Source organism: Pagrus major, chromosome 14 (assembly GCF_040436345.1).
Source record: "Pagrus major chromosome 14, Pma_NU_1.0".
Taxonomy (NCBI): domain Eukaryota; kingdom Metazoa; phylum Chordata; class Actinopteri; order Spariformes; family Sparidae; genus Pagrus; species Pagrus major.
Window position 1 is genome coordinate 9,585,244 of NC_133228.1, and position 288,358 is coordinate 9,873,601.

A 288,358-nucleotide genomic window follows, 5' to 3' on the forward strand; every position below is an offset into this window, starting at 1 on the left:
GGTTTGAACAAAACATTTTTTATGACGTTTTTTCTCTTGTGCCGTTTCCAAGTTCAAAATGAACTTTGAAGCTCGATTTTCATGCCAACAAGAACATGAAGTCCTTGAAACGCTCGAGAAAAAAACTGGAAAGAATGAAAGACAGCACATCCAAAACACTAAACAAATCAGCTGATGGAGATCACGTGACTGGAACAACTATTAAATGGACCTTGAGATGAGATTGGCGGTGTTCTTCACATAATAATGCATGGTTAACTTTCCAATCTCTAATAAATGGCAGCAAAGAGCTGCTTCACTGAGCTTTACTGTCGAAACCATCCAGGACTGTTTCCCACACAGTGGACGAGATGATTTCTTCTTTGCTTCCATGTGTCTAAACAACAGCGATACACAGAAAGCTAAATCTCATCCAGTGTGGAAACATTTCTCCACAGGCCTGGCGTGAACTTTCACTAAGCGTGGGACTCACGTCATGGAGACCTCATCTCCTCCTCTGGTCGAGAAGTGTTTTTTCCCTCCTTCTGTTTCCACTGTTACTCCCACCATTTGGTCTCTGACTGCCCCCCTCCTCCTGTCCACCTTATATTGATGTCAGAGACGAGAGCAGTGTGAAGTCAGACCCACGGCGAGTCGCAGTCACACGTCTTCGTGCCCGTCAGTGCCTGCGTCACGTCTACGCAGAAGGAGAGACCCTGCTGGAAATGAGATGTGTGTGTGTTCGATACTCAGTGCCTCCCCATATCATCCCACAGTGACTTCCTCATTTATCCCCCTAAATAGATAGCTTCATTTACCCAGTGCAGCTGGTCCCAAAGCCACCGTGTGTCTCTTTTTATCAGGCTGATGGAGATCAACAAGTTGGCCCACAGTGTCTTTAACTTCCAATTCTACTTCACAACAACTTTCAGAGCATCAACAGCACGACAGGAAATTAAGAAGACCGAACCCTTCTGGGGAATCTTAAACACTTTTCTTTTCAATCTGAGCAGGACAGTGTGGCCATTGGAGGCCACACACACACTCATAGAGCTAATATTGTATTAACTTTTTTTAAAAATTATTATTATGATGAATCAAATAACTTTTTTAATGTGAAAAGGTTTGCTTGTAGTGATGAATCCAGCTGGCGCTGCACTTTTCTCATGCTTTACACAGTGTTCTAGCATCTTTCAGTGCTGTCACACCTCACTCATCAGTCTCATTCCCAAATGCTGTTTTCTAGCTGAAATGTTCCAGTATAAACTCCCCTGTTCACTGCCTGGCCCACAAACAAATGACAAAGTTAACATCTAGCTGTGGAACATAGTGGAGCATTTGGCAGCTAAAGAGCCAGATGTTCCTCTTAGGAATTGGTGGAGAGCTCAAAACAGACGTGTGTTCAACAGGTGACCAGAAAAACGACTCCAAACGAAGGCTCATGTTCCATTTTCCAAACTTAATCACGGACAAAAACAAAATAGTAGGCGAATGCAATCATCACATTATATCAAGCACAGAAAAAAGCTTTCAGAGATATTGCTTGTTTTTTCCTATTGCTCTGAAGAAATGATGTGCGTCACTGTGCGTCTGTGTGACGCCTGGGGCATCAAATCTGGAGGGTGACCCTTTGGTCGGAGAGTCAAAGCTCCAGCAGCATTCAGAGCTGCTGGAGGCCGATAAGAGCTGATCGACCTGGCCACCTGCCTGCTGAGTGTCAGAAGTGAAAATAAGACAATTTCCTCAATCATCTTGATGTTGTGTGTGACACATTAAGACTCACACCTCCTCGTGACCTTCACTTGAAGTTATTTTCTGTGCTGTTTGTAACCAACGAGGAGCACAGTCAGAATTCATATTGAGATAATGAGAAAATCTGGAATAGTCCTTTACAGTTTCCAACTGGTCAGGATGAGGAGGAGCACTGTGGCTCCTTCCCCTGGTTATTATGGGATTTTTGCCTCTAGTAATTATCTGTCAGATAGCTGGGCCACTCCTTTCTGCTTCACCCAAACTAAAGAAAGCAGCTCTTGTTTTTTGTGTCACCTCCCTGAGTCAGCAGGCTATTTGTAGTAACAGGGAGTATTCAGTGGGATGTTTCCTCTTTTGATACAGTGTCACAGTTGCTAACAGGTTAGATTTACTTGGCCACCAAATGGAAAAGTATGTGAAAGTCGGATTGAATAAGTTGTAAATTCGGACCTCAAGGCAGTAAAGATGAACATTTGAAATGAGGTGTGCTGGACTGCTGTAATAGTGAGCTGCAGAAGAATACACCCAGTATTGTACCTGACTGTAACATGATAAAGAAAGCTTTTCTTTGAGGTGTGTGTGTGTGTGTGTGTGTGTGTGTGTGTGTGTGTGTGTGTGTGTGTGTGCGTGTGCGTGAGAGAGAGAGAGAGAGAGAGAGATGCATTTTTCTTTATCCTGACAACATGCCCGTGTATAGATCACATTTTACTAGGTGTAAATAGGGTAGTACAGTATGTACAGTATATTTTGTTGTATTACAAAAAGAATGATTCATGGAAGTTAGAAATAATTTAGCTCTACTACACTCACTTAGTAGTAATTAGTCATTTGAACATGTTTGACAGCTCTTTTTAATATAGCAGTATATAATACATTTCCTTAGTTTCCCAGCATTAGAACTTTAGAGGTAAGGTAACCTGGTCAGAAATCAGGTTATTAAATATTTGTATAATAATCCGCCCATGCTGAAGCGTGGTATATGGTTCAGTTGAAGAATGATTTTCACTTTTCAGGTTGCTTCATTTAGGCTTAAAGGTCCCATATTATTCTAATTTCTGAGGTTCATGCTTTTATTTTGAATGTCTACTGGAAAAATGTTTACGCACTTTAATGTTTCAAAACTCTATCTTTCTCATACTGTCCACTGCTGCAGCACCTCTATTCATCCTCTGTCTGAACACTCTGATTGGTCAGCTCTGACAGGCCTGAGCAGGTACCGCCCACCGTGTTTCTGCATCAGCTCTGCCGGTGTTTTTGCGTCCCTGGCCATGCTGGGGCCGTGGCCGAGGGGAAGGAACTTGATAGTTGTGACATCACAACCCTACAAATGTCCCGATGGCTTGTTTAAAGGCAGTTTCTGAATACATTTTGACACTTTCGTAGTATTTATATAGCAGCTAGATGTGCTTTATAATGACATGGATGTCTCAATCTACAATATGGGACCTTTAAAGACCCCACGTCAACAAGTCATGGAGTACCAAGTGTTCTTTTTACTGTCAGCTTTTAGCCTGTGTTCTCAGCCTCCTCATTAAAGCTAAAAAAGGCTGTAAAACCTGACAGAATATTTTACTGTCTTCTTTTATTGTTGGTGCAGTTTAAGTATGACGTGCAAAATGGAGGTTGTTGAGATTTAAGCTTGAACATTGACACAATATACCGGCGATGAAAGCCACATGAATCCCTGCTTGCAAATTAGTTTCACAAGCAGAATTTTAACTGCACGGAGAAAATCTCCAGATGGCCAGAGTGTCTGTCACTATGTAAATATGACATTTGATGGTCAGACTGAAGGCGTCTATCAGTCACAGTGGTGATTATTCAAACCCTGCACCAAACATATTGACTCATTGAGAAAACTGTTGGGATATATCTTGGTTTTTAATTACAAGTGCACAGCTGGTCACATACATAAAGAAAAAACATTACATATCAACAAATACAGTATCTTGTACTGTAGATGGCTTTGGGATATATACCATATCATACATACTGTAGTTTACAGTTTTCAAATTACAGCTGTGAAGAACATGCCCGGTGTGTGACATGTCAGGATGGACCTTTGTGGGTGAAGAGAAAATTGGCAAAAATATTCCCTTCTACTCTTTCAAATGTTCTGAACCTGTGCTTTGGTTCCCATGAGGGGGAGATCTTGAACAAAACATCCTGGACTAACACTGCAGAACATTTAATGTCAACAGAACACCGTGGACTCCATTACAAGGTTTGTTTGACGGACAGCCATTGACGACTCTGGGGATTTTCCTTGGGTTGTGATGTGAGAAGGACAGTGTGTTATCTTTGATCTAATAGTAGCTCTCTCATCTAATTTTTCTCTGACCACTGCCGACAGAACAGTTACACACACACGGGCCGAAGCACAACACAATATCCCCTACAGACAGAGAGGAAACTACGATTCTTCTCGTTTGACGTCAATAAATGCTCGGATTCTTAGCATGCTAAATAGGACAGCTTGCATGCATCGTTGTCAGACTGCCATCTGGCTTATTTCATTAAATCAAAGCGAGTTAGGGGAGAGGATAAGCGAGAACCTCACCAGTTTAATGATTCATCATGAAACATCTCACATCTCACCAGTGTCCAGGATTATTTTGATCAAATGTTTGGGTGAGAAATCATCCTCTAAGGCTCCCATGCTGAAGTGACAACATCATGAACCTCTTCCAGAGGGATGAGATATTGCACTCGGGTCCTTTTCTAATGGAAAATGACCAGAGAATAAGTAAAGAGTACGCTCCACATTAAATCAGTCACATTTCGTCCGTTTCAGAGCCAACAATTTACATGAGAAAAATTTACATTTCTTGTGTCATCAGACGGTAGCGTGGCTCTTCCCTAGCTGCTGATCTTGGTCAGCATCTTGTTGATGGCCTGTTTGACGTGCGTGGTGGAGCTGCGGCGTCTGGCCTTTCCCTGCACGGCCTTGCGGCGCCTCACCTCACGGCACAGCTCGTGGAAGGCCTCGGCAACGGCGCCGCCCTCGTTGGCGCACGCCGAGCATTCGTAGAAGGCGCACGCCATTTCGGCCGCCAGCCTCTCACCTTCCTCTGTGCCGACCTGCCGGATGTGGTCCAGATCGGACTTGTTGCCCACGAGGACGAGGGGCACGTTTTTGGGCTTCTTCACCTCCTCTAGGAGGCTTCGGAGCGGCGCCACCTCCTCAAAGCTTCCCCGGTCTGTGATGTCGTACACGATGACGAATCCGTCGCCCCAACGCATGTGGCCCTCCTTCTGCTGGATGTCCTCCTGAGGTGGAGACACAAAATTAAGGTGATGAAGTCACAACATATGGATTTGGATGGAAGGAAATGGACAAAACGTGATTAAGTGCCCTCTAGGGTGCCCTTCCAGTGGACAGTGCCCTTTTTAATTTTTCCGCTCCTTCCCACTCAAACGTCCTGAGTCCGCTGCTGTTTTTGTGTCTAAACCTAACCAGATCTTAACTACATTATTGCTCCTGTGTAAAAGAAAATATGTTTTTACAATGTGAACAGTAAAGAATCAATTCGTAGTTTTGCTAAACTACAGTCACTACCGAGCATTGACCCATCTATTTCCTTTATGAAGAAGCGTTTGTGTCTCCTGACTCTTTGTCTCTGATCTCTCCCACACCTTCTTAAACCAGACATTTTAATTCTATAACCGTCTGAGGAAAGTAAACACTCAAGCATGTGCTCCTAATTTGATCATCTCAAAACAGAAACAGTCTGCGCAGTCAAGAAAGGACATAACTGGTCGTGTGGCAGATAGTTATTGATAGAGGAAGCTTAAAGAAATGACCACATCCCTCCAGAGGACGGACCAGAAAGTTTGACGTTTGTATACCTGACCAACTTTTGAACCTGGAATTTATGAGCTACCAAGACGACCTCCACAAATCACGATAGCGTCAGCACAATGTTTCGTTAGAGTTGGAGTCAGGAGGGGCCGTGTCTTCACGGGCCTCGTCCTAATGCCAGCTGAAAATAGACTACAATGTAATGAGAGAGACATGACTTGGCTGAAGTGTCGCATGGGAAATCAGCCGCCGGCAGAACACCTACGCAGCACTGCAGCATATTTATCTTCAGCCAGAGGTCTTACGCAAGCTCTCCCTCATGACCAGGACCCTGCAATGCTCCTGTCAGACTGCAAATTATCAGCCCAAAGTGCCATTCACTTCATTCTGTATATGCTCCTACTGCAGAGTGTGTTTCCAAAATAACTGATGATACCTGAGCATTCAGTTTCATCTGCAATAAAAAGCGGATTCATCTCTTTAACTGTAAATACTGAAATGTATTAAGCGCACAGTCTGTCATTTCTGCTGCTATAAAAACAAAATACGGAAGTAGCGTGGGATCATGGGAGTTGTTGTTTTCATTGTTTAACAGGCATCATTGCTCACAAAAATTGCTTTGGTGGTTATGACGAGGCAATGTTTCAAAGTTTTATCCACGTTTCATGTTCACCAACTTCCTTCCTCAGTTACAGTTCATTTCTAATTATTTATTTATCATCTCGCATCTCAGTTATATAGAAGTAGAGTTTCATTTGGTATTCTTTTTACTGGGATCCACCAAAAACTTTAGCGTACTGCTTTCATACTGTAGAAGACAACAGTTAACTGGAGAGAGGATCACATTTACATTTTCAGATTTTTTCTTACAAATTCACACATAAATATAAATGATTAGAAATAAGCACACGTGGTGCTGTAATAGGTGTTTTACTCTTGGTTTTGTAAACGTCTTACAGGAAGATGTCTTCTTACATTTCTGATGTTTGATATGATGATCCAGTCCTCTACGGGATGCACCAAACGTTTGATGGAAAAACTATTCAATAAAAAGTGACTCCACTGTTTTAGCATTTCATTATAACTCTGTTGGATAGTAGCGCCTAAATACCCACAATGCAAGAGATGGGGTTTTAAAGTCTTTAGTGGCTAATGTGGCCTCAAGCACAGATGAGGAGCATGGTACAGATGTCTGGTAATAACATTTCTTTTAACTCCCCCCATTATTTTTAATAAAACTACAGCCAGAACTGGAGATGACTAAGTGACAACTGATGTCAGAAAACAGACACCTGCCACACTGGATTCACTTCACTGGAATTAAGTAGAGCTACAGGCATAAAATAAATGTGCCACACGTTTGCACACAGATTGTCATTTAAAAAGTCTTTATCTTTAGTAAACTGTGTGGAAATACGAAGATTTCTGAAAAGTAATTTCACACACAAAGGACGGTAACTCAACTGAGTGTTACTCAGCTTGTGTGTTTTGAGGCTCTGGAGCGAGCTTTCTGTTTCCTGAGTCAGAATCAGAGCTGACTCAGACAGTCTGTATTAAAACCAGTGGGCATAGAGTTTTAAAGACGCAGGCAGTTGGCAGACAGGGGTCTCCTCTAACTGTCCTGTAAGCTCATTTTAATTCACCCCATCACATTTGTCTGGAAGCACAGGATTAAAGAATCAGTTATGTTTGCAGATACTTCAGTTTGTTCATACACTTACAGTCTAACAGAAGAAATAAAAACCCTTGTCAAATGAAGGAGCTCAGATCTTAATATTTCTGTTTGATTCCTCGAATAAAAACGTTTGTCTCACCTGCCCTGCAGTGTCCAGAATCTCCATGGTGACGACCTCGTCGTCAATGTTGGCTTGATGACGATATGTTGATTCTGTACGACACAAAAGACAAGATTCAAAAGAGTTCATACGTTTCTTTTACAAAATCAAATCAGATTTGAATCATAATTTGATGGTGGTGACTCCCAGCGTGGGAGTAAAATGAATTTACTAAATGACATACCAGTATGAAGGTAGGCAGACATTTGAGATGTACGCACAACAAGTCATCAATGTCAAGTTTTAATCTGAATGATTCAGAGGATCACACATAAAACTGATGATTACTGTGTGCAGAACATTTGAATACCGAGTCTTTGATTCTTGTCGAATTGTATTCATTCATTCATGAATCCTGCATGAATGAAGCGTCTAATCGCTTCACTCCACTTTCTTTACTATTGACCAGAGGAAAGCTATAAAAAGATGTCTTTTATACCTGAAGGGTAAAAGCTTTTAGCTAACAGCTACTGACCCTGATGTCAAGGAACAAACCATTTATTACAAATGGTTGGACAGTTGTATTTCACTCTTTGAGGCGACACTTCAGGACAGATACAGAGATAGTTATAAGTATATATGAACATTAAATCCCTGCAAGTCGACAATAAAAGAAATTGACTAAAAGTCTACGGTAGCTGGTGACAGTGTTAAAGTATCACACTAGAGAAGGTAGATGACATCCAGATAAACACAGCAATTTTAACCTGCTTCAAGTGGTTTTTGCCATTAACTAAATGTAAATGTGCTTCAGTGGAGATGGAAATAACTTTTTGGACCAAGCTCTAACGCAGCGAGCATTTAACTCTTTGAATGATCAGTTGTTTCCACTCCAAGAAAAGAAGAAGAAGAAGCAGTTTCCTTTTTCTACAGTAAACAAACAACAGTTTTTTTTCCAGTTCATGACTTCTACCCTTTCTGCTCTTCTTCTTGTTTATTTCAGTCATGTGAACTATAGCCTATTCTCCCTAACTTCTGATGAAACTACGCTTTGGGCAGTGTTTATTCACTACAAACCAGCTGACGTAAATGTGCCTTAACTCGCATTTGTTTTCCTTTTTAACACAATTTCAAAAGTGATCCTGTTTCCTGTCACTCTTCACCTGTGCTATCAAATAAACCATGAGAGGACAAAAAAATAATTTCAGAAAATTCAGTTTATTCACGATAAATAAACAATGGTAATCAGATTTGTGACCACGCTGCAATTTTCTAGACCTTCAAGGTCGTCTGCACCGCCTCCATGTCCATTAAGTACTGCTGCCTGGTTCGATACAGTCAGACCAAATGCATTTGGTTTTAGAGTGTCCTGTCATAGAAGCATTTTCAAAAACAAGGAGACATGTTGGCTTCTGCTTGGCTCGGACAGACTTTTTAAAAAGGACATCATGTTTCCCTTTTCCTGACTTCCTTTTCCATTCAATCATTACCTGGTCTTTGGAACCAAATGCTTCAGTTTATTGGACCAGGAAGGATCTGTCTTTGTGATGGCTGACTCCTGCACTGACCTAAGCCTCACCTCTAGCTAGTCTGAAAGGCTTCTTATTCCTGGCACAGGAACACAGGTGTGAACTGTGACCGTGACCTTTCATTCCACTGGCACAGGAGTTATCTGCCTGTATTGCCCCCCTTGTAAAAATCCCATCTGTGTAAACACCTTGCAGAGAGCACTGAAGCCCCTGAAACCCTCCATGTAGACAGAGATCCTGCTGGATTTTGCCGTTATCTCAACCAAAGAGCTACGGCCAGCACTGGCTCAAAGCTTTTTGGCTTTGTGAATCTAGCCATACAATTGCTCTGAGCCAGTGACTCATGCCCTGTCTACTCTAAAATGTCTTGATGCATGGTTCTTTCATGAAGGGGGGTATAAGAAAGCTTAGTAAGTCAAGAAAAAAATCTCTAAGACACCAGACTTTCTACCTCTTTGTCTTCCCATCCCTTTTTTCCTTTCGCTGCCCAGCATTTATTTTAAAATTCATGCTGAGGGGGTTTTATACATTGTATGCACAGTAAAATGATCAGGACTGTACTATTAAAACTAAAACTACTTCTACTTCTTTATGACTCTATGACAAAATAGTGCTAGAAGCTTTGAGGGTAACATTGCCTCCATAGATCTGGATGTCTAGGATTTTAGCTTCTTTTTCTGACTGGGAACTGATCTTTATGACTGGTTTTGTTTCTAGACAATATCAGCTTATTAGCTAGCTAACTATCATATAGTGAGACAGCATCTTTGTCTTGTTGACACATTTATAGCTAGGGTTGGTAAATTATCCCATAATTTGTTATATTTGTAGAAAAACATCCAAACAGCAATCAATAAATCAAATGCTCTGACAGATGAAAAAAACTACAGGCTAGGCAGATAAAGCTATTAGTGAGCTGGTGGCACAAGAATGGCAAAGAAAGTGCAGCTAAAATTTCCCAATATTAACATACGAGCCTGACAGCAGTTGTTTACGTTCATTATGATAATATGAGGTGTTTTCTTACATGTAGGGGGACATGATGTAGTGATTAGCGATGACAACCACAACAGCCTCCTTCAGCAGCTAACGTTAGCACAAAGCACACAGCCCCTGAGCCAAAGAATAGAGCCACAGCAGGCAAAACAGCCTCCCTTAGCGGCTAACGTTAGCACAATGCACACAGCCCCTGAGCCAAAGAATAGAGCCACAGCAGGCACAATGACCTCCCTTAGCGGCTAACGTTAGCACAATGCACACAGCCCCTGAGCCAAAGAACATAGACACAGCAGCCACAACAGCCTCCTTCAGCAACTAAAGTTAGCACAAAGCACACAACTCCTGATCCAAGCTAACCCAGTAAGCACAAAGCACACATCTACAGCAGTAAAACTGTCCCACCTTTTTAGCTTTTTTGGACCGAGGTATGTTCATGACGGCTGTTTTGCTTGTGTTTACATGATTGTGGTAATTTGGCATTCAACCAAGCTGTTTTTTTATTAGATTAAAGATGCTAGGAGAGGTCTATGAATATAGCAAACTAGCCACTGACACATCTTCCAGCTGGCCAATGAAATATCATTTTTGGCTTTTGCAATATTTATGTTATAAGACCAGCATCTCAATACAAAGGTTTGAGTTTAAATCTTCAAAATGAGCATGCTCGATCAAATTAAATTGGCTAACAGCAAACTCTGAATTGATCTGAAAACTTTTAAGTTACTTTTCATCCTTAAAATTGTTAGATTGGTACCAGCTGTGTGCAAATAGCTGAGTGAGAAGTTCAAAAACTCAAACCACAAACAACAATACTAAAGACCTGTCAAAAAGATGCTCAGATTGTCATTGACATGAGCTTGTCTCCAGTCTCTCCATGTCCACCCAGCTGTGTCCCAGGTGCGCTCAACTGTCCGAGGGGTATATTGCGTCCTGAGACGTAAAAGAAATGTCACAGAGAGCCAGAGGCAGAAGTCAACCTGTGATTTATAGCAGCTTGGCTGGAGGCATGAGGAGCATCTGTGAGGGGGAGAACCAGAGTCTCACACAGCAGCCCTTGGGACAGCCTATTTCAGGAGTCATCACTCTGTCAGCTGCAAACAGCAGCCGATCAGTCCACGTCCACCCCTCTGTGTATTAGTTGCTAAATGCACTGACAAGGGGCAGGGCTGGGATGATTTAAAGAGCCCCACCATCCCATCTAAAGGTCTTGGAGGGAAACAAAAGCAGTAATTTTCGTGGCAGCAAGCAATTCATCCCTCATAATTCAAACCCCCTCAGTGCCTGAAGGCTGTTTTGGTAGAAAGTAGACAGAGAAAGTGTCATGCCTAACAGAACTCAATACATGCTGCCCTAAACTGCTCTAACAACCAGAAGAAAATCGTTTACAGCACTTTTTTTCCCCAAAACATTCATACCAGAAACTCCCTCTGCGCTATATAACACAATATTAAGCACAGCTGCTATTGTGATGCCAGTAGAAGCAGCTCAGAGTTCATTTCTATGTGCCGAAGGAAATGAGATTCTGTGCTGAATGCAGGGACAGAAAAGAATAATGTCATATTATGGCTATCTACATTGTGAGCCGCTGCTGTCCCTCATTGTGCTACGGAGCTGCAACTGGTCATCTTGTCATATCTTGTGATTGTGTGCACACATGCAGTATCTGCTAGTACCGGCCCGAAACATGCACGTAGAGAGTCAGCAGACGATTTGGTACTGTGTAATCGTGACTCATCCATTGTCATGTCTTTTTTGCATCATTCATCATGATGCAGGAACACAGCATGATGCCACAGTTTGGTGATTCATGCCAAATGGGTTAGAGTTTGGAGAGTGCAACAAACAAGTTGAATGACACTGTTTACCACATTGTCTCCCTGTTTTGCTGACGGCATCAGTGAAGTGAACCACAGGTGTCTGATGGCTGTGTTCCTATTTGGACGAGCTCCCGTCACTGGAGCTGCAATTAACCTGTTAATTCTACCCTTTGTAACCTGACAAACTGCATCATGGAAGTAAAGTCCTGGCTCCAAACCAACTTCCTCAAATTGACCTGTGACAAACTGGAAATCATCATCGGTCCCACAGCGCTCACCAAATCTCTCAATCCATCTTCGAACGAACCCTCTCCTTTGATCAACATGTCAAGCACGTCACCACAACAGCTTTATTCCACCTCAAAAACATCGCCCGTCTCCATCCATCCCTCTTCTCCTCAGTGGGAAACTCCTCCACAGATTTATTACTTTCATATGGACTACTGCAAAAGTGACCTCTCTGGTACATCCTCCAGAATACTCCCGTACCAGTGACCACATCTTCCCCGTCCTTCATAACCTCCGCTGGCTCCCCATCCCCCAACATGTCCACTTTAAACTCCTCCTCATCACCTATAAAGCCCTCCACAACCTGAGCTTCTCCTGACTGAGCTCCCTCAGGTCTGCTGACGCCAAATGACAAAAATCCCCCAAATGAAGTAAAACTCATCATCCTTAGAATTTTAGGGCTGTTGACTCAACTACAGATGGTTGATTCTGTTACTACACTGCCTATTTATCACCTCAGATCTTTTCTGAAATATATTTTGGTGGACTTTTTAGCTGTAATACGATATTTTTCACCATCTGGCCTCTTACTGTTTTCTATTCCAGAAAAGACAACAAGCCAAATCCAAACCCATCAGCGAGAGCGTTTATTAGTCGGGCGCAGTGCATTCTGGTTGTTGTAGGTTTTCTACCATTTGAGCAAAATGGAATGCCATCGCCCTTTTTCTCAGTCTTCTCTAGTCATGTGGCACTTATATCAAAAATATTTGTTTCTTTCTACTGCATTGACAGCCAGGTTTATGGGAAGGCCGTCTTTCTAGGGGTAAAATACTTATTTAAGCACTCTAACACATAACTTAGGTGTAACAGACGTTTTAAATGAAAGCAGTGTTTCCCACACATCGGCTTTACTCAAATCAAAAAGCAAGTGATTAAAGAACAATTCTTTAAGTGACTTTGTCAGATTTTACACTGTGGATTAAAGATTCCAGAGCCAAGGACTACTGACGTAGAAGTCCAACAATATCTATATATCTAACTTGCTTTTATTGTTAAGCAGCAGCATCCATATTGTTGGAAAGCAGCAGCGTCCATGTTCTTCATTGTTCTTCATTGTTTTCTTCAGTAATCCAGGAGGAACTTCACCTTAACTTGAGCTAGCTGATGTGCTTTGAATGCTTGTCATAAGCAGTGTAAGAAACACATCTACTCAGGCAGACACAGGACAAGCTGGAGCCACGGTGTGCAAAGCACAGCTGGCAAATGTGCAAACCAGCTAAATCAGGCATGTTCTTCTGTTGAAATGAAATTCTGCATATCCCTGCACTCAAAGGACTACATTTCCCTGCAGGGCCTGGGGACACCAGTTATTCCTCATGATAGAAAAGAACATCTGAGCTTGTTTATGACCCTGATCAAAGTAAATAGGCAGATACTCGATGGAGATGAACAGTGAGCTGTAGACGCTGGAAGGCATAATGAGATAGATGAAGTGCCGCCCACGTTCTGGCAATAATCCTCTGTTTCTAAGACCAGCACACTGCACACACACCACCCACCTGTGTGATTTGCCCATAATAGGGTCATAATAACTTGCCAACCACTTCACGGGTAATTTCAGCCGGGCAGTCTGATTGGTCACAGACACCATCCATCGGTGCCGTTATTCCCCTTGTGCACCTCAAGCTGTGCTTTGTTAGTTGTGACGCTAACTCTTGTGGTAACCAAATAGGCAGTTATTGCTCTTTTCTGCTTTCTGCTTCTTTTTTATGCTAAATCAAGTACTACTTGAGGTTTGTACAGCACACGTGTGGAATGAAACCGGTACATACGGTAATAATATACTACGAAGCAATCCAGGGTGTAATTGTTCTGCTAATAGCTAGATTCTGCTCTTAAATGTTCATCTGTGCTGAACAAAAACTAGTCATTCAATACCTGGAATATAAGAGTTCGGCTATGTGATCATGAAAAGGTGATTTATTAAAAAGGATAGAGAGGATATGTTCCTGGTTGTGGTCTATATGTTGCCAGTAATTGCACTCTGCTGAACTGCTGCGCCTCATATCACCAAAAACAGACATGGAGATAGAGAAAGAGAGAGAGAGCACCATGTGGGCAATCTAGATGCACTGACCAGCCATGTACAGCCAGGAAATGAAAAGCACTATATCGAGCAGAAGTGATGTCTTTACGCCTCATAATTACAGTGTAGGGAATTGGCCAATTCTGTGGTATGCACTGATGATGGCAGGGAAACAAAATCTTCTGCTTTCAACCTGGTTGCATCACATTGAGTTGCATCACATTGAGTTGTGTTTTGAAACAACCAAAGGTCGTTTAATTCACTGCCACACTACAAAAACTACTCAGGAATGGCCCTAGGAAGTTGATTCTGATTGAACTTCCATTGGACATGCTTGAACAAGTCCAATTCCAGGAGCCCCTCCAGGACACCCCGGGATTTCCTGTGTCCATGCCTCGATGGGTCAGAACCTAGATCAATCCAAGGTGGGGCCTCCATGGATTGGACTTGATCTGGGACGTCCCACAGATGCTCAATCGGATTGTGATCTGGGTGAATTTTGAGGCACTTGCCATGAGGGTGTGTAATTGGTCTACAACGGTGTTTGGGTGGGTGGTGCATTTGAAGTGGCCTCCACATGAATACCGGGCTGAACATTTAAATGAGCAGATAGAATAGATAGAGATAGGGACAGAACCAACAGTTTGTTTGATTACAATAGTGGCGCCTCTTCAGGAGGTTAGCTTAGCTGCTTTAGCATCTGTTATCAGAGCTGGAGAGTGTAATTCATAAAGAACAAAGTTTGGCACTGAAGGCTTTTATCAATAAAAAAGATGGTTTCACTCTTCTTTCGAGAAGAGTTGAATTTACCAACCAGCTCAACTAGTGGTGGCACTCTCCTACTGTTGATCTGATTGGTTGAAGTTAGCCCCTGATAGAGAGTAGTAGATGAATGGTTTGTCCAATTACCTGCAATATATTTTTTTTACCCTTTTCTAAAAAGTTTCTAGCAGCACCTTTCCAGATGGTTCTGTGGAACAAACCATCTGTCATGGTTGAAGGTCATATTGATAACATTTTTATGTAGATATATAATTTACAAAAAAACAACTTTTTCTGCAGAATAATAATAATAATCTATTTTCCTGAAAAACATTATTATGTTTGAGGGTTAATCATTTCAAAAATGTTGGCAATAGGCAAACAATTATTTCCAAAATTGTCAAACCAATACTTAACCTTTGACGAGGCTACATGCTAAATGTTAACAGAAAAATGAATAAATGTGGTAGCAGTAGTGCAGTAGTTATAGAAAAGGAGACAACAGCAGTAGTAATGGTAGTACCTGTAGTCATTGTAATAGTAGGAATAGAAAACAGATATCTTACCAAGTGTTGGGTCATACTCCCAGATGAAGCGTCTGGTCAGAAATCTCACCACCAAAGCTGAAGAGGACAACAGAGAACAACACATTCAGAATATGAGAACAGCATGACAAAAACTGAGCATGTTAGACTTCACGGTGTCCAGAATATATTGAACAGAGTTTATGTAGAGTTACAGGCTTTTGTTCCACGGCATATTATATTATGTGCCTTGAGTCACTACATGAGTAAAACTGAAGTGCACGACCATCAGTTAATAATGCTGCTGACTGTATCAGCCTGCAGTCCTAATATGCACTTCCACTGTCAACACATCTACTTCAACAGCTCATCATCTGTGGATAACCATCAAGAGACCACAAGAACCAAACCACCTTAGTACACTTCTCATCTAAATGCTAATAAAGACTTTGAACAGCCTTCAGGATGAAACATCTGCTCTTGTTGTTCGTCATTAGCTGCTTCTATTATATGGGATAGTTAGCCTGCTCTTTACAGCTGTAGCCTTCATCACAACTAAAAGAGAAAAAAAGACATCCCCAGCAGGCCAGTGACTCACTCTCTTAATGGTTTACCATCAACAAGTAATCTGCTGCACGGAAATGTTGATCTCCATCATTCAGGCAGAATTAGGAGGCCATTACCTGTTTATCACGCAGAGCTACAAACCAAACAGTCTGTGTGCTGGTCGTCAGAGTAAAAGCCCTGAAAACACCAATTTGAAATGTAATGCAGGGGGTTTTGAGGAAGGTCTGGAAACTTCATTCGCTGATCATAGTGTGACACAAATCTCTGCCCGTACTTGGCTGTCTTTCCCAGCAGCTCTTATCCTGTTTCATCCAGACGCCAAGATCCAACCGTCTTTTTGATTCGTTTTATCAGCAGGGCCACGCCAACCCCTCTCTGCTGCTTATTAAAATATTATCGCCCGCTGGTACTTCACAACTGAGCCCTACAGTGACATCCAATTAAGACACTGAGCGTTTTGCTCCCCCTTCACCCCCCGGGAAGTCACCGCAGGAGGTGCGTGTCTCAGTTTCTGCAGCCGTTTATCTGAACACTGCAGCTTTTCTCCATTTAGTTGGGTTAATGGGAACACATGATGGCACTGAGACTCAGAAGTACTTCCAAAAGGATCAGGAGACAACCTAATATTGAAACTACTACTTAAGGCTTTAGAGGCATACGCAAACATGCATATGCAGCTATTTATTCATGTGACTCCACATGTTATAAATGTGAAGGGACAGTTTGACATTTTGGGAAATACATGATTTATTGCGAGGGTGAGATGAGAAGATTGACACCGCTCCAATGTCGTTGCATGACTTGGAGCTAAAGCCTGGAGGCAAATAGCTTAGCTTAGCATAAAGAGTGGAAGCCAAGGGAAACAGCTAGCCTGGCTCTGCCCAAATTTTAAAAAATATGGCTATTGTGGATATATCCACAATAGTTGTTTCTCTACATAATGACCAAACGGGATAAAACGTATTAATAAGTGAGATTTAGAGATGTTTGTAGGCAGATTTCCTCACATTTCCAGGCCTTAGCTTTTAAGCTACTGGTCATAAAAGACAGAGTAAGGCTGCAGCAGCAAAACTGTATCAAATAAGGCAACCGTTGAATTTCTCATGAATTCAACATTAAATTTGTAAGAGGAAGAATTTGACATAGTCTCACTTCAACTTCCCAAAAGGCAAAAGGGACATCGCGCCATCTGTAGACCTAACAACCATGTAAACAGAAGACTTCAATTGCTCTTTTCCTCTCCTCTCCTCATGTTCTTGCCCACGCTTTTCAAACCTTAATCGAATAAACACATTTTCCAGACATCTGCAGACCAGTAAGTCTCTTTGCCTTTTATTAATTGTTTGCTAACAAAAACCAACGAGCCTCGGTTTACTTTCAGTCAGCTTCTCTGCGGGAGCTGTCATGTGCCTGAGTGACTCCCAATGGGCCTGAGTGGTCCACTTGAGTCCAGGCGTGTATCTGTGTCCCCGTGTCAACTCAGTGAGCTGCCGCTGTAGCAAAGACACTATGAGGAAACAGCTTTGCCTTTGAAAAAAAACACATCCATCTCGGCCAGGCCTGTTTTCTGCTCATAATTAGCCACGACAAGGAGAGGAGAAAAAAAACCTATTATGTTGTCCAGAGTGTCGCTGGCACGTCTCATTACGCTCCTAAAGGACTCCAGTCCAGCCTTTGTGCTCAGGGCAGTGTTTGATGACGACTGACAGCCTGCTGCTCAAATGCTTCAATTTGTCATTCGCACATAAGATTCACCCTTTGCCGAAACATTTATTTTACTTCACATCACTTTCTCTGTTCATTAGCATGATCCCGGTGAACAGATTCAATACAGCATGTTCAGAGAGAGGCAGGTCGTGTCATGTTACACGTACAGGTCCGTAGCTTTTATTCCTCTTTGAAATGGCCTGCTGTAACCCTGTTTTGTTGATTCTGTTCAGTAAATTACATATGCCTTTCTACCCTAACACACTTAATGTGTTTTCAGGCAAAGGAAGAGTCTGTCACGCAACTTTCAATTACTCCTGGACCGCAGTTAAAAGCAAAGCAGCGGCAGATCATTTGTCGTGCCGTTGAGAAGGCAGACTGACAGGCATGTTTCTTCTCCAGGCACATTCACTGCTCATGTCCTGCCTTGAATTTCCCACTGAGGTTATTTAGTGGCCTGGATTCCAGGTAGACAGAACGACCAATGGGGTGTGAAGTCCGTTCCTCATTAGAGGTAACTGTATCTGCTGCTTTTCACTGCCACTAGAAGAAATGTACACATGGAAGAGAGGAGCTTTTGTTAACGTGCGTCAATATGGACATTGTGGCCCAGATTCACTAAAGGTTTGCTGAGGGAATAATGTGCGCTGTATCAACGAGGCGATTCACTGGCTGTGTGCAGTGAGAGGAAAACTGATAACAGCGTTGGTTTAAAAAAGAAAAAAAACACAGTCTCACAGTCATGCATATTGCTGCTGTGGAAAACTCGGGTTCAGTTTTGATGTTGTCCTTGTATCAATTTTAAAGGGGCTCTGTGGAACTTCTGCGTTGTGCCGGAAAACCACTGTTAAGTGCCTTGCTATGCTAACGTTAGCCAATGTTGCTCTCTGTTAGCAGAGCGGAGACAGGCACTGAGACGAGGCACTCGAGAACTGTTGCAGAAAATACGACCCAAGTCCTTCACAAAGAAATCCACAGTCCAGCAGCATTAAACAACTTAAACAAATCGTCCACAGCCTTGTATAGGCAACAGAGAGAGAAGGAGCAGGTCTCATTTTTAACGTCGTGTTACAATCCACTTATACGTAGATGACTAATTTGTCCCATAATGTGATTTGCATAAATTGCTTAATGAATAAAAACAAACTAAATGCTCTTAGCTCAAGTAACTAAGTCACAAAAGCTTCACCAAACACCCTGAACACGTTTTTTTTGTGGTCCGTTTTGTAAAACACAATATTAATATCGTCAAAGGCTATCTTATAAAGTATAGAAGAGACATAAAGTCATCAACAGGGGCTTTTTTGCAGCTACATCTTACTTAAAATCATAAAACGGCCCTTTTTTGGCCGCTTGGGGGCAACAAGCACACGACATTAACAAAAATCACCTTATAAAGTAGTTATAGTGAAAATATTAGCAAACAGTTGCCTATCAACACATCAGGCAAATATGGAGAAACAGCATTTATGTGGAGTCTCATATTGACTCTCCTGTTTTGGTCTCCACCACCTCCTCAGGGAAATATCTGTCCAAATGTTTGTTCACCAGCATCTGTCTGCCACTTGGTTCTGGGCAGATAGTGTAGAATGGGTTTATCAGAGCTTTATGGCTGAAAACCTGGGGCTGATGAGAAGATTGTTCGACTAAAACTAAAACATTGTGCTGAAAGAAGCTAAAATGTTCTGCAGAATCCTATGATGATGCTTTGGGTTTGTCACTACAAGCAACCATTTTCACCTTACACACAATCATTTGATGTATTGTTAGCATAAAAATATTGATAATAGCAGCTTTAAATTAGCCATCAGTCGTCATCATAAGCCACCTGTCATGCCAGACCAAGTGAAGGCAGCAGCAGCAAAAAGTCTGTAATAGGAGGAATGTCTTGTTTCTCTTCTTTCTTAAGTCGTAGTCTCACTCGCCCTCAAGACTCCCAAGTCTTCTTCCATGTGGATGTCAGTTTGATACGCTCGGTAGCATCTCGAACATCCTCAGATTTGGATGCAACACGACATCCCTGCATGTCTGCGGATACGGTTTAGTGTTTAGGGAGCAGGTGTCAATAGAGTGTCGCCGAGGGAGCTGAGGAGAGACACTCCGACAAGCTGTGCTGACAGGTCTCCTGTGACAACATGTACAGAGAATAGATTTCATCACCTGTTAACTGACAGAAAAAAAATATTTTCAAATGAAATCACCCCTGCTTTCACCTCGTCATTATGACCAGTGGCGGCATGGGCATAGCACGATGGAGGAATGATGACATTATGGCTTCTTTATTACAGAATTTTTGTCGAGTGTTAAGGTTTAAACTGAGGAGGAGCCTCATGTGACTCCAAAGCATTCAGCCTGCTACTTATGGCTATTTGAAAATTCCCCTGCCATGTTAACTGGAGCTGTCGCCGTAGACTATCTGGTGTCTGGCATGCTGACAGAATCAATATCCCGTCACTGGAGATGGGCTTTAGTGTTTATCACATTCTCCAGTTAGAAGCTGTCTTTCCACAACTTCCCGATAAACACTGCAGCTGACTAGAAAAATGGATGTGATCAGCGCTTTGTAGCGGAATGGTTACAGCACAGGCCATTTAACTGCAACCTCGCCATTTTGACTCCAGCTGGCAACCTCTGTCATGCCCCTCTCTCTCCCGCCATTTCCTGTCTGCCTCTTTGCCTCACTCTGTCCAATAAAGGGAAGAAATGTCTTTAAAGAATGAAAAATGAGTTTATCAAATTCTCCAGCCCAGACTCTGATGCCAATCTGAGCGGATGGATGGAGGAGTGCAGAGTTTTCAGATTTACGTCAAACACATCATCCACAGGAGGTGTTTGCCAAAAGCCGCTTTTGTCCAAAGTGACCTAATCACATTAGCAGCAGAATGTTGGACTAATTGCAAACAAAGCAAGAGCAATTAGCGGCACCCATGGCCCTGTTCTGAGCCGGCGCCGTGTTACTCATTGAACAGTCCCTATTGATTCCCCACGGCCATCAGACGGACACCCACGGCTCTTTAGTTCCCTTCGGCCACAAAAACACCTCTTCACCGACGAGTGGAGCTCTCTCAGTGCTGTGCAGCTGCAGTCAAGTTTTGTAACTATTGTGTTCCTGTCATGTCAGTTCATGTCACACAGGCCAGCTGTGCAGATAAGACTGGATAGGAAAAGGTTAGACAGAGTCTGAGTGAAAAATCAGACAGCAGCAAGCAAAAACACCAGCATTTAATTAGAAAAAAATACAATTAATCACAAACCTCACCAAAACTTTTCTGCCATTCAAAGGCAAAACACAGGGACAAAATATTTGGTGTGACAAAAAAGAGGGAGTGCATTTTCAATTTGTAGTAATTATAAACCCAAACTAAGCTGGTGAGCTAGCTACAGAGAGCCTTTGTGAAAAAAACAAAAACAAAATTTACATATAGATTATTTCTAGCATTTATCTGTAATTGAAAAATACCAATTCTGATAAAGTAACATGGTGATTTTTTGTATTTTGTCCCAATAAATAAATTGAACTCTAGCTCCAGTCATGAAGCAGAATAAAACCTCAGATAAACTAAAGCCAGTGTAGCTAGTTAGCAGATCTCAGTAGCTGCTACGTCAGTTTTTGACTTTGATTTGGTGTGGCTAAGCCACCTTAAAAGGTACAATATGGAATATTAGTTCAAAACATTTAAAATGAACTCAAACTATCAACAGACTGTAAAGAAATAACAGTTTTGGTGTTATGTCAAAGGAGTCTAGTTGAGTCTAGTCTACTGAAGTTAGCATGCTAACTAGCTAGCCCCAGGCCTGAAAACCTCTTTCTCTCAGCAGTCCAGAGCTCCTCCGGTAGTCTGGCTAGCTGCACGGATAACTGAGCTAACAAGCTAACAGTAGCTACAGTCATGGATGATTAAAAATAATACATTCAGCAGCAGTTAGCGGCTACTCTGGGCTACAGTTGGCCTACACTACTGTACTTTAACATCGGTCATAATGGTGGTTCTTGGAGAGCCGAATAGTTTCTTAGGTGGTTTGAGAAACACTGAAAGACAGAAGATTTCATGTCTGTTATGCGGTTTTCCAGCCAGCCTGAAACTTTAAACCTCGCTCCACATTTATTATCATATATTATTTAAATATTACTGAATGTTCTGTGACTTCATGATGACCTTCATCTCTATTACGCTCATGAGAGCTCAGAAACATTAAGAATGCAAGAAATGTTAATTCATCGGCGACATAAAATCTCCTGGAAGATCTGATAAAAATAATCAAGAAAAATCCACTTCAGCAGCCCTACAAAGAATTTAACCTTCTATCTGATTTGGACTGATTGTGGTGTTTGCTTGTGCTGATTGATGTCATCAGACTTGTTGTAACTCCTCTGGCAGGAAACGTTGTTGTTCTCATGTTTTACGTGAATAGAGGAGAGGTGAATCATTAACCAGTCTAGCTGTGTCTGGGGTTTTATTGCATTTTTGTCAGAAGATACTCAGACATTTACCGCCCTGCTGCTGTGTTGGCGGCGATGAAGCTACAATTTACACCCAAAGGACTAAGACCTTTAAATATGATGTTAACAGGAATCTTACACCATTAAACCTATCATGCACACTGCCAAACAAAGTTGACATTTTTCTTCCGATAATGTCAAGTAGTTTGACACTGTGAGACTCATTACTAGCTTATGAAATACTATTTTTGTAGCAGGCCCTCATCCCTAATCAATATCCGCCCCACTTATTACCGGAGATGTTGAGAGCTGGCTTCAAGATTGCACCACTTTGTGCAGTGATTATTGATCTGTGATTTCCTGCAGGTCCACTCAGCTGTTAAAGGGAAACTGAGAAAATTAAGGCGACATTTTATCCCTGTGGCTTTGCAGAGACACTCTTGTCAAAGCTAAGGCGTTAACACTGAGCATCTGCAGAGCTTCAGTGAGGGATAACATGAAGGAAAGGATCGACAAAAGGAAAGGAAAAAAGTCAACGGAGTGCAGAAGCTTCAAAAGAAGGATGAAAAATGGGATTGCTGTTTGTTGCTTCCAGAGTTCACATAGATTTATCTAACTTTTTAATAATGTGACAGATACAGAGCTGATTTAAAGTGCTCTGATAAATCTGTTTTTACATTTCCGGGGGTTATATCTTGCAAGATAAAGCAGATGGAAACCTATTTCTTTTCTGTGTCTGTTCTTCACAGGCACAGAGAAGTGACAGCCCTGATGATAGAAACAGGCAAACAAATAAGCTACAAAAACACCCAAACCACTTCCTGAACAGGGGGTCAGGCCACTGTTCCCAGTCTCACAACCTTTCCCAGAGTTCCTGTCAGCACCAGTCTCTCTCTGGGGCATGTCTGCATCCCAAACCACCGACACCGAGCCTCTAAAACGTAACGACAGACGTAAAACTGTATTTCTTACTATAATGAAATGTGCGTGTCTGTCGAAATAGGGACTTCTGGGAGTTCCTGTGGTGCCAGGGGAAACATTCAATCTCTGTCTGCTGCCAAATATAAATGAGATCAAGTCAGACATCTTATCATCTCAACCCCTTTCCAGATCAGATTACAGCCCGACAATCAGGCTCCTTGAATATTTATTCTAGGATTTAACCAATGCCCTATAAGAAGGAGATGTGGGAAGCCTGAAGTGAGCGGAGTAACAATAACACACAAGGCAACAGTAAACATGTCATCTCCCATGAGTGATGGCATCACCGTCTGGGCCAATTGGGAACAAATATTTCACTTTGTGTGAGGTGGGCTTCAGGCAAATTCAGCTTTTGAGACCAACAGTGGTTTTGAACAGCGAGATAAAGCAGACAAAGCAGTTCTGGCAAAAAATAAACATGTAGCAAACCTTTGAATTGAGCGATCGGGTAATGGACCATTTCAGGAGCAGCATGTAATCATAGCTTAGCAATGGTAACATTAGCATAGCTTTTCTTTTTTTTTTTTTTCCATTCCAAAATCAAAACTTGACAGTAACAGGCTGACTTCATTGAACACGTAACATATGCAAACCAATACTGGGTTGAACTGAGAGTTACCTAAAGGCGACAAGCATATCATCAACTTACACGGTTAGCAGTTAGCAGTCCTGTTCATGACCGGTTACACCCCGCCTTTCCAAAACCGCTGTTCCGAAAATAGACTTCCATTCTTCGTAATGGCGGGGTTTCCCATTTTTTCTAAAGACCCCGCTATTCCGAGAAGGCTACTGGGGAAACCCTAACCCTAACCCTATTGGGAAGTAATTTGAACTTGAAAGTTGGAACAGCAGTGTTTTGGAGTGGGGGTGTTTCGGAATGGAAGGCTGTCCCCCTCATGACCAGTAGCCTACACGTAGTATTTCCCCAGTGTGTAGAGACTTGGATTAAAGGTAACAGTAGCGGTCCTGATGTGCTGCGCTTCAGTAACCCCAGCTCAGATAGCATTATGTTTGCCATTAACGTCAGTAAGTCGTCATCCTAAACGCCCTTTCTCTTGTAACATTAAGTGTAATTGTAAATTTTTCCATCACACTTGTGCTGTACCAACTGCTGGAGCAAGCATTAGCACGATTAGCTAGCTAGCCACACCTGATAAAACCTGCTGGCAACAGTTGCCATCTCAGTTAGCACCATTCATTGCCTACTCACCTGCGTGAGAACTGTAACTGGTAGATCTGCCTCGGTTATCATCTCAAATTGCATATGAGCCGTGTGAGAATGGACTAAAGAGGGAGGTGTTCATGGTCAAATGAGCCATCAGCTGTTCTACTTCGTTGTGATTCTACAGCTTAGTTTAAAGCTGATCATAAAATGAAAGATGGGAGTAATATGCAACCTTGAGGAACAATATCTTCTCTCAAGATACGAAACCAGCAACACTTGATGAAATCTCATCATGCCTCTCGTTCTCCAGATCAGCTCACAGCTGGCCAATTACCAGCCACATGACTCATTGCTTCTCTTCATCATGCGCCTAAACTCATTAGTTACTGAGGTCTGCAGATTTCTGGTTATCATACACCATTTAAATTAATGAGACTGCTCCTCTGAGAATAATAGCCATGCTTTCCATTTCCAGCCGTGCTTAATTAGTATAAAACTATGGGATAATTAATAAGAAGGCCTATTTTCGTAAACCATATGTAAATTACATGAGCAGTGAAGGGTTTTGTATGAACCCTTTCTAATCCCGCACTTGCGTCACCTGAGCTGTGGTATGATGTCAACATAATAGATTGGCAAATTCCTTCCTAAAACTACACAGTGTTGCCCAGGAGAACACCAGCAGCGAAAATGAATACATCTCTCTTAATATCAGTGTGAGCAGCCTTTATTCTGTGACTGGCACACAGCCTACCATTTAAATCTGTTGTGCCGTGAACACATTCCCGGTGTCACAAGATGGCATTTTGGCAGCTCGATGGGTTTTGCAGCCTGAAGCCAAGTTCTCGTAATAAATCAAACCACAATTAAACCATCAGGCGCAGTGTTTTACTCTCCTGAGCCACCGAATCGTTTCCTCTATAAATCTCTAATGCAGAGGGATTTGCTGCAATCATGAGAGGTGTAATTATGTTGGTGGTGTTGGTGAGACAAAGAAAGATTATCTTTGCATTGTGCTGACATATTGGTAGACAATTAACAGAGCGCTGTTTTAGGAATTCAGACTGCCCTCTACATTAACAATACATCTATAATTATAAAGACAACCAACTCTGCATTTCCTGAGTGTTTTAGCATCTTTCAGCTCATTGTTTTGGCTATACAAACCACAACTTTACTGTTTTGGTTCATTCTTGTTGCTCTCATAAACTTTGTTTCTAGAGCAGGTGGCTCTTTTAAGCAAAAAAAGCTTTAATAAACATACTGAACATTATGTTTTTTAGAGTATTGTAGAATACCTGCAGTACAACAAGCTGAAGTCAAATATTTCTAACGAGTTGACGGAGAACAAAGCAGAGATATAAAAGAGAAATGGACTTGAGACATGATTCAAAATGAATGCTGAAGAACAGGAAGTGGAGAGATGACAGGAAATGAGGCCCTTGGCCAGACCCCACATTGTGGTTAGTGGTCTGCTCTCTCTGGTTTAAGGCACGTGTGATAAAAGGTGCATGAAGTGATGTCGCTTGAGTCAGCATTGGTTGTCGGCTGAAGCATGAAATGAAAAATATCTTGGATTGTGGAGTTAGAAGTGAGTTTAGCAGACCCCCTGCAGCCTGGTCCTCATCGCTGCTTTTTGCTACAGGCCCGAGGCTGCATGAGGAACTACTATCATACAGTGTAGTGCTGTCTAGATACATGGATTTCTAACTTTATTTAAATACCTTGAAAAATATCCATATTAGAAAACATTTTCGATACCACATGGAAAAACTGACATACCATTGCCTGATAGCTCTGAGGGGGTTATCTTAGCTTTGAGAATTACAAATGGCTGTCGAGCAAACAACAGCACAACTCACAATGAACCTCATTTTGGGTAATGTTGGCGCTAGATTCTGACAAACAGACAAATGTGTGATAAAAAAGGACCATATCTCTGGTTCTGCTGCTGCAATTTCTTGTTTCTTAACTGTCCATCATCAGTCCATGGAGGCACATCACATCTGTACATGTTGATAAGTGGTCCTCCCACAAAAGAACTTACTGTAATTCAAAAATTTGTTTTCAACATTAAAGGTTTCATTTGAATTAGATGACCTACTGTCGTTGGAGTCTGGTACTGTGAGTCCTCACATTTATTTAATAACTACACTGAGGTCAACTGAGAAGTGACTCAACAAATGAAATTATTTCTGTCTACAGAGCGGCTCCATCTCTGGGAAATGGCCACAGGGGAAGGAACAGATAACATAATGTTAAACATATTATGGAAAAAGATTTCATTCTCAAGTAACTTAATTACAGTGATACATTCTTACACTGAGTGATGTAAGGAATTAGCTCTTTGAGTTTTAAAACCAATATGAGACAATGAGCTTGGAAAATAACAAATTAATAACATCACAACAAGATTACTTTAAAATGTAGTCATTACTGAATACATATTACATTACAATTTGTGTATTACTAATGTAATCCATTGGGTTAAAACATTTTTTTATCTTATCGGAATACTTTTGGAGTACCTCAAATTCAAACATTGAAAATGTTACATTTCATACCAAAAAAAATGCACGCATGTGATCCATGCTGATTATAGGTAGTCATTTTTTGTAATCTGATTACGTAATCCCAATTATAGGTAATCCATTACTACCCAACCCTGATGACAACACATGCCATACATAGACAAACTGCATCTAATATGACAACCCATAAAAACACAGTTGAAGTTAACCATGAGCGCTGTGACAGACAGACTGTAGTGGAGCTTGATAAATACTGATAACTGTCACGCTACAAGCTGTTGCACTGCTGATTCACTTACTTCAAGATCAAAGATGTTTGCACTAAGTTTCATTAGTCCACCCTCTGAGAAGCATTAGTCTGCCTTATGTAATACTTCAACTTTTCAATTACCCTGTGCTTGAATACACTTTGCTGTCGTTCTATGAAGATGGATGTCTCTTTGTTTGAACACAACAAGTCGCAGTATGTATCAAGTTCAGTTTGACTGACAGCGAAGATCGCACCAACTCCCCTCCGCTCCACTTTGGACGAGCTCCACGAGCGCACAATGGCAGAGGGAGAGAGGCAGTCATTCTCCTCAGGGCCTTGTGGCTCTGAAAAATGGGACACCGGAGAGGCTTTGATTTCACATCTCCGAAGATGCAAAAGGACAGAAGCTCACAGTTGTGGGGTTAGAACGGGAAGGGCGTGAGGACTCTAACGCCACATTCATCGCCTTAAATGTAGTCTCTAACAATAGCACCGCAGCGCTATTCATCAAGAGCCATGTGTGAGGCAGATGAGGGCAGCCACACCTTAGAGTGCGATCTACACTGTGATTACACACAGAAAGGTGAAGCACTGAGTACAAAGAGCAGCTGGGAAAAAGAGAAGTACCCATTTTCACCATGAAGGCTGGGTATCGCCCTGGGTATTATAGCTTTTTATGGCCTTGTCAACGGTGAAGCTGCAGTAAGGAGACTTTTACATCATCACCATGGACATTTTGTTGTATTACTTTTATACTTGGAGGACAAATATTGTAAACTTTTCTACTGATTGTACTCTTTCTACGACATCCAGAAGCCACAGCTAAAATATGATCAAAGAGCCAGAACAAACCAAAGCCCAAAAATGTCATCTAATAACATCACCATGAAACTTCTCCAGTTGATTACTAACATAAAGGCATTTATTTTTTTGTTTCACAAGTTTTCTGAACTGTTATGTTTAAATGTGCAAATCGGGCGTTTGAATTAAATATGTACTAATTTGCATCCGTTTCAAGAACAGAAATCTGAACAAAAATAAACACCTAAATATGCATTTTGGATATTTTCTCTCTGTTAGTCTGAAAGATGTTACGGAGGCAAAATATCCCCATATTTTAATATTGACCAGTAAATGAAAAGATGGTGTTTTCACCTGCAGTGTCTCCTCTTAAAGACAGATAACGGTACAGTTAAGGTCAGTGCTTGTGATGTATCTGCGGCTGATTTAAACCTAAGGACACAATAGGGAGTTACTGTTTTGTGATCTGCTACCAATATGGTTAATGTTTGGTTAGATTTGGGCACAAAACTACTGGTTATAGTTGGTTATATACTAGTTATATAAATATTATTATTATAAAGTTAGGAAAAGATTGTGGCCATGGCTAAAAGAAACACATTAAACAGGAATAAAATCAGTTTTGTACAGACCTCTGACCGCTACTGTCCTTTCTTGTGTGTGGACTGATCCTGGTTTTAGGTAGTTTTTATGTGGACATTCAGTCTTCATAGGTTGTGACGATGTACCATTACTCAGTGATACTAAAAGGTTGTTTGAGGGAAATCAGAAAACCCTCCAATGCCATCAGAACCATGAAGCTTTAAATTAAATTTTGGGGGATTTAATTAACAGGAAAGTGTTACATAACAGATCTACAGAGGAGAGAAATTGGTTTGAGGTGGGAGGGAACAGTGTTAAATAAATCAGATATCACCGAAAGTGGCCCTGAATATTAAACATTAAGCTGAACCCTGTCTGATAACGCACATTCCAAAAAAACACTTAATGGATCTATGATGAAAATTTAAAAGCGTTGCTAATCTCCACAGAGAAAATTGTTAGGAAGGGAAATAACCAGTGATGACTCACACGCTGGCCAAGGACAGCGGCAGAGAATACAGGTATAGAACTGACAATATGTGGAGGTGGAGGAGAGACAGAGGCGTGCTCTAAAAATAATTCAACAGTACAAATAGGCAAGACCACTACAGGAAACCCACCTTCCTGTGACACAGTCATTTCCTTTGATGGGTCGGCTGAATCTTTGTGTGTGTCTACACAGGCGGGCTGATTAATTTCCAGATATTAATACTGACTCAAGGCACAGAACATTGGCTACCAGGGACACCACCGCAGAAAGCAATCCTTTCTATAGCCTAACCTGTGTTTGCAGTGCAAAGGAGTGAATAGGTGAATAGAAATGGAAGGAGGTTTCAATACTGAAATTGGCCGAGAGCTCAAGCAGATAAGTTGAATGGCAGAGAGGACAAAGGGAAGCTCTGGGCAGCCAATAATGCATTTGAGAGAGGAGGAAGTGGAGGAGGATGGAGAAAGACGAGCAGAGCGCGGGCATGCCGGAGGGAATTCAGGTTCTCTGACAGTCAGGACTGACCGCCTACCTGCTGTCCAGAGTGCTGCTCCTTAGTTAGACTATGTATGTTGTCGATGAAATAAAGAAATGCAATTTAGGCATTTGTTCGCGTGTTATATCGGTCTCTCTAATTATAAATATTCATGTACTAAAACAAGGCTGAGTGTCTTCAGACAGAACGCAAGGTGAATTTTTGATGGGCTATGATTGCATTTAAGCTGAATAGAAAGACAAGAGGGGACACGAAAACGCTTTCATCACACGAGATGAAAATGTTTTAACTTTCTCGCCTGAGGCTTGTACAGACAAATGTACAGACACAAAAGGAAAAAGGAGTGAGACTGGAGGAAATAGACAACAGGAAACAAAGTTCCTGGTGAGTTCTGAGTTCAATCATTTGCTAGTTCGAAACTCACTTCTGCACATTTAGCTGTTATGGGCAGATGAGCAGAGACTACACAAATGGTCCGGTGGTCAAATTTGCACAAATTTTGCAAAGTGAAACCTTCTTTGCTTTCTGTCTGAACTCACCTTAAGAGTCTCCAGCTACCCTTGTGGCTCTGAAAAACTGTACAGTGGTGCTTTTGAGCTGACTTAAGCATGCTAAGATACTCACAATGACATTGCTAACTTGTTAATGTTTAGCAAGTAATGTTCACCATGGTTGTGTCCAAAATAACCCACTCATTCACAACTTCCTTCTCACTACCTGGGGGGTTCTATGTAGAGGACTATGTAATGAGCTCATCAGTCAAATGAGAAAACACAGGTGTCAGACCATTACCATCCACTGGACCATGCCACTATAACAGCATAAAAAATCTTTATGTCAGCTTACATGCAAATTCCTCGATGTGTCTTTCTGTGCCAGTTTTCTGTATTACTGTACAGGCAGCTCGGATAAAACTGTGAATACTTGTGTGAGGAACGAACACCTCGCGACTTTTTGTGTCTCGCTTCAGCAGTTTTCTGTCTTTGCTAATCCAATCCTGAAAATACTTCACCGAAGCATGTTTCTTTCTATATCTGTCCATAACATAACACGCATCCAAAGCTTCCCCACAGCAACACAAAATAACCCTGAAATTCCTTTTTTTTTGCGTGGTTGTACTGTTGCCAAGGCCTGCTTGTCTTTTCACCCGAACGTGAGCAAGACTGGCCATAAAAAGAAAAAAAAATAAACGCCTTAAGGTCTTATGTAACATACTCAAGTACATAAAAGTTGCTTAGCGTTCTGTAGAGCAGGCACACATCATCTGAACATTCACATTGCTCCGGGTGCTCTGAAAGCCACTTATGAGCCTTTTCATATCTCTTATCTAAAAAGACTAAAATCTGCCTTTGACACACTGATTAGAGCACTTGTGCCACAGCATAATGCATTCAGTGAGTCATACCTTGTGGCGGCTCACTGGGTCCGGCACACACAATGCAATCACGGGCGACAAGCAGCATGCCAGCTTCACAGCTGTGGGCTCTCTCTGCTGTCAAAGGCCAAAGATGTGCCTGGAAACCCAAGTAGCAGGATGAGCGACTGCCCCGTGCCACTGCATCCTGTTAATCACTCTGTGGTGATTGTGCGAGGAGCTATGCACAGAAAGCCCTGATGGATGTTATTTAATGACTTTTCAGGACTTTCATTTCCTCCAGCAGGCATCGCAGGAAGTTAATTTTGGAAGCACCACCATCGCTGCAACAGTGATTTAAGCGTAAAAGGATGGCCACACCATCTTTCATCAGGAAGCCTATTTCAAAGTCGTTAACATGCTCAAAATGTAATATTGTCAAAACTGCATTTTTCGGCCACCATAGGGGAAATGAGACGAGAGGTTTTCCCACACCACTAGATGCCATACAATCCTACAGACTGGATGGAGGATGCCATATCCACCGCCCTCCACTCAGTTGTCGCACACCTTGAGAATAAGGACAGCTCCATCAGGAGGCTGTTTGTTTACTTCAGCTCAGCATTCAACACAGTCTCATGAAGCTGATTGGGAACTCAACACTCTGGGCTTGAGTACCACATACTGTACATCCATGACCAATCACGGACATTGCACATCACCAACCTGGTAAAAAAAAAAAAAAGCACAGAAAACAGTATGAGACTGGGGTAGGTGACTGAATTGAATGTAAACTGCAAATTATAAATAAAGCATTTACAAAAAAAAAAACAACCTCATTGAAATGTTACCTCACATACTGTAGGATCCCCAGCCAGAAAATCTTTACACAAATAATCTAAACCATTTCCATATTCATAAATGTCGTTCCTTTTCAATACAGCAGTGACTTATCAACAGGAAAAATGGAAATAAATAGTGCAGAGGTGACGTGAAATTAAAGTGTCAGAGCAGACATGAAGAGAAGCTTTAATGTGTTGAACAGGACTAAAAGGCAGATCGAGCTTGTGCTTCTGTCACTTGGTGCTGTCATGGTGAAGGAACGTGATTCTCACTTTATTTTGGATCACTCTGAGAATGTCTTTACTTCAGATTAAATTTCAGGAAGACATGAGCTGACATAGTTTGTTTGACAAGCTATGAGTAAGAAGTGGAGTGCAGAAGAACCAGAGTAATAGTCAACAGCTAAGACAACCGCTATAAAAAGAAAATGTCCTCTCAGCCCAACACATTAGCTGTCAGTCTGTCCAGCCCTGTGTTTGTTTTTGTTGCTGTGTCTGGCCTGGCTGCCCTCTGTATGACTGTTTACATCACGCTCCAGACCCACACGTACATCAGGCTGATTCCCTCCTCGGCGTTGGAGGTGGTAAACAGTAGTATTTCTGAGGCAGACACTGTTGGCCCGCACCTTTGTTATTGTTCTGCTTTCTGGCCGTCAGACAGGCTGAGGAGGAGAGGGGAGGCGGAATGTTTGAGGAGCGACAAGATGTTTTACGAGCCGGCGCTTCACACCCCATAAAGTTAATTTCCCAAATGGCCATGCAGCACATCCAGCCATCTTTCAAAGCACACTATTCACTGTATGTGAATGTGTAGGTGTGCCAGTGTTTTTAGTAATAAACCGGCAGATTTTACTCATATTATTTGATGATAGGTAGTCACTCATATTCTCTTGAAGTTTTTATTAGTAATGATTAACTTGTACTTCTTTGAATTATATCTGAAAGTAGAAAAAAAGAACAAGGACATTTTGAGATCAGCTTTTGAGGATGTAAGCTTTGTTTTTAGCTCGAACATTCCTTAATAGATGGGAGCATTGTAACTTTAAAGGTACACAGTAGAGTTTTTGACCACTAGTAGCGCTATAGAGCAATGTTTTTATGAGTGGGTCCTAGCATTGCACATTCGTGATGCAATACACTGAACATTAGCTAGTGGCAGCAACACACAAAGATACGCAGCAATGCACTAACAAAGACGTGGAAGACAAAGAATGCAAGCAAAAATCGCTAATGTTACCGATGCAAAAAATATTCAAAATGTCAGCCATTTGCAAGACCTGCAGGGCACACACAATGCGATTTGGTGAGCTTTACGCAACTTTGTTTATAAGAAATTCAGAATTCTTTTAATACTGTGAACATGTTAGCAATCAGTTGGCTATTTAAACACCTGGTCAACATTGAGCAACATTAGCATTAAGTCGGAGTCGTGTGTATGTAAGTCCAGTTCTCGTTCTGTTTTTAGCTCTGTTTTGGTCTCAACCAACTCCTCAGGGAAGTATTTTACCCTTTAGTTGCTAAATTCTGCTAGTCGCTAATTTTGTTTGTGTTCTGTTTTGTGCTGAATAGGTACTGTAGTGTACCTTCATTGCGGAAGTTATGGGCTGTAAAACCCCAAAATATTAGCTCAAAGTCGAGGCTAAAACAAGCAGAGGGGACTGCAGAGTTGACCTATAATTCTCTCCAGGTTTGTCATCGCGCACACCACCATTCTCATTACACATATTTGTTTGATCCATTACCGAAACAAAAATATTCATCAGTTCATTCATCAACTTAAAATTTCAACACGAGCAGCTTTAATGACAGTACATCGACAGTACCTTATCTATCAGGCTTCGTAATGTTTATATGGACATGCAAACTTTTCCATTTCTGGATTAGAACCAAACAATCACCAGTATTAAAACTGATCTTTGTGCTAGAATAACATTAGAAAAACTCAGAACACTCATCATTATTGTAAACTTTCAAACACTCAAAGGTGCTGTAAACAACAGAGGGAAGCAGTGGCTCCAAGCTCTGACACATTTTGGATCTCTCTACAGCACAAACTACACTTTTGTAGGTGTCGATGACAGAGTGAAGTATTATAGATACAGCCATGGGACATAGTAATTACTCAACCTACTCCTCAGAACCTTGCCACTGAGTAATTTAGTTTATGTGTGTGTGTGCTTGTGTACACACATGTGTTTGTGTGTTTAGCAGGGACCAAGTTGGGGGTACAGTAATTGGACAAATTTATCTTATTTCCTAACCCCAGTTTCCCTCCGCTGAGTCAATAAACCAAAGTGCCAGAACAGCCACACTTAAGTTAATACGCTCTGCTCTTCATTAGGACTGGATTGCTCTGCAGGAGTCCAGGTCAGACGGGCTAGACCCCAACATCTCCAAGACACCCAGCAGTTTCTGCTCCTGCTCGTTGGGAACACATTTTTTCCACCCAGCAGGGGAACAAACAGTTTCTGGATGTGGAAGATCGCTAAAGCACAAATACACTGAACTAAACTCAGCAACGGGAGCACCACACGAACACTAAATGCACAAGTGCTGCTGTCCAAAGTCAAGGTGGAAAAACTGATGGATGAAGAATGAGATTTTTTTTATCCTGAAACTTCTTTACTGTAGACAATTATGTGTGATGGATACAGATGTGATCAAAAGGACACTAAAAGAGCATGGAGAGATAGCAATGACGATCTGTCAAATGACCCACCACTTAAGCCAAGAGTGAAATAACTCCTATTTTGGAGGATTGTCATCAAATTATAGACAGAAATGAACAGTTCATACACTTTTGATACTAATGACTGCTAAAATATTTGTTCCACATAAATATTGATATTGTTGGGTATTTTATTTATTGTTTGTAAAATAGTCTGAGTGAATTTAAGTTCCCCCCTTATAAGCAGTTACGCAGTGTATACCTGTATGTCTAAGGCTTTTATTGTGAAAAGTACAAAAACAAAAGGAGTCGTCTATATGCGCTGCAGTGAGTGGAATAAAAGCATAAACGCAACTTATTACCCTCAAATACACTTTTAATTGCAAACATGAAAATGTATTTTTTGGTCTCTTCTGTAACCCAATCAGCATATGAACTAATGGCACATCGACTACCAGTATGGCCGATTATCGGGGACAATATCCATCATTTTTCCCATTATCAGTTTTGTTGTCTTTAGTGCCTGATTGACATTAAAACAACATTTAAAAATGGCTCTGACGCAGCATCATTTCTCTGTTACAGGTCAACACCCTGTTTTCTCAGCGTCCACAACACTAGCTGATGTCACAAGTAATAGTTGATCAGTATCGAATAATCTGAATTTGCGAAGTAACTAGTACCTAAAGTTATCAAATAAATAGAGTAGCGTGAAAGTGTCAAGTAAAAAAGAAGTTGTAGTTACTTCCTTCATCTTCCTTTACTACTATTGGACAGATTGCCATGATTTTTTAAAATTTGGTCACAGAGAATAGTGAAGACAACACAAGATGTCTTTTTTTTGCACAACCAGTGGTGCAAAGCCCCATGATGTATATTTACAGTAAAACAAGACAGACAAAAGCAGAAACATCTCAGACTTAGAAGCTAAAAGCAGCTTTTTTATGTGATTAACAGATTATAACCAGTGTTGTTGATTTACTTCATGCCGTCTGATTTCATCAACTAATCCTCTCAGCACTGTCTAGCTCTGTTAGATAAAATGTAATTAGACTTTATCTATTACAATACAACACTTTAACACCTCCCATTTTAAGAGGGTCAGAGTTCAAATAGAGAAATAACAGGAATTGAATACATTGCTCAAGGACACTTGAGTTCTGTTTGAAGCACAGTCTCTGAATGTTTAGATACAAGGAATATAATCTCTTTATCTTGAATGGAGGAACTGTAAAAACAGATTTATGAACTGCCAAACAGTGATCACTCCAACACACCACAAGGTTCAAAGCAGCATGTAAAATCTGTTCAACATCATTAGTTAACTGTTCTTCTCCCTCAGATTGAAGTGGGAGTTATGGCCTGAGTCTCGATGTTTTCGCCCATTGAGGAGAAAGCTGAATAATTAGCATGTGTGGGTTTTTCCACTAAAGTGCTATGTTTAGATGAAAGCCGCTCATCGTTGAAAGGATGACCGGGGCTACATGTAGCTTCAGAAGTGACAACAATGACGACTATCCTGCTGTGTGTCTGCTTTTGCCTGGTGTCCATGTGAAAATCAAATGTCCACGTGTAAAGGGAGGCAGTCTGCATTGAAGAGATTTCCTTCAAGCAGTAAATGACAAGTTTATCACGAGAATTAGACCGCAAGTAGGCTGAAAACTAGAATACTGACATCCTCAATTGTCTTCTGGCTCTGCCCAGACATTAGGTCAGGAAATCTGACTGAACCGTCTGGATGTTCCTGTTTGACACTTTCTATCAGAAATCTGAATTTCTCCAATGCTTTTGTTTATGACCAAATTCATCCAGAACTAAAGAAGCCTCCTTGTATTTTGTTAATTAGCAAATGTTATTCATTTTAGTGTGTGTCTCTTTAAAGGCGCACTATATAGTTTTGGAGAAGAAATGTAAAGCCAGAATATTTACAGAAATAATGAGGTACTAAGACAAACTCAGAAAATAATTGAATAAACAAGCTGTTCTCAGAGGAAAATAAGGTCCCCAGAACACTGTTTGAAGCTAGAGAGGTGGCAGGGTCCGCCACATATAAACAAAGTAAAACAGTATGGAATTGTGTTGTCCTTCAAGGTCAGTTTGTTTATTCAGTTTATTTAGGAATAAAAAAATCAGTCAATGAAGATCTTTTTCTCTTCTGATTAAAATTTCTTCCCCAAAACTACATACTGCACCTTTAACATTTCTTCCATTCACTGTTGCAGTGACGTTTGTAAGTCTCATAGGCTACTTACCATATTGACATTTCTAAAAAACGTGTCACATCACATTTACATTACGTGTTGATGACCTGACTGTAATAACAGGAGGTTGAGGGAATGGCGGTGGAGTTACAGGTAAGAAGGCTGGCAAGCCAGTGACCACAGTTCAAGACTGGGTTTTAACATTTGTAAGCGTGACACCAAGTCATATTTTTAAGGAGATCTCTAGACAATTTCAAGCCATGTTTGTGATGACGAAAAGCTGATATTTTAGACAAGACGTCAGGACTTTTCCAGCAATGTAACATAATGTTTTCCTAACCCTAGCCAGGTGGTATTTGTGCCTAAAACTGAACCTTAAAGAAATATAAAGTTGCAACACAAAGAAATGTGAAGTTTCAACAGAAATGTGGGTTTGCAGAAACGTACATTTCCAACATTTATTGGCTGAATCATCCATGTATTCAGTGCTGAGGTCACAGAGGAGGTTATATCAGCTCATGACCTGTATTAATACCTGTGAAGTATCATGCAATATTGTTTACTTTCAACTGTTCTTTGCTAGAAATCCTCAGCACTGATTGCTTTAGTGGTTCTGCTGCTGTGAAACTAGACTGAGGAGAACATGTTCTTGCAATTGTTCAAATTCAATAATGATTACTAAGATGCTATTTTTAAAGGAAATGCGAAATGACATACAGTAACGCCCGAAGCCTGAACAATAATCTTATTTCTACTATTTTCAATGGAGAACATGAGGTTAGCAGCCACAGAGCAGGACGTTACAGTAAAAACTAGGGGGGGAAAGAAGAAATGGCGGCAGTGGTTAAACGATCAGTGGAGATGATTATCAAAATGATTGACAGGTTCTGGAGAGACAAACTCAATTGAGTGAGGAGGAGACGTGCAGGGCTAACAGCGCGCTTCTTACTTCAAGGAAAGAAGTCGCCGACTGGAGCTTCAAGGTCGGTTTCAGACGAGCATGTCAGACACCGTCAGCCTCACAGCCGTGTTTTACAACCGCACTCCTTTCAGCTGAAGGTTATGAACTCCTCGGTCGTTATACTTTTCAGTACAGTACTTGAGCTGACCTCCTCAGGCATTTTAATGGCCTCCCTCGACATGGGTGACATCCCGAAACATCTTATCCAACAGCTGATTGCTACGCAGAAGCACTCCGTCTTGATTTGCAGCCGACAGGAAACATATGGTCTGTGTTACTGCGTCGGCTACTGGAGAAAACATACAAAGGCGCCGGCCGAGGCCGAGCTGCTGCAGCTTATAGAGGAATGCTGAAACCAAGCGATAATGACTCAACTGAGCTATCTGTGGGAGTGAAGGTATTTAAGCGAGACCAAAAACAACCTCCTACTGTAGTGTTGACTGTGCAAACAAAGTGAGAATGAGGAGAAATTACAGCGAGTGTAAAAATACTGACAGGACGGTGGTGGCAACACAAATGAGGCGGAAAGAAGTGAAACGCGCTCCATGAAACCTGCAGACACCCAGCGACAATGTGGGCTGGAAATGGATCTAAGAGTAGAAATCTGATGAATCAGCTTGTTTCCAACTTACTTTTAGTTTTTTTTAGTTTTTTAGGGAGAGAAACTGAATTTAACTGACAATAACCACTAATAATGGAAGACTTTATCAAGCCTTGGATTGAGTGAAGCCGCTGTGAGAACATGACTGTGATAGATTCACACACACACACACACACACACATACAAACACACACACACAGTTTACCTGACTTGCCCACCCCCGCTCTGCCGAAGACGGCCAGCTTCACCTCCGGGCTCTTGGCCATGACAGCAGCTGCGGCAAGCGAAGATCAGCGAACCAATCAGTGAGCTCCGAGGTCAGCCATCCATCCTCACGTCCACACAGGAGGAAGGAGGAAGCAGCGTCTGAGGAAAAAGTTTATTTGTTACATGATTGTTGTTATTGTTACATTAATTCTCAATTCTGTATTTCCTTTCTGTGCTGGTGATGTCTCCTGAGGTATTTCTACTTCTTGCTCAGCAAAGGATACGTGAGTCATACAGCGATTTCTCAGCACGCTGTAGGAGTTAAATAAGCAGATATGTCAGTGACTGGACTGAAAAAGGCTTGTAGTATATCAGGACAGAGCAACACCAGCTTCTGGAAAATAAGGTTGTGCTACAAATTAGTTTTCCAGTTTAGCAGGAGGCATAATTCTGGCCTGGCTCTGTTCACTGGCAATATATTTCTAAGTGAAGGAAGTGTTGTGGAATCGCAGGACTTTGACATTTCAGCCCTAAAATAACATGATCTGAAGTGCAGTCGAGCCCGTTTAAAAGTTTTGTTGTCGTCTATATTAAGACTTTTTTATATTCACATTAATGTGGAACAGAGGAACCATCCTTTGTGAAGAAAAATACCACTTCAAGAAAGATCCACTTCATTTACTTTAATAAAGGCACCCACACTGTGTTTTGTCACGGGCAATTGTGCAGCACTTTGAAACACAAGCTGTGTTTCCATCAAAGTATTTTATGTGCGTTTTGAAGTATCACATTAGAAAAGGTTAACAGAAACGGGAAAATTAAAAAACAAAAATGCTCACTTGAAGAGTTAATGTGCTTAATGGGAGATGGAAACACCTTTTCCAGATAAGTTCTGATGTAGGGAACATTTAGTCACCTGACTCATCAGCTGTCACAAAAGTTTGTACCTTCCAGGTTTACTTTCTGGTCATGTGCAAGGAACCTAAAAAAGAAGGAATGACTCTTGAATGTGTTCCAGACTGTGGTGACAGCTGTATTGAAGTCAATGGGAGATGCTTGGAGAAACACACTAAAACCCAATATATCCACGTTGTATGACTTCTGATGAAGATATGCCTCATTGAAAGACAAAACTCCAGACAGTAGGTTAACCACTGAATTTCACTGATTTTCCTCCCAAATGATTGGCCAACTAAATATCGCCGATGACACTGTGTTTACACTGGGGAACAGGAACCTTTCCCAAACGACGTAGAGGGACAAGCAAAGCAGTCTTTAACTTACTCTCTGACATGTGTTCTTTTCCTGGAGGCATTTCTCCAGAGGTTTAGTGTGTTTCTCCGTGCATCTCCCATAGACTTCAATACAGCTGGCATCAAATTCAATTCAGTGACATATCTTTTATATGGTGCCCTATGAAAACGCTTCTTGCAGGGAATTTTTTGCTGCAACCAAACAACTGGTTTTGTTTCCAGTTTGCAATCTTCTGCTCTACTCTTTATTACAGCCATGCGTGACATAGCCTACACTCCCAGCTACTGACAAAGCTATGCCTTGTACAGCCGAGTTAATTCACTCTAAACCTGTCGAGGAAACCATTTTGAAAGTTGGATTCCAGTCCGCTTGACAATTAGATAAAACACAGCTACACACAGGCGGCATCCTTGCTGCCGGCTGCAGATTTTATCAACTTCCAGTAAACAGTGGCCTTTCGTCCACAGGAGAGAAGACACGGAAATTAAAAACTCTTCAGTTTTAAAACACTCAAATGAGCAGTACAGAGACGTCTGTTTTCGGGAGTTGTTGACCTCCTAAGTGGGATTCTTGGTGCAGGTGTGTGAGAGATGTGAAAGAAAAGAAAAGGCGCAGAGGACAGAGAGAGCGGTGGAGCGTAGAATAAAGCATACACAGAGCTAAAGTCAGCTGTTCAAAAGGAAAACACGAGTGCAGCCCATTAAAACAACCAAGCACAGGTCTGTTTGATGAGAAAACAACCCACAGCGAAGTTATCTCAAAGGGTAATTGATTCTAAACTTGCGCCCCACACACACTCTGTTTTTCTCCCGGCTGCTCTTCCAACTTCGAGCCAAAAACAAACAGACAACAGCGAGAATTTAATTGAAATCTTTAGCTTAATGATTCCGGATGAATCCTGGGAGACGCCGGCTCAAGGAGGGTCCATGTCCGATTAGCAGCAACGCTGACTGAGATAATGCGACAATAAACACAAGCGGCTGAGGCTCATGTTTTTGAATTCATGCAGGGGACGCAGCAGCCTGATGTTTGGAGCTGGAGGGTCATGGATGTGGACCGCTGCTGCAGCTGTGAAACGAGAAACAACAGTCTGACGACAGAAACTCCTGGCTGGAATACAACAGTAGAGACGCACAACATCACCCCTGTTCAACTGAATCATAATGCAGCTGAAACACAGTTTGAGTCAAAGCGTCAATTTTAAATTTATTTTTTTTCCTCCCATTATTCATAAGTTGAAGTAAAAGATTTACTTTTTTAAGCTCACAAAAGAATTATTTCTCTGAGATTTTGAGCAAAGATTTGTTCAAATCTGTGTGAGCACAGTCCTTTACCATCAGAAATCTTGAATCTTTTTCTTCAACTGCAAATGTGAGCATAAACAGAAATTTAGCCTTTAATTTTGTAAATAAGTGACGCCACTCTCACGTCTACGTTAAATATTAAGCTATGTCCAACAGCGAGTTTTATGATTTTAGCATACTGACTGGAAACAGGTGGACTTTCTCCACTTTGGATAGAGCCAGGCGAGCTGTTTCCCACCGCCAGCTCTAATGCTTCAATCCATTGCAAGTTGGAAGCTGATATTTCCAAGTCGGTATTCCCAACTTCCAATCTAAATGCGTGCCAGTACATTTGCTTGGGACAACATAGACGCCCGCAGCAAACGGATGTTTGTATGGCAAGTCAGTAAACTTATCAAGCACCTGTTTCCGATTTGGAATGACTGCTCCGTTTCAGTTTTCCATGTCGGGTCATTTTTTGTTTCTTTTTTTGAGTTCCGAGTGCAGTGGAACTCGGCAGAAGGCTCATTCTTATTTGTTTAATTTGTGTAAAAGTGTAAAATTGTCACATATGGTTTTATGGGCTGTACAGTATGTGTGCCGGACTTAACTTCCTGGTGTCGCCGCTGGTTGTCAAGCCACCTCAACGTGACAACAAGGTTTTATGGGGGCTCGCATTCTGTAAATGTAACAGCACTGACACTGAGTCCCCACCCATCAGTGCTGCTCCAACTCAGATCACAGAGTAAAATATCCTCCTGTGGGTTGGATTGGCCTTAAAAACTTAAAAGCCAACCCAGATTAAATGATAATTGCATGGCGGTCAGGACGAATGCTACAAAACAATATCAGGCTATCCAAAGCTAATAGTGCTGCCAAAATTGTTCATTGTATTGTGTTACAAGTGATCGATGGTGACAGAATACTGGCTTCTAAACGTTTCTGGCAGTTGTGAGGACCAACCTACAGTGTAGCCTGCTGAAATATGTCAGCCATGTTTGTGAGATGATCCGTCATCAGCGGCTGTTAATGAAAATTTAACTGTACACTCATCCATCTGTTAGTGGTTGAAATGAGATATGGCAAGAAAAATGGGTAAAAACTGAAAACAGATGTTCGGTACCCCCTGTCTGGATAAATAAAAGCAGAAAAATGTGTTTGTGTGTGTGTCAGAGCCAGAAACATGTTTGCCAGCTTCACACTGGTTGAAGTTATGAAGTGGCAAACTTCCAGCGCTTTCCTTCCTTTGCTACAGCAGCACACACACACACACACACACACACACACACACACACACACACACACACACGAACGGTTTAAGCTAACCTTTTCCCTTTTGTACCAACACAAGTGTCCATATATGGTGTGGCTGTGTGCCGCTTGGTGTGGCTGAAAGTGGAGGTCGATCATCCATCTCTGTCTCTCTCTCAGCAAGGGTCATCATGGCAGCCGTCAGCGTCTTTAAATATTTTCTTTATAATCATTATTAATGTGGACTCCACCAACCAGACAGCCCAGTCAAAACAGTGGGTGATATTGCAGTCATGTTGTAATGGTAATAACTGTAACATTTTGTTCCCGTCTAGCTAGTTTGAGGTGTTTTGAGTATTCATGAGATGGTTTGATAGTGTTTTACCACCTGAAGTGAAATAATTGTCAATCTGGCGGTGTAGGACACAACTATGGCAAACATTTTGAAGCTGTTCCTCCCCCCAAAGAAAGAAACAGAAACTAGGTGTTTGAGTTCAACAAACAAAAGCCTCCAGTTTACGTAAAAAATACTGTACTATAATGTACTTTACCTCATCACCATGCATCCTGCATACAGCTGTGTTTAAAAAAGAAAAATAGTGCTCACTTCCAAAACAAATGCACCCGCTAGCCAGATGAAGATCTGTACCACAGTACAGTGGTGCTCACACTGCTTTTGCCCACAAGGGGCGCCAGAATCAACTAAACTAAACCTCCTTATAGGTGCTTTAACTTATTACTTCTTTTAACCTTAATCTAGTAGTTATAGTGCCTAAACCTTACCAAACATTAGCCATTGTATTGCTAAAGCATAAACTTATACTGTATGTGTCATTCTATACAAACAAGCTTTTTCGTCTTTCGACTCAGAGGACTTGTTGACATTTGAGATAGTTTATGATTAGATAATCGCTTACAAGTATGCTTGCTGCTTATAAGGCAGCTGACAATCGATTAAAGAAACTGCTTTAAAAAAAAATGTCCCTAATCCATACCTCTTTCATGTTTGTATGTTAACCCCCACCCCCCTCGTTTCCCCATCTTTATGCTAGGCTAAGCTAACCGGCTGCTGGTTGTAGCTGTTTTTTCTTTTTGTATACAGACTTGAAAGTGGTATGAATCTTATTATCTGACTCATGGCAAGAAAGTGATTCAGTGTTTTTCACAAAAATGTTAAACCATTCCTTTACAAAATCTGATCCAAGAGTCTGCTTCAAAGTACAATAAACCTTAACCAATGACTGCAAATATTGATAAGAAATGAACAAGAACGCCTCCTAACTGCCAAGATTCACCCAATGTCATTCCTAAAAAAATATCTTAATACCACAATCAAACTATAACTACTGAAATGCACGTCCACGCAATTTTCTGCATAGTCAAGCTTTCAGCAACTTGTTTACACAGGGAGAAAAGCTGCAGATGACTGAATCTATTTTCATGTTTACCTTTAATATCAGCAGGTCCATGCACAAGTGTTTGCACAGAGCCGCAAGGGTAAACCACAACAGCAATATAAGAGAAAGATGGGGTTTGAGGCTGACTCACCCTATAGGAGAGAAAGTGTTGAGGGAACATCATTATTAGTAAACAGAATATGAATAAAATAGTATCAGTACATAAACGCCTGCCTTGTTTCTCATTTTTAGCACATGTTTCTTGCTTTCTATGTGTTTTCTACCTGGCACATATTGCTGTACTGTACGCACACACACTCCTCTGCAGTGTTCCCTCGCTCTCCCACGCAGCCGCAGGGAAACACCAGAGAGAGAGAGGAAGAAGAGGAGCGCACAGCAGTGTCTCCCCGCCGACACGGTCCTTCTTCTTCCCATTTCACCATTTATGGCCTCCACCCACTCCATCCACATCCTGACTCTCTCTCTCTCTCTCTCTCTCTCTCTCTCTCTATCTATCTATCTATCTATCGCTCTCTCTCTCTCTCATGCACACCTCAGTCATGTAATGAAGTCACAGGATAAATAGCTTCAGTGAGGCCGAAGCAGCTGATTAACTCAACACATCTGGAACTTTGTACTTGAGGACAGAGTTCGACTGGCTACAAGACCCAAGACTAAGACATGAGGACACTGTGAAAATAAGTAAATAAATAAACTTTCCACAATGCTTATGAGGAAAAGAAAACGTTAAAGATGTTGTGTGAAAAAGCGGCATTTAAATGGGCAGTCCAACACTTTGGTAAACAATGACATGGTTGTTTGCCACCGTCAGTATGCATGGAAGATGATCATTATCACCTCTATCTCAACTGCATCCAGCACAGAGATAGACACGCCGCGACGGGTTTAACCGAGCTGAGCACAAAGACTGGAATGAGGGAGAAACTGTTAGCATGGCTCTATCAAAAGCAAAAACAACACCTCCGAACAACAACTCCAAAGCACATATTTACATGCCGTTTCTTGTCTCAACACGTAACTGCTTCTAAAAAACACAATCAAACTGATATTGATCTTCTCAGCTGACTGTAGAGCTACAACTTGGCTCATGAGAGAAATGTCAAGTCTCTTTAGCTCCTAAATGCTCCGCTTTGTTCACCAGCTAGTCGCTAACGGTGTCTGCCTGCTATCTGGTGCCGGGCCGGTAGTGTACAGTGGGGTTTTAGAGCTTTTTTTTCCTGAAAACAGCTGCTTTAATGAGTTCTCCAGTGAAAGGAATAATCCAAGTGTGATGCGTCATTATGCCAGACAAGTTGTCTGTCTCTCTCTTTATCTCCCTCTGCACACTATCAACATCAGACTATTGTGAAAATTCAAAACAAGCAGTCTGATCCGCAAGAAAAATCTTGATGTGCCTGCACACCTACTCATTTTGCCACAAAAACACATGCAAAACAACGTACAAACTACATTGGTGCATGCATAAATCAAAGCTAACATGTACAGTGTGAAACCTGGGCAAAAAGGAGCTGAAAACAAGTTTCAGCTGTGTCAAGCAATAGTTAACTTGTTATATGACACCTAAAGTAACAGTACTCATTCGGCTTTTCAGAGTGAAGCCAAAAAAGCTAATGAATTATCCACATGACTCAAGTGTTTCTTGAAATACATGAGATTGACAGACATAACTCCAGATGATGGACAGAAAATGAACCTAATGCCCTCTATTTAGTATCCTCTTTGGCCCCCTGCTCTCCAGGGACCCCATCCAAACTGTCAAACTGGGCACGTGTATGTTTTTTTCCGCTGTGTGCCCAGCTGGCTTTTGTGTCATTTTTACCCTGAGAAATGAATCTGGGTAGTGGTGCTGTGGTTCAGGGAGATTACAGACCTCTGAGCTCCAAACCATGGGAGGAGACCTGCTGCACCACAGGCTATAGAAAGACTGCAGACCGCAGGCCTGTCATCAAAATACATACAGTCAACTGGTGCACTGCCTCTGAAGGGAAACCAGTGAAACCAGTGGAAAAAAGACTACAAAGTTGACCTACTGAAACAGAACAGATTAGGGCTTGGTTACCAAAAAGTAAAAGCCTAAAAAAAACCTAGAAAAGTTTTAAGAATCAGTACTGAGTAAAAGTATGGACTAGATCTGACTTAAATTGAGATTCCAGCAGCCGTTAAATGAAATGTACATGATTTTCTAGGAAAAAAAGATGTTTTCCTTTTCTCTTTAGCTGGTGTTTTCATCCAGAGGTGACAGGTTTCTGTCAGACAGCCCTCACACTGATAGACTTTGGACCAGTTTGGTCCTGTCGGATCTGATTTTTTTTTATCACAAACACTCCAATCTGAGAGGATTGTGTCTTTCTCGACTGTCTAAGGGAACAAAACAAGCTCTTTAATGACTCATCCGAGGTGGAAGAAGTACTCAAATCCTTTACTTACACTGTTTTTTGCTTTACAGTCTCACCATGAAGGAAATGGTGTCTGCACAATGTAATGGCTGTAAAGTAATGATGCCATCAGCGTTTGGATTGGTTCCCTCACATTCGCTACGGAATATTGGCTATCACCGGGCACAAAGGAAGCTGGCAGCCTGGCACCATTTCTATCTGCTTTCATGTCTCCTTTATAGACTAATGAATGAAAACACCCATGTTTTGTCCTGTGTTGTTGGTAGTCACTAATGGTAAATGACCTGTCTTTGCAACAGCGCTGCAAACAATAATACCCCTCGGAAGCACTAAGGAGTTTGTTTTTTTTCCACTTGAAGCGACAGTATAAATACCACAAAGTAAAATATACTTTGTTACAAGTAAAGGTCCTCTGCTCAGAATTTGACCTCAGTTAAAGAACATAAATATTAATGTGTTTCCACCTGTAAATCTAAAAAAGCCTCAGCAAATTGTTGTGTTGTGATTGATGATCCTGACCAACTGTGCATCATGGAAAGCGACAAAGATCACTTTTTTTGCTCTAAATTGCATCACATAATCACCATTAGTAAACAGCGGACCCTGTCTGGTTCTGTATTGCCGAGAGGAATGCTGTTTTCCGAGGGGAGGTTCGCCATTTCTGCAAATATGGTAGTTGTATTTTCTATATAAGTTGCAAAGACAGTAACTTCGAACACATAATCATCGCCAGTCAACTGCAGGAGCTGCCTGACAATGTTTTCCAGCCAGAAGTGTGACAAAGAGTTGGTGGGACAGCCTTAAAAAGGCAGTGTGAAGGTGGGCTAAAAAAAAAGGCTGTGGTATTCCCTTTTGCTCAAAAGGTAGAAAACCTACAACAACCAGAATGCACTGGGCCACACGCTGATGGATGATACTCTGAGTTTGGCGCTGCCATTTTGAATCAGGGTACAGTATGGTAGCCAACAAACAATATTGTATTAAAGCTAAACAGTACACTCAAATACGTTTATGAAAACATTTGTTTTAAAATCTCTAACGCCTGAAAAAGTGGGGGGGCTCCTGGTGCCAGCACCGTGGAGAGAAGTTCAACATTGGTCATTTTTATATACAGTACTACCAACATTGCAGTGACACAAAGCTGGTTGAATAACAGCAAAGTTCCCATTTTTAAAGGTGCCCTGTGGAGGTCATTTACATTTAGTGTTTTCCACTAAGACCCACTCATAAAAACATTGCTCCATCACACTACTAGTGCTCAAAACTCCACATGGTACCTTTAAATTTTAAGTATTTATTAGTCAGAAAGGCCTCTTGTATGATTATTGTATTAGTAATGTACTATGCATTAAAGTGCCACAGTTTTTCAATGCAGTATCAATGAAACTGCATCATATTTAAGATGATACTACATTTTGCATGGTAAATCTTAATCTACAAAGTAGTATAAGTGGAGTGTATTAGCATTAAATGGGAAGAATAACTACCACAGAATTGTATACTTAAGTACACTACTTGAGTAGATGTACTTAGTTACATTCCACCAACATGAGTCATTAGCATTGCACTTAATTGGGAGCAATATACTAGATGCACTTTATCTTGATGTGTGCATCAGCTGAGGGTTAAAAGTTTCTCTGCTCTTTTGTTTCCGGTGCTGATTTCACGTCAGAGAAACAACAGTGACATCCAACCCATCTTCATTCATGCTGCTTCGGGGGCCACTGGGAGTCTCCTTGACCCCCTTGGCAGGCAACCCATGTAGGATGTGCTGCTGACCGACCCTAAATCCCTTTGAGATGTCTGCTATTATGCAACACTTGGAGCTGCTCGTGAATGCCAATTATGTCCTCGAATCCAATAGTGGAGGATGGAGGGAGATCAGACAGCAAAGTAAGATCAAACTGGAGATAAAACTGTTGTGACTGTATGACAGAGAACTCTGTGAGTGTTACACTTTGTGCTTTAACTCATTTTCTTCCTATTTGACTGACTTTATTTTTACATTTGTGCTGTTAATCTAAAAAAAAATGTAGAATGTGAAATTGATTGAACAGCAAAGCAACATCATGTCCATTTAAAGTCACATGAAAACCAAAACACACACAGAAACCTTATTTTATACATCATGAGAGGCTGCTGCACCTCAGAGGAAACAGTGTGTACATGACCTTCCTTAAAGGTGTCACTCTGTTCATTAAATACCAAACCTCCAGGCAGCCTGACCACAGGTTTGATCATCCCCACACCTCAGTGTTGCAGTGCTGTCTCCGGAGGGGACGCACCTCACATCAAAACACCGGCAGCAACACTCACCAGCGACGGCTGAAGGCAGGAACAACCTCTCGGTGATGAAGCGCAAAAAAAAAAATCAGGGAGAGGACAGAGGAATAAAAAAGGTGAAAAGTTGTCAGGTCCGCTGATCAAAAAACGATGTGTCTGACCTTCCCAGATGCAGATGAGGACACCGCTGGATGGTCGGATGGATGGATGTATGGACGGATCCGGTCCGGACAGACCGAGCAGCAGCTCTGACTGAGATGAATGAATCCCTGAAGCGGAGGGTCAGTGGAAATATACGGAGCGGAGCAGCTGGAGTTCCCGACACTCTGCTGCCTCTGACCGGGCTGCTGCTGCTGCTGCATGCCGGTGCACCTCCACACTGAGGGGCCACAGCGACCTCTGGTGGCAGGAAGAGGCAACACAGGCTCCGAGCTCATAGGTGGTCAGAAACCAGTCAATGGGGTTGAGAGAGGGGAGATTAAGGCATATACACTTCCCTCTGCGAGGACAAACAACAGGAAACAGCTGATCCAGCTCGGTCTTTCACTCACTCGTCTTCATCAAATCAAGAGCAGCACATCGCCTCTGCAGCGCACAGCACTGTTCATTAACCACTTTATTGCACAAAGTGATGAAGACAAAACCAAACAGCAAAGAAGGTGTTAACATGTTGCATGACATAGCATACATCAGACAGAAATCACACGTTATCCCTTTGCATTCATTACAGTTATTGTAGCTTCAGTAGCTACTGATCAGCTCAGCTGTTTACACAAATGAGCAGTAAAACGAAATCAAAGAGTGAAAACAGCCAGCAGAGCAATGTTTGAATTAAGAAAGAACAACTCACTCCTTTATTACTGTTAAATCAGCCACATACTGTACAATGGAATCTGGTTGAAATGTAATGAGCAACTCATTTCAAATAAACAATGTCATTTAATATTTATGTGTCAGGGCACATAACAGGAAGGCTAGCACTGGGAGCTAGAAAGGGAGAGTGTATACAGGAAGGTGGGAATTTTACCTGGGCTCTTGTGCCTGCAGTGAGACACACCTGAGGGAGCAGCTGTTGCCAGCCTTTGTTTGCTGTGATTTGACTCCCCATGTTTGGTGAGGGACTGTGAATTGGAGTGATAGCTGAGGCATATCAGCCAAGGACTAAAAGGGCGCAATCACACTAGGCAAACAGTACCATGCCCAAGCACGTTTGACCCCTAAAGTTCAGTTTGTTTGACTGGTGTGAGCGCTCGGTACCCTGTTCAAGCACGGTACCCTTTCCTGGCCCTGGCATGGTTGGAAGAGGTGTGCTTCGGCACAGTATGGTTGCTGATGCACGATCACAAGCAGGGGTGTGCAATGTGGACGTGAAGTGTAATGATACTATTAGGCCGCCATGCATAATCAAGAAATCCAGCAATGTGAAAGGGCCTTCTATGAAAATAAGCCACAAAAAACTCAGTAAAGTCGTGGTCTCTCTGTTGTTGTGCTGCAACCGATACGACATGATGATATATGTACAATAAGTAACTGTGCTCAGGCCTCCAGTCACCTGCATGTCTCCCATTAAGGGAAAAGAAAGTGTTTAAACCAAGACACCCTTAATAGAGGAGCCAACCACTGTTTTCCCAGTGTTAGACTTTTAGTGTGCTTTTAACTTGCTCATTGAAGGGGCCATTTTCTGTTTTATTTTTCTTTTGTTGTACAGCAGTGTTGGGTAACGTTACTTTTAAAAGTAACTCGTTACATTACAAGATTACTGCCATTAAAAAGTAACGCGTTATGTTATGTGCATTATCTACTGAGAAAAGTAACGTGTTAGAGTACTTCAGAGTTTGTGATGAGTGATGATAATGTGTGTATATCTACACTGAATGTATAAACCTTTTTTGTCCTGCAGTGAAACACTCCCTGAAGTTTTTGTTGACTGGATCTACTGGACTCCCACTAGCCATTCTGTTTATTCACTCTGTGATTATGTTTGTTGTTTCTGTTTGTTATCACATTTTTGCACCTATTCTGTTTTTTATTTGTGCTCTCGACATCACTGAAAATGAAAGCTTTCCCTGAATGTTTTTTTTTTCGAGATTTGAATAAAGATTGAATGAAAAAGCGGTCATGGTAAAGATTTTCCTTGCACTACAGACTGGTATCTAGTGGGGATGTAGACGTCTGCACATTAATGCTTTCCAGTATGTGCTTTGATATCGAGTGCATGAGTGAGGAAATGAATCATTGTATCAGACAGGTTTCTTAGTCAACAGGAGGGGAGGAGTCAGAGAGAAACTCAAAACTTGCCATTCAGCAGGTAAGGTTCACACAGTCAGTTAACTGACCCAGAATTTCAGTTATCTCTCCTTCTGGAACAGAAAACCCAGAGTTTCCCTCATCTCAGGATTAACAATCTCAGAGTTTTCACCTAATCTTTCCGAAATATGGGTCCTGTACCCACACGGCTTCATCAAAACAAGATGAGAACGTTATTTTTGTTGCTTTTGTTCTGTCACGGTTCATCAACAGGTAAGATTATAGTTTTTTTCATCACTTTATATAATGTTTGATTTGTGAGCAGTGTAAAGGAATGACTAGCATTCATTTATACAACCCTGTGTTGTGAAATGCTAAAACATAATGAACCTTTTTCTTTGTGTCTACTTAAAGCTCTTTGGTTTGCTTTCCACTCATTTCTTTATAATGTTTACATGTTAAACAAGTCAAATTATTTACAGTAAACAGGCTCTCAGAAGGAAAATGACACGTTTGAAGCTAGAAAAGGTGGCAGGGTCCGCCACATATAAACAAAGTGAAACAGTATGAAATTGTGTTTCAGGTCAGATTATTTATTCAGTCATGAAAACAGAGAGTTTGTTTATTTAGTTTGTTTAGGCATAAAAAATTCAGTCAATGAAGATCTTTCTCCTCTGATTTAAATTTCTTACCCAAAACTACATAGTGCAACTTTAAACACACCTACTGTATACTGAATACATCATATTTGTCATGAGTGATGATAATGTGTATATATCTACACTGAATGTATAAACCTTGTTTGTCCTGCAGTGAAACACTCCCTGAAGTTTTTGTTGACTGGATCTACTGGACTCCCAAACTTACCAGATTTCATGGCAGCTGTACTGGTTGATGACATTCTGGTGGGTAACTGCGACACCAACAAAAAAATTGTAGAACCAAAACAGGACTGGGTGAAGACATTATTTGAAGACAAACCTCAGCACTTGGAGTTGTACATTCGGCAGTGTGTTTCGGGGACTGCATTCTACTTCAGAAACACTATGGACAATATGAAGCAGCGCTACAACCAAAGTGGAAGTAAGTATGTACTTTTTTTTTTTTTTTGCTCAGCATAAAGTAAACTGACCCTATACAGGGACTCAAGACAATAATAATGGCACCACCATAACATCTGTTTACCAAAAGTGACCTACCTGGGTTGTTGCTACCTGCATGCCAGTCATGACCCAGGTGCAGGTCAGACTGCCGGGACTGTCCAAGAACATTTGATATTAATATCATTACCTTCTCTAAGCCAATAAAAGTTGTCATTGGAATATATACTCACAGCCACTTTATTTGGGGCACTTGTTTGACTGCTCTTAAGGTCGCGGTCACACATACAGCACCAGCAGGCGATTTTCATTCACCTGCATTCACATATGTCATACCCTAAAGACTTCATGAGGGTGCAGTTGTCTGACGTCACAACAATAATAGCACCCCTGGACAAGGGGGTAGGGTGCACTTCTAGAGTACAGTATTTGTGTGAGGCTAGTGGATGAAATGGTTAGATACATTTCCTGTCACAATCTGTCATGATCTGTGTTGGATTTGTGTTTTTGGTGTGTTGGTTTTTGTACTTGTTGTGCTTGCAGAGGTGCACTGAGAGGCTGGGCGGGGTTTCCCTTCACCAGGAGCTGCTGAGACTCACACACTTGCAGCAGATTGGCAATCAGCACCTGCTGAAAGCCCTGGTGAAAAGCCCACATTCCATGCCATCCACCAGCGCCACCGTGAGCTACCTCTTCTCCTCCTCCTCCTACTTTCCGATGGAGTCTCCAGCCAGCCCTGTGAAGCCTTAATAAATTCCTTTCAACTCCCTGCCTTGTTGTCCACTTCTGGGTCCTAATAAAAACTATGCGTTGTAATAATTTCCAAATATAGAAGTGCGGTAAAATTAAATGTATAATTGCGTCTGTTACCTCCTGTGTCATTCTTCCTCTGCTATTTAATTTCGAATGCAAGGAGTCTGGACCGCTGAGGATGCAATTGTGTGTACGTCTGCCAAAGAGACATTTGGTTACAGTCAGCTTACAAGTTTTCTGTTTGCTTTTGCCGTCTTGCACCTGGAACACTTCAAGGTCAGAAGTTGGAAGTTTCAACTTAGAAATCCTGACCTTTGATGTGGTGAGGAACACAGCATTAGGCATGTAGACATGTTCAACCAAGCATCAGAATGTGGAAGCAAGGTGATCTATGTGATTTTTGTTATGTTCACACGACAAATGACTAAGTAGCAAGTGTGGGGCGTCAGTTTCCACTGGAGATTTCATCTCTACATCATTGCTGATTTCAGTCTCTGTTTCTTTCTCTGTTTCTGTCTCAGGTGTCCACATTTTACAGAGGATAAGTGGCTGTGAGTGGGATGATGAAACCGGAGAGGTTATTGGTTTTAATAAGTATGGTTATGATGGAGAAGACTTCTTATCATTCAACCTGAAGACAGAGACATGGAACGCTTCAAAACCACAGGCTGTCATCACCAAACTGAAATGGGATGCTGACAAAGCTAGAATGAATTTCAATAAGAATTACCTCACAGTGATTTTCCCTGAGTGGCTGAAGACGTATGTGGCCTATGGGCGGAGCTCTCTGCTGAGAACAGGTAGAATCACATGACCCGATGTAGTTTAATGGACACAATCATGTTCATATAGTCTGCTCAACTGAACTGCTGTTGTGTTATCACTGCAGTCAGCCTGACATTACATTGTTTTCTCTGTTTTCTGTAGCTGTAAGATTCGATGTTGTCCTAACCAATCAGGAGACACTGACTTTTTGGCTGTTCTGAAATTTCTTTCCATTGATGCTAAGACTGTGAACGGCAGTGTACACTTAGCATGAGTTAACTAAGTTTGCTCAGTCTCAGAGTTTGAAAATAGAAATAGTTCACTGAATTCTCTCCAGAGCTTCCCTCAGTGTCTCTCCTCCAGAAGACTCCCTCCTCTCCAGTCAGCTGCCACGCTACAGGTTTCTACCCTCACAGAGCCTCACTCGTCTGGAGGAAAGATGGAGAGGAGCTTCATGAGGAAGTGGACCACGGAGAGATCCTCCCCAACCACGATGGAACCTTCCAGATGAGTGTTGACCTGAACCTTTCATCAGTCAAACCTGAAGACTGGAGGAGGTACGACTGTGTGTTTCAGTTCCATGGTGTGAAGAAGGACAAAATCACCAAACTGCAGAAAGATCGGATCAGGACCAACTGTGGTGAGAAACACTCCTTTAATGCTGGATAGCTTTGGTTTGGCTTTCTTTTCAGTTTATATAATCTCAAAGATTTCCTTTTAAATAATGTGTGAAGTCACCATCTATCAGCGAATGAGGTACACAATGGTGATTGAGCCTATGGCCCACTGATGAAAGTATTGCAATATATATTTTGCAGTAATTACAAACAGGGTGTCAGCCTCAACATTCCCAGAAACCGAACATTTCTTACTGCTGTAGCTTCACACTTAAAGTTTAAATTAAAAAAATAGCCTACAAAATAGCCTACAAAACCAAACAACGGTCAATTTCAGGATTTTTTTCAGTGGATCAGTCTAAATTATTGGAGGTAGTAATGGAATTAGAAGGAGCAGCCTCAGTGAATTGTTAGATGAACAGCTGCAGGCGACAGGCTGAACACCTCCAACTTTTTAGTGATGTAACCAACCCTTTTTACCTCACACTGCTGTTTGCAGACTCATGCCTTGTGCCAGGAGGGATTTTAGGAACAGGCCTTTAAAGGGGCTCAACCCCTAACGAGAACGTGACACCCGTAATGTGTCTTACATAAGTGTTTCAAACCCCTCCCGATAGTTCTCTCCACCATTGTTTTATTAAATGTAAGTGCTTTGATTTCCAGTTCATTTTTAAATATATATTCTCTGTGAAGTCAAGATGGCCCTCAGTCACAGTTACAACAGATTCAAATCTACTGACATTTTTTACTGGGATCCAGTGATGGTCAAAGGTTGCAGTTGATCAAGAGATGTATCTGTACTTTTGCACAAACATCAGTGGCTGCTGTAACATTATACTGTAATCTAGTTAAAATAGGTGCATGATGAATACTGTATGTGTGATGAAGAGTTGGATGGGTTTACATCTGCACATGTTGTCATCTTTTTTCTCTCTTTTCCTTTTTGCTGAGCAGAGGAGCCCAGTAAAGACACCGTCCTGATTATTGTCATAGTGGTTCTTCTTGTTGTCGTCCTGATTGCTACTATTGGATTTACAAGACAGGTGAGGGACTCAAAGGTGCAACATTCAATAGCACCAACATCTGCAGCAACTAACAGTAGCAGTGGAAGGCTCAGAGTATATAAATCTGATTTATTTGTCAGTTCATACGAGAGAGAGAATGAGATCAAGGGGGGAAATAAGACAAAAGATTTTAAACTGTGACAGGAGGAGGTCTTTTCTTCTTATTTCAGACAATCTCCCTCCAACACTTTAGTCCATCTTATTTTTATTCTATAGTCTCTGATCTGATCGCTCTGTAGATTAAAAAGATCAGTTGGAGCCAGGTGCGAAATTCAAGATTTTTTCTGGCCGGCCGTTCTTTCTTTCCCAGATCAAAATGTTTTGTTAATCTTAGGGTTTCAGTGTTAGAGTGCCGCTGCAGTTTTGACCATTTCCAAGCTTTAACAAGTCAGTGCACAAACGTTCAGAGAAGTTTGCACTATCTTAAAAGAAAATGGTCATCAGGTTCAAATGGCTAAAACAAAGATTTAAATTTGATCATTTTCTTCTAGACTACCCTACTTATACATCATTTTAGCATTATAAGCTGTAAGGCATATTTTATTTTATTTTATTCTATTTGCCCGCTCAGCTCAATACTTCCTCTCCAGTTGAACATGTCTCTGAAGAAGAAAGGGAAAGGATGGAAGGGGAGGGAGCAGGAACCAGCACCAAACCAAATACAGGTACATTGGATTGGATGTTACTGTGTGACTATGAAGTAAATAAGACATAATACATCATTCATATGATCAGGTTAGACCACTTGTTTCATGTTATTTATTGTTGCATTACAAGTACTAGAATTAATGGCAGGTATGTTGCATAATACACCACATATGTATTTCCCTATGTCGAGGTTGGACTATTCATTATGGATTCAATGAATACAACAATAGTTGCTGCTTGTGTCAGACAGTCAAAGTGAGGTCTGTTGTATGCGTTTCGAACAAACAGATGCACAAATTAGCAGATTGTGTTTGTTTTTAATTAGCAATTTGATGATCGACAAACATTGCATCATTTCTAAGTTAGTTCATCAAATTGAGGGCAACTTCCAAACAGCAGATTCCTAGTTTAGTTTCCCGCCCTGCTGGGAGCTGAGATGGTTCAGTGCATGATAAGAGAACTAACAGTATGTTTCCTACCTTTCAGATCCTGTCAACAGCTCTGAGCTCTCTGAGAGACTGAATCCAAATACGTGACTGACGAACACACTGCCCTGTTCACAAGGATGTCATGTGGAACAACCAATAAAATGACAAGAAAACAAAATGCTTTGATTTGAAGTATTCACACCTCTACAGCTTAATTTAAACGACGGTCTAAGTACATTTCATTTGTGGTTGCTCAAATCATAAGTAAATACATTTAACTTATTTTTTACAAGTAAAAAAAACAAAAAAAAAACATCCTGTCTACTCAGAATAATCCAAAGCCTTTGTTACTGATGTTTTTATTGGTAACTTTTTCTTCTTAATATAGACATGATCAGACTTTATTTTACTTGTATATTTCTTTAATCTGTGATAGCAGCTTTTGTTGAAATCACAGCCAAGTATGTTATGTATAATAATAATCACATTAGGAAAAATATAGAATTGTCTATACTACAATAATTTACAGTGATTTATCTGTTTTTAGATGGTCTCTGTCTTCGTCCTCAGTTGGTGTTTGTTTTCTTTTGAGGATGGAGGTCTGTAGTCCTGTTTTCATGACTTTGTTTGTCCTGTATATACCAGTGTAAATTGTGTAAAAACATATAAAAGGAACTTAAATGTCAAAAGCTCATCTGCCTGTCACTGGTGCAGACTCAACTAAATGAATGACAACCATCCAGCGTTACTAATATTTTCTTTTGACCCTCCTTTGAAAGAAAAAACCCAAAACAAACTGCAATACAGTAATTGCACCCTAAGTTTAAATGAGACAGTCAACCTTACCGCAGTTCTGCTTTGTGTTCTGGTGCAGAATACAAGAGCGACTGCAGGCTAGAGGTTCACTCAGTTACCACTAATAAGCTTCAAATGTGTTGTCTATCTAATCAGACACATTGATTCAACTACTTGATTGATTGTGATGAGGAAAATGGAGCGTTGATACAGGAAGTACTCTCATGATCCGCAGCCCTGTTCTGTATGACCCTTATTTCAATAGACCAGAATTATACACACACTGTTCAGATCATTCAAAGAAAACATTAAAACATGTGGGGTAAAAAATACCATTAGCCTTTATTAATGCAAGAGCAACAGGCAATATGCAGAACAGTAATGAATGAAATGAGATTATTATAACCACAAGGATAACTTAGAAAATACAAATTAGAGGCCAAAACCCAATCACATAAATATCAGTGGTAATAAATAAATAAATTAATGACAATTTCGTCTTTAAACAGTAATACAGTATTTAAAACCCAAGAATGATTTTGTCCCTTCTTTATAGCTCCACAGTTTGGAGACTATTGATTTAATCTCAGTGATTTAAGAGAAAACTCTTTTTTTTTACTTCATCTGTTTGACTTTTTTTTAAATTATTATTATTAAAAAGCAAAAGAACAAGAGGAATGGGATGGTGCAGAATTATTCAGACATTCAATCTTTTCAGCATTTACAAAAAGTCAACAGAGAGGAAAAAAATATATTCTTTAAATTCTTGTAGCTATTCTAAAAATGTAAATTGTAAAAGTATATGTTTCTTAAACATATTTTGAATTAAACATGGTGCTGGTAGGCGTGGCTTGTCTAGACATACCCAAAAATAGCTCCATGACTATCAGGTCAATATACATGATCTTGGTCCCAGTGGATAGTTAAGAGCTCAGAGAATGTATCCTCATGTACATTTTTATCATCACCTATAACTTATTCTAGATCAGACAGTAGATAACACCATGATACGGATGATCCTATGCCACTGAAATCATTCAGCAGCTCCTTGACTACAACTGAACCAAAGTAGATAGAAATACCACAGAGCACATATATTTCACAAAGGTTTCAGTTTAGATAGAACCAGTCAAACTTGGATTCCTTAAAGTACCCAGTGTGTGTGAAATATTTATTTTATCCGCTTGAAAGGGAATCAGGCTTATACTGTATATAATACCACTAAACACCCGTTAGATGGCAGCAAAAGAGATGTATGAAATAGACTCTATTTGTGTGACTTCTGATGAAGACATGCCTCTAGAATCAAGAGGCATGTCTTCATCAGAAGTCACACAACACAGATATGTTGGGTTTTAGTGTGTTTCTACGTGTGTCTCCCATAGACTTCAATACAGCTGATACCACAGTCTGGCCCCAAAGCATGATTCAGTGACATAATGACCCTTCCTTCATTTTTAGGTTTGGAGTAAGAGTGGTAAAGGTGTGTCAGGAGAATGAGCCACACCGGAATCAACTCCTCCTAACTGCTCCCCCTAATATAAGAGGACCGGATATCCCTGTTTTCTTTCTGTTGCTCACTGGCACCTTTGGCATCATGGGACATGGGAGCTGACTACAGGCTGTCTGGGAAGGATCACCTTTACCTACTAAAGAAGCTTTTCAGGCTCCTGCTTCCTCCTCCTGTTGTCCTCACTGGTTGTTTGCTATCTGTCATATGGTCTGTGTAACCTACATGCTGATTTGTTATTATAGAGGTTCCATGGTGTAATGGTTAGCACTCTGGACTTTGAATCCAGTGATCCGAGTTCAAATCTCGGTGGAACCTACCTTAAGACAAGTGACACTTAATAAGGCATACAACAAAAAGCAGGGTTACAATGACAAAATAGGATGCTGGTACGCCAACATAATGAACTTAAAGGCCTATTAGAAGGCAGAAAGACTCAACATGGCACCAGTAGCTTTATCATCACATTGTAATGTACAGTTTAAATTCAAATTTATCTACCAGGAATGCCTACATGAATTTATGGCAAACCCAGCGCCTTGCTGGACATTCGGTTGTGGCAAAAGTTGAGCCATGATATATAATTTCTGTGTACTATAACATGATATATCATGACATATTTAATGTACTATATCATGACGTGACCTTTTTTCTGAAAAAAGCATTCAAAACACAGTTCAATTCTAAATTAACCTAATGTCTGGGCTCCTCAAGTGTTCCGCCAAAACAAGAACCAGTTCAGTTTGTGTTTGTCTTAGAAAGATGAATATATTGGTTGAAGCTGCATAAGTCAATTTCTGGCCCCTAGGGGGCAGAAGAACTCCAAAACAAAGTGACAAACATTCAGCTTCTGCTTGAAACATTGTTAATAAACCAAGCAGATAACACAGTTCTACAACAGAGAGCATTCCTTTAACACATTTGTTGTCGGTTTGAACACCAATCCATCAACCAACAAGCTTCAAATCAGGTTCCACCGATACTTGAACTCAGATCACTGGATTCACTGTCTTTTTGTGGTAACAAAAAATCCTGTTGTACTGGTCAGACCCTTTGTAAGGCAAAAAGATCCTAGAATTTGGAGATGCATGTTAATGCCAGGTATGAACAGGTCTTACATTTGTCCTGTTGTGAGGATCTTTGGTGTTGTAGAGGATCCTGGTGCTCGGGCTGTGACAAAGAGATGCCTCTTCGCTGGCCCTTTTGGTATGATGGGATGTGGAACTGACTAGAGCCTGTTTGTCTCTGTCGTGCCTGACCTGCGATACTCTCCAGAGGCCTGTATAAATGCTCCTGTTGTGCTGCCATGGGTGCAGCAGGGAGCACTCTTGCCTCCTGATAAAGCTCTTTAGATTTAGGCATGGCTGTGTCACTGATTGTATGCTGTATGTCTTATGTTGAGGTGATATCATGTTTCGCTCAGCATAGGTGTGGTTCCATGGTGTAATGGTTAGCACTCTGGACTTTGAATCCAGTGATCCAGTTCAAATCTTGGTGGAACCTGTTTCTGATCATGTGATGCATAGATGAGCTGGAAAGCAACAGCATAATACTGCAATAATGCAGCACTTGTGCTAGCAGGAGCAGTTTGATTGTGACATCATAGGGTAGGGTAGGGTAATGCATAACCTTAACAAAGTACAATGGCTGTTTTCTGCTGGTCTGTGTCACCACGTGTAGACTGTTGCTGTGTCCAAATTCAGGGGCTGCAGCCTTCAAGGACGCGGCCTTTGCGGCCCACGGAGGCCGGGTCCTTCGGAGAGACCTTGAAGGCCGCGTCCACCGTTGTTAAATGGGACGGTCTAGCCTTCGGAGTATTTCCTGGTTGCGTCACCAGGTGTTCATGCATTAAAGTCTGTTTTGGTTCAAATCTATCAAACATGTACATTTATTTGTGTGTGTACAATGTGTCAAATCTAAATTGAATTATCAACATTACAAAATAAACATTAACCCATTGGTGAATAACAACTATATTTACCATAGCATTACCAGCGTCACGTATTTTAACTGAAAGTTGAAATTTGGAGGTTTTATAGTCCCTTGAAGTTTAACATATCTGGCGTTGGATGTTCAAATGACTAAAAAACAAGTATAAACCCATTACTTAAATTTGAATGTCATGTCTGCGCCACTTGATGTCGCCATTTTCTCTTGCTTCCTCTTCTGTTTCGGGACTGAGCAGCGGTGCGCAAAGGATCTTGGGATATAGCAGGCCGCGAAGGATAGTAGCGGTGCGTCCTCCTAAACGAGGGTGGGGAAGGCTGCATTTGTGGGCTGCATTTGAAGGAGCCTTTGAATTTGGACAGCCTTCGCGCAGCGTTGTGACGTAATTGGCCTTCAAATGCGCCCTTCGAGGGCTGCAGCCCCTGAATTTGGACACAGCCTGTGTGTATGAGTCCGCCATTGGCTGCCTATTTCAGGCATTCTCTTCCCTTCCGATATCTGCATGTGACCATTTCCATAATCCCTGTTGCTAGAGGAAACACCAACAACCACCTCCAACTAGCAAACTACATGCTAACAAAACAACAACGAGCTAACAGCTGTTACCTTGTCTTTTCTGGGAGGTCGGCCATTTCAATGTCAGGGCACGTCTCGCCACCTCCAAATGTCCCTCCAAAACAAGTTACCCCAGACACTATTGTGCAAGGGCACTGTCACTGCATCCTAGGCTTTGTGATGTTCAAGATTATTGTGATTGGTTTAAAGGAACAGGCAACGAAAATTGCCAGAGTGTTTATTTTTCCCCATGTAGCAGAATCATAATGGGTGCTGCCAGGCCTCTTTGTAACGCCAGACTAGATAAGTCTGGCTATGTGAGAGTAGTTTCTGCTAATCCAGCAAATGCAATACACTTCAAGCGAACGTAGTAAGCCACACTGATGCAACAAACACAAGTTGGCAGTGCGAGAACTATTTCTTGACCCTTCTGTCTATAATTGAGGTTCCACTGAGATTTGAACTCCTATCACTGGATTCAAAATCCAGAGTGCTAACCATTATACCATGGAACCAGTACAAGTGTCACAAATACAAGGTGAGCTTTTTATAAAGAGGAATTGAAACCTGGCAGTGATCAATTAGATACATTTACTTTTAAATTAGGATATGGGGATTAAATACAATTTAACTTTTAATATAAACCCTTTACTCATTAATTAAATGTACCACATTTTAAAATACAGTGTCATTGCATCATTTAATTTGATACATTACAATCATTAGAGTATTCAATCGTTCTGGGTACATTTCAGTTGGGAGGAGTTTATATTTTAGCACCTTGCAGTTCAATTCACACCACTTTCATTGAAGAAGCATTTGGTTTGAGATAAGCGCACTGCATCTAACCTGTCAAACGCCACGCCCATCAGTGAGATCTGGGCTTGATTATCTTTGTCTTGTTTCTTTGTCTCTTGAACAAGAATTCAATAAAAATAATATGAAAAGAGAAAATGAGAATATAGAAGGTACTAAAAATACTTTTTGAAATATCAAACACTGTAAACAAATATGTAGCTACATAAATGTGATGCTTGTTTAAATATAGCGTATAGTGCTCAGCCAATAAAGTATTATAATCCTGAACTCTGTTCCCTATTGCTGGTCTGAAGTGTAATCAACATATCCATTTCATTTTGCCTATCTGAGCAGATTCAATAAGAAAATAAACAGAACATGGAGTTAGTGCACTGAGCAGCAACAAACTAGATTTTCTCTTCCATGTCACAAACAACCCCCGGCGTATGGGTTAGTTAAATTGTATGTGAGCTAATGCGTGATGCAGGTGTTTTCTACCTGGAAGTTATTGTAAATGTGGCAAGAAGCGGATTTTTTTAAAGTTAAGGGGGGGGAAAGAGAGTTAAACTAAGGAGGAAAGAACCTAACTTGGGACCAACAATGCCACCTGGGGACTTGCACCCCAGGATATGAAAACCAAAATAAACCAGGATGATGCAAAAAATATATATAAGGGCACAGGGTCAAGACTGATGAGGCAGAGACAGTAGATAAAGCAAATATTTTTATTTAATAAATATTGTGAAGAAATCAGGATTGAACCTAAAGAGAAAAACGGGAACTGCTGGAAAAAAAAAAAAGATTTCAAACAAGGTGAGTATAACAAAACATATTTAACAGACACAATCTAAAAAAGCTGGCTATAACAATACTAAAACTCTAATGACTAACGGAAAACTTAAATCAGTGGGCTGGGGCCTCAGTGGGAGGAAGGCTACTGGGGAAGTGCCCCTTCTCACTAGTCTGGGGCGCAACACTACAGAAACTACAAACAAAACATGCACTACAAGTGCCCCAGTGCCTACTTGCATGCAACAGGAGTGAGGTTCTCACCACGGTGCCTAGCCTCCCACCTGATGACACCCAGGCCGCACTGGAAAGCAAGAAAGAAACAAAAAGAAACTTCCTGAAACAAAGAACAAAAAGTTAACAAAACCAACAACCCAATTGATAATTACACAATATCTCAAAACATACACACTCAAAGTAAGGTGTCAAACAGAAATGTACTTAAAGTAAGCAAACTTAATAAATCTGGACCAAACGAGCAAATCAAAACCACAATAAATGAGCAAAATAGGCAACAATGGCCAAAATAAAGCAAAAGCACTCAATAAATCAGAAGAGTGCAAATAAGGCCAAAACAGATGAAACAGCTAGTCCAAGAGAAAAAGAAACAGGGGGAAAAAAGGCAAACCTAACAAAAACAAAGGCAAAGCAGAAGAGCAGCAGGTGAGCCACCTTCAGCAGGCAACCACCACCAGGGACCAGCAAGAGGCTGAACTGAGCCAGCTGAGGCTTGTTTATACTGCACCTGGGCAGGGGGAGGAGCTAAGGGAGGAGTCTTGCTGGACTGCCTGGGTTGCGTTCACAACCTTCATTGAGGTTCACTACATAAACAAACATTGTGATTCAGTCTATAGTCTTTGAATTTGGCTATATTAATATTATGTGATGTTAAATCAGCTTTGCACATAAATGGCCTGTAGAAATGTCCTTCAGAAGAATACTGTTTATATATATATATATATATATATATATATATATATATATATATATATATATATATATATATATATATATATGTATATGTATATATGTATATATGTATGTATGTATGTATGTATGTATGTATATATGTATGTATGTATATATATGTATATATACAGACACAACTATTTGTACTTGTACTAAATAACATTTGTAGCCTACTTTTGTCACTTCAGCTTATTTTTAGAAAAAAAAGAACATGGGTTTAAAAGTCTCAACTCTCAGACTCTCAACTTTTTAATGAAAGCAACATGAGAAGCATGTCGCTGAATCTGGACTCTGAATCCAGCGATCTGAGTTCAAATCTCGGTGGGACCTGGCCTGCTTTTGTGATAGTTCAAGTACAACAGTGTGATATGACTAATAGGAAGTTATGAGTGAATGTCGACAAGCACTAACTCTGCTATTAATGACTCTGGTTAAACATTTCAACTCCTTTTTTTTCTCACTGTCGGCTAAAGGAAGCCACATTTCCTCCGTAAGGAGTGTGTCTACTGCACGAAAATATGCGGCGTCATTAATGAGGTCATTAATTTGACTGATCACACTGTAATTAAATCAGGCAATTGTGCTGTCATCAATCAGGGTGGCCGAGCAGTCTAAGGTGCTGTGTTCAGGTCTCAGTCTCCCCTGGAGGTGTGGGTTCAAATCCCACTTCTTCTTGGGGTTAGCTCCATGTCTTCCACATACTTGTTCATCGTAGCAGTGAGCTTCTTCTGTTTGTGCCGATAGACTATTATCACCACTGAAAGACAAAATCAAGCAGACAAATGGAATTTCACAAATTAAAACAGGGAAATGGTCTGCTGGTTATGATTTGACCTGTGTGTGTTTTTGAGGCTGATGGTTGACCAAAATGGGTCAAATTACTCAACCCTCCTTTGTCTACTTACAAACAATAATGAAGGGTATCAGCAGAAGGACAAGCAGCATCAGAAAGAGCAGAACATATGAAGGACTGAGGGTCAGTGTTACTGTCTTGCCTCCATACACTATCTGTGAAAAAGCAGTGGACACATTATATTTAACAGGAATATTTGAATGAGTTTTACAGAGCAAAAATACATGTTTATCAGTTTGAAAATGTTAACTTTAAGTAACTATTGCATATTGCATACTAAATAATATATTTTTTAGAACTTTGAATTTTGGACATACTTGGGACTAAATCATACCGTTGTAACTATCATGACAACAACATATGCATTTTATTGCTCAACTGTCGAGCTTGGTGTAAAGTGACTGAGATATTTACCAATAACTTCTGAAATTTAGCATCGGGTGGCTTGCGAATCTCACAGGTGAAAGAGTCGGTCTTATTACTGGTTTCTAAGTTTTCCATGAAGCAGTTGTATTTTTTTTCATCCCGAACACCCTGTACTTTTATCTCTGTCATTTTCATGTTCAGTTTGTCTGCCTTTTTCTGAAATGAAAACAGAAATAAAATGGCTGACCATTGAAGTATTCATGCCTGATATATGTGTGTGCGTCCTAAAAGAAATATGTATTACCTGTATCGTGATGCGAACATCATCCCCTGTCCTTGCAGCTGTAAAGCTAATGAACTCAGGGTCTGGATAGTAGGTTATTGTTGGGGAGCAGGCCAAAGTTTCATTGGCTACTTTCAATGACACGTGGCTTATAAAAATCCCATTAGTTGGAGCTGCAGGTGTGTTGTAGATTAGATTCTGAAGAGAAGTTTAGAAACATTCTGTGTTAGATGCACAATATAATATCATCTGTGTATGACATAGCATGACATGGTGATGATGGTGACATAGTAAACTTTTGCATGTAAAGTCACGTGATGATATACAGAATAATACAAGGAAACAAAGTGACACTGGCTGATGTAAAATAACAACATACGCTAATATAATATCAGACATAAATGTGATGTCAAAGAAGATAAAAAGACACTAAATGATTTAATATGACAAACTGCAACATAACAAATGTGATCATCACAGTATGACATGAAATGTAAGAGAACAAAGTGTGACTTAGTATATGACATGCTTCTCTCTGCATGTGTTTATGTACTTAATGTAATAATGTATGACATAATACTTGAAAATAACATGGTTTACATTATATATACACTATACACGTTATGATACAATGTGACGTACTGTTATGCAGCATGATGTGATGTGACATGACATAATTAATGTAAGACAACAATACAGGGGGACATTGTACAAGTCTATAGACCCACCTGAGAGTTGTTGGATTTGGCAGGTCTGACCGTCTGTGGGGCGTGGTCGTGTACGACCCCTTCTACAAAGTCCAGGTGGGATCCGGTGATTGTGATCTCCCTCTTCCCACTACAGGACACAAAGTAGCAGCCAAGCAGTGAAGAGGAAATTAAATAAAGATTTGTAATTCCTTACCACAAAAGGCTAATATAATGGTAGAAACACATATGTGGGTAACACTTGTGGTATCATATATATCACATAAATGTTACCTTTGTAACATTTTTGAACATATCATGAACTCTGTCCCATGTTTGTACACATGATCAGTTCATCAACATCAACTCTTTAACATTTTTAAATGAATCATATCACATTTGTACCAATCACCAATCTGTAGCATTTTTAACAAATCATCACATCTGTTACACTTTTTGAACAAATTATTTTTCACATTTTTGTACAATATTTGAGTTTCACTGCAAACATCCGTTATCTCTTTCTTTGTCTGTAAATGTCTGTGAAGCCTGGCATTGCATGCTGTTCACCAGTGTACTGTAATCTGGGGTATATGTTGACACTGCACTCCTGAGTGAGTCTTGTAGATGTGCATCAGTAAGGCATGTTCTGTGTTTGTTCTTGATGAAGTTCATGTCAGAAAAGGCTGATTCACAGAGACAGGTTGAACCAAAAAGGCAGGTAACTCTCACAGCTGCTGTGCATACACCTTTGTACTTTTCTGTGTCCACAAGGCACCAACAGTTTGGTGCACCCTGATGGGCTTTGAGGTGGAGGTCATTTTGCAATGTTAGGATTTCAATCTCCACCTGTCCAGCATCCAAGTTACTAACATTGTTTCCTAGAATAAATTCTAACTTGAGAACTAAGTTCTCACTACCCTTTAGATAGCGTTTAGTGGTGACAGTATAATCAGTTATACTGATATAAACTATAGATCAGCAGTGTGTGATGTTCAGAAAATGAAGCCCTTTAACTTTGTTTTTTTTTTTGTTAACCAAAACATTATCTGCTGCCAGAAATGCGTAATGAGATCTTGAGAAACCATAATCCATTCAATTATTCTCGGAGAGAAGTTGATCCAGTTATGTCTTGTCCTCAGAAACCCTTTATCCATGAAAGTCTGTATATTTGTGTTGGGAATATAAAAATGCCTATAAATTCTGTCATACCTGATCCATGAGGTGTTTGGTACAAAGTCAGTGCAGGATGGTGATGACCGGTAGGTGACTATAGCGTTGCCATGGCAACTACCATCTGGGAGGACAACACACACTTTGACCACGCCTTTATTATCGGCACTGGGAATATGGAACGTCAGCCTCTGACCAGTGTTGCTCCACACAGGAGATCTGACCAGAGCACATCGGACGACAGCAAGAGAGAAAACCAGTCTCATCAGTCTCCAGTTAAAAAGACTTTTTTACGTTGGTAACTTGTCAAGAACATCATTATATAACCAATATAATCAACAATAATATGTAGAAAACCTGAAAGCTGCCCAAAGCAAAGGAGCAAAATATGCCTCAACATAAACATCAGTTTCACCATCTAACCAAATTGGTGTTTCATAAGCTTAACACATCTTAACACTGTAGAAATACACGGAAATGGGGAAGGCCTTTAAGATGTCAAACATCAAAACATTTGTGCAAAAAACTCTGCAAAATTCTTAATGACTCTGAAGCAAACCTAGGAGGTCGAATCATTCAAACATTACTGAGAAGATCATGAATTAGCTTAAATTGCTTAATCGCTAAAGCAGAACACTCAACTTTAGTTTCATGCTGACATGTCTGTTTGAGCAACACTGCAGATGAGCAATAGGTGTTTTCCAAAGCTAATTCTTGTGATACCAGTGAAGCGAAGGTGTGTGCACAGAGCCCAAAGGACAACAGCCACCCCAGCCACTGTTTGTTCACCTGGCTGTCATCTGGCCAAAGATACAGAAGTATCCACTGCCATACCACCAGACTACAGAGGAGCTTCTTTCCTCAGGCTGTGAGACTCCTCAGTTCATCTTCCTCACTCTGCTCTTATCAAATACTTTAATCTTTTGTTTTTCTTTCACCTATGTAGCCCAGAGGGGTCTTAAACTCAGCTTTGTTTTACAACCCTGGAGTCTTAAAATAACATTTAAATGAACCTTAACTTAATTAACTAAAAACTGGGCATCTGACAAATCAGCTGCTGCCCCATTAACAATGAATCTGTGTCTCTGATTTGCTATAAAACCAAACTGATGTTTACAATCTGGATTTGCAAGCATGTGTTTACCACATTTCAGTGGAAAGTACTTCTAAAAAAAATCTTCCTGGTGAACTGAGTGAACTGAATTACAGAATATGTCAATTTGTAATATGGGTGGCATTTCCCTATAATAATTGCCATCCTTGAAATGTTATCTATAGTGTAAGCATAATCTTAGATCATAAAACTGACTCACTCTTGTGGAGTGCAGTCCATGTCTGCCTGGATCCTCACTCTGGTCACATCATGAAGGTTAAGACCTGACAACACTGCGTGGTTTTTGCCGTAGAAAGTTATGACATTGGGAATGATGGAGGAGATCTCTGGTCTCTGACAGTAAAACACACACAGAGATGATCATTTTCAATGTATTATCTTTAACTGATGATTTAATCTCTAATGAATGTGAATGAGGTGAGCATCAGAGGAAGAATGTGTGAGAATTGAAGTTCAGACTCACAGAGATGTCCATTCCTGAATCCATCTTTTGGCAAAGATTGTCCTGCAAGCAGAGATGAAGGGAAGAAATGTATCAGGTTTACATGCCAGTCACTATAAAGGTACCATATAATGGCTGAAACTCAAGTTTTTTCCACTGTTTTTCCCAGGAGCTGTTTCAGCTAATGTTAGCTTACTAGGTCACTAGGTTGATATCATTAGCTATCAAGACAAAACATGTTGTGGTGTTGCTGGAGGCCATTTCTTTTAGTAACGTTTGATGGGAACTAGCTGTTTCATCTTGTTTCGCCTGTGTTCTAAGCTAGGCTAAATCCAGGCTGGGTTAGGCTAGCCTGAGTAATAAGTGGATTTCCCAAAATGTATGACTATTTCTTTAACAAATAGATTAAAACATCTTAATTTAATTACATAAAGAGCTAGATATAATAAATGTATTTATAATGAAAATTAACAGATAAAGTAAATCCTTGTTTGGTATTATTGAGAAGGTAATAAATTCTACAATGAAAACTGTAGCAGTCTATACAACGTCCAAAAAAGATGTATAAAAATCTTTCATTCTGGCGTCTTTTAGACGTCTTGGATGTCCATAAATGACGTCTAAAAGACATCATCTAGACCACTTTTTGCTCACTGGGAAAGCAGGCTTCACTGTATTTGCTAGTTGTTTCCAGTTGCTAACATAAATTACACATGTCCTGGTAAAATAACTTGTTGATCAGTCTTCAGTTTCATAAATATCTCAAAATGAACACATTACTGATGCAATGTTGTTCAACAGCACTTGCAAAAACTAGCGTGCTACTACAACTTGTATGAAGTCTGTGAAAAAAGTTAGATAAACACATAAAAGCATGCATAATTACATTCCTCTCTCCTTGATTTGCCCAAGAACAGTGGTTTACGCTCCAGCCACATCCAGCCTCAATACACTGTCGACACCTGATGGGAAAACAAATGTTATCACCTACTGGATTGTTATTGTTAGTATTGATAGTGTACGTACATTCAGATGATAAAACACGACCACTGCCAACTGTTTCAAATGTATGAGGCTAAGTGGTGTGATGAGGGATGGAAGGGGAGGGGTAACCTGACCTGAGGTTCTGTTATAGTGTTTTCTCTCTCTTTCTTAGCTAGAATTTATCCTGAAGTGGGTTCTTTCTGTTACCTGATAATGTTATAAGTGATACATTTGACTGATTATGTATTTTAGCATTTTTCAACTTTTTCAGCTCTGTCTGTCTATCTATAGACTCTGACTTACAGGACAGAGGTTGGCGGTCCAATGATGTCAGCACAGTTGGACATCTTCAGTTGTTCAGTCAAATATGTCTTCCCAAGTCTAATCCTAACTGTGACATGCATACCTGTTAAGGGGAAATAATACAGCGAATGTTGGAGTCTTGGTCATAATATTCAGCAATACACATAATTTTATGCAATGTAACAATATAAAACATGAGACAAGACTGATCTCTCAACTGGTAGAGATTTGTGTGACAGTCTGAGGGTCAGTTTTTTAATTCACTGAATTACTGTTTACCAAAAGTCACTGACCTTCAGCAGGAAGTGCGCTGTTTGTAAGGATGCAGTTGCATTGTGGGAACTGTGGCGGAGGGCTGTCCCTGCTACAAAGCTCACTGGAACTCGCAGAGAACTGACAAGCAAAGTTAGCCAGCGCCTCAGAGCCCACGGTCACGTGTGTCTGGATTGTTAGTTTGATCTGAGAAAGAAGGGATGTGAGTGTTTAAAGGAGAAATAGGTGACAGTCACAACTGAGTGAAGTTTAAAGCTTGGACATGCTCTACTGGTTACCTGTCCAGTGTTGTCCTTTACAACTCTGTGGGAAACCATTTTCTGTTGAGAGTCATCAGGAATGGACAACCAGTCTGAGTCTTGGCAGTCATCTTCAAATGTGCAACTAGGAAGAGAAAATGATGTTTTAAGTTTAGGTTTGTACTTGTTGTTTATACTTGCTGGACGGTGTCACCTGCACATGTTGTTTCCCTGACCTGCTTTTAGAGCCGCACCAGACACAGTATGGATCCTGTGCAGACCAACAGTCCTGCACATTTGTGTATGTGCTGCAGTTTGACACAGCTACACGCTTAATCTGGAACAAAACACAAACAATCAACTACACTTTAAAATATGGCTTCCATAAAACATTGTAAATCTTCATGTGTGTTTATACAGGTGTAATGCACCTACCTGGTTTTGAAATGGCACGTACACATGTTTAAGATCCACTGGATCCAGATGCATTTTGGGAAGCACTTTGCGATCGTCATCGGCCCTGTAGAGCACTCTGGGACAGGCGGTGTGATAGTTCCTGTCTACAGCAAGCTGACAACAAGAATGTAGCTTTGTTATGATTCTGAGAGACTGAGCTGCTCTGTTGTGTTTTTAGATGCAAGGCAAAGCTGAACTGGAAAGAATGGACTATCAGAATATGAGCACAAATGCCCCACTGAGGGTATTTTGGAAGATCACTAGTGTACTTAAAAACAATGAGCTTCAGCCTATTTAATGAAGCCATAGAAGCACTCCTGAAATGGTTTCTGTCTAAGAGTGCATTATACTGCTAATGAAAAGTCAAATCAACACATCAGTCTACCACAACCACTTGCAGTGGAAACTTACAAACAGGATGTAAACTTTACAACATCAGTTCTAGGAAACAGTTAAGTTTTCTGTCTCATGTGATGACTCTGTAAGATTGTGTATGTCTGTGGTTTTACCTCTTTAAAACCACCAACTAGCCCCAACCAGTGTTCAAGTCATGTGAAAAGTACTGCTAAAATCTTTTGACTTTTGACTCTCTCTCTCTCTCTCTCTCTCTCTCTATATATATATATATATATATATATATGTGTGTGTGTGTGTGTGTGTGTTTGTGTGTGTATGTATGTATATGTATATATATGTATGTTTATATACATATATAAAATAATTTATTAAGATGTAAAAGTTGAAATTTTTATCTAAGTGATGGAAGTAGGAATAGTGATGATGTGATGGAGGGTAGTAAATTAGGAAATAAATAGTTGAAGTCAGTCAACTTTTGCCTGTTGGACATTTTTCTGCAGACTCTGAGGAGCTTTAATGACTTTCAGACTGAAATAATCAGCTCTTACAAATGAGTTTATTTCAGTAGCATTTTCTCCAGGAACAGATATTTTGCATATCACTTTCTACACACACCTTTATGAGCTGCCCGTCTCCCGTCCCAATGAAGAAAATCATCCAGGCCTTCTGTCTCACTGCCAGCACAGAGGTCATGTAGTTCTGCCTGAAGAGCACCTTCTTCAGCTTCAGTGTCTTCGGCTGAGGAACACAAACACAGTAATCATGACAGTTCGATCCAAAAATAAAATCTATGGAAATTCTGCAGAACCTTCAGGTTGGAAACAAGCAGTTTTGAAACCATTTTTGACAGCTCTTCATATTAAAGGTCACATATCTGGTATTCCAAAAGCTTAACTGGATGTGTGTTACTGTATTATGTTATTAAGTACACACCTAGTCATGACTAATTATAATGAATATCTTGTGCTTTGGATAAAAATTTTCTGACTTAGGCTACAAAACCTGGCGTGCATCTGTTAAAGAATGGAGGGCATGAATTGACTTTTCTGAATCCCAAATCAACTTGGAAATGTGTGCACTTGGATCAGCCTCATATCTCGCCTCTCTACTTCCACATTCATCCATAAATGGTCAATGCAAAGCGCCTTATGAATGTTAATGCATGGAAATGTGTTTTTTACAGTGAAACATGGCCACAAACGAGAGGAAGACAAAGAAAATGTTAGTTTGTTGTTTTTGTTCTGGCCCAGAAAACTAAAGGCAGGTGCTTCACACCGGCAGAAATGATCGCGTTAATCAGTGGTGTACACTGGGATATCATTTAAAAATGGAAATTTGATGTATGAGTATTTTTTATTTATTGAAGTTGAGTTCTGGTGAACTTGGCCTGCATTGTGATAAGTGCTCATAATGAGGACAGAGTGTGATGATTGTGCGAGAGCTGTCACTGACTTTATTTCCAAGCTTGGATCATTTATTTAATCCACAGGTGCAGGTGGTGAAGATTTTAAAATGCATGTTGCTGTGAGGAGGAAAGAATCAGGAGGAGCAGACTCTGGAGGAGGACTGATTCTCATTGATCAGCCCAGCGCAGCTACTGGCAGGCTTTCTTTCTACATGGAGTTCGCCTTTAATAGAGATCAGTAATCAATAAAAATGATGGCAACAACTCTGTTTGACTGCACATGAGCAAAATGCTCTCTGTGTGCGTCATGTGATGCGAGGAACTCAGTCCGCTGATCGGGCAGGACAGGTCACAAAACTATCATAATGGTAATAATTCCACCTCTCACTTTAGTGATTTGCTTTTTATTTTGTAAAGAAGTCAACAAAATGAAGTTTCTTCATTAACTTAGACACTTTCTAAATGTTTGGAAACAAACCTTTGTTAACAAATGTCACTTGATCTAATAGTATAATACTTACACTTTTCTTTTCTTTACCAGAAATACGTTAATCAAGCTTTCTCTACTTTTTATTGTTCTAGTCCTATTATACAGACTGTTACATCTTTGATCACTTGCTAGAACTTCAAGATTAAAACTACATCAGGACCCACCTGTGTACACTCTTGCTTGGTGCAGAACGGATCTTTATCTGTGCCTCCGGTGAGATCAGGACTGATGTCAAACAGCACCAGCTCTGTGTTGGTTCGTCCTCCGTCCACACTGAACACGCCGCTCCAGAGAACCGGCGGACCACCCGGGATCACCGAGGAGGCCTCGAGTCTGCTGCCTTCACCGCCCTCAGAGATGCTGAGAGTCGCGCCCCGCAGTGACTTGACAGTCTGCCCTTTGCTGATTTTTCCCTCGAGCCAAATGAGACGGACTTTGTTGCTTTTGTCGCTTGAGGGCAGGTTGGAGAAAAGATAAATGATAAAACCAAGCTGAAATCCATCCACAAACTCCACATTATCTTTAACATCGATCGAGCCTTGTCCATCACCAGAAAGGGAGAATATACCTCCCTTCTGATTGTTATTCGTATTATGAAGGTTCACAGTTTCTGACAAAGGACAGTTGACCTTATCGGGTTTCTCTTTGTATGCCTGTATGGCAGTCAGGATGTAAGTCTCGGTCTCGGTCGGTGTCTTTTCCACATTCACCAGGAAGCCGACGGATGCGCTGCTGTTGCGCCGTTGGGGCCCCACCGGGAAGGGCTCCCTGTACAACACCTTGGAGATGTCCTCCAGGTCCAGCAGCTCGCAGAAACCGCACCCTCTGTCGAGCACACCACAGCTGATCAGAGTGTCAATTTCAACAAACGGTAATAACACATTGACTCTGAAAGTTGTGTTCCACTTATCCGTCTCAGAAACCCGCTGAAACTGCGCTTCGTCCAACCGTTCCCCAATCTTTATGGTTCCTCTCTGGGTCACACTGCGGACCAGAGTCAGGTCGTGGTTCAGCTGGTACAGCGTCTCCTCTGTAGCGATGTAAACCGTGTTGGTGGCCACGGCGTATTGACGGATGTCTCCGTTAAAGTCAAAGCCTCCACCCTCCGCCAGGCACCGAGCCGGTTCTCCCCAGAGGATGAACAGCAGACCAGGCAGCAGGATCATCTTCTTGCAGCGGCGGCAGTAACACGCTCACACATTGACGGTGTTGTGGCTCTGCATGGCTTTGTGCTCTCCTCCACAGTGTCACTGGAGTCGTGCGTAAAAGCGCAGTGCGCCTCTGTTGAAAAGAGAAGTGCTGATGGTGGGAGGGGCGCGCTCAGCGAAACTGAAATCAAAAAGACGTTTTGATTACTTCTGAGATTAATCTGTTTTGTGCTTTTTAACATGTTTTCAATCAAACTTCATATAGTTTTAGTGTGACCACAGATGTGTGCATGTAGTGACATGTGCACTCATAGACTAACTCCAGAAGACAACAGCTGACTCCAAAGTATTTTTCGTTGACTCTTGGTATTTGTTTCCCCGCTGAGGACCGTTTTCACGTGTGCGTATTGTTTTGTTAGGCTCTTTTTCTATGCCTAGTCCGCCCAGGCAAGTGTGCTGGTAGCAGGCAAAAAGTTCCGGGTATTGCCCTTGGTGTTGAATATTTTTTTCTTTTTCTACTTTTTGATTGTTCAGGATGACTTGTAATCATTTTGATCCCCTGACTTTTCACTTCACACAAAGCTGTTTGTCATGCAGCTTGATGGGACTGTGTGTGGTTGCGATGTGTCCAGGATGTCACCATCTCCTCCACGTGCCGTGATATGCAGCTCTTAAACTGAGGCAATAATGAGTTATAAACTACTAATGTGGTGTGCACAGAGGTAAGTGTGCTTATTTAGGAGAGGCCCTGTTGTGAGTTGCGCATGATTTAATCAGTGCAGCCATGGGTCACTGTGCGAAAAGACGCATGTAGTGCAATGCGTGTCTAGTCTGGAAGTTGTATGATGTTAACCTAGTTCGTGCTGCGTTGTCTTATTTCCCCTCTTGTCCAGTTTTCTTGTTGCCTGAATTTTCGTCCAAAGAAAAGTGGACAGATCCTCGCGTAAAAACGCGCAGCTCCTCCTCTCCTCATCGTTTGGCTATTATATTTCATAGGAACATTGTTGAATATTATTCAGTTTTACAAATTCAACATTAAAACTGTCAATAATGTAGAGGTTGTATATTTGTGTCCAAATTGATTTATGAACTGTGTTTCTGTTCCAGGGCAGGACCACTCTGTGTTTTTAGTGTTACTGGAGCAGCTGAAAGTGGACGTTTACCATCCAGTCGTAGCAGGAAGATCCAGCAGACCACTGAGCCACTCTCAGCCCCCTACGCACTTCCAGGCACCAGAGCACTGTCTGAAGACCCAGTGAGTGCATCACCACCCCCGGTGACTCTCACTTTTTCTTTTTTCATAAATGTTCTGTTTTAAGAGGAGATTTAGATTTAGATTTAGATTTAGATTTAACATTTAGATTTAGATTTTTTTATTCAAATTTAACACTGACATTTTATTTTTACAAGAGAAGTAAATATCACAAAGTTCACAAATATTGCTGTAAATGCATTGTGGAGATATATGAAATCGGCAAACTTGTTTAATTGAGTCGTCATTTTCGGCTGTAGCTGTAAACTGTACTTGAGTTAATAACGTTGGTAGCCTACTTTTGTCACTTATGCTTATTTTAAAATGAATGAATAAATAAGAAAACATAGGTTTATCTCAAAAGTGGGAGTTTCCCACACCCAACCTTTCTATGAAGGCAACATGAGAAGCATGTAGCGTGCAACTATTGGATTCATGGTTTCATGCCGTCTATATTGTTATAACACCACATAATCAATCACAGAGGTCTGAAATGACGTCACTAATTTCAGATGTTAGAAAGGGGTCAATACGGTTCCATGGTGTAATGGTTAGCACTCTGGACTCTGAATCCAGCGATCCGAGTTCAAATCTCGGTGGGACCTGATCGGATTTTGTGATAGTCAACTACAACATATACCAGTGTGATATGACTAACGGGAAGTTACGAGTGAGTGTCGACAAGCACAAGTGTCTTTTTTTCCTCACTGTCGCCGGAAGGAATCCACATTTCCTCCAAGTGTGACTACTGCACGACAATATGCAGCAATGATTAATGAGGTCATTGATTTGACTGATCACAAATTGATTGAATCAGACTTTTATCGTGAATTCAGTCAGGATGGCCGAGCGGTCTAAGGCGCTGCGTTCAAGCTGGGGAACAATCGTCCGTCAAAGAGGGGGAAGAAGGGGGGGAGAGGGGGAAGAGGAAAAAGGGAGAAAAAGGGAGAAAAAGAGGAAAGAGAGGAAAAATTGGCCATCTTGCACATTTATAAGGCATTTCTAGCTGCCTGAATGCAAGTTGGAAACTTTTGGTGCATTGAAGTGTTTTTGACACACCACGGCCGGGATTCGTACCCACGAACTGTGGAGGGGAGTCGCTTCGTGACGCACATTGCCTTATTTGGACATTACCGCTGGAGATGGGGGTGTTCCCCAGCTTGGGCGCTGACGGGGCCTCCACTTTCTTCCTTAGGTTGTAAATAATTAGGCAATAAATAATAAATGCTTCCTTACTTATGTGAAGATCATTTAGCATCTTTTTATAAATGCAGATTGTTTTCTTGTGAAAACATAATTTCAGCATCATTTCTGTATGTGTAATTATCCTTTTTTTCTTCTCCCACCATCCTGAAGGACCAGAATGCCCACTGACAAAGGCTCATCACTCATCTGAAATTCCTCCTCATGTTTGCCAGAGACCACCTCCATCATTTATCAGTGTTAAAAATGCCTCCTCTGAGCATGTTTCTTTCTCTGTTTTCATAGACAAAGCAACATGCTGTTGATGTGCTGCACAACACTGTAAAAAACTGTAACAACTTAACTGTTGCCTGTAACTTTAAATCTTTTCCTGTATAATAAATTAAATGAAATAGCATGGTGTCTCTTTAAGAGTCGTCAAGCTAATTAAATTGTAAACTGTTACTGTTGTTGAATGTTGTCATTATCATCATTAACAACATCCACTTGTACATTTGGTGTACACCAGCTTTGTTTGTTCATGGGGAAAAGAAAAAGGAACTTTGGAAAGATTTAATTACAACAGACCATGAAAAGTGCAACAAATAATCAAAATATAAAAAAACAGATTTTTTCACACAACAGTATCCATACTTCAATGAACAAGATTTAAGTAACAACTAAGCTAAACTAAACTTTACAATACAATTGTCAATTACCATTATCAACTATTTACAATATATGTAACTTTTCTTTTTCAAATGTAGAAATATTGAGTTATCATACAACTATTCACAGTAAACAGGATAATATATTAATACTTAAACAAAGAATATTTCAAACTATTTACAATTTAACTATTATTTACAAGGATTATTTATTTACAATATATTACACACTATTTAGAGAATTTCTTCCTCATTTCCTCCAACCACTGCTGTTTGGTGAGTGTATCGAAGGCAGGGCAATACACTCTGCCAAGGTACTGGCTGTGTCCAGTGTCAGCAGTGCGGAACTGGCCACACCTTTTGCATTTGTTTGCCTCCACTGTTCTCCTGTAGGGCCTCTTTGGTGGAGGTCCAGACTCCGCTGTGGTGTTGGGCTCAGTTAAGTGTGGGTTGGTGCCCTGAACTGGCGCAGGAAGGAACACTTGGACAAAATGAGGAAGAGTTTGTCCTGTTGCCGTGGCGATGTGAGGTGCTGGGGGCGTGACAAGCACAAGCCTCTTCATTGGTGCCTTTGGCATGATGGGGCGACTAGAGGCTGTCGGCCTCTGTTGTGCCTGACCTGCTGTGCTCACCGGCAGCTGGTACTGGTGCTCCTGTCGAGCTGACCTGGGCTCAGCAGGGAGTGCTCTTGCCTCCTGAAGAGGCTCCTCAGACTCAGGGAGGGCTGAAGGCAACGCAGTACCCTGAAGCAGCACAGAGAGCTCCTGCCTCTTCTGCCTGCTGTTGTGCCACTGGATGAGGGTGTTCTGGTTCACCTCTACCAGCTGAATCTCTGATCCCTGCATCACCAGGGAGTTGCCAACAACAAGCTGCCTGATTTTGTGGTAGTCCCTCAGAATTAAGGACCACCTTGAGTCGGCCCCCTTGCCTTTCCTCACTGGGCCTTGGTGGAGATTGCAGAGTCTAATAAAAATGTTCTCCACCAATCGACAGCAGTTAGGCCACTGAGCAGGTGCACTACTTGCACCTAACATGCAACGGGTGGTGCTCTCCACACCAGGAGTTTGTGAGGGCTTCTTCGGTGTCCTGAACCGTCCACTCAAAAGTCTCACCTGGTGTCGTGCTGCATAAATCACCCGCTGCTTGTCACCTTTGTCCAGCTTCTCCCACAGTGCTATGATTGCACTGGTCTGCTGTTTGGTGAGACAGAGAGAGGTCTGCTCCCGAAGCTTCACCAGATACTCAGCCAGTCTGTCCACGTGCTGGTATCCAGGAACATTTTGGTCATCAACAGCCTGTGCAAATAAGAAAATAGCAAACCTTACAACCTTCACAGTTTATTTAAAGTACACATCATCCAGAGCATATGTACTGTGTGTAAGTGTGTATATGTAAGAGTTGGGCTCATATCTATACACCTACATATTCGAAATCAAACACACACACACTTACCATATCTTCATCTTCAGCCTGCATATCCCCTCCAGCCTCAGCGGACAAAGTAGAGGGCATGATGGATGCACCAGAGGCCATGGAAGACGTGCCAGGAGGTAGGGCTGATGTTCCAGGAGCCAGGACTGATGTTCCAGCAGGTAGGGCTGCAGGAAATGGTAAGAAAAATCACAACAAGATTATTTTGTATAGATATTACAGCATCACAGTTTTAATTTTCACTGCAAAAAACTATTATAATAATGATGATGTGACATTTGTTGGGGTCTGTACCAAATGAACATGTTCTCTTACATCTGGGGAACATGATTTGTAGGCCAGGCATCTTTGCAGCACTACGCTACATCATTTTAATGCTGTTTTGTCAATGCACTTGGTCATATTGCAATTTCACTAGTATTTTGAATAGTTCAACCATACCAGTAGCTATGGTGGATGTGCTGAAAACCGCTGAGGATGTGCCCACACTCAGGGTGGATGTGCCAGGAGCCATGCCAGATGTGGTGATCGCCAGGGTGGAGACGGTGGACACCAGACTGGATGAGGGACCAGGAGTGAGCAACGCTGCAACCTGAGGGACCTCCAGGTCAGCCACTGTGGGGTCGTCTGGGACGTCAGCGAAGCCCTCATCTGTTTCCACGTCATCCTCATGCTGTTCAATTAACTCAGCAGTATCCTCTGAGTCAGGGTGCATATCCTGCAGTGCCTGACCAGTCTGCCGGAACAGATACTGCAGCCCTATGAGCTCTCCTGAAATAATTGAAGTAAAGTGGATAATTTACAGTGTTAATAAAGAATTTTAAAACCAAGTTGAATACCACTGTGTTCAAAAATGCTTACCAGTGTAACGTGAGGGTGGACAGAACTCTGGTGCCACCTTCTTGCCAAACAGCTTCATGTAGTGCTTGTTCACGCAGTGAAGCAGGTCACCCGAGTAGCTGCGTAAAGTTGATGGTGCAGTAGACAGGGCAGCACTACCACGGTCCTGGTTCCACCTATGGAGTCCCTCCAGCAGGTATGCCTGAAAATTCAGGCTGTTGGCACTGGTCCCTAGAAGGACATTATCAAATATTAAATTATGAAATATTCTTGGATTATACAGGACATGAACCAACATGTCTGAAAGACACAAACCTGGTATGAAGCGGTTCAGGTGGAGATGAAAGGACTCCAAAGATGTCGAGCCTCTGGCACATCTGTATGTTGGTAGACACAAACCTCCCTTTGTGAGCTCCCCTGTTTTGGTGTATAGAGCAACACCTGGCAGGTCCTGGATGCACTTGATGTGCTTTTTCTGGACATGCCAGATGTGCTGCATCCTCTCCCTGTCAAACAGCGGAACTCCAAGGGAGTCGTTCCCACTGCTACCCATCAGCCCCTGCAGCAGCTCCTCCAGCAGCTTAGTGGTGGTCTCCTCACCACGGGTCCTCCTCCGGCAGTGGAGAGCCAGCTCCTCCCTAGACAGGTGTCTACTGATGTCACCATCGGTGAGACAAGGCAGGCCCTGTGACTGAAGCTGCTGTTTCTTTGCTTCACACAACAGAGCTAAATCAGCTGCATCCCACTCAAACAGGCACGCTGATAGGCGCGACATGAAAACTGGGTACAGCTGATGAGCATCTGTTGTGCATCCCAGGGCAAGTCGGCGCATGAAGTGCCAGATATCCAGCCTTACTGTCAGGTCTGGCCACCCCCTGAATCTGACCTTCAACTTGGTCTCCGTCGCCTCAGCACAGCAGCCACAGTCCACATACAGGATGACAGGGGGATCCACACCTGCCTGCTGGTATCGCTTGACCAGATCCGCTGCCATCATGTCCAGGCCAGCTCCTTCCTGAGCAGTCAGCACACTTATTAGTATCTGACCATACTCATTTCCCACTGAAGTGAGCCAGAGTGCTGTGCCCTTGGCAGTTCCGGCAAGCTTCTTGGTGATCTGAAGCACACAAAATGTATAGGGTCTCTGTCAACATGATTCAGAAATACTGAAAAACAGGCATGTATGTTATATATATAAATATGTAGCCTATTTTTTGAAGCAAAGAAGATTGTTTAACCTTTTTAGTGGAATCCATCTTTAGTATGTCACCATAGATGGAAGTGATTCTGGCCTTGATGTCCTCCAGCCTCGTCAGAATGTCCTGGCTGTAAACGGAGAGGAGCCATTTACAGCTCGGCACCACAGCAGGCTCTGGAGGCTCAGGGAACACCATGGGCAACAGTCCGGGCCGCTGTAGGAAGTCCACGCACTCTGTGGTGTACCGTGCCACACGGTGAAGCCATTCCTCCGTGTGGTTCTCCCTGAGTTGTTTCAAAACCCGCGTAGGGCTGTTCCCCAGGCCTCTCTCCCGCAGAAGTCGGATCACCCGGATGTCACAAGCAAACCTTGGTCACAGACAGATGTATCAGTAAAAATGTTTTACATGATTATATTTGACAAGGCAAGAGAGACAGGAGATGTTACTCACTTTTGTGTGAGGATGACCCGAAATTCCGACCTGTGCGCCAAGTCCAGTTGTTTCAGGACAGTCTGACTCCAAGACACATGGTTGGCTCTACATTTGGTGCAGGTTAGAGTCTCTGTCACCATGTTGTAGATCCTGTCCACGTCCAGGACCTGACGTGCCCTCTTGTGCAGTCCCGCTCCTGTGAGTTGGTGGCGTCCACAGGCAGGGTTGGGACAGACCACCTTCACCTTCCACAATTTGTAGGGCATCCAGACAAGAAGTGGGTGGGCGAAAAAGCGGTCTGGAGCAGGAGCCTGGTGGTAGAGATGACCTGGCTGTGGTGGATAGTACCAGAGCTTCAAGTTGTTTTGAAGCTCTAGTTTTCCCCTGGGCCCCACCTTCAAAACATATTTCTCAATCCATTTGTGGTCTTCAGGTGGCAAACCCTCTGACCACAAACGGGGCAGCTGAGGTGACGTCTCTGTCCTGAGTTGCGCAGCCTTAGTGATAAAAAAAAAAACACAATGCAAAAACACACTTAATACTGGTAGAAGACTGATTATGCTCTACACAGAATGATATTAAATGTTATATTACTTACTGTGACGGTGGCACACACTGCTGTGGTACTGAGGACAGGCACTGGACCTGGAGCATCTGTCACAGGGTCTGGAGACTGTAAAGGCATGGAAAATATTACAATTCATATTATTAACAACATAAAAATTATGTTGTTATTACATATAGCTGCTCTACATGAAACACTATTATTTAGCTTTCAGGTGTCATTTCTGATTTGAGTGTTTCTTTTTTAATACTCTTAATAATCTTGAGAAAAATATGGACAGTTATACATATACTTTAACTGTGTTTGAAACTGAGTTATATTGTTACTTACTGAGACAGCAATGCTGGCTGGGGAACTGGTGCTTGCTTCAGTGGGGCTGGTGACTTGGGTCTGTAAAGAATTCAATCTAAGTAACTTGTACAAACAAACTTGAATTTGAACAGTTTCAATGTGATCTCCATTTACCTCTGTTGCTTTTCTGGCTCTGCTCAGATTTGGCTTTGCAGCAGCAACATGAGTGCCACCAAATCTTGGCTTGGTAAACTGAAAGGAAATAAAGCAAAGGCCAGTGTCATGAGAGGACTTTGTTGTCTAACTATCATTCAGTGAAGAAAATGTCAAATATTCATCGTCAAGTTATGAGTGTCACAAATACCATTGACAAATTTAATAATGGTCGCTGTTTATGGCCGGCTGTCACTTGTCCCACGGCTGCACCCTGCTGGCCTGCCGCTGCACTCTGTGGCCCCACAGAGCCCTGGACGGGACCTGCTGCTGCGCTCTGTGGCCCCACAGAGCCCTGGACGGGACCTGCTGCTGCTGCTGCACTCTGTGGCCCCACAGTGCCCTGGACGGGACCTGCTGCTGCCGCTGCACTCTGTGGCCCCACAGTGCCCTGGACGGGACCTGCTGCTGCACTCTGTGGCCCCACAGAGCCCTGGACGGGACCTGCTGCTGCACTCTGTGGCCCCACAGAGCCCTGGACGGGACCTGCTGCTGCTGCTGCACTCTGTGGCCCCACAGTGCCCTGGACGGGACCTGCTGCTGCACTCTGTGGCCCCACAGTGCCCTGGACGGGACCTGCCGCTGCGCTCTGTGGCCCCACAGAGCCCTGGACATGGAAAAGTATATAAAATCACAAATTAGCTTGTGTACTAATACACACACACAACTTGAGTATTAAATTGACCAGTGTTACCTTCTGCGTGTGAAAATGACACACACACTGCCTCTCTTGACCAAACAAAGACCTCTGTCCTGGTCTCTGCATTGGACATTTCTCGATCTAAAAATAACAGTTGCACATTTGATTGAATCAACCACAGATTCATTTGTGTAGTTACACAGATCTAATGCAAATTATTTGTTCATGACATGTTTATTAACTCATAGGAACATGGCCTTTATTGCATTTTATACAAATTATAATGAGTTCAATGTATTGTGAGAGTAAATAACAATGAATACAATATACTGTGTACAGTGAATATACTGAATATACTCATACCATCTGATAGAGGGAATACCACCTCTTCTGCCTGGGAGCTGGCCTGTTTCCTCCACCTGGAGGCCAGACCCCAGTGCTGGCAAACTTCCTCAGGCGGGACATCCACTCTGAGTCCGCCATCGCCTTGTGGGACTTGGAAGATGTTGCCTTTGGTGGCATAAATGCATGAACATTTTTTAAATGAATGAAAACAACGCGAATACTGGAACATGAAAGCTAGACCACGACAACCAAAGCCAACCAGGCTTTGGTTGCATCTGTGTTTGTAACTCAGCTGTAGAATTAACCTGATTTATATCATCAATATGTATTCTTATAGTATGTTGCGGGAAATATCATGAATTAGAAAGTTAATGCCTTTACAGTTTGAATGATCTTATTAAAACAGAATGAGGTTTGAACGAGTCAGCTTCTCGGAAGTGTTAAAAATCGCACGACACTGAGTTCAGGATACCACTAGGACCACCCCACCCCCACCCTGACAGTGAACTTTTCTTGACAAACAATGCATGACTTCGATTGTGTAAGGGATACGTGTAACACTAAATGGACACAATTAAAGTGTATCTCCAGCGATGAAAACGAGTGTTTATCACATGCAAAACACTGGAATTAGTCTTGTGAATGGGCTCAAGAGGCAAATTCAAGCTAGCAAAGCTAATGTCTAAGTGGTGAAGATAAAAATACGTATTCGTACGACAACCCTAAACTATATTTGTTTATATATGTGAATTTAAAGGATTTGGTAGAAATATTCTGCTTCAAAATCATTCATAAACTTACGTTATCAAAAAAGCCCCATTCATTCTTCGGTAACACGAGTGTCAGCAAACGCGACAAAAAGCAAAATGTCTGTCATATAATTTAACACAACAGGTGAAATTACTTTTCTTTATAAAGTTTTAATGTGTACAGCAGTGTGATAAATGTGCAAATACTCGCCATTTCACTTGTTGTTCACTTCTCTGGTCACTGTCACTCGCCTCAAACTCCGCTTTCTAAAACGACGACGGTTACCGCAAATTTTCTCGGCTTCGTTCGGCTTCGCTCGGCTCCGTCCAACATTTCTCCGTCGTGATTGGTCAAATGTTGGAGCTGGGCGAAGGCGATTGGTGGGGGAATGTTGGAGCCGCGGATTTGATTGGCCGTCATCCTCCAACATTGTGAAATGTTGGACGGTCGCTCCGGCGGCTGCTTGCGTTCAGGTCGCAGTCTCCCCTGGAGGCGTGGGTTCGAATCCCACTTCTGACAGACACCATTTTCTCTGCAGGACTTTGTTAAACTGCTCATTCTCATTTAACAAAAACGTGGTCATTAGGTTCAGGTGATAATATGATCATAATCTTAAACAATTCTTATGAACAGCCTATTATATTCCATATCAGCAAAGAGATCCCCCCTAAATCCAATACATTGGACTTTTTAATAATACTATAGTAGGCCTAATATAGGTGTTGCTTGTGGCCCATGTCCTACCATTAAGTTTTGGCCCCCCAAAGGAAAAAGTTTGTTATTCTTCAGAAACCTGGGCCTGTAATAGCAGAGCCAGTCCTGCAGGGGGCAGCCGCTTCCTGTGACGCCAGAGGCAACATGTTGTACTGTAACAGGTGAAACAAGCCTAATTGAAATGTGTTTCATTATTAAGTATCTATTTATATAGACATACTGTAATCTCATATAAGGGTTTAATGAATCTAGGACCCCCTAGAAAATGAGATGATTCATCTCTAGGGGCTATCCTGAATAAATAAATAAAAATAAATAAATAAGTATGCAATCATTTATGTTTTAACAAGACTTTGATAGAACTTTGATTTAGTTTGTACCCAAAAAATAAATCTTCATGCAACATTATCAGCTTACAGTAAGCACAGGATCATGATATGTCAGTAGTGATTTTTATTGATCATAGCCAGTGTTGTTTCTATTTGCAGTATATTGACAGTGAACTGTAACAGACTAAATCCTCACTCCAGCATCACGTTTCCAAAACAATTGCGTCACGCCGACGCTGGTGGTGACGAGCTGCTCCACTACACTCCTCCTACCTCACCTTTCCTCCCCACTCTTCTCCAACTCTCCCATCAGGACCACAGGGATGTGAGACACTGACACACACCAGGCTGGAGAACAACTTCATCCAGCGGCCAGACAGCGTGATATTCCTGGGAGCGGTTGTGGACACTCACCGCGGCTCCAAACTGAGGGAGGGGGGGTCACTTAGTTTTAGTGTGTTTTTGTTTTCTTTCTGTTTTTTGAAATACAACTCAGCAGCCCTGTCCTGTGTTGTGTTTGCCATATGTCGCGAAAGCAGGTCGACCATGACTACAACCTCCGTAGTATGAGCAACCTGATGGGCGAGCGGTGGAAGAAAGTGAACGACGGAGGAGAGCGGAGTCTCATCAAGGCTCCCTCCAGCGCCAGCATCAGCAGCCAGGGCGCCTCCGCCTCCACCGCCGCCGCCGCCTCCTCCACCGCCGGTGCCCCAGCAGCGCCCTCCTCCTCCACGGGGGACCTGGAGAGAGCTGCCCGCAAGCAGTTCCAGCAGGATGTCACGCCCGGCTTCGTCTATGTCCTGGCCGCCTTCTCCGCCCTGGGGGGCTTCCTGTTCGGCTACGACACCGGGGTGATCTCCGGGGCGATGCTCCTGCTGAAGAGGGAGCTGGACCTGAGCGCCCTGTGGCAGGAGGTGCTCATATCAAGTACTGTGGCCGCGGCCGCCCTGTCCGCCCTGCTGGGCGGCTTCCTCAACGGGCTCTTCGGGCGCAGGGTGTGCATACTGATGGCCAGCTTCTCCTTCACCGTCGGCGGGATCGTGCTGAGCACCGCCCCGGGCAAGGAGGTTCTCCTGACGGGGAGGCTCATCGTCGGAGTGGGGCTTGGTAAGACATGTGTTCAAGATGCCCTCTGTCCCTCCTGTCTGACATCCAACTAGATGCTTGTTTGAGCTTTTTCCTCACTTTACTTTAGCCTTAATAGCACTTTAAACTCTTCAAATAAGGTTTTTTTTAATGAAAGCAAGACAACAATCACATGGTCAAGCAATTACATTTAGAGCTATTAATCAATAATTCGATTAGTTTTAAGACTTTAAAGAGCTCCAGAGCCACAGGAGACATTATCCAACAGTTCCCACAGACTGAATACTACTTCCCATTACAGCTGCAAAGATTCATTTATTAGTTTTTTACTTTTAATTACTCCCAACTATTCTGATAATGGATTAATCAGGTTTGAGTATTTTATTTAAAGGTGCAATATGAAAGAATCGTAGTCAAAAATATTCAAAAAATGAACTAAGATCATCAATGGCAAATGAAGAACCAACAGTTTTGATGTTGTGATGTCCTCAGTCTGAACTGCTAGCTGCACAGCTAACTGAGCTAACTAGCTAACGGCAGCTACAGTTAGCAGCATTTAGCTTTAGTTACTCTGGTGATATGTTGCCCCCTATTTGTTACAAGTATAAATTCAACAGGTGGCCAACTCTTACAAATTGCACCGTTAAAGGAAAAAAAGAAGAAAATATTTGATTCCAGCTTCTAAAATGTGCATATTTTCTGGTTTCCTTACTATATTATTAATAATAATATTTAAAAAATCAGAGGCACTCCAACTACAAGAAGATGTTTCAAAAATATAAATATGTGGAGAAGCTAGTTCTCCTCTGTGTTTTGAAGTATTTTTTCCCGTTTTCCAAGAGCACCCGACGCAATTATTTAATCTAAACTACATTACTTAGCGCAACCAGTCATCTAATTTCTTCGTAAACTGAAAATCTTTGGACTGTGGAAGAAGCAAGACATTTGCGGACGTCGTCTAGGGCTTCACGACATGTTACAATCCGTTCACATATGGAGAACATGGAGTTCTCTGTCTTGATTGGATAAAGAGGGCAGGGATGCCAGGAAATGTCTTTTCTCTTTTACTGCATGAGCAGGAAGAGGAGAGACATGGGTTTATGACCAAACACTCTATAACAGTGATTACTGTTTGAGTATAGAGCTATTTAACACCTATTTAAAAAAAAGAAAATCAGTTACAGCTGTTTTTATTGCTAGAAATTGTAACATAGAGCCCCTTTAAAGCTTCAGGTCCAACGCCAACCCGACGCGCCAGTGTTTGATGAAGGGGAATGAGACTCAACAATCAACTATATTTCTCGAGAATCACATAAAAAGTTACATATTGCTGCTTTAAAACTGTCACAGAGGTGAAGACGAAGTGAATCTTAACTAGAAAACCAATCAAATAATCTCACGCCAGCGGCAGCACTAATGTTAATGTGAGACTTTATTGATTTCTGCCTTAACATTTCCCCTGCACTTGGTCTCTCCATCACAGAGGTCAGAGGTCAGAATCAGCTTAAGTGCATCTTGAGGTCTTAAAGACCCCTAGACACACACACACAAACACACTCACAAACCCACACATCAAATGTCTTTGGTCTTCTCTCTCTCCTCTCTCTGCCTCAGGCCTCACATTTGCAATTACTCACAGCTTCTAATTACACAGCGTGGCCCTCTGCTTGCTCAGGCTGCACGCCACTGGCTGTGAGACAACTCGCTGTCTTTGCTATTATCATCATTAGGATTATTATTACAATCAGTCGGGCACCATTAAGTGATGAGGGGAATTCTTAAGAAGAGGCGGATGTCGTCACAGTGTGCCCAAGAGGAAGCCGAGATGAGCCCGCAAAGCACAGAGGAGCCTCTCGGAGTCAATAAGGTCGCCTTCACTGATGTCAGAGTCACATTTATCTGATTGGCTGGTCTGTCCCTGCTTTCTATCCCCTTTGCAAATATCCTTTTCTACCACTTCCTTCCCTACATGAATATTTTTCACTCTCTGCTTCCTTTTACATGCAATGCGCCTTTTGATCACAAGTCAATGTACCCCAAATTATTTATAGTGGCTGCTGTTACTCATGAGTCACATCCTCTGTGGAATGGGCTGTTTAAACGCGGCTTTCCAGGCTGAGCGCTGATGGCACCGGCCTCCTTTGAGAGCACTAAGCCCCCTCCCCTTTGGCGGTACACGGAGGAATTGCAGACCATTATCACTCCTTAGTCAACCACTGGGACCGGAGAGGAGGCTTAATTCTTCAATAAACATCCCTGACCGCAGTGAAGAGCTCTGTGTTAAATCTTCTACAAGACAAATCCCTTTATTTGCCTTCAGACCCCTTTCGTGCAGTTTCTTAAGATAAATGGCTATAATTTAGTTTTTCTTTGTGTGATATATAAATCAACCTCTGTATAATTAACATATAATTATCTAGGAATGTGCATCATGAATGTTTCTTGGTTAATTTTCCACTAGATGGGAAGGTATGAGGGCATCGCTGCTGGATGAATGGCTGGTGGAAGCAGGAGATAAAGATTTAAAGGAAAATACCAATACCTCTAATTGCAGGGTGGATTTTTCTCTTAGCTATGAAAGAGATAGAAAGTAAGAAACCCATGATATGACAGTAAAGTTTGTTTCGGTTTTTTAGGAGCTCCTCTCTTTTCATGCCCGGGATCAGCTGATTGACATGAAGTGCAGACATAAAAACACTCTTTGACTCAACATTGCTGGAACTGAATTAAAGCTTCATGTTTCCTGTGATGGATTATAGAGCAGTCTGTGTAAAATGCTGCCCTAGATTGACGAGGCCTGTGAAGGGTCACTGACAAAAACTTGTATTAGCTTTTCCTTATACTAAAACAGTTCTTAAGCAATGGCTAGCGGTGTAAAGACGACTGTTATGACTGTTCTCTTTTCTCTTACTCCTCCTGTACTGTAATTAACTGTATTCTCTGCAAAATCAATTAGAGTAATTACAGGGAATTTGACAAAAACAAGCTTGACTCCTGGAATAGAGAGGGTTCAGTTAGTCACAACAAATTGCTGCCATTTTTTATCATGAAAATAACATGTAATGGGATGTGTTGCTTTGAGTCGTCATTATAGTAATTTAGACAGGTGCTGTCCAATTATACAATTTTTCTAAAAGCTAAATACACAAAAGTGAAAATAAAATAATCCGTCCCATGTTTAATTCTGCTCACCCACCACCAAACTTTTATCAGGACCGGTCTACTTGTCATGGCGATACTTGTATGCATGTGAAACTGTTGAATAATGTCCGTGTGGCTGTAGAGGAGCTTTCTACAGTCGGATAAAAAATTACCTTAATGTCATCAGCTTTATCTTGGGCTTGAGGAGGACAATATCACATCAAAAAGCCTCTGTTACAAACTGCGGGATAAGAGTTGAGCTAAGATAAGATGCATTGTGGGAACTTTTGGGTCCACCTGTTGCATGCCAACATTTAATAATTACCCAAAACGGTGCTGGAGAAAAATATATTTGCTACAGAAGAAAAACAATTATGGTGGAGAGCAGCATAAGGAGTGAAGCTGCTCTGTAGTCTGGTGGTACGGCAGCGGATACTCCTGTATCTTTTGGCAGATGGCAGCAGGGTGAACAGGCTGTGGTGGACTGCGTCGTCTAAACTGGCAATACACAATTCCTGTGAAAACTGTGCCCTACGTCGCACACACGTGTTATGTTTTCAGCCTCATAGCCATGCGCCAATTGGAGAACAAGAGCGATGGCAGACAATCGAGCTTTGTTGTGTTTATGCGTGGTGTTATTCTGTGGTGTTTAATTGTAAAGTGTAGGCTACACCGGCAACTTCTGGCCTTGCATCCACACTACAGCGTTTTCAATCGTTTTTACAGATCCATGTGCACGATGATAGTTTTCACAATGTTGTTGTATGAACGCAGAACCTTTTTAAAACACAAAGTACCCAAAGGATGCGCAAAGCCTTCATATCCTTTTGGCTCTGTTCAGACACCTCACTTCGCCGATATCACTGATGCTCGGTGGAGATCCACAGGACTGTTTCATCCACAGGCTTGTGGAGGCAACTGATGGAGGTGTGAAAAGTCTCATTTTTCATGTCACGTTACAATCCAATCACATATGACCAATAAAAACGTGATTAATACATGTAAATTGCTACAAATTGTTAATAAAGCCAGTTTAAGTAACTAATGCCCCAAGTATCGCAAATTTCTGCTTTTGTCTTGGTTATATAGTCTAATTGTGCCCTCTGTAGAGTTGCAATGATTTATCAAATAGTTCTTAAACAGCTTCTTAAATTTGAATAATTTCTGGTTTGTGTACTCCCCTATGACAGAAGACTGAATATCTTTGCGTTGTGGACCAAACAAGACATTTGAAGATGTCATTTTACGACATTTTTCTCTATTTTCTGACATTTTATAGACCAAACGACTAATTGATCAATTGAAAAAATAATCGACAGATGAAAATATGTGTTAGTTGCAGCCCTAGCCATCTTTGTTATGAGCAAATACCCGTTGCTGGTGGAAATAAACAGTAAGTGTTTCCAACTACTAAGTTTCCCGAAATCTGATAGTCATTTTGAATGTTTTGAATTTTAAAATGGAAAGTCATCAACCACCAATAATTAAAGGTGAAAAAATAAAAAAATAATATTTTCAATATTTTCAATAATTTTGAATGTAGAGATTAAAAGAAATGTAGGTCAGGAAATAATATGTTTTCCCAAATGAACATGGGAAACGAGGATAAATTATGCAGCAGCTTCACACAAACAGGCTCTGATCGTTAATATGAGGAAGGAACTAATCACTCGGTCATTTCAGCTGTTACATTATAGGTATCCCCCTCCCCCCTCTGCCATCACAATCTTTTCCCATACAGTCGTCATTACACAAATGTGCTCGAGCTGGCCCCCGAGAGATAATGAAACACGTTCTGGCATCCCAATTAACCCCCGGAGACGCTAATATGGCAACATTTTTCATCCTGGCAATTATTCCGACCGTGCCTGTCACCTGCACACTCGCATTAACATGACCGCCGGTTCTCAGGAAAGACTTTGCATGTCTGGACTGAACTCGCCAGAAAGGTCATCGGAGCTGTTTGTCGATCCAGGAAAGGCCAGGCCCTGCCAATCCCTGCCTCCGTTTATTTCTACACAGAAGCCTCTGGTTTGTCTGCTCCCGGCCGGTTATTGCTGATCTGACCTTTGCCTCGGCACATGGACTGCTGTGCGATACGAGGCCATTGTTAGTCTGAGCAAACAGACCAGACTGTCAGGACTGACAAGGAATTATTCCTTAACTTGGCGATTTTGAATGAAATTAAGAGGTTTTCTTGCAGCACTGGATATTTGTAGGAAGATGTCTTAATCTTGGGGGAGAAGCCTACTCTTGTTAGCTCGCTTGGATGTGTGATTTGTGTTGTGTGTGAGAGTTTATTTATAATCAAGCATAGTAATTAACTCCAATCAATCTTCTATACACACGTTGCTTAGTGATTTCCTACAAACTAAACCAGGGTTGAATCCTGAGTGACAGCCGGGGATAGCCAAGTTAGCACGACCACGAGCGAGGCAATCTGCTAGTGTGAGCTACTTTTTACAGTTGAAAAATGGGGACGGGTTAACTAAGCGTTCCTGTGTATGATGTAGTGTGTCCCGTCAGATTTTCAGATAAGGCAGGAGTTGCCTCCAACTGCCAACAAAACTTGCTACAAGAGAAAACAGACCAGCTCTCACATCCCTGCCGGACGAGAGTCTGATTTACATTTCGAGCATTTAAAAGTGTCCTTGTCTCCACGTCACATGTCTTGAAACAAAGTTAGCTCGCTAGCTGAGGAAGCTAAGCTAAGAAAACGCAAATAACAAAGGCGCAATTGAAAGAAAAACACCAAAAAGCAACACCACTGCTCACTGATGTAACAGAGCATCTCAGTTTTGCCTAACTGAGCTGGTTTTACAGTGGTAGAGGGTTTAGTTGTCAGTGTTCATCAGTGATTGATATTGGCATCGCCCACCTCGCCCACATAGCCCAACCAGATGAATGAAAGTCCAATATTAACTCACACTCACTGTATCCTCTCTAGAATACACTAAATTCTGAGAGGGTTTTCGTATTTTCACTAAAAAGCTGTGGCTGGAAACAACACTATGAGAGAAGGGTGAAACTGAACCAAGCTGCAGGGCTGTAAAACCAAAACAATGACCTAAAAGACGCTGAAAGGCTTCTGAGTCGGATGATTATTCTCTGTGATCGCTAGGAGCAACTCCTTTCACATACAAGTAGGCGTGTGATCAATTGTTAATATAGAAATATTGATTAAAGCCTCTTTAAATAAGAAGTTGTGTCATGTTGTGGCAAACAGAGCTGGTGAGAGTCCTCTGCTGTGCGACAGACTCATACATTAAATACATTTTCAAGGGCAGCTGAACTACGACTGCTGTCAACATTTGCTGTTTCCATCTTCAATCTATGTGACCCCTGCCCTGCAGATCTTAGTGGCACCCCGAGCGTCTCCCTCTGAAATATTGGTTTATGTGTGCTCTCGGTGCCAACAGTTAGATTTAAAGGCTCAAAAGGAACCGTAAAATGTTTTCATTAAAATAAATCTGCTCTGATGCCTTCAGCCTCAGTTAGTCATGATCCGTTTCCTCACACAGAGACACACAAATGCACGAGCAAGCACACAGTCTGAGTGTTTGCGTAATCATGTGTTCTGGCTAAATTATCCAGCAGTTAGGAAATGTCGAATTATTTTGTCCTTGGAAACAGTAGATGAATGGACTGCGTAAAAATAGTGCTGTTAATTACATTGTGATAACATTTAATTACTACCCGGAGGCTTGATAATTAATTGGTTGGTTTATGTAATTAAGTCACATTTCTCCTCCTAATTAGGTGGAAGCTGTGTGTACACTTAATGAGGAGTTTGTTTTTATGCATATTGTTTTTGTAAAGCGGAAATCACATCACTTAAATGTCATGTTTTCAGAAAATTTGCTGTTTTAGGCTTGACATTTGTGCATTTTGATTTAATTACCAGACGCCACAGTGTCGACTGGTGATGTTTTCAGTGTGTAAGTCTCTGTTTGTGTGTCGTCAAGGCAAAAAGTGCTCCTGGAGACAGCTTTTGTAGCGGGAACTTGCACTGAACTGGATCTCAACACTCAAATGCTTTTTCTAAGTTTCAGAATATGGAAAGGTTGTGGTTGAGATCAAAATGAAGGCAGAGTCCGAAGTTGGACATTGTCCAATCAAGGGGGTCAGAACTAGAGAGGTAGGAAGTAGGAATTGGCCCCCCCACTTTACTCCCCTGGCCCAAATTTGTTTTAAGTTGTGGATCGCTGTAACCCAGTTCCAATCAACTGTCCACTCTGTTGTAGGTTGGTATTGTTTTCACATTTTTCAGCAGGTGTGTAGTTGAGATCAAAACAAAGGCCAAGGAAAGTGTGGTCCGAGCGAGGGGGCCGGAAGTAGTGGGTGCCCAGGATAAGATGATCTCCAAAGGCCCCCAGCAGAATTCTTGAGGGTTAGAGGACCTTTTTTGGCCCCTCCATGACTCAGGACCCGGGATTAATGACCTGGTGCGACTGGTGTGATCACACTGCAAGATGATCTCTAGTTTCTTTCATGAAATGGTTTTATGAGAACATGAGGTAATGGAATGTAAAGTTTCATGGTATATTATGCTTTTTATTTGCCTTTAAACAAACAAATCTGTCTTGGCAAAATCTAATATGAAATTAGGCACACTTTACTGAATTTAATTAACAAAGGGGAAGACCCCTCCTGCTTTTTACTGTGAATGTAACCACCACTCACAGCACTTACCCATTTGAAAGTAAACAACAGCTTTATATGGGGGACTTTTCTCTTTTCCTCACTCCTCACTGCATTTTCAAGCCTCCTCCATTAGCCTCTAATTAGCTTCCTCCATCAAAACCAGCTCCTCCGTACCAGTCCTGCCTGTCCCTGTACTGAACCACAGTGATAGAGGGTCTAGGGAAGTATCTCCCTCATACTCTGATCGAGTGAGTCAGTCCCGAGCTTTGTACTATGTGCCTAGAGGCTGCCTTCACAAGACCAGACAGATCCTTTGTTTAAGTGTGCAGCACTGCTTTGAGGCTGAGCCTGACCAGACGATGACTTTAGATAGTGTGCGTATGGTTTGTGTGTGTGTGTGTGTGTGTGTGTGTGTGTGTGTGTGTGTGTGTGTGTGTGTAGAAGGGAGTGCTGGGAGCTATCCCTTGTGCTGAAAGGAGAGCTCATTAACGAGAGAGAGAACACACTGCGACTGTGTTTATAAAGGATTCATATTCAAGCAAGAGGAGAAATCAGGGCTGTTTAGGAGGTGAGGCTGTTTCAGTTCAAGTGAGGACTTCAGAGGGACATGAATTCTTCAGATACTGGTATCAAAATAATGTCACTTGATCAAGATATGTCCTCTATGCAATGGTACTTACTGATACAGGACAAGAGCTACTCATTGTAAATCTAGTTTGTATTTCTACACTCTCACTATCAAGCAGGTCTTTCTTATGTAAATTCAGACGGAAGCATAAGGAAAGTTAAACATTTTACCTTTTAGATTTGTCACAATTGTCAGCGGTAGATATCGTTACAGATTGCCACCCCTTTAAATTAAACAGTTTTAAATGAATCATTTCAAACACTTCCCTTTGAGTCCCAAGTAAAACAGAAAGTAGCCACCTGACTTATCAATAACAGGTAATGGATCATACTAATTTTGCACTCCCCAAATCTGTTGTTGAGATTCACAGACATGTGACTCAAGTCATTTGGTGCAAGTCTCAAACAAGTCACAAGTCATTTTTCTTGGGCAACATAGGCATAAATCCCAGGGGGGACAAAATAAAATGATAAAAATGACAAGTCTTTCAAGTCATCATGTCTCAAGTCAAGAGTCTTTAACTTCCAAGTCAAGTCTCAAGTCACTTATTTTCTGTCCAGTCAAGTTGCAAGTCAACAGAAAGTCCAACGTAGAATGTAGAACATGTTCGTCAACTTTTAGCATTAGCACAACGACTGTTGGACTCCAGAGACTATTAATTACAGACGACAAATAAACTGAAGCAGAAATATGCAGCTTTAATTGGCTTTAGCATGTTTTCCCCATCGCCACCTGCATCAGGATATGAAACAGAAATGATTAATTGCTCAGTAAATACATTAACATCAGCTGTAGTATCTCACTAGTGGACATATGGGCTGTCTGTGGCAGCAGGCGTGGTTTGGACAGAGACAAGCTGGCGACAAATATGGCTTAAATCAAACAGGGGAAACTAACAAGAAGAGGGACGAGTAAGAGGTCTGGCTGTATGAGGCGAATAGATAGAGGCATTACAGTAGATAAAGATCTTTAGGACTTTAATTGTGTTCAAATCATTTTCATGCATTTTTCTGTCTGTGTGTGCATATCATTATTCTAATGCAGTATATACCATACCTAAGGAGTTTGCTAAGTTGCCAAGATGGTCAAATAATAACAATCGTACCAACTTCATCATCTGACACTATTAAAAACACATCATAGTTCATTTTGAGTCAATCCCACATACACTGTCCTGCTGCTCTAAAAACTCACTAATGCACCAAATGTGTATCAATGTGCCACTGAAGGCAGTCCTCAACTAACCATTAACATATTATTCCTGTTTGAGTGTCCAGTAACATTTAGTCATTTAAATTACAGAGCTTTTTGAAAATAAAAAAAATATTTGTGAGCTTTTTATTCCATAAAAAACAAAAAAAAGGGAACCAATAGGCCAGTGGTTGAACGCCTGAGAGCCTGGGGAAGTAATCTTTTTGTGGAAATTTTTTTAAATAATAACAATAAGTGCATGTGATGCATTTTTCAGGTCTGAAAAATGACGTGTATGACAGGTACTTATAGACATGCACGACTACACTTCTACAGTAGCCAAAACAGCTGCAAGGTGAGTACCTATCTGGCATGCACAAGCATCCAGACTTCAACGCATTGAAAGGCACACAACCCCACAAACATTTGACCTACGTGGCAAATTTCAGCCTCAAAGTTCGAATGTTGAGGTTGCTAGGGTGGGCACAGCTTTGTGGACCAATGAACGGATAGATTTGTATGGACCAATGTGCAGCAAATGGTTCATAAAATAGGGACACAAACTCTGGTTAGTCCAATGATGCCTCCAACAAGTGTTTATGCCATGGAAGGGGACCTGGCAAAATGGTTTGAGTATGTGTGTTAGCCTTTTTTGCTATAAACCCGCCCCATTGCCACATCCCCTTTTAGCCAGACACACACCTTCACATACACAAACTCGACCTCCATGTCTAATTTCAACCTCCTACGACCAACAGTGTGACCTATAGAGATACTGGTCGCAGCTTTAAAAAAAAAGACACATAACACATAGATGCAGGCTAAAGTTGAACTTTTTTAGGATGCAGTTCGTCTACACACTGGCCATGCCTTTGCTTTAGTAAAGGTCAATTTTTTTCTAGCGTCCCTCTTTCAGCAGCATCTCTCTGAAGCTTATGAATGGATTTCGATCAAATTGGCCCGAGCAGACAGACCTCATGCCAAAGAGCAGTTGATTAGATTTGGACGGTGATCTGGATCTCGGATTTCCGGCATCAGATGATAATCCTTTTTTAAGCCATAACTAAGATAAAGACTTGTCTCTAAATCCTTGGGGTATGTTTGCACGGTCAAGAAATCAATTTGCATCAAAACGTCAGCAGAGACGAGCCTGATATCTCTGGGTGTAGCAGCCTGCTGGAGAACTGAACAGCCTAGGGACAGTCTGCAAGTGCCTCTACTGTGATCATTAAACACTGAGCAGGAGGCTGAAACTTGAACACAGGGCTTCGAACCGTGACTGTTAACTTTTCCCGTAGTAGCTACAGAAGTGTGTTGTGATGTTGTCTACTCCTCCAAGAAATCTAACAGTCCTTTGAAATGTGGATGATCGTTGTTTCCTTTCCCAGAGCACCCCACTCTCCTCTGTGTAGTTTCTTGTAAAAGGAGAAGAAGAAAACAGAAGAAAATCCTCCTTGTTATCGATTTTCCTTTCCCCAGAGTTGCCACAGTGTGGTGCCCGCTCGGAGATGGCGCGGTTGCTTTTCCCAGCAAGTGGTTGCCATAGCAACAGGTAGCCATAGCGGCCGTCGAGGGCAGGGTGGTGGCCGTCGGGAGGGGCGGGGAGGATAGGGGTGTAGAGAAAGCAGTGGCAGACTATTAATAGAGCTTATCAGGAGCCAGCTGCAGAAAGCTGCGGTCTAATGGCACCTCGTCAGATACATCATGGACAGACACACACGCTGTTTGTTCTGTGTGTATGTGAGTACTGAGGCGTGCGTGTGCTGAGGCTGTGTGTGTGTTGTTGTGAAAGTGCATACAGTGGTTGTGTGTGTGTGTGTGTGTGTGTGAATGGATGTTTTCCAGATCAGAGGAGTGCAGAGTCCATTACGGAGATGATGTCACTGTTACTATTGTTGATGTCAGGGTCAGAGGTCGAAGTCATTTGAAATAAGTAGTCTGTTGCAGACAATAGCAATGATTGAAATAATTGTGATTAGTAATTATGATTTAAAACTCACTCACTTCGTAAAACACTTTGAGTTTGAGATTTTAAAGTTACAATGTGAAATTGATTTCTTTTTAAATTCTTCTCTGACAACATGATAAAGGTTTTAGTCATTGTTTAGCTTTAAAAAAGTCCATGGTTGATCATATAGTGTGTGTCAAACAAGTAATGCCAACTCCCTTTCATAAAAGCTTGCATTTCCTTTGAGAACGAGCAACATCTGCTGCAGGCTTAAGTGCCATTTCTGAGCAGTACCTCCCGCTAACCATCTCCTCTCCCTCCCTCTCCCTCCCGCTGTGCAGGTATTGCCTCTATGACAGTTCCAGTGTACATCGCTGAGGCCTCTCCGCCCCACCTCAGGGGGCAGCTGGTGACGGTCAACACCCTCTTCATCACCGCCGGACAGTTCACTGCCAGCCTCATTGACGGCGCCTTCAGCTACTTGCAGCGCGATGGCTGGAGGTCAGACACAGAGAAACGCACCTCACACACACAGGGGATGTGTTCAGTTACAATTCAGACGAATAAAGCAAAAGTGGCATGATATATGTCGCATAAATACACTTTAAAGCTGCAAGAAGGCCTATCTGCCTATGTGATGATGGATGATCATATAGTCAAATATGATATTAGCATCTTTTCTCAAATGCCAGAGAAAGTCGGGCTGGCTCAGACCGTCACTCCAAATGTCAGCACATGCACAGGTCAGCCCCTAACATTTGCTGAGAGCAGCCGTCCTGTACGTTTGAAACATACATTATGCCTTTTCTCTGTCCTTCTGTTCTCTTTTATCTGTTACCATCTTTGCTCTCCTTCGCTTCTGTTTGCGTCCTTTCTCACACTGAATGCATGTCTACAGTCCCCAGAGTGTTAGAATGTTGAGCTGTGAAACACCGCAGATAAAATCAGCCGTTTTGCAGGGATTTTCTTCAACTACGGTTCTGACGGAGATGGCGGAGATAGTTTAGAAGCTGCTAGATTGGTGTGATTCATGTGTGATAATGGATTTTCAGAGACACTTACATAAAGTTTGGCGTAAGAATGTTGTCTGATTGACGTCTTTGCCTGTGCAGCAGAAGCATGGATTTTTTGAAGTTGTATAAAACAATGAACTGCTGCTTCTTCTACCTCTCATGAAAACTGTCTCCAATATTTCATAATCATCACAGTCTCTTCCTCGCTTACTCTCATCTCTTGTTCCTTTTTATTCTTTGCCTTCCTACCACACAACTCTTTCACAGACTGTGTTAAACCCTGATTGTGTGCATGAGTTGATACAAAGAGAAGAGAAAGCTATTTTTCTCTCAAGATAATAGTCCAGTATATCGGTATATATGTGGTGCCCTTTGTATTTTTTTTCGCCCTTGTCCCTCAAACATCCTGAGTTCACCACTGCTTATTAGTATTATACTTATAAGTATTCGTAATTAGGTTATTTTAAGCCAAAGAATGTGAATAAATCCTTGACATTTCCCCCAGTGTTTGATTTAAATGAACATAAACTGAATGCAGGGGCAACCTCTTTGCAGACTATTTCTGTAACATATGTTTAATGAATTCACTGTGAGCCCACAAAAACCGAAACAAACAACACCCGGTTCTGTAGTTTTATAATTAGATTCCTCACTCCTTCCCTCCCGCTGTCTCCAGGTACATGTTGGGTCTGTCGGTAGTTCCCGCTGTGCTCCAGTTCGTCGGATTCCTGTTCCTGCCGGAGAGCCCTCGCTGGTTAATCCAGCGCGGGCTGACCCAGAAGGCCCGCCGAGTGCTCAGTCAGATCCGAGGCAATCAGAACATCGACGAGGAGTACGACAGCATCAAGAACAGCCTCGACGAGGAGGAGGGCGGAGGAGGTAAGGGGGAGGGGAGAAGGAGGAGGGAGGATTGGGGCAAGAGAGCGGCACAGACATTTTGTTTTTTGTTTTAAACTGTAGCTTCTTCCTTAAATTCTGGTGACATTTGTATTACAGCTGCACTTACAATGGCACCCATGCTGTGGGTGGTGTTGTATTATACTGGTATTCAGTTTAGCAAATGTTTCCTACAGTTGTTTGAGGAATGAAGTAGCATTAGCATTAGCATGCATTAATTAATGCTGCTCTTGCCTGTGCATTGATGTGAAGGTACATTAGATACATACAAGACAAAAAGTAACTACATATTAGTCAGTTTTATTAAACAGTCATATTTGAGGTACCCTGTTGGGTGTTTTTGAGCTTCTTTTTCTTTTTTGCTTCACATGCATGCATAAGGGGTAACACACATACGTGTATAAGCACATGCAAAATACTTATTCCTTTCCCATAATTTCATGCTATTGAATGATTTCATGGTTGGCGTCAGAATGATAGCATGAAACATAGCAATTAACCAGCAAAGAGAGGGAAGACGAAGATTGGAAGCTAGCAAACGTGGATATAAATGACGCAGGATTAAAACTAGAGTAACTGTGGCACTGAGTAATGACCAGAACGTTTTTTGCAGAATATCGTGATGTCACAGTGCATTTAACCGCCAATCAGAAAGAAATCTATTAAGCATATTTGTTAGGTGTCAATACTCAAAGTATTTTGGTGAGAAACACCATTATGTTTGTTTGTTTATGAGAAAACACTGTGTGGTATCTTTAATATCTGACTGTCAGACCTGCAACATTTGAAATCCTGAAAGAAAGAAACAATTATCAAATAATTTTGCATCTTGATACTGAAAATGTCGTGAAATTTCAATTATCTGTTAATCTTAACAGCTAGAGAATGGAGCCATTCTTGTCACATTCACCCGTTCACACACATGATGGCGTGGCATCATGGCCGAGGAAGGTGCCAATGATATTTCAATGCTCAGCCATTCACACACACTCGCACACCGATGGAACAGCCATCGTTAGCAATGTGGGCTTCGGTCTCTTCCTCCAAGAAAATATAAACCAAGCTGTTGGTCGTCTAAATCAAAAGTGCTCAATGTACGCCCTCAGCCTAGAGAGAGGTGGGAGTCAAGGGATGATTGCAAACATGTTTTAAAAGACTCGGCTCATGCTCGGGCTCACATTATTAACACCTCACAGCTGACGGAGTCACGACCGCCTTGAGGGCAGCAGCCTCCCTTTCAGTCACTTTGATGTCCTTCTCTTGGAGGCTGATTAGACGGTTCATGCTCCCCTCCTGCTGCCTGATTCCTATTGAAACAACAATAAGTCTATCAGAAGCTCTGTTGCATTCCCTTGGCTTCCAGGGGGATGATGGTGACCTGCCAGTCAAACAGTGCGAGCAGCCTTTCTCTTCGTTTTCTGTTGATGTGGTTCCCACATGGAGCTCTTTTGTCTGTCTCAGGATGACTTTGCAGTTCTTCTGTTCACTCAGAAAATAACCTGCTGCTGCCAGAAATATTCGGCACATAATTTCCTGTGTGACAGTGAATGTTTCCCCATGCAGAAAGGCGTCAGGGGCTTTGTTGAAGCCTTCATGAGCAGGGTGACGGTTGAATCCTATCGGCGTAAATCTTTTCAGTTTTGACACACGTGGGTTAGGGGTAGCCCTTCCTCAAGCTGATGTTGCTGTGATCAACATGACATCAGCTTTCAGCACTTTTCGTAGAAAAGCAACCAATCAGAAGGTGGTGGAGGAGAGGTGAGTAGATAGAAGACACTTCTTCATGGTCAATTATTGTGTGAGCTGACCTTTGCTTGACCACACGGAGGCTGTTGTTTGTTATGAGGCTCTGCCAGCAGACAGTATTGAACGAGGTTGTCAGGTGGACGGCCGACTGAGCTTTATGAGCTAATATCATCGCTTCATAACATCGCTTTTGACAATTATGAAATGTTCTCTTCTTCAAAAGGTACACTTTGGTCCGATCCTGCAGATCGTTACCTTTCCCTCTAATCTCTTTTCAATCCTCGCTCAAACCAGTCAAAGACAGCATTCTGTCAAAGATGCACGCACACGTACACACACTTGCATTTATCCACATTTTATCATACTCTTTATGTGCCATCTGCTTGTGCTCGTGTGTGTGAGAGAGAGAGCAAACGTGAAGATCAATTAAATCCACAAAAGAGAGGCATTATGCACATTCACACACACCGAGCATATGGTGTCATAATCACTGCAGTGATGTGAATTTGAATCCAATCCCAAAATCTGTCTTTGTGTTACTTCCGCTCCTTGCAACATCTGTTTGTCTCAGCAACCATCAAAATTTAACCCAACTGGCAGAATAAATGTTGGCATTGTACGTTTCTGATGAACGTTGAAACTTTACATTTCTTTATGTTGAAACAATAGGTTTATTCAGGTTACATTTTAACTGTTTAGGGTTAGGAAACAAATGCTAAAAGGAGTAAGGCACCCGACATAGTTAGAAATATTTGGAGGTGTGTTCTTTTTTTTAGTCTTTCCAATACCAAAAACACAGGAGCACAAATTTTAGGAATAGAAATGAATTGATTAGGCTTAGATTGATTGTTTTAGTGTAAGCTGCAAATGCTAGCATGTTGTTTCTGTGTCCTCTACATGGATCATCAAGTGTTAAGAATGTTCACTTTTTGCTCTAGGACCCCTGTCTTTTAGCACAATATCAGCAACATCATCGTTAAACAAAAAGTATATTGAAGAGCAGCTTTACAAGACTGTCTGTTTAAAACGTGTCACCTGGAAACATGAAAACGACGGCCAGGGACAGAGTTTTCAACCCACTCATGAAGCTAACATCGGCTTTATCAGCCAGCTGGCTACAGCTAGACATAAAGACTATCCAGCCAAAAGATTGTTGAACTTGCAGAACTTGTTTTCTGAAGCATGTCTGAGATGAAGTTGGACGGCGTTTCTAAATATAAATATAAATATATTCTAAATATTCTAATTTCTTAACATTGTCTAAATTGTGAAAGTGCTAATTGGCAATGACTTCCATGCCTGCCGGAGCGTAAACAGCGAGTGTGATGCTTGTTCTCTAGTGTTTGTATAACTTTCTCTGTAGAGCTTATTGTTAGTCTAAGCCGGTCTGCAATCAGCAGAGCCAGGAGAGTGATGGCGGGGACGAAAGTGGAGATAGGAGAGTTGATTAACAGGCAGGAGAGGACAATTGGGCAAAAGACTGAAAGAACAGTGAGAAGAAGAAGAAGAGGAGGATGAGGGAACAGGAGCGGGAGGAGAGGAGAGTAAATTGGATTCATCCTGCAACTAATCAACCTTGACAACAGAGAACACCATGTCTCCAGAAGGAGTGGCATCATAGATCCCCCGGGTCCAAGTGGCCTGCAGTGAAGAGTAGCACTTACACACATATAAGAACACACACGACATAAAAACACAAGAACAAAACAGCGGAGTGTCCCTTTTGTTGGACTCAGTGTGTGTCCAACACTTTCCCTTTCATTTGACTGTTACTTGTCCCTGCAGTCATCATCAGTTACTGTGTGAGAGCAGAAGCACAGCAGGAAGGTTCCTCACACTGCCTGCTTGTTATCTTGTGGCCAGTGGTTAACGCTTTGATACAATGTGAAATTTGAGGACTGGACTCCATATACAGACTTCTAGGAATGTTGTTTATTGCTTGAGTTTGTTGTAGAGTTTGTCTTCTCTGTAAAAATTTTTAAAATTGTTGCCATTATGCTGCATACAGTATATCTGTCTTATAGTTTTGGTTGGGATGTTGATGGAAGATTGAATTGGCAGCATGCCCATGGCACTATAATTGAAAACTTACCAAATGAGTTCCACAATGACTGCCGCTTTCTACTGAACTGACTAACAAGCCACTCTACACTAAAACCTCACACTGGAATATCTTGCGCAGCCTGCAGCCATGTTGCCACACGTTAATGCTGCTTGATCTTCAAGTGTTAGATGATGAAAAATTAAGGACTCACTGCTCGATCAGCAGGGCAAGATTCATGAGACATGTCCCCACCTCTTTTTTAAATGGCTGATTTTGTCCCCGACACATTTTGGAAGCATAATTTATTAAAAATGTGCTAAAAAAAAAAAAAAGGCATCTGCAGCTGAAACTGTTGAAGCTTCTGGTTCTGGTGGGAAACTATGTCCACCAAAATTACCACACAGGTATTTTTAAACACGGGTCAACCTGCTAGAAATCGCCTATTGACCCCATCCCCACTCCCCACAGGAAAGGCAGCCCGTCTGTGAAGCGCTACGTTGTATGTCACTGACGTCACGTCACGTGCTGGAAACAGTTATAACAGAAGAGCAACCAACAACAGACCCATCGTGAAAGAAGCATCTGATTGGTGTAAAAAGTTGTATTACGAGACAGGACATGCCGGGGCTAGCTGGTTCTGCTTCAGAAGACTTCTCTGCGACACTAGACAATGTCTCGTGTCTACAAGGTCAATACTGTTGTTTCTTCACATTCTGTCGATTATTTTAGTTCATTTTTTAATGTTTTAAACTGAAGTTCTTACATATTGCACCTTTAAAGACAGCAAAGTAAAACGCTCCTATTTCACATATCACAGTTATTTCCAAGCTATTGTAGATAACATTTAAAAGTATAATAATTGATTTGGTGTTTATGAGTACAGATATTGTATTATATCAGCACAATCCAGAATGGGTAGCAACAATTTGGTGGCAAATCTTTATCCATGACATTAAAAGAAAAATTGTGTTTGGACTGTTAAAGAATGCCCGGACCTGGATTTACTTTCAATAACTTCATATTGTCTGTTAAGGTCAGAAGAACGCTCAAATCAATAATAATACCAAGGTATTTTATTGAAACAAGTTGCGACATTAATGCATGTGACTGAAAAGATATTTGAGGATTTGCTTTCTGACAAAGATGATTTCTTCTGATTAAGAAGCAGCTTGTCGAGATGAAACCGGCTCTGTACAGAATAAAAAACACACTGAAGTGAATGCTGACCTTGATTTCACCTTCACAAAGAGAGCCAAAGAGTTTTATAATCTCTCTTCAACTTTTATTTTGAGTTAAACCCAACAGGAAATCTTCAACAAGCTCTTCCAACTACAAGGTTTTTGAAACTTTTAACAGATACAACTTTGTGAGAACTCAGGCAGAAAGGGCAGAAGCTACATGACACAACGTGATATGACCTTTAGATTTTACCTCCACTTTTCAGCAGAACAGAATTTGCTCATGTCTGCCCTCATCCTCTCTCCCAAATTCAGCGTAGTTCTCTTCTTGTTTTGTTCTTGCAGCGCACACGTGTTCGAGCGCTCCATCTCAAGACCCGTTGTGGCACTATTGGGTGAAAAACAGCTCAGTGTTTGGTGTTGAAGAATCTTTTAATGTGCGAGCACCATCTGTGCCACATCATTTCACGCCTGCACCGCTAGTACGTTTGCAATTTACATGCTCTTTTTATAACCTACGACCTAGAGACAAGCTGTCGCCTAGCAACCAGACAGACAGATAGACAGATGGAGAAAAAAAAAAAAAACCCACACGCTCACAGGTTCAAAACCATTTATTTTTTGGTTGCCGAGTCTCCTGATTAGCTCGGTCATGGTCAGGTGACATCAGCATACACTCGATTGAGCCAGGAGCAGATTGAGGTCAGAGCAGCAGAGGCTGGATGCTATAGCTGTGTCTGAGTAGTGGAAAAATGTTCTTTTACCTTTATTCCCGTGATGGAAAATGAGGTCAAGGAAAGATGTGGTAAAATACAGAGGTCAGAAGAAGTAAAGAAAAAACAGTCACTAAGCAGGGTAATGTTGTAAAGACTCAGATAGCAGTTAACTCAGTAATGTTAGCAAAAGGTACGCTCCCACAGCGTTAAGCCTTTTACATACGGTGAAGTTGGTTGTAACTGACACTCTAGATTTATTTAATACCTATATAAGGACGATCCTTGGCTCTTTATTTCCAGATAACTATCAATCTCAGAAGTCATATATATAAAAAGTCTGGCGTCTAATAAGCCCGGATGCAATTACAGACTGTCATTCAGCAGCTAACCTAGTAGCACAAAGCACACACCCACAGCAGTGAGCAGTAACTGCTGCACATGGTGGCCGTACATTCCTGACGGCTATTTTGCTTGTGTTTATATGATTGTGGCATTTAACAGAGGTGTTTATTAGACTCACAAAGCGAGTGCCTGCGGAACGAAGCAAACAAGCCGTTCAAACATATTTCCCAGTAGGCCAGCAAGAGCTACAGGGCAGGTCAGGTAGTGTGTCTTGTGTAGTGGCTTTGGAGGGGGCCTGAAGGGAGGGTGGGGGAATACCTATTCAGCTTAAGATGGTGTGTAAGATGGCTTTTACAGTCATTTGATCTTTAAGATTTTTTTGGGGAAACGGGGTTGTAAAGAAAGCTTAAGTGATTCTGTCTCCAACACAGTGAACAGTTAAACACAAAGAAAGTTGAATGTGAGTGATGGATCTCTGCTACATGTATTGCAAAGCAGTTTGTGTTCAACATTACTGTAATAAACATTAAAGGTTGTAAGGCAATGTGAAGGCCGGGATGTGAGTTTAAAGAGTACTCATTAGGTCTGATGTTCCACTGCAGCGGAGGAATATAATAGTAAAACATGGTTCAGTCCTCAAACCCCATAATTAACCTTTTTTCCCTGAAAGATCTGGTCCTTTGGTTTGAAATACTCCACGGTGATTGTCTCTTGGCCCTTCTAACTCGTGGTCAGTGACTCCTGCAAAGATATAGTTGTTTACCTCTATTGTAGTGTGTGCGTGTGTGTGTGCGCTTTCTCACCTGGAAAAACAAAGGCGTACCGTGCCCCTTCGCTGACATGTCGGTTACCATGGAAACAACACTTCTTACTTCCCTTTTCCTCTCACCTCGGATGTAACAGCGATTATAGTGTGTATCACCCTCCTATCCTCCCTCTTTGTTTCTTACACGCACACACAAACGCACACACACACACACACACACACACACACACACACACACACACGCACTTGTGTCAAACCTCATCACAAATCTCCAAAGGTGTAAAAGGCTCAGTGGTCAAAAAGCTGATAATGACTGAAGGATTATTATAGAAGGAACAGCAGTACACACGGCGATCACCATGGAGCTATCATCACCTCCTGTCAAAGTCTAGTCAGCTTCCTATTTAAAGGAGCACTTGAGACACCAATCCACTTAACAGGAGTTTAATCTGTAAATACAATACAATACAGTCAAAAGGTCTGCTAATGTTGCTTCCCTTTCTTCTTGAAATTGATTAACAATACCAATCATTCAGCCCAACCAACTGATTCATAGTGTGATGTGGAAAGTCTCTAAAATCAAGCTAATCCTCGATGTTGTTGCTGATTTAAATATGTGGGTTTCATTCATTTGTTGAACCTTGGATTTAGAAGGAACAATGCAAAATTCCTTCCTGGTCCTGGAACAGTGGACCAGTTCTTCAGCCTTGCAGACTTTTTGGTGAGATCATTGGAGTTTGTTCATCTACTCTACCTGTGTTGTGTGGGGCGTTCTGCCAGTGGTGTGGAGAGTTTCCAGTTTGGGAACCTCAGAATTGCATCTCTGATTTTTGCAGATGATGTGGTTCTGTTGGCTTCATTGGTCTGTGACCTCCCAAAATGCACTGGGGCGGTTTAGAGCTGAGTAAGCAGTTGGTAAGACAGTCAGCACCCCCAAGTCTGAGGCCATGGTTCTCTGCTTGAAAACAGTGAATTGCCCCCTTCGATTTGGGGGGTGAGGGGCCTGCTGCCACCACGACCCGACCCCAGATAAACGAAAGATAATGGATGGCTGGATGGACGGATCACTTGAGTTCCTTGCCAAAGTAGTTTTTTTTTTCAATAGGAGACACTGTATTTGTGATTGGCTTGTTGTATTTCTGGTACCTAAACATCAGGCTAATATGGAAGGAAGGATATAGAAACTCTTCATCTTTTGAACAGTCCTCAGAGATGTGATGATGGTGTGTTGTCAGCCCCAAGTCAGTGAACTCTGATTAATAGGAAGAGAGGTGAAGAGATTGAGCCATTGACAAAGAGAGAGTGAAGTGGAAAGTGGAGGTGTTGGGGCAGCAATTATGATGGAGAAAGCAATACTGTGGCAATATTGCAGGCCAGTTCTGTCAGCCTTTATATTGTCTCTCCTCATGAAAAACTTCATCGTGAACTGTATTGAGCACATTGATTTCTTTAGAAGGCTTGTTCATAACAATTCTTGTTCCAAGCAGCACTGAGCAGTCTCAGATGTTACCTTACAAAAACAAAGGTCATGAACGGACACTGAGGAATGGAGGCAGTATCAAGCAATAGATCACTTTTTCTATGGCTACATGACATTTCTATAATACAGAGACGTGGGAAAGGTTTTTTTTTATTCTATAGCAATCAAGGTTAAAGCAAACGCCAATAAAAGTCCAAATAAACCTACATTTTGTTTCACTTTGGTGAGAAAACTATTGGTGGCTACAATCTGGTTTCTATGTCAAACAAATTGCTCCTTTCAAAGTGACAGACCACCTTTTTCTGAGTGTAAAACACCCTCTTTGGACTCCAAAAGTCGCTGTGAAAATTGAGTTTCTAGCTTCCTCATGGCTGAGGTCAGCTGGCAGTAATAGTGGCAACCAGTTCTGTGAGGCAAAATATACTAAATCCACTCCAAGGCTTTATTCAGGTGTTGCGTCGTTTAGCGCAGGGTTGTGCAGCACTCCCCTGCTGGTACAATCCCCTGGCAGCACGATGTTGCTGAGGCACCAAGCGACTTTATAGAAACTCTGAGCAATTTGGCAGACTTCTGAATGTTCATCCTCAAACATAGCTTCTTGGTGCTAAATGCCTCTTGAAAAAGGTTGCCTCTTGTCTGCTCATCCGGTCTGAACGAAGCAGTTTTGATTTAAAAAGAAGAGTTGAAAGAAATTGCTCATTGTCAAGTGCTTTTGACATCAGTTTAGCACATTGCAATCACTGCATTACATAACACATTTTGGTAGGCAAACAGGCACAGCCAGTTATCAGGATGAATTGGTTTATTGTTTTGAAAGTAAATACGGCTTTATTTGATAGCTTTAAAAGCAGATAATGTTCAGGCTGATTTAAAATAGAAACCCTGTAACATTACATGCCCAATCACAACATCAGTCGTGTAGGGAAATAAATAAGTCTTATATAGAGCCTGTTTTTTTTTTATTTGTTCATATCGGTTTGAAGACAATTGTTTTTCTCTGTATTTATTCGTGGTACAAAGCAATCTCTTTAACCTGCTGTTCTGTTTTGCTCATGCCTATTTTCAACCATCTGTTTCCAGGTAATTGAATGGTACACTGTGTGAGCGATCAACAAAAGCGTGCTGCATTTATGTTCCTGTGGCGCATCTCTAAATTATTAATTTTATGCCATTATAATCGCCACTTATTCATATGAACACACAGGCACAAACAGGCTACATACACACCTGATAGATGTCTGAGGGAGTTTTCAGTCTCCAATGGCAGTGCTCCCGCTGGTGATTAATAATTCAGGATATTTGAAGATTTCATGAAACGCTGCTGTTGCTTTGGGTCTGTTTTAAATCCACAAGGAATTCATTATGTAACCAGGGCTTCATACTGAGGAAAAAGTGTTTGGAGTCACCAAGCAATAGCCTCTCCAGTGTCTCAAATTACAGCATTACCTGTGCGTGTAAAAATCAAGTTTATAGATTCACATTTTTGGTTAAAATGAATTACCATCACTGTCATTAAACCCTTGTGCAACAAAAGTCTTGAAACCCTTTATTTGCTTAATTCAAGTGGTGTCAAAGAAGCTCAGTCAAGCATCACTATGTGCTGACGTGATCTGGGTTCACTGCTCCGGTTGCAAATAAAACTTAATTGAATCTAAACATGCTAGAGGCAATGTCTTCTCTACTAATCTACTTTTCAATAAATATGCTTTCTGCTCTAGTGCTTTTCATTCCCACTTCTTCTTCCACCTCTTGTGCTTGTGCGTTAACAAACCCAAAATGGGCTGCCTGGCAAATATGTCCTCAAGGGTAATGTGAACAAATATTTGGATGTGAGACTATTGGAAATGACACACTTCTGCCCTTGTTGTCGTCCGTTTGAACAACACTGAGCTGATGGTGGGAGTTTCAGGGTGGAGGGCAGCAAGATAAAACCAAGGTCCCTGTTGGGGAAATTATTCTTGAGGCTGCATTAGCAGAGGATGCAAAGCAGGGCGAGCTGCGTCTGATGAAAGCAAACAGAGGAGATTAGGGAATTATCTTTGTCTTTACTTCAGTAATTGGCTTCTTTTGAGGCCTGCCGAAGTCCAAAAAACAAAAGTATGAATGTAACTCCCGCTTCATGCCGTCAGATATACATAAGTGACTTTTACTAATCAGCAGCTATTTGTAGGTGTTCACAGTGTTCATTACTTTGTGTTGAAAAATCAATACACTGGATACACACTGAGGACAGGGGGATTGCTTTTTTTTATTTCCTGCAGAAAAGGATAGATCGGAGTAAACACACAAATTTGAAAGTCAATAGTCTAAAATAAGTTGCTGATTATACATACAGAATGGATACCTCTGGTGCAATAAGTTTAATAAAAACAAAAACAAAGCCAGACGGAAAAAATGGTTTTAGCTCGAAGTCTTCAGTATTTTGGGAAATATGCTTCATAACTTTCTTGAAGAGAGTTTGATGATATGATCAATACAGTACCACTCTTATATTTTCCTATTAAATACAAAGCTGGAGCCAGGTGAGGGTTATCTTAGCTTAGCATAAATGCAAGTTGTAGTCCCTTTACGCTACACAAGAAAAACAAAATATTTTTTATATTGGAGTGTTGAGGATGAGTTCAGGAGCCTCACAGCCTGAGGAAAGAAGCTGCTCTGTAGTCTGGTGGTATTGCAGTGGATACTTCTGTATCTGTTGCCAGATGGCAGCAGTGTGAACAGACTGTGGCTGGGGCACATGTTGTCTTTAAGTATCCTTTGGGCTCTGTGCAGACATCTCACTTCACTGATGTCGCTGAAGTGCGGTAAATGGGTAACAATGATGTTCTGGGCAGTTTTAATCATCGCTGCTGAGCCTTCCTGTCCTGGGCTGTGCACGAACAATTGACAAGAGCTTGGCACCTGAATTTAACCTTCTAAGTTCCTTAAGAAGTAGAGGCTTTTCTGGAAATTTGGGTAAATAGCTAGCCTTTCTCTATCCTGTCCACCCATACCAGCACCTGTAAAAGTGTGATCAGACAGAAAGCAAAGCAATGATTAAATCTCGCATCATTCATGCGAAAAGCCATTATACTGTCTGCAAAAATCATTTGTAAGCAAGCTATCAAGCCCGCTATGCACCAACTACATCTGTGAAAATGTCCCTGTGTGTGTGTTTGTGTTCAGTTCAGCCTCTGACTCATGAAAAACTCCGGTTCTTCTGTTATTTTCTGACAGTCTGTCTCCCTTTTCTTCACTTATGAAGTAGATTCATAAAGTCATGCACATATGAGAGTGGTATCAATCACCTTATCTAACTCTATGCAAATTAGCATATTTCTCGAAAAGTCAAAACTATTCTTTCAATAGTAAGAATTTAAAGTTAAACAACATAGACCAGAATGATCAGTGGAACCAAAACAAGGGTAAACTCACAGAAATAAAAATATTGGTATTGACCAAAGGTTAAGCCATATTTTAAAACATTGCACAGTGAATTTGCAAATCACCAGCAGTATTTGTGTCAGCATAATCCTAAAAATAATCAATAACCTACATCAAAACAATTGATCTGGGTCGGCTTCAGGCAACCAGCATAAAGGCTTCATAATGGTTCTCATGAAGTGCTCATTAGAATGGCAAGCAGTGTTCAAAAGCCTCTCCCCCCACACACACACACTCACACCTTTCAGATGTCAAAGGGTCTAAATCTGACATCTTCACTGCTCGTATAGCAGAATAAGTTAAGGAGTTTGAGTCGTCTGCATCTGAAATGTTGTGTGTGTTTGCAGTGTACTGCAATTTTTTTCGGCCTTCAGTAATCATTACTTTTGTCAGCTCACAAATGAGGAACAACAAAAGGAGATTTTTATGGCACCACTGGAGCTGTTCACTTATTCGAATTGCGGCGAACAATGTGATTGAATTGAAGGATACTCTAACATGCAGCAGTGTTCCTCCAAGGATGCTCCACGGTCCCACTCTCCACATATAATGACGGCAGTAAACCTGTGACTCATCCAGAGATGCCTTATTCGATTAAAATACGCTTGTTGAATTGATATGTTTAGGGTACAGAGGAGCCAATGTGCCCTGAGTGAAATTAACAAGCACAATAATGGTTATGACTCAAATTTTCCATCAGATAATTGAGGGTTTATTAGGCCAGTAAATTATCTTTTGGAAAATTATTATCCAAATAGGCTTTTAACAGAGAAATGAGAGATTCTGGGGATATAGGTAATCGTGCTTATGGTTGCTGTTTGCCGCAAGCCTCTCTGACTCACTCTCTCTTACTTCTGTGTGTGTGTGTGTGTGTGTGTGTGTGTGTGTGCGCCCCTGAGGAGGACCCTTGTCATTTGCATTAGGGCAGGTGTGCAGCTGGGAAGTCATGAATCTCAATATGTCTGTAGATTGATTACTAGCTGACTTCAAAATGGCTCTAGAGATTTTATTACTGGCCAATGGGAAAGGATAGATGGACGAGGGTGTGTGCGTGTGTGTGCGTGTGCGTGTGTGTGTGTGTGTGTGTGTGTGTGTGTGTGTGTGTGTGTGTGTGTGTGTGTGTCCCACTGGTTTGTGAATGCAGCTGTGAAAGCTGGAGCCACCCATGAGGCCACATTTGCAGTATTCATTTCGACTGGTTCATTTCACCTGCTTAGAACAAACCTGATAAAACCAAGGCATCAGAAAAAAAAAGATTTCTTCAGTATTTTATGGAAGCTCAACGTTGTCGTTACCTAACAGCACGCATTCTCCTTTACTTGAAGCATAAACACACCATGGGGAAAACCAATTTCAATTCCGTTAACTGAAGCTTGATGTTCTTCTTCTTCCAGAGATGCCTATATGAGTACATTTACTGTATGTGAGTTATTAAGTTTTAACATTATCGATAGAGTCTGAAGATACACCAGTGTCGATGTTATGTCAAAGATGTTGATGTACTGTGTTGCAGAGATGTCTACTCAAGTTAGCATGCTAACCAGTTAGCCCTGCCCCATCCTGTCCTGTAATACCACTTTGTACCGCAGGAGGCAATAGTCTGATAGCCCTCACAGTTTCAGATTTTTCAGAGATTACTACTTAGTCTAATAAGTAAACAAAATAACCCACAAAATGTCAAGAAAGGAGATATTTATACACTTTTTTCTGACTAAACAGAAAAATGCAACTTTACACCTTCTGAATTCAAGTTTCTCTCTTTAGCTGAACTAAGACGAGCTTAATTGCCTCGTTAACTCATCGTAAAACACACTTCATTCAAACACGACATTAACCACTGTCACCTCTGGGCGAAATAAATCTTCAATTTACAGAGTAAGATGTGAAAATATTACAGCTCTACAGGTTGTTTTCATCTGCTACTGATGCCTGACTCTCTTGTTACTTTGCCACTTAGTCCTGGTCAGAGCCGCTGTAAATCACCTCCATACTTTATCCTCTGTCTTCAAACTGGCATCTGTCGGTTCTGGAGGCTGTGTCCTTTCCCAGACTGGTGTCCAGATGTGTTCACTGGAAGCAGTGAGACCGTAGGTACTCCCCCCTACATCTAAGGTTGTAGTGCAGGCAGACTCCCGTCATCAAATAGAGCCATTTAGCTCCATGGCAAACTGAGCTACTTGTGACAACAGCTAGTCACTACAGCCAAAGAAAGCTACAGCAAAAGGGATAGTGAGCAGCAGTAAGCTGTTATGCTGCCCCCTGGAGCTCTGGAGGTACCTTTGAACTCTGGCCATTTCTTACAAATTACACCTTTACCACTATATGTTACATTGTATTACTTGCCAAAATGCAGCTGCAAGGTGGCCACAAGCACTAACCGCTTGGTCCGTGGCAGGGTGGGACTTCCTTTCAGCTGAGAAACATAAGGATTCATAGAGAAAGACTATATCAGAGACTTCCCCAAGCCACACTGTGCTCCATAAAAAAAATCCAATACAAAAACTCTACAAAGGAACATTTTTCTCTCTGATTCACTGTCTGTCTTTGTATGTGTAATAGTTGTTCACCGTTTCCATCACAGCAGCGCAGTTTGCTGATCGCCTTCAGGAGACAAATCACTTTAAGATCTCTCTGTCTCTTCAGCACACATTTGTGTCCTACTTCCACGTTTTAAATGCATCGGGCCCTCGCAAATCACTGAGCCAGCACTTTACAGGTATGATAAGGAGTTTCAAAGGAGCTTTTTATTCAGCCTCTATCTCGCTGTTACTGGTTTGTATCTCTCCCCTGGAACTAACTTTTCTGGCGTTCCTCCTTGAATTTTTTTTTCTCCTCATCTGTTTCTGTTTGCGACTTTGTCTTTCACACAGATGATTGAATGGATCAATCAGACATCGATTTGTTTACCTAATCTTCTTTGAGAGCCTTTGTTTTGAGCAAATCTGTCTCGGCACATCGGGAACCGCTGCCTCTCTCCGCCGTGTAGTACAATTGTTCAGTAGACGAGTTACCTGAACCCACTCAGTTTGTCTCAAGGCTGCTGAGACTATAGGTGTGAGTGACTCATGCAGAGAGGAGACAGTGTTCAAAAGGATTTTGATAACAACAGATATGAGAAGTTCTGTGCCACTAAACTCTGACTGCCTCCCCGTGAACATTTTGAGATGCTGCTAAATCTGTAATAGCCTCAGAGTCGTTGAAGAGGATGTCTAGAACAGCCCTCGTATCAAAGTTTCTATCAGAGAACTTTTTTGAGAGTGACACTATTCTTCATTGCCTTTAGTTGGATGCTTGTTTAGAGGTTCCCTATTGCTGTGCTATTTACAGTATGCGTCAGTTGCAGTAACAGATGGAGTGACTCCATCTGTTGATGTGTTTGATGTTAAACAGCATATGAAGATGTTGTGGCAGTTAAAACACCAGCAGGTTAAATATGGATAAAAGCAGGCTGGCTGCTGTTTCCAATGACAACAGATCCCTTTTTCCCCCTCTGGGTGTCCACTCACCTCCTCTTAAGTTGCAGTTTCGTGACAGAAGCTAATTTCCTCTCCTTTCCTTTTTCTCCTTTCCTTTCCTTTACTTTCTATTCCATTCCCTTTCTCTCATTTCTTTTCTTCTCCTTTCCTTTGACTTCCTTTCCTCTTTTCCTTTCCTTCATTTCCCATCTCCTGCATTCCCTTTACTTGACGTTCCTTTCCTCTCATTTCCTCTCCCCTTCATTTCTTTTCCTTCCCTCTCCTTTTCCTTTTCCTTTTCCTTTCCTTTCCTTTCCTTTCCTTTTCCTTTCTTTTTTCTTTTTTTTCTTTTCTTTTCTTTACTTGCTCTCTCTTCCCCTTTCTTTTCTTTTCTTCACCTATGCTCCAATTTCTTTCTTCCTCTCCTCTCCTCTCCTCTCCTCTCCTCTCCTCTCCTCTCCTCTCCTCTCCTCTCCTCTCCTCTCCTCTCCTCTCCTCTCCTCTCCTCTCCTCTCCTTTCCTCTCTTGTCCTTTCTTTTCTCTCAGTCTACTATTCTCTTTCTCACTCTCATTCCCTCTCATTTCCTTTAATTTCCTTGCCTTTGTTTTCTGTCATTTACTTCCATTTTCTCTCCTCTTCAGTCCCCTTTATTAATTTCCTCTCCTTCTTTTTCATTTCTTTATCTCTCTAGTCATCTCCTTTCCTTTCCTTCCCTTTCCTTTCCTCTCCAGTCTTCTCATTTGTTTTCCTTTCCTTTCCTTCTCTTTCTTCCTTACCCTTTTCCTACTTTCCTTTTCTCTCCTCTTATGTCCTTCCTCTCTCCTTGTGTCCTCTCCCCTCCTCTCTAAATGTCTACATTTTTGACCAATTAAAGTGGCTTTGTAGAAGAAGCCGATCACATTCAGATCACACGTCACGCCGGGCAGAAAAACATGAAGGTCATCGCTGCACCTTTTGAAATGCAGAACACACTTTGCTCCCCTGCAGCTCAACAGACTCTTTTACCAATGAGTCTCATAGAAACGCTGATGTCGCCAATCACTCCACTTGTGTGAGTCATGTTTGGTATCACTCGTCTTCTCCACAGATTGGTGCGCAGATTGGACTCACTGTCTGCATTCAAAATATGTGCCATCTGTTTGGTGATTGACTCTTGACTTGAGTGGAATGCGACTGAGCAATCATATCCTCCTTTGTAGAGCTGACTCTAAGAAAGCATCAACAGTATTATCATTTAGCTTATATTCTATTCATTTCTGTTATATTCAATTTTATTCACTTGTATCCAGCTTCATTTACATAAAACTTCAGCATGTATATAACTCAGTTGATACACAGTTCTCTTTAGGACAGCAAGGGAGTGAAGTAAGTATAAAATGTAGAAGTCCAGAAAGACGCCAAGTCCGGCCAGATGCAAAAACTGAGGATACTGACCTCAAATTAGTTTTGCTGTGTCATGAATTCAATTAAAAACCAAACAAAACATTTTTGACAATATTCCAGTAACCATTATCTCCAGAGACAAGCTCCGCCAAGCAGTACAAAATCTGGTTATTGTTAAGGTTTGTAAAAATGGGAAAGAACCAAATGCATAAGCATAATATAATGATAAGCTGAAACCAAAAAGCAAGAAACACAAGACCGGCCAAGTCCAAGAAAAAATTTAAGAGAAATACAAATTTAGGACAAGCCAGAAGCCACAGAGAACAAACAGGAACACTGGATGAAAACAGGTGAACCAACAAAGAGTGATGGGGAAACACAGGCTTAAATACACAGGAAACTGTACTCACTTGGAGATACCAGCCACCTAAATATTTTCATCAAGATCCATGCATTATTCCCTAAGAAATGTATGAAAATGTTGAAATGATATCTTCACGTTAAAGAAAGTGAGAATAAAATGGGTCCATCCCTTCACCTGGATCCGCACCAAAAGTTAATGGGGTCTATTCTGGGCTGAGAACCGTCCTCCATCCAAGTTTATTTTGAAATCCATTCAGTAGTTTTTGTGTAATCCTGCTGACAAACCAACCAACAAACAGACATTCAAGGTCCACATTAGCTAGCATAGCAAATGTTACACTGATGAGTGATGTAGGGTGAAGTAATACGGAGGATAACCATCATCACTTGATGTTCTTGTCTTCTACTGTATTCCTGGCAATAAGATGGTGAACAGAGTCCTGGCAGCCAGTGAGTTTATTAAGCCGCCAGGAAACTAAATACTAGAATAGTAGAGAGCATGTAAATATAGCCAGTATAGATGTTTGTTTTATCATACAACCCCAGACAGAGTTTGTTTGCAAATGATGATTTGAAAATACAACATTTCTGCAGTCTTGTGTGCATAGACAGGGTATAGAAAAGGTCCTTGTCCCTGTCTGTTTACAAGACATCATTTGATATTTTAATAAAAATTCTGAAAATGTACTGAATGTTCTCTCCTCGCTCAGTGGGTTCAAACTGTGTCCATGAGCCGTACCTTTTGTTTAGAAACTGTGCAGCGATGAAAAAGAATGATGAATAACAGTTTTTAGTTTGAGTCACTGCTTTCTTAAAACATGTGTCAGCAGTCTTAAAACCAGCTCTGATGAGTGTGCGTGGGTCACCGTGTTGCAGAATAAGCAGCGAGGAAAAAGCAACAGTGACAAATACGGAACAAAAGAGCGTTTTCCTCCACTCCTCTGCTCCCCGGTAGGTTTTAAGCAGCTTATTAAAAATTGAGCGTGGAGAGTTGTGCAATGGCGGATCCATCATGATCCCCCCCCCCCCGCGCCTGTCACAAGCCCTGCATGGATAGATGGATACTGAAGCACCCTTTTTCACACTCGCGAACACAGTATATTTTGGTGGGCTGGCTGCATTATTTCACCATTTAGAAATGTGATAATGAATTTCTGTCGCTGCAGAAGTTGGCTCAGACCGGAGAAGAAAATCCCCACGTGGCAGATAAGACAGGAAGTGCGAAGAAAAAGAGGAATACAGTGTTTGAATGTGTAATTTGTGTGTATATTTAGTTTGAAGGCGCAACGGTGCATCCCTCATGTGTCATAGAGCTATTAAAAAATGCATATCACAGTGTGTGTGTGTGTGTGTGTGTGTGTGTGTGTGTGTGTGTGTGTGTGTGTGTGTGTGTGTTCAGAGAAATGGTGCAACTCTTCTGCAGAATAACAAGATTTAAAATGGAAATAGTGCGTACATAGTTTCCTATTTCTGTATGTGTATTTATTTTCTTGAGGCCATCAAAGTCCTTCATTCTGTCTCACACACACTTCTTCTTCTTCTTCTTCACGTCCCTCAGGGCTGAACTACCCACCAGTTTTGGGTCAAACTGGCAACGGCAGCTGATTCTTGCATAACGTTCAGTTGGAGTTTACTGACTGAGCGCTCGTCTAACTCCTCATCCTTGAACTTCTTCTGCAGCGTTACTTTACATCTAATGACAGTGTCATTAAAGAGTGTCGGCAGGGAAATCTGTGTCGCCGCTGAATAATACAACTCTCAGTAGGAAAATCAGACGGATTTTAAAAATGAGTGCTCCTCCGTGTCGTGTCCTGATCTCATCTTCAGGTAGCGTCCTGCGCCTGCTGGTATGATTTGATTCTGCGTTACATAAGCAGGCAGTGGCTTCTCAACACTTTTCAGACCAAGATGGAGAATCTTTCACTTATTACCTTTTCCATTTCTTTCTCTGCCTTTTCCTGCCTTTGTGTGGCCCTCTTTCTTCAGCCACCAGGCTACAGAGATGGACAGAAACAACACAACAGACTGACAGGAAAACCTGAGAGGCAACCTCCTGCGCTCTATTGATTGATTCCTCTGACGTGATTAGTTTCAAACTGGAGAGATGGTGTTTTTTTGTTTTGTTTTTGATGCTCAAAAACACCATCAGCTTCAGTAGAGGCGCCGACTCGCCTTGATTGAAAGTCTTCTCTCTTTGCTATTCCACTGGGGCCTCGCTTCACTGCTATCTGTTATACATTATACATTTTAATTAATATGCTTGACTCGGTTTGACTCTGCACCTGAGCCCAGCCACGCGAGGAATCACATCTCCATTACCTGCTTGAAAATGTGTCCTTTACTTGATGACGCACTTGTCTCGAGGTGGGGATGTTCAAAACGAGCACCCACTTTTAGCTCTGCCCGCAGCCTCGACCACTTATTGCTTTTAAGACGGAGACAAGATGACGAAATGGATGTAGAAGCGGAAGAGGACGCTATCATATGTCCCTGAATGACGACAAAGCCCTTGTGACATCATTGGAGGCGGTTGGACACGCTACGATCAGACTCCAGAGATGGTTGATCTTGGGCGTAACTGCACAATTTGGTACCTCAAAACTGTTAAAGCATTCTAATTTCAATAGATATCTTTGCAACACAATACATAGAGGTATCAACATAATGTCAAAACTTTTATTTATTCACATTTTGTGGATATTTTCAGTCAAGTTTTAAAGATCTCAACACAAATTCTTCCATATTTCACCTTTAAAGGGGCCAACTGAAGAAAATGTTTCATAAAATCTGCCAGAAAGTACTTCCTAAGCTTTAACACCATGCGTCTCTACTATACAACTTCTGTCTTTCTTAGATTTTTAATAAATTGTGGGAATGAGAAGGGCACCAAGACATTAAGTGCATTAAAAACTTTGAATGCAACGGTTTATTTTTTTGCCATAGCTATATATGTGGTCAAACATGAACCTGCAACTAAAAGGGACACTCAAAGGGATTTTACACATCAAAATCTGGTCACATGGGCGCTATTGTGTCTCCAGAGGGAGCGCTGTGAAATCTGATAAAGTGTCGGATGTGGCTGAAAACTAAAAATTTGAAAAAGAAAAAAATCTGGGGTTGTGGATTTAAAAAGGTGTGAGCTTGTGAGCCTTGAGCCAGGTTACACTAGCAGCTACTAGCATAAAACACCACAGTCAGCAGTTAAGTTGCATTATGGGCAATGTAGGCTCCAGGTTATCAAGAGGAAGATACCTAAAGTTATTAAAACAAGTGTACACTCAGAAATGAATGTACAGATGTGAGATTGTAGAGACGAGCTTTCAATGCTCACCATGTTGATAATATGTAATAATGTCGGAGTAGTATAAGCTCCAGTGCCACTATTGTGTAGTTATGTCTATCTATCTATCCATCCATCCGTCCATCCATCCGTCTGTCTGGTGCTCAGCTCCTGGCAACCGCCTGCCCCTCGCTCTGTGCCCTTAGATAAACACAGCTGCTCCCCTGCATCTGCAGACAGGACTCTCGGCTCCTGATAAGATATGATCAGCTCCACTTAAAATGCTGTTTCTCCCTAATGCTACGGGTCCAGAGAGATTGTCAATTATCCAGGAGAGAACCAAGAAACATGCCTGCTCTTCAAAAACGTGACGTTACTTTTAGATTTTGAATCTCTAAGATTTATTTCCCCCAACAGCATCCGTTTCGAAGGCTCCCACTCTTCTGAAAATCTGTTTATGAAAAGCTTGAGGACAAAGATTCTTGGTACCATAATATCGCTGCACAGTTAATTAAGAAAAGTGTTTTAATGAAAGCAAAATCTACAGCCTGCAGTCTGTAAAACTGACTAACACGACTTACAGTAGGGGGCCAGTGTGAACAAGGACATGCTCTGGTAACAGTTTAATTAACACAGTGTGACTGTAATCAAGTTCCTTGTCAACTACTTTTGTGTTAACAATCTCATAAGGAATTGAGGCTGCAACTGAGAAGAGCTTTCAGTCTAATTAACTGAGTCACTGTTGATTCTGCTTTTTTCTTATCTAACTCGATATGTGGTGTTAGGTGTCCCAAAAGAAGCAGAAATGAATCACGATGATAAAAATAGTTTTGGCAAAATTATATAGCGATATATACAATTAAGTGTTTTGAGCAAGATGAGGACACTCTTCAACTTAGAAAAGGTTATTTAACCAGATTAGCTAGCTTGGCTCGGTCTAATGATAACAAAAACCAGTACCTTTAAAGCTTAACGTGTTATAACTAATTTGAAAAATATAAAAATGACACTTGGTGGTTTTAACCATCTCTTTTTGCCTAACAACCTCACGGTCACAACAATACGACAGTCAGCCCCTAGCCGCCAGAAAACCACAATTTGTTGTTTGTACATTCAGTTCAGAGCCAAGCTAGCCACCTGCTTCCAGTCTTTATGCTAATCTAAGCAAACATCTTCTTGGCTGTACCTTCATATTTAGCTCACAGACTTCTAATCTGGTTCTTTAACATGACAGTATTTTGGCGTAAAAGCTAGGCAGCTTTCAGGAGAAATTTTGCTGGATTACAGGGTCGCCGTTTAGTTTAACAAGAGCATTTTGGAAACAGCAGTTTCTTTGTAATTAAGTAAAACGGGCAGACCTAATTTCGCTTCCCCATTAGTCCTGACCTTCTGTTCTGATCTTCACTGCGTGGAGTGCGAGGTACCATGATCCTGCTGTGATGAGGAAGTGGAGGAGAGGTGGGAGAGGAGAGTAGAGGGGAAGTATGTCAAGGAATAATTAGAGGGGAGATGGGGGCTGAGGTAGGAGTGCTGCAGACTGAGTGTTCGGGCTTCGGTCCTTGATTGCAGCCCGCTCGGTTACGCAAGTGAAGCTCCATTTTAGCCACTTACTTCCCGAGGATTGGATGGATAGAAAGAGCTATCCTTTTACACACTGAGATATCTTTATAATTCCTCCTGTGCTTCCATCAACCGCCTCACTGCTCCTCTTTGTTTCCTTGATTGGCCATTGTTCAGCACCAGCTTCTCCCCCATTGATACTCTTGACCATGTATTGGCCTTTTGGCTAGAAATACATTTCACTGATTTACAGAGGATTTACAAATCAATATCAGTAATCATATGTCCTGTGGATGGATGCCTGCCAATGTTCCTGGAAAGCGAGCTGCTATCTGACTCCCTCCTCTCCTCCTTATTTTCTCGCCTCGCTCTGCGCTTCATTAAGCCGACTGTGGCACGTGTTTGAAGCGTGAATAAAAAGAAACATCTGACAGGGCTAGCAATGCTAAACGGGCTCTCTAATTGGCTGTCGGGGGTTGTTGTGTGGAGAAGTTGGGGTGTTTCCTGAAAGCAGGTAGCCGAGGAAGGGAGCTAATTGGAGATTCCTTCAGTGAATATCAAAGAGGAGAAGAAGATGGACTTCGGTCTCGTTAAAAAGAACACACATCCCAGGCTTTCCCTCCTCACTGTACAAACAAACTGTATTATGGTTATATATTATAGTATTTTCTGGATTGAATGCTGATAACATGTGAAACGAAAGGGGATCCGAGCAGGTGGCGATGGTGGAGAATGATCACAGAGCTTTGTGTATTTTACGGTCACATTCATCTCTCATAAGAGCTGGTGTATCGTTGCCTTGCAAAATTTGTACATCCAGCCTTGATTTAAAGGAGACATATTATGCTTTTTCATGTTTTTCCTTCTCTTTAGTGTTTAATGTAGGTTCTTGTGCATGTAAAAGATCTTGAAAGTTGTAAAGGTCAAAGTCCGCACCAACAGAAGCTCCTCTCTCCCACAGGAAACAATGCTCCTTAAACGCCTCGTCAGTAGTCCTGCCTTAAAGGTTCGATATGTTAAAAATTGACCACCTGTCGAATTCAAAACAAATCAAAAACAGATCGGGTGCTAGAGTAACCGCTAACTGCTGCTAACTGTAGCAACAGTTAGCTAGTTAGCTCAGTTAGAGAGAGGACTTGGAGTTCGCTGGGTCAGGTGGGAGTATGTTGACCAATTAGAGCCGACTAGGTATTCAGGAGGAGGGGCCTTAAAGAGACAGGAGCTAAAACAGAGTATTTCAAGAGGGGGGATACGGTGCTGAGGAAACTAATGTGTCTATTTTGCGCATTAAAACATGTAAACCTATTATTTTAGTAACCCCAGATAAAATTACAAACCAAAAATGAGCATAATATGTCTCCTTTAAAGTTCTATGTATTCGGTTAAATATTGGGTTAGTGGTACTGCAGTATAGATTGAATAAAATACAGAAATATACAAGATAAAATATATAGTTGAAAAGGTTCAATGTGGAAAGCTGTTGTGCAATTACTGCAGAGCTTTGAGACTTAATCACTGTGCTTGTGGCTTGCTGGTAGCGCTCTGACTTGTTTTTCACTGCCATCGTTCTTTTTCAATATCTCGTCTGATTAAATTACAGCTGGGTGGTGTTCAACTGAGGAAATTAAGCTTCTGTGTGTGTGAGAGAGCATTTGTGAGCAGTACTTTCAGAGATAAAACGACATACGTGCTGTATTGTTAACCCCACACACAGCAGGAGGGGAAAATATATTGTGTCCGTATGATTGATGACATTTGAATGTGATTGCGCGTGTTTGGCCGAATAGATTTAGCTGTTCAGGCGGCCATCGGGTCTCCACTCTCTTGATAGTAGACTTCGGCCCATGAATCCTGATTTCCCTGTCGGCTAATCAGATAACAGTCCTCCTCTCTGGTCTCAAGGGATCAACCAATCACACTCCACCAGGTTAGCGCCATGGTAATGGCTCAGCCCATGAACAGATCACTTCCTCTTCACTGTCTGAGGTTTAGAGCTCTGCTTCACATTAAACCTCGACTCTGAGAACTGAAACTGAAATGTACAGTAGCTTATTGAGAAACCACTTTTGACAAAAAAACAAAGTACTTAAAATACAAATAAATAAACAAATAAATAAAATAAGTTTATTGATACAGCTCTTCAAACGTACATGATACAAAAAAAATCCCAATTCGATTTAAACAGGTACAAACATAAGTTGCATGGTATATAATCATGGATTTGAACACACCAAAAGCTACCAAATAAATATTTTTTCAGGGCATGTACTTTGTAATGAGTGTCAGGTAGTCAGGGCCTACAGACTAAAGGCAGATCTCCCAGTAATAACTTGAGGGATTTGCAGTGAAATCCAATCATCAAGAGCCATCCAACCCAAGAATGACAACTAGAACAATAACCATAAATGTATCATTTTCAAAATCCTTCTTACTCAAGAGGATGGTGAGAAAGAATGATAGAAACACTGACAGGTAATCAAAATGTATCTTCAGAATTTCATTAACCAATATCCCTCTAGTTTTCTTTTTGGTGCTTTGTGTAATATGCAGCAGCAGTAACAGGCCATCCATACCTGTTTTTGTGAGCTGCCGAACAGATGGAGCACGCAGCTCACGCAACCCAATCACCAGATTAAATGTTGGCGAAGTATGTTTCTGCAAAATAAGTTTATACTTCACGTTTCTTTATGTTGCAACTTTAGGTTTGTTTAAGTTACGTTTTCTCCTGTCACGATGTGCTTATGGTCTGCTGAGGTTTAGCTACAGAAACCACTTGGTCAGGGTTAGGAAAACATCATGTTTTGGCTTCAAACACCCAGCACGACTTCCTGTCACAAATATCAATTTTTCTCTCCAGGAGTAGTAGTTATCATTATAGTTCTTGGTGTGGCCCGGCCCTTCGGACCAACTTTGATATGGTCCTGAGGAGCAATCTAGCATGGCTGTGATATAAAATTGCAACTTTCACGTTATTAGGCAAAGGAGACCACCCAACATGTTTGTGCAGGATGTAACAATGTGTGTTATAAACATCACCAGCAATCAATCTAACAGCAGAATGATAAACAGCATCTAGGGGCTGAAGAGTAAAGGCAGAGGCACGCCTATAAATCACATCACCGAAATCCATAACCAAGAGAAAAACAGCTTCAACAATCCTTTTCCTTGAGCCTCAGAGCAGTCCTTACTCTGTATTGACTGGTCTGTGCTGGACTTGAACCAGAAACCATCTGGTCTCCACACAGACTGAGCTACTTCCACCCCAAAAAAAGTTGTTGCTGGGGGGTCGAACTCATCAGAAGTATAAATAAAGTATAGTCTGCCTTAGATATGACTTTCTAGTCTCATAAATTGAGGCTAATTGCCATATTTTATGGAAAATTGCAGCTGATGCTGGAGTCATCTATTTGACTGCTTCAGAGTGTGTTGTGAAAATTGCCTTTCATCTCATTAAAAGGAGAAATGGCTCATGCGGTAAAAGTGTGGACTAACAGGTGAAAGAATGGAAAGGAATCAAAGATAATAATATCGCTGTAAGAAGTTCCGACCATCGAAAGAAGGCTTAAGTGTGTTTGTGTGTCAGCAGGAGCCTCCTTTACAGAGTCTGCTCTGCTCGTCAAACAGCTAAAGGAGATGTTCACTGGCCCAGAGTCCTCCCACACACAGCTGCTCCCAAATAATCAGCCCGCACGTGTGTGTTTGTGTGTGTGTGTGTGTCGTTTCATATGTGCAGACTCATGCATCCTTGTTTATGATGCGTTTGTATGTGTTTGTGTTTGTCCCTTCATAGCACACTGTCGTACGTGTTACCTGTGTTTCTGTGTGTGTGTGTGTGTGTGTGTGTGTGTGTGTTCAGGCTTGTTTATCTGATCTTTTGGCACCGTGTGTGTGTGTGTCTCCCTCTTTATCCGACAGCTCCATGCCTATCCAGCCGCTCTCTCATCCTATTAAGACTTCTCCTCCCAAGGGATCTGCTTGTCCGTGTGCTGCAGATCACAGTCTGGCTCTGCTACTGAGCCAAGTAGGACTCAGCAAAGGCCAAAGCCAGCCGTCAAATATTTGTTTCATCAAAAACTGAGCTATCCACCGTCTGAAAACAAAAGAAAAGGCAGCGACTTAGCTGTGCTGATCCTCGAGAGAGAGAGGTTTCTTTTTACACTTTTTCAGCACCTTAGAGAGGTCAGAGGTCAAAAAAGCAGGGTAGCTTCCCTGGAGCAAACAAAGTGTCCTGTGTGAAGAAATATCAGTAGGGAAGATGGTTGCTGTCACATAGGCTTAAACCTAGTCCTTCCGATGTGAGGACAGCGTGACTTGTTGTGCAAAATTCATGCACGAAACAGAAGCATATCATGAATATGGGGAGCTGACAGATGTGACAAAATTAGCAATTCTTCTGTGTACATAGAAAAAAATGAACATATTTCATGTTTGTTTCAGTTTCTTGATGGTCCCATTAGGCTAAATAGGCTCTATGTTTACCCCTGTGTTTAAGGATTAGTTAAAGATTATATTCGTAACATTTTTATGTAGACAAGTAACGTTTTTAAACGTGAAAATGCTCACCAGGATGAGAAGACCGATACCAGTCTCATTTCTATATACTTAGCACAAAGACTGGAAACGGGGAAAACGGCTAGCCGGGCTCTGTCCGAAGGTAACTTAATCTGTCTACCAACACCAGTAAAGCTCACTGGTTAACACGTCAGATCTCTTTGTGGACTGATATTCATTTCATGCATCAGCTGGTTAAAATCTGGAAAGAAGTTTGAGAGTCATAAATGGCAAATGCCTTCATGAGTACTGTAAAGAAATCATGCCAACCTTGCCTACCGTTAGCCTCCATCGTAGAAGCTTTGTTGCAACAACAATCTTTGTTAGCCATTTACGTCAGTCATACTTTTGTATCATCAGATCATTTTTCTTATTTTGGAACGAAACTCTATTAATGCTTGTGTGATTTTCCCAGTGAAGTCATGTTGAGTATGAAATTAATTTCTGCTGTGCCTTGGCTTGTGTCTCCAGATGGCCCTGTGATCTGGCGGATGCTGACCTACCCCCCAACTCGGCGGGCCCTCCTGGTGGGCTGCGGTCTTCAGATGTTCCAGCAGGTTTCAGGAATGAACACGGTCATGTGAGTTCAACCATCCATTATGATTTCACTCTTGCTGACGTCAAGATGAAGATTGTTGTCCTGGCACCAAGATGTCAGGGCTCTGACCTCCTCTTTGTGGGCTGTCTCATTATCGCTGGGGATCAGGTCGGTGATCGTCTTGTCGTCAGAAAAATTTGATGAGGCTTTGCAGGTCCTGCCTGTATGTTAGACCAGCTGGTTGATTGGTCAGGTGCAATGTATGCTGATCAATTAACTATTAGATTTACCCAGAGCCCTTGAGTAGAGAGTGTAGTGTCATCTTCATTTACTCCTATGGACCATATTTTTACAGCAATGGCAGGTCACAGAGCATCTCAATAGAATCTCTAGCTCTTTTATAAGGTAGGACTCTGTATTCAATCATTTAAAATGCCCATTATGAACTATCTGAAGTCTCTGTGAATCACGTGACGACAAAGCATTTTGAACTGGATTCGTGAGATCAAGTGAGAATCCATCTTGCCAAACCTCAAGCTTTGCACTTGTGTCCAAACCGCAGGGACTGAGACCAATCGGCGTCCTATGAGGGACTACTAGCAGCTACGAGTGCGGTTTAGGTCCGACAACGGTGAGAGAAGCAACTGATTGTTTGAAAGCAGCAGTGGCGGTTAGCATAGATGCCACTATAGCATCGATTATTTAGAACTGGAGAGTATATTTCTTTAAAAGAAAAGCACTGAAGGCTATTCACAGTGGAAAAGAAGTTTTCTCTCCTGATTGGTTTCGGCAAGAGTTTGAGATCGCCCTCCTGCTACATCATATGGTTTGTTCATTTGATTGGTCGAAGACAGATGGTTAGCTCAGTCAAAATGTATTTTTTGTGTGACTTTGTCATTTATCCGTACCATTGATCAAACTGTACAGTCTGCCCTGTTACTAGACTATATCACCATTGAAAAAGAAAGTTCCAGTGTGTTTTTATCTCTTTCGCCCTCAGAGTTAATCAAAACAATGATGATACATAACACTGAAGCAGCTGTCCATTTTAAACACAAGAGCGATCCAGACAGATGTATTCGGTTTAGCAGCAACGTATTAAATCACAAAACATTTCTTTCATCTTACATAACACATCATACACCGGGGAGCAGTCGCCTCATCGCATTACTGCCCACTTGCCTGTGAAGGGACGGATCACCTCTCCTCTTTTATTCTTTTTTATCTCTCCATCCGAAGAGATTGTGTCATCTGTCTCTGTCTCACCTCCCCTTTGAGATGAACTATATTACAAGCTCTGTAAACAATCTGTGGATATGTGCTGTTGCTTAGCAACCCTCGGAGGTGAGAGCAATAGGATAAGCGTGCGCCCTTACAACTGTGTTTCTGTGTGTGTTTGCATGCATGTGTGATTTTAATGCACAAAATGTGACACTACGGACTTTGGAGTCTGCAGATGTGCACCTGTGTGACGTGTGTGTGTGTGTGACGTGCACTCTCGTGGATATGTGTGTGTGACTGAAGGTATGGATATCGCATATGTGTGCTTGCATGTTGAGATTCAGGTGTGGTTAGCAGAGGCATCTGTCACACATCTCTTTAAAATACTGTTTATGTGCCTCTCACCGAATGTTATGTCGATTGACTATCGGCCTCCCCTGCTGTATCTTCATCTTCACCTCCTGCTAACAGACTGAACACTGGAGGGGACAAACTAAATCTATCACAGCTCTGTCCCTACCCACCTTTCTGTCTCTCTGACTTGTGTATCTGCCAGTTTATCTGTGTTAGCAGTGGCCCATTTTCACCAAGCATTGTGTTATGTTTACACCTGCCACATTAAAATGTGTCTGTGGGTCCACAAATTGAAATCTGATTGCCCTTTCATTCACAAAAATACCCACTGTGGCTTCCTTTGGTGATAATTACATCCTTCAAAACTGACATTAAAGACCTCATCCTGCTGACAATCAATTTTTGACAATACCGTCTCAGTTTGAGTTGTTTGCTCTTTGTCTGCTTTGCACCATTTCCTGCTTGGAAAAAGTTGTAATTGACTCATGTAGGCAAGGTGAACCAGATACATCAAAGTAATGTTAAAGAGGCTGCACACCTACACAGCTGTTAACACATATTTGGATAATTAGCTCTCTCGTCAGGTTGAAGGTGAGTAATTATGATACCTTTTTTAACATATGCAGCACAATTAATTGGAAAGTTAGGAAAACTTCAAGTTACAAGTACAGTCTTTTCATGCCCACACAGTGCTGGTGCTGCATTCATGTCATATTGGAATAAAAACGAGTCTCCGACTTCACAAGTCTTAGCTGTGGGAATCATTCACATCTTTCCCATTCATCTGAAAATAACATGAAAAATGAGTGAGGAGATGCCTAATCAAGGAAGATAAGTGAAAACATCTGTGTTGATTGGCTATGGATGTGGGCTTTAACAAGGACAATAAAGGAAGTGTCAGACTTGTTCCTAGACTACTATGTTCTCCAGATTTATATGATACATAATGGGGAAATGACAAAGTGTCATATGTTTCCAGGGTCCTGTGTTCCCAAGTTCAATGTCCTGTTAACGCACATTAACCCTCCTAATGTGTTTGGGTCACCACCCTAACCCTAACCCTAAGAACACAGGACCTTTGGAACATAGGACCCTGGGGGACCACGGACGTAGGACTGTGGAACAAAGAACCATAGAATTGTAGGACCCCGGGAACATGGGAGAGCAGAAATGTAGAGCAGCGAACATACAGTAGATCATTAGGAATATTGGACCCTGGGAATTTATCAGCCTGGGAGCACAAGATCCTGGGAACATGCCACTGTTGGAATACAAGGCACTGGGAACTTAGGACCATGGAAACAAAGCACCCAGGGAACATCCAACCATGGGAAAATAGAGCCCTAGGAACACAGGACCTTGGGAACATAAGACCTTGGGAACACATGACCTTGGGAACATAGGACCCTGGGAACATAGGACCTTGGGAACATAGGACCCTGGGACCATGCACCCGAGGAGAGCACATATGTAGAACTGGGGAACATAGGACCTTGGGGACATAGGACCCTTGGAACGTGGGAACTTAGGACCCTGGGAACATAGATAGGCTCCGCAATGGAGGTGGTTTCAATTTGAAATCCATCCATGATGCATTTAATCGTACCTGAGTCTTTCTACTATCAGCTCATCCAGGCTATGTTAATGCCAAATGTATCTGAGGGTAGACATCCCCTTTTCTGTGTTATCAAGTTTGGTTCGGGAAAGGATGTCATGCAAAATACATAATTCAGCTGAAGGAAATGGCCACCATGGCCGCCACGACGGGTTTTTGCCGATGGCTCCATATCTGAAAATGTTCAGGGCGCCAAACTGTACAACAGTACCAAGTTTCATGCTTTTATGAAAAGGGAACATTTTTTTACATATTACCTGGACTATAAGTTAATTATGATTTTATGTGGCTGTCCGTCTGTCTACAGGACAGCATTTAAGAAATATTTTCCAAAAACCCCTTGTAGAGAAAAAATCATCACATCACGGTTGTAATGTGGAGAGCCAGAATCTTTAGCAGAGTGCAGATAGCAGAGACTTGGCACGTGCGATTGATGGAGACTTTCCTTCTAGATAATCTTATAATCAATACAGGCTGAAAGCAGCAGACAGACAAGAGCAACAAGACAGGAACAGCAAGAACACCAGGACATCGAGGTGCAGCTGTGCCGGACAGGAGGATTTTTATAGCTTTCATTTATAGCTTTTACAGCACGATTTAGGATTAAATGAAAAACCTGAGTGGGGTCCGAAAGTGTTTTCTGACCATATATCAAGTAAAACATCAAGAATTTTGGACAGAGCCATTGAGAGTACCTGGTCAACCTACGTGAGAAAAAATAACTAAATGTTGAACTCATCTGATCAACTGATAGCCAGATTGTTTTTCTTGGTCTTTGTTCTAGTCTACATGGTGATTTCTACCAATCTGTGTCTTTACTGTATGTTTTAGGCCTTCTGTAGAGTTTTCTGTCTCTTTCCCAGCATTGATGTCACTCATCCTGTGCGCTTCTTACCTCTGTGTACTTTGCCAGCCTGTGTGTTTACCACCTGCCTTTTTGTTCCCATGCGAAGCTGCCAGGCTTGCCCTATTAGGCGGTGAGATATAAAAGGGGTCTGGGGAGCCAGTAAATCAGCCGGGCTTAGAGACAAGCTCCACTCTCCCTGTCCCCAGCTGCTTTCCCTGATTAAACCACCGGGCTGGCACAGAGAGAGAAGGAAAAGGGCAGCGAGAGGAGCTGGCAGACTGTTTAAAAAAAAAGGAAAGAAAATGCAAATTAAACTAGAGCAGCACATATTGTCCATCACTCTGCTCTGACAGTCCGTTCTCTCAAGTTTGGAACTCGACAGGAGCTAATTCATGGAGTTCACACATTTTTTTCTCTCATCAAATATGCTCACACAAAGGGTTTGAGTTACATTAGCACATTGTGCCACTTGAAGTCCTCCTTTCATTGAGCCTCGAAGGAAAAGTTCCGACCAGCACTGAGCCTTTCTGGTCGTCAGCAGGGGAATAAGGGCAACGGATCAGCCGAAGGTGGAATCGAACAGCCAGCTCAACCAATCATATAGTTAGCCAACACATTTCCCACATATCTGCCCTTTCAGATCTGGCTCACTTGCTGACTCTGAGAAATGTTTATATATCTGAATCCCGGTCTGTCAAATGCCACAGATAATGGAGATGACTCCAAATATGTCACTTTGATCTCAGAAGCAATTTGTTCAGTCTGACATTATTCAATCAAAACAGCAGAAGGCCAGACTCTGAATGTAGCCAGGGATGGATGATGAGAGCTGGATACAGTATTCAAGTGGTTCATCCAACAAATACACCAAAACACTTGAGACTTTCAAATTCCAGTTTCAGTGTATGGTACATATGGGCTCAATCCCATTTCCAGTTTTGACCCCTACCTCTCGTGTTCGAGTGCCCCCTTGACCCTTAGAACAGATTTCCAAGAGGTAGTTGTTGAAATCTCACCCTATGAAATGGGACAACCAGTAATAAGTACACTGCAGCAGTATTTTTATGTTAAAGACCTTTTTCTTTACAACTTTACTTAGAACAAGTGCCAGAAATAGGTTGTGATAACTGACAGGGGAAATACGTGTGGAAATCTGTAATTAATTGGGGAGAAATACAAGAGAATTTTGACTCTGGGGGCAAGCCGAGAGAGGCTGGGGTTGGCAAGTATGACTAATTCTACTCTGTTATTGAAGAGGTCATATTATGCTAATTTCCAGGTTCATACTTTTATCTGGGGGTCCTAGTTGAATATTACATACTTTGATTTAAAAAAAAAACACATTATTTTTCTCATGTAGTGCATTGCTGCAGCATCCCTCTCACACTGTGTCTTGAACGTTTTAGCTTCAGAGAAAGACATCTCGCCTCTGTTCAATCTATGGTGAGAGTTGCACATGTGCATTACTTAACGGGCAGGACGTAGCCAATCAGAGGCAGAGTAGGGCAGGTCATGCTGAGCAAGGTAGTGTGATCTAAAATAACGCCGCTACAGCAGTAGCAACTGTGTGTCTGCTGACTGACTGGAGTGTATATATTTTATAACAAATATATAAAAATATATATTTATATAATGCCTGTTACACAGTGACGCACATCAGTTACAGAAGTAAAGGTTCGACTCCAAACCAGGCGTTTCAGTCAGTGCAGGGGCAGTGTTTTTTGTGGGAGAGAGTAACTCCCTTTGGTGTGGACTTCGGGCTTTTTCACTTTGCAGACCTTTTACATGCACGAAAATGCTACATAACGCAATAACGGAAAGGCAAAACCCCAAAAAGCATAATATGACCTCTTTAAAGCATAAAACAACATGTTATAAAATTCAAATGTAATTGATTGAAAATGTATTTTCTCACTAAGAATTTGGCGTGGATCAAAATTTCAGTACACTTTTCTTCTCCATCTTTCCCTGTTCGTAGGTCAGACAGTTTTTAATTGGGTGTCTCAGGTGCATAGAAACAGAGAGGGGGCACAGAGAGGCGGACGGACTGTCAGAAGATGAAAGAAATGTGACAGAGAGGCTGTGAGAGCAGGGATGTCATGGAGCCAGCCCACTTTCATTGGAATGGTGTGAATCCAGTAGTCGCACATCATACAGAAAACCCCCCTGAGATCATTCCCTTTCCTTCACTCACACCCAATGTGACTAACATACAGCTCATACAGAACCTGAAGTTCTGCCAAACACAAGGGTCATCAGTTCAAGCTACTTTCTTCCAACATAGATTGATTAAAAGCAAATTCCCTCAAAGATGCTGGTTGGATGATCAGTGCTTTTTCAGCTGAATACTTGCTTGCAGACTACACTTGGTGCAGGTCCACGTGACAAATTGTACGCTAAATTTCCTCAGTGGTGGCAGTGAGCTGTCTTTTCACATGCATCTACATTCAGATGAATATATTCCGTAAAACACACAGTTGCTGAATCCACCGACAAGGTTATATATCTATATATATCTTTATGTGAGTTACAAACACTGTGTACTTTGGGCATCATCACTTTTGATAGACTTGCAGTATATTACTTAGTAAACTTAGAACAGCGCCCACTTAGTAAACACATTCAAACTCAAATACATATAGCATCACTCAGTAATGTCATGTAAGCAATCCCTGCATCCAATCAAAACATTGTTGATAGAATAGTGTGATGCTATCATTAGACTGCAACATTTTTCTCAAGAGAAGTGTCGTTGTGAGCAGTAGAATAACCGAGACTACCCAACAAAAACTGAATTAAGGTTACAGAAATGCAATTAACTTTTAACTGGCTATGAAACAGTCTCAATTTAACACTGGTGCCTTTATGTGATTTACATGCACAAACAAGGTCATCAGCAAGAAAATTGACTATTTCCATATATAATTATTAAAATTTACCTTTATGCCTGTCACTGGGTCCAATTCTGATGTATCGTCAATCTGCACAGAGCAGATTGAGCCTGATAGGATGTCATACAGCAGAACAGCACACTTGTTTAGGGTGAGGAGAAGATAATTTTTTAGCTTAAAATGACTGCTTTAGTCGGCACAAACTTGGCTGGAGATATCCCGACTCCCCATCAAAAATATCTCAAGACTACACATAGCCATGCTGCTAGCATGACTAAAAAGTTGCAGTGGGTAGCTCGCTGACTTCCTACCTTGCCCGTGTTATGGTTGATTATGTGATAAATGATGAAATACCTGCAGACACAGTCAGACTGTCCCAGGGGCATGTTGTCTGCAGCACATCAAAGGACATTTTGTGACCACAGACCTGGTATGTACTCAAACCAGGGAAATGATATGCTGCACGACAGGTATGTGAGTACAGTACGTGCTCTTGGTCACACACATAAGTCTATTTTTCACGGCAGGTTGATTTGAACTCATGTGTCAGGCACACTCTCTCTGGACTCCGGTTGTTATATGAATAACCTCTCAGCCCTCACACACTCACACACACACTGCTGCCCTGTCAGGGATGCCTGTGTGATGAGAGATGTGTTTGTCAATAATACATCTCTCAGGAACCAAAGACGTGTCAGGTGTTGTGTCTGGTCGGCTTGTCTTTCTGCCCGCATGAGTTTGTGTCCCTGAACACCTCCCCGCCTGACTGTCTGCTAATGGATGAAGGGCTGGACAGCTATACTGATGGTTATAGATAAATAAATGGGTGATTGCACTGCTGGATTTTCTTTTTCTTCTTCTCTATCAACCTTTCTCACTCTGTTGTTCAGTCATAAATGCAGAACAATGTCGTCCAGCAGTGGGTCAAATTAGATACATTCCCCACTGGATCATTTTGGTTCAATTAGCCACATAATCTAGCATGTAAAGGTCACTGTGGGCTGGTGGCGACTGCTGTGTGTGTGTGTGTCTGCTTGTGTCTCGTAAGGGCGGGTCAGCGGACTGTGTTGACAAACCGGTGGGGGAAAGAAGATGGAGAGAGATGAATCGAGCAGGAGAGGGGAAGAGAAAGGAGACAGATAAAGGAGGAAAGAAGAAGAAGAGGACAGAGAGAGATGACATTGATGATGATGAGGTGGAGGAAGGCGTGGACGGGGATTGAAGGCCACTGACAGGCAGAGCGAGGGGAAGATAGATTTATAAATGGAGACAGAAAAAGGGGACAAGAAATATTGAGTACAGGAGCTGTGGAAGAAAAACCCTGTATTCTTTCATTTAGTTTTTCTGTCCCTCTGATATATTTTGTGAGAAGCTCTTTGAATAGGTTTGTGCTCCTGAGTTCAGGCTTTGCAAGAAGTAGTATCAGTAGCTTGCAGTTAAGAAGACAGTCCCGTGACAGAGGGAAAAATGACTTCAAAATGACAAAAAAACTAGCAGTGGACATCAGATGCAAAAACAGGATTTCTTACACGTCCAAAGGATGACAAAGTATGAAAAATGGTAAACAAACATCAGTTTTTACATGTTTCTTTTTATTTGCCTCAGTCAGCTTCTGGTCTGTTTTTGTGTAGTTGCTGTTCGTGGTGTGAAATTGCATCAGCAGGGCGGGGGAACAAGGAAGTCATTGGTGAAAAGTCCAAGTGTGACAAAAACATGTGTGGATCGCCACCTTTCTCTCGCACAGCTCTACAGGAAGTCGTCAGAGTGTACTGGACACGATGACACAGAGGTCGACCGATTGTGGATTTCTAAAGGCAGATGTAATAAGTATAGTTTGGAGCAGGAAAAAGCCCATAGCCGATTAATCATTTAATATAAAATAAACTTTCACTGAAATATTAATGATCTCAAAATGATATTGACTGCAAAACAATGATAGGCTATATGCCACTAACTGAGCCAAGTTCTGCCGATAACAATAGTTTGTAGACCTCTAAAAAGAAATAAGTTAAGCCTTAATTGAACCAGCAAAGGGAAATTCAGTGAAAGTAGCAAGTGAGCTTCTGCAAAAGGTTGCCTAACCCTCAGCGTCCTGATGTAAGAAACAGTTATAGATCAGAAAATAAGAAGATTAAATGCCTGGGGCACAGAAAGTGACAATTATTGGCTGTAATTCCATGTTAGCGATAAAGTGCTACAAGCTAACTGCTTTGGGTCATTAGTTTAGACTTAAAAGGTCAATTGTCAGCATCTTCCAAAACGGCTGTAGTTTGGTTAGTTTTCTGCACTAAAACTACTTGGTTTACTTTGGCTTTGCTCTAATTTTATATACTTGAGGGGAGTTTAATATATATCTTCCAATGTTTTCTATGAAAAACTCTTAAGTTGTAACGTAACTAGTTACATTAGTAACAAATAAATGCAATGGATCAAAAATTAACCTGCAATATTTCCCTCTTAATTATAATGGAGTAGAAGTGTAAAGTAGCATGAAATGAAAACACTTACATTTGTACTTAAATACACTATAAACTAAGTACACTTGAGTAGATGTAATTAGTAACTTTCCGGCACTGTCTAGGAAATGTGGTAGGTTATTAATTAAATTCTATAATTTTATAATCAACCAAAAAAGAGTGGGGAAACAATAAAAACCTCACAGATGCCTTGAAAAAACAGACATTTTGGTGTTATATAGTACACACCTATGATATAATATGATATGATACGATGAGTGTTTGTTGTAGTCAGTGGGCAGTTAGATGTTTTGTCGGTGACACAGGCCAGTTGGCCCTCACAGATGGTCCCACAGACAAATGTCATGTTGGAAATGTCACTAGACGCCAGTTTTTACATGGTCACTCTGCTGGCAAGCCCACAAGGAGCTGGCACAGCCAACTCTGTGTGTGTGTGTGTGTGTGTGTGTGTGTGTGTGTGTGTGTGTGTGTGTGTGTGTGTGTGTATGCGTGTGTTTATTGTGCACATTGTGGGAGAATTGCCCAAATCAGACTTGTTTTTTTAATGCGTTCCTGTGTGTGCTTGTATGTCGTCAAGCGTTCAAAAGCAGCTTAATCATGCCAACCTCCTCCACTGTCTCCAACGGAGTCGCATCAAGATCCTCTTTAATGAGAAATATTCTAATTATCCCTCTAATCAAAAGCACACCGAAACACATTACGCTTGTACACCACTCACTGTAGCACAAACATCTCATTTGCTTAATGCACAGTAAGATGTCATTTGTGAAGCATGTTTATTCTGTAGATGGAGCGGCATTTACAACGTGCAAAATACATGTTTAACTAAATGCAGATGTTACACAAAGTCATACAGAGAAAAGCCATAAAAACACAGTGAATTGATAACAAAATGACCAGGCAGTTTGTATTCACCCACACAAGTGTTTTCACTTGTGTTTCCTGAGTAGACCTCCTCTCAGGACTGTGGGTGTCTGTGCCTACTGTGCTTCATTGACACCTCCCTCAGTCTCTTGTTAGTTTTGTTAAAGGCAGGTCAACTCACGCCTTTATCATTTGTATAAGTACACGAGTTTAGTATTGTCACATGATTTTAGTGAGGACAGTTAAAGGATAGTGAAAACACCTGCGCCCGTGTGCATTGCCCAGTGATTCAACTGTAGACACGTTAAAATACAGTACAGCCCATTGTTAGCAAATGTACAGTAAGTTGAATCTATTTAGTCTACAATGCTAAAATCCCAAATTGAAAACTATACTTTAATAAGTTGTTTGCTTTTGATTTGTGAGAAAGAAAATCAACCGATCTCTTGTGATTATCACCACACACAAAACAAAAATATCACGTTTTGGCCTAAAATATCAAGTTTTGTCGTCTCATCCACAGCTGGAAATTGTCTCTTTAAAAAATATCTTGCTCACAAATGTTGGAACATCGTGGCCCCTCATCAAATATAGCCAGTGGTTTCACAGTTACAAATGTTGAAACACAGTCTTGAACTGTGGTCACTGGCTTGGCAGCCTTCTCGCCTCCACTGCTAATATAAAAGTCAGGTCATAAACATTTTGTCGGTATGATACAAAATTTTAATGTATCAGTGGTTTTGAAGATGCGTTAACTGCCGACATTTTATCCTGGCGACTGTGCTAAAACTGCTGTAGCTGGAGAGCTAGTGCTACAGTAGTATTCTTTTCAAGTTATTTACTCCGCCCTGATATTTTTTTGTCATGATTATGGGTATACTGTATAATTGAATTCAATTAAAGAGTGATTTAGGAGAAAAATGGTCTTTGAGCAGCTTGCTAATTGTAGTTAGTGCAACGTGTTTGCTGCAGTTGTCAGATTTCACCAAAAGGGATCCAGACACAAGACACACATGCAGGCAGGCAAAAGCCAGCTTTTTGAAAACCAATGTCTAATAAATCCAAAATCCAGAATCCAAAAAAGAAGCAACAACACAGAAATCTAGAAATCCAAGAAACTAAAACAAAAAGCCAAGGACAAACAAAAGGCGAAGTACAAACCAAGAAAACTCAAGGAATCAAAAGCCAGAAACACACCATGGGGAGATGGGACACAGAGACACAGGAACAGACTCAGGAAACTCAATGGACAAACTAACAAAGACAGCAGGGAGCACACAGACTAAAACAGACAAAGGGAGGAAGTAGAAAGTGAGACGAGACACAGGAGGATAGAGCTTCAAAATAAACAGGAAATAACTAAACCAAAAACTCAAACTATAGCAGCATTGTATCCTGGAAGGTTGACTGAAAATGGATTGTGCAACACTGCTAAGATACGCAAGTGTCTTTCATTTCAGATAGCCCAGCTCTCCATTTCCTTAAAGCTTAATACACTGCTATTGGTCAACAGCGAGTTCACCTAAATTGAACTCGTCGCACTTGACTTAACTTTTGACATCACAAATTAATTGTGTGTGAGACTCTTCAGAGCTTTGTGTAGCACTTGTTAGTAGGGAGCGCAGCAAACCAAGTGAAACCAACAGTGATTAAACAGGTCCAGTTATTTAAAGCAGTGAATGTACTGTTTGGTGCTGCTGCTGCTGCATTATCCTTGCCTTGTGTTTAGTGATGATATATACCCCTGCTCATTTTGTCACGTCTTGGGGGTCAGGCAGGCAAACACAAACTGTGTTTTCATTCTGTGATGATGACAGACATCTGCAGATGCTACACTTTGTGCTCTGTGTGTGTGTAGTCGTGAATCAGAACATCCAATCCATCTGCGGCGTACCTATTTGGGCAAAGCGCTTTTGTTCCAGAGCATAAATGTGACGCAGCTCTGTGTTCGTATGCATTCATTTGAAAAATAGGCCAGTTCCCATGAGACTCTCCATCTCTCTCTATCTCTCTGTGTGTCTCTCTTGCTGCCTCTCCAGCCACGTCCTGTCCTGTCCTGTCCATCCATTTATCATTCGCTTCTTCACACCTACCCTCTTCTTTATTTTCTCAAACCATTCATTCTTCTCCTCGCCTTTCAATCATTTTCTCACTTACTTACTTCCTGCTTTCCCTCTCTTCCTTACTCAGTGTGTCGGCCACTCGCTCGCACAGAAACACTAGCTTGTTCATTTACACCCACTCACTCACTACTTGCCTACTCACACACTCTTTCACACACACACTCTCTCTCACTGTAGCCTTACAGTGATCCTTCCATCTGTCTCCAGCTCCTATAAATCCATACTATTAAGTTACATAATTAGATCAGTGCTCTGTCAATAAGTAGCACTCTGTTAGAGCGTTTCCCTCTTATAGAGAAAGGAAACCTCCCCTGTCGGTCTATTTCACACCCTCACACACATATACACGTTTGCCATCAGTCACTGTTAACCGCTCCAGCAGCATCATGACCTGCTCTGTGGGTCAGGCAGTTTCCTTTGTTTTCTCTGGAATACAAAGAAAGATTTTGGTATGTATCAAACCAATGATTTGATATGTTTTAGCCTATAAGCATTGTCTGGTGTAACAACTCCATAGTTCAGGAGCAGTTACATTTAAACAACTAAAACTACTTGGTTAAGGTTAGAGAAAGATCACGATCAAGGTCAAGGTTAGAAAAAGTTTGCCAACATGATTAAAAATAACTTTGACTCAAACTGCGGCCTCGTGTCAAAAAAGTTTTCCTGGATTTCAGCAGAACTGGCACCACTGAAGACTTGCAAACTTAACACTTCCTGTATCTGTTTCAAATTAAAAACCCTCCAGGGTTTCAGTGGACAGAAATCCTTCATTCCTCAACAAGGCTTTCATTGTGAAACATTTGCAGGACCATGTTGTGGAAAACTCAATGACAATGAACAGAGCGACTTGAAATGCCGCTTATATGATCTTGAATTGTTGATTTGAATTGTTGTATTGAGTTGCATAGTTGGTAATATAAAAAAAAAAACACAATGTGTCACAGTTGACATGATGGACTGTAGTGCTGCTGTCATTCATGGGCTCTCATTATGTTGTTATGTTTTTTTTTGAATGACACATAAGTCACATGCACATAAGGCTTTTGGCTCATTCAGGAATATAATATATATAATCCCCCTTCTTAGACTATATATCGTTTTAGATTTTGGATATCTTAATATATCTATAAGGCCTATATACTATATAACATAGTATCACCTTCATGATCTAAGTGACAAGTAGCAACGTGTAGTCACAGAGTCAGAGGATCATAGAGATACACTACTGCCTCTAGTAGTCCTATAATATTCAGAGAATATTTCTACGATTATCCGATAGTATCTGTGCTGCTGAAGATACATTCTGAAACAACGCCACCGCTATAATAAAGAGACATGATTACAGATATAATTAATAAAATGTAAGTCATGATTTATTCACTAAGTCTGTTTCCATTGCACTTAGTCAAATTTTGTTTTTATCCACACACCAACTCTATGCACTATGACTATACACTGTGTTGATGAAGTGATGAAGAGGCTCTGGAATGGCTTATGATGCAGCAGCAACAACATCAAAACTTATGGGATACTTTAGAAAGTGGTTTTCAGAAAATATAAAGTATAGGTAATTTTGTGGCTAATGGGCGACACAATACAAAGCCATCAGCGTGGTCCTCCCAAGAGTCAGCCGCCTCCGAGACGATCCTGTAATGTGTCAGTAAATGTCAACCGTGAGTCAGCGATTCCTTTCACCGCCACCCATGTGAAACGAGCGAAGGACAGCAGGGAGCGATCGAATGTAAGAAGGAGAGAGAGTCGAGTGAAAACATGTCTAATATCTACAGTGTAACAAATCACTGTGGACGTGAAGTAGAGACGGAAAGAGACTGACAGGCTTACCAAGCACCTCAAAAAACAGCAATATTTGGCTGGAGTCTGGTTGCAGTGATTTGATTCATCTGTCTTTCAGATGTTGATAGGTGTAAATGACAACCTGACAAGTTGGTGACATGTGAAACAAGAACTAGAATGAATACATTAAAGTACCTGTGAACCATGTTAGTGCAATTCTATTTTCTCTTCCACCTGTCACTCTCTCCACCCATGTGCTCCCTGCAGCTATCGTTATCTCAGTCCCTCCTTCTGCTCCTCTCCTCCTGCATCTGTCTCTCTCCCTGGCCGATGTCGGTGTTGTCACTTCACCTTCAACGTGTTGAATGAGAGGTCTGGAATGAAAGCGTGACAGGAGCGTGGATCCCTGTTTCCGTTTTTAGAGCGGGGTCGGGGCCAGATCACACCTTCCCGTGTTTGCCTCGCACCGACGCTCCGCAGGGTCTCTTATGTAAAACACAGTGGGTGTTTGTGTGTGTCTGTGTGTGTCTGTGGGGAAGAGAAAGATGATATCTCTGTTGCTCGGTGTGTGTGCGTGTAAGAAATGAGTGTGAAATTAGTCCTCTCTAATGTGTGTTTTTTTATCGGCGCAGGTAAAGATGATTACTCTGGAGTTCTCACTAATCAAACAAAATTACTTCAATACACTCTAATGATCATGGGTTATTACCAGGGCACTGTGGCTCTGACCTTATTATTGGCTGTGTGAAAACTAGGATTGAAAGCTTATTCTTCTCACTATAAATGGCTCCTGATAAAAATTGCTCTTATAAAATGAAAAATGTGGAAAGTCGGTCCTTTTAGTCTCTGTGCAGTTGTGAGATATATGCTTTATGTCGGGCGTCACAACACAAAGGGACATTTGTTTGTCCATGTGAAAATACCTGCCTAACAGTTAAATGGCTAGTTTTTTCCTTGACAGTTCTTTTAACTTTCCCTGGCATTTTGTTCACAATTACATTCCATTTTGTTTAATAAAAAGTCACTCAAGCAGGAAAAGAAAGCTTTCCCAACTATCAATCTTGCTAGAGGTCATTTAAAAAATGAATAATATAAAAAAAATGTCAAATATTCAGGTAATAATTCAGGTAATCCTCAGAATTCAAAGGCACAGAATGGCAGCATTTTTCCATTTTCACCCTCCCTACAAGACAGAAACCGTTCACTACAGCTCCCTGAGTACCAGAACCAGTCCTGTCTGACCCGTGACCCCCTCAGACACCCTTTTATTAAGAACCAGTTCCCAGAAGGGAAGAAGAAAGAAATCTTTGAGATGAAGGGTTGCTTTAGTTTTAATATCAAAGACTGCTCTGTGATCAAAATGAAATGCGAGAATAAAGATATATATTTTAGGGCTGTTTATCAGACATCTGGAACTACCTCGGAGGTCTGTTTCATGCAGGTCCTGTTTGACTGCCTGGGAGTGTTTCTTGTCACTTTGTGATTTGTGTTAATAGTTGACAAGTAGTGGGTGTTTCAGACTGAGAGGTGTCACTTTCTATCAGGCATGACAGCTTAAACCTGTCCCATTCAGGGTTGAAGCACTGCAGAAAAACACTTTAAGATTGTAAATATTATCAAAAGCATGGGGATGAAATACCAAAAATAAAAATGGTGAGAATTTCAACTGTTTCTGCCAGTTTATGGAAACACAGTTTAAGGGAAAAAATACATATTTTTCCTCTTACCTGTAGAACTATATATTGTTTCATTGTGACTTGTCAAATTTTGGATATATAAGTTGTACTGTTGTCTGCCTTCTCTAGAATATGATGGAACTAGATGGCAAAAAAAAAAAATCAACTGATGTCTCTAGCTGGGACATCATGACCCTGTTATTCAAGACAATCCATAGACATGTGATGGTTTGGTCATTTCCTGTTTTATTTTGTTGATCATATCTTCATGTGTCATGTGTTCCTCCACTTCCTGTCTTTGTCTGTTTTCCCGCCCTTTTTTCCTGCTTACCTATTTTCCATTAGTTAATCATTCCTGTGTATTTAAGCCTGTGTTACTCCTATGTCTCCTGTGTTCCTGTGCCTGTTCCCCCGGTCACTGTGTTTGTTCTGCGTCCCATATGACGTGTCCTCATCGGCTGAGCTGTAAAGTTAGCTAGCTTAGTTAGCTACGTTAGCTCGCCTCTTGTCCATGAGTAGATGCACACTTCCTCTCAACAAGGTCTGTGGATTATCTTGAGTAACCAGGTCATGATTTTTGGCGAGAGACTTTGCTGTTGAGTATTTCAAATTGAATTTTTCAGCACTTTGAGCCCTACAAGCCGAGTGCAATCTTGTTCCATTATATTCAAGAGAGGGCAGACAGCTCTAAGGCCAACATCTCCAAAACAACTCACACCAAAATGATTTAGATGGATAAATACCACTATGTACTGTTTATAGGAAAATATGTTGGTTTTTCATAATTTTGGGGTGAACTGTCCCTTTAAAATGTAACTTTTGTCATATTTCCATGTATAAAAAAAAGTTGGCTCATTAAAGAGCACATTTTTGTCAGGAAAAAACAAACAAATATTGAGCCAAAAAGTTCTGCGTGTACCCGTTATAATGATGGGGAACATTTCCATGAGACTGCTGAGCAGCAGCAGCACTTCTTCATCCGCTGATTTGTTTGTCTCCAACTTTCTTTCCCTTGACGCTGCGAGATGACGAGCGAGAACGAGCTGATATGCAGATCTTGCCTTCTTTTCTCCTGCTCACCTGTAACTATAAAAAGCAATACTTTTCACAGGAGGATTCAGAAGAGTATACAGTGAGGGTGCAGAGGGTGAATAATGACAGCAATCAGAAATTAGCCGGGCTCAAGTTCACACCTTGAGTGTCTGCTGGCGGCGTGTTGCGTCTGAGCTTCCTTTTTCTGAGAAGCTTTTAACACGAGACGCACTTCTTGGCAAAGTGGTCGGAAAAATGATCGCTTTGTTTGAGCAGGCTGTTATTCACAGTAGTTTTAAGTTAGGACATACTGTGCGTGTGTGTGTGTGTGTGTGAGCGCTGTAATCAGTAAAATGCAGGGCTGAAGATGGAACACAGCAGGCTGCACTGCTGAGAACAGGAATAGTGTTTTTACTCCCGCTGCTGCTCCAAAACCGACTCATTTCTCTTGTGTGCTTTTGAGTGTGTATGCATGTATTTGTGTCTACGCTCGCGTCCGCTCAGCACATTCATTTACCGGTACATATCTTAACTCCACAGATGGCTAAAAAGGCCATCTGTAACTTTTACCACCTGCCAAAAGACGTGCAAGTGTAGGTCAAGCTTTCAGAACCAGAATCGCGGCGTCTCAATCCTTTTTTCCGTTCTCGTTCTGACTGACTGGATACAGTGGCAGAAAAGTAAAGAGTTATTATGCAAATCCCTCAATTGAACGTCTTTGTTTTTTGGGGAAGAGGGAGAGCAAGAGAGGGATAATAATTCTTTTGAAGAGATGAAAAGCAGAATGCTAATTCTGAGTTGCCTGTAGAGACACAGAGAGGCAGACAATGCTGGAGACTTTTTATTTTGGCTCCTTCTTTAATGAGTATCACCTTCTTTGTATTTGTGATGCATTCTCTGAGGGATTTAGACAGCCTGCGTGCTTGTATACATACCTCCGTGGGTGAGAATATGTGTTTCCTGCCTCATTCAGGAATATAATTCCCATAATGACACTATACATTGAGTCCTCGCAGGTGTGCGTGTTTGTGCGGCCACCCTATGTGCACTTGTCCATGTTTTTTTTGTCTCCATCACATCAAATCATAATTGAAGTGGGAAATGGACCCCATGCAAGTGTCTGCATTGTTGACCGCAGCCTGTTAAGAGCGTTGTTGATGATGATTGGAGGTAATCTGCCAACGTGGAGCAACACGGTGCCAGAGTTGCGAGTATAATTATACTCTATGAGAGCAGACAGAAGGGGGAGGGCAGTGAGAGTGACTGGTGAGGGACTATTTATAGTCGATCGTTAATCGTCTCCAGATGAGTGGCTGGTGCTCAAGTAGAGAGGCAGTGATTGGTGGACGAGTGGTTGGCTCTCAAGAAGAGAGGCTGTGGTTGGTTTGTTGACTTGTTTGGACAAATTATTATTTTCAATTTTTAAGAATATTTTTTGAGAACTGTGTTTTATAACTACAAGCATGGTTATATAATAAGGGCAATTCTGGGTTATTACAACTTGGATCTTGCTGTTGTAGTTCACATTTTTCCTGCGCAAAGAAGGGTTATTACTGACTCTTTGTTTGGTGGACCCACTTTCAATTTCAACAAAAGTGCTTTAAAGCTTTAGTTTGAGATATTTTGAGAAATGTGATGAGCTTTGTTGCAGGGAGTTGGACGAGAAGATCAATGCGTCATATCTGTCTTTGAAGCTACAGCCAGCAGCCAGTTAGCTTAGCTTAGCATAAAGACTGGAAACAGGGGGAAACAGAAAAAACTGAAGTGCAAAAACTGTACTGGTCGGTCGATTAATATCAGCCGATATTGGCCTAACAGATATGTTGGTATCGGCACATATGCTGTCCAGTATGTAAGTATATTGTTTCAGGGCGCTGATGTCATTTTGGACAGTGGAGTTTATTGTTAAACTGTAAAATATCCTGCATCCATAACACTCCTATCTTTATCACAAGTTTGATAACCACATTTAAGGGATCATTGAACAAAAAAATGTCTATATATGATCTGTGCATATAAGAATATCAGATGATATATCGATGTAGGACATTTTCTTTGTTACCCTTGGAGGGAGCCCGGCTAGCTGTTTCTACGTTTTCTGTCTTTGTTGCTCAGCTAAGCTAACGGTTTGCTAGCTCCAGCTACATTATTACTGTACAGACATCAGATTTGTATTGGCAAGAAAATTGCTGAGTGATTTTTTATGAAAGCTGAAAGCAGCAATACCAGAGGCTGAGCAATTGGCCCGTTCGGAAAAGGCACATTTTGAACGGGTACGGCACTAGTTCCTAGTTCCGGTCAGGCTGACCTGTTGACTTCTCTACAACCTTTTTGATCATGTGACTGCTTGTATTTGTTACCCTATTAGCTAATTGCCATGTACCCACATCTCAGTAATAAAGCTAGTGAGCACAGTGGTATCATTACTGAAGGAGGCAATGGTCAATGTCAAAAAAATAAGGAACAAGTTGTAATAAATGAAAGTTATCCTTTTGATTTTGTGATGTTGGTCTCTCACCTGGCATATAATTGGATGATTTTGCTACTGGAACTGACTCTTTGCCTTCTGTCTCTGTGTCCAACAGGTACTACAGCGCCACCATCCTGCAGATGTCAGGAGTGCGGGATGACCGGCTGGCCATCTGGCTGGCTGGACTCACCACCCTCACTAACTTCCTGTTTACCCTGCTGGGAGTGTGGCTGGTGGAGAGAGTGGGGCGCAGGAAGCTCACCTTGGGCAGTATCATAGGTAAACCACTCGAACTGTCCACTTCAGGTAGTGATGTCTACAGATACTAATGATCAGATTTTCATGTTGTGTTTGTCATTTTTTTTGGACAGGTTCGTGTTTGAGTTTGGGCCTGTTGGCCATTGGTTTTCTGATGTCGGCCCAGCACAGCCCTCCTGTCACCTTTCACCCACTGGACCCATCTATGGCCAACTCTACCTGCGCCAAATACCAGTAAGTACAAACCTCTAGGGTTCAGTTTGGTTACAAGGTAAACGCTGCTGCTGTAAAACTGGCTCCTCTGCTATAAAACAATGAACCTTTATGATCTCCCTTCATGAACAACCATAAGCAAAAAATAATGGGCAGTTACAGCACAGTTTTACTGACATTATGGTCCAAATAAGAGCGGTTAAATACTGCTCAGGACCTGAAATTGATTGGTTTGAGCCCTGGAATTACTCCGACTGCTTACAGCCCTCCAAAAGACAGAAAGAAAGAACTAGCATTGCAATGTTTAGAAGGATTCAACATTCAGAGGCTCTTCTGAGGCTTAAGCTGCTCACATGGGACATGTTTATTTGATAATTAGATACTTTTAAAAGGATTAGTTTGAGAAGTGTCGAGAGTGCTGCAACGCCGTTTTGCTGTGACTCTCCAGAAATGTTTTGTGGACTGCAAAACTTCCCCCAACTTTTCATCAGCTTGAGGGTTTGTAGATAATGACTGCATTTTAATGTTTTGGTGAACTTATCCTTTAAGCATCCCAAAGGAAGACTTGGGGGGATTTAAAGAGTACTCCCCCAGCTCTTCACCGGGGTTGATATTAAGTGCCGTTATTCACATTTAGTCGCATTATGCACAGGTATGGATGAAAATGCAAAGCAAAACCAAGACCGCAATTCAACATAAAGGCACTTCTGCTCTCTGTAAAAGCACTCAGTACTTTGTCAGGATATGAGCCCAGAGTGCGGGAGAGCACTCTCAGTGGTGGAGAGCTTCAGAGGATAAAAAACCTTCTGAGAGGATATCTGTGCTGAAGTTATTGCAGGTTTTCACACATACATTAGTAAAAATCTGTGTATTTCTCAGCACTCAGACTTGAATTTAAGATTAGTGCCAGCGTATATATGCGGAGTCTGGCTGAAAGTCAGATTTTTGCACTGTACTGTGCAACATCCATCCCGTTTCCTCCTGATTTATTAAAAAACAAATAAAACAGCGGGTTATCATGGAAAACAATTCTCTATAAATGCTTTGCAAACATTGTTCATGATTTTTTCCCCGAATATTAATCTTAAAATACCATGCGCTTCATTGTCTCCATTGGCAACACAAGGCAAACACACACACACACACACACATACACACAGATGGAGAACCTGGGTGTGTTTTCATGTAAGCCAGGGACCAGTTGCCTCTGTGTTCCAATTTACTCTCACTTACACAGACACAAGATGAAACTCATGTGTAACGACGCTCTTTCATCATAACAACAAACAGCGCCTAATGGACTCGCTGTCCGGCAACCCACACACTGCAACACACGCCGCCACACACAAACACAAACGCAGTGGTAATTTGAAGAGATGAGTGCTTTCACCACACTGCAGCGCCTTCATTGAGTTCACTTTACTGCATTCGAGCGCACACATCCCCTCGCTGACCACGGGCCACGTCAGAGGAGCACCGGAGCCACCGCAGGCGTCTCACGCTCATTATGGACGAGACGACCCATTAAGGATGCGTTCTTGAGGTGTCTCCAGTTCGATCTGACTTTAGGTGACTTCCATGGGAGATTATGCAATCTCTTGGATATATTGATTGACAAATGCTGTTGCTACGCTGGTTGATACTCATCATCCTTGTGTGGCACGTATGTAGTTTACAGTGACTGACCACCAAAGTTATACAAAGCAGGGTCCTTATATCTTGCAGGCGACCATCGATTTTGCCCAATGAAATGTCGACTGCTACTAGGAGATTTTATTATTTTGCCATAGATAGCCAGGTAATTAAGCTAATGTATCTGTAGTTGGTAGAAAAAATCTTTTTAATGCTTTCAACTGACTTGTAAGCCATGAGCCTGTCAAATGAGTCTTAAAGGGGCTGTATGTAACAATTTGTAGCAATTCACACGTTTTAATCACTTTTTTATTGGCCGTAGGTGAGCGGATTGTAATGTGATGTAAATCACACCTGCAGTGCGTGTTGCAAAAAGTTTTTTTTTTGCAGGTAAAACTGGGGCTGGTGTTGTCTTTCTAATGGCCCTTTTTTTGTGTGTCGAACAGTGTGTTCCCAATTGACTGGTGACGTATTGTAATTACATTTTAAATAAATAATTTACATCTGACCACATGGCCTTAGTGCTGGTTATATCACACTTGATACCACGTAGTCTCTCCTTTTTAAGAAGAATTTGAAGGCGTAAATGGCATAAAAACAATGACAGCCGAGCATAGTCGTCAGTGATTTTAAAATCAGATCCTGGTTTTGGAGAATCCTGACACCTACTAATAAATCAGATGTTCACAGAGAACTTCATGACTTTGCTAATATACAACTACAGAATTATTAGATACACATTTCAAGTTGTCATTTCAATCTTCAAGCTGATGCACGTCTCTTCACCTTCCCACAGTATTTACTTCTGCTTCCCACCGACACTAGTGCCTGGTTTTATTTGAGCCTATCTGACCTCAGTGTGTAATTAGAGCAAGGTGCCCTGCACTCAGGGAGTCGGTACACTGCAAAAATAGACCTCTGAAACAAAGCACCCATTTCATGCATTTCCATCGGGCACCACAACAACAAAATTGAATTTGTCTCCAAGTCAGCGCTTCAAACTCTCTTACATGTGGACCGCTAATCACATAACTGACTGTGGCACATGATGAGATGTACTTTTAATAAACAAAGACATTACAGAGGGAAAGAACAGGATAAAGATGTAATGATGAAGAATAATTTTGATGAATCAGTTCCTGTATGTGGGGAATGGTCCATACATTAATTTAATTTGGGTAATGAGGCAAGTCTCAATTAGAATCTTAATTGGAGGGGGTGGACTGCTGCTTTCTGTCATAGTCCCATCTTGTGACTGAAGCAGATAGTGAAGTGTGCAGCACCAACTCAACACTGTACTTTTAAAACATCTCTGTCATTATCCTACAAAAAAAAACACTTGATTGATTGAGCTCAGTAATATTATAGCTAATGTCGCCGTTTGACTTTCAGACTGTGCGAGCCGTGCATGCTGGACCCTGGATGTGGTTTCTGTTACCGTGAGAACGCCTCGTCGCTCCTCGCCTCCTCCTGTGTGCCTGTCAATAAGGCCTCCACCGAGCACGCAGCGTGGGGCAGGTGGGTCACAGGATGCAGACGACGGGGGGGCAATGAACATATGCTTGGAATATATATTCACAGTTTGATCAAATTCCAACTGCCTAATGTGAAATGACACATTTCAGATTGAATTGGGAGCAAAGCTAACAAGTGTGCCTCCCTCTTCCAGATGCTCCAACTCCAGCCTGATGAGAGATCACACCTACTGGGCCTATAACTACTGTCCCACCTCCTTCTCCTGGCTGGTTTTACTGGGTCTGGTGCTCTACCTGGCTGCTTTCGCTCCAGGTAAGAGATCAAACCTGGGTTGTTTTTCTGTCTGAGATTCACTATACTGTATATGATTCAATTCTTCTGTTTGGGTGCAGTTGCACTGTTTCGCTTATTTCTCTAAGCCATGCCAAGAGCCTCTAAATGATGTTAGGTCACCTGAAATCAGGTTTTGTTCACATTGCTATATTGAATTTCGCACCAATTATTGTGTTGTGTCCGTGGAGAGAGGTGGGAGGTGCTTTCTCTCTTCACCTTGAAGACATCAGGCTCACCACACAGTCCATTAAGAAGCTGTTCTGGAGCTTTCAGTCACCTCACATCTTTCTCAGCAGATGTAGTTTACCCAGTTAGCATGAAATTGTAGATTTTTCAATTTTGGTAAGCACCATAAGGAGATGGAAACGTCACTCTTGTCCTAAGAGACGACAGTACTTTATCGACTTCTCATAGAAAATTGAAGAGTTGAACAACTACTGGACAACTCATTAACTGAGGAAGGTTGTGTGATATGATTGAAAGCTCCAAAACAGCTACTGAATGAAAGCAACCTGTGTTTGAGCACAGCCTTACATAGCCCCTATTATGGCTGATGACATAGTCTTCTTTAATGTTATTTTAATGTTGAACAATGCATCTCTATCAATTCTCCTCTTTTCTACCAAATTAGCTTTGGTTCTTGAAACAGTTGCGTTCAAGATCCTTGGAAACCTTTGTGCTATCTAGCGACCTTCACAATCTGATATGACTGTGGTGGTGTTTTTCCTAGAACATCATAATTAATGTTGCTGCAGGACCATCACTGCAACTGACCAATCACAGTTTTGTAATATTACAGCTTTGCTACTCTGAAAAAGGTTGGAAAAATATCCAGACTGAAGAAGTTATCCTTTCTAGCATGTGTTTAAAGCTGTGAAAGGGGCAACGTATAGATGTACTATACCTCTCCATTGAGCCTTCGGTTTAGACTTGTCTCCATGTCTCTCTCAGGGATGGGCCCCATGCCCTGGACTATCAACTCAGAGATCTACCCTCTGTGGGCGAGGAGCACAGGGAACGCCTGCGCAGCCGGAGTCAACTGGACCTTCAACGTCCTGGTGTCCCTCACCTTCCTCCACCTGGCTCAGTACTTCACCTACTATGGTCAGTTTTGAACAAACCAACTACCTTCAGAGCTTTTGTTTTTTATGTTTGGAGAGACAAAGTAGGCAAAGTCCATCAAGTTTTTCTTTTTATTATAAAAAAAATGTGTAACATGCATCCATCCCCTCCAACAGTAGTCTATACCTCCTCAGTCAATGTGTCTCACCAGCAGGTTTCTCCTCAGACAGGAAGGACGTGACCTTTCGTGGGAGCCGGCGATCGATCCATCAGGGTTGATTGTGGAAGCTTCCTGAGATACAGCGGGTTAAAGATCGATGTGAATTGTTCATCCGGCTTATAAGAATAATTCTCCAAGAACGGAAAAATATAATAAGGTCGTCATAGAAACAGTAATGGTATTTAGCATAATGCACGCCCTGTTGGTAGCTTCAAAATGTCATTCTGCTCTGACAAGGAGAAAATAGAGATCACAGTGGCGTGGAAATCTCATTAAACTCCTGTCACTGTGTTGCTGTATGAATGCTTGGTTCTAGGTGCATTAGTGTTGCCTTCTTGTGTTATTTCCATTTTGACGATGGCATGTTAATTCTACTTTAAAGTTATTGTATGGTGGCCAGCAGACACACACACACACATCTTTGTAGAAGCTGTGGGCAGCCAATATTAGCTGCCCTCAAGATCTGCTGTCACCACCAGTGTTTCTTTTTCTGTCGATGAATGAGAACAAAGTTATTTACAAAAAGTGACACAGCTCTCGAAAAGCTGCACAGTGTGTTCCTTGTGTTTGTGGGTGGCTGTCCTTGGTGACAGTGTTTCTTTTGTTTCGCCCCTCCCAGGAGCATTTTTCCTCTACTCCAGCATGGCATTGCTCGGTTTCTTCTTCTGCTACGGCTGCCTGCCGGAGACCAAAGGCCGGCGTCTGGAGGAGATCGAAGCATTGTTTGAAAACCAGCTCTGTTCCTGTGGTGCCTCTGACTCAGACGAGGGACGGCAGGTTGAATACATCCGAGTCAAAGGTTCAAACTACCATCTATCGGACAACGACGCATCTGACGTGGACTAGGGAGAGCTTGAGTGCCATGATTATTGAAACACGCAGTGGTTGGGTCTGTAATATTTTTTTTTCTGTGTGAGCTGAGGAGCCACTGGTTACCCTCACTATGAGGCTGAGAGTCAGTTCAGAAGGCCTTTTGCTTGTATCAGTAATATGAGTGAGTTCAGTTTCAATTCAGTCAGTTCAGGAATCCAAAAATCCTCGCAGTTAGCACCAGTATGTTTATTATTCTCTGAATTGAGGGTTAACTGACGCCAGATCTGTAGTTGAACCCCAAAATAGCTAATTTGTGAAAGGCTAAAACACACTTAACAGACAGAGGTTCAGTATCTTTTTCATGGACATTTTGACAGAAAACATGACTGTTGAAAACACAACGTATGTGCAAAATATAAGGGACACTTCCTCTCTCACAAAGTACTTTACAGAAGGGGCTGTGGCTCAGTATCAGTGAACGTCCCTAATATTTTGCACATTTTCTGACTCAATATCATTTATGGTTGATATACGTTGTACATACAGTATAAAAAGTAAAACATGACACAGCCACCCTACAGCATACGTTTCTATAGAAAGTCCATCTTAAGGTACAGTAAATGTGGTCTCAGGTTTGTGCATTCACAAAACTTTTGTTGACATGACAGCGGTTGTAACTTATTGTTGATCTGTAGTACCATTATGCCTTTCTATATGGAACACGTCTCAGTTAAATGTTGTTCAAGCTTGTAGCGTAGCACAATAATGTCAATTCCTCATCTGATGACAGTCTTAGGTTGTGGTTGTTCTGAGATTTTTTTATGAAAAGCAAACACCAGAGATGTACAGTATATTGTTCAAGTTTAGAAAACTTGTATTGTCAGTTGGTGCCTAAACAAAACTCTAGTAGCACTGAGAGGAATCGTTTTGTTGACATGGTTTATTTTTGTTAATTAATTTATTTAAATAGTTGTTCCATCAGCTTTGCAACAAATGACTGATTGCTTTAGCATAGTTTGTTATTTTCAATTAAAAATTCAATTTTTTCTCTCCATGTACTATGGAGAGTACAATCTCGCATCACTTCCCCACTGATTTGCTAAAACCTTCACTATGGACCCATGTTATAAACCTACTTATGTCATGAACTAAGGTTGTTATTGTTGGCTTTTAAACGTGTAATGCAAAGAAAGTCTAAGACTAAAACCATGAATTTATGATTGAGACTTCACTTGTATTTCATTCTATCTTTAACATGATAATATTAGTGCCTGTGTATTGTGAAGGTGCCTAATGGCCGTTTTTCAGTCCAAACCTCCCATACGTGGATTATATTATTATTATATATATGTTGTTATTTTTTAATTTATATGTACATATCTGTGTTTCACCTGTGATGGAATATTATTTTTTTTACTATCATTTCATGTATTTTAATTTGTGTCTTCCTCCATAGCCTTATGTACAAATAGCAGAGCATATCATTTATGTGGTTCTTGTGACAAAAGTCGAGGAGTAGACTTTAGCGTATATTTGCCAATGTTGTTTTGTAAAATTGTAAAACTGTGTGAGGTTACACCTTGTTAGTCAAACACACATAGGTTTCTGTGTAGCAAAAACTGTTAAAAGGTAGACTACGGAGTTACTTTGTGTAACTAAACAAAACAGGTTAATAAGGCGCTAACGCTCTGCTCTGTTACCCCTTCCAATGAATAGGTTTCTCATAGCAGACCATGTAAAGTGAAGGACTGTCTATACTGTCTTGATCCATTATAATTAATAAAATATACCTCTTTTTTAAAAAACATTTTCAAATAAGAAGCTGTTCGTCAGATGTCGTGGCACAATGAAAGGACATTTTAACTGACCCCTAAAAGTTGAATGAAGTATACATAAGTATTGTGATATTTTTGGTATTGTCAAGGTGTCATATTTATATATAGATGCCTATAGAAATGGTTAATCAGTATAATTATTGCCACACTACTCTCATAAATGTCAGGACAGTAATAAAATACCATATACCCGCCCATAAAAATTAACATTTCTAACATAAATGTTGATTTCTTAAAAGCAGCTTTAAAAGGACCATTTTTAGCCCACTGTTTACAAATCATATTTTCTAACAGGTGATCATTTTCCAAAGCATGTTATACCTTTTAAGACATATTTATTTACCTTGCAAGAAGTCACTGGTCTCCATTCACATCAATATGCAATGAACAAAAACGAACTTACAGTCTAACTTTGATTAAAACAAAATGGTAACAAATTTGAAATAATGCAGAACAAGAAATGGTATCTCATGGTATGCTTTTGAAAATGATCAGCAACATTGTAACGCATGTATGATTTTGAATTATGGGACTAAAACGCGCAAAATCTCGTGTATGATGCTTGAGGTTAATAAGGTAAATCCAACTGCATAGATAATTTTTGGAAACCTGTTTACCTGTTACCAGGTAAAAAAAGTTATTTTCATCCAAATGGAGACTAGTTTAAAGTAGGAGGAAAAGAGCTTGACTATAATTCAAAATGTTGAGATGTTGTTATATGTTAGATTTTCATTTGGTCCAGGATGAGCTGTCTTAAAACCACACAAAGTAGTTTTGTACTGAAAGTATTATTACAGGTAAAACACACACCCGTGAAGCTCCATAACACAGATTGCGTAATGAAACTCGTGTTGACCAAATATTTAACGTGATTGTTTCAGGCTGCACCTCGTCAACGATCATGTGGTGTTCAGCCGTTAACGTCCACTTGTGTTGACGCTGTCCTCTACTACAGTGGGGGACATTTACTGTGTACTTATGGTGAAATGGTTGCAATTTTTTTCAGTGTGAACCGACTACATGTGTTTCTACAGTTTACGAGGAACTACAAAAGTACAAATAAAAAAAAGTATAGTATATTTGATTAATGTTCAAGCTGTAAATGTTTTGCTAGAGTTTATATTGTATAAAAAATGAATATCTTCATGAAATCTTAACACTTGAATATGTATATGGCGAAAGAAATAAACTTATGAATCAGAGCAATGCTTTGGGGCTTTATTTCTTTGTGTCTCTATCATCACATTTTGAACAAACACTATGCATATTTTATGTAACAGGCATGTTTTTATTCCCTGCTGCCTTCATCCGTCTCCCTTCCTTCCTTCCTTTCCTTCTTACCATCCCTACTTCTCCCTCTGTTTGAACAGGAGCAAAATGTTAGCTATTTCCTGAAGTGTCGCGGCCTCTTCTGAGTGTCTGCTAACTCTGGTGGCAGCTGTGGCCTCCTCCCTCACTTCATTGGAGAGGTCTTTCATTGGACGTCCATTTTCTTCTTGCCCTCTCTCATCTCTGCCCTCTCTCATCAGAAACGAGCAGAAAACAAGGTTATTCAACAAAATGTTCAATTTTCTCATTGTCAGTCGAATCTGCAGAATTAAAATATGAAGCTTAAGTTCATACACGCAATGTTTTATTTTTAGTTTGTATACCTCTGCTTGGTCATGCTCACAGCATCTAGAAGGGGGTTTATGGGTCTCTGCAGGATCACTTTTCCGTCACTGTTGTCAGCAGTGCATTTGTTTATAAAGCTGCTGCCTGATAGGGAATCAGCCATGGATTTCTTCTCGTTCCAGGGCGTGTTCTCCCCTCTGCTCCTCGCCTCTCCTGGTGAAGGGGTGTGTGTATCTGACTCTGCAGCAGTATCAGTCTGCCTCCCTGTGGCTGTATGCTGCACTGACACATCAACAGGTGGTGGGCACAAGTTAAACCCAGTGGCTTCAGTTGCACTGTCTCCAACAAAGCTGCACTGAGTAGATGCATCACATGTCTCAGCCGCGGGGTTGTCAGCAGTTTGAGTTCCCGCATCTCGAGTTTCAGTGGGTGTTTTCTTGCATTTGCACAACTCTGAGCTCAGAGTCTGAGCCAGAGCCTGGTGAGAGTTGAACTGAACTACGTTGCTTCCCATTTGTTGGTTGTTACTTCGTACAGCTTTATCTGGGCAAGCCATGCTCTCCATAACTTTCTGACAATCTCTGAGGTTCATTTTGGGTTTTAGGAGCGGGGTGAGAGGCCTGGGCTGAGTGTGACTTTGTTTCGGATTCTCCTGCAAGCTCCGGTTTGGGTTTGGCCTATCTACACAACAGGCTTTGGCCATATATGAAGAGGCAGCCTGGAGGCTTGGTTGACAGCATTCTTCTTCCTAAAATACAGTCAGAAAAGGGAAACAGTATTTGTGCTGGATCAATTATGATCATGTCTGATTTATAATCTGAGTAAAAAATAAATTATTAATAAGTAAATGCAGGAAGTGTTTAAAAATGTAACTCTACCATGGCTTTCACATCTCTGGAAAATTCATCACTTTCTACTGATTGATACATTTTTATTTGCATTGGTTGGCTATTAGTTTTAGAACTGATCATAAGATTTTATTGTATCACTGAATGGCCGAGCACATAGTGCTGGCTTACTTGTGTCGCTCAGATCCTCTTCCTTCATTCACTGCGGTCCTCGTCTCTCAAAAAGTCCACCTGTTGCAGAGATCTGAGGGACTCCACCTCTGTGGACTTTAGTTAAAACCTGGCTTTTATTTGAGGTGAATTGCCCTTATTTTTAAGTCTTAATTATTGATTTTCAATACTTCTTTTATCCATTGTCTTTATTTTATTTTGACTTTTATTTATTTCTAACATTTTATTGTTGTAATTTTTAAGCTTTTAATTTTTCTTTATGTTTGTATGAAGGGTACTTTATAAATAAAGTGAAGTATTTCTGAGGTGATTCTGCAGTCACAGTTCAACATCAAGGTGGACAAAACTTCTGGGTTTAACTAAACTTACATCATTTGAATCTGAACTGAGGTAACCTCTGCTACAAGAGTAACTTGGCGAGCAGTCGCAGCCATTCATGGGGCCATTGTTGTGTTCAAGAAATGCTGTGGGATTGAAAAAAACAGCCATTCAATTTATTGTCTATTCTCCAGCATATACACAATACATGAGTAGCTTAATTGGAGATGCTTAAGACACTTACAAAAGTTTGTGTCAGTGCAGTTGGAGGGCTGTGAATAAAACAGATTTAACATGTAAGACTGCAACTACCCACATCAAAAGCGTGCCATCTGTCATCTATCAAGATAAAATGTCATTTTAAGACTGTTAGAGGCTCTGTACAACAGCTCATGATGATTGGATAAGAGGGTTACTTTTTTTTAATCATCTCCTCAGCAAAGATTTTTATTTTCTTTCCATTGTAAGTTAGTTCCAGACAGTTACAAACTCTACCACTTGGTGGCAATAAAAAGCCTTAAATGAACACTCACATGAGGATCGCTCACCGCCACTCTCATGCACTGTGAGTCCGGGACAGTTCTGGCAATAAAGAAAGAAAATTCAGTATAAAAATAGTGCACATTATATATCAATGATAACATCTTGTTTGATGATATTATCTGCATAATAACCTACTGTGGTGTTGAGGATTTCACTGGTGTTTCATCTTTGAGATGTATTTTTGATGTTACTCTCCCAAAATGAGAAGCTGAAATCAAGTTTCATGTTAACTTCAGGAAGAAAATCATTGTGAATGTATAAAAGTTTCAAGCCTTATTCACCTGTTTCACTTTCTTCAGTGCTGAAGCCCCTAAAGACGACTTCCTCAATCTGCTGCTCAGTTTCTGATTGGTTGAAAGGGAAGTCCAACATGTGCTCCCTGTCCTCTGGTTGGTTGACAGAGAAGGGGACCTCATGTCTTGCATGGTTCCTGTTGTCTGTGTTACTGTGATAACACATATATGATTTAAGTGTTTACAAAATGAGAAGTTAATTCAAGGATAGAAAATAATCCAGCAATTTCTAGTGTTGTTCTCACTCTGGCTCTGAACTTCCAAACAGGACTTTGGCTGCTCTGGCTGTCTCAAGTTGGTAGAGGGGTGTGTTAGATCCATAGGACCAGGGGACACTGTCTGTCATACCTCTGGGCTGGGAGAAAGGCTGAAACTAGCAAAGATAAAGTATACAGTATCATCTCATTTGGCAATATACTGTAACATTTTAATTCTCAAAACTTCAGAGGAGCTCGTAGTTAGCTTTTAACCAAAGCAAAATATAACTTTAAAGGTATATTATGCAGGATTTTACTAACAATGTATAGACTCATACAAATGTAATAAGAGCCTGACTGAAACACAATTTTTGGAGCCGATTCCAACATTAGGAAGTAAAAAATACAGATGTTATATATCGACAGATAAACATTTTTTTTGCAACTATCCCTTAACTGTGATTAACAAACACTTGTGACATAGTATAAGAGAGGATTTTAGTGGATTTTCTTATAAAAAACGTAAATACCGTGAAACGATCAGAAAATAACTTTTTATTTCTCTGGGTCACTGATTTGTTCTCTCTAACGCCGCTCCATCTCTTCATTCACTCTCTAGCTCGCTCAACCACCACTGCTCTATGTCTCTTTCTTTGTCTCAGCTGCCGAGACGGACAAGTGGGGCCAACTTTGAATGGTGTGTTTACAAACAAGAACCGACAAATCCTGCATAGTGTGTGTTTGAGCTTAATCAGTTGAACACTGAAACACAAAATCTATAGTAACCCGTTTAACGACGCAATTCTCTTTGATACCGCAAGACACTGTTCATAACATTTGTTTACATTTATTTACGTTGTTTATACAGCACATTTATGCAGTAGGCACCCGTCAGACAGAATTCAACTTAGGTCTATAAAGCTACACATTGAGTCAAATGTTCCCATGCCTATGTAAAAAAATGCTACTGTAACCATGGTATATTGCAATCATACCAATGTGAGATATTCCAAAAAAAATATTATTTATACTTTCACAAATATTTTTCACTACCTTGGTCTGCTCCATCCCTGAGGTGTCCCAGGGTGGAGGGGAGCAGTGAGGAGGTAGCTGTGCCTGCGTCTGGCTTCTCTGCTGGAGATTTAGCTGGAGGGGGAACATTCCTGAGGGGACAAGTTTGATTTGACCTAAATTGACTGATTGTATAATGATATGTTATATACTCATGGAGTAAAAATGCAAAGTTAACCATGGTGTGATTTAATTAATACTTTGCTACACCACCTTGTCCTGAGGAGGCTGATGATGTGGAAGAGAAGGGGCTGAGGGGGTCGGTTATGCGTGGCAGGTAGTCAGATGCACTGTTGTCTGAGAAAGCTGATTCCAGCACTGGTGACAGCTAGAGGGTAAAAAAGTAAGTGACTTTTTAGCCTGAGGGTCCTATCTTGTAGTCATGTTGAGCAAAGAAAAAAAAAAAAAAAGAAATGCTTTTTTAAAAATACAATATGAACAGCTGCAAAGTGACTGACCTGCGGACACTTGAACCCTTGTGGAATAATGTGCTTTTTCTTTCCTGTTGCTTGGACACTAGACATTTAAACAGAAAAGACACAATGAACGCTCTCTGAAATAGGTGTTACTATTACTACTGACTTGAAATCAGTGGTTGGACCTTTAATTCCCAAACCAGAGGTTCGACTTGAATACCACATTAAGGAGTCACTTAAGTATTTACCACTTACAGTTTGGAGAATTTATTTGATTCTATGATAATAGATTGTGACAATACATCTTAATATCTCAACAGCCAGAATTGGATCAATATTCAATGTGACTGTAGGTGCATGGACAAACCAAACTCCAGCTATACCTGTACTGAGGTTGGCTCTCAACAAAATTCAGCTGTGACGGAGAGCAGGGGCTCATCGGGAGTACCAGGGGCTCATTTCTCTTGTACTGAGATCTTCCTTTACAGCTGCCAAGAACCGCGACTTTCGGAGGATCTGAAAGACATCACAAACACATGGTTTACTGAAATCATTTGCCATACTCAGGTATTAACATTTAACATGTTCATATTTGCAAAATAATGTTATCTGATGTGTTAGTATTTAGAAAATGCTTTATTTTCATGTATTTTCCGAGTCTGATAAATGACTCTATAAACACAACATGAATACATATTATTTTTACCAGCTTTAAGACCTTTAATTTATCTACTATAAAGAAGCAGGTAGAGATATTATAAGAATTCAATGTTTCCCTTTGAGCTTCTTTGTTTGGTTGTAGTAACCTAGTGTTTACTTGGAATATATCTGCCTGTACTAGCTGTTATTTCTCACCTTTATTTTCTTTCTTAGCAGCAATCTGGTTGACTATGAATAAGGTCACCAGGTCCATACTACTAGAACTGGTGCCTCCAGGAGTCGTTGGCAGAGCAACTCCCATTTTTTTCAATCTCTGTTGCATTTTCCTCCTCTCGAAATACTCCTGGGAAGAAAAACAACACCAAAATATTAAGCTGGACGTATGCAAATAACACTGTAGCTATCACTTGTCTTGTTATGTCATGGAAATTGTATTTAGACGTCTAACCTTCTGCCTTTTGGCATCGTTCTTCATCACTAACCGGTTCCTGCAACAAGTGTCGTCACAACGTTAAAGTTTCCTGGCTAAGCTAACGATTAGAAGCTAATGTTAATATTAGCACGTTAGCTGTTTACCAAAACACTCTTCCCTCTCTTACCTTGACCCGCCCATCCAATTCATTTTCAGTGACTGTAACTACCAGAAAAGTAATGAAAACTTCAGTATCGTGAGTGTGACAACAGCAAAGCTATAGATAATGTGAGTAGTAAATGTCACTGGTAGCTAGCTTGATGTTTTTGCTAGGTCGTTATCTAACGTTAACTGCTAAAGCTGTTCAAATGTGTAAAGATGCGCGAGGAGCAACAGCTCTCCTCTCACGCGCCACTCAGAAATGCTTATAAACGTATATAAATATATTATAACCACTTCTATAAACGCTCTAAGTGGTTAATATCGCCTACAACAATGTATTTTCACGGATATAAAATTATTACGCGACATATTTTTGCCGAAACTTTTAATTACAAAGGCACCATAAAGTACAGTTGGATGGATGTGCACGTTCATCACGCAACCAATCATCTCTCGCCGGGGGCGCGACCAATGAAAAAAGCCACCGCAGCAGCGTAGGGCGGAAATCAGTTGCGTCAAGTTAGCGGAAAGCGGAAGCGTACACGACAAGTCAGGAAGTTCGGCGAATTAACTTAAAAGAATAAAACCACAAACTAAACGGTGCGGTTCATTTGTCTTTTGGGTGTGAGGGGAAGTTGACCGTAAGTTTTTATTTTGACAACTGTAACCGGAAGTGCGGCTATAGCAGTTTGTTAGGCTTGACACTGGTACAGAAAAGAGCAGGATGTAGCGGTACATGTATCGGGCTCGCCTCACATCAATCCAGCCATCAGAAGTCCTTCGCTCTTTTTATATCGACGCGGTGAGTCGGGTTTGGGGGATGGGTGTTGTAAGGATTGTCAGCAGAGACGACTAACGTTTGAAAAAATGTCCACCATCCTCGATGCGGCGTCCAAAGTGAAATGGGACCGGACGGCTGCGGCGAAGCGAGCCGTGTTTCTTGCGGCGGCTGCTTACGGTGTCAAAACACTGTACCCCATCATCTGCAAGCAGCTCTGCAAAAACAAAGATCCCAGGAATAATGGCCGGGTTTCAAAGGCGGAGAACGGCTCCACTTGTTTGGCAAAGACACAGGTAGATGTGGCGAATCATCGGAAGACATCGCCGGGGGTAAATGCAGAATTTTTTAAGCAGATCCTCGAACTTGGTAAAATCCTTTTCCCCAGGCTTGTGTCCAAAGAGCTCGGTTTGCTCTCCTTGCACTCGGTGGCGCTGATATCCAGGACGTTTCTCTCTATATACGTGGCCAGCTTGGACGGTAAGATTGTCAAAACGATCGTGGAGAAGAAACCCAAGAGCTTCATTATCCAGCTGATCAAATGGCTCCTCATTGCCATCCCGGCCACGTTCGTCAACAGCGCCATCCGGTACCTGGAGTGCAAACTGGCTCTGGCCTTCCGCACCCGGCTGGTGAACCATGCCTACCGGACCTACTTCACCGATCAGACCTATTACAAAGTCAGCAACATGGACGGGAGGCTCGCCAACCCGGACCAGTCTCTCACTGAGGACGTCATGATGTTTTCCCAGTCGGTGGCCCACCTCTATTCTAACCTCACCAAGCCGATACTGGATGTGATGCTGACCTCCTACACGCTGATACAGACCGCCAGGTCCAGAGGGGCCAACGCCTCCGGGCCGACCCTGCTGGCCGGGCTCGTGGTCTTTGCCACGGCTAAGGTCCTGCGTGCCTGCTCGCCCAAATTTGGCAAGCTGGTGGCCGAGGAGGCTCACAGGAAAGGCTACCTGCGCTATGTGCACTCCAGGATTATTGCAAACGCTGAGGAAATAGCTTTCTACAGGGGACACAAGGTATGTAGTGATCATGTATTGTGGCAGACATGCAGCAGTATTACAGGCATTAAAGTGGTGGTTATTAGATTATGATTTGTGTAGAATACAGCCACAGAAGTAGATCCATATTACACATTAGTAGATCATTAATAGACCACATGTTTCTCAGTATTACATATAGTGTAAATGTCCATTTTCTGCAGGTATAACCCAGTTATAAACAACATGAGGCATTTATGATTATCTTCATTAAGCACAAAGTTAATAAAGTGTCATTACATGTGTACATCAGAGTAACATCTGCACATGAACAGGGCTGCAGCAATTATTGTGATTGTAGATTAAAGGTGCAATATGTAAGAAAAGGCCACCTGTTGATTTCATACTCAAAACAAACAGGGGCAGCAAATCGCCATAGTAACCATTAACTGCAATAACCAGAGCAGCCTTTAGCCGGTTAGCTCAGTTAGCAGTGCAGCTAGTGGTCCAGATTAGGAGCTTGGGGCACCAGGGGGGTGTTGGTGTTTACACCACTAGGATGGGGATGGGACGAGGCTAGCTGGTTAGCATGCTAACTTCAGTAGATATCTCTGCAACACAACATGTAGATGTCATAACGTCAAAACTGATATTTCTTTTTGAAAGCTTTAAGCTGTAAATATTGCACCTTTAATCTAAAAATAATGAAAAATACTTGCTTCCTTTGTCCAACCAACAGTCCAACACCTATAGACTCTGCATTTAATGTCATAAATGACAAAGAAAAGCACCAAATTCGGTCATATAAGGAGCTGTAACCAGCAAATGTTTGACATTTTTTGCTTGAAAAATAACTGAAACAATTAACAGATCATCAAAATAGTTGGTAACTTTTTTCTTCCGAATGACTTCTCAGTTAATCGACCAGTTGTTGCTGCTTTACACACGAACATGCAGGTTCGTGACGACAGTGGCTTCAGTCAGTAACAGGTGTATACACTGTCCGTTGCAGGTGGAGATGCGTCAGCTGCAGAAGTGCTACAGGGCCCTTGCGGATCAGATGAACCTGATCCTGTCCAAGCGTCTCTGGTACATCATGATCGAGCAGTTCCTCATGAAGTACGTGTGGAGCAGCAGCGGGCTGGTCATGGTCGCTGTGCCGATCATCACGGCGACTGGCTTCGCTGACAACGGTAAGGAGCCCTCGAGGTGCCCCAAACCTTTTATTTCCCCAAACTCCCAATTAAACACGTCTGAGGCTATGAGCAACAGTGTATTAAGTTTGATTGATAGTATCTGGTGTGTCGTAAAAACCTCTTTTTAAGTGGCACTATAATAGTTTTGTGCTTCACTCACACATTTCACAGTACATACGAGGATCATTAGCATCTCCAAACCAGCAGCTACACCTTCCTCCTCAAGCAGGAGCTGATTAGCACGTGTGAAAGCAGTAGCTGCCTCCCACACATCCCTGCTGACATTTCAGTTGCATCCAAAATAAAGCTGTGACTGAGTCCCTTTGTTTGCTGCCGAGCACTGCTAGCGTGCTAATGCTCCATTGTCAGTGCTTTTATTTAAATAACTCATTTCCATGCTGTTCCAGTGCTTGCAGGTACAAGTGTGTGGATGTGTAGTGAGGAGGCTCACAGGATGGATATCTTTCAGGCAGATAACAGAAGGCAGAGATGGAAAGCGTTCTTGTTTAAATAAACATGTGCGTAGTATCAGAGTTTCTTATGTCCCGCTCTGTCATCTCTCTTTCGTTCCTGTAGAAACAGCAGACGGGCAGACGCACGTGATGGTGAGCGAGAGGACGGAGGCTTTCACCACCGCCCGGAACCTCTTGGCCTCAGGAGCTGACGCCATCGAGAGGATCATGTCCTCCTACAAAGAGGTGAGACACCACGTGCTGAAGTTCATGTAGCTTGATCGTGATCATTTTCTGGTTTTCACTTGAAAGTTCAAATAAAACAGTTCGTACAGGAAATAACACCAAAATCCTCAAAAAATTAGGTTAGTCTTTGCAGATGCACATACCATAGTCACACGCCGGCCATTTTCCCATGACGTCACGCTCAGGGTGGGAAGCTTAAAAAGCTGCGGTGATGTTATTCTGCTGTGATCCAGGTTGCAAGTCGCATAAGCAAAAGACATCTGACAAATTGTTATAATTTAACCGCTTCCTGATTACCAGCAACTGAAAAGATAAAATCTGAAGTTACATCAGGTCACATTTCAAGGTAAGACAACATATTTGATAACCCATTAGCTGATATTTCACTCCCAGGCCTAAAAGATAATTGTCTTCAAGATGTACGTTGATATGTTTAGAATTAGTTGTTGTTGAACGTCAGCTCTGAGGTGTGTCGATGGGAATTTTCCAGCCTTTTTTTAACATTTAATACGCCACATGGTTCACTGATTTATCAAGAAATTATTAGCATTCCAGTTTCCGATTTCAGTCTGTTTGTAGTCCAGTCAAGTGTTATTGTCCAATAGCTGCGTCATGTCATCGGCCCAGGTCTGAAGGACAAGTGGTCCAACAGATGGGTGGATGGATGGATGAATGCACAGATTGACTGAATGATGCAGACTGTACTCTACGCTACGTCCACCTCTCTCTGCTTTCCCCCGTGTGAAGCTCACCGTGCATGCACAGGACTTTATTCGAGTCCCGAAGAAAGAAATCAGTGAATGAAAGGCCTTGTTCATCGAGGGCCAAATCCCTGATCTCTCGTTGCATTTTAATCCCAAAAAAATAGCAAGACCCATTCATGCATTCTCTCACTCAGGCTGCATTTTGAGGTCCATAAGAGGATTTGGCTGCAGCACTTTTGTGGTGAAGCTGGGTTGCAGTACAGCCGCTTTGTACTCGTCTACTTTCGGTCATACGCACACCAGTGTCGTGTACTTTTTCAGACGTTCGGTACTTGTCATTCCTCGGTATTTCAGCAAAGGTTGGGTGCACTTCCATAGCATGCTTGTGCTGAAGAGGAGGAATTGAAACTCTTTTCTAAAAGCGAGAGCCGGCTGTTGTCTGCCTCTTTAAGCGTGAGTCACCGCTTCTCAAAAACTTCCCACTGTACCACTTCACTCACGCCAGAGTGCAGACACTCAGGGCTAGACACACACAACCCCATTTTACGATCGCACAGAAAGCTTAAACTGCTGTTAAACTTTATGAAATACCATCCAGCTCCAAGTGAATTATTTTATTTCCGAATCTGTGACAGAACAGATTGTTCTTCCGACTGGCGTATCGTTGCACAACTACAGCTCAAAACACTTCCCCAGAGGATATGAGTTCTGGCCTGTGTTGTGTATAGTGTTGTTAGATGTGCAGCAGCAAGCCCCTGCACGCAAGGACATGAGATGTGCAAGTGTGTGTGCAACTTAACAGGCACATTCCTCAGGCACTATGCCCTGCTCACGCCCCCAGACACTCTGCCTATTTAATATGACAGTGTACAGTCCGATGTGAGTGGTCAGATGGCCCCCGTGACACGTCCCAGCACGTGTTGGTTTGTTACTCATCCTGTAGACTCTGTTTTGTTTTTTCCTTTTGTTCCTGTCCTCTCTGTCCTCTTCAGGAATTTTGCGTTTCCTGCTGGTCTTCTGTGGTTATTGTTGTTTGTTCAGCTGCAACGATTTAGTCAATTAATCAATTAGTCAATCGAAAGAAAGAATCAAAAGTCACTTTTCTTATGAGAAATGTCAAACATTTGAAGAACATGGGTTTAACACTGAATTTGAGAATGGCACTCTCTGTAGCAGTTTTATCAGAGCAGCGTCCAGTTACTCTCGTTTGTAAATCATTCATTCATTGCAGTAATTCAGTCAGACTGTATGACGATCTGACACACAACTGGGTGAAGCTGGTCCTCTGATGTGTGTTACACTGCCTCAGATCTCATCTCATGGAAATATCTCAAATCATGGAAAGAAAAACTGAACACAGAAACCTTTTATGGGCATTAATTCCTCAAGATTGAGTCTGCTGCCACTCTCATGTCAGTGTAGGTCAGCCAGCAGTGAATCCTGCTGGTGTTGTGTTTGTATGTGCATGTGTGTGTGTGTGTGTGTGTGTCCAGAGCTCCTTCCCTCGGGGCTTAGCCTAGCTGTGAATAATCCTCCATCTGTTGATCTTTGAGCCCGCACTTCTGCATCTCTTTCTCACTTTCTCCCCCTCTCAAACACTTTTAGACAAATTGGGGAGGACCATTATCACGGCTCTACTGCTTCACTGCATGCACAGACACCAAGGCAGAATACACGTGCTCAGTACTTGAATGTAGCACCTTTTTTTTTAAGAACTCATGTACAATTTGTAACATTTCACAAGCAGATCACAATGAGTCTCATTTCTTCTTTGAGCGAGTCACGTCTCTGAAGCCCCACATGATGTCCATGACTTTTCAGAATTTGTGTTTGTTGTTTAATACAATCAAGCTGTGTCAACAGCCTGCATTGTCTCGCTGCAGGGTGCAGCACCAAAGCCAAAGCAACAGGGGGATTTCTCTCTTGACTTTGTCCTCGTTTGTCCTTGAGTCTCATTACATTCTGGTCGCTTATAGATATTTGTACTGCATTTTGTGTTATGTTCATCTTCTAAATTTAAGTATTTAAGTATTTTCCTCATATTTTTAAGATCTTCTCTCTGGCCGATTGTTTGGTCTTGGTCTGCGTCTTTTTTAAAATACTTCCTTTTGATGACCCATCTCTCAAAGATAATCACACATTATGTACGGCAGCTTTTCAGATCTGCGTGTGAGTGTGAATGTGTGTGCTCACTCTACACACTGTAAACATGGCCTCATCCAAGAGTTTACTCAAGGTTGAGAAAAGTAAAGAGGTGAATTCAATTCAAGCAGCATATCCTCAGCAGCAGCAGCCAGTGCGTGACTCTGGTGTAATCATCATATTTGCATAAAAACTGTTACACTTTGTTGCACACACGCTAACACATGCTAATGTAGTGGCGGCAACTTATTTTTATTTAAAGTAGGTGTCATTATTTTAACCATCTATCCGCTATTTTTTTCCAGCAATTTCAACTGTTAATTCTCAAATTTAGCTATTTATCGTTTTAGCTATCCACAGTATTTCAACCATTTGTTTTTCGTTTTACTTTTAGTTACCTGCTTCAAGCATGTCTGTTACTTTTAGCTTACTATTCCGACCAATTAACCCTGTCTTTTAGCTAATTATGTGAGCTGTTTACATTTAGAGCCAACCATTTTAAAGTTCTTTAAGTTAACTATTTCAATTTATTCATTGCTTATAGGTCGTTGTTCTAACCGTATATCCATTACTTTTGGCTAACTTTTCAGAACATTGTCTTTTAGGTAACTATTTAGGCTGTCCAGCTAGCATTATCAATTTCAACAATTTATCAGTTACTTTTAGCTAACTATTTCAAACGATTTCTTTAAGCTAACTATTCGGACTAGTTATCTGTGTCTTTTAGCTAATTAGTTAAACTAGTTAAATTAGTTAACATTTAGATAACTATTTCAACCATTTTTGGATAGGCCTGCTTTAAGCTAGCTATTTCCATGTATCCATTACTTTTAGTTAACTATTTAGAACATTGTCTTTTAGCAAAGTATTTAAACTGTTTACTTTGAGTTAGCATTATCTATTTCTACAATTTATGAATTACTTTTAGCTAACTATTCCAAGCATGTGTCTGTGACTTTTTCAATTAGCGTTATCTATTTAAAACATTTATCCATTACTTTTAGCTAACAATTTCAACCTCATACGTTTTAGCCAACTATTTCCATTTATCCGTTAGCTTCAGGTAACTATTACAGCCATTTATCCATTACTTTTAGCTATTTCAATAGCTGATCCATTGCTTTAGCTAACCATTTAACTGTTTATTTTAAGTTAACTTAACAGCTGTTTAGACCTCTCTGCCAGCTTGCTAGCTAGTTTTCACATACTCTCAACACGTGGTCATCAGGTGACTCAATATGTGGGTGTATTTTGTAATCACGTTGCAATGATTATTTCTTCAGTGTCTCTACTTACACCCTGGTATATAGAGACATTCCCCTGGTTTAGAATCACTGCCTTAACACACACACACACACACACACACACACACACACACACACACACACACACACGGAGTTGTATCAGCAAGTGGCCTTGGCAGTGACCTTGACCTTAATCTGATCCTTTTTGCGGTCACGCTGACATTCCTCTAACTTTGCACAATGATGACCTTTGACCCCTGTATGTTGTTGTGACAGGTCACAGAGCTGGCAGGTTACACCGCACGGGTCCACAACATGTTCGTGGTGTTCGAGGACGTCCAGAAGGGTGTTTACAAGCGCTCCTCTCTATCAGCGGAGGGGGCGGAGAAGAAGAGCAAGCCTGAGATGCACATAGAAGGACCTCTGGAGATAAAGGGTGGGCCTGTTGTTCTGTACCCACACTCACACCTCCCTCTGTATTAGAATAAACTGAAAAAAAAGAAACAGGTAGACAGCAGCCTAATTGGCCTGTCGCAAACTACACCCCTGCTTGGTTACAGTTGCTACGTTGGGCAAACGTTCACCACTTCTGCTATTTGGGAAAAGCTCTGGGCTTTGGGTGGTTAGTCCCAATACATTGTGTATGTGCACCAGATGAACAGAAAACATCCTGAGTCAAAGGATAAAGTCAGCATAAGTAACGTTAAAGTATTTAAAGCAGAGAGAGAATACATTCTGAGATCACCAACATGATATTACAACCAATCAGCAGTATCAAGGTCAAAGGTCAGATTCATTGCATACATATCCTTTTGACCCCAGAGTGAATCTCCTGCTAGAGAGCGCTGTTAAGCTGTGAGATGAGTAAAGTGATAAAGAGGGATTTTTTTTATTTTAACCCCACAATTCCTTCTATGTAGGTATTATCCCATTTATATCCATACTTATGGCTGGAGTCTAATCCTCTGCTTCTGCTCTTACACACTGTCATTCTGTTTTTCTGATCATAAATCTCTTTTGCTTTCTCTCTTTTGTCTTCCAGGTGAAGTGATAGACGTGGACAACGGCATCGTGTGTGAGAACGTACCGATTATTACGCCGAACGGGGACGTAGTCGTGTCTTGCCTGAACTTTAAGGTGAGACAGCTCTACTCGATCCTCTTCGAATCCCCTGTGCTCTGTCATTTTACATCTATTGTGTAACCCTTCTTTGCTAGTCAGAGCAGACTTACATACAAAAGCATCAGAATGGTCCTTTAATCTCCAGTCCAGCATCAAACTCTACTTCATATTACCCATTAATATTAACTGATATATGTCTGAGGCGCTCCGTTTCAGATGAACTCCGAGCCATACTTCACCATAAGACTCCCTGAGGGTTTTTTTGGTCTGTGTGGTGTTAATTAGCATTATGAAGATCCTCTGTGGTCTAATTAGGAAGCAGAAACACCCTTTGGGTGTCAACAGCATGTTGCTCTCCTGAGGCTTTTGAGCCAGAGAGGATGTTACGGTGTGCATGATTACAGATCAATGCTTACGAAAGAGAAAAAAGTCAGTTTTCGGACATTTGTGATGTTATTAGGACACTAACACCCCTTTCTGTTTGTAAGGAACGCACTGTGTGCAGCGCCTCTTTCTTTCTGGTGGTCTGCTGACCCCAGGGCCGTGTTCTTTGTGTATGGATAACTGAGTTAGCTTGAGCTTGCCTTGATGATAATTTGACACGAGCCTGGATTTCCTTCAGTTCCTCGAAGCTGGCTTTTAGTCGATTTAAAATTGTTGTCATAGAAACATGCCTTTGAACTTAAACCTGCAAGTAGAGGTTTATTCACAGAGGCACCGATAGAAAAACGCCAATATATCAGAATAAGAAATACTTCATTGATCCCTTACATTGCAGTTGCTCCTTCTAGAATAGAAATATCACGTTATAGAGAGATTATGAGAACATATAAGTTGAAAAAGATAATAAGACGAGAACTACATCAAGCTCCGGTTTGAGGTCAATACAAGCCGCTGACGTTGAGCTGGAAGAGCAGGAACTGTTGATCTGTTGACAGTGTGTGTATGCCCACAAGTTAAAGGCTGTATGCAAATATCATACCCTCTGGCTCTGCTCAGGCCAGATAGCACATGATCACTGTTGAGATACTTTCATATTTTAACTACTTCTACTGTACAGCGTTTGGTTACTATATACACCTCTGGTCAGGATGTATCAGTTCCTTGCTTTAACCTGCTTCGTCACCTTTATCTACGCTCTCTTTTATTGGTTCAGATTGATATATTTAGGGAAATAAAAGATTTTTCATAGTGGGTCATTTTTCCGAGCTACATTCAGAGCCAAACACATTTTTCTTCTTGTTTATCTGGATTGCCTCTGTACTGTCAGATACATAAAGCAATACATGCTGTGCTGCTGCTCTGTTACCCTGTGAGCTGCAGGCAAACTAGAGGCATTTAGCGATACCTCCAAACAGTTTGATCTGGCTGTCGCTCCGAGTGCTTTGATCCCAGAGACGGAGGACAAACACCTAAAATAAAGTGTATTCTGCTAAAAAGCAAGGATCTCTGTGGAGGAATGTTGACTTTGTAGATCTCCTGCGTTGTCTTATGCTGTCTATCAAAAGCTTAACACCCACTGATGCTTCCCATCTCTCCAGGGCTTTATATCTTAGTGATGTTTCGTAATTATACAGAGGACCGCCTCGGCGTAGGGGGATTAATAAATTCTCGTTTCATTTCAGGTAGAAGAGAGCATGCACCTATTAATCACGGGGCCTAACGGCTGCGGGAAGAGCTCTCTGTTCAGGATCCTCAGCGGTTTGTGGCCTGTCTACGGCGGCCGGCTACACAAACCCTCTCCTCAACATATGTTCTACATCCCTCAGAGGTATACACAAACACAGCCTTTCACACATATTCCCACAGCAGTGAGTTTTACTGATGCAAATGTAGGGTTTGATCATTGTACCAGTGAACCCTAACAGTAATCTAATCCATTGTAACAGGAACTGTGTGTGTGTGTGTGAGCGTGTTCAGCCACACACACACACACACAAGAGAAACCAGAGCTCTGGCCACAGTGAAATATTTACCGCCCAGACAGGGCTTACAATCACTTCTTTAGTATACTTCCCTCGGTATCGCAGTCATTTGATGATAAATTGAGAATCATTAGTGTGACTGAGCACGGATACTAAAACCAGCCATGCGTTGTCACACTGCATCTTCGGCTCAAGTGATCCGTGATAACTCACTGTTCAGTGATTGAAGATAACCACTGACCTTTAAAGAATAAAAACCACCTGCTATTTCTGGGCCCGTAGACTGACAATCATTTTTAAAATAAGGAAGTCTTATGTTGTTTTTTTACCGCAAGTGGCCACTGGGCAAGATTGATAGCGAGGCTGAGTCTGAAGCAGGTCTTAATAGTAGATTTATGCCACGGAGATGCCCCTGCCTACAAATCATATTCTCCAGATTTAAGGGAACGTGCTTGCTTGGTACAGACCCCTACAGATAGGAACCTTTGTGATGTACGTTGTAGCAGGGGGGACTAATAAGGAGTCGCTTAATGGACCTCCACCTGGCTGGCGTGTCTCTGATGTGCTCCGTGCCTCCTAAGGTTTTAGACGTACCTAAGAAGGATCTAACACTTACCTCCTGCGCTCCTCATGGAAACCAGGGCAGTAGCTCACGGTTCAGCTCATGGTGCTTTTCATCTATTTGTTGAAATGTGTCAACTTCCTGCAAACAGCTGTCCGGCTGAGTGTGTCATGGTAAAGATTTCTAAAGACACCTATTGAAGACATGTGACTGATTGTGGTGTCAATCAAAGTGCTTTTTAACTTTAAACGGGTAAGATAACCAACTGATCTTCCAAAAAGGTGGCAGCAGCCCTCAAAGTGAGCTAAAGCCACTCTAAGACAAACCATCAAATGTAATCTAACCCAGAGCTGCTTAAAGCCGCAGACTCAGCTGACTCCCTCCTGCAGAGCGGTAAATATTTTATACATCGGATGAGACAGCCACCTGGCAGCTGTAACAGAAACCAATACACTAAAAGAAACAACAGAAGCTCAATGGATGTCTTTCTCTTTAAGCAATTGTTGTTCAAGTGTGTCAAAGAAGTGCTCCTTTGTACACACACACCCTCTTTGTCAGCGCTTTCTTTTTCTTAGCGTCCGGAGGACTAAAGGGAATGACGGGTTAACAAAGGAACACTCAGTGGATAAGGTGCGTGTGTGTGTGTGTTTCTCCAGGCCATACATGTCCATGGGTACACTGCGGGACCAGGTGATCTACCCGGACTCGGTGGAGGACATGGCTGCCAGAGGCCTCAGTGACAAGGACCTGGATGCAATCTTGGACATAGTCAACCTCAACCATATTATCACCAGAGAAGGAGGTAGGGGAGTCATAAAGCTGTGTGTGACAACCACCAACTCGACGAACAATTCAAAATAACCATCAACTAGATGAAGTAACTTGACAAAACTAATCAAAATAATTGTTAGCTAAACAAAAAAGACCAAATAACCATTAGACACATGGATGATTAGATATACAATAACAAGACAAAACTAGAAACAAATAAAGTGAACTACTGTGTTGTCAAACTACAGAAAACACAAAAACCATCAGCCAAAATAAGCAGCAGCTACACAAAATAACATGAAAGCACTAGACGAAATAACCACCAGCCACAAAATCAGTCAATCAAATTGAGTACCTGACAATAAAGTCATTACCGAATCAGTAATCTTTTCGCGTTTAAGGTCTCTAAATTTTGACCTTCAAATTGTCACCATGGTGCAGTTTTGCTGGTGTTTTGAGATCAAACAGATTATGTGTATCTGCTGGCCAGAAGCTTGATCTTGTGCACTCTGGTATTACTGGTATTGCCTAAACTTGCGTCTGTGGCTAATTGGCAGCCACTCTCCTCTCATTGCCAAATAAACAGACTATTGTTGTGAGCCGACAACTGTACAAAGCTGAGGGCTGCAAGAGGGTTTAATGTATGAATAGCTGCACTGTGAAGATGTTGAGAAACGTCTTGATCATGGATGTGTGCACACATTAATGTAACGGCACAGGATTTTCTGTTAGATTAAGAAAATGTGACCCTTGTTACACAGTGCAGCTTTACTGGTTGAACCTTTAAGCAAACATATCTCTGCCTTTCCTTTGTAATGGCTGTAACAGTCTGTAAAACCTTTCTGTTTATCTTTTAATTATTCATTACATTGTCCAAAATGTATTTTTGATGAACTCTTTATGTAAAGGCTTAATGTATCCCTGAGTTTGCACTTCCATAAAATAGGTCCATGCACTTTCCTATGCTCTCCACTCAATAGTTAAATAGAATCCCAAAATACCTCAATCTTTACATAACATGTGTTTTCAAGCTCATGTGAAGTCTTCTTCTGGTTCTAGGCTGGGATGCTGAGCTCGACTGGAAGGACGTGCTGTCAGGGGGTGAGAAGCAGAGGATGGGCATGGCTCGCATGTTCTACCACAAGTAAGGAGAAACAGCTTTGTTGTTGTCCGTCATTACGCTGAGGCCGGTTTAAACGTTTAAGTGTAAACTGCCAACTTTACTTCTGACAAGAACCATGAGCCTTTTCTAGCCACGCTAGCGGCTAGAGGGATGACAGTGTCAGTTGGTCAGTCCAGTACTTTGGGTCCAGACTTATCTCAACAACTACCTAATGGCACTGTCTTCAAGTCATTTACACCAGCCTCAGCTGTATCCACGATACCTGCTTAACATTAGCATTGTTATTGCTATCTAGTTGGCATGCTAACATTAGCATTTAGCGGAGAGCATCACCGTGCATATATACAACCTCACACAGCTGTTACTGTGTCATCAAATGTCTTCTTTTACAGTAACAATAACTGTTATTAATTTTCATAGTTTTCCGTGTTTTGATGTGTTAAGTGAAAGCAGAGTTGATGGTTACCCGCTAGCTGCCAAGCTAACCGAGCTAACTAGTTAGTTGCAGCCACCGTTTGCAGGAATTAGCAGTTACTCTGTGATTTGCTGCCCCCTATTTGTTTGGAGTATGAATTCGACATATTGTACCTTGAAGAAGTCATATTAGGTATGTGTATTTAAAAGCTAACATGGCAATAGGGTAGTATTTTAGCAATTAGCTTTATCCAGGATAGGAATTGGTGATTTTTTATCTTTGCACGTGGAAATGATCTCCCAACGTAACAAATGTCATCAGTTACCCACTGGATGGAATGTTATTAATGAAAACCATTTCCCCTGTGTCTGTCAGGCCTAAATATGCTCTGTTGGATGAGTGTACCAGCGCTGTGAGCATTGACGTGGAGGGAAAGATTTTCCAGGCTGCTAAGGATGCCGGCATCTCTCTGCTCTCCATCACACACAGACCCTCCCTGTGGTAAGAAAATTGTCCAGTCTATTCAATAAAAGAGATTCATAACTTGATATATCACTCTGGAGAGTAGTAGCAGAGAATTTACTCACTTCGCAATCCACTATAAAGCTGTAAATTCATTGCACACAACAAATTAAGCGTACTTTTATTCACTCTCCGCCTCCAGGAAGTACCACACCCACCTGCTGCAGTTCGACGGGGAGGGAGGCTGGCGCTTCGAGCAGCTGGACACTGCGACGCGCCTCACGCTCACCGAGGAGAAGCAGCGGCTGGAGGCCCAGCTGGCCGGCATTCCCGAGATGCAGCATCGCCTCAACGAGCTCTGCAAGATCCTGGGAGACGACTCTGTCCTCAAAACGGCCGAGGAGTGAGAAAGAAAAGAGAGAGGGAAAGAGGGGGGAGGGAGCAGGGAAGGGGCCCAGAGGGGAGAGAGACAAGGGGGAAAGGGGAGAGAAGAAGAGGGGGGAGGCCGAGAAGAGAGTGTGAAAGAAAGTAAAAGAGATCCGTAGGGGGTTTGTGAGTATTTTTTTCAGGCTTAGATTTTTTTAGATTTAAAGTAGGAGGGCTCTGAATGCCAGCTAGTCTCTCCCTTCTCCTCCTTTCTCCCTCGTCTTTTCCCCACTCCAACCAGAGAAGTGGAGGGGGGAGAGTGAAGTGGATCCACAAGTATTATCCCCCCGTTGTGTTACGCACATCGACCGCATAGATTTTTTTAGACGTTTAGCTTTTAGCGCACTTCATTTTCAAGATCAATTCGCCGCGAGTTCAAAAGTGATGAATCCAAATTTCAACTGAGACGGTGAATTTGTTTGTTTGTTTTGTAGCACTTTACTCTGCTTTTAGAGGGCTGTTTCTGTTTGTCGTGGTAGCTCACAGTGAAATACGGTGATACCTGCATCTTAGCTGGAAAAACTTTTTAATATAGAACCACTAAATAATAATGTCCAAAGCAGTATTCCACGCCCAGTGTACTGGGTCGTGCAGGATCCACATTTGTTATAATTTATCAGTAGATTTTTAGTTTTTACTGAACTTAATGAGACCTCTTAGTGTTGAGAGGTCGAAAGAGACTATTTTTCAAAATGTCACAATATGCCTTTGTTTGAGTTTGTGTATCTAGCTGCAGTACAATCCCTCTCCTTATACCTCATCGTTAGCGCTTGTTAGGTTGTCGCACACCCGTGAACCGCTGATATAGCTCAGTTGCAGGCAAAAAGAAAAAGAGACGATCTGGGGTCTATTATTAGAGCCATTAGTGACGCAGGTCTGACTCCAAAACATAGGTTTCTGGTTTATTGAACAAACACAATGAGCTAAAGAGGCCCTCTTCAAGAGCGAGCTGACCCTGGTAGTCTGCACTGGCTGTGAACAGTCACACACGTACTACAACAGGTAGCCAGCCAGACTATGTAACTGTTGGATGTATGTACACACACAGGGCAGCTGTTGAAGCTCTCCCGTGTTGACACAAAACACACTCATGTCGTGCTCTGTGGGTCCTTTTGAGCCTGATTTGGAGTCACATTTGAGCTAATACATGATGCTGATTTAGTCAAAAGAGACTTCATAGAAAGTTGATGATGACACAAACAAAACTTTGCTATGACTTTATTTCTCACTTTTCCAAAGTGGAAGCTGATTATCTTTTAATATCATGACGTTTGATTATATTCTCTTAAATATTTGACATAATACTACGCATATTATTATGTTATGATTAGGCTTGAGCGAGTACATTGTTGCAACGAGTATCAGATGATGTTGTCCGAGGAAATATCCATACCCGTGATGAAGGAAACTCTTATTGGGTGCTGTAAATAGTCTCTTGTAATCAAAACATTGATCTGAAGCTCAATTCAGAGGCTGTTCTGTAAATAGTTTTCTAATAGTTCAAAAGTAGAGCAACTTATGATCAACCCATATCAATTTCAGGCTTAAACTAGAATGAGGAGACCTATTATGCTTTTTTTCTTTGCTTCAGTGTGTTAAAAAGTTATTGTGCAGGTCTCCCACAGAACACACTGCACCTTAAACACCTCATCAGCAGTCCCGCCTTTAATTCTGTGACTTTGTGACATCACACTACGTCTACTACACTCTACGTTTGGCACATAAAAAATGATTTAGCACGGCTGCTTTGTTGTTGTTAGTGGTGCTGGATCAGGCGTGTGTGAGCTGACCAATCAGAGAAGACTGGGTATTCAGGAGGGGGGACTTAAAGAGACAGGAGCTAAAACAGAGTGTTTCGGACAGAGGGGGAACACAGTGCTGCAGCACTGGACAGTAAGAGAGAACTGATGTGGGGTTTTTTTGAGCAATAAAGCATGTAAACCTGTTATAGTAGTAACCCCAAATAAAGTTATGAACCTGAAATGAGCATAATATGTCTCCTTAAAATCCAGATTTTTATTTCACATCAAATTGTACTCACTCATAGATACCAGCCTCCTAAATACTCCTAATTTTTTTCATTCATTGCATTTCATAAGCACCACCCCTTTCTAGTTTAAGCCCCGCCCATTACAATATGGATAAATTAGCTGGTTGAACAGTTAGAGATAATGATGTACTCGCTCATCCCTAGCTATAATATATGAGGCCTTAGTGGCTTATACTAATTATATATTACATAATAGGGCTATAATATAGTAGTACAACGGTTAGAGGTCAGGCTGATTCATAGATCGCTGGAAGGGATTTCATTTTTGGCTCAAGGACACTTCACCACATTGGTTGCCTCTTGACAAACAGCTGGCATGCATCTTGGCTATATACAGGAACAAAATGAGTTAGTTTTTCCTCATTTAGCCTCCATGTCTGTTACCAGCAACTCATCTGAAGTTGTGATACTGTGAAATTAGTGATTATTTACGTTTAGTTCTTCTGAAAACAGTCTTAAACGCTGTGTTCTCCTGTGGTGGCTTTGAGCTTTGGTTGTGGCTGCTTTTGCAGTTCGTTCCTTTCGTGGTTCAGCCCTGTGTGTTTACTGTGGTGAAACAGGAGAGGGGAATCTGGGTGGAGAAGTTCTGGTTGTTGGTTCCATTCAGTTCTAGTCTTTCAGATTTCACCATAGGCACATAGAGTCATATTTTTGCCGTTTCTTACATTCAATTGGGCCTAAAGCTCACTAAGCAATACAAATTATCACTGCATTTGAGAAGCAAAAAAGGACACAGCAACTTTAACATTTATGTTTTTGTCCTCAGCTCACCCACAATTCAATAGTTGCGCTGTAAAATTAATTACAGAAAAGTGTGTAAGCACTTTACAAGCAGGAATATGGTGAAATCTGTGTGTTTTTCTATGAGCAGTCCAGATGCCATCACGAACAGGAGAATCACTGGACTTCTGTATGTTATTCTCACACTGTGCTGCATACAGGACTCGATCCACGTCACTACGAAGCTTGAGTGACTGGTACAGTGTAATATCATGTCATGTCACTGGTTAGAATACCACTATATTTTATTAAGCCTCTGCTTTGTTAACACACCACAACGTCTGTGTTGCAGAGAATGGACAATCAGTCACATCAGCAGCAGAATACAAACAAGCGCACTGCTACATTTCAAACTACGCACTGGCTTGTTGTTACCTGCAAGGGAATAAGTTAGTGAGTGCCGGTTTAAGGTACACATCTGCACCTGCGTCATCTGATTTGTTACTAAACGTATAATGTAAATTGTTGAGTATGCTTGTCAACTCCCTCAGGCCTTTTGTTAGACCAAGCCGGGCCTGCATCCAGGATGTCTAAAAGTGCATCTCCATTGAGAGTTTAAACCTTTGCAACCTCCCCTTTTGGCTTTTAGTGTACAGGACTTAAGACCATTTGGATGCAGCCCTCCTCTTCTCAGGATGATGGCTGCTAGGTTACAGAAGGACAAACTAAGATTTTTCTTTTTTTTACCCCCCCAAGAAAATGTGACTGGAGAAAAAAAATCTAATTAAGGAATTGAAATGTCATTCCTTTAATATGTAAAGGAATAATAATGTAATATAATCTGTACCGCGCAAAAATAATTACGCATTCATTCGGTACGCAAGAGAGCATTAAAGGCATTACTGCGGGGCTTGAAAGCAGCATGGCAGGCCTTTTCAGCAGCATTTCTGACCTGAAATAAGTTGTCTGTCTGTGCCACCAGTCAGACTCTGTTGACAGGAGGCCAGACGAGCCGCTGAATGACACAGAGTCTGCCAAGTGACACTGGAACATGAGGTCAGCTCTAGAGCAGACAGTGCCGGAAATTCATAGGCATGACCGTAGCTTCTTCAATTATGAAAGAGTCAGAAGTATTGTTATTTCATTACAGAGGATGGGATGGAAAATGATGAGGTGCCATTTTTGTAGTAGTGGAATTTTGTCCTCCAGTCGTACTATAAAACAGAGCCTCACTCATAACAGGTTTCTGGCCTTAGCAGGCACCTTTTTCAAAGGTCCCATATTATGCTAATTTCTAGGTTCATACTTTTATTTTGGGTGTCTACTAGAAAATGTTTACGTGCTTTAATGTTCATAGAAACACATTATTTTTCTCATGCTGCCCATTGCTGCAGCACCTCTATTCACCCTCCGTCTGAACGCTCCATTATAGTGTCTCTTTAAGACCCCCCTCCCAAAAAGCCAGGTCTGCTCTGATTGGTCAGCTCTCACAGGCCTGAGCAGGCACCACCCACATCAGCTCCGCAAGTGTTTTTTGCAACCGCATCCGTGCTGGGGGCGTGGATGAGGGAGGTGACTGCATAGTTGTGACATCACAACCTTACAGAAGCTCTGACGGCTTTTTGGAAGACACGGTTTCTGAATAAGGGCTGTGCTCATTTCTCTGTGGATTAAGTGTTTTCATACTGTCACAGTATTTATATGTCACCTAGACCTGCGTTTTAATAAAAAAAAGACATGGAAATCTCACTTTATACAATATGGGACCTTTAGGAGCTACCTGCCTAGCATCAAACTGCAAGCAGACAAAGTTAGCAACTAGCTAGTGAACATGGGTTAAGTTGAACATTTAGCTCGCAGCGGATTTTCCTTCAGGAGTTGGTGAACAGCAGAACTGTGCTTAAAGATGAAAATAGAGTGAATATTGGACTTAAACAGCTTAAAATGAATGGTAATAGGCCATTTTTTGGGTAACAAGTTCGCTACATTACCATAGAAGCATATGCTAACAGTTCATTTGTTTCTGCTACCCCTAAATAGCCAAAAATAATTCTTGCAGATTTAACGTTATTACACTTTTTGTTCCTATTTATTTTTTCTTTGAGTTAACTTGCTCTTGGGCTTATTCTAGGGGGAAAACATCACAATGTCGTTTCTTTTAATATGGCACCTCATCATTTCTCAGCCCTTTGGTAAATCCATAAAGATAGCTTACTTACCAATGAAGTTAGGCCTTTAGCGGCCTACTAGCTACACTGTATGACCTTGCTATATACTGTAATGACATCCTTACTAACAAAACTTTGATACGGAAAGTTTCGCACTCTATCACCCCTTTTGTAAGTAAGAGATTGAATGTATCCATTATGTATGATAAAGCATCTCTGAAGGTTACGAAGGCAATGAATACATGTGGTCAGGTCATGACGGTTTCCCTTTTGTTTGATAATTGATCATTTTATAATTGTGTTAATAGTGCATGTAACATTGTTTTATTAGAGCCACATTGTGGTGGTTACATTTGGATTTACTGTACGTGTGTGTGAACTGGGATAATGAGCAAGGATAATGTTTGAAATTTTCAAATTGAATTATCGTGTTATTCAGGCGGTGTAGGACAGTCAGATCTATATTTATGACAGTGTCAGTGACTGAATGATATAGGAAAGAAATGTGGATGATCATGAGTACAGCAGTTCTCTGGTTTCTAGCGTATTCAGGTTATCTTTGAGGTATTATTTGACTGTCCTGTACCTCAGAATCAACATGCAGCGATTCTCCCTTGAAGCCGGGGATTACTACACTTTGTAGTTACTACATGAGCTCCATTTGCAATCAAAACACCCGTACATAGGACTATTTTATATTTTGAATTCCTGGAGCAGTAACCCAGACTCCCTTTACTGAACTCTCATTGTGCATGTGTAGGAATCTGTGTTCTTTAACCTTAGAACCAAGAGAGGTACATCTGCATAAAGGTCATCTGTTACAAAAATCATGTGCTGACGTCACTTTACGTTGGAAGATGAAGATGTATTTTCTTGTAAATAAAAAATACATTGCAACCTTGAAGAATGGGCCGTGTTGTGTTTGTTCCTCTCCATCACTTTCTGGAACGGAATTCGCACCATTTCAAGTTTCAGTACCTTTAAATAACTGTATGAAGAGTTTAGATTAGCTACAGGTTTTTGACACATTTCTATTTCCTGACTTTGAGGAAACCATGTCATGTTATTTATAGCCCTTGTAGGTGGTTCATGAAAATAAACCCGTCTCAGCAAGCGAAAGGTCGATGCCACCTCCTCACTCTGAGCGATATTTAGACTTCCTGTGTCAGGCCCAGTCCTAGAAAACAATATGACTCTGTTTCTAGACAGTCTTAACATTTGATTCATAAGACTGGCACTCTACTGTCTTAACAGGCTTTCAATATGTAATGTGTTAAAAAAGGTGAAACAACTTTATGCATAGATGAAACAGATTCAGCAACAGCTAAAAAACAACTATTAGATTAAGATTGATTCGTCTTGTGTCTTTTCCTTGTAATAAAAATGCCTCTTAATTTACAGCAATAACAATACACTATGGAAAAAGTAGTAAGGAGCATACTGTGCACAAGTAGTGCAGAATTGAGGCTCAGCAAGTGAGTTTGTGCAGCCATCTGCTGGTGAAATCAACAGGGGACATCACTTCCACCACCTCAACAGTGCAATAAAATGAGGTGACCACAAGATGGCAGCATGGAAGTAGCCATATTCATTTGTTGCTATTCCTGATATTTGCACCTTCAGTGTGTCATCTTATCACCACATACAGAAGTCCACTCAAATTACACTCAAACAGGATGCAGCTGGGTTCATTGTGATGGATTTTATTCACGATTTCTCAATACTTTTATGACTCCAGATCCAGTTTATGGTCAAAGACATGATAGACATTTTTTTTTTTTATAGGAACAGGCTGCATGTTGTCCATCAACACTTGGTTGTCAGTAGGAGAGTGGAGTTTGATTGGGACTTTCTCAAGGCATGTTTGACATTATTGAAAAATGCAGAGCAGGAGAATGTCACAAAAAAATCTGCAGACATGTAACGTAATTGTAACAGGGTTACGATAAGATAACCTTTTATTGATCACTGGGAGGAGATTCAGCTGTTGCATCAGCAAATGGACAGAAATAAACAGTAGAAGTAAAAATACAAACTATCCAAGTGCAATTAAATGCAGAAGTACATGGCAAAGTACGAGGTGCGGTTAATAGCAGAGTAATGTTAGCATACGTACACTAACTTTGTACAGTACACCAGACCAATATATAATATTATTAGGTAAAGATACTTAGTTTTTGTTTGTATTTGTTCAAAAATATAATAGGCTATAATATATAATGTAATAAAACATTATTACATCAATAATACCAATAATATCAACTATAGTAGTATCAATCAGTACAACAGAGGAATAATTAAGGACAATATATAAATCCTGACAAAATTAATAAATGCATACATTTATAGATAGCAGCTGAAAAAAATGTAAGTTAAGAATATATATGTGTATGTTTTACAGTGTTGTAAAGTAGTAAGCAGTAAATTACCCAAAAGTTATACCTAAATAAAGTGAAAATCAAGTGAAAGACGCAGCATGCACTCTGCAAAGTAATCTGTAGCTATAGATATTTAATAAATGTAGTGGAGTATAATATTTGCCTACAAAATGTAGTGGTGTGGAAGTATAAAGAAGCAGAAAATGATAAGAATTAAAGTACAAGTACCTCAAAATTGTACTTAAAGCCGCTGTAAGTGATTTTTTTTTATTAAAATGAGTCTTGATTAGCTCTGTATTCCAACAGTAATCACTGTTACAGAGTGTTTGGTCAGTAGCCATGCCTCTCCTGCCTCTGCTCATGCAGTTAAATAGAAAATAAATAATCTGGTATCCCTGCCCACTTCATCCAATCAGGACAGAGAACTCCAGAAAGGGGCTTTCCCGTCTGCTTGACAACTTCCTGTCTACGACAATGGCTGAACAGGGAAAGCTACCAATTCCAGCGCTACACCCTTGTGCTGGCTTATACCACCAAACAGGTTGAGCGAAGAAAAACGCTTGAGGAAAAGAAAGAGGCAAAGAGAGCCGATGCGAAAACAAAGGAAGGAGTTGTGCGAGTGTGGTGACACAGAGAGGAGGGACTGCTAACTACAAAACCGACAGGAAGTTAGCTAGCTAACACGACAGCAGCGCTAACAGCAGCTTTAAATACAGTAATTGAGTAACTTAGATAATTTCCATTAATGGTATATTATATATAGCCTAGTTGATATATTAAATAAATTATATTATGGGGTTTTTTTTCTCACAAAGATGTTTTAAAAAGCTATCAAAACTTTAAAAAAAAAAAACTATACTATATATACTATAAACCTGCTATTGTTAAACTAGATTATTATTATCTGCATGTCTTCTGTGGCTGGAGTTGTCCCCTACATGTCAGGATTGGTCCAGCTCAGGAGGAGGAGTTTAGCTACGTCCTCCGCCTGGAGAACCACACGCCGACTGGATCATTGCTCCTCCACACACACACACCGCTCTCTGCCCGGGTTGAGGAGGCTGGGACGATGCCTCTGGAGAGGTGACCACCGCCGGATCCCGACACACATGTTCCCCCCCCTGACTATGGAGAACAAATGAATCAGATCACATCTCATCAAAAATGGCTCCACTGATTTCCAAGCGGGCGAGGAGGAGGTGAGAGCGGCGGCGGTGGGAGCTCAAGATATAAGCGCTTTCCCTGGGAGGTGCAGGGAGGGAGGGGGCCAGCCCAGGCGGCGCTCTCTTGTCTTGTAAGAGGATCAAGAAAAAAGGGAAATCGAGCTATTTTTAAGCGGACTGTGTGGACTATCCGCCGGTGACAACATGAGCGGCGGGCCGGATGAGAGCTCGGTGCGCGTCGCCCTGAGGTAAGGATGCAGACCCTCCTCTCCAAAGATGCTCGTGTCACACCTGCTACAAGCATGCACATGTTATTCCTGCTTTTATCCTTCCACCATCCGCCATGTATTCATCTAACCTACTACTATAAATAGCCACTCCAATCTGCCCCCATTCTTCTCCAGAAATCCCTTCAAAACAATACCCCTCCTCCTTATTTTGAAGCTTTTTTTGTTGCAACATGCATGCTCTCTTCATGCCAGGAGCTGCAAGTACAGACCACAATGGCCCATGATCGCATGAGCTTCTTTTGTTAATACCTGCACTGCATGTACATGCTGTGTAGTGGATTTATGAATGGAGAGATCTCAGCTCTAAGGGATTAGGCCAAGGAAAAGCCTGTAACTCTGTCTCTCCTGTCGTCAGAACAACACACAGTCTGGCATTTTATTTACAAAGGGTACAAAGCTGTGTTGACTGCATTTGATCCATTTGTTTTCAGGCATTTTACATTTTGCATTTGAGTTTGCTGTATCATGCCGATCTGACCTTTGTCCCCTGGGCCAATCCAATATGTCACCTACATGGCAGACAAGCCCAGATAGTCAGCTCTGCTCAGTGGTTACATCAGCGTTTCTCAGATGTGATTCCAGTGTTAGTGGATCAGTGAGGCTGAACAAAAATGACACCCAGACAATAACACACAAATCAATAAAGATATCAATAGAGCAACATGATAGGGCGGCAGCTAAAGTCAGGGGCAGGTGCTTTTCTGTGTGTGTGTGTGTGTGTGTGTGTGTGTGTGTGTGTGTGTGTGTGTGTGTGTGTGTGTTCGAAAGACAATCTGAACCATCATGTGAACTGGATCAGTGGAAGACGGAGGACAAAAGCAGTAGTTCCTCTCATGTTTCTCTTCTCTCTCTGCCTCGCTTGTTATTGTGCTTTCAGACTTTGACCCAGAACTCTGTTTACTGAGCCAACTCAGTTTACTAGCCTGTCATAGATAATAATCTCGCAGAATGCACCTTCATGCACTTTCTTTATGTAGTCATTAATAAGATTTCATTCATCGCGTGAGATTACATCTGACCGGCTTCCTTAAATGTGCAATATGTAAGAATTTTAGTTGAAAACAGTTGTCAACAGGCAACAAACAGTAACAGTTTTGATGTGTATGTATTGTGCTTCACAGATACAGTATCTACTGAAGTTAGCATGCTAACCAGCTAGCCTTTGGTGATATTCTCCCCCCTGCTTGTTTTGAGTATGAATTTGACAGGTGGCCAATTCTTACATATTGCACCTTTATCTAAAATTATATTGTTGTATTAATGTATTGTGTTGCAAACATATCTATTGCATGCTAACTAGCTAGCCCCTAGCCACTTTGTACCTTAAGAGGTGATAATCTGATAGTAAACACTCCCTCTGTGCTCTGAGCTTCAAGTTAGGGCAGAGTCAGCTAATATGACCACTAGCTAGATGGTTAACTCAGCTTACGAGCTAAGAGCAGCTACATTTAGCAGGTACGCTGGTGATACTCCATCTTCTATTTGTTTGGATAGGTGGCCAATTCTTACACATTGCACCTTTAGTAATTCAATATAGCCATAGAGTTGCTGTCTTAATTCACTGTAGATGAGTTTGAAGAATTTTTAAGCTTTGTAACACACAATACTAATACAAGGGTAAGGCCAGAGAAAGGAGTATGTGTTTGTCTCTGAATGGAAACTACCTGCTATTGTATCTTCTTAGAAAGCTCAGGCTTCATTAATTATTTGGAGAGCTCTGTCGTCTTGTTTGCTAGTTGAGTTTCCACCTTTGGTCCTTTTGATGGTCAGTCGACTATTCATAGGTTTATTCTTTCATTCATTCATACGTTTGTCTTTCTTTCTTTCTTTCTTTCTTTCTTCTATCCATTTGTTCATGTAATGGGAGCTTTTGAACTTGTCAGTAATTGTGTATGAACCTCTCCGTCATGTGAAGATTATGTTCCTCCCTAATGAAAGGACTGTGAGCAATTTGCTTTTCAGCTAATAATCCAAACAAGACAGGCTTCAGATGAGGAGAATGATAAGGACTTTGTCATTGTGATGCCACAAAACTAGTATACTTTTAGTGCTGCACAATTAATCGAAATATTAGCGAAATTGCAATTTGGACAAGAGAAATATCCAAATGTCAAGATGGTGCATTTTTTTTTGTTAAAGGTGTGTGACATACTAGGAAAGATCTCGAATCTCAAGTCAGCAGTCCAGAGCCTCTTCCAAGCGCAGCTGTGGTACTTGAAAATGCTTTGTCACTAATCTCTGTTTCTATTACACACACACACACACACACACACACACACACACACACACACACACACACACACACACAGTTAGTAGATCCTCTTCCTGTCACTGAAACTATCCTGACCTTACCTGCGAGCTCCCAGAGCTCCTTCCTGATCCACATAATAGTTGCATTCTCTTTCTCAAAAACAAATTCAAATATAAGTGTGCTTCATTTGCATGAATGGTATAGACCTCTTTCACAGCAGACATAAAGACTTAAAGTAAAAAAAAAAAAAAAAGCACAGGTGGTGCTAGGACAAAAATAATGGCTTATTTCCATACGTAAATGTCCTAGGAGGCCACATCAGGGAGGCAGCATGTACAATACCATAAACTTAGAACTGGTATTACTGTGACATGTCAAAATATCTGCTGTTAAAAAGGCATATTGGAGAAACAAACACATAAAAGTAATTAAAAGACAGAACAAACATTAACTTTTGATAAATTTAAACTGATTGATAATCCAGAACAGTAAAAAGTCTAATGGAGGATTTAATTTGAAGCTGCAATAATCAATAATCTTATATGAACAATCGATCAAACAACTATGAGCAATATGACAGGTGTCGCTGACAGACTTAGATAATTATTGGCTTAGCTTTCTTAGCATCTTTAAGCTCTTTGTTTTGGTTTTATGACCTGCAGCTTTAATGTTTTGGTTAACTCTCACCGCTCTGATCAGTCATTTACAGCTGCAGTAAGCAGCTGATAAACCCACGATACGCTCACTTTCCAGCACCAAACGACAGACAGAGTTAGCCACTAGCTGGTAAACATAGTGGAGCATTTAGTAGCTAAAGAGCCAGATATTTCCCCTCAGGAGTTGGAGACCAAAAACAGAAAGTAAATGAGAATAAATATTGGACTTAAATGTATTAGGTAACAAGAAACACAAAAGCAAACTAATACTATTAATGCTTTGTGTTTGCTAACATGTTAGCCATAACAACTTGATATTATGACAGTGTGTTTACAGCTTGGTCTGCTGTAATCATCAGATATTTGTGGAGGTTTGTCTTTTAACGAAACACGAAATTGAGACTCATGAGTACTAATGTTTCACATCAGGTCTGTAAAAGACATCAAACTAATGCTTTCTTACGTCTGACAAGCAGTCGCATGCCTTCCATTGACAGCAGAAACAACACAACAGCTGGCTACAAAAAACACTGTAACATATTAATGAACCCTTCAATTTACTGTAATAACAAAGTGTATGAAGTTGTCACAGTGAACACCTCATATTATGGGGGTTGACACACCCTCCCGCACCAGCTAACTTGATTTTTTCTTTACTATTATTTCATAAAATACATCTCAGCAGATCATAGCAAGACGACGGAGATGTATCCGTATGAGAAAAATGTGTCATCACCAGCTGAAAGTTTAATTGTTTTTCACTTCATAATCACTGGAAGTCAAACTTTTCATCTAGTCTTAAATCACTGACTTCATCCCTTTAAACAGCAAACCACACCCTCGTGTTGTCTTCAGCTCCATTAATCACTATGGCAACACTCTAATTATTTTTAGGCTTTAAGGTTTACAGCATCTGAAAGGCTTTGACTGTCAGCCTCTCCCCAGCCTGTAATAGTTTAGTTAGATGTGTGTGTGTGTGTTTGCAGTAATGAGCTAACGGGTTGCCAACCAGTACCTGCCCCAGCCTGCGAGGCTAATGCTGTCTGTTAGCAAGTTTCCTAATCCCCCATACCATCAGGTCCAGAGTGATGAAACCCTCCTGTATCGTGTCTTTTTTTGAGGTTTGAGGCAGAACAAGAATGAAAAGGGTCTGGAGCCTGAACAGAGAGAATTGTAATTTGGTTTCTTAATGGAAAGATGATGTAATTTAAAGGTCTATTTGCTCTTTAGAAGTCTACATGTCTCTTGATGGATCTTCAGTAAGATTCAGTAAACATTAGATGTGTGTGCTGTGCTGCCGTCTCTGGTTTTGAAGCGTTTTTGTTCACGCCTGACAGCAGACAGATGGGTCACTTCAGTAGCACATTGTTGGATGATTCAGCAAACACACACGCTTTGCAGGGCTATCCCCTGTGTAAATGTGTTTGTGTGTTCCAGATATCCCTTCTTATGTAACATCCCATCTGTGTGTCTGTTGGTATATGTTTATCTCGTCCTATATTCCATGAGAAATCACTTTAGGAAGTTAACGATTTATCCGTAAAGTAACTCATGGTACAGACTTTGCCTAAAGGAGCCATTCAAGTGACTCATTATGTCAATATCCTTGAAGTGCAGCTTTAATAATTCAGAGTGTACATCCAAAATTAGCCAACAGTGAGGGATCTAGTTTCGTACTGTCGAACTCAGCTCTTCCTGTTTATGTAGATGAGTAACAGTACAGTGAATGTCCTGAAAATGGAAAGCTTAAAGGTAATTTTTAAGTGTTAGCATCGAGCTAACAGGCTTATCACTAGTGAAGGTATGTAATACAAAAGCCTTTTAAAAATCCAACATTAATTTGCAACATTACCCTGAATTGAAATACAAATAGATATTTATTTATATGCTTTATTTCACAAGGATGATTCCAGGGACTGGTACATACATATATAGAAAGTTTTTAATGAGCTATTACCGTGTTATCGACAGTATGGCAAACATCTTAAAATTGACACGTTTACTGTTCATTTATTGTGATTTATTATCATGTCTTCAAAGACTTGGTGGAATAAGCTGTAACTTTGGATTTTTTAAGGTCATCATATCCAACATCCATCTGAAATACAAAAACAAAAAACAAGTAAATGTTTAAGAATGCTATTACCTGCAAAACGCATTGCAAAATTAATTGGAAAAAGGCAAACTAGACCTAGTCAGCCCCTGACCAACTCCACTCATTTACTCATTTCCAGATTGTCTAACTACTATTGGCTCCTCTCAAGTGTCTGTCAGACACATGTCCCACCCTCTTGACCTTTGTGGATTATTTTTGAGGGCAAAGGCTGTGGCCTGCTGCCAAATGCTACAAAAACATTGTGTGTGCTCATATGTGTGTGTGTGTGTGTGTGTGTGTGTGTGTGTGTGTGTGTGTGTGCGTGTGTTTGTGTGTGTGTGTGTGTGTGTGCATACAAAAACCCGTGTCCATCCAGGCATATTCGTGATAAATATTCATGAACCAACTCAAGTGAACTGAAACACAAAGCAAAGTATGCTGCAAGCCATCTGCCAGCTGCTGTCATGTGATATTGTGGTTACTGAGATATTCAATAACTTTTGTCTAGCACAGGCAGAGGTTAATTCAGTATGGATTTTTTTTTAATAATGAAAGATTGGATTAGATTAAAACCCTGCTTTTTCCACATACTTCCTTCTATGAATTCATGCTTGACATGTTTTTGCTATCCTATCCTTATTTTCCCTCTTTTTTCACTGCGTTAGGCATTTCATCTAATGTCCCATGTGTGTCATGAGTGGACCAAATTGTCCTTGTCCAAAAGGAACATTTCCATTACACTGGTATCAGTGGTAGAGGCCAGTGGTGTGTGTGTGTGTGTCTGTGTGTGTGTGTGTGTGTGTGTGTGTGTGTGTGTGTGTGTGTGTGATCCTCACATGCCCTGGCTCTGGTTGCCAGTCAGAGTGACAGCCAGCATCCTCTGCCACCGTCAACTCTCCCTCCTTCCTGCCCGGCCACCTTTGACCCAGGAAGCAGTCAGGACTGTGATCAGTGACCCAGTCAGAATTTCCTCGTGGCGGCAGCTTGTTTTAGCTGTCACCATGGCAACCCTGGGTTCCTTTCAAGGCTCATGGGGTGTGCTGCGCTGCGATCTAAACAACAACACAGAGAAAGAGAGTTGGGGGAAAACTGAAATGCAGAGTAAGCATTGCACGTTCGCTCCCACTCTTCTCCATTTTTTTCTGGCGACATTCCTAAATGCCCTCTTTGACATCACCGCCTGTTTGTTTTCACACTGGTCTCTAAGAGAAAAGGCAGATTTGCAGTCTTTGTCATGTGTCTTTATCACTTCCTGTGAACTGGTTTTCTCACCAACAAGGAAATGACTAGGATGTATCCCTTTTAGAAAATGAAAGGAAATCCACTGTAAGAGCATTTCATTTTATACTTGGTAATTCTTCACTTCAAAAAGTGAAGAAAAATAGCTTTTTCCTGAGATTTTTTGATTGCAAAACAGCAGATTTAAAGTATATTAAAGGTGCAATACATAAGAACTGGCCACCTTGGCCACTGGCCTCTTACTCCCAACAAATAGGAGCAGCATATCACCAGAATACCTGCTTACTGCTGCTGACTATAGTCTGTTTAAACATCCATGACTGTAGCTGCGTGTTAGTTCAGTTAGCCGTGCAGCTAGTCAGACTTCCAAGGTAGTGTTAGTGTCTACACTGTTAGCACAGAAGCTTTGGACTGCTGGGAGAAGAGGGTTTTCAGACTAGCTGGTTAGCATGCTAACTTCAGTAGATATCTCTTAAACACAATAAATAGACGTCTTTGATATAGCATGGAAGCTGTTATTTCACATTCTGTTGGTAATTTTTATATTTGGTATGTTATATTTGAATGTTTTGAATGTACTTACATATTGTTGCAACTTATACTATATTGTAGACTGCAACTACCAATTATTTTGATTATCAATTAATCAATTATTTTCAAGTCAAACCATCAACTTACAGTATATCAATCATTTAGAGGAATCATTAATTATTATAGCTTCCTGTTCTTGACTCATAGTGCTTTAAGATGATGCTAAAATGATACAAGATTCAGCCCATGAGTTAGTGGTGACGTTCATTGGATCAGAGTAGTCGACACATCATTTGTCAGTTAAAGTGCTCCGGTAGATAATGTTGCATCATTCACTTTCACAGAATTACCTCTTGGATGCAACCTCTCTGCCCTGCAAGCATTGGACAGACTTCATTATAATAATAAATCTTGCACATATGAATTTGTGTGCCCTAAAAAGGCAGAGGTTGGCAGCATTCAGCCTCTCACAGGTTAAAAACCTGTTTGAGCTTGCTGCTCACAGAAATACACTGAAGAGAGTGATACAATGAATTGACTCTTGATGTCAAGACCAGCTGCCAAACAAAGGAAAGGCTGTTACTGAAAACACAGTCCTGCTGAGCTGTAGTGAGTTAAAACAGTGGCCACTCATCGTGGCTCGGTCGTTTTTCACTGTCCGTAAGCTCTACTTTCTCTCTTTTTATTTACATCCTTCCATCATTTCTTTGCCTCCTCATTTATCCTCTTGCTCTGGGCGGCCATTAGATTTATTATTAGACAAGCTGGTCCAGACACACAAATAGAGAGAGAGATAAAGTGCACCTGCCAGCTGATGCGTCATAAAAGAACTGTCTATCTGTGTGTGTTTGTGCATGTTGTTGTATAAGAAGTCATGATGGTGCACATGAGGGTGTTCTTGAAGCGGGGACACACACACACACACACACCGTTAAAAGGATGTGAATGAATGCAGTGGTACGATCATGTGTCCTACAGTCATAGTCTCCTGACGAATAGAGAGAAGCTTTTCACTATTTACACTTCAACAGAGGCCTTTGACTAAAAGAAGTATTGGGGCTGTAATAGCTATCTATCTCTCTCTCTCTCTCTCTCTCTCTCTCTCTCTCTCTCTCTCTCTCTCTCTGTGTGTGTGTGTTTGTGTGTCACTGAAATCTGAGTGTTTGCAGTTCTCATGTCTCAGCAACAATGGTTTAGTGGAACATGTCTTTGTGGGTCCTCACAAGTCACCAAAAAAAAAGGCGGACCCCACAACGGATAAAAACAGGAATTCACACACCTGCTTTTGTGTGTGTGTGTGTGTGTGTGTGTGTGTATGTATGTGTGTGTGTGTGTGTGTGTGGTGCCGTGTGGTCCTTCATTAACCTCTGTTGGATAGCATCACTGTCATCAGTCCACACTTAAGGCCCCTCAGAGGACTACGGTCCACTCTTATCACCATCAAAACACTCACAGACATTCTTCAGCTGCTTAGTCTCAGTTGTTGCTGGAGCTTTTCATTCGACCTGTCCACTGCACATTATAAGCACTCATACAGACCACACTGCTTGTTGTACTCTCACTTTTGACTCTTACAGTAGAAACTGAGAGCTTATTTCCATGTAAACACAAAGAAAAGAGGCATCTAGCAATGAACATTTCGATGAATGGGTGTGTTGGAGATAGATTTTGTAGTTTTTTTCCTGTGATACTCGCACATATTTGATCCCTGGGTTTTTTGCAGTCTGTGTTTATTCGTCTGTAACTGTACAAACAATATACCATGTGTATGGAACTTGGCTTCTGTGTGTGTTAGTGTTCAGCTCAGCCTCTGACTGATCTCAAAACTCATTTACCTCCAGTTTTTCTCCCTTTTTCTCTTTTCTCTATATGTTTCTTAATAAGCAGATGCCACTTGACTTTGCATTATGTCTAAACAGACTTTGATACATAGAAAAGGATTATTGGAGACCAGTATCAATTGGTTTACAAAAGCTTTCGAGCTAGCCAGGAGTCGAACCTAGAATCTTCTGATCCGTAGTCAGACGCGTTATCCATTGCGCCACTAGCCCTATGTATTGTACCCAGTTTGAACAGCCGAATTCTCACAGCATGGCCTGCAGTCAACCACGGTCTTGTTTTTTTAGACACATGCTGAGAATGCTGGGCAAATGACAGGTCAGAAAAACCTTACACAGCAAAATTATTTTGAGCCTTGCAGTTTCAAACTATGTTCAAAGATCTTGAACAGTTTTGTTGTAACAGCATGGCATGAAGTCAACTATGGTCTTTCAGTTTGCAGACAAGTGGGGAGAATGCTGTTCAAATGACTGGTTGAGTCAGAAAACATGAAGCCTTGTTGCTTTATCAAACATACTACTGTTCTTTCTGCTGAAACTGAAAGTGTTCAAGCCGTTGAGTACATGTTGAAAGGCCATTGACCTAGGTGACTATATGCAGCTGTAAATGGTCTTTGATACACATTATGTAAAGAAGGGGTATTAGAACAAGGGATTCACAGGCTAAAGGTCAGCCGAGCTAGCCAGGAGTCGAACCTAGAATCTTCTGATCCGTAGTCAGACGCGTTATCCATTGCGCCACTAGCCCTGCACGTGGTAGTCTGTTTGAATAGCCTGCTTCTGACAGCATGACCTGCAGTCAACCATGTTGTTTTATATAGACATGCTGAGAATGCTAGTCAAATGACGGGTCGGAATACATGGGGCCTTACACAGCAAAATTATCTTCAGCCTTGCCGTTTCAGACTGTAAATTGAAGCAAAGGGTGGAGCATGTCAAGAAAAGACACAAAAGGTCAGTTCAGTTTATCAGTGATGCCGTGACCTGGATTCAAACAGGGGTTGCAGCGGCCACATTGTATAGTACTAACCACTATACAATCACGGCCCATTACTCATCTGAGCCTCCTTGTTGGACTGAGCGCTTCCTGTTGTAAGATACCAGAATATCAATGATATGTTACTGAAGAAAAACAAGTTCCAGAGAAGGTTTATCTAGTGCTGCTGTTCTTGTTGGTTGCTTTGTTTTCTTGGTAAATATCGATTAACAACCCTGTCAAACACATGGTCGTTTACTGCTCCACACCTAATGCTTCTTAAGTATCGCAGGATCCAAAAGTATGTGTCTGTGGATGGTGAGGTCAGGTGATGAGTCAGTTTGCTGGTAGCAGTGTGAGATGTGGAGAAAAGAGTCTTGTTGTCTCCTGCCTTGTGGGCTCAGATGTTCCTTTTTGACTTTGCTGAATCACTCCGTGCTGCCTGTGCCTGCTGTACGTAGTGTTTGAAGTAAACAGCAGCACACTAAACCAAAAACAAATCACTGAGGATTAGATTAGGTACATAGAAATTAAACATTGGGCTTTGTTGTCGTCATTGTCGGTAATGATGCAGAGTGATCGGCTGCATCTCTAGGGAGTGATTCGATTGGCTGATTGTCAGGAGGACTGATGTCAGCATGTGATTTGATTGGCTGTGTGTTCAGGAAGGATGAGATCAGCAGCATGGTGTTGATGGACTGACTCATCAGCTTTTTTTTTTTTTAACCAGCAGCTTCTCATCTCTTGGTCCCTCTCATCCGCTTACGTCATACAATAGGTCAGCAGAGGGGTAATAGAGATGGTAATGATTTTTATTTAATTTTAGAATATGTATCTGTTCAAAATGGTCTCTAAAATAACTTTTGTTTCCTTCAAATGCCACGACAGGATGCAAGAAGTTTCAGCCATTGTGTGACAAAGAGTAAACTCTTAAGCTCGTTGAGATTCTTTATAGTCTTTTTAATATCCAAATAAGAATGAAGCTTCCAAAATCAGTGTAAAGACATATGACATTTGGGTGCTAGGTGTGTGTGTGTGTGTGTGTGTGTGTGTGTGTGTGTGTGTGTGTGTGTGTGTGTGTGTGTGTGTGTGTGTGTGTGTGTGCACGAGGAGCCCGTGTTTCTCAGGCTGTCGCTGTAATCGCAGTAATGAGACTGAGAGAAGGAGCCTAACTGGACTTGTCACATGGGAGAGGCTGACAAAGGCCCCCTGTGTGTGTCTCTGTCTGTAATGTAATGTGTGTGTCTGTGTGTGTGTGAATAGGTGTATATTTATATGGACTTGACTTTATGTGTGTGTGTCCCTTTCATCTCTGAGGAGTGTTCAATGAACTGTGTCTCATCACTCTAAACTCCACACATCAGTCAATGCCAGCCAGAGGTTTCTCTTATTGAACTGTGCTAAATAGTTGCTCTTTACATATCATGAAATTTCACTTTTACATTTTGAATACTACAAGAGTGGTGCTGTGGGTGGGAGCGGGCAGTCAAAAAATAGACAGTGGGTACCGGGATTTGGCAAGCGCTAGCTAGTTAAATATGAAGCTGGAGCCTGACTGTTAGCTTAGCATTGAGGCTGGAATAAAGGGGAAACAGCTAGCATCTCTGCATAGGTGAAAATATCAATCCATAAGCATGTTTAAAGCTCACTGAATTAAATGTTTTATCTCATCCAGTCTTCTTCAGTTCTGGTCCTCCAGGTCCGTGCCCTGTATGTTTTTGATGGTGTCCTGCCCCAACACTCCTGATTCAAATAAATTGGTCATTATCAGGCTTCAGCAGAGTTTGATAACGAACTGATCATTTGAATCAGGTGTGTTGGTGCAGGCAAACATCCAAAACATGCAGGGCAGGGGCCCTGAGGACCAGGATTGAAGGACACTTGTTTAATCCATATCAAAGTGTAAATTACAACTTGCTGTTGTATACTGGGTTTCATTGATGATAACAGCTTCCTGAGGTCCTAGGAACTGCCTGTCTGCTCCTACTGCCTATTGAATGGACAAACATTTTAAGCATGAATCCTCCAATCCAACTCTTGGCAATACAGTGAATACTATACCAAATTGTTGAACTATTCCTTTAAGTAAAGTAACCTTTATATGTTATAATGTAACATGGTGATGAATACCCCTAAATTCTCTATGTAAATGTATCCCTCTAATCCTCTCCAGTCAGAAACTTCTTACCGGCTGAAACTGTCACAGCACATTAATGTGTTTAAAGGTTTTCGCTCGGCCTTGGGGGCCCCTGATCTGTTGATCTGTATGTATGTGTGTGTGTGGAGGGGAGTGTTCTTGACACTGTAAAACTTGGTTTTTACAATTTACAAAACAAATCTATTTTTTTTTTAAAAATACAAAATTTTAAGAATGACTAAAATCACAAACCAAGTTGCTCCCTACTCCCTAAAACAGTAAGATTGTGCAAGAGTTTGAAAGTGTTGAGGCATGCTTCTCTATGTGCGTGCGTGCGTTTGGGTGCGTGATTGTGCACATTTAGGAGGTGGTGGAGTTAAATTTCCTGGAGAAACAGCCTGTGAGCCTGTGTGTGTCACTCTAGAAGCTGGATTAGCGCTGTAAGTCTCCACAGTGCTGAAGGGCAGCCCTTATTCATCGAGGAGAACAGGGTGTTTTGGGTTGAACCACAGAGTGAAGCCTGCCAGATCATAATCACAGCTGAAGTCAGTCACACTAATAACACACCAGCAGGACGTGCTTCACACCTAACCTATCCCTCACCTGTTTACGGTTAGCTGAGGTGCGCGATGCCAGAGCTCGTGTTTTGAATACACAGACATCCAAAGAAAACCTAAGATAATGCTCCATTGTGCCACAGTGCTTAAACAGCATCAATGTAAGGCCAAGACATACTTGAACTTTATCTAGTTAAGATCTGTTACACACCGTCAGAAATCTAATGATGCACAACATGGATTAAACCAACTGACTGGAGGCAGAGGTTTTGCAGGTACAAGGTATCAAGTACAAACTGCATATTTGTCATTTCAAGATACTAAATGTTTTTACAATGACTTTCTATCTTGAAGGCAGCCATTTGGTTTCATTAATTAGACAAACAACCTTCTTAGGCCATAGTCTAATTGTTTCGACTTTTTCGACCCGATTTTGTACTTCTTGTATATTTTATTTTTATTTCTTATTGTCTTCTATATTTATATTTTATTAAATCTCTCTATATTGTGATATTTCTATTCTGAAAGGAGTTACTGTAACAGCATGCTAAGCAAACTTACAAGATGGTAAAAAACAGCATGTTAGTGTTGTCACTGTCGACCGCTGATGTGTTACGGAGAACTGAATACCATCTTAGACCTGCTTGTTTACCAGTGAGTCTGTAGTTACCAAGCACAACAATTGCAGTAATAATTAATTAAAAAAAATGTTTTTAATGAAAGTAATGTAGGTATTTGCAGAATTGTCCTTCCTGTCTTGTGAGTGTGTTGGCATGAGGTTGAAGACTTCCCTCAGAGTCCCAATTCTGCCGAGTTAATTAAAGAAAACAAGTTGTCACAATTAATTTGACAATGGTACGTCTAAAAGTTTTAAAATTGGTCCCTTTGAGCACCTTGAAGAGAAGAGAAATTAGAGAGTAAAAACATCAGTTTCCAAAGGCTGAATCACTGCAGTCTGATGGTCTTGTTATGTGAAAGACCATCATTACGCAGACAGATAATAGGTCTGTTTGACTGGATAGACTGTGGCAGTCTCCGCCGATTGTCATTAGTGTTTCTGTCTGGGCTGTAACCATTATGTCTCGTCTCTTTCTTCTTTTTATCCTTTTTCTTTATCTTTATCTCCAACATTTTCTCAGACATTCATTTTCCTCTTTAGACCACCCCTCCCCAGGGCCCTCTGTGTATGGAGGACCCCGGGGATGTCGTAGAACCACACAAACCAACATTGCATCAGACTGTGGAGATGAAAACAATCAGAAAGACTGGGCATTTATTCTGAAAGGGGCTACAGTACTGCAGGCTTCTTCTCTTCTTCTATAGACTGAGCAACCGTTGACGTATTTCACTAAACTTTCCTGAATTTGACATTTTCTAAACGTAATGTCTCATGTTGAAGTCCATATTTTGTTACACTTCTTTTATGTTGCCGAAATGAACAATAACCCAGTGACTTAATGCCCTTGCTATAAGCAGCAATGAGTGCTTCCATTGTTACAATGGATTACAGTAATGGCTCGCTGTCAAGTTTTGGGATTGTGGCCAACAGGATTATGCAGTCACTCCTGTAATGCCCTAAACCATCCTACCGTTAAATCACAGTCTCCTCAGATGACCTGAACACTGACTGTGACATTTACATCAGTTTAACCTCAAACAACATTGATTATGTACAGTGTTCAGCTTAATGCTTAGCTAATTTATCTTTTTATATCAACAGTTGGTAAGCTTACTCGCTCGTAATGACGAACCAACTCACTGCTCTCATAACTATTTACCAGATGCAGCTGCTCTGAGCTCTAATAAGCCCACTTAACGCCGTGTGCCTTACACCAAACAGCAGATAAAACAAAGTTAGCAACTAGCCTGTGAACTAAGCGGAGGATTTGTCTCTACTGACGAGACAGAGACACTGAAAGCATTAATAGACAAGGCCAGAAACTCAGTTTCAAATGATTACTAATGCTAACTGACTATAGGCTGAAAACTGCTGGGAATATTTAGCCAGATGTTTCCCAGCTGGCCTGAAAACCTCTTTCTCCCAGCAGACCAAAGCTCCTGTGCTAACAGTGTGAACACCAACACTCCCCTGGAGGTGCAGCTACCTGCACGGCCAACTTAGCTAACAAGTAACAGTAGCTTCAGTCCTGGATGTTTAAACAAATAAGCAGCAGTTAGCAGGTACTCTGGTTATATGCTGCCCCTATTTGTTGGGAGTATCAATTCAAGGTGGCCAATTCTTACGTATTGCATTAATGCATACGCAATGACAGATTTTGATTTCAGGTATGAATTTTATTATCAATGGAAGTATTTTCCCCAGATTCTGAGTTTATTATCTATATCTATAATTTTTTAAATTCCTTATATCAGCATTGTCCTCCAAAAATTGTGTATCGGTCCCGCTCTATTAAATACTGGGACACTTGCTAATATAATATGGGATATTTCAGGTGATTGCCACCTGCATTTCAAAAACATTGTTCAATTCTTGTTATGATAATAAATGCAGTGTACTGCAGCATGACAAAGAATTAGAAAGTCCTGATGCCAACGCTAGATATTTTAAACACAATAAGCCATCACATAGCAAATAGATCTGACTGAAAAACATGTTAACATAACATACAGTCTATCAGTGTATTAATCAGGCAATCCTGCTGTCCATAAGACAGAGCTGACAGTAATATTGCTCTACAGGTGTACAGTTACTGCAGGTGGGACTGAGTTTCTCCTCAAGCCCTGGTTCCTCCCCCGCTCCGTCCTCTTTTCTCATCAGAGCTGTAATCCCAGACAGAGACTGCTAAATAGCTGGGATCTGATGTCACACACACACACAGACACACACAGACACACACACAGACACACACACACACACACACACACTGACTGTCCTTTCAGGCCATACAAAACTTCTACAGACTCTTGCTGTGATGAATGTGAGTGCACACACACACACACACACAAAGTGAACACACAAGTGTTACACACAGAATGCAAACTGTATGCAAAGTGCCACATACTTACACACACACTCTCTCACACGCACTGCCAGCAGAGAGCAACAATAGCAGCCATTTATAATGATACTGTTGTGAGATTCTCAGGTGTCCTGCTTATTATTTCTTCTGTGTAATTCTCTTTTTTTCCTTGTTTAGCTCATTTTGACTGGAGCCTTGAATAAATTAATTCACTACCTACAAAAGGTATTCCAGCAGGATATTTCCAAAAAGTATTTCAGGATTATCTTCTGCTGAATATAATCTTCAGTATATTTCAGTCAAGGCTGTGAGTAATTCTGATATTTTAACGCTCCCAATATGTCACAATATTTCCTTGGTCTGCCTCCAATATCTCCAGTTCCTCTTCAGGTGGACAGTGAATTTAGTGATGAGAGGCAGAGGTGCATCATGGGAGGAAATGATGTAATAACAGTGTGTTTATTTGTGCTAAAGCAAACAGAGCAATTCCTTAATGAAATCCAGGGTGGGACTGTTTACTCAGAGCTCTCTTGCTCACTCTCTCGTCTGAACACTGAGGGCACTGTACTGCGTATGATCCCTGCTGGAGTGTGTGCTGGCACTGCATGGTCCTTCACACACACACACACACACACTGCACAGTAGCAGCACTCATCTGCTTGCAGCTCAGTGAAAATATTACCTGCCTTCAGCTCAGATGAAATCAATCATGGTTTTCAAACATGAGACAAATTCTCGCTCAGGCTTTAGATGCTTGCACAGACAACTCTGCTCTGCCTCTGTCTTACACACAATCACATATAGACCAGAGCTGCCAGTGGCCTTTCAAAATCTGGAAAAGTTTGTGGATTAACATAGTAAACTGAAGCTTTAAAAGTTTTTGGAGTTGATCTTGGAAATGTCTTTGACAGGATTGGATTTTTTTTAAATCCTTTTTAGCCATCAGTGCATTGAAGTAAAGTGATTTAAAAAATGCTTAGGGTAATTTCTAATTATTACATTTCAAGCAAGGATTACTGTTTCAGTGCACTGGTGTAATTTTAGATCATTTTAGATTGAATACATTCTATAGTTTAACTAAAAATCCTGCCTCCATTACATATCTTATTTCACAAGTGTTTTGACAGCCACATTTGACGATTCATTGCAACTAATGATATATAGACATCAGAATTTTTTACTCCCTAATATCTGTATCGGCATCAGCCCCAGAAATGAGAATCGGTCAGGCTCTAATTTTTCTTTTCCAGTGGAAATCTAGACTGATAATAGACAAATCTCATTGCCTTTGCATCTTTCTGTCTACCAGGATCCGTCCTCAGCTGGCCAGAGAGAAGATCGAGGGCTGTCACATCTGCACCTTTGTGATGCCCGGGGAGCCTCAGGTGGTCCTGGGCAAAGACAAGGCCTTCACCTACGACCACGTCTTCGACATTAACACCCAGCAGGAAACCATCTACAACCACTGCACTGAGAAACTTATTGAAGGCTGCTTCGAGGGCTACAATGCCACCATCTTTGCATACGGACAGGTTGGTCAACAGGCTTTTCTCTTGCTTTTAAGCATGGTACACAAAAAGTCTCACATTCACATTCACTGACTTTCCATCGCTCGAGGGGATGGAGCTGCTTGCAGCATCCCAAGATTTATGGTGGCATGTGATATGACATAAAGCTCATTTCATATCATCAGACGAGTTATACGGGAGTGAACAGGCCTCACAGCTGCTGCACCGGCTCTGTCAATACACTATCAGCTGACATGTTCCAACCTGCCTTCACCACCACAGCTTTATATTGGCTCTGATAGATTAGCCTCGAGAAGCAGAGATAGAGAGGGAGTTTATTATCCAATCAGAGCAGAGTGTGAGCAGATTGCTTCACCTCATACCGGAGCAGGGAACTAAACTGCACAGTCAAAACATCACAGAGAGACATTATACAGATGAAACACTAACCTGTCCGCCTCTGGCTTCACAGTTTAAAGGAGTAGGTACACATTTTGGGATTACACTTTAAACTTTAAACAAACAAGATATAATATAAATGAGCCGTTGGCAGGGTTTGTTATCTCTGAACAGAGCCATGCTAGCTGTTTCCACCTGTTTCAAGTCTTTATGCTAAGCTGAGCTGACTGGCTGCACGCTACATTTTCATATTAAACAGACAGATATGAGAGTGGTATCAGTCTTGCTCTCGGCAAGAAGGCAAATAAGGCATATTTCCCCGAAAAAAACTTCAACTTTTTCTTTAATAGTCTGTTCAAGTCTAATCTATTAATACAGAAGTTAATAATATACTTAAGCTTTTTTTTTTTTTACACATTTTCATGCCCACTTAAAGCAGAGAGTTGAAGGAAGATGCACAGCTATTGGCAGTGAATTTGTTGCCACACACAGTTGTTTGTTTGTTTGTTTTCTTCACTTTTTTATTTAATATAAAACAGGCAAATACAAATGAACACATTTCTATATGATGACTTATCATATATCCTACCAAAATGACAAAGAGACAATTGGACACAAAAATAAAAGTTAAATTAAAATAATATAAATAAAATTTAAAAAACTTTCTTTTGTTGTTCCCTCCAAATAAATGCACAAATGTCATATTAAACGTGCCACCTCAGCGAGAAGATTGACTTTGTCTGACTACTTGTTATTTTAAATGCCAGTCATCAGGTTGGATTCCAACTTGTGCGGATCATCAAGTCATAAAATTAAACTTTTTTTATAGTGGAGTGCTGAGGATGAATTGAGGAGGATAGAAGCTGCTCCGTAGTCTGATTCAGCACGGGACTAAAGCAAAGTTGAATGTTTCACCGTCATCATATTACAGTTATTAATTTAACAGCCACAAACATACATTACCTCATCGGCATGCATCCTGCAAACAGCCGTGTAGTATTAAAAGTATTAAAATTGTTGCGTCTTTCTTTCAATCACTTTTAAAACAAATGCACACGCTGGCCAGATCAAGGCCTTTAGACACAAGGTGGTGGCGCTCATGCCAGTTTTGTCCACAGGGGGCGCCAGAATCAACACAAAATAAAAGTTCATTAGCTGCTATAATTGACACATTGTAACATTAAGGTTTTGTTTGTCACTTCCTTACTCTCTTCAACTACATCGCAGAGACGATACCTTCAATAATTCCACAAATGTCACGTTAAATAGAATGCAATACATTCACAAGTAACCCTGTATATAGAGCAAGACATATATCTCCTGCTTTGATTGCACCTCTTTCACATGTAGATTTATTCTGGATATGCCAACATTTCTCTTACTTAAGCATATAAAACTGTTGTGGCTTTCGCAAAATGTTTGGTGTACTGAGAGTTTTTTAGTTTCTGTGTCTCCGGCTGCAGCCGACACACTCGAGTTGAACAGCAGCCGTTAAACTTTCCCTCTTCTTAATCTTTCCCTCCGTTCTTCTTCTCCCTGTTCATTATTCTCTCCTCACATTGTTCCTGCAGCCCTTGTGTTCCTGTCAAAGAGCCTTTCACAGGGCGCAGTGGAGGCCACACATAGAAACCTGACACACACACACACACGCACTCACAAACACAGTGTATGTGAATGCGCAGTTAGTAACGACATAGGTGTGGTCTCATAGTAAAAAAACAGACAAACAGACACTACTGTATCGCTCACGCGCACTCCCTCATCTGTCACCACACACACTCCTGTCAGGGTCTCTTTTAGGGGAGAAGGGTGACGCGTGAATGTGAGCTCAATGTTGCATTCCTCCCCTTGTCACCGTGGCGACCACCCCATCCCCTCTGACCCCCTCTATGTTGTGAAACTCCTCAGAGCTGCACCCCAACCTCTAAGACCCAGAGAGTGTTGGAGGCTTACATATATGATGAGATATACAGATGGAAAAACACTACACCACAACAAGTACACACAGAAATAGACTTTTATTCCCATTTTGGTAAAGTGACTGATGACTCTGTCTTCTCCCCCTCGTCCAGACGGGTTCGGGGAAGACCTACACCATGGGAACCGGCTTCGACGTCAACATCGGAGAGGAAGAGCTCGGTATCATTCCCCGTGCCGTCAACCACCTGTTCAGAGGGATCGAGGAGCGCATACAGACTGCCACCGAGCAGGGCAAGCCTGTTCCTGAGTTCAAGATCAACGCACAGTTCCTGGAGGTGCACAAACACATACACACAGAGGAAGACAAAAATTGAACAATTTCTCAGGTTTTTAAACCTCAAATAAAGATGCATTTACCAGCACTCAGACGTAACTCATAACTCAAGACATCCAGTCCATTTAAGGTCCATCAGTTAGATGTAGCTACAGCGTTCAGACAGCAAGGGGTCAAAGGTCGGCCGGGGTGCCGTGATTTTAAGTTGTCAAAGCATCCAGATGACCCTACAGCCATTAAACTGTCATTAATCTGTCTCTGCTGTCAGCTCCTGGATTTATTTTTAACTGCCAACAAGTGGCTGCCACCAGCTGGTGAGGAAGCAGCTGAAGGGAGCAGATGAGGCTGGGAAGAGATAAATATATTGACTATTGATCAGGCAGTGAAAACAGTATTGAAAATCTGACTTTTTTCTGTCTTCTGTTTCTATTGATTTGATACACTCTCCAGTTATATAACGAGGAGGTGCTCGACTTGTTCGACTCGACACGAGACATCGAGGCCAGGAAGCAGAGGTCCAACATCAAAATTCACGAAGATGCCAGCGGAGGCATCTACACCGTCGGGGTGACCACTCGCACCGTCACCTCTGCAGCTGAGGTCAGCTTCACCACCCCGAAACCTTTTTTTCTCCCATCACCACCATCTTTGTCCAGTGGGCACACTTACCATGTTACAAGCAAATAAAAAAACATTGTTTTGTGAGTAGAATCCAGTCAAAATAAACGTATTCTGAAATGATATATTTGTTTCTCCACCACTACAAAATTAAAGGGTCAGTTTCAGGCCCAATAAAGTTTGAGAACCACTGCTCTAGTACAATATTCTGCTGAGGAAATAGTCCTTATGAAAGCTGAGCATAGCAAGGCTATTAACCAGAGTTTAAATGATGAGAAAGAAAAAAAAAATAGACAACATGTCACCTTTGCTTGCCACAAACAGAACAATTTATCCCTTTGCTATTCGACAAGCTGGTTCTCTATATGTCACACTTTCTGTAATAATAGCATCCCAATGAACCTCTGGTGTCAGTCTGACCTTCACCCAAAGATGTCTGCCATGTTTGAATAAACCCTTTGTGTTGTCTATTATTCCTCCCTCTGTCTCACGAGATTCAAGATTCCATTTTCAATTTAATTGTCATTATGAAAAATGGATAATGAAGTTATAGTTTTAGTCCCTTTATGCTTCTCACAAAAAAACAAAAGTTTCCTTTCATTTCTCTTCTCACAGATGATACAGTGTCTGAAGCTGGGCGCCTTGTCTCGTACCACCGCCAGCACCCAGATGAACGTCCAGAGTTCGCGCTCCCACGCCATCTTCACCATCCACCTGTGCCAAGTTCGAGTCTGCTCTCCAGATAACGACGTACGTACTCTAACACACAGAGGTGGCTCTCTGCTGCCACTGAACACGTTCCAGTAAAAGATTCAAACTCCTACGTATTTATTTTGCGTTCTGTTCTTTCTCTTCCAGGATAATACGACAGACAACCGTCTAGCGAACAACTCGGAGATTAATGAGTTTGAGACACTGACAGCCAAGTTTCACTTTGTAGACCTGGCTGGTTCTGAGAGACTGAAGAGAACTGGAGCTACAGGAGACAGAGCTAAAGAGGGCATCTCCATCAACTGTGGGCTGGTGAGGAAACTCAGAGCATGTCTGATTCTGCAGTGGACATTTCATATTACCCAGTGCTGTGCAGTCACAGGTCATAGTCATGTATCATATTGATTTATTTGATACATTATGTTTAAGTGTGAATGAGTGAATCTTCAATTTACTCTTCAAATGCACATATCAACGCTGGGATTTTGTGGCGCAAGAGAGCCCCCAGGTGGCCAGAACATGAACTGCACACTTGATTTCTTTCTCTAAAAGTACCACTATCTGTAGCTTCCTGAAATTGTTTTTACCCTGAAATATCCAATCACATCACAAGCTTGTCGTTTCTGAAGTAAAGCTCCTTTCCTGTTTTTCTTTCCGTAGCTCGCTTTGGGAAACGTCATCAGTGCTCTGGGAGACAGGAGTAAGCGCTCCACCCACGTGCCTTACAGAGACTCCAAACTGACCCGGCTGTTACAAGACTCACTGGGTGGCAACAGGTTTGTGCCGTCTTTGAAATCAGCGATTTGAGCCACATGAAAACATCAAATACCTTACCAGTCTGAAATTAAAAAAATGTTTATTTGCACTTATACTCAGAAAGGTATCAATGGTTTTGTAATTTCTCTTTTTATCAACCTATTTTTCTTCCACAACACAGTTGAGAATATGATTCCATCTGCATTGTTTTGTTGCAATATATAAGAATTTTTGTTTAAAACTTTTAAAAAGTGATATCAACAGCATGTATTGTGTTGCAGATATATTTACTGAAGCTAGCTGCATGGCTAACTGCATTAACTAGCTAGCGGTAGCTACAGTTGGCAGCAGTTGGCGGTTACTCTGGAGATATGTTGCCCTCTATATGTTTGGAGGGACCTTAGACAGGTGGCCAAATCTTGCATATTGAACCTTTAAGGTTCCTCTATGTTTGCATGTAAACTAGCACAAAGTTAAAATTGGTTTAAAGAAGCTATAAAAGGCATTTAGAAGCTTAGAAAATCAAACCTTCATGTTTCCATCATAATCCAATGAGATCAGTGATCAACATTCTTCATTTGTCCGTTCCTCAGTCAAACAATGATGATCGCCTGTATCAGCCCGTCAGACCGGGACTTCATGGAGACCTTGAACACTCTGAAGTACGCCAACAGAGCCCGAAACATTAAGAACAAGGTGGTGGTGAACCAGGACAGAGCCAGCCAGCAGATCAGCGCCCTGAGGACGGAGATAGCACGACTGCAGATGGAGCTGATGGAGTACAAGACAGTAAGAAGGCAGAAGGGAAGGGTGGAGGCTGGTAGAGATGAAATTAAAGAAAACTAGAGAAAGTAAAATCAGTGAGTAGAACACACATTTGATGATATTAATTGACCTGTGTGATGCCCAGGGGAAACGTATGGTGGGAGAAGATGGCATGGAAGGCATCAATGACTTGGTCCATGAGAACTCCATGCTGCAGACGGAGAACAACAACCTGAGGGTGAGAGTGAAGGCCATGCAGGAGACCATCGATGCCCAGAGAGCCAGACTCACACAGTACCTCAGTGACCAGGCCAACCAGGCCCTGGCTAAAGCAGGTGAGCACTGGGAGAAGACTGCTCGATTAAATAAAACACACTAAATAGACGTCTTTGACTTCACATCAAAACTGTTATTTCTTTACATCCTGGTGATAAATTTGGTTATTTTTTTAATGTTTTGAAGTAAAATTGTTAAAAGTAAAAGTCAATTATACATATATTTGTATGTATGAATTTACTGTATACTGGGGGTTGACCGAGTTCAGCCTGGCTGATTACCAGATCCAATAATCTGCATTTGTCTGATTATTGGTAGTAAAAAGTACAATATTTTGCCTCCTGTAGTGGACTGAACGTATAAAGTAGCTGAAAATGGAAATACTCTGTAAAAGTACAAGTGCCTCAAAATTGTACTTAAGTACAGCAACTGAGTAAGAGTACTTACTTACATCCCATCAATGATATAACACTATAGTCACACCGAAGTAGAACAATCCGGCTACTGTTACCCTAACTAATTACTTGATAATGTAGGCCGCTGCTTGGATTAGGCTACATGCTTTGGCACATGTACAATGTATTTCTTGCTATCTAAAAGCCTACTGGATAGCCTAGCCTAATTTGTTTAGAAGTAGCATGTCATTATTTTTCATGTTGTTGTAGGTAGAAACAGTCGATGTCCATTTGGTCTGGTGTAGGCTATTAGCAAGAATCTACAGCCATGCTAGCTGCTACAACTAAGCACTGCTTTGAGCTAAATGTTAAAGTTACTCACATTCTGAATTAGCAGGTTTGTTAACATGGTTCCCCATATTAGTTTACAGTGTTAGTGTGCTAATATTTGCTAATTAGCCCTAAACACAAAGTCCTGATGAGAACATGAATGGTTTTACAGGTTTTCAGATATAAAAAGTATTTGTTAAATTTAAATGTTGACCTGCTGGTGATGGTGCCAAATGAAAAGTGAGCTGGTTCACCAAAGTAGCCTATGTTTCTGAAAACAGTAGTAGAGAGTAGGTTGAGGGGAATTGTATTGTTTGTAACAAAAAAACAAATTACATTTAAAAATCTTCATCTTCATCTTCTCCATCACTGCTCCTAAGTCAGCATGAATCATATTGAAGCTAAGTCTTGCCTCTGCTTCTAGGTGAAGGCAATGAAGAGATCGCGAACATGATTCAGAACTACATCAAAGAAATCGAGGAGCTCAGGTATGGAGTGACAACATTTTTTATTTTATTCAATTTAAATGCTTTAGTCTCATTAAATAAGCATAAGTCATTCTAAATCACAGAAATAAATGTCGACAGGAATTCAAACCTAAAATGTGTATTGCTGTTATTTTTTTATCTTCTAGTCTCATTGAGATAAATCTCTGTTGAAAGTTTTAAAACAATTGAAAACACTTGTTTATGTTGTGTGACAGTAACACTCTCCCCTGCTCTTGCAGAGCTAAACTTCTTGAAAGCGAGGCCGTGAGCGAGAATCTCAGGAAGACTTTGTCTCGGGCCTCCACGCGCTCCTCGCTGTACGGCGGGCCCAGCTCCTTCTCCCCCGCCCTCCTCGCCCCTGAGAAGGAGGCCAGCGACGTCATCGAGATGGCCAAGAAAGACCTGGAGAAGCTCAAGAAGAAGGAAAAGAAGAAGAAGAAGAGGTAGAGTGTGGGATTTGTGTCATTCTTTTCCTTTTTTTTTTCTTATTCACATTATTTTTAAGAAAGGATGGCGCTGAATCGTGTGAACTTCCTTGGAGGTGAGTTAGACGATACAAACATCGTGATCAACTGAAGAGAGAGTCTGTTGTCATGGCGAGGGTGTGTTTCATGGTGTGTTGTGGATAATTATCTCCTGGCTCCCTGCATTAGCAGTTTGCACCCTGATGTTTCTTTAATGGAATGATGGCAGGATAGAGACAAGATGATAATGACAGCTATTAATGTTGTTCTGCCACGCTGCAGGACATTTATCCCTTTTTTTTCATGAGTGTTTCTGTTCGTGCACTTTGATTTCTTTACGTGCGAGGGCCAGTTTGAGATCTTGAGGAAACTGAATCTGTGACCTCGCAAATTAAGCAAAATCTGTCTCCGTCATCTGCATCTCCACAATCAGGATTCATGGTTTGTGAGAGTCTCCGCACTCACCTGATCTTTCTTGCTGCTCTCCTTCTCCCTTCTTGCAATATTCCCTCACTTGCCCCCAACTTCTGCGGGCCTGTCTGCCTCCCCCTCTACCTCCTCCTCACCTCCACACCTCACCATCCTCACCCCATGCCACTCCCTCTGAAGACTAAGGCGATATGAAGAAAACCACCGCCACACACCTGTTGAGCACACCAGGTTTGCTACATCCCACCTAGGATCAGGTCAAATCTGAAACTGGTTCAATTGCCTGCAGTGCAAAATCTGCACCATGTAATTGACAGGGTTTCAATTAATTGTTGACCTGGGTCCGAACCTAAATCTTCCCTTTCTGAGTTCCTGAAGTTACTAATCTCTAACTTCTTCTGCACCTACAGGTGGTTTACACTCCTGGAGGGAGGCAGATATTTTAACCAGCTCTTACCTCTTCCATTTAACCCTTTGTTTTGTTGCTTTTTTTCCTCCTTACTACACACAGAAATATGTTGACCAGATCTCATCATGAGTAATGTCTGAACTTTAAAAAATAAACAAATAAAGAATGATGCTCTGTGGAATTTGGTCAACAAGTCGTGTGTAGAAGCCCTTCCGATGAAACTAGTTTGTAATGTGGACGGTGGATTGTGATCGTTAATCGTTCCCAGTGTGCCCCCTCATGCATTCACAGTGAAATCATCCATTAATCAACACTGATTCCACATCTGCTCCTGATCCGATCAAGTGTATAATCATTTGCATGTGCACCTTACCCATCGTTGCTGTAATTTGAATTGCAGTCAGTTCCAGATGTGACCTTCTTTGAGGACTGTGTCTTGGTTGGTGGGTGGCTGACAGTCTTTTCCTCTTTCAGTGTCACCAAAGAGGAATTGCCAGACAACGAGCAGGAGCGAGGAGGCAACGATGAGGCAGAGATGGTAGGTGGAGAATCACTTAAGCCACATTTCCACTGCAGGAACCTTTGGAGGAACTCAGTGTTTTTCCACTGCAGGGACTGGGCTCTAAATAACGCTCCAGGTACATTATTTTACCCCCTAAAAACTCCTAACTTGGGGGGGTAATACTTTCCAAAAGTACTAGTATAGGAGTACTAGGAGTAAAGTACTAGGATTATTCTTAGAATTTATTTTCAGCAATCATTTTTAAAAATCTGCAGCTGCAAACCAGTTTGTATTCATTCATTGTGCTTTGACACATCAACATGGTGTTACAGAAGAAAGCAGGCAACAGATCCCACATCCCTGGGCAGGATGTAGAAAGGGCCTTATTGCCACTAGGGGGCCCAACCAGAGGAGAAAAGAACTGCCTACTTTAAATCATGTTTTTAAATCAACCTTTTGTCAATGTTTATGTAGTTATTTATTGTTTAACACACATTTTAGCTACTTTAGCTTTAGCTCTTCTTATAAATGCATGACTAAAAATGTGCGTATAAGGGGGCCTGAAAAAATGCAGTCTGCCTAAAGTAATCTGTTCATTAAATCCTGCCCTGGAGTGACCGAGCAGCGTGTAAAAACAGCCCTCGCTCTCATACGTCAGAAGACTAATTTGCCTGATCTCCATGGAGGAAATGATGTAGTGAAGGAACCTTTTTCTTCCCTGAAAAGTAGTTCCTGGGAATAAAAGTTACGGGTACTTTGGGTGGAAACTAATGGAGTGTCGAAACGAAACTGTCAATTTCAATCATCGAAATCAAAAGCCGGATTGCCAATTCAACCCAATAGTTAGCGGAAACGTAGCGTACATTGTGCTTTTAGATTGCTGATTCGGAGATTTATCACAATTTCTTGTGTGTATTTTTATTGCCCTCTTCATGTGTCTGCTTGTATGTTGTCAGGACGCCAGTGACCATGAAGAGGTTGAGGACGCTGATGAGGAGGACGACTCTGAAGAGGCAGTAGATGAGACCTCTGAAGAGTCTGAGACTGAAGAACTGGATGAGAAAGGTAGCAAGACACGCTTTTATACAGCTTCTTTTGTTAAAGTCATAATTAGTAATAAAATGGAAGAGGCATGGGGATCTGACGATGCTTTTGTGTGGCAGAAAACGTCCAGGCCGACCTGGCCAACATCACCTGTGAGATCGCCATCAAGCAGAAGCTGATAGACGAGCTGGAGAACAGCCAGCGGCGTCTGCACACTCTCAGGCAGCAGTACGAGCAGAAGCTGATGATGCTGCAGAACAAAATCAAAGACACACAGCTGGAGAGGGACAGGGTGCTGCACAATATGGGTAAGAGACACATCAACAGATGCTTGACTTCGGTGTCGAGCCTCAGAAACAGATAAGATAAACTTGAAAAATTGAACAAAGGGGCTTTCTTTCATCGTTTTCTTGTTCATCTCCAGGCTCAGTGGAGACGGGTACTGAGGAGAAGGCCAAGAAGATCAAGGCAGAGTACGAGAGGAAGCTGAGCTCCATGAACAAAGAGCTGCAGAAGCTCCAGTCGGCTCAGAAGGAGCACGCCCGCCTGCTGAAGAACCAGTCGCAGTACGAGAAGCAGCTCAAGAAACTGCAGCTGGATGTGACCGAGATGAAGAAGACCAAGGTAAAGCGTTTCTTTGTCTTTTTTTCACTTTCTCTTTTACACTTCACACTTGTCTCGTTGCAGTGCTGATTTTCTCCTGCTGTGTTGCATCTTCACCACCAGGTGTCACTGATGCGTCAGATGAAGGAGCAGCAGGAGAGAAACCGAGCTGCAGAGTGCAGGAGGAACAGGGAGATCGCCTCTCTGAAGAAAGACCAGCGCAGAGCGGAGGTGAGAGGGATGGAAACACTCACACAGAGCTCTTCATTACCTTATTTACTATTTTGTTATTACATATTATTTTTTCATAGTACTTTTTAGACACAAGCAGAGATATAATCAAGAGTAAACCCACCTAAAATTGAGATTTTAGGGGTTTTTTTGTGTCTCAAAAGTAAAAATTCCTGCTATTCTAAAAAATAAGATATTTTTATTTTATGTTATATATGTATATTGATTGGTTGCGTCATGTCTTGACTTTCAACCACCCTTCACACACCGACTAAGGATGTCATGATATTAATTTCTTCTCATAGCATCAACTGAAGCAGATGGAGGCCCAGAAAAGACAACAGGAGCTGATTCTTCGCAGGAAAAATGAAGAGGTGAGACACACAAAGTCACATCACAACAACATCCGCTTGTGTTTCACTGAAATATGGATAATAACGCTCTCTTTCATGACCTGTGTCAGGTGACAGCTCTCAGGCGGCAGGTGAGGCCCGCATCCGGAAAGGTGAGTAGGAAGGTGAGCCTACCTGAACCTCTCCAGGAGCCGTCACATCGAGCCACCCCAACGAGGATGCATACCTATGGAGTGGCCTCATCTAATGGAGCCAGGTGTGGAATCCGAGTGCGATAATGTGTGTTAAGGTGTTTATCACACAGTTGTGTTTTAACAGTTCTAAAAGAGCCACATCTTCTTCCTCAGGAGTTCCCCAGTGCGGATTGGAAGTGCCTACCTCAGCAGGACAGCCAGGACCAAGTGGCAGTCACTGGAGAGACGTGTCAGTGACATCATCATGCAGAGGATGACCATCTCGAACATGGAGACGGATATGAACAGACTGCTGAAGGTAACACATCATGTCATGAGATTCAAGATGGCTGTGGAGAAATAAAGCAAGAAGAGAAGAAACTGTGTTTTTCTGGTACTAAAATAAACGGAAAATAACATTTTCCTGTGAAACCTTTTTAGTATAAACCTGATACACACCCTTTCTATTGCAGTAAATATTATGAACTTCATACTACAGTTCCTTCTGTCTGCTCTTGACTCCATCTCTCGATACTCTCCAACTGCTATAGCAACGGGAGGAGCTGACCAGACGGAGGGAGCGAGTGTCCAGAAAGAGAGAAAAGATGGCAGTAGAGGGTGCAGACGCCGACCGCTCCCTGGCCTCCCTGAACGAGGAGCTGGAATCTTTGAGCGCCAACATCGACTATATCAACGACAGCATAGCAGACTGCCAGGCCAACATCATGCAGATGGAGGAGGCCAAGGTGAGGGGGTGGAGAATCCCAGAAATCTATGATTGTTGAAAGAAAAGCAGGGCAAAGTGGGGATTTTTACCATGGCAACAATGCCAAAGTTGGAGTTCTCAAAGTATGAACACAGTTAATAACAGTACACAGTGCTGTGTCATGCTACCTCATTAGCTAGTAGCCTATATGCTTGTACTGGACTGTAGCCCTCAGGCAAACAATAGGGGAATATTTGCACAGTTCAGCACCACTGACAGCTTTTTGGACCCCACTTGGAAGAATAAGCATTAGGCACTTATTTGTAAGAATAACACAGTCTAATAAAAGAGCAATCACTGGCAGCCTTGATGATGCACACTGAACAACAATTCATATATCATCTCTGCATGTGGCACTTTCACTTCACTTTCATGGTGTCCATAAATAGTTTTAATTAATTATAATGATCTGCAATTTAAACAGATATATGAATCAGCAAGCTAAAGTTAACTTGGTTCCGTTAGCTAGCTACAAAACGTCTTGCAGGTACTGGTTGCAAATGTTTAATAATGACCCATCTCTGCTAAAGAACTACTTTGTGTGGAGCTTAAGAGGTGGTGTTAGGCACATTTTGTTACCTTTGGACAGATCCAGGCTAGCTGTTTCCCGTCTGTATGCTAATCTGAGTTTATCAGCCGCTAGTGGTAGCCCTTTATTTACCAGAAATATGTTAGAGAGTAGTATCTGTGTGCACTACAGTCAAATACATTGCCCTACGTCTTAGTTTCTTGTAATGTGTCTTTCTGAATGTGGTCTTGTTCTTGGCTACAGGAGGAAGGAGACACAGTGGATGTGATGGCTGTGATCAGCTCCTGTAATTTATCAGAGGCCCGCTTCCTGCTGGACCACTTCATGAATATGGCCATCAATAAGGTACCGACCACCCTCACTGACCTAGTGCTATTTCAGTTACAGGTTTCTGTATTTTTCTGGAAGCACCTTATTTAACCTGAATGAATATGATTGCATTGTGATTGCTGGTTTGTGCTGTATGTTGTTGTGGCAACTTGTATACAGTCTGCTCATCGTGATCTTGCATTCGTAGCCGTGGCTCCATAATGAGATTGAATTCAATGAGACTTTAAATGGAGCGACTTGATTAAATTAAGTTTCAATTAGATTAGATTAGATTAGATTTGATGAAACCAAATTGGCCCCAGCGAGGAAATACTTTCAACCCAGCAGCAAAGAAAAGAACTAACACAGAAGCGGAGATCATTACAACAACATTAAACAGCTAGAGTTAAAGACACAGAGCCGTCATGAGGTTTGTGTCTTCAATGATAATCTGTTTGCTGTGCGGTCATTGTCAGGGTCTGCAGGCATCTCAGAAGGATTCCCAGCTGAAGGTGATGGAGGGCAGGTTGAAGCAGACGGAGATCAACAGCGCCACCCAGAACCAGCTGCTGTTCCACATGCTGAAGGAGAAAGCAGAGATCAACCCGGAGCTGGACGCTCTACTGGGCAGCGCTCTGCAAGGTGGGAAACACCGACAGATCACCTGAACATGTCAAGCACATTCACCTTTTTAATCAGCATTTCTTTCACCACATGGCTACATTTTATTTTGAAGGCCTCAGTATTATTTGAATTGATAATTTGTCATGGAAATAATCATGGTAAGAAATCAAAAAAGAATCAAAAAGCAGGCCTGTGAAATAAAGAGTAGCCATCTTTTCATCTTTGGGTTTGGTTTTTGATTTGGTTGTTTTCTTTGTCTGTTGTGTTGGTGTTAACTCAGAGTTAGGTTACCTGTCACCAGGTGAGTATGAGATGCATAGCAATGTGACTGTGTTTGAGAGAGCGTGGCACATGCGCACTACAAGACAAATATGTAATTAAAGTAAAAGATCCAATCCTTGTTCTGTATTCTTTTCTATTTTTCTTTTAAACCTCAAAAATATGTAAAAACTCAAGACGTAGTTGTATTGCTGTTGATATTAAATGTTTGTATTAAATGCTTTAAAGGGACAGTTCACCCCTAAATCCAAAACACATATTTTATCTCTTACCTGTGTAGCTATTTATCCATCTAAGTCATTTTGGGCTGTGTTGCCCAGGTATATTCAAGAGAAGGCAGACTTTTTCTACAGCTGATAACTTGACAACTCACACCAAAACAATCTTGATGGATAAATAGCACTACAGGTGAGAGGGAATATATGCATTTTTAATTTTGGGGTGAACTCTCCCTTTAAATGTGCTAAACTAGATGAAGAATTCTTGTAGTGTGCATCAACTTTCAGACCTCCTTTAAAAAACTAACCCAGCTGCAGTAACTCTGCCACGTTTTGCATGATGTGTTAAGTTACCCCACCTGCTAGCAAGTCCCACTGACTCAGGTTGTTGTCACTAAAACTAAACAGCAGTCTGAATCCACGCTGCCGCAGGAATCGAAGCGAAAGTCTCGTGTGCACAGCAGTTTGTGTCCCTGTATTTTTGTGTTCTTCTCTCATGCTTTCTCCGTTTTATTACATTACATAAATACAACACCGTAGCTTTCAGTCGCCACTAATGAGATCCGATTGTCCCCCTTTGTCTAAAACTAAACCTGGTGACCCCTGACCTTGTTATGACCTGCTGAAGCTGTAATCATTGTTGTGCTGTAATGTTTAGCTTTCTGTTTGGATGTGAAAATATTATTTGTTAGCAGATATTTTACCATTAAAGGTCCCATATTTTGCTCATTTTCAGGGTAATACTTTTTATTTTGTGTGTCTATTACAAAAATGCACACTGTTTTCCTCATACTGTTCATTGGTGCAGCACCTCTATTCACCCTTTGTCTAAGTGCTCCATTTTAGTGCCTGTTTCTTTAAGGCCCCGTTCATGAATAGCCCAGTCTGCTCTAATTGGTCAGCTCTCACAGGCCTGAGCAGGCAACGCCCACCATCTTTCTACATTAGCTCTGCCGGTGTTTTTGTAACCACAGCTGTGCTGGGGGCGTGGCTAAGGGCGGTGACTATATAGTTGTGACATCACAACTTTATGGAAGCCCTGATGGCTTGTTTAAAGGCACAGTTTCTGATTACAGGCTTGAGCATTTTCCCATTGATTGAGCATTTTGATACTTTATAATAACAAAAACACTTACAACTCTACAATATGGGACCTTTAAGGAAAGAAACAGACATTGCTTTGTAATTGAAGTAAGAAATTCTGTTTTTCATGATGATTGTTTTATTGTACAGAGAATGGAGATGAGAGCAGTAGTGACGAGTCCACGCCCAGTCCAGCCACTGAGGGCAGGTAAAGCCAAACACAACTTTCAAACTTTTTCATGTTAAATAGTCAGCTTATGTTTTCATGTGTCATGTTTACAATGAGTAGGTCTTCTTCGTGTCATAGTGGGAAAAACACAGCTGTGACTGATAACATTAATTATGATTGTGGTCTATTTTGGTGTGTCACTTGGTATCATACATGCTAGCTCACTGGGACACTTAAATGGAACAAGCCATCGTTAGTGTTATTAATTACACTGCAACTTTAGTTTTAATGCAGCACATCTACAGCACACAGGTTTGTCTAATTCTGGCTGATTAGATGTTGATGTTTATCAGAGCTGGGAGTTTTTTCATGTCATCAAACTACATCTACTAAAACATATGAAAGAGTTGCATGTTGTCTCGTCAGAACAGAAAAAAAACAGGTGGTAAATGTCGATCAAAACAGTCTGTACACACAGTCTTGTGTAGAGGTCTGATCAGGCTACATCAGTTCTAACACCTGTGTGGGTGGACCAATGACATGTAGGGCCTTTAGATAGCTCACACATATATTGAAGCCTATTAAATAATATTAGCATTTGTTAGCAGTGTTGGTGGGCGTCAGCAAAGCTAGAAAAATGAGCTACATATACAGTGCATGATAGAAACACATGTATCTATGCTCCAAACAGCTTGTCCTGTTTAGTTTTACTTTATTTGTACAATTAAAGTAGATAATAACCACATACTTTCACAACTAATGCCGTCAACCACAGCTTTACTTTGTGTTCAGTGCTAATTAGCGAATGTTAGCATGCTAATGTATTAAACTAAGATGATTTAAAAAAAGTGTATATATTACCTGCTTAGCATTAGCATGTGTTGGGTGTAACTAACTGATCACCTCTGACTTTGTTTCAGCACACTGGCGTCAGATCTGATGAAGTTGTGTGGTGAAACCAAACAGAGGAGCAAGGTACTGTACTGTGCAATACACATACTGATACTCATACTGTATATAGGCTTATTATATACAAATCCATTAAGCCGTAGTAACAGTGCAAGCCAAAAAAAAAAACATGGACACATATATAACGTCCTAAAACTACAACTTTGCTCCCTTCCACAGTAGTTATTCATAGGACTTGGAATAATGACTAACCGGTCCATTAACTTGTGAGTCAGCTGAATATTGAGCCATACTATTTTGGTCCCTCAGGCTCGCAGGCGGACCACCACCCAGATGGAGCTGCTGTACGCCAGCAGTGGGGATCTGTCCTGTGAATCCCCCACCGGAGACTTCTCGGCCCCTCTGCTGCCTCTCTCGGAGCGTCTGGAAGCACCAACGGACATGCAGGGTCACGCGCTTGGTCAGACCCCTGACCGCGAGCAAACTGTTTCCCCATCTGCACTGTCTGCGCGGCCAGCTGCCATGTAAGAGTTCAAGGCATCATTTCTCAGTGGGAGACTAATATCTCAAGACATTTCTCTCCATTTGAAATGTTGATTATTTATTTCGGCGAGCGGATGATCCATCAAAGTGTTTATATGACTGAATATGACCCCTGTTTCTTTTGTTGTTTGCTTCGTCTGTAGTTCTGGATCCAGGTCACCTACAGGGACTGAGAGGAGGCAACTGGAGCGCTCGCCCCTCAGCCGAAGAAGGGTGCAAGAGAAAGGACCCACGGCGACACACATCCCAGCACCAATACACACATCTCAGCTTAACACAACAGAGGCTAAAACTAAAGGCAGCGACTACAAATCCCTGTAAGTGAGAGGAACCATCAGTACTAATGCTTTACATGTTTGTCTCAAGTCCTTTCAGCTGAGAGTTAATTAATAATTCCCACATTATGTATTTTATTACTTTTTCTCTTTCTGTGAGCACAGAGAAGAAAATCTTCATATTTGAATGGACTTCATTTGCATGTTACTTTGTTTGCTTATTCAGGTTGGAGGAGTCTCCTGTATTTGAAGGCCATAGGTAATGTTCACGACCTCATTTACCTCTAAACTCTCTTCTTCTATTTAAAAATCCAAACTTAAACATATCTTGCTGTTGTGTCATGTGTATTATAGAGGTGTGATCAACCCTGTGACGGCCCCGAAGAACAGCCGCGGGGCCAAACTTCAGTGTGTCTATGTCGCAGAGGGCCACACCAAACCTGTTCTCTGTGTAGATGCGACAGATGATCTGCTCTTCACAGGATCCAAAGGTCAAAAACGACAAAGAATGAACAGCTTTCTTTGAAAAAAAGTGTTTTTGTCTGTTCTCTAACATGTGTTTCTTATGCTGTTATTTTCAGACCGTACATGTAAAGTCTGGAACTTGGTGACGGGTCAGGAGATCATGTCTCTGGCAGATCATCCCAGCAGTGTTGTCTCTGTCAGGTACTAATATTAAACAATTGTACAAGTAAAATAGTACGAGTACGGAAGTGCTGTTGATGAATAATTCTGCCTGTTTTCCTTGTTTTTTGTTGTTTCATTTCAGGTACACTTCTAGTCTCGTCTTCACTGTTTCCACTGCTTACATCAAAGTGTGGGACATACGAGACTCTGCCAAGTGTATCCGCACGCTCACGTAAGCAACACCATTTCTTCTTCCAGCATCTTCACAGCTTAAAGGTCCCATATTATGCTCATTTTCAGGTTGATGTTTTATTTAGGGTGTCAAAAAGAAAATGTTTTCATGCTTTAACGTTTAAAAAACCCATTATTTCTCTCATGCTGTCCATTGCTGCAGCACCTCTATTCACCGTCAGTCTGAATGCTGCGTTTTAGTGCCTGTCTCTTTAAGGGCCTCCTCCTGAAAAGCCCAGTCGACTCTGATAGGTCAGCTCTCACCGGCCTGGGAAGGCACCGCACACCATGTTTCTACATCAGCCGTGCCATTTTTTGTGACTGTGTAGTTGTGACATCACAACCTTATGCTTGTTTAAAGACACAGTTTCTGATTTTGGGCTGTGCGTTTCTTCGTGGATTGGTCATTTTCATACTTTCACAGTATTTATATAGCACCTAGAGCTACTACCTATTGCATTCAAGTCACAACACCATTGTTGTTCGAAATCATCTGCCCCCTCAAGTGGTTGCTAGATTGTTGCACTAATGTCGCTAACACTAGCTAGCTAATGTTAGGTCAGTACAGTATTTTTACGTTTTTACCACAAACTGACAACTACCAAGACTCACTGACAAACACAGATACCACATGATAACAACAGTGTTATGCTATTGGCTCACACACATTGTTGGATGCTGGAACCAATTGTCAGAATTCTTACACAGAGATAAAACAATCATTTTGGAATCAGCAAAAAATGTTTAAATTATTAATTCACAATCATAACACTGTTTCTAAAGAAAAGAGATACTCGCATCTTTCTACAAGCTCTGTAGATGTGTTACTCATAAAAAATGATTTGTCTACATTAAAATGTTATCAATATTACCTTTAAGTGTAATGCTCCTAATGAGGATTTTGTTGTTTTGCGGGTGTCAGGTCATCAGGCCAGGTGGGCTCTGGGGACGTCTGCTCTTCTGTCAGGAGTTTATCCATCCCACCAGGAGAGAGTCAGATCAACCAGATCTCTCTCAACCCTTCCGGTTCCTTCCTCTACGCTGCTGCTGGCAATGCGGTGCGCATGTGGGACCTCCGCAAGTAAGTTCAAACAGATTACTGTTTTATTTGTACAAACCATTCAGATAGAACAGATTTAATCTCCCGTCTTTTCCTTTCCCTCCTTCCCTTCCTCTAGGTTTGTGTCCACAGGGAAGCTGACCGGCCATTTGGGACCTGTCATGTGCCTCACTGTGGACAAATTAGGCAGTGGACAGGATGTTGTCCTCACTGGCTCCAAAGACCATCATATTAAAGTAAGAGACACAGATACACACACACAAAAACTGTAATTATATTACCATTCCTGTGTGTGTGCAATAAACGGTTTGTTTTCCAGATGTATGAGGTGGCAGAAGGTGCTCAGGGTAGCCTCAGCTCCAGCCATACGTTCGACCCCACTCATCAGGACAGCGTGGAGTCTCTGGCCGTGCACGGAGATGTTCTCTACAGTGGCTCCAGAGATTACTACATCAAGAAGTGGGACTTGGCTAGTAAACAACTGCTGCAGGTATGCTGATACAATGACAGCATAGCATACATTCAGAAGCTTTTTTCCCCTGTTTTCAGTTCATTTCAGCTGAATAAATCTGGTAGACACTACAGTAATCTGGCTGTTGTTTCCTCTAGCAGTCTGCCAGTGCTCAGGCAGACTGGGTTAGCGCTCTGGGCGTGGTGCCAGGCTCCCCGGTCCTGCTCAGCGGATGCAGAGGAGGGCTGCTGCGCCTCTGGCACGTCGACTCACTTGCGCCCCTCGGCGAGGTCCGGGGGCACGACAGCCCCATCAACGGCCTGGCCACCAACAGCAGCCAACTGTTCACTGCCTCCGAGTGAGTCACAAAACAAGCTCATGTGAATTCTTGTGCTTTAAATCATAGTCTGTAGTGATGCGATCCTGTCAAACATACTGAATCTGAAGCCAGGATTTGGTGTGCTGCTTTTGTTGAACTTTTTCCTGTATGTGTTTTGTCAGTGACCGCACAGTGAAGGTTTGGGAAGCCAAAGGATCTCTGGAGGAAGGAGTCCTGTGACGCCCCCTTCCTCATAATCACAGTAAGACCCGAAATCAAGGATCGTCTACAGGCTGTTACCCAATCAAAAAGAAGCATTTGTGAGGCACCTACATCACCCCTGGCACAATGAAGTGTTGGATAGGCTGATATTTTAGGTCAAGATGAATCACAGTGGAGCCTCTCAAGTCTCCAGAAGAGCTCGCAGGACTACAGACCTGTTGTGATGGACAGGACCTTTCATAAGCGCTACAGCAAACGATAACATAAAAGTACAACTGTGGACTTACAGTTCAGAATGAATCGTTGCTGGAGTCTCTGCTGTGCTTTCTACATTCCTCTCCTCAGCTGAGCACTAAACAACATGGATACCTTCTATGCACATAGTGAATTTTGCTGGAGCAAACAAAATGCTTACATGCTTTGCCTCCTCGCACCATCTGTGTCACAAGACAAGACATGGAGATCTCCTGCTCACCAGCAGTAACTGTGAGTCTGTCCTGCATGTTCACATGATGTGTTTTTTCTCTGCTCTCCAGGTCATTTTGGGTATGTGTGTGTGTGTTCTCTGTAACCAAGGACCAAAAGGCTACTGAAACTGTGTATGGTCTTATTTTTCAGCTGTTACTGCCAAACCCTCGAGTGGAACATGAGATGCCTGTCTTTGACAGGGTCCTGAAGCATTTTTCTTCAAATTTCTGCATTTCTTCTGGTGTTTTATTCAGTGTTAAAGGCGCACTATGTAAGAATTGGCCACCTCTTAAATTCATACTCAAAACAAATAGGGGGCAGCATATCACAGGAGTAACTGTGAACTGTGGCTGTGCTTAACTAGTTAGCTTAGTTAGCCGTGCAGCTAGCGGTTTGCACTTGGAGCTTGGAAACCAGGGGACTGTTAGCGTTTACAACGCTAGCACAGGAGCTTTGGAGCTGGACGGGGCTAGCTGGCTAGCATGCTTATTTCAGTAGATATCTCTGCAACACAATACATTGACATCATGACGTCAATGTTATTTTTTGTTTTCAACTACAATTCTTACATAGAGCATGAAAGCAACTGCTGACTGGTGTCACTATAAAATGTGCGTATCATGGCTGAACAACAATATTCCTACATACTGAAGTTTAAAGGCTACTTAGTCAAGCAGTGGAAAATATAAATCTCTGAAGCTAGCCACAGACAACATGTTTCCTTTAGTTTTATTGCCCATTTGTACTGATTAACTAGTCCAGTGAATCAGTCTATCATTTACAATGGTATTGACAATGGTTAAATATATGATTTAAAGCTAGTTTTTCCCACATCGTTTCAGAGGCTAAGATAGCAGTTACTGCTAGCAGAACTAGCTTAACTGGTGTTATTTTATTTTTCTAGTTTGATCAAATTTAGCTACTGCCTTATATGCAGTATGTGGTATAACAAACTCAATTGCTACAATTTTAAATTCAGGAACATGGTAGAGACACATTGGTGGATTAGCTTTCACCAGCTAACCTTAATTAGCCAGCGTGTGGTCACCGCAGTTCGATTTTTGCTGCTCAAATTTAATAATATAGATTTTTGAAAGCTCTGTGGTAGAATAATTTTGTAGATGGTAAAACAGATGTCAAAAAGTCAGTCAAGACAGAAGTAGCTTTTTCCGAGCTTCTCTAGAAAAAATGTTAGTTACCCCACAGTCATACTTTGCTTTTATTTGTTTCACACCAGGTAGAAGAGGCTAGCTGTTACATCCTGGTTAAAATATAAAGTTGTCTTAACGTTTCCCAAACAGCTTCAGTATTTCAGCCAATGTGTTGTCACCAGTCCCTAATAGCAGCTGGATAATGTGGTTTCAGTATCCTCTAGCTTATACACAGACAGTGTCCAAGTATTTCTAGCCTTAAGTGGTGTTTTAGTTTCCCCTGCTGAATGTTTTTACTTTCCTGTCAGCTTCCCTCTGGCTTCTCTGACCTGCATCTCTTAGGCTTCCGGCAAACATCCTCTCGTGACTAAATAAAAAGGTTACCCTCCGAGTATTTAAAAGCTGAAGTACAACTCCGGCAACAAGTGCTTTTCGGGAACTATAGCTTGACTCGTATAGCTGTATAGATGTGAATCATTCATGTTGATGAAACCAAGCACCTTTTAATTCCTAAATCATGGGATATGACACATGTATTCTGTGAGAGCAGTTGTTCCTGAGAGTTGTGTTTATGTGCGTGTTTTTCGATCCAGATGTTGTCATAAGCTCTCATTCCGTCCTCCATGTACAGTGCTGTTCACCTCTGCTGTCTAAGTGTCTGTAAACTGCACACATGCTGCAGTAACCATATCAAACAGCGTTCAGTCTTTAAAGGGGCACTATGTGGTTCTGGAGAAGAAATTCAAACTCAGAATTTTAATATTTATAATATTGATGAGGTAAAAACACAAACTCAGAAATATTCATATCTTCTATAACTGAATAAACAAGCTGCTCTCAGAGGGAAATAAAGTCTCCAGAACACTGTTTGAAGCCAGAAAGGTGGCAGGGTCCGCCACATATAAACAAAGTAAAACAGTATGAAATTGTGTTGTCCTTTAAGGTCAGTTTGTTTGTTCAGTCATGAAAACAAAGAGAGTTTGTTTATTTAATTTATTTAGGCATACAAAAATCAGTCAAAGAAGATTTTTCTCTTCTGGTTAAAATTTCTTCCCCAAAACTATGTAGTGCACCTTTATATGAAACTAAAATGCTATTTATTTATTTTTTTTGATTTTTGACTTTGCTGTTGTGTCTTCCTTATCAATCAGAGATTTGAACTAATTTCCATCACATGCCTCCATAGATGATGGACTGCACAGAATATCTGGGATGGATTGAGGGGTCTTATCAGTGCCTGTAATAAGTCCTACGAGTAGTAACTGTGGAATCGCTACCCCAAGGTATATCATGAACTACTGCATCATGAGTATCCTGAAAATGTATTGCTTCTGGTTTGGATAATGGAGGTAGCAATGCAAAAGTCAGTGGGACTCCAGTAATTGCACTGAAAGTTTTCTCCCCTTTGTGTCACAATAAAGTTAAACACACAGGACTGAAATGGACAGAAACTATTTTTTGGTCCCATTGACTTGCACTTGAATTGCTAAATAAATAATCCCACAAAAGAAACAATGTGAGCTCTAAGTATCCCTAATTGATAATAAATCAGATATGCTGCTTCAAATCGTAATTATCCTTTCTAATTGTAGATGTGTCTTATTTTGAAATCGGACTGTAAATCTGCTCTTGTGTAAATACGACTGTTGTTTTCTTCCTGCTGATTCTCTTTTTGTGCAGAATTTTCGAGTGATTTGAAATATCAGCTGCAGTGTGAAAATAAACTTTAAAGTAAAAATAAGTGTTATTTTTATTTTTTCTAATCATGTATTAATGTGTCATGACCACATGGTGGTAGTACTGTACAATGACAGGTGGTGTACTGTACGTAATAATAATGGGTTTGAGATCTTAGGACCTTTTTTTATTTATGAGCTTTGTGTTTCTGATCATATTAGATGGTTAATGAAATCAGTTACATTTTGTTATTTTAATTCTTATTCATATTCTTATTATTATCTGTGTCCCCCAGATACCTGTTTTATAAAGAGGGGGTAAGGGAGTGAAACATCATAACACAGCCTCGCTATACATTCTAGTATATAATACGTTATACCTCACAAAATAATTACATAATCTCTGGATCCTATCTGCCCTCACTAAATCATCATTTATCTGCAGCTGGTTTAATTACTACTTCAGGCAGTAATATCGTATTCGATAATTTACAGAGCCGGAGAGAGGTGAAAGAGGCGAAGGAACTCCCCCTGAAGACACAAATTAATGTGAACAGTGATGGCAGGATCAATATTTAATGTTCAGCTACACTGAGAGCAGCAGTGTTAATTAGGCTCGCAGGAGCAGAGCATCGACCTGTGGCTGCCTCGCACTGCTTCGTGTTGGCTGCGTTAAACTTCTGTTGTACATTATATACTGTCCTAATGAGTGCTTTCAGATGACAAAACACACCCACACAGAGCCTCTTTCAACTTGATCGACAACTTGTCCTCACTGCATACACATGTATAATTGTTACACAAGACAACACACACTGTCGTGCCATATAGTAAACTATTAGATGACGGATGAATGTCTCACTTGCCTGTTTGGTGTATCTCCGTCTTTTAAAAGTCTACATGCGGTCCCACCATCGTCTGCACGTGACCTTTAACCTCAAAAGAATCCTTTATCATTTTGGGAAATACACTTATTTTTAACTGTCTTGTTGAGAAAGCTGAGAAGATAAGTACCAGTCTTATTTATGCATGCTAAATGACGCAAAGTTGGCTTAGCATCATGACAGGAAGTGAGCTACAGTTGCAGCCATGTTCCGGGGCCACAACACGTTAACTCTACCTAATCAGCATGCAAAATATCACAATCTGGTTGATTCAGCACTGGTGGCTTCTTATTTCTGTTTCCTCTGACAGAGTAAGGAGGAAGAAAAACATGTTTTGAGTTTAAAAAAGCTTTGATCCACACTGACCGTTTTCACATGGCGGCCATTTTCCTTTGACGTCTTGCTGCTGTCCGGTTGCAAATTGTATAAACATAAAGAATCTGACAAAATTGTTATGATGTCACCACTTCCCGATTGATCAGCTACTGAAAAGATGATGTAAGTGAAAATCTGCGGGGACACCGGGCATATTTCAAAGTAAAACACATTTGACAACACTAGCTAACATTAGCATTCAACCACTTCCTAACGTTACCGTTTTGATTACATCCAGTGCGTTTCACTTCCAGTAACGTGGATCTGGACCACTAGCTGTGCCTCTAATCGAGCTAATTAGCTAACAGCAGCTACAGTTACCAGCAGTTAGCGGTTATTCAGGTTGCAGGCCTGTTTGTTTTGACTATGAATTCTTCCAATTCTTACATATTTCACCTTTAAGTAAAAGTTCTGAATACGTCCTCCACCACTGACTACAGTGTGACCTTGTATAAGCCTACTAGCCTGCCTTCTTTCAACAGTCATCACTTTGACAGGAGAGGTTAGTGAGTCACACATATCTTCACATGGAAACATGTTGACCTTAAAGTCTCTGTCCTTCCAGCTCTGCAGGATGGTTACTCTTTGCGGGAATATATATAACAATTCCTATATTCCTGGCAGACTAGTGTACAAGCCAGAAGATCAAGTTTCACCAGAAATCAATAATGACTTCTCGCACGGAGGGCGTGGGCCGAGAGCTCCACTTTCAGTTTTAATTGTGGCGATGAGTTGGGATAATATATCCTCCCCTAATCTGCTCAGTGAACACATTGATTAGCCGTGTGCGCGGGCCCCACCGGATGCTCTGGTTTCACAGTTAAATCCGTCCGTATAATGTGATTTGTACAGCTGCAGGTGCTTTGTATTTACTGAGGGATTAAAATCAATACAGGTTAATTTCTGTGTGAAACGGCCTCGGATGGGATTCAGCCCTGTTTGTGGGTGTCTTTGCCCAGGCTCCCTTTTAGTGTTTGTGCTGAGAATTTACATAAAAATGGTGAGAGAAAGGCATTTGTCAGATAGATAATGATGCACTCCACACTTTGGAATGATTGTTTAGCCATTAGTTGGTGCAGTTTGCTGCGTATTTCACTGTTTCTACCTTTGGATGAAAGCATGAAGTATGTGTGCATGAAGCATGTTTTCTGACATTCAACGAGCTGTTCCCCTGAACACACGGCCAATTTGCATTTCATCTGTGTGACAGCCATATGGGAAACAAAGGTAGAATAGGTGGGGGAAGATGTAGCTGAGATAGAAGCAGAAACAAGGAAAGAGGGGGGAGATGAGGAGTAGGGTGGCAGGCATGTGGTAGTTAAGGACGTTTATCTGAGCAGCAATGAGGCTCAGGAGGACAGGGTCAATATTCACCACCCGGGCTTCTATCTCTGAGCGTCCACAGATTGAATCCTCCAGCTAAAAATACCAGCGCTGCTGCTTTATGACCAGAACTGATGAGCCGTGATACTGCTGCTCGCTCTCTTAATGCGCCTACAGAAATCAACCTTGTCCCCTCCCGACGGAGCTCAGTTATCAAGCAAAACAGATTGGGAGGAACAACATTTTTTTTTTTTAATGCACCCGCAAAAGCGTTTTAGCATGAAATTAGAGGGCAGTGCCTTTTGAAGAGATGACATCTGTGTTTCATTTACTGAATCAGCGTGAGTTTTGTGAGCAGCGTGAAGGGGTGGAGGTGCAGATAAAAAAAAAAAGATGGGTGATGAGCACCAAGCAGGAGAACTTGAATGCTCAAACTTAGGAGAAATGACAGTGAGAGAGATAACGCTGATAGTAGCAGCGAGTCAAGTATGTGCTCCTGTATACATTGTGCCGAAAGAGGCTCTCTCCACATAAGTGCAGGTCAGTATCAATTGTGATGTGTCAGTGACTATTAAATCCAGAGAGCTCTCCAGTTGAACCCTGTGCGCCGGAGAGTAAATGAGCACATTAGAAATCATAACTGCTGGGAATTTAAGCTGAAGAACGATAGAAGGATGTTTCTGCATTTTACCTTTCTGTCAAATCTACTATTCCAAGTCAGACCTGGCTCATTTTTTAAATGTGCACTTTGTAGTTTTGGGGAAGAAACCAAAGAAACTTTGGGGAAAACCGACCTTAAAGTCCATTCTGTTTTACTTTGTTTATATTTAGCGGACCCTGCCACCTTTCTAGCTTTAAACAGTGTTCTGGGGACCTTAATTTCCTCTGAGAACAGCTTGTTGATTCAGTTATGGAAAAATTAATATTTCTGAGTTTGTATTGTTACCTCATTAATATGGTTATGGTAATATGGTACATTCTGATTTTGAGTCTCATTCCCAACTCATCAAACACTGACGCTTTGTCAACTGCCCCAACCTCCAATCCCAAAGCTGCAGTATTCTGTGTGCCTGGATCTACTTGTCCAGATCTTAGACATATTATTAAGTGTTAGATGTAAAGAAATAAGTGCAGTGCCCCATTAGATCTCACCTGAGATGAATTACATAACGTAAAATGTACCCATTAAAAAGTCAACAAACACATTATGAACATACAAACACGTCAGTGGTGAATGTCCTGTGTGTGGGTGGTCTTCTAATATAGATGCATGAGATTGCTATCATGGCTGTGTCTAATAATCATGCAACAATGTATTCATAACTAATGGCCTCATGTTTTATGCATGTTCAGGGATTCGGTAGTCAAATTGAGATTAATGGGCATCAACATTCTTACAGATAATCTCTTGGAGCTGACAAACATATTCAGAAGTACTTCAACCACGATAGAAGGGAATTTCAATTTGATATGGAATGAAATCGAGGGGTAGATGTGCATCCAAAAACTGTTAACACTTCAATATACAGCACACAAAATGTTATGAGACAAAATGAATGAGAAACGACCTGATAATTAATGAATCTTTAATGAATAACTCCTGAATTACTGTGATAAGAGGATGATGCAGCAGATAATGATGAGTTACAAGAGAATAGACTGGGAGATAATGTATTATTAATTCATTAGACAATGATTATGTCCTCAATATCAATGAATGGACTTTCTGACCGCTGTCTTCATGAGTCGCTCCTATAACTGAGAATTATTACATTTTGACCGTCTATCTCTGAACTGGTGCAGCTTTTCAAGACTCGAGCAGCTCAGTGAAACTCACAAACCAACTGCATGTGTTGTAAATCCACTCATGGAGTGTGACACTACTCAGCATCACACTGAGCAAGGTGATTCAGGGCTCCAGATTAAGTTTTTATATTGGTTCTACTGGTGCACCTAACCATTTTATTTAGGCGCACCAGCACATGATTTAGGTGAACCCAATTGTGCATTTTAATTTCTTAGCACGTTATGTAAATGATTGTAAACAGGAATTTTCCTTCATTTAAATCACATACAACAAATTGCGATAAAAAAAAAAAAATTGAGTGCAAACAATCAAAACGTTTCGTCAAAAAGTAGACACTGACAACAGAGCTTGTACTCAATAAAGGACTCTTACATGTTTATTCTTCCCCATGCGATTTCTTTATCAGCTAAGCTAACTAAGCTAAAGTTTTAGTACAAACCCATTGTCTGAGAGAGAGGAGTCGGATATTTACATTTTGACATGAAACACGGACCCTGCAAGTGACTTTTGAGTGCCAACATTTTGTAACGGCGCCCTGAAATGAATGTTACAACAAACCCCGTTCTCCCCTACACGTTTTTCTGTACTTTTCATAATCATGACGCAATGAGGGTCTACTTAGCAACTACTCAAAGAGATTAAAAATGCCCTTGAATGCTCTTTGATTTACACACATTGATACTTATTCCACACTTGTACAATACATTCCTTAGTTTTGATTAATGAACAGCAACTTTCCGGCATCCACACACCAGGGGGCGCTGCAGAGAGCGGGTAAGCTGGTGTTGCACTGTGCTGCTGTCAGGTGGTGGTGATGATGTGATCCTGGGTCAAACAAATGGCTCAGTGTGTGTCCATTCATTTTGGCCCCTGTGTGTGAATGAACCCGTCCAGCTCACCCGCCCATGTGGTCGCGGACCGGTGGCATGATGTTTGCCCAAAGGTGCCCTAATGGTTTTTGCCACCATGCCACACATCCAGCCCAGGGCATGTCGGTGCATGTGTGTGTGTGTGTGTGTGTGTGTGTGTGTGTGTGTGTCTGTCCGTGTAAGAGCTATATTTAGAGATGTGGTTTGCCAGTAAACACACTGAGTAATACTGAGATGCGTCATTTTAAGATCCTATGACTCTTATGATCTAAACATAATGCACACTTACACACACACACTCACACACATACCCTTATGCTGCATATAGCAAAACTGAGCAGGCACTTTCACCAGCAGGTCACTTGGGGATACTTGTGAGGACGAGTGTGTTCTGTTGTACCCTTGCACACTTGGAGTAGCAGTATCAGCCATTTCTTTTGATGGCACACACATGCTTTCCGACAAGCACACACACACACACACACACACACCCAGAGCAAAAACTTTTCCATTGACTGTACATCTCTTTTGGAAACACGCACACACTCGATGTCCTCATAATGCGACTCTCCTCCTTATCCCTTCACATTCATCATGCTGTCATTCTCCTCTCTGCCAGCGGAGGGTCTCCCTTTCAGTTAATTAAATCAGAAGCTTATCCTCATAGCGTGGAGAGAGAGAGAGAAGGGAGAGGAAATAGAGACTGAGACTCATTAGTGTATCTACATAAACACTAATAATGATTGTACTAATAATCTCCTCACAGACGACTCTACTCTACTAAACTCTACTGTCTAAACTGGATTATAGTCAGTGGGCAAAATGGACAACCACTTTGTTTTTTTGGGTAAATTCTGGAGGGACCCTGTGTAAAAAACCTTATAGGTGCCCTCCATTGAGTTAGTGTTGCAATTCCATACAGTTGAGGGACTTACAAGAGACAGATCAGCAAAAAAATAGTAAAAATTAAAGAAGCAGAGGTGGAGATTGGTGTTGTCATCATGGAATTTCAAACTTTGATACAATACCTTGAAAAATATCGATATTCTATACCATATTCAATACCACACGGGAAAATGTACACAGCAAGATGACACTTTTTTTTTAAACATTCAGTGTTTTCTCTTTGGATCAGGCCCCAGCCATTGTCAGGGCCATCTGTGAGCATCCATGGCTCAAGTTATTTGGCCCAGAATGGCCCCTTGTTGGTAGCTTGTTGGCCGATTGAGCATGAAGAACTGGTGGCTCACTGGTGAGAGAAATCACTCCGATTGGCGAAGCAGTGCACGGACAGAGAAAGGTTGTATAAAGAGAGGTTTGTATATCCTTTCGCGCGGGCGCAGAACGTACAAGCTTGTTGGCCTGTGGTGCGTTCAAGTGCAGCTTTTTGGCCGAGACACAGGCGACGTGAGGCGACGCAACAGTCAGCCTTTGTCGTAACTAGTTCTTTGGTGTCAGTTTGGTGTGTCAGGGCCCTAAATGAGCCTGGGTCGAGGTTGTCGCTAACTCCGTGGCTAACCCCCTCCACTTGAACCAGTAGGTTGCGGACAAGACATGGCTTGGCTTGGGTCCTGAGGAGTTGCAGCACTTATTCACCAACAAACAGCCTAAATTGTGCACGCACTGCACTGCACACACACTCTCTTTCTCTGTCTATCGGCTGCCCACTTGCTAATGTTATGCACACAATGTCCACACTGAGTCATCGCGTTTCTTACTTTTAGTTATAATATGTTATGATTGTTAAACACATTTCCCATAATGCAAATTAATAGCATCTTCCGATTGACCTTTCTTGCCTGATAACATCTTTCAAACGCCACACTCGCTATTTGTAACAATAATAGAAATAAATTTTTAATTTAATTTTTTAAAACATTTTTAACTAACATATTTATTCATACTTATTTATAAATACCTTTCTTACAAACGAAGGCTTTAGGAATTTCCCCGATGATGTCACCAGGGGCCCAACAGTGAATTTCTGCTCTGGACCCCCGGACAGGCTAATCCGGCCCTGCAAGAAGCAGTGAGGGGTGTTTCATGCCAGGCAGCAACCCACATTGAATTAAACTGAAGTCAACTGAATTGGACTGATGTGAATGAGAGTATTGAGGGCATGAGGGGGAAACTACACTACACACATACACACACACACACACACACACACACACACACACACACACACACACACACACACACAGGAAAAGACTTTCCATGACAAAATTTCCTCTATTTTCCTGATTGTCATCACTTCCATGCCAGTAAATGTGAAGCACTGGATTTAAAAAATGAGCTGAGCATAAGTCAACAGAGCTGAACTGAATTGAGAGAGTGAGAGGAAGGAGAAGAGGGGAAGGAGACGGCAGAGAGGCATGAAGAGAGAGGGGAGGAAGGGAGAGGGAGAGAAATACTCACACGGTCAGAGGAGGAGAGAGAGAGGAGTGACATCACATCTCCCAGCCTCTCTCTCCCTCTCCGTGGCACCTTTGCTCCACTTCTCGCCGAGGAGGCGCGCGTACACACGGTTTCTCTCTGTCCTCCTTCGCCGCTGATAAGAAAGAGAAAAAAAGGGGGCTGGACCAGCGAACAGGAGGGGAAAAGGAAAAGAGGCAAAACAATTCCTGACAGGATGAACAACAGTTTTGTAAACATGGCGTCGATAGGCGACTTCGACCCGCTCAACGCGTCCATCCCGGCCACCAAAGTTGAAATCACAGTGTCCTGCAGGTATGTGCCTTTTTTTTTAAAATTTTTATAACCTGCTTTTTTAAAACAGGGTTACGGAAAAACACCGAGCTGTGAAGGCAGCTGGAAGTCACTTGCACTGAGCTCTAACTCCGTCCAAGTTTCTGTTTAGTTTCATGACGGCTGTAGCACCGAGAAGACGTGAAAATGTGCCATTACTACTGCACCTTACACACCATTAGCAGCGCTAGCTTAATGAGACAGGTGTGTTGCCAGGTGGTCACTTTTACCGCACTTCCGTCACTTATTTCACACTGATAACACATACATTATGTATTACAGCAAACCTGTATGTAATAGTAAGCTTATGTGAACACTACGTTTATACTATAAAGGTGAAAAAAACCCAGTTTAACTCCGCTCAAACTCACTTTTAAGTTGCATAGCTTCACGTTTAATAAAAGGTTTAAGCTAGCATGTTTACACTGAAACTACGAGGAGGAAGACGTGTGTTTTATGGCTATTTCAAACATAATGTCGGACATGTAGTCCCACTTTAAGACCATATATAAGTAAAATATAGTGCCACGATTGGAAATAGAGACAGTATGATAAGGTTTAAAGTGGTTATTTGATATTAAAGACACTAGTTGGAGTCGCGCCACGAGAATGATAATGAGTCATTCCTCATTTTTCCATACTGTATCAGTGTTTGCTGCTGTCGCTGTTGCATCATTTTTGCCTTATCAAAACATAAAAGCTATTTTAATAATGATATCTAGTTATGGTGTGTGTGTGTGTTATCTGACGTGATGGAAACAGACAGGAAGCATCGTTGCAGGGCTGTTGTGTGTTTAACCCTCCCTGAATGAGGGCTTTCTCCCTCATTCAGGGAGGATTTTCCTCTCTGCCACATGATCGGGGTGAGAAATGCAGAGAATGTGGTTTATTTCTGCCAGACTGGTGACCCACAGTCGCTACGAGCCTGTATGCCTCACAGGTCAGCCACATGTTTTTCAGGAGCCCCCTGTCCATGAATCCAATTAAATGTGTCAGCTCCATCAAATGAAATAGGTCACGTGTTCAGTGGTGTCTTTTTGCCATGAAGAGGTGGTTTGATACACATTTAAAGGGTTTGGATGGAGGAAACAATGTGCACAAAGATAAAAGCTGTTGAATTTAACATTGACTGTATATTACAGTCATGCCCCTCAAGCTGCATTATCATTGTAGAACAGTGATAACATCGCCAGCTGTTACGGCCACAACAAAACAAACAGTCGGCTCTATCATGTGACCAGCAACATATTAAAAAGGGCACTGAACCTGAGAACAAGTTCGCAAAAAGAATGGCTTTTTATATACAAATAATACCAAAATTACCCAAAACTATTCGAGTCTGGAGGCCTGGCCAAAATGAGCAAAAGGATGGGGGAAGTCTGGGCCGTAGGTCCCTCTCTACACTAAAAGACAACATAACTAAACTAACAAACAAAGCTGCGAAAGCCGGACTATCAGACCTCCACCCTCGAAAGAAAACAAAACGCCAACTGAGGACAAAGACAGATCTAAAACAGTCAGAACTGCTTTGTCAGTGGAAGACAGCTCCTTCATATCCAACCTCCCTTAAATGTGTGACAGATGAGGAGCACCTGAGAAAACACAGAATGGGGGAGCACATAACACCAATCATATCTCTGTAGATCTCTAATATGCTGTCAAAGTGCTCATAAGGATTCAGTGTATTCATGTTAATGTTTACAGGAGACCGTGCATTGGGCCTGTTTGTCTGATGTTGTGTAAATCATTCTTGGCTTGCTTGTAAAAAGTGAGTACTTCCCAGATCTAAACAAACTTGTTCCTTCTCAGACTCGGACAGATACTCAGATGATAATAATGAAACTGAAACTGGAAATTTATTTGCATGTTTATGCCATTGCTATGTTCTTCTTGGCTGTGTTTCCTGGTCCTACCCTCGGTGCGTTGTTGTGGTTTTGATTGTTATTTTTTCCTCGAACATGATGTCTCAAACACTGCTCCTCAGAATGTGATGAAAGTTGAAGAGTTGAGACATTTTGAGACATTGTGTGGTCATTAAATTTAACACCTAACAATGAGCATCATTAATTCATGGTAAATATATAGTTAATTAAACTGTAGTTAATAGTTTTTTCACTATACCAACAACTAAATGTTATATAAACCATTCATTAAGTGATTGCATAGGTTTATGAACTTCAGCTTATAAAACGTTTCATTGTTTGTTAACAGTGAAAGAACTATCAACTAAAGGCTAATCAACTATACATTTACCATTTATTAATGATGGCTATCAAAAAGATTTACCTTGACTGTAAACATGCAACATTAATTTCAGTTCCCAGGAGGTGGTTTAACAATTAGGCCCTAAATCAAATGTCAGTGCTCTTATTTTGATTTAATTTAAGTGCATGATAAAAAAGTAGATGTTGGCTTGATGTTGTTGCTTTTAAAAAAATCAAGCTCTACAACTTGATTTTAATGCTACACTACTAATCTGAGAGGAGTGGACAGAGACAATTTCCCACCCTGCCTAAGCCTCTCAGATACTGTAGTTACTGTATCTCCACGAGATTTTAGTCCCATCTCCTTAGTAACAGAGAGATCATGCCGTCTTGTAGCTGAATATATGCACATGTTAGGCAGACTTTGCTAATGTCTGAGTCACCCAGCTCCTCAGCCCCCGGGGGGGTGTTGTTTCGGTGGTCAGCTCCAACCTGAGGTAGAGCGTGAATGCCATCGTTACGGCGAGGTATATGTATGTTCGCCTGGTGACATGTTTTGAGAGCTTTCAGCATATATGTTAGTGTGTGTGTTAGTGCATCTGCCATTGTTTTTGTTAGTGGACAAAAAGGGCAGTGTACAATATCACCATGGTTACTTTTATTAAAGTTTCCCTCTGTGTGTGTAGGGGGGTGTTAGAGTGAGAAATTTCACTGAGGAGGCAATGTCTTAATAAGAGAGAGCAATCAGAATGAGTGGTCGCTTCATCAGACAGTTGGGATCATAATATGAGTAATAATGATGCTTCAATGATAGTCAGTCACTGACATTCACAATTCATCTAGGACAGGCATGGGCAAACTACGGCCCGCGGGCCATATACGGCCGTTGGGCTTTTTAATCCAGCCCACCGAACCTGTCTAAATTATATTTAAATTATATTATTAAACCTTATTTATTTGGCATTTTCCCTGCAATGCCTGCGTTTCCCCAGTAGATGGCACACCCCATGTACATTGGCCTTTTTTGGGTGTATTTACTCTCTTGGTCTCAGCTTTGCCCTTTGAACCCTTCCATAAAAATGAGTGGTCCAAAGAAAAGAAAAGTGGACAGTGAGTGCCGAGTGTTTAACAAAGAGTGGACAACAAAATATTTTTTCACTGAAGTCCGATCAACAGCTGTTTGTCTGATATGCCAAGAAACGGTCGCAGTATTCAAAGAGTACAATATCAGCCGTCACTTTGCTACTAAGCATGCTAACTATGCTAGCAAGCAGTCAACGCAAGAACGGGCGGCTACTGCTGAGAGGTTGACAGCTAATTTACAGACTCAGCAAAGCTTTTTTCAACGACAAACTGCGATTCAAAAGTCAAGTACCGAGGCAAGTTTTTTTGCTGGCATTCAAACTAGCAAAGGCTAGCAAGCCTTTCTCCGAAGGCGAGTTTTTGAAAGAATGCATGATAGAGACAGCAGGGCTCTTGTGTCCGGAGAGCAAAGCCAAGTTTGAAAAGGTCAGTTTATCACGCAGGACAGTGACTCGCCGCGTGGAACTGATTGATGAAGACATAGCCAGTGAGTTAAACAAAAAGGCTGAGTCCTTTAATTCATATTCACTGGCATTGGATGAAAGTAACGATATAAAAGACACTGCTCAGCTCCTTATTTTTATCCGAGGGATTAATGACAGTTTTGAGATAACGGAGGAGTTTTTGGCCATGGAGTCCCTGAAAGGACAAACCCGGGGAGAGGACTTGTATGACCGGGTGTCTGCTGTCATCGAAAGAATGAAGCTACCTTGGAGTAAACTTGCCAACGTCACCACGGATGGATCGCCAAATTTAACTGGAAAACACGTCGGGCTGCTGAAAAGAATCCAGGATAAAGTGAAAGAGGAAAACCCTGAACAGGATGTTATTTTCCTTCACTGCATCATCCATCAGGAGTCTCTGTGTAAATCCGTATTGCAGCTTAATCATGTCGTTAATCCAGTTGTAAAACTTGTTAACTTCATACGAGCGAGGGGACTTCAGCATCGTCAGTTTATTACGTTCCTTGAGGAAACTGATGCGGATCACCAGGACTTGCTTTACCACTCTCGTGTCCGCTGGTTAAGTTTGGGCAAAGTGTTTCAACGAGTGTGGGAGCTGAAAGAGGAGATCAGCGCATTTTTGGAGTTAATGGGGAAATCTGATGACTTTCCTGAGCTGAGGGACAATAACTGGCTCTGTGACTTTGCGTATGCTGTGGACATATTTTCACACATGAATGAACTGAATGTGAAGCTACAGGGGAAAGATCAGTTTGTACATGACATGTACACAAATGTGAGAGCCTTCAAATCCAAGCTGACCTTATTCTCCAGACAACTTTCAAACAAATCTTACGCTCATTTCCCCACATTAGCCATGCAGAAAGAGGCCCCCCGAAACGCGAAGAAATACAGCAAATCACTGGATGACCTACACAGAGAATTCTGCCGTCGGTTCTCTGATTTTGAAAAAATTGAAAAGTCACTTCAGTTGGTGTCCTGTCCCCTATCACAAGATCCTGAAGCAGCACCACAGGAGCTGCAGTTAGAACTGATCGATCTTCAGTCTGACTCCGTGTTGAAGGAGAAGTTCAACTCTCTTAAACTGAATGACTTTTATGCTTCACTTGATGAGGCCAAGTTTCCAAACCTGCGGAGGACGGCACAGAAGATGCTAGCATTGTTTGGCTCGACCTACGTGTGTGAGCAGACATTCAGCCTCATGAACATCAACAAAGCCCGTCACAGATCTAAGTTAACGGACCAACACCTCAGATCTATCCTGAGAATTGCCACAACAAAACTTACTCCAGACTTTGATGCACTGGCAAAAAAGGGAGACCAACAACACTGTTCCCACTGAAAATGAATGTGAGTTTCTCTACTGTGTTGTGAAAAAAATGCATTTTGAAAATAGCATGATAGTAGTTTTTTTTTGTGAAATATTTTTTTACTGCCGTTAATAAATGCATTTTTTTTTCTCAAAAAGCCTTGCATATCCATGTTTTACTACCTATTAAAGGCCAAAACCTTTTATGCAATGGCCTTTACATGTCATTTATATTACTTCACACAAACACTACATCCATCTGCTCCTGGCACGGCCCCTCTGTCAAATTTTAGAACCCATTGTGGCCCACGACTCAAAAAGTTTGCCCACCCCTGATCTAGGATGATAGAGAAAAAAGGTTTCCGTCATGACAGGTCATTTAGTTGAGTCTAGGGCTGCATCTAGTGATTATTTTTATTACTGATCAATTTTAACGATGAATCGATTCATCTTTTAGTCTACAACAGTGTTTTTCAATCCTGGTCCTCGGGGCCTCCTGTAAGTGTCACACCAGTGGATGATTTTAAGAAGACCTCTGGACAATTTCCAGCCGTGTTCGTGGCTACAAAAAACAAATATTTTTGACAAGAAGTCGGACAGCTCAGCTGCGTTTGTAGAGTCAAAACTGGGTGTTTTTAATGAGACCTTGTGACACCTCTTGCCGTGTTAGTGGTGATCAAAACAGGTATTTTAAGCCAAAAAATGGTCTTTTCTAACCCTCACCAAGTGGATTTTGTGCCTAACCCTACCCAGACCATAAGCACAGCGTTGTCACAACATAAAATTGTTGTTGCAACATAAAGAAATGTAAAGTCTTAACACACACACCGTACATGGTTTGCAGAAACGTACATTGGCAACATTTATTTTGGGTCGGCGCTTCACAATTTTCAAGAGCCCAAAGTGACGTTTTGATATAGACTCTTCTCCATTCAGAAGATTTCAACAGATTCTATATTTACTATCATAAATGACAAAGAAAAGCGTGTATGTTTGACATTTCTGCCTGAAAAACAATCGAAACGCTTAATCGATTATCAAAAATAGTTCCCAAGTAGTTTCCTTTCAATTGAGTAATTGATCCATTGACAAGTAGTTGAGTCCAAAGTCTTATGTTTGAGTCCATCTCATAGAAATGAGTCTGCAAAATCTGCAGTGTTGAGGATTAATTCATTTGTCTTATTTCTAATGCAGATCAGCATTCTTGAAAGACGTTGAGCGTACATTCTGCTTTTAAGATGTTGTAACCTGTTTCTGGAAAAACAGGCTACAGGCAATTTGCCAACAAGTGACATAACATGTTTATAACATAACATGCATTCATAACATGTTTTCACTTTTAATTCAATATTAACACTTAGTAAGCATTTTCAAGAGACTGAATGGCTTTTTAAAATTGATTTTTAGAAGAGGGAAAGATAAGAAAACAGGAAAAGAAGAAGAGACCTGAGGACCTCCAACTCTCATTCAGAGAAGCTGTAATAGTGAGTGGGGACATAATTGTTGCAGAAATATTGACATATCCTAGTAGCCTACGTCTCCAGCTAATTCAGATAATGCTCTGATGCTATGGGGCTGTGAAGTAAGAGCTTGGCTCAGACTCAGTGGGCAGCTGCAGACATTTTGCTGATCGATGGGAGAGCCCGAGGAATCAGCTGGGATCAATACACTACCAGGTCTACCCTACTGAGCTGTACAAAAGCACACATGCATAAAAGTATGCTCACACATACTGTATAGTTGTACATATATGAATGACCGTACACACGGACCATTCCTCACCCACGCTCCAACAGTCACAGAAGAATAAATTACTCCCTGATGCACTTTAGTGTTTCCAGGGGACTCTGCTGTGAATGGCCTTAAGCCCAAATATTCTATTATGGTCATCGATCAGGCCAGCACACAGGTGGCTACCTGTTTTTTCACACTCAAACACACACACGTACACACAAAAAAGAAGTATTTCTCATTTTTGTGATATAAGTAATATGCTTGGAGCAAAGTTGAAGAAGATGAAGTGTGTGGTGAGGGGCTGGGCTGATGCTCTCCTGTTATTGTTTCCTGTGTAGATATATGCACTGGTGCTGTAATGTAATCTATGTTTGCTTGGGTTTTTTTGCTATTATGTGTGGATGTCATTGTGTTTTGGTAACAACCTAAATTTGTCTTTAGCACAGAGTTTCAAAAAGTGTCAAGAGATTGCATAAGCATCAAATGCCTTGTCAGATTTATGGTCTTGTGTACTTGATAAATCAGATGTTTGGATTATATGTAAAAGATAACTTTTGCCAATGTTGGATTGTATTTTGTTCAGGCAAGGTCTTTGTACAGCTGCTTAAAAGGGTTGTAGAAAAACATCTTTGTGATATCTTTATATTCCTAAAAGTAAGGCAGCAAAGACTGATATCATATAACAGTACTGTAACTCAGGTATTATCAATACTTTGTGTGAAATAGACAGTAGGCTGAAATATATGTATCCAGGGGAAATTGAAGTGCTCCATGTTAGACAATCTGCTGCTGTATACTGCATTCTGGATTGCTCCTCCTAATGCTAATATGTCATCATTCAAAAGGGGTTTGTGTGTAATGTAAGGGGTGGATTGCTTCATTTTAGATTGTTTCTTTTAGGGCGACAAGTAACTATTACTTTCAGTATTTATTAATCTGCTGATAATTTATGATTATTTAGTCTATTAAATGCCAAAGAATTGTAGAAAAAGCTCATCACAATTTCCCAAAGTCACATCTTCAAATTGTTTCTTTTGTCTAACCAACAGTCCAAAACCAAAAGACTCAGAAAAGCAGCAAATACTTATATTTAAGAATTTGAACCAGCAAATGTTTGACATTTACTGGTGCTTGAAACGTGACAAAATACTTGTGAACTAATGTTCATTCAATCGACTAATCGATTAATCGACTTATCATTGCAGCTCTAGTTTCTTCAGTCTGTGGTCTCTAGTAAGTCATTTTCCTACAAGCATGATAGAAAAGACAGAAATAATATTTACAGAGAAACAAGCTCACAGGCTCAGAAGAATGACCCTGAAAGAATTTAAAGGTACTCACTTTTGAGAGAAAGTGAAACCGCTTTTTCCCAAAATGTCTTTCAGACCACTTGACACATCTTTCTCTGTCTGTCTTTTGGACTCTGTCCCTCTCTCTTTGTGTAAGCCATCCATCCCAGCACTGTCAGCAAACATCCAAACTGTTGACAGTAATAACTCTCAGATTCTCTCCTCTTCTGTCTACCTTTTTTCTTCTGTCAGGCGACGGGAAGGATTATAGAAAACATCTCCTTCCTGTATCCATTGTTGCCACAACGTATTAGTTGTGGTGTAAATGAAAATAAGAGAGACAAGGTGGTTAGTTATGGTAAGGGCTGGCTTTGTCCTGCATGTGTGAGTTCCTACGACCTGCAGGTAAATATGAGTACATGGTTGCATCTGGGTGAATGTAAAGTCATATTATTTCCCCATTTTAGGTCAGTTAGAAATTAAAAAACGTATAAAACAATAGGTCTCAGTAAGTCTTCATGTCAGTAAGTCCTTGTGTATACAAATTGTTCCTGACTGAATTCAGCGGAAAAAAGAGGCCAAATTTGAAAACGAGGTCATATTTGTGGAGGCCTGAAGGCTGGGACACGCCACTGCTGTGATCCTAATGGATTCACTCAAAAAATGTGTCATCGCATCAGCTTCAAGCCACAAGTAGTCCTGCGGCTTTAGGTATTTCTTGTCATGCTAAATCTGAGTTAAAATACCCATTACATAATAGCAGTTTAAGCTAATCTCTTGTGACAACTTAATATTTTTCCTCATTGATTGTGTGCTGTTGTTTGCTGTAGATTCCCTGTGAGTACACAAGATGCTAAAGGACACAGTCCACAGGCTCAAGTGCCCTGAGATCTTAAGAGAGGGTCGATGTTGAATCATGTATCTATTATTCAAGCCCTACCTCAGGAAACCACAGGTGAGAGTTTACTCACCAGTTGAACCAGTCCAAACTCTCAGACAGGAGCTGGATCACTGCAGAGCAAATGGAGAACATACAGCACAGTGTTAGAATCAGCGACGTGGTAATCATAGGCTTGACATGGTATTCAAGCGACCGCTTATATTCTTTCTCCTGGTGGAAAGCCTGGCCTTTGTCGAGTTTTGATTGGGCTCATTTGGCAGCATGGTTGTCGGTGTGTGTTTCCAGGGAGAAACAAAAGAAACATCTTATTTCTTCTGTCGTCCCTCCGTTCCTTCCAACGCACTGCTGTTGCTTTAATGCTGAGCGCAGCATGATGACGGGCACATGAACAATCCTTCTATATTGATTTAACATTTGCATATGATCTCCCACTACCAGCTGTATTAGTACTCCCAAATCCACATTAATAAGCCTGGCGGATTATTCATGTCATTGAGATGAAAAAGAAATGACTTTAGCTGGATTCAACACTGGTCATTTAAGGTAAAACTGTGAATAATGTAGGAAAAATACTGGAAGCAAATGAGGTAAATAATGTTTTGGCTCCTGCTACCCTAGCAGCCTACTTAAGCTGCCTTTCAGTCACTTCTCTGGCCTTACTTGCTAATTTCTACCCTGAGTTTGTCTTTGTCAGTCAGTCATGCTGCCTCTACAACCAGTCCTTTACAGTAAGAACTTTGAATGGCTTTGTGTATCTGTTGTGTTTGTATTTCTGTGGCAGTAGGTATGTGTGAGTATTTGTTGATGTAAACACCCCATAGACCATTTAAACTGTGAGTTCCCACATGTTACACATAAGCTTTTTGTGCTATTTCTAAAAAGCTTTGTTTGCCAAAGGAAAATATTTAGATGACATTCACACCTTTCTAAAAGCGCAGTTGTTTCTTGTTTTATCAACACAAACAAGACTTCCTAAGCCAATATTCCATGTAGGTTGGAAACATCATGGATTTTTAAGGCTGGTGTGATGCCAAAGGTTTGGACTGCAGTTGCCAAAAGCCAGTATTTTTGTAGCTTCTTTGAATGTGAATAATTTACCACAAATCAAAATAATTCAGTGTAGTCACAGAAGTGTACTCCTTCTATATTGGAAACGATTCTGAAGCAGTATGTAAATTGTAAGATATTGATATCTGGAATAGAAAATTGTATGGGCAGCTTTTTAAACATAAAGTCTGTCAATCAAAACAGTGAAAATAAAAGACGTAGTTTGATGATGTACTGAGGTAGCAATGGATCAGGGGAGTTATCTTCATTGTTAAAGAGCCACTGCCAATGCTAATGAAAATCTATCTGACGTGACTGACGTATTGTCAGACACATTTAGGATTATGCAGCTGTACAACTCAACAAACATATTTAAAAAGGTCTAGTCTAGTCTTTATAGCCTTAATATGTCACCGATGCACTCCACAATCTGGAATACACTTACCTGTGTTCAACTGAAGAATAAACACATTTCTAACTGACGAGTTATTGAGCAGTTTTTCAATTCAGTTGTAGGTTTAACAAATAGCCCTTCAATTGTTTCTAATATCTTTTAATATGTATGTGTATGACAGGAGTACATAACAGTTGTGCTGCAGAGATGTGTATATTGCATAAGGACACAGCGTGCATTGTGATCAATGTGTCATTGTAATATTGATATCAAAAGTAATATTACACCACCATGAGCACTGAGATGTGGCTGCCGGATACAAATAGATTTAATCTACAACCGGCACAGACCTGCAGTATGAAGGGATGGGCTGTTTTCTCAGGCTGAGGCCAAGACCTCTTAGACATAAATCTTGTGTTGTGATGAATAACAAATACAGGGGAGTCCATTAAGGTTGTATAAGGTGAGGCTACTGTTGGGGCCCTTGGCTTGTGACGGGTTTAAACAGACAGCAGTCAAAACATTTTAAACTCCAGTTTGGAATATTTTTATCATTCAGTCCAAAGTCTTTGCACCATTTAAAAAACACATATTGATTTTCCTATTGACTACCATGCATTTTAGTCTCCATGTTGGCTTTGGAGCAAAGTTCATGTCTATATCGTTGAAGAAAGTAAGAGAGAGCTCAAGTAACCACATCTGGAAAAAAAATAGAAGACTGCCAGTATGAAAACAGTGATTTGGTTGAATGTCACCATGAGAAGAAGATAGAGGGAAGACACTCCAGGTTATTGGGCCACAGCCAAGAAAAAGATGAAAAGTAGGTTGGGTAAATGTAGGTTGTGAAAGGCTGGATCTTACAAAAACAGATACAGACTTTGAACAGTTGAGACAAAAAGAAAAAGACTGACATTTCAGATTTGATTTGGGCTCAAGGCCACAGCTGTAATTATGAATGCATCCTTAATCATCTTGATAAATAATCCTTCAGAAAGGAGGATTTCAAGTTAGGTGTTTCATCACTGACTGCATGAGGCAAGAAAGGAGCCAGTTGAGGTGGTTCTGACATCTGATCAGGATATATCACGTGAGCCCTTCCTTGGAGATTTTCTGGTCATGTCCAACCCGTTCGAGATCCCGTCTGGCTTGGGTACACAACCCAGGAGGAGCAGGAAAACAGGGATGTTGGATCAAAAGAGTTGTTGTCTTTAGTCTGTAAAATGTGAAATAATGATGTCTTCAAATTGCTTCTTTTGTCCAACCGACAGTCCAACACCCAAACTCTTTGTTTCTGCTCGTGAATGACAAAGAAAAGCAGCAAATCCCTACATTTAAGAAGCTAAAAACAAGCAATTGTTTGACATTTTTGCTTGAAAATATACTCAAACAATTAATCAATTATCAAAGTAGTTTGCAATTAATTATCTTGCATCGATTAATTGACCAATTCTAGATAATCTAGAACAGCGAGCCCTAGCTAAATGGAAAACCTTTTCTTTCCACATTCGGCCTTTCAAGCTGTGACTCAGATTGTATCAAGTGCCCACTGTGGACGTCATTGATGTGGATTGTATTGATTCACATTTCAAAACTCATGTGTTGCATTTTCTTCAAAGCAACTAAAGAAAGTCTTTCACCACGCAGCCTTTTATTTTAAAGTGTTAGGGGTGAACCACTTACTCTGCAACCCCACCCTTTTCCACCACGAGTCATGCACGACCCGCTATCTATTTTCAGGTCGCTCACTCCCACTCGGTGTATGGGAAGTGATTGCGTTGACCTTTTTGGCCCCATAGAGCTCACATAATGGTTCCCTTATTGAAGAAGCCACTGACAACCGTCACTTTGAAGGGAAGACAGGGTCGCCTGCTGCGTGCCGGTTCAATGCCAGCCAAAAGCACAAAAGGATGTGTGCGCGAGTGTGCGCGGTGACGACGGCCGCTAACTTTTCCTGTCTGTTTACATGTGGTTCTGAGCAGCAGGGAGCGCAAATGATTTTGGATAAGAGCACAGTGGTGGTGGCAATCAGTGAGACAAAGCTGTATTGAAGAAACCCTTTCTGAGCTGCCATGAATTGATGCTATTGTCTTGTCTGTCTTACACTAACTGTTTCTGAGTGAGGGCTGCTCTCAGAGTCTGTTTATGCGAGAGTTTTTGTGAAGCCACAGATTGTAATCTGGTTTGGGCTTTTTCTAGTCAGGTCAGTAAAGATTTATGCACTTGGAGGAAATTACCGACTTGGAGGGAATTACTATCGACCCCCTTCCTGCTGTTATTCTCTCACTGCGGGTGGCTTTCTACATAAGTCACCAGACAGTATGTGCACAGTGTCACAACATGTGTGTCAGTGTGTGTTTAATTGCACGTTATGGCACACACATTGCGAGAAGGCACACACGCCAACCACACACTGATACAAAGCCTCCGCTCCATACATCAAGCTGTATTGCTGCACCAAGAAAATGGATTGATATAGATCTGACAGAGAGGAAGAGCTATTGGCAAAGGTCAAGGAATACAATACATAAACACACACATACACACGCACAAATCAATTGTGTACCACTTTACTACTACATGTAGAAGTAATAAGTGGAAGGGTAATTGGTGTACATGCTGACCTTAGTCTCAAGGTTAGACAGCTGTGGTGTTATTTTAAAATGCAGCTGATAAAGCACGGACTCAAGGACACACACAAACACATCCACTCCTTTCACATCTGTCATTGCCACAGCTGAAAAGTGACTGTGGACAAAATTATGTACAAAACATTTTGAATATTTTATATTAATTTAGATTTTCTATTGGACTTGTTGTAGGGCTTGGTATTTATCCAGTACCACTTACTTACCACTTCTTTTTGATACTTATCTTTTTTCCCCAATCTAAAAATGGGCAACTCAAGTAGTGTCGCTAGATAAGGTAAAGTTAGCAGGAAATCCTGAACAGATTGTTAAACCTGCACACAAACCTGAGGCTAAGTTTTATCACAAAAAATTAGTAATTTAGCCTCGTTACCATTTACCTGACCTGAAGTCATTGACAGTTACAGCTTGTCCTCTAACCTGGTGTAGCTGTCCACCCTGCAGTTTTCTCCCTGCTTTATTCTGTTGCTCTTGCTCCCAATTGTTCCTGATATCATCCTCACACATTTTCTGCATATATTTTAACAGCTACACAATGATTCATACAGATAGACAATAAGTTTGAATTTTTGCCCTACTTGAAGGACAATGGGTTTTCGATTAACAGCCTGAAACAATGTCTGTAGTTAACGTAAGCTTTAGAGATTTTCATGTTCTGCTCTATGACATAACATACATCAGTGTTTACGTGTCTTAAAAAATCTGGTTGCCGGAAGTTAGTCCATACTACATAATGGGTTGTTACAGTCAGTTACCTAAAGATATTGAGCACTGATACCAAGATCTAATTTTCAAGTATGTAAGCAAAGCGTTAAGAGCTCTGCTCAATGAGCCATCTGAGAACGTGACAAAGTCCTAATAGCAAATGAATTCATCAATAACTACCGAGATGTACAGCAGAAAGCCTGAGGGAGCAATTCAGCTAAAGGACTGCATATGGGCTGCCACATAATACACACAGTATGTGCGCAAATGAATTTAAAAGCATTTCAACACTCATGCATGCACACACACACTCAGATATTTGTGCTGCTGAGCCTCCCGTCAGTCAGCTGATGACATTTTCAGCGCAAGTGACACACACACACATAAAATACGATCACATTTGACACTGACATTTTATTTTACACTCTGATGTAGATTGCCTCCTGTGGAATATAAAACGATAATAAAAAGAATCAGAAAAATCTCCTCTAAATTCCACCAGCTCAATTAGATTTTTTCTGACATTTCGGGTGTGATATCTCGATGGAAACTGGCCATATCTGATAAGGATTTTCCTCTGCTGTTCCACAAAACAAAGATGCGACGTTGCACACCGAGCTCTAAGATTGTCAGCGCAACACAGATTTTGACTGTTTGACAAGTGAGATTACTTGACATACAGTAAATCACCCTCACAGCCCTATTTATAGCCAGAGAGCGACAGGGACAGAGGGGAGAGAGAGAAACTGGCTGGGACTAATGAAGTCATCTCCATCCCGGTCACATAGCACAGAGGCTGTTTGAATTCCTCTAGGGATGCTGCCTCCTGCTCTGTCTGTTCCCCCTCTCTCTTGTAGGAGCCCCCGGCCTCGGACTGCACATCCAAGCATGTCTCTCTATTTCTCTCACATGCGCAAATACACACTTGGCGTCCTGTTGATGTCCACAGCACTTACGTCGCAGAGAAAAAGAAAGATGTGGAGGTGAATACTGTGCGAGGGGAGTATAAAGAGACAGACCACCATCTTTCTCCCTTCCTCATCAAAATAGTAACACAAACATGTGCACATGCGTACACACTCACACTGTCTGACATTCTGTAATCACAAACCAACACACTAGCACAACTAATTTTTACACACACTTACACACAATTTGGCTGCTTGACAAAAAGCATCCGAGCACGTTCCATTTGTGTGTGTTGACATTGACATTGCAGTATATGAAGAATGTATGACTGAGCATGAATTATAAAAACATATGAGACATCTTTAAGTCCTTATCTCCCCTTCTGTTCTGTATGGCCTAAGCACGCACGTTTTTCTGTATTGAGTGGTTATGAAGGCCAGTGATGTGTTGACGGAGGAAACTATAGGCGAGTTGGACTAAACTGCAATGAAAGCAGTGACAAAGGCAATTAAGGTAAAATGCCACTAGCACAGATGTGTTGCTGTGTGTGTTGTCCATGACTGATGTGTATTTTCCTGCACATGTCTGTGTGTAAATGGATAGCGGCGTGGCACATTTCTGTGTGTGTGTGTGTGCGTGTGTGTGTGTGTGCTATGATGTTCTCTTGGCTCTCCCAGCCCTTGTCAAGAAGAATTAGGGCAGCCCTCGTAAAGAAGCAGAGAGAGAATACAAGCTGCTGATGCTCCCCTTCACTCTGTGTGTGTGTGTGAAAGTGTGTGTGTGTGACAGAGAGAGAGAGCGAGATTGGGGGGGATTGTGCAAGCATGTGCTTTTCTTCATGCTCTGTAACAAATGGTCATTACCAGCACATTGAATAGATCAGTAAACATGCAAAAGGAAAGAAGTGATGAGAGAAAGAACACAAAAGAGAGGAAAAAAGGGATGCAGGTACCTGTAGCATTGTGCTCAGCGACCTGTTGAGAGCATCTGAGCATGCCCAGTTGTTTCCTCTCGCTCCACATGTTTCCAAGAATATTCCTGGTCTGTTGCTAAGCACGGCTACATACACACTCAGCGAAGAGTCCTGCAGTGGTGCATGTGATTCAGAGAAGTGCATGAAAGGCCAAGAGAATAGGACCTCTATTTAAATTTTAATGCATGTTTAACAACCCAACAGGAAAACACTTGAACTGAAGCCAGAATATTTCAAAATGTAACATAAATAAGAAAATGGTGGCAAGAATTTTCATTATTTACTTTCAAGATATAATCTTGACATTTAAGTGACGAGAGGAAAACATCACCAGTCCTATAGTAGATTTGGCCTCTCCAGCCTCTGCATTATGCATGAGGTGTGTTAGACCTGTGGAAGAAGCGCTTAAAGCCCCGTTTAACAGTGTTTTTGGCATTAACGTTTAATGAGAGGATTCCCAGTGAGGTGAAAGGGTTGCTTGTACCGCCCGGCCCCCTCAGCGTCAACACTCCAGTGTGCAGCTGCTTTCAGCTGGCTGTGGTTTTGTGGATTGGCAGGTCTGTACTGTACAATGCTTCCTGAAATGACAACAGACATTTTCAATACACGGAGTGATCTGAACAAGGACACAATGAGTCATAGATGAGAAGCAACAAAACATTCTTGCATGTTGATAATGTTAATTGCATTTTAATTGCCCTGAGCAATCAGGCAATCCTTTTTGTTGGTCCCTGTACCAACAGCATACATCAAGAAATTAAATTAGAACATTCACATTCAATCTCAACCATTCTCACAGACCAGTGACTTTTTTCACTTCTTCTAATGTGTGTATTGGATCCACATTCAAGGAGATATTAGTGTTTGAAAAGAAGTATGTTTTGGTGGTGGTGTTGGTGCTGATGGTGTTACTTTAGAGTCACTAAAGTGTTATTAAATTGTAATTCACTAACATAACACGGAATAACGACAGCATTTTCTTTAAGGATCTCTCTCAGGGTGTCGTTCCTTCTTCTTTCTTTTGCTTGTGTTTACAGTCACACATCGACTCTAATTTCAGATTAGTCACCACAGCAAAAAATAGCCTCTTTGTTTTCCACCAAGCGTTATCTTTAGCTCTGCTTGTTTATCGGTGTGTGGGTTCTTTATCTTGTTTATTGAGTAGACGTAATCAAGGTCAATTACATGTGGAATACTGGACCTAAACATATCATGAAGCAATTTTGCTTGGACTGTCTTTTATTTGTGTGTGTATGTGTGTGAGAAGGTGGATGAGGTGGACATCCATGTTAGCTGAACTGGAAAATCATTGGACCGTACATAGGTCGCTCCATGTGGTTCTCTGCCCCCATCTACATGTGTGTAACTGTATCTAGTTCAGGCCTATTCAGGTCACGGTCAAACAGAGAGAGAGAGAGAGTAAGAGAGTAAAGGGAGAGGTGGGAAAGAAGAAGTCAGACAGACGACAGAGAAGGAATTAATGCTCTGGGCTCTCACTGAGAAAACCCCTCTTCCCCTGAGAAGAGGACAGAAGAGGAGACAGGAGAGGAGACCAGAGGACTTGGAAAGAAAGAATATCATAATAATATAGAGGAGCAATGATGTAAAAGGAGTGGAGAACAATAGAAGGTGTGTGAAAAGCTCAAGTATGGACAGAAGAGGTTGGAGGAAGCAGAGGTGAAGCAGAAGAAATGTGAAGAATAGACAGCACAGCATGTATCGAGCTTGAAAGCAGCAGGTTCAGTGAAAAAACTGTCGGAGCGGCTGAATGGTTTGGAGAGTACCAGAAATACCAAACCAGAGTGAAACATATCTGTGTCATAAGAAATATCAGATTGGACTAAACACAGACATTAGGATAAATGTCAGATAGCACAGAACGAGAGTGACACCTCATATTAAAACAAGTCAGATGAGCTGAATTTGAATCTCAGGAAGAACAACTGTATATTCATTAACTGGGACTTGTTTAGAGGTGGGGCAGAAAATATTCATACCAGAATATATTGTATTACTTCCTCCTGTTTGTTTTGTTTTTTGTTTTTTTTAAACATGCTCTAAACAGATTCTCCTGTCAATTTCACTTCACTGAGTCACTACTTCATGACTCCTCGTGGTGTAAAATTCAGTAAAGCATTAGCTTGGCCTGGCTAGCTTTACTTTTAACTCATCCATCTTCTTCTCAAGGGGCTTTTCATGTGTTTAGTCACAGTAGCTCTCCATGTCATAATGCACTGAACTAGCTCATTGAATCCCTTCCCCTCTACCACAATGATTGGCAGCATATCTCCTCCAAGCAGCACCTTTCCCCCCGGCTAGCAGCGACATGATCTTTGACTGCGAGCCATCCTCGACATAGCTGCAGGGTGCTTGTTCTCAATGTGATACAGCATAGTGCTATAGTGCTTTAACTAAAGAGTAGCATCACACATTTTAACTTACAGTTGAGTGTGTTGCCATTCTGGAGGAAATGTTCCCACACTAAACTTCTTTTAACATGTTTCACTTTTTTACCTCAGACTGCTCTAGCAAAGCGGTTAGCAGACAGTGTGTCTGTATGCAAATGAACCTGTAGACCAACATGTGTAACCGATCAAACATGTTCTCAGCGTTTGACATTTAGCCATTGACATCGGTATTATGGATAAATGAAACGAGACAGAGTAAGTACTATTTTAATAGTACTGGTATGCATTCAAAAGTTTACTTACGGTATACAGACTATAGTTCATTTCAGGTAACTCAAAGCTGGAGTTTGTAGAATACGTGAAAAACGCATGAGGCTGGGATGGAAACAACTGCGCTCCCCCCTCCCCTCCCTGTTTCGACTCCGTAGCTCCACACCGTTCTCGTGGACGCGCGCGACTGTAGCGCTTGGAATATTCACGTCGGAACTTTGCTGTCATACACTAGCCATAGCCGAATTACAGGTAAGAAAGTACTTTACCTTTCTCTCGTGAACAAATTGAACGTATGAACAGACAAACATTACTTTGCTACGATATTTGTCATACTGACGTGATACTTATACAGCATAATCTAATGACAACAGCAACACTTATATATCACGGGAAAGAGGTGTGAATGCTAAGAATAATAAAACAACGTATAACGCTAAAGTAAACAATTACCCCCACATGCATGGACTATCGAAGACAACCACTTTATTCAGACACTTCTTTCTTTTCACCGTAACCTGAAAATAAATAATAACTGTCACATCCATATTTACACGGCACACGTCCTCTGTATGTCGTGTATATATAACGCATTGACAATACATTTGACGTTGACTTTGGCTCTGACTTGCTTGTAGCTGTCGTGAGCCTTTGGCTACGGTTAGCATAAAGCTAATCAACTCACAACATTACTCGTCAGTTGTGACCACAAACCGCCTGCTTTATTAGATTCACGGTCATTTCAACTACACAGCCAATTACTACCACACATTTAGATTATCAGCTATGTAAAACTTATATTGGAGGCTCACCTGTCCAGGAGAAGAACAGCAAGCTCAGTATCCAACTTCAGCCCGATGCTATCCCTAAGCTCTCTCCACCTCGGATATGCTTGTCCAATGTTTACACGCGATTTATTCCGTCTATTGTCACTCTCCCTCTTAGACTCTCGTTTCTCTACATCGGTCATCCTTTTTTTGTCTTGCTTAGCCGTGTAAGCTTTTGTTGGTAATGCCTGGATAGCGACTTTTCCCGCTGGGACGTCCGCCATTGCACCTTCACGGAACATGAATGCGCATCGACTTTGGTCGAGCAACCAATAGGAACGCCCAAAACAGCTTGCTCTGTAAAATGAACTGTGATTGGCTGAACACTGCCGTCACGGCATTGATTTTTTAAAGCCTGAATACAGCGCCAAGAGGCGACACAGAAGTCCAGTGTTCTGTCATAACACTATGAATTACAATATGCTGAAAGGTAGTTATTGATTTTTGACCAAATGACGCCAGAAATAACTTACACACTCCAGCTTCAATGCAGCTGTTTCTACTCTTTGTCTGTCACAGGGGTCACAAGGTGATTCTGAGGCGTTATGAGAGGAGAAAAAACTGCTGCACAAATTTTCATTTCTCGTACTTTTCTTCTCTCCATTTTCTCTTTTTTTTAAAAAATAAAATAAAATACAGCATAATTTGACTGCTTTGGGCTTCAAACAATCAGTGAGAGAATCACTGAAAGGTGAAGGGCTCAAGAGCCAAGAGGTTGTGAACCAATGGTTTAATCTTTTATAATAAGCAGAAAAGTAACTATACTGTATTTCTTACAGATATATTTTAATGTTTTTATGTTGTGCCAATACTGTGCCTATGGTCTGGTAAGGTTTAGGGACAAAAACTACTTGGTTAGGGTTAGGAAAACATAATCTTTTGGCTTAAAATAGCTGTGTTGGTTGCCACAAACACGGCTAGAGTTGTACTGAGGTCTTGTTGGAAACCAGGTTTTGTTGCCATAACAGGAATGGAAATTGGACCAAGGTCTCTAATCCAAAGCTGTTAAACACAAATGTTGATACACAGGCTCTGACTGCAGTTACTGGCTTGAGAAAACTTTAATAATAAGTCATTATATTAGCAGCAGCAGCAATGACTACAGCAATAAATCTAACTCAGTTTGGCTTGAGTCACAGCCACTCTACGCTATACCTCAATGTTCTGTAGCTTTTAAACCCCACAGTCTTTCACACTCTCCCTCTCAACTTTTCTTTCTGCCCATTGTAAAGCCTGGACTCAAAATTGAGTCCATAAAGACAGTGATACAGTCGTACACACAAAAGCTTCCTTTTGCTGCTCTCACACAGTTTGAGACGCCTAATTAGACTGCCTGCTTCTCTTCCTCAACAACTCTTTCACTCAAAATGTGTACTGTTTCTTTCACTCAACTCTGTCCTTTCCGGTGTGGTTCCCATTTTCTCTTCTACCTTTCTCTTGTCTTTCCTTCCCCTGCCTCTGTTACCTGTCTCCTTCTCCTGCCTCTGTTACTTCACAACTCTCATCTCCTGTTTACACTTTTAAAGCAAGCTAAAAATGCAGAGTAGTTATATTCATTACTTTTAAAAATAGGAGGCGACGAAAGGGAAATGGGGGAAGGAGAGAGGGATAAACGGGAGAGGAGATATGAATGGAAAAAGAGGAAAATAGATCAAAATAAGAGGAAAAGTTGTATATTGGAGAAGCGGAGAGGGAGATGGGGAAAGATGGAAAGGTGAGCGCCACAAATATCGCAACACTGATGGAATCCCTCGCTTGTCGAGTCGGGAGGAAAAATACCGCTCAGCTGTCAGTCACGTCAGTCAAGTGCCCCCCAAATGGCTGTCAGTAGTTGCCATGGTTACCATCCCCACACTGACATTATTATGTGGTTCTCCCCATAGAGCAAATGCACAGAGGTGTGTCACCAGCTTGTGTGTGTATCTCTCTGACCCCACACTGAAGCTCCACCAGGCATTTCACATGGTTAGTAGTAGAGTTGTCATATTGGGTGAAGATGCTGCAACAACGTGCCTCTCCTGTCTGTCTTTTGACACTTTTTGTCTTTTTTAATTTTTCTTTCCATTTGTATGTATTCTCTCAGAAGAGAAAGCATATTAGCATGAAGGAAGGTGTGTGTGTCTGTGTGTTTCCCACCCGGCTGGTGTCAGATTTCCCTTTCTGTTGCTGTGATTGACAGCTGTCAGAGGTGATGTGTCAGAGGCAGGGCCACAATGGCAGTGAACTGTACCGGCCACCTCCAGGGAGGAGAAAGCAGGGGTTGACACCAACCTAGATGCTTTGATCAGATCTGAGATCAGCACTGTCATATCCTGTGGTGACAGTGTGTCAGTGATGCCAGCGGTGTATTGTGCTTGTTTATGTGTGTATGTTTTATGTCTTTAGAGCTGAGAATTGAAATACACAAAAAAGTTTATTAGAAACTGTGCATGAACAGTGATTCCTATATTTATGAAGATGTGGTGGAGACTAGGCGCTCAGATAATGTAATTAATATACAGCATATACCTTTTAACTTAGAAGACCCCAGGTCAATATCCATTAAATTTTTAAGGACTGTTCCCCAGTTCATGAAATTACGTAAGAACAACCTAAAGACAAAACTTTTCCTACCTTTACCAGACTGGTTTAGTTGCCTTTTGTCACTGTTGATGTCAGTTTAAATTAGAGCTGCAATGATTAATCGGTTTGAGAAATTGTCTAAATTGTCTGATCCCAGCATCTTAAATGTGAATATTTTCTGTTTTCTTTACTCCTCCATGACACCATCTGTATGGACCAGACACCTAATTGATTAATTGAGAAATAGACAGATTAATCGATAATGACAATAATACTTACCTGCAACCCCTGTTTTTAAATGTTTAAATATTTTATTTATCTTAAGAAGTAGGAACATTTCTCAACCCATAAAAACTCTTGCCTCACTTCACCTAAATAATCATAAATTACCAAATTTGGACATAAATGTTTTTCGGTGGATAGTGATGCAATATATTTACCCCAAAGATGATCTGGTTTGATGGCTTTGGTGATACCAGAACTGTATCTTAATGATACACCTCACATTTATAATTAAATGTGTTGCATCTTCAGTGGTTCACCATCTAATCTATCAGTAATAACAAGATGATAAGCTCACACAGCTGCAAATCGTATTGAACCAACATGGTAAAACATGTATTTTGTGGGACAGAAAATATATACTTCAACCACATTTTGCGAGCTGTTAGCCACTGGTTCACTAATGTTGATCATTTCTATTTATGTATGCTGTATTTCTTGTGACTGCAAAACATCTGCATATTTTCTGGAGACCCTACAGAGGTCACTGGATATGTGGAGGAAATCTTTTTAAAATCAGGAGACAATGAAATTCAGAAAATGTTAGATAAAAAAAAAGATTATTTTAGTTTAACTAACTTGAACTTGTCACCTAAACCTACATTGTAATCGTCTGTGAACCGGTCTCTTATAATTTCACATCACAAACATTTGACGTCTCTTCCCATCACAAGCTCGTGTGAACAGTGAATGTGGAAACTGCTTCTAGGTAAAAGGCAGGTGTTTATATGTCTGACATTGTAATCATTTAATGGGGGTGCGTTGCGTCATGCGTGGTGTCTGTTCTTTCACAGTAATTGCTTTAAAAGCTGTATAGGTGAATGTTTAAAAAGGGCACTGCCATGTGATGTGTCCTTTGGCAGAGAGACAATGTTTTACATCTGAAATATCAGCAAAGGATCGTCATAGTGTTTCTATTTGTGGAACAGTTCCTTTTAATCCAACATTTCTCAAATCTTTATTTTTGTCACCACAAGGATCATCAATACAGTTACTTTAGGTAACTTTTGGAGTGTACATTAATAAAGGTGGAAGAGTGAAAGAGGAGAATGATTCAATTAAGTGATTAAGCTGCAAGTGCATTAGAGAGAGAGAAGATGCACAAGTGTTTTTAGTCTGAATGAACATGCACGCCAGAGCCAGCAGAAATGCCAAAAGTTTTCCTTTTTTTTATGTGGAAGCATGAGAGAGAAAAGAGGCAGCATCCCCTCATACCAAAGCTAAAAGCCTCTGGCAGATATATTGAAGAAATCAATACTTTTAGAGATGAATGAGTACTAACTGTAGAATTCAGTTCCTCGTCTTCTTAGCTGATTAGTTGACTGATGAGTTCAGAGTTTTCCCTTCAGACATCTGTTCTACTGTCTTATTTGACCATAAAGGCATTAATTCCAAATGACACGTCACGAGCATGGCATTATAAGGATTTTCAGAAACTCTCTGCTAAAAATACAAACACTATTTTAGTGTGGTACCTTTATTCCCGCAGACCTCTCTGTGACTCGGATGGCAGCTTTTAGCTTTCCGCTGCCTGCCTCTGGATGAAAAGAGGGAAGCAGCGAGAGAAAGAGAGAGCCATGACTCATTCACATTATCCTCTGAAGTGGAAATCCTGAAAACGTGTCTTACTCACACAAAAACACACACTCACACTCACACACACACAAACACACGCGCAGGGGGAGCCCAGGAGCCCATTTGGAGTGCCACCATGTGTGATGTGCTTTGAGCGGCAGCCAGTCATCGAGTGTGGAGCCTCAAATTCTTTCTCAGAGGGAGAAAGTGTGTTTTAACCCATGTCCCTAACTGTAGCCCCAACTCTGTGTGGAAAAAATGTTAGATGGTGAAGAAGGTTTGTTAATTTCACTCACCTCCTCAACACTGACAACAGACAGACTGAAAGTCTAGTCTTTACACTAGTGAAAGGGACAGTTCAACATTGAAGAAGCTCATGTAAAATACATGCATCATGGGAATTCTCACAGCCTATCTACAAAGTGGTCAATTATTCTTGTTTATACAGTGGTAATGGAGAATATGTGCATTATTTCCTCTCATGTTATCTCCTTACCACATCAGAGCACATTAATATGTATAGACAGGTGATATTTCATATTCTTCTTGTTCTCTACATACCCATGTGTTTCTGTCCTCTCAGCTCCCTCAAACCCATTTGTTCCTTCTGATGATGTAAATCTTTAAAAACCAGTCACAAATATGTCAACAACCAACATGTCTGTCCTTTTCCAAATCTTTTTAACATTACTACAGAAATATGGAGGAAGCAAACCTGGCTAGCATTGGGAATCTGACATTAGGCTAACTGCTTTTGATGTAAAGTTAGCAAACCGTTATAAGTTAGCTTGTGTTTTGCTAACATTAGCTCACCTAAGATGTCACAAATAACTACTTCAAGTTTCTCAAAAGTTTTGTAAAAGTAGTGGCAAATCATGAAACCATGTGCCGTCATGTGGCACAGTTGAGATGAGTGATTTGATGCAAGTCATGCTGCAATTTACGACTAAGTCTGCAAGCAAGCACGAACGGCTGCCTAGATACCAGAGGTGTTTCTTTGTTTTGAGAAAAAAAACAAGAGAGAGAAACAGAGAAAATGCCAAAGGTGGTATTGAAGATTTCACACTAGAAAAAAGAGCCATGTACACATAGGGACACAGCTGAAAGTGGGCTGAAACAATAAAACAGCTAAAGTTCAAGAAGCTGTTACTGAAAACCATCTTGCAGCCTGGATACTCTCCAGCCAGTGATGGTTTCAGAGCTTTGTCTGAAAGCCTTTCAAAGTCTCTTACAATCCCTGGGCTTGAAAGGATGACAGGAAGCATTACCCACATTTTGATGCCTTTACTGCTACCAGGCGTCAGGACTCGTTAAACAGACGAATGAAAGTGAACTGGAGAGAGTATATATTCATTCTTATCAAGCCTTTTGCATGCTAGACTCTCACTAAACCATTAGGTGCCACTATCATCATCACCACCATCATTCATCTCATTTTTCATAGATCAGAATTAATGACAAGGTCTCTATTCATTTTCGTCAAACCTCCTTCCCTTTATTTGGGGAACATAAATTCTCCGTTAATGTCCATCTCAGTTGAAACTGGTTCATTGAGACTGAGGCCTGCCCATTTTATTACTCAAGATGAAGAGAATATGATCTTAGGCCTAGTGTTTTCCAAGCATGAAATGAGGAGTGATACAATCTCTCACCCAAGAGTCTGAATATAAGAAGAAATCACTTAATGCTTTGTTCCCTGGCCTGTAGATAGTGTGGTTTGTGGCAGGGATGTATATCTCTTGGAACCTCAAGATTTGATTCTGATTCAGAAGGCTGAAATCATTGATGCATCTTGACTCTTCATTCACTTTTTTATTTCTCTACATGATTTATTTTTTCTCACTATGTGATGACTGGCTATTTTTAAACCACCTTTGCTTGTGCTTGTCCGTTTTACATGCTTGGTTTCACCATCTAGTTGGTTCAAATGTAAGGAACGTACAGCACACTCTTGCAAAAGCTGTTACAGGTGATCATTAAGAAGAGAATCACAATGCCTCTAAGAACAGATTTTTTTCCCCTGTGCTAGTTTGTGGGGGAAGTACTTGCAAGCTGTTTGCAAACTTACTTGTAAGGCTTCCGCCTGTTTACATGTGACAAGGGAGGACTTCCTGTGCTCCTTTATAAACAAAGAAATGTCTTTAGGTTTCAGTGCTGTTGAGCCCATGTGGGACATGTGACTCAGTTTGTCTTATCATGTCAGGTTTAACTGAAACCAACTGGATAGAAGCTCATGGTCTTTCAAGACCTACTTTTCCCAAATGACTTTAGAAACGACCAAAACCAACCAAGTCCATCTCAGAGTGCTTTCCTCCATGCCTACCCTGTCTGTTTTAGCCCCAAGTGCATTTATTCCTACTGAAGAAGTAAATCTTTAAGAATTGGTGATTTAATACATTACTTATAAAAAATGCTCCATACTTTCCTTCAACAGTTGGACACTGTAGTTTTTAGCAAATGTGACTCAATCAGGAGTAAAGAGTCCACCTGTTGGGGACTACTTTCTGATGTGGATGAATGCACATTTGGTTAGTATTTGAGCAGCAGGACTGTGTATTTGGTTTCGACTAAAAATAAACTCCAGTGCCCACGTTTGTCACAATCAAAGAACATGTCGCCCAGTGCAACAGTGTGGCTCATTGATGTGTTTTTAATTGGTAGTTTTTTAAAACACTGGAGAGAATAAGCTATATCAGGCTTTAGCCACAATAGCAACTCCTGCCATTACAGTTGGATCATTTCATTGTTGGTTTTAATGTTTTCATGGAATTTGGTGGACTTAAGATGAAAGTTGTGTATTCTTATTTCTTCTTATTTTACATTGTCATCTAAATTATGACACCAGTAGTGCACAAGGCTCAGTGTCATGTGATAAATCCTGTATTTGTGATATTTTGTGGTATTTTCACAGCTTACTTAGATAAGTGTTTCACAGGAATAGTGTATATGGAGCATGATGGTAGCGTGCCAACTCATGGCCAACAGAGTACATAAATAGTCGGTGTTGACAAATGTTTTTTCTTCTCTCCAAGGGAACTGTTTCTGATTACTTTTCCCTTTGTGTCTCCACAGAAACCTGCTGGACAGGGATACCTTCTCCAAATCAGACCCAAGTAAGATCCACCACCTTTCTGTTTGTCTGTCACCAACATATGGGTTTCTATCTGTGCATGATTGTTCACAGAGGTTGAAAAATTTCTTGGCTCTATCTTTTTTGAGCTTCATAAAGTTATGGAAGTGATGGAAGGAAATTTGAAAAGTTTTATGTATATAGCCCAAGAGAGAAGGGCATAAGGCAAAAGGAAAGGAAATAAATGTATAAAAAGTAAAGTACAAATGATAAAAGAATGCAGAATATAAGGTGAACAAATGGAGCATGTGGGAGTGAGAAATCAATTAGGGACTGAAGGAAGGTCTTGTCTTTTGCAGTATGTAGTCGTGAGTCACTCCTCATGTGTAAGTGTTTTTTTCACTAAATGTGGGAGCTGGGCTCGAGGCAGGTCTGACTAATGCATGAGGCCAACAAAGAAGCTTCTCCCTATAGATTCTCAGAACAGGTGGTAACTCTCCTCAAGGTTAAAATTATCAACATTTTCAATATGCTTACTTCAGCTGTGGTGATTTCTCTTGCACTACTGTGGTAATCCTGTTATTATAACAGTGCCATTCGCCATTTATCTGAAGGATATAGAAGAGAAAGAAAGAGCACTGCTTCATTACCTGGCTGCTACTGGTGCTTTATAGGCTACTATTAGCAACCTGTGCTCCTAGCCTGCCAGTCTGTACTGATATTAGAGGAGCGTCACCAACTGCAGCAACTTCACTGCTGGACTTCAGTTCAGTTTTGGGCATATGCTATCAAATGGGGGGTGCAACACTGGAATATGTCAAAAAGTACGACTGTAATGCACAAATCAGCATTAAAAGGTTAACGTTATCTAGCTAGTTAACTACTAAGATATCAGCAAACTAGTGTTGATTGTTTTATGCTTGTTTCTAAAGAAAAGAACCATAATACATTAAAGCAACAGAGAGTTCTTATAACCCTTGGTTAGAGGTGTGCCTCTGAAAAATCTCCTTTTGGCGGACCATGTAGCCCTAACACTTCCTCATACCTGACTTTCAGCAAGATTCGGTACACCCTACTGCTAGGCGTGAACGCGCAAAACAGAGGGGTGCTGGGGGTGAGGGGTGTATTGGGAACGAGCCATGGAATACTTGAGTCACTGTTTCGATGACTTGACAGAAAAGTAATCACTTGAGACTCTACTTGGACTTATGATAAGGACTTGTGACTTGACTTCTCTTGAGATATAATGACTATAATGACTTGTCCGTGTAAATTTTTATGTTTTCAATTTAGTTATTTAGTGATGGGGAGGGAAAGGAAAATAAGAGACAAGCTTTTATAAAGTAATTTGTCATTTATGTTCATTCATTTATGACACTAAATAGCAATTATAATACAAGTTCAAATAATTCTCATACTTTTAAACAGGTATGAAAATAATTGTCCATTAATACCATTATTCGACAGGTACTAATGGCTTGTCTTTTCTCTTTATAAAGACCTGGAGTACCTTGACTAGAGAGTTGAGTTACATGTCTATGTGATCGTGTGTGTTAGGGAGTGTGGGTTGTGCATATTGTTATTGTTATCAAAGAAGATATTTTTTATTTTGAGATTATGATATCAGGATGACTTTTGGTGCTATATAATGACTCAACCAATACACACACTACACACACACTACACACACACACACTGTCTTTGCAAAACATAGCATGTCAGCACATTTACAGTAGCATGGGATAAAAATGACTCAAGGTGATGATGATGGCAGTGATGAACACGATGACGAGGATGACAGTGATTAGCATGATGACGATGAGGGGGAGGAGGAGGAGGAGGAAGGAGGAGGAGGAAGGAGCTCTGTGGGCTTTACCCGTACTCATCTCTTGTGCTGAGTAGCACTTGTGATTATGCTGAGCACGGTGTCTTCAGTCTCCTGATATGAACCAGTCTGACAGGGCTGAAGAACGATTGAGGATGTAAAAAAGAATATAAAATACTGGACATATAGAGGTAGCTTGGATCTGTCACTCACTGGCAAAAAATACCATTAAAACATAAAGAGCAGTGATCCAAAAAAAAAGGAAAGAAAAAGAAGGCTTTCTTGTGCAAGTGGAAAAATGACATAAAGTCCTACAGTACCTAAGCTGCCAGACTGTGAAGAAACTTTTCTCTTCTGTTATTGGTTCCCTAAAATATCACCATCTATTAGAGCACAAAGAAATATCTTGTGTGTCTGTGTGGGGGTGTGCACACTATATCCTTCAGTCACTTATGTGAAAAGAACATCAAAGGCCTCCTGAAATGAAGTGTTTGATGAGTGAGCTCAGTAATTTGCCTCTTAGTGAGTTGACTTGTTTCAGTAAATTGCTTAATGACCTTTAATGATGTCTTTCACCATCTGAAGATGGACAGGAATATAATATATATGTTAAGACTTCATGAATAAAAGTATTAGGTTCTTTGATGTTTTTCTCTAATTCCTGCATTTATGGTTCATTAGTCATATTCTGACGGATCTCATACAGCAAATACCATGGCATTTAAGTTTGTTTTTTCTTTCTTTATTTGCTCACAGAGTAATATTTGTCCATCCTTCCCCTTGTTAGCCCACTCACCAGTTCAGCAGTATGATTATAAAGAAAAATCCCATTGTGCAGTGGCCACGTAGTTGGTGAGAAAGTTTTGAGGAAAATGCCTTAGCAACTACAATAGATATTAGCATTGCTTTTAGCATGTTAAAGATTATGATATTTAATGTTATGTGATCATGTTATGTGTCTTTGTTTTTACAGTTTGTGTTCTCTACACACAAGGCATGGGCAACAAGGAGTGGAGAGAGGTGAGTGTGTATCAAAGAAGATGCAGTCAGGCTGCATTATAAATAAGAATATTAACAAAACTGCAATATGCCCGAGCGCAATATCCCAATCACAGACGCTGCAATATTTTGATAAAGGTGTGTGACAAAACATCATGGTAGTCATGGCTGTAATCACCAGTTTCATCCTGATATGATGACATCACAAAGTCTGCCACAATATGTTTTCCATTCAATTCAATTCAGGGGCCTGTAATCAATATGAGATGATATCATCTGCCCATTTAACACAATCAGTAACTGAAAAAGCTGCCACCACTTTCATTTCTGATTTTTGCCATGAAAGAAATACACATAAATAATTGTATAGCATTGTAACCAGTTAAGTACAGTAAAGTTTACGTTTAATGTACTCCACTAACACACAAAACTTGGCTTAACAATAACAACTTTTAACAACTTTATACCTTAATAATAATTGTCAGTGAGACAAAACAATCATCACTATTATTAGCTTTATCCTATGGCATTTTACATAGTGTAATTAGCCAAGCGGCTAGCAGACTTTTCCTCTACTAATAGCTAAACAAATTACACATATTATTTAAACTTTTCTTACTCATCACTGGTTTCAGTCACTGCATCAATCAACAGAACATCAGTGGCCACTTCATGTTGCGTCAGCAGCATCATCAATCTTCATCCAAAATGTAGGGTTAAAGTACAGCTGAAGCTGATTAGTTGAACAAATATTTGGTCATAAATCAGCTTTAATTGTGATAATAAACCCCACTTTGTGCTTGTAGACACATCCAGTACTAACAACTTGTTTATGAGCGTGTATGACTGTACTGGGCTCACCTGTGTGTTTCACAATAATAAATATTCATGAATGTAAATGAGGTTCAGATCTTGCAGGCTCAATCATTGGCAGATATTCATAGTTGTGAGTAGCCCGTCATCTGCATGCATTATTAATAAGCTAAGTTAAATGCCAAACCAGGGGCCTACTTGACCCCCATTGACTTGATACTTCAGCCGCTCTGCATTCATTAAAGCTATCGATGATGTGTCTCCTGATGGGGAAAGGCCTGCGGCTAATTAGTTATTCACATGAGTCCCTGCAATTTTACAAAGTGCCTGTAAAAGCTGTGATTTGAGTAAGATCAATGTTTTAATGTGTGGTGCTGCAGAAATAACAATTTTACATCAACTTGGAAGTCTTCAAAGATTATTTAGATTTGGTTCATCACATTCCTTTGTTGTACAACATTTAGAAAAGCAGAAATATTTTGGAGCAAAGCTTGTGTAATTTATCCAAGTGGTATTCTTATCCGTCTTTTATCTCACTTTTTTGTCCAGTTTGGAAGAACAGAGGTGATTGACAACACGCTAAACCCAGACTTTGTGCGGAAATTCATTTTGGACTACTTCTTTGAAGAGCGACAGAACCTCCGATTTGACCTGTAAGTAATACCTACACCTGTGTGTGTCTGTCATTGTGGTAAAAATGATAATGGTAATATTTATTGAGATTAATGCTTCGGGAACCAGACATTGTAAATGCAAAGTGACACTTGTGGTTCTGGAATTGATATTTGGTTTACTCAATGTTAGAAGCCTCTTCTCGAAAGCATCTCTTTCACATTATTAGCTCATAAAATGCAAACTGCGCTACCATTAGACCTTGGAAAGGCTCCAGATGTCACCTGCCAAATGAGGAATTATTTTTCGTTTTATAATTCTTCTATTCCAGAGCTACAAAAATGGTTGTTTATCTCAGATGTTTTTCTCTTAACTGTATATTTGGCATAGAACACAGTTTTCTAGTAAACTCTCTTTCTTTTAATTAACTTACATTAAGAGAAAGTTAAGTAGATTGCACAGTGAATCTGCCACTTGATAATATTAATTAATGCCACCTAATATTGGCTTATTATAAAACAAATGCTGGAAGAAGGACTTAATTTTAAACAAACATGCACTGAAACAGTGTAGAAATGTAAAAAAATTCGAACAATATTGCTTTTAACTGCATTATTTAGTATTTTAATGTGGATTTGTGCTGCATATTCATCTTCACGTCTTTTTTCCAAAAGTTCTTTTTTTACCTTGACACTGCCAGAGAGTGATTTATTGCACAGAAGTGCATTTAACTGGGGCAGCTTTATTTGTCTAGTTGCATTTGTGTGCTCCATATATTGGCTGATAAAAACTGTATTGGTATAAATATGTTGGTCCAGCATAATTTTTACTGCTGATATTTGGCACTTTGTACAAAATGCCACCCACATCCACATCCACATCCATACAATGAATTTTAAGGCATCAAATAGGATTTTCTTGGGCACTATGAGAGCATATTTTTAAAAAGCTTAACATGCTCTGCCTCTCTTTATAAGGTCTTAAAATACACATTGGTGTCAGTGTGGGCTTTAATTCGTGAAAGTAATGGCTGTTAGTATGAGCTTCAGAAAAGATAAATCAATGTATCCCAGTTGTTTGTCCCCAATTTAAAAGACTCAGGATTGACTCTCTTATTACTGATATCATCAATACCTCTCTGTATCATTAACCACTCAGTGTAAGACTCATTTAGTAAGGTTGGATCTCTGGATACTAGTGAGTACTGTAACTCATATCGGTATGTGTGATCTCTGTGTCTGGATCTCACACTTGATTCCTATGCATAGAAGCAAATGATCCTATCTCTAGGAGACAGTGGGTCGTTAGATTCATTAAGCAGACAGACTGCCTGTAGGTGAGGGGATTCTCTTTCTCAATTTGCTCTCAGATTGCATTACAGAGGGGATTTTAGTGGCTTTATTTTATTAAATGGAGACTAATTATATTATAATCTATGAACCAGGGCGCCAAACCGACAACCCAACCGGGAGCAGAAAGTTAGACTCTTTGAAGAGGAGTTAGTGTCTCTGCATATATTGTGTGCATTTGCCTGTGAGAGGTGGAGAGAGAGAGCAAGACAGAGACAAAATGCTTGATGTGCGTATTTGTGTGGGTGGAGGTATGTCTATATTTGTGCATCAGGCTTTCTGTATCCTTATTTTCCCCAGCTGTGAGGCAAGGCAGGTTTATTTATATAGCAACATTCAGACACAAGGCAATTCAAGGTGCTTTACAGAGCACATCAATACATAAAAAAAGACATTTAAAATAGCATCTAAAATACAATAAAAACAAAATGTGACAAATGAATAGTCAAGGATATAAAAACAAAAACAAACTGAATAGTTACAGATTTAAACTAAGCACTGTATCTGTTTTATTGGAAAGCTGCTTTATGATCATTGGTTCTCGTCTTATTGCAAACACATTTTCTGTAATGTGCTGCAATAGTCTAAATCTTCTCTTTGTGGACTGGGGGTAAGTATGGGGAGGTACAGGAAGTAGACATGTTGCCATTACTGCACTAATGTCCCGCTACAATATCTGTGCGTTTGAATGAATGAACTTTACTTTCTATGCAATTTCACATTTGACAGCAATGTCTAGGATGTCGGGAACAACCTGTACAGTTCTCCACTGCTCAGACAGAAGTGGCAAACTTCAACTTTGAAAAACAAAACCTGAATGTGAATCGCACAAGCCTTTAATTCATGAAGAGTGCCCCTGTCTGAGACCATACACTTTATATGGATTCACTGTGGGTGCAGAAGACCAAGAGCAACAACCTCAAAACAAGCAAACTGCACACTGAAAATAGAAAGCTACCCTAACCCCTAACCTGACTGCTAAAAGTACAAACCTAAACAAACCAGCAGCTGTTACCTTGTCTTTGTGGAGATGTAGCTGTTTTAATACCTGGGCTCACCACCCACACACAAATGTATGGAGTTCCCACAGCTACTATGCTGCACCCTGGGTTCAGCACCACCCAAGACAATTGTGATTGGTTTAAAGAAATACAAACATGATAAGGCAGAGCCTTCTCCAGTGCTGGCACAGGCATTATTCTACAAACTTATTTGCTTTACAGTTTGATTACAGATTCAGTGATCCACTTTTGATGCCACTCATGTGCCTCAAGTCTTGAAAAAGACTAGAAAAAAGGACAATGTGGTGAATTTGGCTTGTTTATTTGGCTGGATTGCCTCATTGAGGTCATGTGTCAGTGGATGATTGTTCGCTGTTACTTTTGGTACAGATAGTAACCCCGTCTATCCACACGTGTGCTGGTGATTCAGTGTCTCAGCTGGTCGCTCCGTCACAATACATACTCATCTCACAAGAGAAGTGTCACCGCTTCACGTGGACACTCACAAACAACAAAACCGATACGTGTGTGTGCCTTGTGTCTGCATTCTCACATACTGTGTGTGGCCATAGTGACAATGTTGTGTGCTTGTGCATGACGTGTTTCTGGCCATGTGTGCGGTTTAGTGACGGTAACCATAACAACCGGGGTTCCAGGGGATGGTGGGTGTGATATAGGAGTGGACAGATTTTCCTCAGGGAAAGAGAAGCATTTAACCTTTCATATCTACTCTGCCTGCTCCACTTGTGTGCTGCGCCATGTTATGACCCAGGATACATTATCACATACAATTGGACTGGTATCAACCTGTTAAATAATTTTTCTGAAATGTACAAAAATAGAACATTTCAGTTTGTTTTGTTGTTGCCTTGTGTATGAATGTATGAGTGCATGCCTCTGTGCTTGCTGTCTCTTGAGTGGTTTTCTGAATGGAACTGAGAATCTGAGGAACAAAACAGCGCACTGGCTTTTTGTGAGTCTTTTTTTGTGTGTGATGCTAGTGTCGTGCAGTGCTTGCATCCCTGTTATAGAAACATGCATGTCTTTTTGTCTGTGAATGTGTTTGCGCGTACGTGTGTTTTGGTTGAACTTGCTGTCCCTCTCATCTCTGACAGCCATAGATAGCTGGCGCTGCCGGCCTGCAGAGTGTAACACAGTCTGCGATGATGGCAGATGAAAGAATGTTTCCTCCCTCAGGCACATCAAGATGGGATCTGTATGGAAAAAAACTGTAACAGTGCAAAGGTTAAGAAAGTGGTACAGTAAGTCCCCTGAATATGAATTATGAGACTGAATCATGTGTAATAACCAGCTCTGCAAGTTTGTATCTTCATTTATAGAGTGTGGATTTGAAAACAGTATCAATTTATTATCAGTATAACAACTTGTAAAACTATTACTGCTCCTACTAATAATTTTTTGCTCTAGATATTAAAGTTCCCGCAAGGATGAATCCTACTATCTATGGTGATCACTTCATTTTCCTTGTTGCACCACAACGGGCTCAAAGTTTTAACATTTTAGACATTAGGCCTGATCAATATAAAGGAATTCAGTGACAACTTCTCAAACTTAAGCTGTTTTTTTTGTTTCAGCTCACTTTCAGCCGTGTCCCTAGCTGTACATGGCTCTTCTTTTCTTGTGTGAAATCGTCAACACCACCTTTGACATTTTCTCTGTCTCACTCTCTTGTGTTTTTTTCTCAAAACAAAGAAAACACCTCTGGTATCCACTTGGTCCATCCTGCTTGTTTGCAGACTTACTTGCGCCTCAGCTGTAAATTGCAGGATCACTTACATCAAGTCACTCATTTCAACTGTACCATATGGAGGCTCTTTGTGTGATGATTTGCCATCACTTTTGCAGAAGTTGAAGCAGTTATTTGTAGCATTTGGCTCAGGTTGCATGTCCTGTGTCAATCAAGTTTTTGGGTTTGCTCCTATTATCCAACAACACATGTGCCAGGTGCACTGTAGACTCAAATTACCCATAGGTGCATTCATGTCTGTTTGTCTACTGTGTTGTCTGTCCTCAGCAATAAAAAACACAGCTGGACACAAAAAAACAGTTAAGATGATATCATGGAGCGCAAACCCTTTCTATTCATACTTATGTTTATATGCCTTAAGGCAGAGCCTAGCTACTGACAGACTGACTAACTAATGAAGATGTTTCCTGAGAGGGCTAGGCAATATATCGATATTATATCACTATCAAATTTTACTTTGTCAAGCACTTTGGTTAATGGCCTGCAAAACTACTGACTTTCCCATCAGCCTCATCTTTGCGTTTTGTTCTAATCAGCAAAATATTAGCATGCTAACACACTAAGATAAGACATTAAACATCTACATGCTAAAATTGTCATTGTGAGCAAGTTAGCATGATAATCTGAGCATTTAGCTGTGCTCAAGTACAGCCTGACAGAGCTGTACAAAGGAGCAACAGAGCCATATACAAGTATATCAAGGTCAAGGTCTTTCATTCATCAGTTTATTAGTTCATGATTTTGCACTCTGCATTATAATATATACAATAAACTAGGGATGCTCCGATCAGGGTTTTTTGCCCCCGATACGAGTCCGAGTCCTTTGATTTTTGAGTATCTGCCGATACCGAGTCCCGATCCGATACTCTTATAATACATTTAAAAAATTAAAAAGATCATGGAGCGGACATGGTGCGCCACAACTCGCCACTCCGCTTCAAAACAAACTGGCGTGCTGGTCTTCTGCGCATGCGCATGTCGTAAACGGTGGTAGTAAATACTCATTTTATTTTTTTTATTTTGAATCACCAATAGCCCATATATCAACAATCTAATACAAATAATGACTAAATAAATATATATAAAACCGATCTCTGATCGGGTCGTAACGTCCGAGTCCCGATCGAGTCTTCAGTGGCGTGATCGGCCCCGATTTCCGAGTCACGTGATCGGATCGGTACAACCCTACAATAAACAATATATATACAATTACAGTAACTTGAATGGAGAGTTTATGTTGACACTGGGGGATTTGTTTGATTTGATTGTCTGATTGTATGCTAAACCAAGCGAAAAGAGAAAAATAAAGGATTTAGATTAAAACAGAAAAACTGATAAATAAAATAGTACCTCCCTCTGAGTCAGTGCGGACCCTTTGTTGATAGTGAGGCCTTTCTCCTTTAGGAGTGTCTGTATGGTTTGTCCAGTTAGATGGTAGAGACACAGAGAACAAGTCTGATGATAAGATTGTATTTAATCATTTTGAACACTTAGTCATGCTTTTGGATTCAGATTAATTTAAAATACTAATTAGTGTGCAACACATGGGCGCGCGCGCGCACACACACACACACACACACACACACACACACACACACACACACACACACACACACAGGCACATGCAGGATGTACATTATCCTAAACAGTTCTGTAAAGTAACTGAATTGCCCCTCATTTCTTCCTCAGAATATCATGCATCAAAGGGCAATCCATTTTAAGTGGGGGGTGAAATGACCTGAGCTGTGAAATGACCTCAAATTGCAGAGTGAATGGTTGTCTGATTGCTTCTCGTTCTTTAGAGTAGCCTCTGCACTGGAGGGGCCATTTCTGGACAATTTTGTATCGCTGTAAGTGTTGCCTGTATGAAGAACCCTGCAGGTGAAATGAAGGAATAAAAGTGTGTAAAAATATTCAAACACATGATAAAATACCACAATAGCACACAGAAACTCACACTAATGAGAAAAGACGAAAACATAAACGAGAATAGACATTTATTTACTTATTTACTCACTAGCACAATATTTCTTGCTTTCTCCTTGTCCCTTTTTCACGTGCACACACACATATACTCTCACAATCTTCTGTATGACTGCCAATTAGCCCAGTTAGTGTCACTTTAATGGAGGATGCCTGTAAACCTGTGATGCTGGGTAGTGAAATACCCCAAGCCTCTGGTGAGATCATCTGCGACAAGCTGCTTGCTGATTTACTCTATCTGTAATCCCTGTCGTGTTCCCAGCTGAGCTCCTGTCACCCTCCATTGCTTCCTAATGCATTGACTCTTGCTCTCTTTTCTTTTTTTCTATAGGTATGATGTCGACTCGAAGAGTGCCAACCTGTCAAAACACGTGAGTACCAAAACCTGTCTTGGTAAAGTGTGTTTTTGTGAAGGCATGTATATTTGTATTTCTTTCTCTTTTTTTGCACACTTTCGCTGATTTTCTTTCTGTGGGTTTGGAGGAGTGTTTGTGTGAGCATGATTGCTGTCCTTGGTATTATTAGCCTCATTTCAGGCCTCAAAACAGTAATTTGGCCATTACAATGAGTGTGTTTATCATCTAATGTAATAGGACTGACGGCCCATAGCTAATTTAGAATTTAAATAAACATTGATTTCCCCTGTTCACCCTGCTTTTTTGCAGCGATAGCAGTGATTAGCATAACGGTAATTAGGAACAACAATGCGATACACTTGGTCTTTGCCTGCAACCAGTAATAGCTGTGTCCTGCCTATTGCATCATGGGGATTGCAGTTCAAACGGTCTGATGCAGCTCACTTGGAAAGGTTTTCCTTAGAGTGTTGGACTAGATATTAATGCCATCATATGTTGCTATTATGTTATTTTTTTTTTTCTGCTATGGCCAGCAAACTACCCACCACCACACAAAGGGGATCTACTAAGATCCCAAATTGCTTGTACTAATCTGCGTGGCAATCTAGAAGTTTGCGTGTGGGGTTGAACCGCGGTTTGCGGGCGATTTACTAAGAGTGATTGCGTAAATGACAACAGGCGCAAACGTGTTGGAGACACGCCTATTTAAATGAGGGTTTAGCGTGTTTCATGGTTTTCAGCATGGCGAGTTTGAGAGAGTGAAAGCGCAAAGTGAAATTCGACCCTTTGGAATTAGAAGTGTTGGTAGAGGAAGCAAATAAACACTTCAATGAGCTGCAGCAAAGGAATCTGATGGTTGTGCAAAGGAACGCCGTGTGGGAGAAAATCTGTGAAAAAGTTAATGCTGTTGGAAAAAACAGGCAAACAGTGGATGAAGTGAAAAGGAGATACCAAGACATCAGAAGAAGAACAAAAGAAAAATTGGCGTATAATAAAAGGTCTGCAAATAAAACAGGCTTCCATTGTTTCGGAGTCTCCTTCTTGCAACAATAACCGCAGCCATGTGTGCGCAATTACGCATACAAACCGTTTGCACCTCCCTTTGAGACGTGTTAAATATAGAAGCAGTTTCTATTAGCAAAATTGCTTTCAGGTTTGATAAATCACTTTGCGTGTGCTAAATTAATATATTTACATTTTCTCCACCCAGAACACGCACAATTGCGTGTAAACGCCCCATATTGCATATTCATTGCTGCAAACATACTAACTGGATGCAGACGTGCTATTTTGCACCTTTGACAGACGCAACCCTTTTTGCGCACTGTTAGTAAATCAGTTTGTACAATTTTTTGCGTGTGAAAGGAGTTTGCACACGTTTTAATACACGCAAACCTTTAGTAGATCCGGCCCAAAGTCCACTAAAAAGTCATACTAAGAAGAAAACGAAGGTTTTATCAGCGGCATGTCATTAGTCGAAACGAAATTACGACCAAAGCCAGGCTGGCACCTGAATAAACATCGGATACGCGTTCGACTGATGGAGGCAGCTTCAACTTGAATTGGGACTGAAAACAGATGCTGACATGCTCATTTCCTAGTAACCAGGTAAGAAAACATTACAGGTCATGTTTAGAGCTTGATTTGAAAATCATATGAGATCACGAGGACTCGGAGTGACCTAACGTGCAAAGTAGCGTTAGCTGCAAACATGTAACTTAGTCCACTGCTGTGTAACACTGAATAGTTACAGACTGCGCATTTTCCACGGTCCTTTAGTCTGAAACCGAATAGTTAGAAATATGTCCCTTTATATATGGGACCGAAAGCCCAACCTGTTATCCGGGAGGTGACGTTAGCAGCTGGATGTAGCCACAGGCTAACGGTTTGTTTGTGTCTGTGTAGCAACATTAGGCCCTTACACACAGCAATCCCGTATCAGAGACGATATTTCTGTCCCCCAATATGCCGTCTTTGCTTTCCGCACTTGTGTGTCGCTACACACAGCGAGCCGGTGTTGTGCCAATGTAGGTATCCCCGACAGAAACTGTTTCCCCTGGCCGCGGGAGCGTGCATTCATTCAGCGAAGGCGGAGAAACAGCGCTGTGCTTGTTTTCACCCAAGAAAATTAAAACTAACAACAATTTCATTGTTTAATTCAATGTTCTGGTGTTGTAATTATCTACAAGGTTTTGCAACATGGCCCACCCATCAAAATAACTGCTTTTATTCTCTTGTATGTCGTAATGTCGTACTACGTACTGAACGGAAAAACCAAGGCAATAATTTCCTCATGTGATTGACATATAACACGCTGTAATTCAAGTCCTGGTATGGAATTTGTCGAACTAAATAAACGTCGATATCCAAAATCAAGATCACTGTGATTGTTCTTCAATTCTTCAATTACGTCTATTAAATCTACTTCACTCGAAATGTACTATAATGGACAGATGAAGCCTGACATTTGAATGATTTATTTTATGTGTACTTCAGATACTACTCTATAACCTCTGTGGTTATGAACAAGTTTCCTCTATTCTAGCCAAAGATATGGGGGGAAACATGTTATTTCAGACTGTCAACCTGTCTGCCAGAATTTGTATCCCCCCCTCAAAATGGACAGATGAAGCCTGACCATCAAATGATTTATTTTTTTAGAACAAGTTTCTTCTCTTCTAGCCAAAGATATGGGGGGATACAACCTCTGTGATTATGAACAAGTTTCTTCTCTTCTAGCCAAAGACACAGGGGGATACAAATTCTGGCAGACAGGTTAACAGTCTGAAATAATATGTTTCCCCCCATCAAAATGGACAGATACATATTATTTCAGACTGTCAACCTGTCTGCCAGAATTTGTATCCCCCCATATCTTCGGCTAGAAGAGAAGAAACGTGTTCATAATCACAGAGGTTATAGAGTAGTATCTGAAGTACACGTAAAATAAATCATTTGATGGTCAGGCTTCATCTGTCCATTTTGAGGGGGGGATACAAATTCTGGCAGACAGGTTGACAGTCTGAAATAATATGTTCTCCCCCCCCCCATATCTTTGGCTAGAAGAGAAGAAACTTGTTCATAATCACAGAGGTTATAGAGTAGTATCTGAAGTACACATAAAATAAATCATTCAAAGGTCAGGCTTCATCTGTCTATTATAGTACATTTCGAGTGAAGTAGATTTAATAGAAGTAATTGAAGCCAGAAAACAATCACAGTGATCTTGATTTTGGATATCAACGTTTATTTAGTTCGACAAATTCCATACTAGGACTTGAATTACAGCAATTATTGCCTTGGTTTTTCCATCCGGCATGTACTATTGAGTCTTATTTCTTGATCCTGCCCCAAGTTCCTTTAATAAGTACTGTATAAGTCTTTATTAAAGACTATCTGGATGGACGTTATAAAGTTGCAACTGATGTTTTTAAACCTTTACAATTGTTTGATAAATGGTTTATAAAGTTTTTTGTTGTTTGTTAACACTCAGATAACTATTAACTAAAGTATAATAAACTATAAATTCACCATCTATTCATGATGGAGAGTGTGTTTAGCTTAGCATTTTAGCAAGACTAAAACAGGGTGAAAAGCTATCCTGGCTCTGTACAATGGTATAACAAAATGTGTCTACCAGCTCCTCTAATGCTCACTGATTAACATGTTGTATCTTATTTGTTTAACCGACCAAAACCAAAGTGAATAAAAGACAGCTCACTGTTTCACAGGGGTTAAATGTCCAACTATTTCTTGGATCCAGGATAAGTTTCCAGGCAACCAGCAAAATCTCCTTGTATAGCTTTTACACTTTGGTACAGATTCAATAATTGAGATACGATGTGTTAATTAGTGAGCTTTAGAGTTTTTGACCTTCAGACTGTCAGTCTAATTGTTTACCCTGTTTCCAGTCTTTATGCTAAGCTGGGTTAGCTTGCTGCAGGTGGTAGACATTTACTCAGTGCAGATTTGAAGGTATCAGTCTTTTTTATCTAACTCTGAAAGAAACTGAATAAGTGTACCTCCCAAAATGTCCAATTTTGTATCTGTTATCGTGCAACAATAGAGGAACCATCTTAATTTCATCCATTCACTGTCTGTAATCTTGTGTACACATGCCTGTTTTCAGGAAGTCGGCTTTCCAGTGATATCTGAGACATGTTTGGCCAGGCGTGTGCTTTGGTGATGGCCAATACTGACCTGGACTTCAGCTGTCCAATGCAAATATATCACAGCAGCAATTAAAATGATGGAAGGCAAAAAAACTATTCGTGTGAAAAAACTAATTTCAAGTAGGGCTTACTTGACTTTTGTGTTCCAGTCTGCCTCTGTGCAGTGCTCCAAACAGACAACATTCTCCACCCTTTAGCTCTTATCAGTGTTTACTGTTCAGTGTCCAGCCCAACCAGTCTGCCCACATATCTGATGACATAGACACACACCATCACTGACTGTGTGTCATTTGGAGAAATAGAAAGAGGTGGGACTTATTGGAAGAAACAGTCAGAGATGAGAAATTTGTGATCTCAGGCTTTAAGCATGTTTCAACCCAAATGTCTGCATTTGTCTTCAAACGCATACAGTGCTATTAAAAACAATAAAATAAAAGACTTTGTATTGCAAATGCTTTCTTTATAGCACAGAACTAAACAATAAGTTGTAATGACAGAACTGCGCTCAGACATGCTTTTTGTCCTCTGGCAATGATAATGCTACAATGCTAATGTTCATCTGCTATCCAGGGAGGATAAACAATGACTGCTTCTTTAGACTTACAAAGTGTGGACTACTAAATGTGACTGTGGACTACATTTCTACACTATGGCATCAAATCACATGCATTTTTTCTGGCATTTTTTCATATCATAAAGCCATTTAATGACCTCAGGGGAAGAAATATAATATTTGTAATTAAGACCTCTGTAGAAGCACAGGAAATGCTGCTTAAATGCTTGTAATTTGTGAAATTTCATAAATGTTGCATGTACCTCTTGAAATGGACAACCACAGAAAGTGTATTTTATTTAGCTCAGTATCATCATGTGGCTAAAGACTGAATGCTGCAATGCAATGCAATTTACAGTATGTACAGTCATATTGATTTCAATGCTGGAGTAAGTGGTGGGTTTTCATGTTTAGACCTTTAATTACAAGCCACATATACTTTAAAGTACTGCTCGAAGCTTATCATCATTTTTTTAATTGATTTCCCACCCTCAAGGCAATTTCAGAGACTTGAAGCCAGAGATAGGTTATCTATCGCGAAACATTTTTTTCAGCATTTTAATTGTTAGTAGTTGTGTATTTATGTGCTAGAAAGAAGGTCTGGTTTCAGAGGCATCAAAGCTGTTGGCGCTCCTAAATGTGACTCTTACTGGAAGGAAAATTGAAGAAAGTTGCTTCGCTTTGATTTCAAGTCACATGTAGGTATTAGGTATGTAGGTAAAAATTTAGTGCGATATATCTTTTTTGCTGCCCTTCTATGTGACAGGTGACATCAATATTATTACATCTGTAGGTCATAAATCAATATGACTGCTTGCAATGTTGCTGCAAGGCTTTATTATGGTTACTGTCTGCTATCTACCTCCATCAATAGTTCATGGTGAGCTTTAGTTTTAAGAGTTGCTGTTTTAAGATAGCTGAATGAAAGCCAACAAATGCACAGCTGGCATTTATTTGTCAGCAGTATGAAGCTACGCGTAGGTAAATTGAATATTACAGTGAGAAATGCTCTAGTCAAGTTTAGTCCCTCTCATTTTCCCCTCAGGATCTCTCTCTTGCGTTATGATGCATTATTGTCTCTCCGGATGTAATCCATTCCTCTTGTGCTTTCTTCTTTTCTTTCTCTTGTCTCGTACTCTGGCATTCCATCACCTTTTCTTTTTTACTTCTTGACTTGTACCCTTGTTCTCTCAATTTCTTTCTATCTCGATCTGTCCATTTGCCGTTTCCCTCCCTCACTCTGTCTTTCCTCCCCCTCGCCTCACTTTATTATAATCAATAAGCCCATACAAGAAGAGACAGGCATGTTGGCTCAGAGGCAGCGTACTCGCCTCGATCCAGGTCTCAGGGGGGAAAGGCAGAGAGCCAATCCATTAGACGGTGTTTTAACATGGGAGCTGTACGCTGCAGGCACACCTGGGAACCAAGTGTGGAATACACAGGGACTGATCGAGAGTCCTTTTATTATTTCTATCTCTGTATGCAGACAGATAGAAAGCCAGGCTGACTGAACATATCTCAGAAATACATTGCTATTCAAAGGCATTCATTTGAAATACGTTGAAAAGCTTATGTGAGTGCATTTTTCTGCATTTAAATGACATATATTTCTGCTGTGAGCTCCCAAATGTGGTGTCCATCTGACCACATAATAGTCACCAATCAAAACATCTGTAAAAGCTCTGAGTACTGTCGTCTAATAAGTCGCCTTTTATTAAATAAACTTATTTGCTTTTTCATAAAGTGTTACATAAGAAGACTGATGATTGATGCAAACACTGTAAACGAGGAAAAAAAATCTGCCTAATCTTCAGTTAGTCCTGCAGCATAATCCAAATTTAAGGTTCACCCTGAATGCTCACTTTTTCCAGAAAAGAAAATAATGCTTTGCAAACAACCTCCACAAAAGTCATTGTTAATAAGGTGATGCTACAGTATATAGCAGTCAGGTTAGTTTGTTCCTAAATTAATGACAGCAGTTTGCCATTAATGCTACTGTGGTGTGAAAAGGAAAAAGAATAAAAACACTCAAGGGAGACACATGGCGTGTATAGTCTCCTTAACACTGTTATCAATAATGTTTTTTATATCTATCTGCTCACACTCCCCCTAAACTACTCATCCACTGCAGCCTCAGCCTCATCTATCAAACAGTTGATTTTCCTGTAATTAATAAATGGAGCCATGCCCACACAACTGTCGCTTTTCATATTAAACCTTTTTTTTTTTTTATCCCATGCTGTTATATATTTAGCCATTAGCAGCACAGAGCAGCTTCTGCGATGGACCTCATGCTGGAAACAGCGACAGTTGCTAGGTGATTTGTGACTTTACTGCACAACCTCTGCATCAAAGACATGGAAAAATATCATAAAAAGCACACGTGACAAAAAAAGTTTATAAAAGTATTATTTTAGCATTGCTGTTTGCTGATGTGGCCAAAATAAATGAGTTCATGGCCAGGTAAAGTGAGAAAGAGACAGAAGAGGCTAATCAATGGAGCAAAGAGAAGCCATTATGTTAGTGCTGCTTGGAGCTGCTCCAGTCGGATATTAGCGACAGAGTAATGACAAACAGTCTCACTAGTGTGCCCCCTGGCGAAAGAGGGCATGTTTCTGTAATATCTTCAATACAATTTATGTAAAAGCTTATTTTTTACTCCAAGCTGTAAGCTGATTGTCAGTATAAGACAACAGGCAAAGCAAATAACATACAACATAAATAAATTCCATTTTGTCATGCAATCCAATTTAGTTTCCAGGACTGGCAGATTTTTTGTGTTTGCAGTCTTTCCATCTCTCTGCCTTTCTGTCAGTCTCAGCTGTAAAGTTTCATTATCTGGTGGCGATTTAATTTAACAGGAAAGTGGCAAGGGAGCAGAGTGGGGCAGGTGTGAGGGCTGGTGGGAGGAAGGCTTAATGTGCCTGCCAATATGATATGTCAATGGGGAACACTGAGGTATTTGAAATGGTTTGGCCCCTCTAGGGTTGTGCTCTGTAGAGATCAAGGACGAGGCTCATTTTTGTTTCTTCAATGGGGTTTTACCAATTCAATTGTATGTGTGTTTATTTCCTTTTTGTCTGTAGGACTTGTCTGCATAACAAACAAATGAATGCTTTTTTAAAACCCTCTTTCTCTAACACTGCAGGATTTTCTGGGCCAGGCTTACTGTACTCTCGGAGAGGTGGTGGGATCATTGGGCAGTCGCTCGGAAAAACCTCTCGGGTGAGTAGGAGTGTCCATAGCTGAGAGTGTGTCAGTATTTCAGTGATTATCTGACCAATGTTGATTGATGGTAATAGCAAATGAAATCAAATAACTGTCAGGGCTGTCTGGGATGTTTTCCCTACAGAGTATGCAGGTAGGATTCAGACTTTTCCTTTGGGAGTCACTGTGTGTGAGCGTGTTTTACACCTGCAGTTGTTTCACAATTTTCAAGGCTGTTCTCTGTATCTGTGATGGCTTCTTCTTTTATAAGAATTCTCTCCCACTTGTGCCTGAAAATTGTCCCTGAGGGAAATGTCTCTCCCTCAGGAACATCCTTTGAGCAGTCAATACTCTTTGCACAAGTTGTTCTAGCTGTCCACTGGTGCACTCTTGTAATAAGGGTGAAAAGTGGGTTAAGTGATCACCTTTTTTCTGCACAGGCAGAATATATATGATGTATAAACAGGACATTACATAAGTGGTTGATCTGGTCAGTCTGTTACACAAACTATGAAGCTACAGCCAGCATGCAACTAGCTTAACATAAATACTTGAAGCAGAAGCAGCACATAACTCACCTTCAAATCACAAACTGTCACTATTACATTTGTGTTTTTGTACAGATTAAACAAAGGAGATATTACATGTTAATTAATTAACTTTCCTGTTGCTTTTTTTATTAATTAATTCAATTTCTTATTATTTGGAGAAAGCCGTGCCGTTTTCCCCCTCTTTCTAGTTTTTGGCTAAACTAAGCTAATCACCTGCTGGTTGTGGCTTATTATTTATTTTAAAGACATAAGAGTGGTATATAGAAGACAAATTATCTCTTTGTTGCCAACATACAATAACATTGAAATATAGTAAAGAAAAAAGAGCATAAGAATAAAACAAACTAGGATAAAATAATTGTGAGGACAACTAGATAAAAACCATCTGAGCAAAAGGAGAGAGAAAAAAAAAAAAGAATAAATGAATGAATAAAAAAATAATGAATCAGGTATGGTCACAATACATGTCTCTTTTACACAAAATCCAATCACATCTAATTAGGCTAGGTGATGGGGAGAGGTAGAGGCAGAGAATAACACTCTACAAGCATTAAACACAAAAAAGATATTGGTTTTTTATTTGTTTAAAATAAGTACTACTTTACCACACTTGTTGACGCTGCTTTTTTGCTGATTATGTAAAGTTTGAATTAATCCTCTGAGAAGTTTGGTAAATCTCACCATCTCATCAAGTCCGTCTCTTAACATCTATGAGACTGGTACAGTGAATCCATCTGTACAGTAAATGAATAACCACAGACATGTTAACAACCAGTGTGAAAGCCAGAATAAAACACTGAAATCCTGTAAGCCAGCTAAGCTAGAGTTACAGGTCAGTGGATGAAAATATATGAGGTGTTAGACACAGAGCTTTAGAGCCGAGAAATGTGCAGAGAAGAATACCTGTTGTTTGGTAATTGGGATGACTCAAAGAGAAACAGGGGTGCATCACTGACTTTTGTTCAGGAACAGTGCATACCTCCATTTTTTAATGAACATACACAGATAAACACTCCTACACACTCAGGGAATACATACACATATAAACACACAGGCTCGTTACAGTGCTCGTGTTCATTAGGCTTGTTAGGCCGCCTGTGCTCTACAGCAAACACATATAGATTTCCATACCTCCATCTCTTGTGTATTTATGCATGTGTTTCCTTGCACATATGTTCATGAAGGTGTGATCCTAATCCTTTGTTGTTGTTGTTGTTGTACAAGTTCTGTGTTCTCAGTGTATGTGACGTTGTTTGAAGTTACAAGTGAATGAAAATGACAATTATAACCTAATATATATATATATATATAACCTTTTTTCATGCAAGTGAAATAAAAGGATCTATTCCATATCACAATATTGTTCCAGCCAAATATTGCAATACACATTATCGTGGTGGGGGTGGGGTTCAGGTTTTTTTTGCGATATATGATATTTTATTTCATCTATAACGTCACATGCATCTCACATATGCAGTCAAATTGACCTGTAGTTCTTAATACTTAGTATGTAACAATTAAAAAATATTTTTCCCATCAGAGGAATAAAACTTTAGGCTCAAAAGTATTTTATCCATCAGTTCTTCATCCACAGGGAGAAAATACATTTACATTAACCACCGAGTGAGACTTTTAATCTTTAATTTGTCATTGCTGATGTGCTGGAGAGCTAAGATCAATGATGGATGCATTAGATAATTTGTCACTGCACTAAAATCAATAGAAAATCTCTCTCTGGTGCTAATAGTGTGACATTCAGTATTTTAAATGTTCTGTTTTAGAAGCAATACTTGTATGGTTAATATTTTTAAATGTGAATGTATTAAAACGTAAAGTAAGTGATTCACAGAGCAGAACAAACAAACAGCCAGTTGTTAGAGATATCCACTCTGACAGGGAGCTGTTTCCAGTTTATTAAAAAGACATCGCTTTGCCTCTATTTAAGTGACATTTTCCACATTTTCGCCCCACATCTCTGAAGTTCTGCTGTTGGCCCACATCTTCCTGCCACAACAGTTCCATACTGACACTCTCTCTACAGATATTTTACAAAACACTGCGTTAGAGTAAAGCTGTGATGCAGGGCACATAGCTGTTCTGTGTCAAACATAAGAATAAATAATCTGAGCCTAGTGTTAGCTTGCATTGTGCAGCTGTATTAAAATCTCATTAATATTAACAGATATGAAAATACTTTAATCAAGATCAGTTTCAAAATCATTCTTTATCCACGATGCTGCTCTTTTGGCCTCCTCAGTTACACCTGTTTTCTCCTGGCTGGAGCCACTTGGCTTCCTGTCAGCTGCATCTTTTTAATCCAATTTGCTCGTTCATTTAAAACCTTGATGAGCCTTGAGATCTCAAATGGTTTGGGGGGGGGGGGGGGGGGGATTGGGCAAAAATAACAGCCAAACTGGCATCCCTTCACTAAACGCTGTCAGCAACCTGGCAACCTGTGTGTGTGTTTCTGTCTTTTTTGTGTGTGTGCGCTCTGCTATTCCTCTTCGTTTCAGAGCAACGCTGTCATCCACTTGAGCAGAAATCGCCATGGTGATTGCAGTGGCCGGTTTCCCACTCAGAGGGATAGAGAGAGAGAGAGAGAGAGAGAGAGAGAGAGCGAGGGAGGGGGCACCTGTCTTTCCTTGTACAGTGTGTGTGTGTATGTGTGTGCACATGGTGATATGTGCACCATGGAGTCCTCAAAGTGCAAAACGATGTTGTCTACCCTGAAGCGCTACTCAAGAAACCCCTCCCTCCACTCCACTCTTCATGTCTCACACACATACACACGGATGCCGTACACATACTTGTAGTTGATTGGTAATGGTGACACTTTCAAAATTCTGAGGAGGCTTTATCTAGAATGTATGTTAAAGCTACAATAAATAATCCTTAATTTGAATTTAAGGTTATAAATAGAGACAAGAAATCACATCCACTCAATACAGGACAAGATTTAATGCAACTTATATAAATATAAAATACGTTGTGCTCCAGTCCTGACTGTTTTTTTTTTCCTTATTTTATTGTATTGTATGTTGGCTCTCTTCAAGCTGCCACCTGTTGCCGTACTTTTCCCTGAAAGTATCAGGATTCAGGAAGTAGACAAGTTGACATTACTGATGATGCTACTGTAAACGTATTGTGTAGTAGTTAAAGCGTAGTCTTGGATTAGGACTATTTTTGTCGGTCTTGGTCTCGATTAATGCTCAGGGTTATTTTACAAATTTATATCATACAGTACGTGATAATCAAAGTTTTCAAACAGTTTAGCAGCAAGTTATTACAAGTTTGTTTTAGACTTGTAAAGGGGTTTGTTTAATGTTATGCACAACAGTAGATTACATTAATATTTAATCATTTATATATCTATATCTATATATAGATATATATAGCTATATATTTATTATAAGGAGATACATATAAACTTTGAAAATAATCAGATATAATATCCTGATTTTTTTCGAAACATTTCACCCATTCCAATGTGTCTTTGTCTGGTTTGGAAATGTCTACAAAAGCACTGAATTTGATTTTAAATAGTGTGCAAAAAACTATGGAACAGAATACAAATAGTTTACTGTCTTGTTAAGCTATTAATATATTCATATTTCACTTAAATTTTCCCTTGAGTGAGTGTAGACATTGTCACTCACTGTATATATTCTGTGTTTGCTTGTTATCATGTCCAGCGTACTTTTGGTGCATTAAACGTAGAGGACAATATTCCTGAAGATGATGAAGTTACATTTTAGGCTGCCATTTTAACGGCTACACAACATTTCATTAATTTGAGCCACTTGCCCAAACTGTCGGTATTTAAACTGGCAATAGACAAGTTTTTTCACTTTAACTTATTGTTATGAAGTAAAAGTTGACTGATGTTGTGATGATGTAATGGCTATAAAACAATGACACCTTTGGCGTTCACATGGATTCCGTATAAGCCTCTAACAGCTTGCACCATGAAATCCTGTCTGCCACCAGGCACATAATCTCCCAGGAAAATGAAGGCTGCTTGGCAATCCAGTCAGGCTGAAAGCAATGCTTAATTTCTATCTGCTTTCTTGTCTCCTTCATAGGCTAAAGGAATGAAAATCATTCCTTTTTTCCTGTGTTGTTGGTAGTTGCTACTCTGAGGAAAACTGAAACAGTCTAGTTGCTGGCGCCAACTTAGATATGACCTGGGAATGAGACTCAACAATCAACTTTCTCCAGAGTTGCATACTGCTCCTTCAAATTGAAATTTCTTGATGTCTCATACATTATGTAATTTTTAATACTGGGAGAAAAGGTTATGTGAAGAATTGCAGAAAATAGAATCTGTACCTTCAGAGTTCAGGAAAGTACAGAGTGTGCAAGAACAGTGTGGGAGTTATGTATTGACAGGTGAAGATATTCACTCTTGTTACTACAGATACATGCAGCTTAGAAAATTAAAACTGATTGAAATGTATTTAATAGATTTATATGTCACAAAAGGGTCATATAGATCATTTATAGATCCTGAAGAGAAGGGAAGGACAAAGAAGTCATGAGTGATTTGGTGCAGAAATAGAAATGCTGTCAACTTTTATTAAGAACAAAGGTAGAGAGGCCACAGCAGCTGCAGTTGTTGTCTTGCTGAGGCTGTGTGTGTGTGTGTGTGTGTGTGTGTGTGTGTGTGTGTGTGTGTGTGTGTGTGTGTGTGTGGTAGACTTCATCAGACACACACCTGCAGCCTGATGCGACAGGGGGGATCTTTAACAATTTTAATGAGTGGTAATTACAGCTAATTACATTGTTCAATCAAACTCCAGTGGGCATTCAGGAGTGTGTGTGTCAGTGTGTGTGTGTGAGAGGAAAAGACTGAGAACAACATGAAGCCAAACAATGACAAGTACAGTATCCTGTGATGCATGGCTCCTACATGACCAGCAGTGTGTGTGTATGGGTGTGGGTGTGTAATACATCTATTAAATGTGTTTCTATGTCTCTTTATATGAAAATTGAATACTCTCAGTCCAACTGGTCTGTTGTCCCTCTTTTCTTTTGATTTATATTTGACCTCTACCTTCCTGCATTGAATTCCATGCAATAATCCATAATTTCACTATCGCAGGTTAATCCATTCTTGTAATTGTTGCCATCTTGGAAACCCAGTACAGAATTTATATTTGCGATCAGAGCTGACTACGCTCTGACTTAATTACAATACATTGTTATATCACCACAGTCCTAATAAGCACAAACAAAAACACCAGATGCTAGCCTGATGTACTGGTGAAGTGTAAAAATGACACAGGGGTTATGTGGCAGATTATTTCTTTGCCGAGTTCTTTAAAGTGATAGTTCTGTTTAAGTGTATACATCCGTCAAAGTGTAAGCTATATTTTGAACTTGTTTGGTGCCTTATATTGCCGTCAGAGAGCCACTGAAAGACCGACCCAAACAGCTGATCTGCGCTGTAATGCAGTGCAGGGCAGGCGCAGCTGCACTTGTGCGTAGGAAAATGGATGTTGTACGGTTGAGGGTATGTACTGCCCAAGGAAAGGGCTACCTTCTTTCAGGTGCCTAAAATGCGTCTTGCTGTCAGTCCCGTTTAGCAGTAAAATGCTCTGCTTCCCTGTCGGTGCTTCGCGCTTCTTCTCCACACAGGGGGAGAGCTAATCATTATCTACTGTAGGTAATACACTGAATAGGGATAAGTACCTCATGCAACCCCACATCAAAAGACACCAACTATCACTTTACAGGTAACTTAACATCCCTGCATTGATTAGATTTGCATTAAACAAACAACATACAACATGTTTATTTGAGAACTTTGTTCTAGATGTGCTGGTAGGAAGATTTTGTATTGATTGTGGACAGAGCCAGGCTATCTTTTTTTCCCCCTGTTTCCAGTCTTTATGATAAGATAAGCTAAGCTAACTAGCTGCTGGCAGAAGCATCGTATTTAGTGCACAAATGTCAGAGTGATATTAATCTTCTAATCCAAGTCTCAGCAAAAAGCAAATACTGTATGTTTATTTCCCAAAATGTCAAACCATTCCTTTAACTTGCAAAGACACTCTACAATGTGGATCCTGAGAATGAGATTTTAAATGGTGAAACTGGTAATCTGGAAACCTTAATTAAATTGGCATTGTTATGAAGTCTCATCATTAATTTGACTACAAACTGACTCACCTGGAGTAACTTTAACAATAGTGAACTATGAGTTCAGTGTGCTCCATGTTGAAACTAATAAACCCGTTGAGGGCTACTTTTGACTTTTTAAGTAAAAAAATGCATGAACGTGTTGCTCTGACTCATTGTTTGGTTAAATTTGCATGAGGTACTGAGCACTCAGGTTTAGTGAGCACCTCCTGAGAGTATTTGCAGTGAATTTGCATTTTATTACTGATAACATTTCATGTGAAATACTGATGCTGGTGTTCATTTCCAGGGCCTATTGACTCTCCAGTGAGGCGGTTTGTAATGGGGGGGGGGGGACTTCTCTCTTCTCCCCTCATACGCTCAAAATGTTCTCTTCCCCCCTGACTCTATGTCTTTTCCCACACTCACCACCGTCGTTTTTAGACCTGTTACACATTTTAATTGTGTAACAGGCTCAGAAAGAAGCCCTGGTGAACTGGAAGAGCCTAGTGGGCTACAATTTTAGATACAAGTGCGCCAAGAAGTCAGACACAAAGGCTGATAGCTGTGAATGCAAGCCTGATTGTAAGGATTTGTAAAGGAAGGACAAAGACAGTCTCTGTCTGCCTCTGGTATGACATGGATTTGATGTCAATGTTCCTTTTGTGAGAGAAAATTACGGTTATGAGTTTCTTCTTGGAGGAAAAAATGTGTGATTGTGTATGGATGCATGTTGGGGCATGACCAAGAGTAGATGGATTCTCATGCTTTTATGATTATAATTTATGTCTTATTCAGGTATTCTCACTTAATAGGGAACATAATGAAAGTGACATGTGTGTGAGGCCTGTGTGTGTATGCATGAGCCCCTGTTTGTTCATGCATGTGTGTTACACAGCAGCCCAGAAGTGGCCCAGACTTAATTACCCGTCTCTCGCCAGACGCTGATTGCAAATTCATGTGTCTTGATTAGCGGATTCACAGTGTGTCCTCACACACACACACACACACACACACACACATGCAGGGACAGTCAGTGATGTTCCTGAGGCACTTCTCAACTTTGGAGTGCTTTTCTCTGTCACAAATAAACTCAAAAAAGGAAAGTAATTTGCCTGAGAGTGATAAAATTTTCAGAAGTTTTTGTTTAAAACACACATTAAGTTCATCCACATCACTGTCATTTCTATAAATATAACAGTTAAAGACACAATTTCTGACTTTTTTTACATCTGGAATTATGTTTTCTCTCTCTGGAGTAATAAATAGTATTACCGTGTGCCAATTTCAGCAAATAACCAAAATTCTCTCAGTGATTGCATGTCTTGTCATAATTATTCTTTTCTGAGGTGGAAGAACTAATTTTCCCAGAGGCAGTTTGCAAATCTTCATAGATTACAGGGCTGGTTAAAAAAGCAGCACTATGTGGCATGAATTTTTGTCAGGATCTGAGATTTGAGCTAGTCCCTTGCCACATGTATCTGTGTGCATGCATGTAAGCCAAAACTGTGGTATGCATTATTCATCCAGTAACTACCAATCCCGTCGGTAACCACCCACGTATCATTCTAAGGCAGATCTCTCAGCCAGAATAATGACCGCCGCGCTCTGAAAAATAAAGTAGCGAGAGCCAGCATTTGAGGAAATAGCAAGCAGAGGAATCCCATTTAACATCCCACCGTGGGGCCCCCTGCTCAGTGGGGTTGTCATGCCGACAGATTCTGGGCATGATTGTTGCAGTCTGATGCCATGATTGAGACTAAAAGGGTGAGGGACAATGGGAAGGAGAGACTTTGTATTTGTATAAAATGCACTTTATTATTCACATAATATTTATGTGATTATTGTAACTTATTCATTAATTTGTGGGTAGAATTTTACCGATGTAGTTGGAAGGTAGAATACATATGCTATACTGTATGTACTGTACATGATATTTTATAAGCTGATCACATTAAGTGCTGTCAACACTGTCAAATGGTCATTGTTGAGTCAACAGTATGATATTTCTTTTTGAAAGAGGAATTATAAAGTAGAGTAAAATAATTGGTCTTAATCAGTCTTAATTGTGAGCTGGAACTTCACTGATCTTTAATATCCTCTGATGAAGGTCGATGAGATATGTAGCTGATGTCGCTGCCACGCTAACAACCTACGCAGCTCATTATTTTTAATTGGCTCTACCTCTTTGTGTTCACTTTGTACTTGTTGACTTGCATCGTGCTGTGTTGCAACTATTTACTGCTCATAATGTTTAAATGCCAGAACTACGGATCATAGCCGAAAGAGTCAAAGCAGGAGAGCATATGAAATGGTCCTCACTCAAAGGGGAATGGCAGGTATCTGAGAGAGCTGTTAAATGATGTTGGGAAATTGTTCAAATGAAATGAAGTGGATTGAGAGCCAAGTGCAACAATTAAAATGGTATTTGTTTGTAAAAAAAGGGCATTTTTATGGAGTTCAAAAACCTCTTTTTTTATCAGTGTGGTTACTTGATCCTAGCCAAGTAAAGTGCATAATGAGACCTCCCCTTTTTACCCAACACACACCAACGCACGTGCACACTTCCAGTCAGTCATCTGGATTGTAAAAGAATTTATGAAGAAATGTTGTGCCTGTGCCTGTGTAAATATTTCACATAACATCACCCACAGTGCAGCAGAACAGGCTAAACAGGTCTCTAGAGGACATTACTGGCATTTTAGCTCAATAAATGAAATGCCTGGGGAGCTCTTTTTTATGACAGAAATACTTCCTTCTAGTGTATCAATAACATCTCACAGAGAAAGTACATTAGTAATGGCGTATTGTTTTTTTGCTCTACCCCTGACCATACCATATCTTGTTATGCTAGCTCTCTCTGGAAAGGGATTTCTGTAATTGCTCCTGAGAGTAGTGATGTCTTTCGGGAATTTTTGTGGTCAGGTTTTGCTCCAATTTATCTGACTGGTTTTCAATAATAGAGAAATCAAAGAGACTATTTCAGTAATAGAAACAAATGGTTGCAGTAGAACTGTGATGGGAAACTGTAAATGTATGCGGTTTTAGGCAGGTGAATAAAGTCTTCCTTATTTTCTATCACACTTACTGGCTTTTTTGCACCATCTCATTCTAAATTAGTCTCAAGAAGTCTTCCCGTAATGCACAGAAATCCTTTGGACCCCACACCTCTGTGCTGTCTGGATGTAGATGGAAATAGGAAAAGGAGGGAAAAGAGAAATGGTCTCCCATCTTCGGAAGGTGCTATTTTAGCTGATCTTCCCATCGTCCGGTCTCAGAGAAAAGTAAATTGCTTTTGCAAGTAAAAGAGTAATGGAAAAAAAGCTCTCAGCTCTTCAATGCAAAGCATCGATCCCAGGATCTATTTCATTTTGATAAGCCTGCCTTTTAGAAAGCGCTTCCCTCCCTGTTCTGTATGCTGGAGTAAAAGGAGACTTGAATTGCATTTACACAGAGGTCCTCGACCCCAATTCTGGGCTGTCTAAATGACTGCCTGAGTCGATTTCTGCCAGGTGGTCTCTCAGAGCAGAGCTCATCAGCGACAGGCCCCTTTGTCAGATTGCAAGACCTCTCAAAAGTTATGTCGCCCTGCTCTTTCTCCCACGCATGGATAGCTTCCTCTAACTACTTATTCTGCTCTGAGGATTGTAATGGCAGTAGATACATCACTGTCACTGTAAACATGTGATGGAGTATTGATTATTATTTAAAATACACTTTTTAACCACAATAGAACTGCACAGGAAAAGTTTTCTGATATTTCTAAGTGAACATTTCAGTATACTTAATGATGCAGAACAAAATAAGTGGGAGTTCGTGCTTAACATTTCACATGTAGAAAAGTCAGGTTTATAAATACTTTAACATTAGATTCATTTTTAGAACTTAAATGGCACTCAGGAGAGCGCATGCCTCCACCAAGGCCAAACAGTCCCCTTTAATGCAATCAAGCCTAATCCAATACCAAACTAGATAGCCCTGTATCAATCCAAGCTTTTAACCAGCCACAACTGCCTAACCATAATTTAAGATCACCAGATCTGTACGAGCCAACCACTAGGACAACAAAACAACACAGATGGAATTATAATCTCCATGGTGTTGTGGGAGACTGATAGATTTTTATTAGAATCTGCATCAAATTGTACTCACTCCTAGATACCAGCCACCTAAATACTCATGGTGCTTTTAATCAAGATCCATGAATTATTCCCTGAGAAATTAACGAGAATGTTCGAAAAAGTTATAGTGACAGGTGACCAAATTAAAATTACATTTTTCTTTGGGTTTGAACTTCGTTGGAAACAACAGAGTGCTGTAACGATGAGGTGTACTTGTAGGCATAACTCGTTAGTTAGCATCGCACTGGTTCCCGCGAAAAAAAGACTAAAATCTGAAAATATGCTCTTTGGCAGAAACAAGTTTATGATACTTACACGTTTTGTTCAGCAAGAAAATCTTCACAGATGAACACCACTTATGTGATTTTCGAAGTGTAAATTAAATCGCTAGAAGTAAAAAGCTAATGTTGTAAATTGTTTTTCATTGACTCAAACGTCACCACCTCTATCGTCTTACTACACAATTACTATATATGTTTTCTATAAATTGATAAATCTACAAGTTGTAAAGTTAGAATAGATAGCAGCTACCGCCCACCTGTAAAGATGGACTAGTGAGTAGATGAGTCTTGCTGTTCAGCATGATGACGTTTTGTTGTCCCTGACAACTTCTGTAGTCTCATTTGATCACTTATCAGTAGCTGCTATTTTTAAGACACAAGTGTTTTATGATTCCATTGACGGACATTTAGTGATGTATTCTATGTTGTAGAACAAAACGTCTAAATATGGTCCAGTCATTTTAAAACATTTTAATTCAGAAATGTTTGATGTTATATCTTCAAGTAAAAGTTGTTGTTTCGTGTAGCAAATTATCATTATTATTATTAGATACATAAACAATATTAGTATGAATCACATTTTACCAAACGTATTAATCTGAAAACAGAACTTTCTGAATTACCTTGTGCGGTTCCAAAAACAATGGTAATGAAAACTCCATTAAAGAAGATGAGTTTTGAGTAGAAATTATCAGATTACAGCTGTGTATTTTTGTCTTTGCAGCATTAGCATGAGATGGACAGGTTAAAGAGGGGAGGATGAAGCTATCCATTGCCCCTTTGTCTACTTCCTAACAGACTTAAAGGAACATATGCAGTTTTAGACAGTGAAATTAGTCAGGTCTGAGTGTGTGTGGGGGTGGGTGTGTGTGTTTGTATGGGAGGAGGAGGTGTTGTACGTGATGTCATTGAGTTTACCTTCAAGACTGTGAGGTTCATTCAGAGAAAGTGCTGACACATAGGCTCCCACACAGGCAGCGCCTACAGTATCCCCAGCCGGCACCACCGCTGCAATGACCCGTTTCAATAGAGAAACACACCCTCATAAACACACCACCACGGTCAACTTTGGCACACTCAAGCACATCATGCACACTTGCCCTTACC

General features: G+C 41.1%; 8 protein-coding genes and 5 non-coding genes across 17 annotated transcripts in view; 9 read left to right on the forward strand and 4 right to left on the reverse strand.

The window, feature by feature from the left end:
* Positions 1 to 4,590: 4,590 nt before the first annotated feature.
* rerg (RAS-like, estrogen-regulated, growth inhibitor) lies at positions 4,591 to 38,202 on the reverse strand. 2 transcript variants are annotated; one of them, XM_073481090.1, is made up of 4 exons: positions 38,094 to 38,202; positions 15,296 to 15,352; positions 7,348 to 7,421; positions 4,591 to 5,001 (listed from the first exon to the last, which is right to left on the reverse strand). In XM_073481090.1, exons 1-4 carry the CDS (start codon positions 38,152 to 38,154, stop codon positions 4,591 to 4,593), a joined length of 603 nt encoding a protein of 200 aa, XP_073337191.1. In that variant the 5' UTR covers positions 38,155 to 38,202. The 2 variants fall into 2 exon arrangements, with proteins under 2 accessions (XP_073337191.1, XP_073337192.1); XM_073481091.1 differs by lacking the exon at positions 15,296 to 15,352.
* A 12,249-nt stretch (positions 38,203 to 50,451) lies between these two features.
* Positions 50,452 to 57,897, forward strand: LOC141008696 (major histocompatibility complex class I-related gene protein-like). Its single transcript, XM_073481145.1, has 6 exons — positions 50,452 to 50,500; positions 51,041 to 51,310; positions 52,602 to 52,880; positions 53,183 to 53,485; positions 54,417 to 54,505; positions 57,859 to 57,897. Exons 1-6 carry the CDS (start codon positions 50,452 to 50,454, stop codon positions 57,895 to 57,897), a joined length of 1,029 nt encoding a protein of 342 aa, XP_073337246.1.
* Positions 57,898 to 58,153: 256 nt separating this feature from the next.
* trnaq-uug (transfer RNA glutamine (anticodon UUG)) lies at positions 58,154 to 58,225 on the forward strand. The gene has a single exon. It is a non-coding gene; the product is annotated as a tRNA-Gln (tRNA).
* A 1,114-nt stretch (positions 58,226 to 59,339) lies between these two features.
* Positions 59,340 to 59,410, forward strand: trnaq-uug (transfer RNA glutamine (anticodon UUG)). The gene has a single exon. It is a non-coding gene; the product is annotated as a tRNA-Gln (tRNA).
* Positions 59,411 to 63,621: 4,211 nt separating this feature from the next.
* Positions 63,622 to 73,663, reverse strand: LOC141008698 (plexin-C1-like). Its single transcript, XM_073481147.1, has 16 exons — positions 72,554 to 73,663; positions 71,110 to 71,232; positions 70,117 to 70,251; positions 69,918 to 70,018; positions 69,721 to 69,826; positions 69,463 to 69,628; positions 69,170 to 69,272; positions 68,769 to 68,844; positions 67,904 to 67,945; positions 67,640 to 67,773; positions 66,366 to 66,545; positions 65,196 to 65,304; positions 64,489 to 64,665; positions 64,233 to 64,400; positions 63,871 to 63,973; positions 63,622 to 63,722 (listed from the first exon to the last, which is right to left on the reverse strand). Exons 1-16 carry the CDS (start codon positions 73,553 to 73,555, stop codon positions 63,622 to 63,624), a joined length of 2,826 nt encoding a protein of 941 aa, XP_073337248.1. The 5' UTR covers positions 73,556 to 73,663.
* Positions 73,664 to 75,322: 1,659 nt separating this feature from the next.
* On the forward strand, positions 75,323 to 75,394 carry trnaq-cug (transfer RNA glutamine (anticodon CUG)). Its single transcript has one exon. It is a non-coding gene; the product is annotated as a tRNA-Gln (tRNA).
* Positions 75,395 to 84,912: 9,518 nt separating this feature from the next.
* On the forward strand, positions 84,913 to 151,166 carry LOC141008551 (proton myo-inositol cotransporter-like). Its single transcript, XM_073480974.1, has 12 exons — positions 84,913 to 84,987; positions 85,021 to 85,495; positions 97,368 to 97,527; positions 98,716 to 98,909; positions 101,874 to 101,888; positions 125,696 to 125,804; positions 145,242 to 145,405; positions 145,498 to 145,618; positions 148,622 to 148,747; positions 148,899 to 149,017; positions 149,990 to 150,142; positions 150,940 to 151,166. Exons 1-12 carry the CDS (start codon positions 84,913 to 84,915, stop codon positions 151,164 to 151,166), a joined length of 1,938 nt encoding a protein of 645 aa, XP_073337075.1.
* A 9,329-nt stretch (positions 151,167 to 160,495) lies between these two features.
* LOC141008608 (ATP-binding cassette sub-family D member 2-like) lies at positions 160,496 to 174,217 on the forward strand. Its single transcript, XM_073481048.1, has 10 exons — positions 160,496 to 161,485; positions 162,459 to 162,639; positions 163,219 to 163,340; positions 167,707 to 167,866; positions 168,473 to 168,567; positions 170,178 to 170,323; positions 171,696 to 171,841; positions 172,870 to 172,954; positions 173,724 to 173,849; positions 174,013 to 174,217. The coding sequence occupies exons 1-10, from the start codon at positions 160,541 to 160,543 to the stop codon at positions 174,215 to 174,217; spliced, it is 2,211 nt and encodes a 736-aa protein (XP_073337149.1). The 5' UTR covers positions 160,496 to 160,540.
* Positions 174,218 to 182,566: 8,349 nt separating this feature from the next.
* LOC141008022 (kinesin-like protein KIF21A) lies at positions 182,567 to 222,948 on the forward strand. 4 transcript variants are annotated; one of them, XM_073480198.1, is made up of 37 exons: positions 182,567 to 182,963; positions 199,576 to 199,798; positions 202,246 to 202,428; positions 202,878 to 203,027; positions 203,661 to 203,795; positions 203,904 to 204,068; positions 204,417 to 204,532; positions 205,106 to 205,301; positions 205,423 to 205,612; positions 206,703 to 206,766; positions 207,006 to 207,209; positions 207,840 to 207,890; positions 208,543 to 208,606; positions 209,527 to 209,635; positions 209,734 to 209,922; positions 210,039 to 210,238; positions 210,341 to 210,448; positions 210,754 to 210,822; positions 210,912 to 211,057; positions 211,149 to 211,293; positions 211,526 to 211,720; positions 212,513 to 212,614; positions 213,055 to 213,220; positions 213,483 to 213,503; positions 214,933 to 214,990; positions 215,872 to 215,926; positions 216,170 to 216,384; positions 216,547 to 216,720; positions 216,905 to 216,937; positions 217,033 to 217,169; positions 217,260 to 217,344; positions 217,448 to 217,537; positions 218,459 to 218,617; positions 218,715 to 218,832; positions 218,916 to 219,086; positions 219,206 to 219,405; positions 219,549 to 222,948. In XM_073480198.1, the coding sequence occupies exons 1-37, from the start codon at positions 182,920 to 182,922 to the stop codon at positions 219,604 to 219,606; spliced, it is 4,788 nt and encodes a 1,595-aa protein (XP_073336299.1). In that variant the 5' UTR covers positions 182,567 to 182,919; the 3' UTR covers positions 219,607 to 222,948. The 4 variants fall into 4 exon arrangements, with proteins under 4 accessions (XP_073336299.1, XP_073336301.1, XP_073336302.1 ...); XM_073480200.1 differs by having other exon boundaries at positions 219,209 to 219,405; XM_073480201.1 differs by lacking the exon at positions 213,483 to 213,503.
* Positions 191,756 to 191,828, reverse strand: trnar-acg (transfer RNA arginine (anticodon ACG)). The gene has a single exon. It is a non-coding gene; the product is annotated as a tRNA-Arg (tRNA).
* Positions 192,291 to 192,363, reverse strand: trnar-acg (transfer RNA arginine (anticodon ACG)). Its single transcript has one exon. It is a non-coding gene; the product is annotated as a tRNA-Arg (tRNA).
* A 7,682-nt stretch (positions 222,949 to 230,630) lies between the features above and the next one.
* The window catches only part of LOC141008100 (copine-8), a 101,231-nt gene continuing 43,503 nt past the window's right edge, over positions 230,631 to 288,358 (forward strand). The window contains exons 1-6 of the mRNA XM_073480313.1: positions 230,631 to 230,871; positions 257,543 to 257,583; positions 260,339 to 260,385; positions 261,727 to 261,830; positions 268,222 to 268,261; positions 276,120 to 276,196. Coding sequence (XP_073336414.1) covers positions 230,774 to 230,871; positions 257,543 to 257,583; positions 260,339 to 260,385; positions 261,727 to 261,830; positions 268,222 to 268,261; positions 276,120 to 276,196 — 407 coding nt within the window. The 5' untranslated portion in view covers positions 230,631 to 230,773. The remainder of the gene's footprint in view (positions 230,872 to 257,542; positions 257,584 to 260,338; positions 260,386 to 261,726; positions 261,831 to 268,221; positions 268,262 to 276,119; positions 276,197 to 288,358) is intronic.
* LOC141008660 (general transcription factor II-I repeat domain-containing protein 2A-like) lies at positions 234,549 to 235,982 on the forward strand. The gene has a single exon (XM_073481107.1). It carries the CDS (start codon positions 234,549 to 234,551, stop codon positions 235,980 to 235,982), a length of 1,434 nt encoding a protein of 477 aa, XP_073337208.1.

What these genes read in the sequence shown, in the direction of transcription:
- rerg (XM_073481090.1), bottom strand. Translation starts at nt 38,154, where the DNA reads ATGGCCAAGAGCCCGGAGGTGAAGCTGGCCGTCTTCGGCAGAGCGGGG. An exon ending in AGCGGGGGTGGGCAAGTCAG is followed by an intron (nt 15,353 to 38,093) that starts GTAAACTGTGTG and finishes TGTCCTCTTCAG; the next exon opens with CTTTGGTGGTGAGATTTCTG. An exon ending in GGAGTATGACCCAACACTTG is followed by an intron (nt 7,422 to 15,295) that starts GTAAGATATCTG and finishes TGTGTCGTACAG; the next exon opens with AATCAACATATCGTCATCAA.
- LOC141008696 (XM_073481145.1), top strand. Translation starts at nt 50,452, where the DNA reads ATGAGAACGTTATTTTTGTTGCTTTTGTTCTGTCACGGTTCATCAACA. An exon ending in GCGCTACAACCAAAGTGGAA is followed by an intron (nt 51,311 to 52,601) that starts GTAAGTATGTAC and finishes TTTCTGTCTCAG; the next exon opens with GTGTCCACATTTTACAGAGG. An exon ending in TCGGATCAGGACCAACTGTG is followed by an intron (nt 53,486 to 54,416) that starts GTGAGAAACACT and finishes TTTGCTGAGCAG; the next exon opens with AGGAGCCCAGTAAAGACACC.
- LOC141008698 (XM_073481147.1), bottom strand. Translation starts at nt 73,555, where the DNA reads ATGATCCTGCTGCCTGGTCTGCTGTTCATCCTCTGGGGAGAACCGGCT. An exon ending in CCAAACACCTCATGGATCAG is followed by an intron (nt 65,305 to 66,365) that starts GTATGACAGAAT and finishes TGTGTCCTGTAG; the next exon opens with TGGGAAGAGGGAGATCACAA. An exon ending in GATACCCTTCATTATTGTTT is followed by an intron (nt 63,723 to 63,870) that starts GTAAGTAGACAA and finishes TTTGTCTTTCAG; the next exon opens with TGGTGATAATAGTCTATCGG.
- LOC141008551 (XM_073480974.1), top strand. Translation starts at nt 84,913, where the DNA reads ATGTCGCGAAAGCAGGTCGACCATGACTACAACCTCCGTAGTATGAGC. An exon ending in GAGCACGCAGCGTGGGGCAG is followed by an intron (nt 148,748 to 148,898) that starts GTGGGTCACAGG and finishes TCCCTCTTCCAG; the next exon opens with ATGCTCCAACTCCAGCCTGA. An exon ending in TCAGTACTTCACCTACTATG is followed by an intron (nt 150,143 to 150,939) that starts GTCAGTTTTGAA and finishes CGCCCCTCCCAG; the next exon opens with GAGCATTTTTCCTCTACTCC.
- LOC141008608 (XM_073481048.1), top strand. Translation starts at nt 160,541, where the DNA reads ATGTCCACCATCCTCGATGCGGCGTCCAAAGTGAAATGGGACCGGACG. An exon ending in GACTGGCTTCGCTGACAACG is followed by an intron (nt 162,640 to 163,218) that starts GTAAGGAGCCCT and finishes TCGTTCCTGTAG; the next exon opens with AAACAGCAGACGGGCAGACG. An exon ending in ATGTTCTACATCCCTCAGAG is followed by an intron (nt 170,324 to 171,695) that starts GTATACACAAAC and finishes GTGTTTCTCCAG; the next exon opens with GCCATACATGTCCATGGGTA.
- LOC141008022 (XM_073480198.1), top strand. Translation starts at nt 182,920, where the DNA reads ATGAGCGGCGGGCCGGATGAGAGCTCGGTGCGCGTCGCCCTGAG. An exon ending in TTCGCAGGAAAAATGAAGAG is followed by an intron (nt 210,823 to 210,911) that starts GTGAGACACACA and finishes GACCTGTGTCAG; the next exon opens with GTGACAGCTCTCAGGCGGCA. An exon ending in AGCAGTGTTGTCTCTGTCAG is followed by an intron (nt 217,345 to 217,447) that starts GTACTAATATTA and finishes GTTTCATTTCAG; the next exon opens with GTACACTTCTAGTCTCGTCT.
- LOC141008660 (XM_073481107.1), top strand. Translation starts at nt 234,549, where the DNA reads ATGATAGAGACAGCAGGGCTCTTGTGTCCGGAGAGCAAAGCCAAGTTT.